The sequence below is a fragment of the Artibeus jamaicensis genome, unplaced genomic scaffold (genome assembly GCF_021234435.1).
Source record: "Artibeus jamaicensis isolate MK-2021 breed Jamaican fruit bat unplaced genomic scaffold, CSHL_Jam_final scaffold_1964, whole genome shotgun sequence".
Lineage (NCBI taxonomy): Eukaryota > Metazoa > Chordata > Mammalia > Chiroptera > Phyllostomidae > Artibeus > Artibeus jamaicensis.
This window is the reverse complement of record NW_026522030.1, coordinates 20,119,760-20,406,361: the sequence shown is the minus strand read 5'-3', so window position 1 is coordinate 20,406,361 and position 286,602 is coordinate 20,119,760. Positions and strand designations below refer to the sequence as shown.

The 286,602-nt window shown below is 51.1% G+C and overlaps 1 protein-coding gene and 1 pseudogene across 3 annotated transcripts; both read right to left on the bottom strand.

Annotated features, from left to right (window-relative positions):
• Positions 1–2,348: 2,348 nt before the first annotated feature.
• On the bottom strand, positions 2,349–5,291 carry LOC119048773 (sal-like protein 4; annotated as a pseudogene).
• A 76,596-nt stretch (positions 5,292–81,887) lies between these two features.
• Positions 81,888–252,357, bottom strand: PAX5 (paired box 5). Of its 3 annotated transcripts, none has more exons than XM_037144538.2 (10): positions 251,865–252,357; positions 238,686–238,851; positions 232,970–233,167; positions 225,202–225,266; positions 221,303–221,431; positions 190,335–190,510; positions 155,069–155,198; positions 120,567–120,668; positions 93,038–93,124; positions 81,888–87,688 (listed from the first exon to the last, which is right to left on the bottom strand). In XM_037144538.2, exons 1-10 carry the CDS (start codon positions 251,908–251,910, stop codon positions 87,612–87,614), a joined length of 1,176 nt encoding a protein of 391 aa, XP_037000433.1. In that variant the 5' UTR covers positions 251,911–252,357; the 3' UTR covers positions 81,888–87,611. The 3 variants fall into 3 exon arrangements, with proteins under 3 accessions (XP_037000433.1, XP_037000434.1, XP_037000432.1); XM_037144539.2 differs by lacking the exon at positions 251,865–252,357 and adding an exon at positions 244,591–245,729; XM_037144537.2 differs by lacking the exon at positions 251,865–252,357 and adding an exon at positions 244,229–244,507.
• Between the last annotated feature and the right edge of the window lie 34,245 nt (positions 252,358–286,602).

The following is a 286,602-nucleotide window of genomic DNA, read 5'->3' as shown; positions in this document are numbered from 1 at the left end:
TAGCAGAGAAAATATGTTCTGCCACTTACCGCCGAAGGAGCTGGAGATCTGCCATGGGCTGTGACCCTTTAAGAGCGTGCCCTCCATCCTGATAAATCAGGTCCTGGAAGGCGGCGTGGGAGATTAGTGCTGACGTGTGTGGGGACAGTTAGCATGATTATTAACAGGACACTGTGGTTGCAGACAGCTGGCTCAGAGTGCATGCCGGCTCCCAGAGACCCCACGTCAGAACTGAACTCTGAGAGCAGCCCGGACTGGGGATTGTCCACCCACCCAGCCACACCCAGGGACAGCTCCGCAGTGCCCGTCCATCCGCTCTACTCTGTCTGTTGGTCTTGTAGCCACTTGCAAGCCTGGGGGTTAGAAAGAGCGTGTTCCAAACCTGGCTCTGCCATGGACTTACCCGTGACCCTAAGCGCCTCCCTGCTCCTCTCTGCCTTAGTTTCCCCCACCTGTCCAGCCAGGGTGTTGGTCACAGTAGCCTCCTAGTGCTCCTCTCAGTCTAGGGTGGCCTGCCCTCTCCCTGTCCACCCCTGGCCTTTTCTGTCTGAAAAGGTGCAAACCTACATAATGTGGTTGGTGCTCAGTGGGGCCTTACCAACCTCCCACCTAACTCAGACCATACTCTTGAGTTTGCAAGAAAGAAGACTTTATCTTTCTCTCTGGGCTTGCTTTGTCTTCTGAGCTGTCATTCGGTGAATTCCAAGTGGTCCCATCCCTTTAGAGTCTCCCTACTCTTCGTCGGCCAGATGGTGTCTCAGCTTTGAGTGGAAGCTCACTTAGTGCCTTGGCAAAACAAGCCGAGGGCTGTCTACGCCTGGGGGCACCCACCCCGACCGCCCCGTCTGTGAGACGCCTCCGCCCTCGGGGTCCTCCTTCCCGAGGCAGACCTCCCTGGGAGACCTACAGTCTCAGCTGAATTAGAGGCGACTTACGGACACACGGAGGATCCAGCTGCTCTCTCCTACCGCAGGAAGCTGCAGGAGACTCAGGCGCACTGCACGCAGCCGCTCCTACCCTGCCCGCGCCTGCACCCCGGAACTCTCCCAGCCCTGTGTTCCCTGGCCCCTGCCTCCGCCACCCCCCAAAGAGGCCCAAGGTTCCCCACCTTCAGATCTCTCCAAATCCATCTGAGACTCCCGTTACCCCTGTAACTCCAGGCTTAGCCTGAGGAAGGGTGGGGTTCTAGGTCTTTCCCTCCAGAGTTCACCTCCGACCTTCTTCTCTCCTTCAGCCCAGGGAGTTTTCAATGTCCTTTGGGACAGAAGATAATGACTTTGACACATGACGTATTGTTCCCAATCTTTTTGTCTTATACCTTTCCCCCTGTTCTTTTTGGTTGCTCTCTGCTTCTGCTGAAATAACCTGTTGCCTATGGTGCCGTGTGAATGAGGCAAGAGCAGAGTTACGAGGAAACACGGAGACACCCCACTCGGATGTTGTCTAGCCGCGTGGAGACAGAGTGCCGGCCGGTCTGTGCTGGGTCTGTGACTGACCTCGGCCACCCCGCTCCGCCTTCCCTGGAGCCACATTCAGATACTGTAAGTCCAACTCTTGGGGGGATACTACAAATTTATCCTCCAATAGTCAGCATTGGCTGGTAAAAAGACTACAGGGTTTTTAGGTGTAGACCCTCCATTTACAAGGCGTCATTGGCTCAACGGTGTGAAAACCTCTGCTGTGTCCCCTGTAAAACACCCAGCATAAACAGGCGCTATTGTATTCACATGCAATTCCAGAAAGAAAGACAACTTGGCAAAAAAAATTTTTTAGATCCTAAAGTCAGGTGCAATAACTCAGAGACAAACTTTTGACTTAGCAATCTTACAGGGCCCCTCCCCCATGAGGCCGAGCAGGAGTCTTTCCCACTGTGGTGCTTCAGTAAGTTCTGACTGGAAGCAGGTGACCGTCTTTGCAAACAGTTACTCCAACTCGTACAAAGGTTTCAAAGCCATTTTGCAAGACCGGCTCCTTTCCAAAATTAAAAAACCGACTAGTCTGTATGTTTTAGTATGTTTTTTTCTGTCTTTTTTTGTTTGTTTGTTTGCAAAGCAGCACAGCGACATCCTGACTGTAGGGCCTGCTGGAGGTCATGACAGTAAATGTTGTTTGTACATCGGTGAAAAAACCAAACAGGGAGGTAAGTTCTTCCAGGTGGGGAAAACGGGGGCATCCGTAATAGCATCAACAACAAAAATAAAGTTAAAAATAAAATTTAAAAAACCGAAAAGGCGCCGTTTGACAGCGGTGACTCTGCATTCCTTCTTTGGAATGGGTTCTCCTGTAGCTCAGCTGATGGCAATCTTGTTTTCCCCCAGGAAGTGAGGGAACTGGTGCCAGGGATGAGGTCAGCAGCACCCGGCTTTTCCCCCGTGGGCCCTGATGGCTGACTGAGAGCCAACCGTCTCACAGACAGTGGCGTTATTGACGCCAGAGCCGGCCGCCAGGGAAACCGGGAGAGTAGGCACACTTCTGCTCTGAGTCTCTGCAATCCCATCGGTCTTCGTGGCCAGAACACCACCGAGCAAGGTGGTGTACTGCTTCCACTGAAGGGGCCGCAATTTCCTTGGGAAACACCTCAGGGACATTTTTTGCCTCTGTTCCTAACAGAGCCATGGTTTCCTTGATGGCCACTTCCTCCCATGGCTTACAGAGCTAAGGTTGGTGCCATGCATTGTAAAGTGGACCTTCAGGTTGCTTTTGGTGGGGAAAGCTCATCCACATGTTACACATGAAAGGCGCCCATGAATCTGCAGAGCACTGTGTGCTGAGCTCCTCCTGCACCGTGTGCAGTGGTGTTGCAGCCTGGTCTGCGAAGCTGGTCTGCTAACAAAGGTGCCATGCCCCGGGGACGTGGTCGCGGGTCCAAATGTACCAGAATTTCAACTTTGACAGGTTGGCTGGACTTGAACAAATGTTGAGAGGAGACTGCTCCGACCTCCATTTCAGTGTGGGTGTTCTCCAAGCATCAGGAGACTTGGACTTGATACTTTCTGCTTGGCTATTGGCTGGGGAGAGGGCCTGAAAGGATTCAGTCTCCAGGATGTTTGGCTTAGGCTCTGATACTCCAGGTCTCCCATCGCCGGGGACGATGAGCCGTTGGTCAAGCCATTACTCTCCACTGAGCTGTTTTTGCTGCTGCTCTGTCCTCGCAGAACCACAGGAGCAGAACCCACCTTCTCTGGGGCATCCAGAGGGGCATCACGGCGAACCCTGGCATGAGAGATGCTAAATGGGTGCTGGGAAGAGGCCTGGGGACCTTCAAGGAGCTGCTGGGGGGCATTCTGGGAGCCAACGTCATCTACACTGATGCTTTTGACAATGTCATTGTGACAGATGACACTCATGCTGCCATCCTCACCAACCGTCATTGGCTCGGGACCCATACAGTCACAGGGACTCTCCAGCACAGGAGTGCTGGGAGTCTGACTGCCTGTGTGCACCCGAATACGCTGCTGCAACACGACCCCATCAGGAAACTTCTTCTGGGAGACGGGGCCCAGACTCTGCGTCTCCCCGGTGTGCTGATTTGGTGAACACTGAAGTGTGTCTTCAGGTGGCCTTCGGGGGAGAGGGCTCAATCACTGGTCTCCCTGGGAACGGTCTCTCCCCAGTGCTGGGGTGGTAGTGCATTTTGAGGGAGCTTTGGCAGCTTAAGACACGGTGGCCAATAAGATGTTTGTTGGGGTTTGTGGTGGCTTTGTCCATGTTCTCCGCCAGCTGCCGCAACTTCAGGGTCTCACCCTGGCTTGCATGTCCCTCTCCCTTGGGAAGCCGCTAATCCTTGAGGGATTGCGGTTTGTCCCCACCCCAGAGAGTGTGGATCCATTCTCACTTTCTGGAGAAGGCCTGGGCAGTAGGTTGTTGACCAGTGGACCACCGATTAGGTCCTTGGGGTTAGTCCCTGAAGAGAGATTCTGGGGTGTCCCTAAATTGGGAGCTGCTGTTACCAGGACAGGTTTGCTGTCTAAAGAGAGACTTGGTTCATCAGCAGGGACAGTGCACAAGGAACACCTGCTGCCGTTTTGCATGGAACTCAGCAAACAGCTGGGGGTTGCCTTCAGCTGGAAATGTCGATAAAAGTGCACCGTAAGGTTTCCCATGGCAGTGAACCTGTGGCCACAGAGAGAGCACACAAAGAGCGTCTCTCCAGTATGGGAACCGAGGGAGACCTGCAAGGGATTCGGTCCCCAAAACCTTGCTAGAGTACTTACACTTGTGCCTGTAGGGGGCGACCTGGTCTTTGGGTTTAACATCCACCAGGACCACGTTGGGTAGCTTCCTGTTCCCTTTCCGGATTGGGTCTAACGCCACAAAGGAGGAGCACAGAGCCTGGGGCCTGAGGTATCAGAGCACCTGGGAGGCAGTTCGGAAGCACCTGTGACCCATTGGGCCCCAGGGCTCGAGGACGCCAGCCCTGGGGACACAGAGCTGGTGGTAGAAGGGATGTTTGCATGATGTAGCTAGGCTGGTTTCAAGGTGTCCAAAGAAAGACCCTGGCTTCTAGTTTTCTGGCTGAGCAAAGCCACAGCCGCAGAAAGCTGCTGGGACATGTGGCTGCCCAAGTTCAGGGCATCAGCTCCCGCCATGCTGGAGTGGAGGGCGTGGGCAGACCACATGTTCGCCTGGACTCGGATCTGCACTGTGAACTGTATCTGCTGTAGCTGCTGCTGCTGCAAACACAGGACCTGCTCCAGGCCCCACAGTTTGCTGTTGGCACTGGGGGCTGCAATTGCATCCACACTCGGCTGATTCACTCCTCACTCTGGTGCCCCCTAGTGCTTGAAGAGTGACAGGGTCGGCCACCTGGCCTTCGGGTAAATAGCCTAACCTGGGGTGTGGTGACAGGGTAGTCTGTCTTCAAGGAAAGAATAGGTTCCACCCCTGGCTTCTCCTTCACGTCCCCTGAGCGGCCACCATCCTCCCTGTGACAGTCCTTACCACTTGGACTCTGGCTGGTGGCCCAGCAGAGCCTGGAGAAGTCATTGGCCCCTCACTGTTGTTCATGATGAACACAGGTCGATATTGGTGCAATTTTTCTCATGTTCTAAGAACTCAGAGAAGCTGAGGAACTCTCCACAGCCTTTCTCACAGATGTGAGTCTCCTCCCTGCAAGGCCTCTTTACTGTGGCCCGGTCCAGTCCTGGGGTGGTTCGCTGGAGCACCTGGCCCTCCCTCCGCTGGTGCTGTGCTGCCTCTGCAAACTCCTCAGCCGGCTGTTGTGGCTGCTGCTTGCCATGATCCTCCTTGGAGTTGATGCGTTGGGATTTCGCTTGCTCGTTCCTCTACATGGTGTGAGCATCTGGCCCTGGAGAGCCGCGGTTCTTTGCCCACTCCTTACAAGGCCGGCTCTTTTTCAGAGAAGACCCCTCCTTATACTTGTGCTTTCGGTTCTTCTTGCTCCTCCTTCAAGGCCATCCCAGAGCAGCCAGGGAGCATCCATGGTGCTGGTAGCCGCCTGGATCATGTGGCGAAAGAGGGTGATCTGGCAACACCGCAGTCCATGGCACATTCTCCAAGCACTTGGTCACACTGCCTCTGCCTGCCTCCAGCCACCACAGAGGGGGACAGCGGTGTTCAGGGGGGCCTTTGGCAGGAGCTTCTTCTCCCTTCTGCTTCAGTCAGCATCTCAGATTCATTTCTGAGCTTCACACTTCATTTCATTATTGTGTGTTTTAACCTTTCATTGCTTGCTTTTATTATTATACAAACAATGCATATTTGTTAACAAAAGTCAGAAAATACAGATAAAAAGAAGAAAATAAAAATCATGCAAACCATTTTTAACTTCTTGGGGTCCTTATCTCTGTATATTTATTTTTCATTTTTACTGAAAAAAGATCTGGCTTTATGCATTCCTTTTCATTTAAATTAATTCTGAATCTTTATGTTGTACCAAATATACTTTGGGGACATCATTTCCAACAGCTACACAATATTCCAGTAGACACTGAAATGTAGCCAAACATCCCTGTTAAGGGGCATTTAGGGGTTTCTAATTTTAAAAATATTATTAAACTGAACCACATGAAACTTCAAACATTTGGCTATTCTTGACCTAAGAAATGGCAATTTTGTGTGGTTTGACGTCGTATAAATAACACCATGATAAATGTCATTAAGATTAATCTTTGCACTTTTTCAATCACTTGCTTGCATCCCTCAATATTCTTAAAAATCCATTTGCTGAGCCAAAAGGGGTGCAGGCTTTTAAGCAGAACTTCACTTTCTTATGCTGACCTCAGGCGTGTGTCCAAAGCAGACGAAGAGAAGGAAGGGGGACAAGGGTGTTGGGTGTCTTGTAAAGAGGCCTGGGCTTGGCCTCAGTCGAGGGGGCAGAAGTCCCGCTGCTTCCCTCACTGAGGTGTGACTCTGGACCAGTTACAGCTCAGAGGGGGGACTTACCCCAGAGAGCAATCAGCGGGGTTTTCGTAATGGGACACCTCGTGCTTTGTTTCTGAGATATTGGTGGTTTGGCCGAGGGCTGGGCATTCTGAACCCTGTCCAACTTCCCTCGCCCTTCGAAACTCTGCCTGGGCTTAGGATCCTCTGAGAAAACCCCCTTCTCCCGGGAAAGGTGACCCAGAGATGAAGGCTTTTGAAATGACTCACAACCGCCCCCGCGGTTTTCAACGTGTGAGAATGCGACTTGGCATTGAGGGTGGACCCGGGCCTGGCTGTGGAGGGAGAGGCTCTGACGGGTTCTGTGGCGGCAGGCCTCCCGAGCCATTGAAGCGTGCAGGCTGAGTTTTAAAAATAATTGTCCTTTTTAATGATGTAAAACATGTCATCTAGATTAAAAAATAAACACACTTTATTACTTTCCCAGTCCTTTCTTCCTCCCTCCCAGGGCCAGATGGGGATTGCTTGAATATTTCTGGCGTATTTCACATATTTAATAACGCCCTTGGAGGTTCTTCCAGATCTGATGAAAACGTGGAATTGAACTCTGCCCACAGACTGTTCACAGAAAAGAAAGCTGTTGGTGAGTGTGTGTGTGAGTGTGTGTGTGTGTGTGTGTGTGTGTGTGTGTGTTGGGGGTGGGGACGCATCCTATTTGGGAAGCAGCTGGGTCTACAAGTCAAAAGGCCTACACTTTTTATCTTGAGCAACAAAGGACGTGGGTTGTCTGCCCCCACACCCCGCTCCATGCCTTTGAGGGGCGGAGGAAAGAGAGGGAGAAAAAGAAATGACCGCAGCTAAGCAATCGAGAGCAGTTTAGGGGAGAGTCAGGCCTTCCCCCAGACGGCTTTCCACTAGCTCTCTTGAGTTGCAGCAAATCCGAGAAAATAATTAAAGCTTCCGTTTATTTATACATCTTCTCTATAGGTGGTATAGATCCAACAATTGCGGTCTCCTAATTTATGCACTCGAAACCCTCCAGGCGCCCCGGCACCTCGCAGCGGCCGAGGGCTGTCTGGGGCTGCGGCGGGGCGGCGGGAGAGAGACCGGCCCTGCGCTCCTCCGGCCCGCGGCCCGGCTCTGCGGCACTGACCCCGGCGGGCTGTCAGCCCCGGGGCTGCAGACAACGGCTGGCAGCCGGGCCGGCAGCCTCGGAGCGGGCGCACCTGGGTGATGGGCACCTCCCGAGACGCTCCGGGCCTGCGGGCCTGACAGGCGCTCGGCGGCTCCTTAATAGTCTGCGCGAGTGTTCTCCGGGAGGGAGTCCGCGGCGGTCCCCGAGGAGAGATCATCAGGCCGAGTGGTCCCCGGAGCAGGATTTATTAGCAGACAGGATGGGGAAGTTGATTAGCCTCCGCGGCTCAACGGACATCCTGTCAGACGGGCCTCTTAATCCAATCACTTACCTGTCGAGGGGGAGCCTCCTGCTGCCACCCAGCCCTGGCCTCCCCCACCGCCCCCTCGGGAACTCGAGGCTGTGGGCCCGGGCCCGTCCTGCACGGCCCGCGCTCAGCTCGGCTCGTGCCTGGGACCAGGCGCCTCATCACAAGTCTCTCCATCGCTCCCTGCCCGGCCAGCTCTCTGGCGGGCGGGCAGTGCTCTTGCTGTTAAGGCAACAACCTCCAGGTTGCTCTGCTGGACGCGCAGCCCTGGTCCTGACTTTCTCCCGTACAGGCACCTTGCTGTACAGGCACCTTGCCATATGTGTGGCTCTCTGCTCCCCACTTAGGAAAATACCAGCTTCTGGGTGTTGTCTCATTTGGTCCTTTCCGGGGGCATCCCTGCCTGTCCCTCCCCCTGGGGCCTCTGCCTTGTGCAAACCCAGCTACTCTCCCATTTTTCCGACCTACCTGCCTACGTCCCGAGCCCTTGCTCCAGTAACAGGGTCTGGCTGGAGTGCTCTCTCTCCCTACCTCCCCGAAATTGAACTGTTCTTAAGGTCTTGCTCACAGGCCTAATCTTCCCTGTGACCTCCCTCCTCCTTCCACGCCCAGGGGATCTCTCCCTTCTGTGGAAGTTGATCTGTGCTAAGGTGAGGACTCTTGCCCCCAGTTCTGCCTCCACCACTTCCTAGCTCTGTGTGTGACCTTGGCCAAATGACCTCATCTGAGATTTTCCCTGCTGTAAAACAAAGAAGATAACAGTAAATTCCTCATAGGTTTGCGTGGGACCAGATGAGAGGATGCATGCAGAGAGCCGGGCGTGATGCCTGGTGCGTGGCAGAGCTCAGTGCTCCACATTTGTCTGGTCTTGCAATGTGTGGTACGGCAGTACCTCCTTCACTATGTCAGAAGCCACCAGGACAGGGGCCAGGCCTTCACCTTCACCCTCCATTCCTGCTGTCTCTGCCCACATCCAACTCCAAGTACAAGACTCTTACAGATGAGATGGCTAAAAGTTTGTTGAGTGAATGAAGGAACTGCTTCCGCACTGCAGAGCAAGCCCAATGCACTCTCTGAGTGACCCCTAGAGGCCCCAATCCTGGTCGATCTGACCCTAGAAGAAGTAGGAAGGTGGGGGCAGGTCCCCATCTGCTTTTGTGTGGCAGGCATGGAGATGTGTGTTCTCTCCAGCTCTTGTCAAGAGTTCAGGAATTCAGACTGTATTGATCTGCTGCATCTTCAAAGCCATCAATCATCATTAAGAAACAGGACCTGAGCCCCTGGATGGGCGGCTGGTACTGGGTAATTTACAGGATTTCACACACACAGATGGTGCTAAAAGAAGTCAGCTAAGACAAGCACTGAACACTTAGCAGGCGAGGAGGGGAGAGAACTGAGGGAGCTCAGAGACCAAAGGTAACTGACCAGGAAATACATCAGGTCTCACTTCCTGGTGGAATCACAGATCTTTGTAATGAGCACCTCACTTTGGTAAAGTGGATGCTGAGGTCTCATCCAGGCCCTGCCACCTCCTACTAATGTCTGCCTCTTCTGGGTGCTCACAACCTATCTGTTTTGCCTGGGTCCGTGTTAAGGTCACTGGTCTTTTGTTTGGGCTATCTTCTTTATTTCCTTTTCAATAAGTCAGAATCACAGTCATCAGGGAAGTTTTCCCATGCCTTGGTGTTTTTCAAACATTTCTAACTGTTCCTGGATACTCTTGTGGTGACAGAAGACACCACTGGCCTGGGCTTCAGAGCATTTGGAGTCTGGTCAAACCCTGCTACTGATGAACTGTGGGATCTTGGGGTGGGGTGGGCGTGGGAGCACAGACGGGCATTTAACCTCACTGAGCTTCGGTTTCTTCATCCATCACATGGGGATGGTATTTGGCCTATCACCATGGGAGGAGAAATTTAAGGGTAAAATGAGGTAATCGATAGGAATGTGCTTTCAAATTACAGTACTATACAAAATTCGGGCAGAATTACTCTAATGTAATTTTTCTAAATACTGATTGCCTGCAATGTTGGGTGCTGGGGAAGTGGAGGTGGCCAAGGCTCAGCCGGCCCTCAGTGGGTTCAAAAGGGAGAGAAGCTGATGTGGGGACACCAGCTAAGGCACCAGGCAGGAGGAGGTCAATGCTAGGAACAGAGATGGCAATGGAACCTCCCCTTCCTCGGCCCTGGGGTTGGCAAGGCTTCGAGGAGGAAGGAGATTAGAATAGTTGGAAGAGGGTGACAGGCAGAGGGAACCGCAATGGTACAGGCCCACAGATCACAGGGTAGAGTGTGTGGTGGACACACACAGGGAAAGAGGAGGTGGGAAAAGCAGATGGAGTCAGCATGCAGGGCCCCATGGCCGATGAGCTCAGCCCACGTGGAAGGGTTGTTTGGCAGGGAAGTGACCTAGCCAGGAGCATTCAGGAACCTTGGGAAGATTGAAGGCTGCGTGTGAAGGAAGAGGCAGGGAAGAAGCTACTGCTGTACCCAGATCAGAGGCCGTAAGGCCTGAAGACCTGGAAGCTTGGGGGACCTGCCTTCTGACTCTCTGGACAGAAGATAAGAAGGAGCAAGGCAGGGGCGAGGTCACTGGGGGAGCTCCCACGGAACAGAGTAGAAGAAACGCTTCTACTGTCTACATCCAAACGGGGAGCAGTCTATTGGCAGAGAGGCTTGTGTGTCTATACCCCGATTCCAAGGTAACATTTCCAAATGCCTGCATGCCTGGAAAGAGGACTTTTCATCACACGAATGTCTCTGTCCTCTCCCATCGAGCCAGGACACAAGGAAGAACTTGTATGCTGAGGACCATCAGCAGAGCCTAGAGGGCGGGTTGGAAGTCAGGTCTGGCTCATCCACTTCCCAGCTATGGAACCACAGACAGGGGGTGTAACTTCAGCATCTCTATTTGTAAAATGGGGGTAATAATAACAATAACCAAAAATATGTTAAGTACTTGCATGGGTCGGGCACTGCACAATTCTCACCGAGGCTGGGAGGTGGGGAGGGGACTGTTTGTCCCGGCCCCTCCTTTTCTGAGCCTCCTTCTGCCCAGACTGTGGAGACCTCCGTGGTTAGGCCAAGGGGAGGCCGGATGTAGGACCAATGAGGAGAATATATTTGCTCAGGTAAAAATCCCTTTCTTGTGGAAACTCCACAAGTTTCCAAGATGACTGTGGCTTTGAACCCATTCCAGAGCCCCAGTAGTAGCCTTCCCGGAGATATTCTGGCTGCACTTGAACGCCACTGGAGGGAGGGAGCTCATCCTTCCACTGACATTCCTTTGTATCCTAAAGCATCTCTGACTATTAAAAAAAGGAATTTCTTAAGCCAAGTGGGCACTGGTTCTTTTCATCTAAACTAAGCACTGGTTCTTTTAAGGGCTCTACTGCTCCTCAAACTTCCTGCTTCTTTGGTACCTCATTGCCAAGGGCCTTGAGTTTCAGGCCAAGGAGTTTGGTCTTTATTCTGCATGGAGAGGGAGCTGGGGGAGGCCCCTGGGCAGGAGGTCTACGAACAGGCAGAGCTCTGCTCAGGAAGGTGACTGCTGGCTGTGCTGAAGCTGGGGCCCTCGAGGCGGGGCGGCCTGACTCCTGTCTCTCTGATCTCGTTAATGGACTTGAGATAACCAGTGGTAACCATTTCTCTTCCCAGACAAACAGGTCCAAGACCAATGACCTTGGGTATGGACCGAGAGGAGGCACGTGTCAAAGTTCATTCTTCAGGTCATCCCAAGTCTGGGCACCATGGAAACCAGTACTTCCCAAATCCTGTTGGCCCTCAGAGTCTTCTTTCTGCAGAACCAAAGACTGCAGGCAGATGCAGGAACCTGGGGTCATGGGTGAGGGAAGTCTCCAGCTCCCCTCTGGGCCCGAGGCAGCTGGAGGGCTGTAGCAGGTGGCCATAGTCAGCTCCCCACACTGAGATCAGGGCTTCATTCGCCCCGGGATCCCTTCTGACCTTTGTGTTCTCCAAAAAAAAGTCAAGGTGATGACAAGACACATCTATCGCATCTCAGCCATCATTGCAGTTGAAAGATGGGCCCGGAGCAGGTGGACCGCTTCAATTATGATGGATGAGGACGGTGACAGCTCTCGGGAGAGCGCGGGAACCTGGCAAGTGCTCACTCAGCTATGACTCCTCTGGTAGCAATTTGACAAGATCAGAGCACTTTACAGAAGTGGAAAGTTTGGGAACCTCGGGGTTTGCTTGGCTCAGGGACTCTGTCTGAAGAAGCCCTCTGCCAGCAATGCCAGGTGGGAAGCTGTCCTGGGAGGCCCCATGTGGGGGGCTCTGTCTCACAGGGCCTCCTGGCCCAGGCCTGGGACTTGCCTGCTTCAGTGTCCTCCAGCTGATTGCCAGGGGACACCACCATGGGGACAGTCACCACCCCATGGCCAACCGGGTGTCTCCTCTGAGACAGGCCCAGTGCAGGGCGCTGGGAGGTAACGGTGGACAAGAGAGTCACACCCCGCCGGTGTCAACCCTGCTGCATCCTTCTGTGAAGCCTCTGAGTGAGGAGAGGGCCTGGGACCAGACAGCCCCTTGGTGGCTGGCTGCGAAGCCCCTCTTTGAGCTTTGGTTGTATCAGCTGTTTTGAGGCAAATGGCTGGAGGTTAAGTGAGGTAACCTACGAGGAGCGCCCAACTTGTCACAGCTGTCCTATCAGTGCTGGTTTTTCTCCTGCGCCAATTCTGTTGTCCTTTGGTGCATTTCTTTATTCCTTCAGCAAACGTGGTGGGGCACTTCCCCTGTGCCAGGCACCGGGGAAGTTAGTTGGCCCCCAGAAGTTAGTTGTGGTCCAGTAGATGAGAGGTTCACAGCTTTATCCACTCAGAGAATGAGGATGCAGTTGGCCCAGGCAGTCTCTTGGTCTCACTGCCCCTCGGTGGTTGCTGGGTGGAGGTGTCTGCCTTGCAGGGTGATGGTTACCTCAGCCTGGCCACAGTGCTCCTGGATCCCTGTGCCTTCCAGGCATCGGTGGGCTTCTCTGCATCAGTCCTGCTCTAAAGCCAGGATTCAGGGGGTTCCTCACTCCAGAGGGACATTGTCCTAGAGCTGGAGGGACCACCCCAATGCGGGGAGCTCAGCTCAGAGGTGCTTCAGTTCCTCAATTTCTTATTAAGTAGCTGCTGTCCCACTGGGGGTGGGGGTGTGGGAGAGGCTGATGGGACTCAGGCCCTGCCCTGTAGGGTGTCTGGGCTGGCCAAGTGAGAGCACAGCAGCAGGCACTGAATACCATGCACGAGCTGGTAGGGAGGCCCACTGAGGCTCTGGGTGAACTCTGAGGAGTCCATTCTGACAAGGTGATCAGGAAAGGCTTCCAAGAAGGGGCATTTTCTCTGGATTCAGGAGGATGATCCCAGGAAGCTCCGAACTGGATTGGACGAAGCCTTCTGAGCATGCCTCACGCCCTGGGCCTCAGTGCTCCAGTCTGCACAGTGGCAGGGCTGTCTCGGGTGGTGTCAAGGCCCTTCTGGCTGAGACACTGGCAGGTTCGGGCCACCACTTTCCCCTCAGAGCCAACACCCAGGGGAGCTGGCCCGTATCTTCCTCAGTAACTGAAGTTCTTATTTGGGATTTCCCTGTGTACTCCCAACATATTGCCCCCTGGGGGTATTAGCCACAGTCCTTCTGTCTTGCTCTATGAGGTGCTCCACACAGTTATGCCCACACAGATATTGCATAACTACCTTTATGTGCTTTAATAAGCTATTGTCATTTTGGTTGGACAAGAGAAGATTTTGGTGATGATGACAAGAACACTAAGATCACTCTCTAGCTGTGTGTCTTTGGGAAAGTCACACCCTCTCTGGGCCTTAATTTGCTTCTCAGTAAAATGGGGGCATCAGTCCCACCTGGTCTCCACCTTGGGATTGTATAAAGTGCGAACTCCAGGAAACAGGTGATGGGGGAGGAGACCTGGTGTGGGCACAGAGTGGAGAGAGGTGAAGCTCGTGGCCAGAGGGGCTTTGCCTGCTCTTTCAGCTTTTCGTTGGCAGGAGGCAGCTGTGACAACCTGAGACACACTGTCAGTGGTGGTGGTGGGGGTTTCAGCCTCTCCCTCCCTGGCCTGTAGGGCCAGATGTGGACAAGGCCAGCTTCCACCTCAGGCAGAAGGACCTCTATTCCATGCATGAAGGCTCCAGCCTGCAAAGGGGGCTCAGCTGGGACAAGCATTGCCCGTCGCAGGCCAGAGCCACCCTTGAGCTCAGAGGAGCCCACAGAATCAAGCCCACAGGCTTACTTGGGCTCTCGCCTCCTTCCTCTCTGCTCACCTGATCTCTGCCTGATATAACAGTTCTCTCAGGGCAAACAGAGCAGATCCAGTCCAGGCGCTGCAGGCCAGGCTTGTGGGCTGAGAGGATGCTGGCCGTCCCTCCCTCACGCCCATCCTGTCAACACCAGGTCTTCTAGTCTACGAGCCAAACCATCTCGAATATGTCTAAGACTAAGAGGGATTTATGAAGTGCCTTTCAACTTGTCAGGTTCAAGTTTCATGAGTTGGGAAAAGAGGATGGGCTTTGGGGGCCAGCTGGCCTGCATCTGACCCCTGGCTTTGCCACTTTCTCACTGGGTGACTTAGGGCAAATCATTTGATCTTCCTGGGTCTCAGTTTCTTTGCCTGCAAAGCGGGGATTATAATAGTGTCTACTTCACAGGGTGGTTGTGAGGAAAAATGAAATAGCGTTTGTGATGTTGGAAGAGCCTTTATGGGGTTTATGGCCAGTAGGGCTTTCCTTTCCTCTGGGAAGGACTCCCCACTGCTCTCAAGGTACAGGGCTCAGGGCCCTGAACCCTTTTATCCAGAGCAGGTGGCCCAGTATGGCTAATCAGAGTCCGTCCTTGGGAATTTAGACGCTAGCAGGGGAAAGAAGGCCCCTCCCTTCTCTGTCGTAAAGATATAAGATGTAAACTTGCAGTTGCTGGCAGGTATGGTTATGGCCTTGGGGGACAGCTGACTCATCAGAAAAACTGACCTGGAGAGAAGCAGAGAGGTGGAGAGAGAGAGCCCTGCTTGCCCTTGAACCCTTAGTCCAGCATCATCCTCGTCCTTCCTGTGTTTCTGCGGTTTGAGTGAATGCCCATAACATTTACCTTTCAGATTATGTTGGCTGGTGGGAGCTGGGTTTCTGACCCTTGGAACCAAAGGATTCCAGTTTGTGTAAATACTTAGTACAGTTCCTGACTCTCTAGCCCTCAGAATGAACTCAGCTCAGGCTCTATGCAGCTTGACATTGGTGTTGAATTTCCGTCTCCATTAACCTTTCTGGCCACCTTGTCACGAGGTCTTGTGCATCCTCCCTGCCACCCAGCCCAGATGCCAGTGCCGCCTGTGCGAGACTCGAGGCTAATGGGTGCTTGAAGCCGGAGCCTGTCCAGTGATGAAGGCGGCCGCGCCGGCCCACGTAAAGCAGCACCATGGACAGCGACAGCCCAGGGAGCAAACGCCTGCCACAGGACACAGGCACAGTCAAGCTGCCGACATCCTTTGCCCATGTCGGGGCTTGATAATGAACAAGTAATTTATGTCCAGGAGTCAGTGGAGCCTGTCGCAGGCTGGGGCTGAAATGTTTCTATGAGGGATTCCTATGAAGGTCATTGGCCTGTTCTTGTCGCTGCTAAGGGTTGACTGCAAATGGCGTTCTCTTAGAGGCGGCCCCTTGTTCCCCTGGCGTTTGCAGGAAGAGAGGCATACGTTTGAGCAGCTGGGTGGGGACAAGCACTGGGCTTCTTCCCAGCCATGCCCTGGAGTCTGCAGAGCCTGCCCTCAGGTGGCTCACGGATGAGGACAGGGTTTTGGGGTGGATTGGTGTTCGAATGGCCGTGCAGGATTCGTGAGTGGGGAAGGTAGGGTTGGGCATCCCTCTCTGGGGACAAAAAATGGCTCCCAAGACCTCTGTGTGAATTAATTTGACTCAGAAGCCACATATGATAGAAATAGTGTTCTGGAGACAAAGTAACAGAGTATCTCTTTTAAGTGGCACAAAAAGGGAAGAGATAAAGGAGAAGGTGCCAGGCCAGGGAGCAGGGGAACCACTCAAACGCTTCCTATGGGCCTTAGTTTCCCTGCCTGTTAGTGGACTAGAGAGCCCACGCCATTCTGGGATGTAGGCCGAGCATGTTTTACCAGTTCCATTTCACAGATGAGGAAACTGAGGCTCAGCGGTTCAGTCATGCAGCTTCTATTCCAGAGCTGGGCATTTGGACAACCCAGCGTCTCACATTGTCTGGATTTTCCTGCTGTTCATAGAAATTAGGGGACAAGCAGTCTCATGGGGTCTTCCCCTGCAGAGGCCCAGAGGTCCCCTCCGCCCCTCCATCGTTTCAGAAGAAGGGTTCCTTGGGAAGTTGTCAGGCAGACTTCTGTTGGAGGTGGGGAAAAAGCAACCCTGGAAGACAGGTCTGTCCCCCAGGGGAGGTTTGGCTGCCTGTGTGGGAGCTGCCTCAGCTCAGCTGCTGCAGGATCCATGGGGGCCTGCCAGTGGGATCACCCGCCCTTCCCTGCACCACACGGTCCCTTGTCGGTAGCCCCCTTTCAGCTCCATTCCCCCTCTCCACACTGGGCGCTGGGGTTTCTCTCCTGAAACAAGATTAATTCACCCTGGGCCAAGTGCCACCATTTTCTCTTCCCGCCCCAGGAGATGACTACATTTAACACGACTTGAAGGTCCTATGAGGGGGGTGAAAAATAAAGAATGGAGCAGGAACCTTGCTACTAGAGAGAGAACATGCCAGCCCAAGCCAACGAGTCCTGCTTGCCGCCCACCTCAGGGCTGTGAGCTAAGCCTGACCAGTGATGAAGTGGGCACTGGCGCCTGAGTGACCATATCACAGGAGCTGGCCAAGGTCCGCTGGGCAGAGGGATGATGAAACCTCAGATGAGGTTTCATGGATGAGGCGTGTGACTCAGGGAGTGGAGGGGACTGGGAGCCAGCCGTAGGGCCCTTGCACAGTCCTTTTCTGCTGCGTCTCTGCCCACCCAGCTCTGCATGGCAGGTGTAGAGGGGGCTGCCCAGGGCTTTGCGGCCTCCGGTCGGATGCTGCCTGAGCAGGGCCGGGGAGCCGGTGTGCCCCTGAAGAGCACACCGCAGTGCCAGCGAGTCCACGCTCTCGGTGTGAGACAGCTGTCCTCTCATCACAGGGGGACGGTGATCCAGGCAGGGGAAGTGGTGCAGGCAAAGGCCTGCAGGTGGGAAAGTGAGTGCGTGCTTGGGAAAAAGTAGGAGTCCTGCTGTGGACAGGTCGGTGGGTGCAGAGGTCAGAGAAAGAGGGGCTGGACGCTGGGCAAAGAGAGAGATGCCCTGCGTCTCCAGTTCTTGCCTGGCTCTGAAAACTCTCTAGATGGGCATGACCCAGCTGCCAGGAGGACAGGTGTCAGAAAAGACACAGGACACCCCCTCTGAACTTGAATTTCAGGCAAAAGGGAATCATTATTTTAGTGTGTGTCCCAAATAAGCATGGGACACACTTATACTAAAGAAATGACTCATTATTTCTCTGTAAATCAGACTTAACTGGGATACCTGTGTTTGTATTTGCTAAATCGGGCAACCCTGTAGGTAAAGGATGTGGTAATGCCGCCGCGTCAGAGGCCTCATTACCATTTTTTGGGCCATTGCTTCATGAGCAAAGACAGATCGGAGTGTGGGAATCCCCAGTGCACCAAAGTGCAGATAAACATGACGAACGGTAATGGCTCCAGCGGAGCCAACGGGAGCATTTCCACGAGCAGGTGAGCGATGGGCGTGCTGGCAATGAGCGTCTGGGCCCGAAGCTCAGGCCTCACCTGCCGGCCTGGAAGGCCAGGCTCACAAGGGCGCCTGCTGAAGGAGGTAAGCTCAGTCTGGAGAAACGAGGCTGGAAGTGGTGACTGCCTTCCCAGGCGAGACCACGTGAAATCCGTCCTGCTGCCTGCCCTGGCTGGTGTGGCTCATTGGATTGAGTGCCAGCCTGTGAACTAAAGGGTCGCTGGTTCAATTCCCAGTCAGGGCACACACCTGGTTTGCAGGCCAAGACCCCAGCAGTGGGTGTGCGAGAGGCAACCACACATTGCTGTTTCTCTCCCTCTCTTTCTCCCACCCTTCCCCTGTGTTTAAAAAGAAATAAATAAAATCTTTTTTTTAAAGTTCATTCTGCTATTAAGAGAGTTTTACCAATATTATATGACAGGCTGGTGTGGGGGGCTGGTCTGGAGCCCAGCTTCTATTTGGAACCCTGTTTCTGTCGTGATTGGAGCTCCGTGGTCATTGACTGGAAGGAAGGACAGAGGCGTCAGAAACATAGCTCCTTCAGCCCTGGCCGCGGTGGTCTCTGGGGTATGGGGGCGTGGGGAGGGGACGGAGAGACATGGGGCAGGCATGTTAATGGAACTCGGGAGTTATAAAGAAGGCAAGCTCCCCCTCATGCCTTCTTTCCAGCTGACAGGCCCTCGGGGGAGGAGGTACTGTTTGCTACGTACCCACTAGGAGCTTTAGGAACAACATTACCTCAGATAATTCTACAACACTTATCTGGCATGATCCCATTTTATAGACGTAGAAATTGAGGATCAGAGAGGTAAAATGACCTGCCTAAGGTCACTTTATGACCTTAATTCAAAAACAAGCAAAGCCAGGACTTGACCTGTGTCTGTATAGCTCCAGAATCTTGGTTCATTTTTCTGGGCCACGTTGGACACCACTCCCCGGGAGCTCCTGCCCCGGGCTCCAGGACCTGGTTTTGAGGTTCCACATTCCTGACTCCATGAGCTGCACCCAGTTCCTGATCCAGACAGCCCCGGCATGGCCTGACCGGTCACTTATTATCCACCAAGGCGCTTGCTCTGTAGCTGCCAGACCTGGGGGCTATCACCATTTTCCCAGGAGGGTCTCAGCGTTACTTCCCCCCAAAGCCTTCCTGCACCACTTTCACCCCTGAGCTACTTAGTCTTTGGGCTCTTGGTTTTCACCTGTTCACGAATCTCCTGGAATTATTGGTGATGCAGGTGGAAAGCTCCTGGGGTGAGGGGTCAGTTCTCTTTTCCTCCCTGGTGCTGCAAATGTGTCCATGGAAGGGAAAGAGACAGAAGCTAAAGCAGTCCAGGCAAGGAGAGCCTGTGACAATACGTCCGTCACTTGCATAAATGCTGATCAGTCCAGACTGAGCCCATCTGCCTGGATTAACATCTGATGCCTCAAGAGAGGTATGGTGTATTAGTTAAGGTGATGCTAGTTGCTGTCACAAACCTCTATTATATATATAATGGAGGTTTATATATATAAACCCGTCACATGATATATATATCATGGCTCAAACACAACAAGTGTATATGTCACTCCTGTAAAGGACCAGGCAGATGTTCTGGTAGGTGTAGGGCTGCCAGAAAAGATGTAGGACATCTAGTTAAATCTGAATGTCAGATGAAGATTGGTTTTTTTGTGTAAATAGGTCCCAAGTGATAACTACCTGCCCGGCGATTGCAATAGGCCCAGAGCTGATTCGGAAAGGCAACTGGGGTTGCCAGTTTTTACCTAATATATTACACTAAAAAACTACTCATTGGCTATTTGAAATTCACATTTAATCCTGTTTTAGTTTTTGCTAATTCTGGCAACTCTAGATAGGTGGGTGGTCCTCTTTCCATACTGGTTTAGGGACCCAGGCTTTATCACCTTCTGCATGGGCCACCTTCAACCTCTGGTTTCCAAGGTCATGATGATCATTCCCATCAAACTGATGAAAAGGGAATGAGCGCATGGGAGGTTTTTATGGACCAGAGCTGTTAACTAGAGCAGAGGGCTCTGCTTTTATTCCACTGGCCAGAACCAGGGACATGGCCACACCCAAATGCAGGGAAGACTGGGAAATGTAGTCCACCTAGCTCAGTGTTCAGGTGAAGTGGAAAGAGGTTTTATGAACAGCTGGCCATTCTCTACCATTAAAAAAAAAGGCTTTTCATAAAAGGCATGATGCAGTTTTCTAGGTGGCCTTTTTAAGGCTGCAGTTCACGTCAGCTAACATGCGCTCCGGGAGGGGAGCCTGTGCTTGTGTTTGCTACTGGCAGTCCTTTCTTCCGCTTCCCTTGCAAAGAACAAACAGACCGTGTTTTCTTCTATGTTGAGAAAAGGTGTTTCTAGACAAAGGGCTGGTAATGGATTGTCAAGTTTTCTGCTTTAAACAAGCAGCAGGAGAGTCAGAACTTTGAATCTTGGCATTCGACTGACCAGGACAGATTCTGGTATAGCCTGGTGCCACCTACGGGCTGTAGGACCTTGGACGAGTTACTTACACTCTCTGAGCTGCAGTTACCTTAGCTGTGAAATGGGGCTAATGGCATTCACCTAAAGGGTCTCTGTGAGGACACAGCCCGACTCAACACTCGGCGTGTAACTGGAGCTCGGGCTTCTTTCTCCGCATCTGTCCTCTCTATGTCTGCACCGGGGACCCAGCTGGATCCTGGGCTGGGGCTCTCTGGGGGGCTGATGGGAGGGTCTTCCAGGAACCTGTCTGTGGCTTGGAGGGGCCACAAACTCAGGTTGGCAACCAGCCTGGAGTCATCAGCAAGGAGGAGTGTTTGTCTGAGAACGTTTCTGCTGGTCCAAGTTGATCACAAACTCATGTCTGGGGCCTGCAGGGAGGGGCTGCGATGGGTAAACAAGGCAGGGCCCGCCCTGATCAAACCTCTGCGGATCGCTGGGGCACAAGCCTCCCTGTCACACCGAAGTGAGGGAGAGACACCCCCACAGGGACGGAGGCTGGCTGTGGGCCACCTGGAGCTGTGGGATGTCCACAATGGAGATGATGCTGCTTGCTGGAGGGTGGCCTATGGGTGGCCCTGAGGCAGTGGGGGGGAGTTCTCCCGTCACTTGGCAGGAGCTGAAGAAGGGCAAGCAGAAGTGGTGTCTGGTAGGACTTGCTGGGAAAAATACACAAGTTCTCCAGAACTAACTAGGGAGGTGCTGGCAGCCCTTTGAAATTCAGAATTATCAGGTGGAGGGGGCACAATGAAAGTGAAACATTGGTTAGAAATAGTGATGCAACCCCACTTTAAACCCAGAGTCGGTGGGACTGGGGTAACCCAGCTTAAGTTGTTTGCTCCAAAAAACAGCCCCCCCCAACTAAATTTGATTGTTTTTTTGCCTGGTGTGTCCCCCTGACGCCCACTCCTCAGTTGATTTACCTTCCCCTTGTGGGGTGGGGGTGCGGGTCTGTGCCTTTCCGTAGAAAATGGTTTGCTATCCTGGAGGCTCAACCTCTCTGTTCTTGCCCTGCCTGCGTTCCACACCCTCTGATTATGGAAAGATCGTCTGCTGGTCCCCGAATCATTAATTCTGGTTGTGTAGCTCTAGCTTGGCAGAGGGTTTTCTGCTCTGAAAAACTCTGATTATAAATAGTTCAATAATACATGTTCTCCTGAGTTTAAGACTCAGGCTTATGGAATTGGGAATCTGGATGTGAAGCAAGTTAAAGTTGATGCCATAAAGACAGTAAAATAATTAATCACTTTGCTCTGTCTAATAGACTCAAGGGCACAGGAATAGCTGTGTGGCCAGGGTGAGTCCTCAAGAGTGGCACTTGCTGTCACAGGAATCTTGGCAGACACTGGGGGGAAGGGCTCCAGAAATCAGCATCAAGGGACAGGGGATGGGGCTTCCCCAGGGTGCGCCCCCAAAGCCCACTGAGGCCCTGCTTGTACAGGTGTCAGACATCTGTCACCCTCTGCTCGCCCCCCCGCCCTGCTGCCAGTGGTTTCCTGTCCATCCTCACTCACACGCCGCCCGGTCCAGCCTCCCAGGTGACCCGCCCGCCATGCAGTGCTCCGATGAGAATGATCCCTCTGCAGCCCACAAAGGACTGGCACATCCACCCCCTGTTTCATTCTCACAACGCTCCGTGAATCAGGCAGAGCAGTCGTCCTTCCTCTCTCTACTCGTCCTAAGGGAATCCAGAGGCTCGGCTGGGTTCTGGGGGAAATGGTCCGTTTCAAGTGCTTCTTTCTCAAAGTCACACAGCTAGTTGGTGCAGCCAGGTCCTGCATTCCCACCTGGGCGACTCCTCAGCCTGGACTCTCTCTGTTGGCTCTGCCTCCCCGGCTCCCTGAGGGACCAGGAGCAGGGTGGGAGAAGGTGCCGGGTTGCGGGGGAGGTGTGGGCGTTCACTTGAGGGAGGCTGCCCTGAGCGCAGAGACCAGCGGCGAGCCGGGAGAGCTACCATCATGTGCTGCTTTGTAATGGGCCAGGCACTATTCTCGCCACTTTCACACGTTATTCCATTCATTCTTCAAATCATCCTCTGAAGTAGCTATTATTGTCCCATTTATAAATAAAGACACCAAGGTACAGAGAGAATAGGAAACTCATTGCAAGGTCACACAGTTAATAAGTGGTAGAGATGGGATTTGAACCTTTGTTCTTTTTTTTTTTAAAAGTTATTTTTAAGTACAGTGTCTATTTTTTTTCCCCTCTTACCCCTTTTTCGTTTTTTTTCTAACCACTGGGCCCTGTGGGGCTCCTTGGGAGACTGTGAGCAACCTGGAGGCAGAGCCGTTCTATTACTTGACTTAATGCCTTGGTGTTGAGCTCAGGGTCTAGTGCAAAGGGTGGAGGGGGGGTCGTGAGTTGTTTGTTGAAGGACTAGAAGGCCCAGCCAGGTCTGGTCAGCTCCTACTGGCTTCATTCATGGATCCCTATCACAAGCGCTCCCTCAGGCCCTGACCTAGCACCGGGGGTGCAGCGGTGGGCCAGCCAGTCTCTGCCGCTGGGGAGGTGGGGGGCGGGGGTGGGAGGGATGGTGCAGATGATAACAAAGGACCTACTCTGACTTGGTGAGTGTCGAGTGAATTGGGGAGGAGCAAGGTTTTTACTGGGTGGCCTGATTTTCCTCTTCATGGAACCGATAAGGAAAGGGAGTTGTAGACAAAGCCACACTCGCCAAGTCGAGCTGAAGGGCAACGTATGGGCGGAGACTGACTTTACCTCTAATCCTTTCTGGAAATACGTGAACTTGCCACGTGACCCGGCGCAAGCCACTTTCAGGACAGCTTGGCAGTCAGGGGAGGACAAAAAGGACAGGGACTGTGAGATGGGCCCTCCGTCCAGGTGTCCCCCACACCCCAGTACATTTCATATGTCCTGTCTGAGGCCAGTTTTCCCTTCCTATCACAATCCTGCCACCCCGTTGTCCCAGCTGGTTTCTTCTCCTGTCCTGGGTGCCTGTGAGACAGAACTCAAATTCCTGGGTGCCCCTGTTCCCTTGCTGTAAGCTCCCAGCCTCTGGCTTTGCCGTTCTGGTTTCCGGGAGGCATTTGTCTGCCAGAAATCTGGCCACCTGAACCCATCATTGGAACAGATCCACAGCACATGAAAAGCATCTGGGCCAGGTGGCCAGCTTGGACAGGAGACTGAACTGAGGACGATGCTTCAGAGGGTGGAGACCGCGAGAACAGGGACTGGCCAGTTTCTACGCATCACGACAGTTTCAGCACCTGGCCTGGAAAGGAGCAGGTGTTCAATAAATATGTGCGGTATGGGTGATGCTCTTACCACGTTTCCTTAAATCTCAGGTACCATCCCCTGTAAGAAACTTTGCCGATTCATAACTTTTCAGGAAAGACAACAGGTAGACATGACATTAAACATGCACCAGCTGTAAGATGCATCCTGATCATTGGAATGGTAAACTGTGAACACACAGCATGAGCATTTGAGAGTCAAGAACTCAGGTGAAAACAATCACACAGGTGATTCCAGGGACCGGACAGTTTGCAAACTGACTCTTGTGGCCAATCCAGCCGTGAAGGGCCCATTGTTTCCCCTTCTCCACCCGGTGCTGCTCTCCTGCAGCTCATCCCGGGCCGACGGACTCCTCAAGCCCCGTCCTTGTCTCCTCCCTTTTGCCCCAGAAAGCAGTCAGGGCCCCGTCGGCAGCCCCGCACGGAGGAGCTCCCTGTGCTGTTTTGCCAGGACTTTGTAAATGACCAGTTCCACAACAAATTTTCTTTGAAGTTTATAGGAATAATGGAAGTGACATAAAACTGTGAAGTTGGATCCAAATGAAAGGACAAATGTAGTTGGCCAAAATGAACAATTACAGGAAACAAAGGGAAAATAACGATTAAAGATCTTTCATTACAGCCAGCTAATTATCATGAGTTCTGGACTTAACTGTTCAGGCATAGAATTAAAAACCTTAATTATATTGTCACCTTTGTCTCTCAGCTCCCATTGCCACAAATGAATCCATTTACTGTAAGTGCTGCTGATGAGCAGAAATTGATGGTCGTCCCAGCGAGGTGGGAGAGGGGGCCCTGGAGTGGGGGGGGGGCACCAGGCAGTGCTCCCCGGTCCGCACAGCTGGGCGGCATCTTCATTCCAGGACATTATAAATTAGAAACACTTTTAATGAGACAAATACAGGTTTGATGGATTTTATGATTTCTTCTCCCCTTCAAACCCCTAACAATGCCCCTCCTCTTTCTCCTTCTCCACGAAGGCTGGCCTCTCGTTAAGTGATGGCGTTAATGGTCTTTGGAGACAGGCCGAGAGTGCGAGGACGAGGGGGACTTCCTGGTGAGGGCAGCGCAGGCTCTTCTCTCTGAAGGAAGACAGTTCCTGGCCGTTGTTCCAAATGGGAGCCTTTTAAAGCCCAGCACAATGAGTGGAAATGCGAGATTACTTTGAGAGAGAGGGAAATTGGAAAAGAAAGCTGCAGGATGGTTGGGGAGATAAAATCCTCAAAACTAGCCAGCTGCTCTGTTTGAGAGGCCAGTCAGTTCAGCGGGAGAAGCCAGGTGTGGCTATTGGAGGTGGTCGAGTCGTCCGTTCCCCAACTTGCCCTCCAGGTGGGGCGGGGTGGGGTGCGGCTCGGGGCAAGGAGCCCCAGGTGGACACTGTTTGCAGGCACGAACTTAGGAGCCAGACTGCCTGGTCTTGAATCCAGGCTCCATCTCTTTCTGTGTGACTTGGGCCAATTCCTTAACCTCTCTGTGCCTGATATCCTCATCCGTGAGGTAGAGCCATTGACAATGCCTAGCCCATGGGGTTGTCATGAGGATCAATAGAGTTAATATGCATGAAGACAGAACAATGTTGACATACCATAAGAACTATGGACGTGTCAAATATACCCAGTGAGAAATAGCCCTGAATTCAAATGCTGTCTTTCACTCAATGGCAGTGTGACCTTTAACATGGTGCTTAACCTCTCTGAGCTTCACTTTATTTTCTTTTCTATGAAATGAGACGAACCACCACACACACTGCAGAGTTTTGCACTGGGGAGCCGAGGTGAAAATGGGAGTGTACAGATGCTGTGCGCTATCACTGTGTCGGCTCCAGCTGTACCGTGAGCCGGCTTGGGCTCCAGTGCTGCGGGGAGAAAAGGCAGGTGCACAGTCGTGGAGCAACTTAACTTGAAATAAGGTGACAGCTATCTGCTGGCACACTCAGGGGCTGTGGGCACCTTCGTTCGAGGTGTGCCGGGGCTCAGGCGCCGCGGCCGTCCAGTCTCCTCCTGCATATCTGGAGATGGAGTTCAGGCACCCTTGGCGTCCGCACTCCTATCTCCTATCTTTGGGAGAGTCTGGAGCCTGTGTTGCCATGGTGACATGTAAGGAGTTAATGGGATGGAACTCCTCACAGGGCTGGTGGTGGGATGCGAGAAGCCGCTGCACTGTGCTAAGATGCCCAAAACAAAAGGGTGAGCATGTCCGCTGCACAGGGTCATGGCCAAACCCAGCTCATGCAGCCTTCTGGCCCTGCTGCTCAGAGGGCAGGAATGAGATGTGATCTCTCCATAGCTGTCTGCCTCTCTCCCTCAGGACAGAGGCGAGAACAGGGAGCTGCCGCACAGGCTGGGCAGAGAGGGGAAGGGGGGTGCTAACCAGAGCCAGGAAACAAGGGGCAAGAAAGAAAAATGCCCACCCCGAGTGTGTGGAAGTGCCTCCCTCTACCCCCCCCATTCTTCAAGTGAGTATGTAGGCAGATGGGTCCCATGGGTGGCCGGGGGCTTTAATATCCCTTATCACATTTGTTTCTCCAAAAGCCCTGGCAGGAACCAAAGCACGGTTTGTTATACCCGTTTTACTGATGAGCAAGCTGAGACTCAGTGAGGTGGTGAGCCTTCCCCAGGTTCAGAGACAGACATGGGGTCAGGCTGGGATCAGGCCCTCTGTCTTTCTTCCTTGGAACTGTGCGAACTGGCAAGACTTTGGAGCGGGGGGGGGGGGGGGGCAGGTGACTCCCGCGCTGCCCCCACCCTGGGCCTTCCTGTGTTTCTGGACAGAGCCCCAGGGTCCTCATTCCGCCCTGAAATGAAGTCTCTGACAACCCGCTGACAGCAGCAGCTTGCAGCTGCCCCATCAGCGGGTCCAGACACACCCCCTGAGTAGAACTGACGGGGGCAGCTCCCCGGTGAACTCCCTGTGTGATCTGGGGTCGGCTTCCTGCCTCTGAGCCTTAGCTTCCTCATCTGCAAAATGGGGACAAATACGACTTACCTCCCATTTCACAGGTTGGCTGTGGAGGTCAAAACACTTAGTGGGTTGTGAAGAGGCAGGAGCTGGGAGGGAGGCAGAGGTGGAGCGGGACCGGGAGCCACCTTGTCTCCCGAGGACCCTGCCCTGCCAACCCCAGGACCCTCCCCCATCCAGCTCCCCCCTCCTTTGCCCTGCACCTTACTGTTTTCCAAACTTTCCCAAGACTCTTCCTCCTGCTTGGGTCTCAGTTCGAATGGTTTTTCCGTATACAAGTCTCCCTTCCGCGTCCCCAGCCTGTGGCGCCACATCCCTCCGTGGATTCTTTCCTGCCCGACCTCCCCAGGCACTGCTCCTCCTCCGTGTCCCACTGCAGAGCCATCAGACAAGGTAATGGGGACACCGTGCAGCTCCACTTTACGTATTTCTAGCCCCTCTCCTTGGCTTAGCTTCTGAAGAACCAGGGAGTGTTTTCCAGAAGCCGATGGATATGGGCCGTACCTCTGTCCCCACTGTATAGATGTGGAGACTGAGGCTCAGATTAGGCGAGTGTTTCCCTCAGGTGCTTCACTCAGGAGCCCTCTGCGGGCTGGAGTCAGGGGTCTCCACCTCCGGCTGCTGGTGTGGTGCAGCGGGGTCTCCCCCTTATGCATGCGGGCCCCACTCTTGAGACCAGGTGAGTGGGTGGGAGCGTACCTGTGTGAATCAGGTTCATTTTGCGGCAGATGAGAAACGTAACTTCAGCTGTTAAGAGGAAAGGAATTTATGACAGAGAAGTAGGCGCTCACAGTATGGACGGAAGGATGGGAAGATCAGACCCTCGGCCTGGAGAGAAACGACACTGCAGAACCAGCCTGCCAGAGGAGCCCCACCTCCGCCACAGCCGGGACTCGGGGGCACATGGCCTCGGCTGCCAGCTAGCTAGACCTGCAGCAGGAAGGCAGTGAGGCCCGGGCTCTGCTTTTTGACCCATGGGGACTCCTACAGATACCGCTGCATAAGCTGAAGGTGCAGAAGCAGCGGAAGTACAGCCCCTGCCTCTCCTTCACCTGCCACATGCTCTTACATAAGCACATCTGATTGGCTGCCCTAAGTCATTCTGGACCCTTAGCTGCAAGGGCACCTGGGAAATGTCACTCTGGGCCTTCTTGCTTCTACAGCACAGGAAGGCTGACTGGAAGGGAGGGTGGAAAGGATGTCGAGCGCCAAACCACCACATCCGCCATGTAGCCATGAAACCTTAAGGCCAAGAGTCCAGGACTGAACTGGACCAGGGGCCTTGTTTAACCAGGGAGAACGTGCCCTTGGCCAAGGCTCCTGCGGTAACCCTGTTTTAAGAGAAGGAACACTGTATTTAGAGTCCAGCTTCCTGAACTCAATCACTGACTGGCAGGTGGTCTTGGACAGCTCCGTCACGTATGCACAAGTACACACACCCTCAGGCCCCTTTTACTAGGGCTTCAGTGAAGGGCTGGTAGGAAGAAACTCTATAGCTTAATTTGGGGCTGACCTTGTATATTTCAGTACTGAAGATCTTGGTCTCTGGGGTCTGGTCCCTTGCCATTCGGGTCACCATTCTGTGAGCCTGCCTCATTCTGCTACCAGTCCACGGAAAGCCAGGGCCCAGGCATGGTTCAAAGCACGTGTGAATCCACACCCAGCAGGCCGCCAAGCACGGGCCCTTCATAACACTCTAGAGCCACTTCAAAGCTGGCGCTGGTTACCACATTAGGCTAATCTAGGAATAGGACTTTGTACGCAAAGAGGCAAGGTGATGAATGTGCCCAGGCGTGGGGCCAGAGATGACATCCTCTTCTGCAACCCATGACCCTGGAAGGCTACTGGCCCCTCTAAGCCTCAGTGCTCTCGTCAGTAAAACTGCCCTCCTAACAGGGCCACCTCAAGAGTCATGACCACGATCAAGGGAGACACAGGCCATGCCGAGCGCCCAGCGCAGTGCCCAGCACTCAGTACAGGTTCAGCAAACGTCTGCTCCACTGTCACCACTGTCCGTGCTTCAAGCCAGTGTCCCTATGGGAGCGCCACTACCAGTGCCATCATTCCTTTGCCCGTCCTTCCCTGCAGGGCTGCCCTGAAGCAGCCACGTGTTAACCATTTACACCCGACCAGGAGCTGCTCCTGGGGGCTGAGAAAGGGGACGGCCAAGCTAGTAAACTGGGCACGCACTGAGAACTACTAACGCCAGCTCCAGTAACGAAGATGGGATATGGTTAGTCCAGGCTGGGACCCCAGGCATCATGTTTTATTTATTATTTATTTTATGGCTCCCCAGTGACGTCAATGTGTGACAAGGGCTGGGGCGCAGTGGGCCAGGTGCTCTGGTGCAATCTGACTGGTTAGAACAGCATGATGTCCCTTGCATGTCACCAGTTCCTCTATGTGGCAGGTGGGGATTAAGGCCCCCTCTTCGTGGGTGAGGAAACAGAGGCAACACTGGCCCACACATCTGGATGGGCACGGGGCGCCGGAAAAGGATAACTTTCATGGTCTTCCTTTGTCAAGACCCCCACAAGAAATCACTATGACAGAATCTTTCTCTGGGCTCATCTAGCTCTCACAGGAGCTGAGGGTTTGGACTGTCTGTGGGGGGCCAGGCGACCTGTCCTGCCTTCCTCTGATCCCAGCCAGCGCTTGTCTCTTGGGGCAGCCTTCAGCTTGTACAGCCCAGGCAGACAGGCCTGGTGTGGCTCGGAAAGAATTCCTACTTGGATCCCAGTGCAATTCCTTCCAGGGGACCCGTCTGTGTGGTGGCTTCCTGAACACAGTGGCCTGAGAGCTCGTCATCACCTGGGCTCTGCCTACGACTGGCCACTCAGTCCTCCCGGTGAGGATTTCACCGCTCGCTCCTTCTCTGGGGCACATTCATCACACTGAGCACCTCAAACACTGAAAGAGATGGGATTATAGATAGCGCCAGGAGAAAAATGGAGATCAAGCTCCCGAGTAAATGGATTTATCTATTCCTAGACCCAGGTCTGACTCCACCGGTGGGAGGAAGCCATTTATCTCTTTGAGAGATGATTTTAGAAATACAGTCTTGGATGTGTCAGATCTGTGTTTTCCCATTTCAGGGCGAGGCGGGAAGTGTCTCTGCCACCGGAAGACAGCAGGAGGCTCCACGGTGACCAACTGCTCCGCCTGACAGCCGGGTCCAGGCATCGGGTGCTAATTACCGCATCCTCTCCTGATTGGAGTCCGTGTTGTTCCTCTTCACTTCCTTTTGATTATCTCTGGGCGATTTTGAGAGAGCTGGGGACGAATTTAAGCAGGGCTAGTGCACACGTTATTATGGCTTCTCTCTGGGCTTAAATGGCACTTTCGAAAATAGGCCTTTTTATTTATCTACTCTTCTCCTGTCCTTAAATTGTGGCCCAGCCCTGTAGATGCGGATTGATTGTGCTTTTCCTTTGCCTTGGAAAGAGCCTGTTTGTCACTTCTGTGGGACTGGACATAGGGGAGGAGGCGGGGATGCTGGGGACACGCAGCATCAGAGGCAGCTCTGCCTTCAACCCTGATTTTGAAAAAAGCCACATATGGACTTCCACCAAGATGGAAGCATAGGTTGAGATGCCTTGCTTTCTCACACAACCAGGTTTAGAGTCAACTAAATATTAGCAACAGAAAATACAGCCAGAACACAGAAAATTGAACTTTTCGGAAGTCTGATAACAACAAATTCTTCAGCCTGACCAGTAAGAGGGGCGAAACCAGCAGCTGTTGGAGCGGGGTTGCACAGGAAAACTGGGTCAGACGAACTCAGGCGCGCGGAACCCAGGCGCAGGGTTGCAAGGGGTGGACCGACCCAGCGAGCGACCTCGGGGAACCAGTGAGGGAGTAGGGCTGAGATTTGACTGTGGTCGCGCATTTGGGTGCAGATAGACCAGCCAGGGAGTGGGCGGTTAGACGGGACCCAGCAGGCCCCAGCAGTGAGCGCTAGCAGAGGGCGCCGACATTTTCCCCGCTCTGATCGTGCCCCCACATATAGCGTCACAACCCAGCGACCTGGGAGTCCAAGGCTCCGCCCCTCATACTTAACGGGCGCGGACAGACCAAAAATGGCTCAAGAAGATCTCAAAGCCCCAGAGCCTGTAAATCTAAGTGATGAAGAAATAGCAAAATTCTCAGATGCACAGTTTAAAACACTGGTGATCAGGATGCTCACAGATCTGGTTGATTATAGCCACAAATTAGAGAAACATGTGAAGGCGAAACTAATTGAAATGAATGGAATTGCACAGGAAACAAATAGAGATGAAAAGGAAACTGGGACTCAAATCAATGGAGTGGACCAGAAGAAAGCAAATAATGGCCAAACAGAAAAGAGTGAAGAAGCAAGAATTCAAAAAAATGAGGAGCATCTTAGGAATCTCCAGGATGTCTTTAAACGCTCCAACATCCAAATTATAGGGGTACCAGAAGGGGGAAAGGAACAGCCACCAGTGGAAAACTTATTTGAACAAATAATAAAGGAGAATTTCCCCAATCTGGCAAAAGAAATACACTTCCAGGAAATCCAGGAAGCTCAGAGAGTCCCAAAGAAGTTGGACCCAAGAAGAAACACACCAAGGCACATCATCATTACATTAGCCAAGATTAAAATGAAGGAGAGAATCCTAGAAGCAGCAAGAGATAATGGGACAGTTACCTACAAAGGAGTTCCCATCAGACTGTCAGCTGATTTCTCAAGAGACCTTACAGGCAAGAAGGGGCTGGAAAGAAGTATTCCAAGTCATGAAATCCAAAGACCTACAACCAAGATTGATTTATCCAGCAAAGCTTTCATTTAGAATGGAAGGGCAGATAAAGTGCTTCTCAGATAAGATCAAATTCAAGGAGTTCATCATCACCACGCCCTTATTATATGAAATGTTAAAGAGACTTATCTAAGAAAAAGAAGTTAAAAAAACATGAACAGTGAAAGGACAGCCAACTCACAGTTATTAACAACCACACCTAAAACAAAAGCAAACGCAAAGGACAGCTAGATCAGGAGTAGGAACAAAGAAATGAAGATCTCAAGGAGGGTTAGCAACAGGGGAGTGGGAGGAGGAGAAGGGAGAAGGTACAGAAAATAAGTAGCATAGATGGTAGGTAGAAAATAGATGGGGGGCAAGAATAGTATGGGAAATATAGAATCTAAAGAACTTGAGACACTTGGTCATAAACTAAAGGGGGGGTAATGGTGGGGATGGGGGGCAGGGTGGAGGGGAATGAAGGGGGGAATAGAACAACTGTAATGGCATAATCAATAAAAAAATTAAATTTAATTTAAAAAAAGCCACGTATGGTTTGCATAAGGGACTGGTTGGCGCAGGTGTATGTGGCAGGAGTTTTTGTATATCTTCTGAGAGGACAGACCTTGGCACCAGGACCAGTGCTGGTAAGGGTCAGTTTAGATGAGGGAAGCCATACCCATTAACCTCCTGGGCACAGGCGGATGGTGCAGTGAGAACGAATGAGTCCTCGGCCCAGGAGAGGAGGGTGTGCCCGGAGCACTGTCCCCAGTCGGAAACCTAGGAATTTTGTTTCAGGGCAGTGACTTTGCCCCGACTTCTGATGTGGCGTTAATGTCAAAGCCGGGAGGAGATGTTGGGTACTACACTTCTAGAACATCCTTTTAGTCTTTCCTTGACCTTGACTTTGTCAGTGTTTTAACTCTTTGACAACATTTGGGGGGAGGGTCAGAGAGACACAGCCACACTATGCCTTGGCTCGTGTCCCTTGCTGGTACATGGGGTCCTGTGGGCAGCATGCCTGGCTCAGGACACTCCGGGTGGACTTCGGGTCAGAAGGAGTAGTGCCAGCTGGGTCTGGGGGCATGTTTCCTGGGTGGCCCCACTGCCACAGTCCTGGGCTCGGCCAACTTATTTCTCATTTGGCCACATTCCAGCCTCTCCCCTGGATGCCACACCTGTGATGTGGCCCATCCAACCCCCTCCACCTGCAGGGTCCATTCCGACAGAGCTTCCCTACACACACATCCCTTGAGAGCCTCCCCTGCCCCTTTCTACTGCTCTCGGTTGTCTCTGGGGCCTCCTGACCCTTCTAGTCTGGGCCCCCACCACACCCTTCACCCTAACCAACCAAACAGAAGGACTACCCATCTTCTCCATACATGTTTTCCTGACTCAAAGCCTTTGTCTCAGCCATTTCTCTTACTTCTAATGCCTGTTCTCTCCTCCATCCATCACTTTCCTCTGTCGCTGCTCAGGCTCCGCACTGGCAGGTACTCACCATCTGGGTGCTGTGTGTGAAAGCTGCTTTCTTCGTAAAGAAAGTTTCATTGTTTTTTCAATCTTGAAAAATTCAAGTTCAGCCCTGGCTGGTGTGGCTCAGTGGATTGAGTGCCGGCCTGCGAACCAAAGGGTCGCTGGTTTAATTCCCAGTCAGGGCACATGCCTGGGTTGAGGGCCAGGTCCCCAGTAGGGGGCGTGAGAGAGGCCACCACACATCAATGTTTCTGTCTCTCCCTTCCCCTCTCTCTAAAAACAAATAAATAAAATATTTTTTTAAAAAATTCAAGATTATTTTAGAAAAATTGGGAAATATAGACAACCTCTTAGAACAAAATAAAGAATAACCTGGAACCCTACATCTGCTGTCAGTATTTTGGCATATATCTTTTCAGTTTTTTCTTTCATTATTTTTTTTATTGTGAAACAATTCAAACATGGAAAGAATAGAGAATAGTTCAACATATCTCTGTGTATCCATCCCCTCTTTTACCAATCCAGTAGTTCTTCTGTATATTTTTTGCAATTTTAGGTTTAAATACTTTGGGATGTTGTAGAAACATCCACACTGTTTTTGAAAGCTGCTTTCCCTTATTCCCCATTTAATAAAGCCGCAAATGCTTTTCTGTGGCTGAAGAGTATCCTTTGAAACAATGTATAACAGCTTATTTCACTAAGCAATCTCCTATTTTTGGATATTTCTAATTATTACAAACAGTACTACACACCTATGACTGTTTACTAAGAATAAATTCAGAGAAGTGGAATTATAGGGTCAGAGAATATGGCCATTTCGATACATCCCATCACACTGGGTTTTTAAGTGATGATGCTCATTGATGTTTCCGTAGCAGCACGTGAGAATATCAGTTTAGTGCATCTTAGCAAGCACTGAGTATTCTCATTTTATTAAGACATTGTCAGCTCTGAATGAATAGAGGAATGAATGGTAAGAGCCTCTTTGAGATGCTGCCACCACGCGGCCACTCCCTGCGGCCAGCTCGGACCCCACTTCTGTGTGAATGTGTGTGGCAGGGGGTGAGTGGGTGGGGAGGGTGGAGGGCTCACTTCCAGACTGTCTCAGTGTGGCGTTTAGATTCAGCCAAGTCTGGGAAGGGACCGTGCAGCCAGAGTTATCACCCTCCCGTGGGCCAGGCTCAGGTGCTCCTCCCTTGCTGCTTGGATCAATACCATACTTACTACAGATTCACTGAATGAGCCAGTGCAGCTGGGAATGAGCTTCCAGAGACAATCACTTTGGGAAATGCAGCCATATTTTAGTGGGCACCACATGCAGGAAGCTCTTTGAAAATATCAATATGTATTTGCTTGCCTGACAAAAACAGATCAAACCCCAGTCAAGAGATTTATCCAAATGATCAGACTCTAAATGATTCTTGCTGTGCAAAATGGGGAGAAGACCTAACCTTTCCCATGGCTGCTATTGTTCAGGCAGTGCCGGAAATAACCAGCCTGGCAAAACTGGCTGGCCTTTGGCTCCGCTGCAAGTTGATTGCAGGTAGAAATAGTTGATGCTGATGGTGATAACCATTCCCATTTCCATAGTGTTATCTCACTTGATCTTTACCACGACCTTGGAAAAGTCAGTAAATGCTTATTTAATCAATCAGTTCATTCATTTAACAAATGAGTATTGAGCAGCCTTTATGCACTGGCATTGTTCTAGAACTTGCTGTGTGGTGGAGCAAAACTGATAACAAACAAGGAGACAATCAAATGGCTAAGTGGTCATGCATGGAGGGAAGCGCTACTAAGAGGAGGAAAGTGGCGCTGTGAAAAGATGTATGTGGCGGTGATACTCCATGGCAATGGGTGGGTGGAGAAAGTTTCTCCGAGGAGGTGACTTTTAGGTTGAAATTTGATGGATGAGAAGCAGTGAGCCACAGTGAGTCAGGGCTGAGCCAGGACAGGAGCAGCCAGGTGTTCCAGGCTGAGGGACCAGCTTTTGCAAAGCGTGTGAGCTGGGAACGAGACTGGCAGCTCTAAAGAAAGGTAAGGCTGACGTGTAGGGCTGGAGTGGGGTGAGACGTGAAGAGCAGCACTTGTCGGACGGGAGAGGCAGCAGCGGCCAGCAGCCAGACCACGCAGGGCCCTGTGGGACATGACAAGGAATTTGGATTCGATTTTATGGGGGGGGGGGCTGGGAGCCATCAGAGGCCTTTATAAGGAAAGTGACATGATCCAATTTACATTTGTAAAAGATCACTCTAGATCCTGGGTAGGGGATGAAAAATAGTCTGTTCATTCCGATGGCTGGTTCTGGAAGAAGAACAAATGTGAGTAGACAGGCTGCCAAGCGAGGGGCGCCTGAGTAGATCCTCTGAAGGGCTTTCTGGGAGGCGGGGGCCTGCCAAGGCTGCAGGCGCTGGCTCTGAATATTGTCTGATTTCACATTTCATCTCTCAGTTTCTCCTTCCCTTGGGAGGGTCGGTCACTGGCGTCATCCTGGGCCCATTAAAATGGAAGGCGAAGAGTGACAGGAAAGTGAGGGAGCCAGGAACCCCTGAGGGGGCGCCACAGGGAGATCGTCACGCTACTGCAGCCTGGGGAGCTCAGTTTTTTACCGTAAAGAACAGTGCGGGAGCCCTCCTCTCTATGTGCCTGGGTCCCTGGTGCACAGTGGGGAGGTGCCCTCCGAGGGGAGCCTCGCGGTGAGTTGGGCAAAGGCTGCCCCTCACTCATCGCTGGACTGTTGATGGACACTGGTCAGGCAGCATCTGGCCTGAAGTTACTTCTGTCCCTCCTCCTCTTCCTCCTTTTGACTTTTAGTTAGCCACTTCGCTTGAAATAAAGCATTTCTCGGAAAGGCACACATGAATTTCCCCTTGGGAGAGTAAGAAAGTCCAGGGCTTCAATCAAATTCTCTTTGGCCCCTGAGCACACAGGGAGCCTCGGAAGATGGCAGCCCAGAGCTCCGGCGACAATGGAAACGTCCGTCGCTCTTGTGAGCCTTCAGCACGAGGTGTCACAGAAACGGCTCATGCCCATGCAGGTGACCTCCAACAGACGCACCAGCAAGGCAGGGCGGGCCGTGAGTCAGGATCACGTTCTGGGCTAGAAAGTCCGTCTGCTCATTACCCGACCTTTGCTAAGTACACCAACTAATGGAGCGAGAGACGTGAAAGATCTTCGCAGGCCATGTGGAAATGTAATTCAAAGCCAGCCCGCGGAGGTCACAGTAAGTTAGATTAATTTCCATCCTGTCTTTCCTTACAAAGCTGACCTTTGCCTTACAAAAAAGTTCTTTTAAAGAGATAAGCCAGTGTTTATTTAGCAGGTGAAAGAGAATTCATCCTAGCGACCCCGTAGGAAGTGTCCCAATTTCCTTGGGATTCAGCCCAGGAAACTATTGATCTTTTACATCAGAAGTGATTGCTCTGGGTTTGAACTTTATCGAGTACTGGAAATTCAAATAAAGCTATTTGAATAGCAGTTCCGCTTAATGAGGGTTATCCAGTGAGAGAGGCGCTGTCCGCCGGCCCCCTCACCTACGCTGCCACGCCCACAGGGGCGGGGCCTGTCTGCTCCTAGATGCAGCTGGACAGACTCTTTCTTCCGTCTGGGCACCTCTGCCCTGGGAATGGTGGCGGGTGGACTCTGCCAGCCCCCCACCTGTTCTCTTCCCATCCCCACCCTTCTGTGCCTAATCTTTGCCTTTCGCTTCCCGTCGCCTGTCCGGCCCTCTTTTTCTACTCTCTGTCCCATCTCTTCGGTCTCCTCCTCCTGTCCAGTTTCCTGCCTTTTTCTTGCTTTGTTCTCTTTCCATCCCTGTCTGCCATCAATGTTAGGACCAACAGACATTAGCAAACCGTCTCCAGCCAGAGGCCTCTGGAACCGAGTCCTTCTTCAACATGCTGTTATTCGATAGCTGAGATCCCGCCTTCCTAAAGTTTACCAACCGTTTCTTATTCATAACCTCCCCCGCCCCCTTTTTTTCTTTTGTCTGAAACTGTGTTTCATCCACAACGGCTGCCTCCTAGGCGCTGGGTCGGGAGTTGACGGTGGGCTCCCTGTGACTCTTCTCCGGCTCTCCGGCTTTTCTAGAAGGCGATCTAGTGTTCTCTCAGCCTCTGGTGCTCCAGACTGGAGAGTTCTGCTGGTCTTCCAGAAGCCTCCCTCCCTCCCTCCTGAGCACTTTAACTAGCTTCTTAGGAGACTTTGCCAGCCACAGGCGTTCTTGTAGGAGATGCGGAGGTGCGGGGCTGGATTAGAGAGACCCAGGGAGGCTGCCTCCTCTGCCCCCTCCTCTCCCCTCCCCCTCCTCTCCCCTCCCCCTCCCTTTCCCTCCTTCCAATCTCCCCCTGTCAACCCCCAACCTCTGTTGACACCCGGTACCCAGAGATCCCACAGGAGATTCATACGTGTTTGTTTTCATTCTCCTTTGTCTAATGATTTCTGCTTCAAAGGTAGGAGGGAGAATTCCTTGGGTAGAATTTTCAGAAAAGTCTCTTCAGCCCTCTTGCTGCTCCTGGCTGGCTTGTCGGTCCATGAGGAGCATCCAGACAGCCTGTGGGTCATGTTTAAGAGCCTGAGTTGGTTGCTAGGCGAGGACATCCCCCAGGGGCACTGTGTGAGTACATGGGAGGCACAGAGGGGGTGGAGGTGGAGAGGGCAAGGTGACAGAGCATCTGGGAACCTCCCTGAAGAGTGAGGCTCCGCGATGCTGATGCCGACAGTGGGGGCTGGTTAGGGACAGAAACCCAAATTGAGGGAGCTGAAGAAAATCGTGGGCACTTATTCTCTGGCTCCTGTAACTGGCCCCTGGCCTTTGTCCCTCAGGACACCATGTCTCTCTCCAGGCAGTGTAGTCTAGTGGTCAGACACCATCTGCCTTTGAGTCCTGCTCCTGCCTGTTACGAGTTCTGCGACCTTGAGCAAGTTATATAACATTTGTACTTCGATTCCCTCTTTTGTAATAGGGGGTAAAAACAATTCAACCTTATTGGGTAACTGTGAGTGTTAAGTGAGTTAACACATGCAAAGTGCGTAGATCAGGCTGGAACACACAGTGAACATGATATGAGTATAAGCAACTGCATTCATTTCCTAGGTCTGCTGTAACAAAGCGTTACAAACTGGGGGACTCAGCGCTTTTCTGTCTCAGAGTTCTGGAAGATGGAAGTCCAAAGTGAAGGTGTTGGCAGGGCCCTGCTCCCTCTGAAACTTGTAGCGGACCCCTTCCTGGCCTTTTCCTAGCTTCTGGTAGTTTGCGGGAAGTCTGTGCCGTTCCTTGACGTGTGCAGTATATTCAAAGGGCGCTCCCGCTGTTCGTCTTCACAGCACATGTGTGTCTGTCTGTCTCTGTGTCTGCATTTTCCCTTTTTATAGGGTCGCCAGTCGTATTGGGTCAGGGCCCGTGCTACTGACCTCCTTTTAACTTGCTCACCTCTGTAGAGACACGGTTTCCAAACAGCAGCAGCGCTTGCTCTCTCTCTCTCTCTCTCTCTCTGCTTCATTCAATGGCAGGTCTTCCCCAGGCTTTGGCTCAGGCTGCCACTGCACTTCTGGGCTTCTAATCCACGGTCTCAGCATCGGACCACCTTTCCTAACAGTTTCAGCAAAAGTCCCCGATGGCCTCTGTCTTAGCTTGACCTGTGTGACCACCCTGGAACCCGTCCCTGTGACTAAGGGCACGTGGTGCTCACGTGAACCATCCCTGACATCTCTGGAGCCTGGGACTGGGGTCAGCCCCACTCAAACCATGGAGATTATGAGTTGGGCAGCAGTGGTCACCCTGAATGCAGACTGGGTCTCGCTTCTGGAGAAGGGGTGCTGGGCAGGCCAGGGAAGCAGATGAGCCTGAAGCCTCAGAAAAACACAGCAAGAAGCTGGGGCTGCCTTCAACCCTCTTCGTGTGGCTAATTCAAGTGGGCTTGGGTTTACTGGGGGAGGATGGTCAGAGAATAGGGAAGACCGGTGGGCAGGAGAACAAATAGCAGATCTGAGCTCAGTTGGAAGAAGAGCTTCTGAGGCACAGAGCAGTCCGCACGGGGAGGGGCTTTTGCCTTGGAAGGGGCCGCGTTCCATCCCAGCACTGAGCAAGGGCCGCCTGTGAGTGACTGGGAATGCTGCAGAGGCCATGCCCAGTGGGGAGGAGAGGGCCACACCCCTGGTTTATCCTGTGACCCATGGAAATGGATTTACATTTTGAAAACGCACACAGACACACAGACACAAGAGAAACAAAAGTTGCCCAGAGCAGTTTTACCTTTACTGCAAGCTCTGCGCTTGGAGACAGTCCCTGCTCATTTACTCCACTTCCAAAACACCATCAGCTCAGGGAACTGATTTCCCAGCCCCGAGTTGGGAAATCTGGACTGGCTGACCTCTGAGGTCCTGGGCAACTCAGTGACTCCCTGCAGTTCGACGACAGGCACCATTGGGACAGGAGGGAGGAAACGCGGTTCGCCCTCCTGAACATGGCCTGCCTCGTTAGCGGGGCCCGTGGGGCTGCAGCCCAGCCCTCTGGACACGCAGATGGGTGTTCCCCTCACACGACCTGCAGCCCAGCCTCCGACGGTCCTCCTGGGTCCGCTCCTCCATCGTCGGATCACTGCTCTGTCAACTTGGGACCTTGTCAGTCCTTTGCCCATATGCTTTTGGGGGTTCCCACCTTGTCCAGAGGGCAGAGGTTCAATATCTTCATTTGCTGACCTCACTGACTTTTCCTGGAATCTCTCCCATGTTCCCCCAAACTGTCCCCTTCGAGCTGCCCCCACCACACCCAGATCCACACGTCCGACTCCATCTTCTCCTGCCTGAGTGTCCTCCCTCTATTCCCCTTCTCCAAGTTGTCCCCTCAGGGGCAGTGCCCTTCTGGAAAGCACCCCCCCTGGACCATTCCCTGGCTGGCAGGGATCTTCCACTCCTCTGAGCCCTCTCAGCCTTGTGTTGTACTCATTCTTCCTGGACCATGAAACTCTTGGCAGAGAGGACTGTGGTGTTTGTGAGTTTCCCACAATGCCTTGTCTGGTGCGTCCAGAGGAGATGCTCAGTAAATGCTTGCAGTACAGATAGATGGATTGATGGATAGCTGGATAGATTTTGTGATGTTGAATCTAATCTATTTATTCATTCAGCACAAATTATTGTGTGACGGGTACTGTTCTAGGCACTGGAGACCCACACTGAACAAAACAGACCAAAGATCCCTGTCTCAGGGAGCGTCCGCTCTAGCTGGGGGAGACAGTGGACAAACACAGCACACGGTGCCTGGTAAGGGCCAAGGAGAAACAAAGCAGGGAAGCAGACAGGAAGTGTTAGAGCCACTGCGAGCCAGCATGGGAAAGCCAGGGAAGGCCTTTCTGAGAGGGTGCAGTTGGAGCAGAGCCAAGAACGGGAGAAAACATGTGGGGCAAGGAGGCCAGTGTGGCTGGAGCAGAGGGAGAGAGGGGGGAGGGGCAAGGGGACAGCTCCACAGAGTCTCTGCTGCAGGTTGGGCTCCCCAGGAAGCAGACTTGAGATGGAAGTTGAGGTGCAGGTTCGTCGGCAGGTGCTCTTGCAGTCGACACTGGTGGAAGGGAAGGGAATGGAGGGGCAGAAAGGAGAGGGGCAGGCCAGGTGGAGGCAGGAGGTGAGCGAGGACACTGTCTCAGTGCGGCCTTGGTGGCTCCTGCAGGGAGCTCTGGGGATGCGCTAACCATCACAGGTGGCCTGGGTTGGGGTGAGACGTCTGCACCTTGCACCCCAGTGGACCAGGCATCAGGTGCAAGTCACTCTGGGGCGGAAGGGGGTGTGACCCTAGGTGAGCGGACTTCCTTCAGCACAGGAGTCCCCGGGGTGAGGGCTGTGGGCTGCGGGCAGTGCCTCTCCCAGCCTCCACGTAGGACATGCCCCTTATTCCCAAGGGGAGTTGGGGGCCATGCCGTGCAGACACAGGGACACTGGAGGGCTTTGAGAAGAGGATTACATCACTGCACCTATGCTTTTAAAGTGCCACTCAGGCTGCCGTGTGGAGAAGAAACTGTAGATCGGTGAAGGGGCAGGTTATTCAGGCGAGAGATGGAGGTGGGAGCAGTGGTCAGATTCTGGGCAGATTTTGAAAGCAGAGCTGATAGGCTTTGTCAACAGATTCCATGTGGGGTTTGGAAGAACTGAAGGAAGCAAGAACGATTCTGAGGATTTTTGCATGAGCTACTCAAAGGGCAGAGTTACAATGACCTGAGATGACCTAAGATGAGGGATTGGAGGTATTAGAGGCTCTGGGACAGGAGGTCAGGTGCTCAGCTCTGCGCATGTTAAATTTGAGATCTCATTAGTCCTCCAAGCAGGCAACGCCTTTTGTCATGGACACCTAGGTGTGGAGAGCAGAGCAGAAGGACGCTGTGGATTAACTGGTTTGGGGGCCATTAGCACTGGGTTCTCCACTGGGGGGGGTGTGACACACATGTGTGACAGATGTCACCCCCTCCACAGGGGGTGCAGGGTTACCTATGCATGGCTGTCCCACCCAGGGCTGCCCTTCCCTGGACTGGGCAGGTGCTGAGGGAACGTGGCAGGGGCCACCCACACCCCCTAGAATGCCATAGGGGTCTGAATTGTGATGAGTCCCTGCCCCTGAGCTGGGGGGCTGAGGAGTAGGGGGGTTGATATTGCAGGGGGCTGGACCAGTCGTCTCTAAGGTCCCTTCTCACTGTGATTTGGGGACTTCCTGTAGCCCGGGGTTCACACACCTCGCCCTTGCCCGCTTTGTGACAGCTTGTTCTAATCTTGAGACGCGCTCCTGGTACTTCTCTCACTGTGTTCTCAGTCTCCTCCAACTTTCGGAAGATATTAGTGGCAAGCAACCTGAAGAGGAGAGGGTCATTGACAAAATGAATTCTGACAAAGATAATTGCGTGGATCCTTTGTAGCTCAGCCCTGAATATGGCTCCACACTGTCAGTTTTTATTTTATTCAAACCTTGGAGGTGACCGTCTGCTTGCAGGTGAGGGAGTGGTGGGAGGCGAGGAGGATGGGAGAGGGGCTGCAGGCGGAAGGTAAGATTTTACCCAGAGGGGACAGGGACGCGGTGCCCTGTCCCAGGGCTCCCTTTGGCCTGGGGAAGGCGATGTCTCCCGGAGGGTGGATAGACAGACATGTGAAAGGCTTAGGGGAGCATCGCATTGGCACTGCCTGCCAGGCTGGGAGTCGCAGCCCTAATGAACGGTGAGCTTCTTGATGAGGCAGGCCCAGGCTTGTCCTCCGGGGGGAGAAGAGGGAGCCACTGGCAGGAAGGGGGGGTCACAGTGACCTTGCAGATTTGCTCTGCAGCCCACTCTCCTCGGGGTTCCTTGCCATCACAGCCGACAGGGGTCTCTGGCCAACACCGCCTTCAAAGCAGGCCTCTCAGGTCCAAATGCGCTCATTCCATTTTCTCAGCTGCTGTTTGTTGGACTCGTGGGGCGATTGGTGTGGATGTGCCCCTGGATGGACCCTGTATCTGAGCCTTTGTCCTGGCACCTTTGCCTGGACTTACCCTCCTCAGGGTCCCCTTTTCACTCTGTGAAACCAAGGTCATTCACCAGCACTTACTCTGGATCTCAGAATCCTTCTCAACACAGGCTCTAAGCAACTACCACCAAACAAGTGAGATGAAACCTATTTACCATCCCTGATCTAGAAAAGGGAACCAAGGTTTAATCAGCATCAGCGTTTTAGTGATACTGGAATTTCGCTAACAGGTAACCCATGCCACAGGCAGAAGAAGTTTGTCCGGCCCCTGCTGCGACAGAGTTCTTCCCAACTGTTCGGTAATGAACACTTGATCGCTGTGTACCAAGTCCTTATTTAGGACAGCTTAGATTTAAAGGGCTGACGGGCCCGTCCTCTTGGAGGTCATGCCGAACTACCCCTTAGCTGCTGCGCATGATGAAAAGATGCACACGGACAGATAGACGGCAGCATCCCTCACGTTAGCAGTCCAAACTTGTCCTGTCAATCACTTCAGTGAGCCAGCCAATCAGTCAAACCGGCCTCACCGGGCAATCTCCGTGGAGCCTCCCACCCAGAGCTAACTGGGGCTTCTCCTTACTTCTATTGGGGATGCTCCGCCCCTAGAATAACATCTCCAAGAGGGCGGGGTGTGTTGGAATGAGGGGAAATATTTATTACAACAGTGGGACCCCGAGACTTCTTTCTGGAGAAGTACGATTAGTCAGCCCATCAGTTACTTCCCTCAGCTACCGCGTCCTATTGTAAAATCGGAGTTGGGCCCAGTCGCGCTCCTGAGCATTCTCAAGACCTGGGTTTTGACTCTGCCGCTTTGGATGCGCCTTCTAGAGAGGTCAGACATGTTGAAGACCGAATGTGTGCTCTAAACACTTACCTAGTAATCCAACCCACACTAGTTATCACCTGCTGGGCGCTGGGCACTGGGCAGGCGAGCTGGGTGAGCAGGAATCAGCCTTTACCCTCAGGGGCCTCACGTATTAGTAAGGGACGAGCCCAGGATGCGTAGAACTGTAACACAGGCAGAGAGTCGGGCTGCCCAGACGGGGTGCAGAGACTACCCTGTAGGAGTTGGGGAGAGCGGGTGTGTGTGCGTGTACATGCACACGGCACACGTAGATCTCGGAAGGCTTCAAGGAAGTGTGGCACTGAGCAGAGCCCTGCTAGGGTTTGGAAGTAGCAGGAAAAGGACACTTCCCTAGCCTTTACCCAGGGCTTGGCACATCGGGCACACCCCGGAACTGCCCGATGACCCGCTGCTGAGTCCCTGCCCAGCTAATTTCTCCTTTGGGTCCCTCAGGCCATCATTTGGTGTTTACAAAAATTAATCCTGGGAGCAGGATGGAGGAGACAAGCACAATTCATCATTGTCAGAGCCCCGTTTCGAGACACGAGAGCCTGGTTAGACAGCACCTCGAGACAAGGGACGGAAATCCACTTGGAGCTCCGGTGAAAGGAGGAGTGTGAGGACTGTCACACACCCAGTCACAGAAAGTGCAGACGGGCCCCGCAAAACGAAAAGACCTCAGGCATCTGTTTTTTCCACTTTGCCACCCACCCCTCACCCTTTACCACAGAATGCTTGGTTTCTTATTTCATGTCTCTAGGGCTTTTTAAAAAATAATATATTTTATTGGTTATGCCATTACAGTTGTCCCATTTCCCCCCTCTTCTTCCCTCTGCCTTGCACATCCCTTCCCTCCCATATCCTCCCCCCTTTAGTTCATGTCCATGGTTAGACATACAAGTTCTTTGGCTTCTCCATTTCCTATACTATTTTTCACCTCCCCCTGTCTATTTTCTACCTACTATTTATGCTTCTTATTCTCCGTACCTTTTATCTCTCTCTTTCCCTCCCACTCCCCTGTCCATAACTCTCCATGTGATCTCCATTTCTGTGGTTCTGTTCCTGTTCTAGTTTGCTTAGTTTGTTTTGTCTTTGTTTCAGGTGTGGTTGTTAATAACTGTGAGCTTGTTGTCATTTTACTGTTCATATTTGGTACTAGGCTTCTGTTTCACTCTTTTGGCTCTGCAGGCTGGCTTTTCTGCACATTCATCTGCTTGCGCATGGCCCATTAATGGTGGCTTCAGCCCTCGCTGGGTGACCTAGTTGGTCGGAGTGTCATCCAGTACAGCAAAAGGTTGCCAGTTCCATCCTTGGTTGGGGCACATAAGGGAGGCAACCAATTGGTGTTTTTCTCCCACACTGATGTTTCTTTCTCTCTCCCCCCTTCCTCTTCCTCTAAAATCAATAAAAACATATCTTCAGGTGAGGATTTAAAAAAAGAAAAGTAGCCTCAAGGCTCCAGGGCCTTGCTACTCCATTCCCTTGGCTCTTGGCCAGTGTCCAAGTGTCCTGGCTCCAGAGTCAAGGGGAGAGAATCTGCTGGGTCAGCTTACCCGATGTCCGCCCCCGCTCAGTGATCTGGGGGCCGGGACAGGGTGGGCCCGCACACACTGCAACTGCCCCCTCCCAGCTGTTTTACCAAGAAAAGGCTGGAGGGGAAATGGTGGGCTTCTCCAGCAAGAAGAGGATGCAGCTGCTGGGCTGCTGTGTGTGGTGTGGGCACTGACGCCAGGCTTTTATGGACTTGAACTACGCAGACTGTGGGCTCTGTTCCTGCCACTGTCAATGTGATTAACATGACATTCCACGGATAGTTTAACAAGAGCAGGGACAGTTGCTTGAGAAAAAACAGGTTGAATTAGATGATAGATGATTGTCAGATACCTTCATAAAGTTCCAAAGGGCTTCTGAATACCAAATACCCTTAAAGGGGTTGAAGGTTATAACGCATGAACTCTGCCCCTGCCCCAAAATACCAGGGTGGGCGAAAGTAGGATTACAGCTGTTAGTACGTGAAACACAGAGTTTATTCTTGTATTATTATTTATGAATTATTGTATTATTTTTCCATATGAATAACTGCAAACCTACTTTTGCCCACCCCTGTATTAGATAAAATATATACAAAAACAGATAGCTAGGTACCCCCTGTATTATATAAAATACACACAAATACAGATAGGTAGGTAACTATATCTAACGTTGTGTGTATATATATAAATATGTACATGTATATGAATCTGTATATGTATACATATGTGCATGTATATATACAGTTGACCCCTGAACAAGGCAGGTGTCAGGAGCTCTGACCCTCCTCACAGTCAGAAATTCACATCAAACTTTTGGCCTCACAAAAACCTTAACTACTGATAGCCTACCATTGACCGAAACCTTACTGATTACACTAACATTTGCTTATGACACACATTTTTATATATTATGACACATATGTATCATATGCTGGATTCTTACAGTAAAGTAAGCCAGAGAAAAAATTTTATGAAGAAAATACATGTACAGTGTTTATTGAAAAGAGCTGTAGTTCAGACTCACATTGTTCAAGGGTTAACGATATACATATGTGTGTGTGTGCCCATGACCTGGTATATATACGCACACACAGGTATATATATGTACATACAACTAGTTCTTCATCCTGCCTGCTCTGTTCAGACGTTGAAACCACGTTTCTCTCTGACCCAGAGGAATGGAGAGCAGTGCTGTGCGGTAGAACTTTCTGCAGATTACAGACCTGCTCTGCCCGCGTACCCAGTGCAGTGACCACAAGCCACCTGCAGCTACTGAATGCTCCAAGTCTGGTAGTGAGTGCAACAGAGGAACTGAATCTTTAATGTTATTTGAGTTTAATGAAATTAAGTGTAAATGTAAATAGCCACTCGTGGTTAGCGGCCAGCATAGCAGACAGTGCGGCGCAGCATTACTATTGAGCTTCTTGGGCAAAACACACTTGGGGTTCTCAGATGGGACAAAATTGGGTAGCATGGCGATCAGGTAATAGAGACAAAGGAAGAAGTTTAATTAAAGGCAACTGGACAGAAGTTAGAGAGGAGGCTCGTGTATGTGTGAGAGGGCATCTGAGGCGGCGTAAACTGAGTTGTGTAACAGTAAGAGGCCGGGAGGAGCGGGTGTTTGCTGCAGCCAATAGTCTCACCTGGGGTTAAAGTACAGAGGGAGGCGATGAAGCTGCAGGGGTCAGACAGTTCCATGTCTTAACCACCAGGGGTCCTCATGGCCCAGCACTGCCTGGATACTGAGGGGAGAGGCGCGGTAGGTGGTGGGAGAGAGAGGGTGAGACAAAAGCCAGAACTCAGGTGGGTCGGAGAGTGGAGGCAATGGCTCATCGCAGGGTGCTAAGCCCGCTTTAAGTGCCGTACAAGTAACAGTCCCATGAGGTGTAAGTACTGTTTTATCATCCTCATAGATGAGGGGCAAGCAAGGCACAGAGAAGATAGGTCACTTGGCCAAAGTCACAGAGCTGTTCAGTTCAGGATTAGGACATGAACTAAACAGTCTGAACTAACCCAGAGTCTGGGTTAACACTTATGCCCCACTGCCCCCACGGGGGGCTTGCCTGTACACGGTTCCAGATCCCTGCCTAGGAAAAGCGTGTATACAGGCACTGCACTCGGATGTCTTCATTCATCTCTCAGTATTAAGCTGTTGGGAAGGTTTACGTGAGATGTTGTATTCTTTTTACGTTTTTTTTCCCCTACAGCCACTTTTCACTCATTTGTGGGTTTGTGTATGCAAAAGTAAACACGGAGCACACTGTGTGCAGAGGCCGTGCAGAGTCAAAGGCACCTGCCCTCGGGGACTCAGAGCTCAGCGGGGGAGGTACGAAATGGACGTCCGAAGCGCCTGCTTTGCAGGGTGTGGAGGGCTGACTGTTTGGGGATAGATAGGAACAGAAACAGCGAAGAGAGGACCCGGATGTCCCAGGAGGCTTTTTGGAGGAGGGCCCTGGAGCTGAACCTTGAGGACCTGGCCGCGTTAGAATATGCCCACGTGTCTCCATTTTGGGGTTCAGTGCCTTCCTGCCCTATGCTGACAAGATTCATTGCTACTAGGAGGATGACCTTTTATAGGGAGGAAATTCAAAACTCCAAATACCCACTTGGTGCTGAGTGCCCTAGCAGTCACGGCCTGATATGCGGGTGAGAAGCAGGCTGTTCAAGGATGGTCTTCCTCCTCCACACACTGGCCTCCTTCAGACTCGCACAAACAGCAAAACCGTCCCTCAGAGGCCCGAGGCCCAACCTCAGCAACTGCCCAGCCCACACTTCGGGTGCCCGGATTCCTGGGAAGCCAGCTCCGGGGGCCTGTCCAGCAAGGCTTGGGAGGCCAGATCCCCACAGACCTGCTAGTTAATGAGTTCTGCCAAAACTAGGTCTGTCTGTAATCGAAACAGGAGTACAAGGCTTGTGAGGTCCCCAGATTAATTCAGTCCTGTTAGAAAAAAGGAGCAAGGCAGAGCATCTGCAGCTGCAGCAGGGTCCGTGGAGAGGGCCTGGGAGCCATTGCTTCCATTTGGGGCCCGTTGTTTTTCATCACCTCAGCGCCATCTAGGAAGCCTTCTCCAAGTCTGTTACCCCTGTCTCCAGCTGCTGCACCAGGGCAGTTGTTAACAATGCCTCTCCGCGCCCCCAGACCCCTCCTCCATTTAACTACCAGTCATGGGCAAAGAGAGCACTTAATGACTGTTGCAGACAAAAAAGTTCCTATATTTTATTCTCTTCTTACTCTTTTTAAAAATATATTCTATTGATAGTGCTATTACAGTTCTATTTTCCCCCCTTGATTCCCCTTCACCCTGCATCCCCCTCCCACCCACATTCCCCCCCTTAGTTCATGTCAATGGGTCATACATATAAGTTCTTTGGCTTCTGCATTTCCTATACTGTTCTTAACCTCCCCCTGTCTGTTTTCTACCTACCATTTATGCTTCTTACTCCTTGTACCTTCCCCCCATTCTCCTCCTTCCCTTTCCCACTGATAATCCTCCATGTGATCTCCATTTCTGTGACTCTGTTCCTGTTCTAGTTGTTTGCTTAGTTTGTTTTTGTTTTTGTTTTTAGGTTCAGTTGTTGATAGTTGAGTTTGTTGTCATTTTAATGTTCATAGTTTTGATCATCCTCTTTTTCTTAGGTAAGTCCCTTTAACATTTCATATAATAAGGGCGTGGTCATGAACTCCTTTAACTTGACCTTATCTGGGAAGCACTGTTATAGAACCGACCCAGGGGTGGGTGTGAATGATATACTATTGCCAAGTGGACCCACCCTTGTGCTCCAGGGGTCCCCCCCACCGTACTAGGTTTGCCTTTCCTGCCACCAGGGAAGGATGTCTCTCAATTCCAGAGACTGGTGAAAAGGAAAGGGATTATTTATTTAAAGAGTTATACAAACTTAAGGGTAATGACTCAATGTCTTCACTGAGATCTCAAAGTCCTTTAGAATACCCACAAATGCACAGTCCTTCCTTCCTCCTCTGCCCAGTCTGGGGAACTGTATCTCAGAAAAAGAAATAGAAGTCAACACCTGGGTTTAAATCCCAGCTCCAATCTTCCTCTGCAGCACCATTTCCCAACTGGCCACATCTGCCAACATTCCCATATTTTTCCAGCTTTCCTGGGCTGTCATAATAAGTCCAGGCAGGTGTGGCCCTGTGGTGTGGAGCCAATCATCTCCAAGCTCTTATGCAGGCTCTATAACCAGGGGGAGTTGCCTCCTAGTTACATCATGGGTTGAAGTCATTCCCATCCCCCTGACTCAAAGCCTGACCACAGCTATTTAACATATCTATGAAACCAGTTAAAGTTTATAGATATGTTAAATGACCATTCCAGAGGTTATCTGCAAAACTGTTGCTATTCAAAACAACTCTCAATGGCCCTGCTCCATGTGCCCCATCCCCTAGCTCAGACTTGTGGGGGTGAGGACATCATATATACATATATATTTTCTCTAATATTTCCTGGACACCAATTTCTGGACCTCATTACAAATCCCTATTTGCACCACCCCCACCCCCAGCTGCACCCTGTTACAGCACCTTATCTGCCCTTCCATTCTAAATTATAGCTTTGCTGGATAGAGTAATCTTGGGTGTAGGTCCTTGCCTTTCATGACTTTGAATACTTTTTTCCAGCCCCTTCTTGCCTGAAAGGTTTCCTTTGACAAATTGACTGATAGTCTTACAGGAACTCCTTTTTAGGTAACTCTTTCCTTTCCTCTTGCTGCTTTTAAGATTCTCTTCCTGTCTTTAATCTTGGGTAAATTGTGATGTATCTTGGTGTGTACTTCAATGGTTCCAACTTGTTTGGGACTCTCTGAGCTTCCTGGACCTCCTGGAAGTCAATTTCCTTTGCCAGATTGGGGAAGTTCTCCTTCATTATTTTTTCAAATAAGTTTTTAATTTCTAGCTCTTCCTCTTCTCTTTCTGGCACCCCTACGATTTGGATGTTAGAATGTTTAAAGTTGTTCTGGAGGTTCCTAATCCTCTCCTCATTGTTTTTGAATTCTTGTTTCTTCATTCTGTTCTGGTTTTTTTCTTCCTTCTGCTCCCAATCATTGATTTCAGTCCTGGTTTCCTTCCTGTCACTGTTGGTTCCCTGTACATTTTCCTTTATTTCACTTTCCATTGCCTTCACTTTTTCCTCTATTTTGTGACCATGCTCAACCAATTCTGTGAGCATCCTGATTAACATTGTTTTGAACTCTGCATCTAATAGGTTGGCTGTCTCCTCATCACTTAGTTGTGTTTTTTCTGGAGCTTTGATCTGTTCTTTCATTTGGGCCATTTTTTTGTCTCTGCATGCCTATTACATAGTAAGGGATGGAGTCTTAGGTATTCACCAGTTGCTGTGTTGTGACGCTGTATGTGGGGGAGGGGCCAGAGAGGGAACAATGTGGCTTGCTGAGCTCTCTCAGCAAGCTGACTTTCAATCTCTCCCAGCGAGTGACTTTCAATCACTTCCCCCACTACCCACAAGCAAATTGGTCCCTTCCGGTGCTGATTCTTGTGTGGGTGGGTTTGTGTACCTTCTAAGTCCCTGTGGGTCTCTCCAATGAACTCTTCTGAGGCTGGGAGTTTCTCCCTCTGCTGCAACCCCCACAGAATTTTTCAGTCAGAGATTTGAGGTTTGAGGCTTTATTTCCCCGTGCTGGAACTCTGAGTCGCAAGGTCCGTCCTGCTCCCCAGTTGTTCTTCCCGATTTATCTGCATGTGAATGTGGGACTTCCATGTCCACCAGATGCCGCCTCATCTCCCCAGGTCCACCAGCCACTACCTTGCCATAAGTCCTCTCCACCCCAGCTGCCTGCCTCCGCCCCTCCCACTGGTCCGGATGAATGTTTCTTCTTTAACTCCTTGGTTGTCAGACTTCCATGCAGTTCGATTTTCTGGCAGTTCTGGTTCTTCTTTGTTTTTAAATTTGTTGTTGTCCTTCTTTGGGTTGCGCGAGGAGGCAAAGTGTACCTACATAGGCCTCCATCTTATTCCCTTCTTACTCTTGTTCAGTTTCTTTCCAGGTGGGGGCAGATAGGTGTAAAATAAGGGAAGCTGGAATTACAATTGCAAGAACATGTGTCTGGATGTAGTGGGGAAATTGGATGGGGCTGGAAACTTTGCCCAGGCCCTGATGTATGTGTCCCCTGAGAGCTCTCAGGCCACCGCTACTACCACCCCCAGCCCACAGTCCTCCTGTGGTCAGGGGATGGGGAATTAGGGTGACCAAAACTTCCCCTCTCTGTGGAGAGGCCTGAGTCTCCTGACTCAGCAGAGGAGAAATTCAGCTGGGGACCTTACCATGGCAGCCTTCACATGAGCAGTGCCGGCCTCAGGCTACCTCGGTCACCGCATCTTTGATTCCCTTTGTAACAGTACACAGCCTTTGTACCATTCTTCTGGTTCTAGTTTTCTCTCTTGTCTTTATTCAAATGCCATCTCCTCTGGGAAGTCTTCCTTGGTTACCCTTCCTCTGTGCTTTTCCTGCACTCTGCTATGTCCTCATTAAATGTGTTATTGGTTTGCAGGACCCTTTTGCATGACTGGCCCCTTTCCACTTTCCAGGGCTGGTGACTTCCTGTGCAGAGGAGGCTTTGGCAACACACATACTTGAGAATGACTCTTCTTCCCCTACTCGTTTGCTGTGTGATCTCACACAGGTCCCTTACATCTCTGGCCTCAGCAAGTCCATCTGTCATATGGGATGATAAGACCCACCTTAGAAGGCTGTCATGAGGATAAAATGAGATCCCAGCTCCCCTTTCTCTGCCTCTCAACCCTTCATATCCACTACTATTAGGGCAGTGGACAGGGGTTCTGGCACCAGACTGACTTGTGCTTGAACCCTGGCTGCACTATTTTCTACCTGTGTCTTTGGTCCTGTTATAATCTTTCCATGCCTTAGTTTCTTGACCTGTAAGATAATGGCGATAACCCTAGCCCTCATCTCACACTCCTGTAGGGAGGATAAAATGAGATAATGCATGGAAAGTGCTTAGCATAGGCCTGGCACAGAATAAACTTTCAAAAGGTTAGCTAGTATTATTGCTGTTGTTACTAAAATTGTGAGTTGGTGGGAGCAGCAATATCAGCCTAGTATAGGGGTCAATAAGGTTTGTGTATATACAGAAAAGAAAATCGTTTTCATTCTAAACGGGGAAGCATTGTACAAATGTAACCTTTGGTGATGTTACCTTTTGTTGATCAGGATTGATTAGGACTTGATGCAGGTGATCAGAGAATGTGGGCCTGGGAATATGCCTAAGGGTGCCAGTCCCTCCCCAGCTGTCACGGCCTCCCTCCCTCCCTCAGCCTCTCAGCTCTTCTGAGCTCTGCCAGAGGCAGGTGAACAGGCGACAGACACTCACCCACTGATGGCCAGAAATTTAACCCAGAAGGAAAGAAAATCCATGGCTGCTAGCTCACAGCCATCCAGGAACAATTGCTAGTGAGTCAAGGTCGATGGCCAGACAGACAGGAAGAACCAAGGAAAGGGTTGGCATTTGCTGAGGTTGCTAATTTCCAAGCTCTGGCCTGTGATGGAGTCACAGAAATGTGCTTGTGGAGACCTGGGCCTTCCTTCTAGGCTGAGATGGACTGGGGCTGCCCTGGGCCATACCCTGGAAAGACTTACTGGCCCAGAACCATGTCCATATTCGTACCTCTGCCTATGTCTGCATGTCTCATAGCTAGTACTTAATGAGGGCTTGTCATGTGCCAATCTGCATGAACCAGCTTACGTAATATTCAGTCTTACCTATGACATAGATACTACAGTTTTCTTAGTATGATATGAGGACAATAGAAGGCCCCATGGGCAGCAGTCAGGATCAGCTAAGTTATGCTGCAGTAATGAGCATCTGCCTGATCTCAGTGGCCTAAAGTAACTTCAGTCACGTTGCAAAGTCCCTCTTGGATCAGTTAAGGGCACAGTTCTGTGCTAATGTCATTGTCACTCTGGTCTCTTGATAGAGCAATGGAGAGAACGGCATATCGTGCACAGATTTCTGGAAGTGACAGACCAGCATAACTGTTCACTTTCATCGGCCAAAGTGAGCCACGTGGCCACATCTAGCTCCCAGGGGGTAGACAATTATAACTCAACAAAGTGCCTGAAGGGGCAACTGGAAATATTTGGTCAATAACAAAAGGCTCCAATGTTACTGACTAGTGGGGATTGAATGAGTTCATGTACATTATGCACTTAAAACAGTGCCTGGCATCCAGTACATTCTGCATGGATTCCAGCTAGGACCACCACTGCTACTTTTATTATTTGTTTCAAAGATGAGTAAACAGAGCAGAGAGAGGCCAAGTAACCCATTCGAAGTCACATAGGATGGCAGTGGGAATTCCCTAGAAGTTGCACTCCTAACCAGAGCACTGTGTGACCCCACCCACTGTGGAGCACCAAGCCCACTGTGAGAGCTGAAGCTGGATCAGATTGGACACGGTGTGCCCTCGAGGAATACCCAGCCTATCAGGGGAAGAAAAGGGAAGCTATCATTTAGTGAGTGGTGCAGCTAGGTTCTCAGTGAGTTCTCACAAGAGCCCTGAATAGGGAGTATTATTCCCATGGCTAGGATGGCTGTGTTGGAAGTGCAGAGACAGAACAGAGGCAGATCTTCTGCCTTTTTCGAGACTCTTGGCACTATGAGCATCCCGTGAATGTGTTTTGCAGAGATGAGTTGACTTCTGCGAGCTGGAGTAGGAGAGGCAGGGGCTCAGGACAGGGGAAACAGTGACCTGCAGGGGCTCGTCCCCCACTGCCCTCACTGGCAGTACCCCCTTGTGTAGGGATTAGATGGTGCGCCCCTCGAAGGCAAGCTGGGCCTGTCATGTCTCAGTCTCTGCCAGCACGGTCAAGGGGAGTAGACCGGGGAAGTGGCCTGAGCAGAGCTGAGCTGGCTTGAGTTGACCTGCAAAGCTCGTTTTGGGGCAGTGCCCTGGTTTCCACGGGAAGGAACGCCTGACTGTCTTACAGAGGAGCGTGACTCGAAAGGGTTTGAGAACAGCATTTTATTCTTTTTCTAAATGTACAGCAGGCAATCAAGAACATTCCTCCTGAGTCCAGTGCTATTTCCTCCCCAGCTCACTGTCCCTCAAGCCAAATCCCAAGTCTGGTTTTAATGAATATAGAAAACTCACTTGCCATTAGTTGGACCAAAGCTAATGGACTGGAGTCCTTGAGGACTGCGGGTCTCTCGAGCAAATTAAACACTCCCCTTGCAATCTTGAAGTCTATGTTAAATTGTTTATCAAACCTCCCTTCCCAGGTAGCAAGCATTACGGTGAAATTTCCCAAGATCTGGCCATTAGGTCAGAAAACCTTTATTGAGATAAAGACAGGAAGAAAGAGGTAATTTCAAAAACAGTATCGTCTTGAAGGGGAAAAGGCTTGTTAGTTAGGGTCTGGGGAAGGATCCAAGGACACACTTCACCTCTGGTGTCGCTCTTACCTTTGCTCATGGCAGACATTGCTAATCAATCACATACTCTTTCCCATTAACTGAAAACACAACCTACCTGCAAACCAGGGACTAAGATAAGTGGGGCTCCATGACTCTGGTGGTCGGGAAAGATGGGTTTTGGGCCAGAGGAATGGGAATGGACCTGGCCCTGGTCCTGCTGTGACATCCCTCCCTGAGTCTGCTTCGCCCTTCGCTCCACCAGGGCTCCTCCCTGGCCTGCCAGCTGAGGCTGTGGTGAGTACGGTCAAGGTCACAGCTACAGGAAGCTTGCCAGGGCTGCGGAGTGCTGCTGTGGCAGTTGGACTGTCACAGTTGTCCTGGGCACTGCCATTCAGGACACTCAGAAATGCACTCTCCAGGGAGTTGAGATAGTTTTCCATAGGTTTCTTCCTCACGGGGCCATTGATGTTTGGGCCCTGTGTGCTTCACAACCACACAGGCTGTGACTTGGGAGGATGCCTCGGGTCTAGGGCCCCCGGAGCAGGCTCAGAGAAGCATAATGATAGAGATAGAAGAGAGGATGTGGGAACCTTGTTCTGAGTGGCAGGGATTCACTCAGTTGTTCATTCATTCATTTATGCATTCTTCATAAAGATTTTCTGCCAGGGACCAACATCAGCTCACACTGGAGCTGGCTAATACCCTTATATGGCTGGCAGTCGCGTGGGTGACAGGGACCACAGAGGAGAAAATAGCTTTGGAGGCAGATCCTCCACTGACTAGCTGTGTATCCTTGCTTGGGTGAGCCATTTCACCTCTCCGAGTCTCAGTTTCCTCATCTGTGAAGTGGGGGTAATACCCCCTCAGAGTTTTCATGGGGAATAATTGAGATGTACATGTAAAGATACTTGGCAAATAGTAAGCACTTAAGGAATGTTCACCAGCTGCTGGGTATCAGGACCAATGACGCCTCAGCAAACGCTTATGGAGATGGAATTGCAGTGCAAATACCCCAAAGAGGGGCTTTCATCATGCCGGAAGCGTTTCTATATTTGTTCAGGGAAAAAGCAAATATTATTGGCCCCCAAACTGTGAGGAGCATGCTAAAGGCTCAGAATGAGGCTTGAAAATTGAATAACTTCACTTGCAGACGTTACATCAATTTCATTCAATTTGTAAGCACTTGTCTCTGTATTCAGCAGGAAAAATGAATTCAGCTCAATCAATCAGCCTGTTCCTGGGGTGGGGGTGGGGGAGCCACCCTCTTGAAAAGGCCCAGGAGGCTCGGCACCGCTTGGAGCAGAGTGGCTGGAACTTGGTCGTTTCTGTGGCGAGCTGGGACTAGCACATGCTTACCGAGTGCCCTGCTCTTTTTCTCTGCTCGCAAATCCGGGCCCCGGACAGGAGCAGCTCTGAGGTGTCCCCGTCCCGTGTCTGGGCAAGTGGGGCATTTACAGGTGGTCAGCGAGGGCATCTGATGGCTACTCCGGGGACCCCAGCTCAGTGGCTTGGGAGTAAAACCCAAGCAGAATGGGGGCACGCCCACCCCCAAAAGGCAAAGGGGAGGTGGAGGGGGATTCCAGGAGGCAGCCACTGTTTCTCTTGGTCCTTCCTTCTAAACCGTGTCTCACAACACTTAACCTGAATTGGCCCGGAGCATACCCTCGGCCATGGTCAAATAGAGAAATACCATCTCTTTGGACATGGACATCACTGCAGAGAAATGTAGAACTGGATCTCCAATACTTGCCTTATCATTCCTGCCCAGGCCCGCAAGTAAAGGTTTGAAACCAGAAATTTGAAAGGAAAGGAGGTTCTAAACATAGATGCCATTTAAAATGACTTTAGATGTCTTTCTCTGATCTTCTCTCTCCTTCCTCTCCCTTTTCCAAACGTGCCAGTCTGCCTGGAGTTCCACGTGGGGCCTTTAAGCTGGGCTCCTCCACTGAGAGCTGCATGCATTTCTATACGTGCAATGTTCAGGCACAGCCGTTGCTGCCAGGGCAGAAGGAGTATAATGACCTATATTCCCCAGTCCCTGGCCGCTGACTGCTGTGTGGTGATGGGTAGGTAAGAACACTTAAATGAGGCCAAGATGTATGGCCAGGGCAGGGGAGGTGAGCGCTCTGATGGGCTCAAGGTTTGCATTTGCCCTGCCCTACCTCCTTGATAAAGGAAAATAGGAAGTGGGGGAAGGAGGAGGAGAGGGTCTCATGAGGGAACCCCTCCCATCCGCAGGCGTGTGTGCTCAGTGAGAAGACAAGTGCTCAGCCCCGCCAGCCCCCAGCCCCGCCTCCCCCACAATGGTACAAGCTCTGATTGTGTTAAATGTTGACTATTCTCGTGCCACAGCCCCGTGGGGACAGATTCTGGCGAAGATGATAGATAGACCTTGGAGGGGAGAGCAGATGATGTTTGAAAGCACAGCGCCGGGGGAGAACCAGTCTGGGGCTGAGGGGGAAGAACACGTTTGTTTGTTTTTGTTTCAGCTGGATCTTGTTCAGGGGAAGTGGAGGAGATGTTGCAAAATGCCCTCCTTGGTCTGTTGTGGAAGCTCAGGCCTTAGGTAGCTGCCAGTTAGCATCCCCTGCTGCAATGTCAGAAGCCCTCACTCCAGGTCAGCCTTGTGGGGTCTCTAAGGAGGCAGAAAAAAGTCAGGTGTGGTCTCTGCCCTGAGCGCCTCAGCCGAGGGGGTGGAGACAGGGCATGTGAAGACAAGGATGGTGCAGCATGTCTCAGGCTGTGATGGGGGGCACAAGGGTGATGGAGGGGAGGGGGCAACGTATGGGAGTGTGTGCATGTGTGTGTGCACACATGTCTGCCTGTATGTGTGCACATGTGTGCATGACAGACAGAAGAAGGTGGAAAGAATCAGGGAGGAAGGGATTCCTATATGCTCGTGCCTATAAGGGAAGGCCTGGGTAGTAACTATTTCTTACGGATGGTGGCCAGTGTGAGGGTCTCATGAAGAGGAAAGACAGGAATAACAACTGGAGAGGAAGCGGGCACCGGTTCACGGTGGGTCTTGCGTGCCAGGCCTCTTTTCTGAGGGCAATGGGTAGACATGGAATTATTTTCATCAGTGAGCAACCAAGCGACATCAGAGTTTTAGGAAAATGGCTCCTCAGAATGGGCGGGAGGGCAGTGAGCACGGAGGATGGTCAGAGAGCTGTGGGAGAGGGGTCTCCATTCACTCCGCTCCCTGCCCTTGGGGCCCAGGCCGTCTTTGTAAGGAATCAAACACACAAACCAGTGGGAGACCAGGAGAATATTCAGGGATCAAGGAAGCGCTGCCTGCTAGACAGAGTGGATTGGGGCCATTGTGCCCTTGGAGCATCACTGTCTGCTCTGAGGGCTGGCGTGGGGAAGAGCAAGGCCAAGAACCAGAGAAATAGGTACAACGGAGGCAGCGTAATCATGCAGTGGTTGGAGAACAAGATCCGAAACCAGACAAACCTGGCTTCCGATTCCAACTCCACAGCTGTGTTATTTAAGCACTTAGTTTAACGTTTCTACATCAGTCAGGATAGTCTAGGTTATGCTGCAGTAGCAAACAGCTTCAAAATCAAAATGGCTTTAAATGACAGAGGTTTATCTTTTGCCCACACCACATGTTCTTAAAGGTTTGCTGGAGGCCCTACTCACAATAGTAATTCCAGAACCCCGGTGTGTGGAGGCTCCTTTTCATCACGGCTTCTGCAGTGACCAAGGGGATATGGAGAGAACACACGGTGACTCACTGATTCTTAAAATGAGCCCCCTCACTTGCACTCTCATTTCACTGGCCGAAGCTTGTCTGGCTGTGCCCGTCTTCTCAGGGTGTGGGGAACAGTTTACACACACACATACACACTCTGAGCCTCGATTTCCTTCCCTGTTAAATGGGAATAAAGCCACCAGCCCCTGGTGGACGTTATGAGTCTACTGAGAGAATGCACGGGAAGGTCTAGGTGAAATATAGTCAAACAATAAGAGCTGGGATGGGGGGAAGGTGTGGGTAAAAGAAGGGGATAAATTGTAGCATTTATTGGTTTTGGAGTTTTCCAGACAGGATGTTCGATTTGCTCAGAAAAAGCTGCCGTGATGGAACAGCTGCCTCTGGAGCTCCTCCCCTGCCTGTGACCCCAGGAGTCCCCAGCGCTCCCGGAAGTCCCGCGGTGAGAGGCTTTTCTGTCCTCCCCGAGTCTCAGGGCTGAGCTGGGTGTTCTCCAAGGCAGCCTTGGGCTCCTCTCCAAGACTGCATTTCAAACACCGACCTAACGCCTTGCTGCTGCCGCAGAGGCCCCGTGGAAATGCCATTTCCATGCCAAGAATCAGTTCCCATTCATCACCGTGAAGCGAGATACCTGGGGGGAACCGGTAACTGAGACTGTGCAAGTCTCCAAAGGCGGGAGAGTGTCTGCGCGAGCTGAGTAATTAGAGCGGTGTTCTGCACACATGCCTGATCTTTATTTAAGACATTTCACTTAGGTACACAGCGAAGCTATTCAAGAGTCAGCTGGATCTGAGACGCGTATCATCCGAACATCTCTCTTCTCCATTTTAGAATAGTTGAAGAAGCACCTACAACCATAATTGCAAATATTTTATCGAGGTTGTGTGCTAAGCCACTGTGCGCTGCACTTTACTTGATATAACTCATTTCATTTTCATAACAGCCCTGTATTCTTCCTGGCGTCTGATCTGAGGAACTCACAGGGCCCCCACGGTGTTTCCATATGAAGGAGACACCAGTGATCTGCGGGGGAGTGGTGAGTAAGCGGAGAGCACCTGGTCTGTGAGGCCGAGAAAACAATGGTAGCCCCCAGGTGTGTAGAGCTAATTGTGTGCCAGGCACTGTCCTAATGCCTCTGGCGTATCAGCGCACTAACCCCTCAATAACCCTGCGAGATAACGACTATTACCCCCACTTTACAGTTGGGGTAACCGAGGCATAGGAAGGTTACATAACGCTCTCAACAGAACACTCGCCAATAGGTGGTAGAGCCAGCACTTTAGCCCAAATAATTAGAGTCTCCTCCACAATCCCACGTTGCCTCTTGGGACCCAGCAATTGCCATGTCTGAAACGAGTGGAGGGACTGTCGTGTGCAAGATGATGACGAGGGGTTAACTAAGTTTTAGATCAACTGAGCCAGGCCTTAGGGTATCAGCCACAAAGAGGCAGCTTTGGACTCTAGCTGAGAAAGAACTTTCCTCAACTAGTGTTGCTCCCAGACCCAACAGAGGTCCCGGTAGGCAGTGGGCTCCCCGCACCAGAAATGCCCCGCACGGCCTGGGTGACCCGCCCTGAGAGGCATGGCTGGGGTTCCTTCCTGAGCTAGGGGTTGGTGCAGGTGGCCTCTGGGATCCTTTGACATGGCGGTTTTATGAATATAACAACTCTTGCAACATTTGAATATGGCAAAAAGTTTTTAAGCTGTATCCTCTCCCTGCTTAAAATTGGGAGCAGAGGCCCAGCTGGGTGGCTCGGTTGGCTGGAGTGCTGTTGTCTCGTGCACCTAAAGGTTGTGAGTTTGATCCCCGGTCCAGGCACATACTACCCAGGCTGCAGTTTCCATCCTTAGTCGGGGTGTATGGGAGGCAACCAATTGATGTTTCTCTCACATCGGCGTTTCTCTCTCTCCCTCTGTCTCCCTTTCTCTCTCTCTAAAATCAGTAAACACATATCCTTGGGGGAGGATTTTTCTAAAAAGTTGGCAGCAGTTGACGCAGTGACATGAGCGGTCAACAGGAAGGCCCAGGACACCTTTCCAGAGCTCAGTGGTATCACCGAGTTAAACTCAGAGCAAAGCTACTCTGACACGTGATAATGATGTAAATCATTGTTGATCAATTAACCTAAGTTCCTTCATCGGCTCTAAGCAGTGTCATTTTCATTAGTCAACTCCTTCTATGTTTTTCTTTTCTAGCTTTATTAGTTTACCTGACTTTTAAAGCAAGGCTAATTTGATAGCATTCCTTGATGCTCTTGGCAGGGTGGTATCCTGCTTTGGTGCAGCCCTGAGAGGGTGAGAGGTGGGGGTGGGGGCGAGTGGTCACTCTCATTGGGCAGGGAGACCTCATGGGAGCACAGCTCCCTGGCTGGCTGGGAGCACAGCTCGGGAACCTGGCCGAAGAAACAGCGGGGATCCCACAAAAGGCCCCCAGCCCCTTGGGGCGGAGCCCCAGGGCAGTGGGGGGGGGGATTTCCTTTAAAAGAGGAAAATGCGGGAGGCACAGTATGGATGAGATGAGTCCCCTGCCTCAACTTCTGGGCTTTCGGTTGGGTCGTCTGGGGCAGGAAGCAGTTTTGGGTGGGTGGGCAAGGACAGAAAATCAGTGGCAATTGATGAGGAAAAGGACCCAACACAGGGGTCTCAGGAGCTCCTGGTAGCAAGTTCAGACCAGTGCTCACAGACCAGCCTTCTCCGTCCCCACCTCCCATTCGATGTGGCTGTGGGGCAGATGAGGGTGTGGGACGCGAGGCCCCGGGTTCCACTCCCAGCACTGCCCCTGGCTCAGTGCATCACCTTGACAGCGTCCCTTCCTTTTCCGGCTCAGCTCCACAGTGGGAGAGCTGGTGTAGGTATTCCCTAAGGACCTTCCAGTTACAAATCACGGTGAGGGTGACTCTCAAACATCTCCTCCCCCTTCAAAGAGGCTGTCAGGGAGCTTAAACCAACTGTGAGTCTCTCCCTCCTCTGCTCCAGAGTCGAGGATTTCTATGAACTGGACTTTTTGATTTATGTTCCCAAGGGCAAAGTGGTGCAGGAGAAAATAATAAGCTCTTTAGACTTGGAAGCTCCTTCAAGAAATGATAGATGTTCCCAAGGGAAGGTACATCCAGGAAGGTGTCCCCAGCACCACCGCCCCCAGCAGGAATAAGTCCCCCTCTCCCCTGAATGCTCAATGCCTCCCTCATAACATTTTCCACCCGATATTCTGAGCAGCTGCTTATGTGTCTTATATCCCCAACCAAGTCCAAAGGCCCCTGAGGTCAGTGACTGTGTCCCTAGTAGGCCCCCAGGTGCGACTCGTGGTGTGGCTGCTGGCTGGCTGGCAGAGGAGACTTCTCTGATTTTCCTCCGAGGGCCCCACCCGCTCTCGTTGGGGGGATGTAGTAGGATGTGTGCTGGCTGAACGCACAGACGCACGCCTCGTTACTGTGCAGCTTCTGCCGGTGGAGAAAGGGTGTTGGCGGGGTTGGTAGACACTGCCCAGTCATCCCCTGCAGAGCAGACCCGTGGACGCTGTCTCCCCACCTATGGCCCTGACTCATGGACACTACAGAGTGGACACCTGGGGGCATGGGCCCTGTGCTGGCCCGCAGGCCTCTCGTTTCTGACTGCTCCCATGTGGCAGGGTGTCCAAGAGCCCAGGAGGAACCGACCCAGCAACAGCGTCAGCCTGTCTGGGTCTGTGGGGCTGCACGGACCATGCCCAGGAGGCCCCAGGCACCACCTCTAACCAGGAAGGACGGCTGACGGCTGACAGCTGACGGCGCCGGGATCCTCGGTGGTGTGTTGAAGCACAGGGCCTTGTAGGTGCTTCCTCTGAAAGAGGAAGGCAGCAGAGAGAAGGAAGACAAAAAGAAGAGAATGAAAGCAAATTGCTCACTGTGCTTCTCTTTAGCAAACTAAATGCTTATTGAAATTAAGATAAGCTTGACAGAATTTTGTTAGCAGTGTTAGGGCCTATCTGAGAATATGTTGCCTTGAGAGACTTCCATTAGAACTGACTCCACAACTAATAATGTGGTCTCTGTCACTTAACTCAAAAGTCCCTCCTGGACCTGCACAGTGAAGCGTTAAGGAAATGAAATCCTTTTTTTTTTTTTTTAACATATACAGCTAAGTTTGATTTGTTGAGAACATTTCTTCAACTGACAAGTTACAAGCCATGTCTGAGAGGCCCACTGGGAACTTTCAAGATTTGAGCAGCAGTTTCTAATCACTGATGATCATTAGCATTTTAGTGAATAGATTTTTGATAAGAAAAATCTTTGCTCTGTGGGAAGAAAAAAAAAAAAAACAACCCTGACAGTTGATCATGCAAACAGAGTAGCAATTTTAATTGGGTCTCCAGTCCTCCTTGGCATGGCAAGCGTTGCACAAGATCCAGATGTTTTCCATCTTATAGGATGTGACCTCCAGGCTGTGTCGAGCCACTGGTGCTGGGTGCTGTACCCCTGGTTGGATCTCCAGGGCGAAGAGTCATAACCACTATTTACTGAGCACTTACTATGTGCCTGATGTTGTGCTGTTTCTCATGCATCATCTCAATTAGTCTTCAAGTCAATCTGATGAAATAGCTATTATTATTATCATTCCCATTGTATAGCTGAGAAAACTAAAGTCCAGAAAGGTTCACTAACTCAAAGTTACCCAGCTTCACCGAGGTGGAGACATAACCCTGATCTGTGTGATTCCGGAGCCCCCATGCTTACCTACAAGCCCTGTCCCTCCCAGCGGCCATTCACATGGGGACAGATAGAGTGGACAGGGAACAATGCTGCCTCTGTCACTGAGCATGGGAGGAGTTATGTGACCTCTCCCAGCCTCAGTCTCCCAGTCTGTAGCCTGGAGATGTAATCAGTCACAGCTCTTCCAGTGGACTCCGGAGGGGCTCCGAGAAGAGGTGGCTGTGCTCAGGAAAACATCTTTCCCTCCCATGGGACCGGACCTGACACCGTGCCTCCTTTCTACTGGTCTCAGCCTCGCCCTGCAGGGCTACCCAGAAAAACTTCCACCCCTTCTCCTATGATACTCGGAAATTTGTAACCAGCTCTTGGGTTTTTCTCAATTTTCTATTCATCAGAGTAAACATCTCTGAAACAGAAAGAAGGGTAGTCTAAATGAAAATGTCGAACTAGACTATTTTTAAAGAAAACCAGTGTCAGTTGGTTGGAGTATTGTTTCATGCACCAAGGGATGCTGGTTCTATTCCCCATTAGGGCAAATACTTAGGTTGTGAGTTCAGCCCCCAGTCGGGGCACGTACTGGGGCAGCAGACTGCTGTTTCTCTCACTCCCACTTCCTCTCTCTCTAAGATCGATAAACATATCTTCAGGGGTGAGAATTTTTTAAAAAAATCTTTACATCACGAAGACATTTCTCTGTTTTCTTGTTTTCACTTTTACCGTTAGGGCTATAATCTATCTTGAATTTACTGTTGTGTGTGGTCTGCCACAGGGTCAAGGTTCTGTGTTTTCCTGCGGGTGTCTGTCTGTAGGTTCCAGCCCCATGTGTCTTCCTTTCTTTTCCCCACTTACCGGCTTTGGCATCTTCGTTAAAAATAAAGTGACAACGTATGTGTGGACCTTTCTCCGGATCTTCTATTTTGTTCCGTGGATTTATCTGTCTATCCTTTTACCAAAACCATACTCTTTTGATTTTTATAGCTTTACAGTAACTCTTAAAATCTGGTAGGTTAAGTCTTCTCATTTTGTAATTCATTTTCAAGATTGTCTTCACTGTTATTGTTCCTCTGCCTTCCCAAATAAATTTTCAAATCATCTGGATTGGGATCACAATGGGTTTTTAGACCAGTTTGGGGAAAATGAATCTTTCCCCTAATAATATTGAATCTTCCAATCCAGGATTTCTCAATTCAGTTTTTAATTTACCCAATTTATTTAGGTGTATTGATTCCTTTTGGCATCGTTTTAACATTTTGGCATAGAATTTCACAGCTTTTGTTAAATTTATCCTTAAGGGTCTGTTGTCCTTGGATGCTATTATAAATGGTATTTACTTTTAATACTACTTTCTAATCATTCACTACTAATGTATAGAAATGCAATTGACTTTTACATTGGTTTTATGTACTGCGATGTTTTGAATTCATTCCTTAGTTCCGGTGGTTTTTCTAACGTTACGTGGGCTCTTTCATGTCATGTCATGTCATCTGCAGAGACTGTCCTTCCTTTGCAGTTTGTATGCCTGTGACTTATTTTTCTTGTCTTTATTTATTTATTTATTTTTTACTTTTAAACTGATTCTAGAGAAAGGAAGGGAGGGAGGAAGAGGGAGAGAGATATCGATGTGAGAGCGAAACATCGATTGGTTGTCTCTCATATGCCCCCAACCAGGGACCAAATCCTCGATTCAGGCATGCGCCCTGACTGGGAATTGAACCACTGACCCCTCAGTTTGCAGGATGACGCCCAACCCACCAAGCCACACTTATTGCACTAAGTAGACTTTTTCTCTTTAATATATCCCTAAAACTCTTGATTTTAGTACAAGTCAGGTTTTTTGCCTTCACTAAAAAGCACAATCAGTTGCAAAAATCCCTTTTGCCCACAGGGTTGGTATTTTTCCAGACTTAAGAACAAACTCAGTAATTTGGCTTTATTTTTACTCCTTGGCACAGATAATATTTAACCTGCATGATAGTTATTAGTGCTGTTTGCCAAGTACTTCTATTCCTCCCACCTTTTGGACACAGGATAGCATTGCACTTCCTTGAGACCTCATGGTTAGGTGGGGCTGTGTAACTGGTTTCAGCCAATAAGTGAGTACTGAAATGATATGTGTCACTTCTGCACCAAGGCACTGAGCTACTACTAATGGGAGAGTCTCCAGAACTCTCTTTTCCCTCTAGCACAGTAACCAACGATGTTTGAGTTGAGAGCTACCCCATCTGCCTGGATCTCAGAGCACCCCCTGCAGACCTACATATGGCTTGAGAGAGAAATAAAATTATGTTTTAAGACAATGAGATTTGGGGGTTGTTTGTTACAGCAGCATTACCTAGTCTTTCCTGACTGATACAGCTTGCATAAAGTTTTAAAAGAGAGATGACTAAGCAAAATGATAAGTGTAAGAGAACATATTGTTTTCTTCTGTAGGCGAGACAGAGGACATACATCCCCAGAGAAACCAGCAGTGAGCCAGAGCCCAGCATCTTATGCAGGTCTTGTGTACAACCAGATTGCCGCTGCCCAGCAAATAATAGAATTTTTTTAAGTGCTTGCTTACATCCAATTAAGCCAGAGTTCTCCTTCTAGCTTGTGCTTTACAAAGTAGAAACACAGCATTTCCCTTCATTTTTTCCCCACTACCTTCTCCTTGCCTGCAAATGGGAATGACAAAAACAACTTGTCCTCGAGAATTATTGGGAAAATTTGTGCTGATTACAAAATGCTTCGCTAAATGTAAAATCCAAAGCGGCAGTTTTCTGCATTGCTCTGCCAATTGTAATAAGTAAATATTGTTTTTAAAGCAGGCTCCTGGCTTGCTTTCCCGTGGCCATCCCATCAAATACTCCAATCTGCTCAGGGTTATTGCCCACTCTGGATTTGCGTGTGTGTGCATGGTGCTTGTGTAATGTGTTTTGCTGAGGAGTTGAGTAAGTCCGTCTTGTAACACTAAAACTTGAGAACAATGTCATACCCCACTGGGGAGGTGATGGGTCAGAACAACTCACTCAAGACACTGTACTCTGTGCTCCCCAAGGGTGGAGGGGCTTGTTTTGGTCATTTCTGCAGCCAAAAGGTGCCTGGATTAGGAAATGTTCTCTGTGGTTATTAAAATTTTTCAATTCTTGGCTCGGGTTGGATAGAGGCCCTAGGTTCCTGGCTTATGTTATCACATGGGTTGAGTCTATGTACCTGCTGATGGTTAAATTCATGTTCACTGACCACTTACTGTTGATCACGTGTTGGGAACTAGAAGGGATGTAAAGTTATTGACATCATTTCTGACCCCAGTGAGCTCTCAGTTAGTAAAGGGCTAAGGAAGACATTCATTCATTCATTTACTTATTCAGTCATTGATTCTATTAATACTAATTCCACTAATGTTGATTGATGTTCTATTTACTATTCTAGCTACAAAACAGTCTCAGGTCTTATAGGAGCATGTGTTTTAATAAGGGACACAGACATTAATCAAATAATTATAATAATAAAATTTTTATTACAAACTATGATATGCACTGAAAAAGAGTCTATCATGATGTGAGCATAAGATAGCAGACACATTTTGTCATGGTGACGCAGCGAAGGAAGCCTTCTTTGAGCAAGCAACCTTCAAATTGAGACTTAAAGGGTGAATTAAGAGTTACCCAGTCTGAGCCCTGGCTGGTGTAGCTCAGTGGATTGAGCGCGGGCCTGCAAACCAGAGTATCGCTGTCCGATTCCCAGTCGGGGCGCATGCCTGGGTTGCAGGCCAGTTCCCAGCAGGGGACCCATGAGAGAGGCAACCATACATTGATGTTTCTCTCCTTCTCTTCTTCCCTTCCCTTCTAAAGATAAATAAATAAAATCTTTTAAAAAAAGAAAAATAACTATTTTAAAAAACAAAACAAAACAACAACAAAAAAAGAGTTACCTAGTCTGGACGTGGGTAGGGTGGGCAGGGGAAAGTTAGGGAAAAGAAACAATGCGTTTAATACAAGACAAACTACAGGATGGCCACAGGAGAGGGGCAAACAACATGCTGGAGGAGGTCCCAGAACAAGTTTCATCATTTCTAGGGGATGAGGAAGGCTTTCTGGAAGAGGTGGTGCTTGGGCTGGGCCTAGAAGGTCAGGAAAGACTTTCCGGAGGAAAGAGCAGAAACAGAATAAGCAAAGAGCCAGAGGGAGGAAGTAGCCGAGGATGAGGACGCTAGGGCAGACTATGAAGAGTCGTGAATGCCTGGCTAAGGGGTCTGGACTGCTACCAGTGAAGGAGAGTCACTGAAGTTTCAGGAACACCTCAGTGATGTGATCAGAGCACCTGAGTGAGAGCCTCCTTCATACACCCCAGGAGACGCCCAAAAGGACCTTAGAACCTCTGGCATCCCTGAAGTCCAGAGAAGGGTTTCAGTGGTCAGCTCTTCTTTCTTCATAAAGAAGAACTCTAAGGTTTTGGGGAGACAGTGCTGGAGATGCAGGAGGGTGAGGGGCACAGGGTCTCACAGCTGGGACCATCTTCCCTAGTGTCAATCGAAAGTACATGTGAGCACCGTACCCCAAGTGGTCCAGAGTGGAGGGCTGTGTGTGTACCAACTCTTATGTGAAAGAGACTGGCATGATAAAGGTCCTTGTATTAGTTTTAGATTTCCTTAAGATGCAGGGAAAAGAATCTCAACTCAATCTAAAATAAAGATTAAAGAGAATTAATTGAGCCATGAGATTGGGTACCTCTAGGCCATGGCTGAATTCAAGACTTAAACCAAGACATTAGAATTCTCTTTCTCCATCTCTTGGGTTTGCTTCTTTCTTTATATTGACCACATTGCAGTTAGACTGCCTCTAAGCTGATGAAGAAGAGCTGTTGAAAGCTCTAGCTTCACATGGCAGTAGGAAAAGGAAGTGTCTATGCCAGTGTATAAATCCCAGGGAAGCACTCTGATTGGCCCTGATGTGTCACATGCCCATCTCTTGGACCAATTACTGTTGCCAAAGGGAAGAGGTGCTACTGTTTCTCAGGCCTGTCCTGAGACTGACTGGCAGCCCCAGGCAAATTACACACAGCCTCGAAGAACAGAGCTCCAAAGGAAGCAAAGCTTAGCTAACAAAACCCACCATGGTCCTTTTCTCAGGCTGTCTACTGTAGGCAAATGATCCATGAAGAGTGTTTGTATTCATCCTAGTAATCTGGGGGAGCTGGGTCATTTAAGGAGAGAGTAATAATAATATGTAACTTTTTAAAAGATTTTTTTAAATTTCTTTTTAGAGAGGGAAGGGAGGGAGAAAGAGAGGGAGAGAAACATCAATATGTGGCTGCCTCTCATGTACCCTGTACTGGGGACTTGGCCTGCAACCCAGGCATGTGCCCTGACTGGGAATCGAACCGGTAACCCTTTGGTTCACAGGCTGGCACTCAATCCACTGAACCACACCAGCCAGGGCTAATATATAATTTTAATGAGTTCTTGAAGACAGACATGGTCAGTAATTTCCATATGACAAGATTAATTAGAACCGTGGAGCTCTGCTTTCAGTAGGGGTCTTGTCGCTCCTCCAATGGCAGGAGGGTCAGTGGCTATGTTATTTTGCAGGAAGAACCTTGGAGGGTGGTCAGGTGACCTGGGCTCTGGCTCTGGGCCTGCTCTCAGCTCCCTCTGTGATCTTAGATCAGTGTTTTCCTCTCTCTGGACTTCAGCTTCCCTGTCTTTACAATGAGAGGGATGAAGTCTGCTGGGCCAAAAGGCTGGCTGAGTGGTATTTGGTGACCACTAGATGTGGGATTATAGCCAAGCTGGAAGACAGAGGCAGCCAATACCCTTGGCTGGGATGAGACCTCATGGAGGCAGCTTTGGAGAGGAGCTAAGTTCATTTTGCTGACGTGGAGCCTGAGCAATTTGGAGGGGGCCATCTGGAGATTTCAGGGGTAGTAGTGGAGGTGGGAGGTTCAGATCCATGCCTCAGATTCAGGCCAGTCCTTGGAGGCCTCCTGCCCTGGGGCCTCTGAGAGAAGCAAGCAGCCCACCTCCAGCGGGAGCCACCATTCTCTCCTTGGAACAGGGATCTCACTGCTGTTCTTTTGGGAAAGAGCTCTTGTCCACTGGTTCTAGAAGGTCCCGACTCTTTGGGAACCGAGAGATGCCCCTGCCGTTTCTCTTTCTCCACGGCAGCTCCAGGTGTCTCTTCTCATGGCTTGGAAGGTGTGTGGATGTTGGGAAGAAGGGGGAGGGGGAGGCCAGGCAGGTGCACAGGTGTGCAGGGGGCAGGGCTTGCACTAACACCATGTGTGAGTGTGTGTTCCTGCTTCACTAAACCTTCCTGGAGGAACATTTCTCATCAGCCAGGGACCACACAAGAGGATATTAGTGTACAGCTCGTGGAGACTAGCTCCTTGGGCCTGAATTTAAAAAAACTTAAGGTCAAGGCCATTTTAAAAGGCGTAGGATCTGCTAAGAGGGGAAAGGGGTGGATCAGATGGTTGTACAAATGAGTTTAAATCAAAAGAAAAGGGGACACAAAATATTATGCAAGCAAACGTGATTATATTTGTGAAACAGAAGGTGTAATGTGTGCTGAAGAAGAGGAGAGTGTCCTTCCAGGCCTCCCCTCTTTGCTTTAGAAAGTAGGGGTGGAAGGACAGGGGCTGGCCCCCGACTGGCTTCTCCATCCGTGGTCCTAGCAGGGCTGCAGGGAGGTTTCGGGGCGGGTAGGGTTGGGAAGACAGGAGCCCCGGTCCCGGTGCTCAGCGCCAGCTCGGGCAGCGCGCCCCTGCCTGGCCTGGCAGCCCCCTCTGGAAAATGGGGCGAGGCGCCTGCGGGGCCTGCAGCCGGGGGCCGCGCTGCTGACGGCACGAGGCAGGGGACGCGCGAGCCGGCTGGAAGCTGGTAATTAATAAATGAACCTCCCTGGGACTGCTGCCGAGCCGCCTCAGATGACATATCTGTCGCGGGCTCGGCAAACCATTAAATGACCATTTTCTGACAGAACGACTTCTCCCGCTGCCTCTGCCGAGCCGCCGTGGCTTTCGGGGGCACATTCCCTCCCCGCGCGCCCCGCCCACGGCGCTGCCTCCCCGCGGCGCGCGTCCCGGGCCCTCCCCCGGCCCGCGCCTCCCCACCTCTGCCCGGGAGCGAGTTCCTTCCCGCCCTCCCTGCTCGCTCCGTCTGGTCTCTGCGTGTCTCTGTCCCTCCGGCCGCCCCCTTCCACCCTGCCGTCTCCCCTCTGGGGGGCCACCTCTCTTCTCCGGTCTCTGCCCCCCAAGCTCTCCCTCCTAACCCCAGTCCCCGGCCCACTCCACCCGCCCCCCTCTCTGTTTCTCCCGCCTGTGTAAGGTACCCCCCCCTTGTCTGGATCATCCCCCCTCCCCGCCTCCCCCCTTCCCCGCTGCCTGACGGCTCCAGTTCATTTCTGCCTGTTTAATTGGGCCCCGGATGAGTTTGGTCGACAGGGCCATTCATCATGTGGCCGCGGCTGGCGGCGGAGCCCGGGGGAGCGGGGCTGACAGCTCCGCCAGGCTGGGATGCGGCCTGCGCCGGGAAGTTCACATATTTGGGCATTAGTGCAGCTATTAGTTTAACAAGCTTCGTTTATCCTTGTCACTACCACTTCAGCTTCCCATGTAATCATTTGAAATGTAGATTACAGCCAGACAAATGGGACAGCGCCAGACTTGCAGGGTGGAGGGAGTGACACGAGGCTCGTTAGGAGCGCCTTCCCGGCCCCATCCCTTCCCAGGAAAGGCTTTGATTAGCTTAATATTCCAATGATTTCGGTGGGAAGTACCCGTCACCTGGGCTGAGCCCCTGGTGCTGGGCGGAGGTGCCCGGAGTGCACCCAGGCAAGGGTCCAGGCCCTGCCAGGGTGGGGCCCCTCTGGTCCAAAGACCACCCGGCCCGGTGAGGAAATATTCTGGTGACCAGGGCCTCTGGCCTGCCCCCACCCAAGCCTGGGTCAAAGGAGCCTGGCTGCTCCCTCCGGCTCTGCCTGCAGCAGCCAGGACCCTGGGTCCCTATCTCCCTGTGTGCCCCGACCAAGGTCTGGCCTTCTTGGGGCCTTGTGTCCCCATCTGGAAAGTGGGGGTTTTCAAATTAGATCATGTGACCCCGCTTTGCTCCGTGCCCCTGGCAAGATCCCTCTCACCTTGGTTCCCAGCTTGGAGTCACCCAGCTTCCAGTCATTTCTTCCCTTCACCTGGTAGGCTGAGGTCTGGTTTCAAAAGACACACTTGGGCATGGCCCTCAGAATGAAGTTAGGACTCTGGGGCCAGGTAGGAGAAGGGCGGGGCAGCGGATCGGCTACAGCTCGCTCTCTGCTTCACCTCTGGCTGCCTGCGCCTCCTTGTTCCTGCTCTTTAGCTCCTTGCATCCTGGCCATTATCGAATGTCCAACTGCCTCTCCCTCTGGGGTTCTCTGCACGCTGTTTTCTCAGCCAGGAACAGCGCTCTCCCTGTGTCCCTTTTCCAGCTCCTTCCCTCGGGCATCTCTCTCATCCTTCTGATCCTCCGTCTGGTTTAGATGTTGCTTGCTCCAGGAAATCTTCCCTCCCCAGCCCTTCCGACCTGCCCTGAGCCCCCTACAAAGGCACTGACAGGCTTGAAAGGACTGTCTGTTTGCTTTCGACCCCCACTGGACTGCAGCCTCCAGGAGGGCAGCTTCCCCCTAGCACAGAACCTGGGGGCTTCCCAACCAATGTTTGCTGAGTGAGGAGGTGGGGGGCAAGCAGTGAGGTTCCCGACAGGCCTCAGGCCTCGGATGCAGAGGCCGCCACACACGAATGCTCCTCACGTAACAGCTGAGTTATGCCGAGGCTCCCTCTCCCTGGTTCCTTCTCCCTATCCCGCTGACTCGCCCTGACCCCCACTGGCCTCCCCGCACCAACACACAGCCCCAGAAGAGTCCGAGTCCCGTGCTCTGAAACAGGAAGTCTCCTCTGAAACAGCCAGGGCCCCAGCAAAACGGTTGGCCACTCGTGATGAGACTGTTTGAGGAGGGTGAGCAGTGCTAGGAAGACCTGCATGGGATGGAGAGGTGTCGGTGGGGGTCCCTTACACCCAGGGCTGAGGGGCAAACGGGAGGGAATGAGACTGCCAGACCTGGAGAAAGAGCAGGAGCCGTGGAGGAGGGGCTGCAGGCTGATGGGCCCTCTGGAAGGCAGCGCCTACAGAACTGGGGTGAGGCAAGGAGGGAGCCGGGGAGGAATCCTTGGGCCTCTCGCTCTCCTCTCCCTCCTGTCTCCAGCTGGTGTCCCCAGAGGCCAGGGGTCTGGGTGGTAAGGTCCATAGAGATCAACCTCCTGGGATACACAGCTGAGCAGAGGAAAGGGTCGGTCTGGTGGTTGTAGGGGACAAGTGGAGAATACCCCTACATACCTGCCCCTGCCCCCCTCCCCTGCCAATTGCCTTAGGCTGACCCTTCCGAAGGGGGCCAGGACCACCCCAGAGAACATATCCCAAGGCCAAGTGTCTTTCCCCTGGAGAGGGGGCGCCACAGGGCACCATCAGCTGGCATTGCCTCATATTACACATCATCCTTTCCCTGTCACGTCCCCCTGCTCAGCCCAGCTGGGCCCTGGCCTCCTAAACTCCATTCCTTCCCGCCCCTCTCCCCCTGCTGAGGAGCCTGTCTGCGGTTTTCTTCCTGACACCTTCTGAATAATGACACCAGACCTGGAAGCCAACGAGTCGTGAATCAAAGTGGCTTCTCGATATCATAAAAGAGATGTTCTAAACCTCAAACATAAAGATCGTTTTATCTTTATTAATAGTTTAATGCATCTGAGAAAGCTATTTGACATTTTTTACACCTCCAACTCTTTCCTTCATGCATTGCTGGTCAGATTACACCAGGGTTCAGCCACTTAAATCCACTTAATAACTGACTAAATTCTACACTGAATTTACATTGAGCTACTACAAGCTGATTCTAGGATACAGACGAGTTTTCCAGTGGGGGGAAATCCCTCACCAATGGCCTGACTCCAAAGTTGTAAATCTGCTTCGATAATGAAAAAGAAATTAGTGAAAGTATTGGGATTGATGCCACGTTTGACGGAGCAGCACCGAGTGAAGGAATGCAACTTGATTAATAAGTGGGAGTATTTTCCTCACATACTTCATTAAAGTACCACACCTGCAAACACACGTGTGAAACTAATTGGAAACACATGGAAAGCAATGCAACTCTCCCTAACTGCGGGCGAGCCCAGGGCGTATCAGGCAGGACCCTGGCAGGAGAGAGGCTGGTTCTCCGTGGCCTCTGAATGGGAATACCATCTAATTCGTGAATCCTATGTGTTGCAGATACACACACACCGCCACCACCACCACAAAAATATAGCCAAACGCCTCTGCCTACATTTAACATTTACATTTACACTGGAGCCCAGCACACCACACACACAACCCCACACTCTGGACACATTCGTGCCAACATTCTCTCAATGGCAGACACACATGCATGGGTCCGTAAATTGCACACGGATACTCCCAAGCCGGGCTTCATGGAGAAAAGGGAGAACCCGTTCCCTGCCCCTTCCTAACTTCCCAGAAAGCAAAAAAAAAAAAAAAAAAATGTAGCTGTCAGGAATGTGATAGGACTGCCGAAGACATATGGAAAAAACTCAAACCATGGAAGTTGTACAACATAAATCCCATTTCTATTTGTTCCGCGACAGTGTGTAAACCACACATTTTTCATCAAGATAGAAAATTAAAACGCTCCCCAGGTTCAGAATTGCTGGGAAGTTGGATAGCAACCCTAGCGTCCTGGCAGCAGCGGCGGCTGTTGGCTGGCCTTCCACAGAAGGATGCTGCTGGGTTTCCCTTCCTCGATGTTTTGGAGCCGCCGGTGTGACTGTTTGCACACCAGGACTGTGATTAGCCACGCGTTCCGTGGGCACGTTCTTCACTTAAAATATTCCTTGGTTAAGGGTAAGGTGAACTTTGGAGGAGTCCTCAAGCAGCCCTAATCGCCACATAACTCCTGGGGCTGCGTCCTCTACCCCCCCATCCATAGGCGGCAGGCAGTACTGCCCCGACCACGCTCGTGGACGCACCTCAAACCTCTGCGCAGTCTGGGAGCTGCACGGCACTTCAGCTCTAAGGGGCTTAACTTCGGCCCCGGGAGGAATTCTCCCCAATAACTCTCCAATATTAACTAAAGCTGGCTCATTCCGGCCCCTAGAGAATTACATAATGTTACTATATTCCATTCATTGAAGTGTCCATTTATCCTGATATCTGTTTCCTTCCCCCCAAGCCAGTTTCTTCCTCATAAGGAAATGTCTTGAGACTTCTGGAAAGCCCAGTGTTTTGGCGGGTTTGCTGTGGAACATCCCCAAGGCTGTTTGAAGACTAAATAATAACATCCTTTGCTTCATTCTCATCCAAATATCGTTCTTCTTCAACAAAGCCTCCTAGGCCAGGCAGGCAGGCTTCTCTTTGCTGAAGCCTCCTTCCTCCCTCCCTGTGGTCTGCCCTCATGGACCCCAAGCCACTGTTTTTAATGGCTCCCCCCACCCCACCCCAGCACCTTCTGTTGACAGGCAGTCTATTGCCAGGGGCGGCCTGACCTTCTTGGACTTGGGGGTAATTTCCACTGGCGGGTGCCTCACTGTGGCCAGAGCCCTGCAATTTCACTCTCCACTCTCTTCCCAGCATTTGGGTGGATTCTAGTGTTGGTATAGCAGGATCGAGTGCCTGGGGCTTGTGAGGTTTTTTGTTTTGTTTTTTTAAGAATAAAGATCGCCGCAGGGAAGTCCGGACCCAGGGAGCTCTCAGTACCTTTGATCTCTCTTCTCTTGGACCCTGAGTCCTCAGTCTGTGTTTGGTCTCCTGCCTTTGATTCATTTAGAACCACAGACTCCCTGAGCTTTTGCGATGGAAGGACTGGAGAGCACGCGGTTGACCTTATGTCCCCTTCCCCCTCGTGCAGGTGGAGAGGCTGAGCCCCAGGTGAAGATCTTCTGACACGGCAGGGAGAGGAATCAGGCAGGAAGATGACGTTCTCTCTACCTGGGGGTGGGGTGGGGTGGGGTGGGGTGGGGGTGTCTCAGCTGGTGCCTCTTTTGAGTTTCCGAAGCAGAAACTCTGGGTCCTCTGCCATCTTCACACAAATCTGTGCCCCAACCTCCACCTCCTTTCACCTGAATCCAACAAGCGTTTGCTCGTTTATTCGGCAACAATCGGTTGAATAAACAGTGGAACGAACGAGTTTCTGCTCTGAACAGGGTGGTGTGGCTGGAGTGTCGCTCGTGACCTGATATCCGCTCTCTCTTCCCCCAGCAGCGGCAGCGAATCTGTAGCTGGACCAATGGGGCCGCTGAACGGGTCACTCACTTTCCTCAGTCCCCGTCAGGTCCACGTGGCCGCGTGCTTCCCTTCTGGGTGTCAGCAGAGGTGTCAGCGCCAGCCTCCTGGAAGCTTACTCTGACCCGCTGCTTGAAATCCCACCGCTGCCGTCTCAGACCCCGAGGCTGAGGCACACGCAGCCTCTGGAGGGCCGGGCACAGCTAACAGTCGGGCCCTGCGGGCCTCCCGCAGCCGAGTGGCCCCATCACCCCTGGGCCCCCGACCTCCAGACTCCACTCGCGGGAGGAAGGGTGGTCTTCTCTCTAGTTTAAGTCGTTGTCATTCTGGATTTTTTTCAGGCATTCGTAATTGATCTATTTTATTATAGGCAGTAAAATAAATACTTGACAAGGGTTTGAAAAAAATTCCTATTCTTTCCAGTTTTGCCAAAAGGAAAAAAAACCCTGGAAAAGAAATTTTATTAAGAAACTAGGTTCTCTGGCTGAAAGTACTTTAAATAAAGAGAAATGTGTACACACAATCTCTATATTTACATAGATGTTTATCTAATATATGCATAATTATCTTTGGAAGAATAAGGAGAGCCAAGTCCTGGGAAAGAGAACTGGGCTCTTTGGGTCAGGCAGGAATGAGATTCACTGTCCACTTTTTTGTTCTGTTTGAATTTTTTACTTGTTGCTATTGTATGAGCCTTTTTCATGCTGCCAAATGGGCCTCCGGTTCCACCTGGGGCATCTCAGCGACCAGAGCCCGCCTCCTCCCCACAGCTTAACCCCTGTGTGGGAACAGAGGGACACCACAGACCTCTCTTGTACTGGTCTCTTCATCTGGGGAAAACACAGATTCTCCTCACAGGGCTGCGGCAACTGCCCCTGGTGAGCTGGGACGCCCCAACTGCTCTGCAAAGGTGCTGATTACTGGTTTCACACTGCTGGGCTGCCTGTCCTTCCTGCCTGTCCCCACAGCCCCTCCTAGAGGCTGCTTGCTGACTTGCTCAGTCATACAGTAAGTCCTCACTTAAGGTATCATTGATAGACTCCGTGACTTGAAGCAAAATGACGTTATAGGGAAAGCAATTATACCATAAGCAAGAGTCATACTTGACTCTGGGTCAAAGATGAGGGCTAGCCTGGGCTCGAGTCACTGCCTAGGGCACAGGTTGGTTGCTCCAGGAGGAGAGGGCAGCAGCAAGTGCAAGCAGGGACACCCTGGCATCCCATCAGCGTCATTCTGAAACGAAGTTATTCAAGGACCTTCTGTACAACTGTTGTGCTGCCACGCATGCCTCCACGCCAGCAGACGGGACACAGCCCGAGGGCAGGGGCCCTGCTCAGGGCGCCTTGCGCCCCCAGCCCCCAGCACTGAGCCCAGATCCCAGCACTGAGCCCAGATCCCAGACCACTGATTGGCTGAAGAAAGGAGAAAACAACTGGCAATTAACTTGACTATACAGATCCTGACAGTGCCCAGCTGACTGATGAATTTTACTGGAATTTTCATTTTTTCTAATTTCAACTTTCAGCTGCATCAAGGAGTGCCAAGATGAGGCGTGAAGAAGGGCCCTGGGAACTCTGTCTGCAGGTATCACCCAGCAAGTGCTTCTCTTACAAGGAGGAAGGCGACCCCTTGGCCTCTCCACCAGGACCCCACAGCCGAGAGCTGAGCGCACAGCCGGAGGCAGTGACACTCTGGGACGGCGCTTCGGGCCCACCCAGCCTGGCTGCCCCTCCTGGGGCCCCTGTTCATCAGCTGTGTGAGCTGGGGCAAGATATCAGGGCTCTCTGGGCTTAGTTTCCTCCTCTGTAAACGTGAGGAAGATAGAAATTGTGCTTGGATTAAATGAGATAATGCATCTGAAATCTATTTATTAAGGAGTCACAACTCTTTGAGGTACAAACCCGACCTGGCGTCCTCTTCCCAAAGCTCCTTCCAATTGTGTTACATACTCCTCTCCCCTCTTCCCCTTCTTTATTGACGTCTTGGTTATATCTAGAACTTTCTAATACATTCCAGTTGCAGGAATGCCCATATTTAACAGCCGTGTGAGAGATAAACAGACCTTTATTGCATTAAGACGTTGAAGTCGTGGGGTGTGTGTGTTACATGGGCGGCCACCACTTTGACCAGTGCACAGGTTCCCACCGTAAACGAGGAGACCAGTCTGCACCCACGTTGCACATGCTTGAAGAACTTCTAGGACTTTCAGGAGTTTATCTGCCATGCTCTATAAAGTGTGTGCAATGTTTCAATTCTACTTTACAGGAAGGTTTCCTTTCCAATTCCTCTTCAGGGGCCTTCCCTATTAAAAAGGCCCACTTAGAGAAACTACTACTTAGCATTTTTGGAACTTGTTATCCTATTCAGCAAAGTTGAAGTCAGGAGGCTTTGAACTCGGACAATTACTGCTCTTGATTAACAACAGGAACTGATGAGCCGGCCTTTCCAGTGCGCTAAGCAAACTCAGCCAAGCAGAAAATATCACTGAAGGGGAAACAACGGGAAGTGATTTTCTTGGTTACATTACGAGCCGTCGCGATATTTACACATGTTTGTGGATAATGGGCGAACCTCTGCTGCCGGCCTGCCCTCCCAGGTGACACAGTTGGGCTGGAAACGCCACGTCTCCCACTTGACCTGGGATGCAAACGTCATTCTGTGACTGCAGGCAGCCGGCCTAGCGGAAAAAACACAGGCCCTGGGCGCAGCAGCCCTGCTCTGCCCCGTGGGAGACCCTGCCCTGCCAGGGGTCCCCAGGGTCTGCACCAGGCTTAGTTAGGGACACCTGGGCAGCTTTGGCCACATATTGTCAGACACGGTAGAATGGCAATGCAAAGGGGTGCCCAGCTCCTCACATCCTTGCCAGAACTGGGTATTTTCCAAAAAGATCTTTGTAAAGTTGAGTGCTGATGTTTTAAATCTTGAAAAGAGGTAATTAAGTTAAAATGAGATCATTAGGTTGGGCCCTGATCCAATATGACGGTAAGGGGGGACAAGATGGGTACAGAGGGAAGTTTGCGTGGAGACACCGGGAGAAGATGGCCATTTGTAGCCAAGCAGAGAGGCCTCAGCAGGAACAATTCTGCCGACGCCTTGATCTTGGACATCTGGTTTTTGGAATTGTGAGAAAATCAATTTCTGTTGTTTAAGCCACCTGTTCTGTGGGCGTTGTTAGGGCAGCCCTGGCAAAGGCAGGTGGGCTCTCAGGTGAAGGCCCCCCAAGCCAGTCTGAAGTGGGGCTTGCAAAGGCTCCCATCACAGCCTGCCAAGATGAGGCATTAACTTTTTAAAACTATTTTAAAATTGTGTATAATGCATGTTCATTGAAGAAGAATCAGGACATACAGATCAGCCAAGGACATGAGATCTTCTGGGCCACAAATGTCCCCAACCGTCCACATGCACAGTGGCTGTGTGTTCTGCAGTGCGGCTGTGATGGCCACCTCCTCCTCCCTGGGGTGTGCAGACCGCCCGCCTCTCCCAGACGCAGCTGTTATGGCATGTGTTGGGGCAGCCAGAACAGTCTCCTCGTCCCATCCCCACACAGCTGTCCAGGAGGTCCAGGAGCCGCTTGCTCTGTGGGGCGAGACATCCATACATTCCCACCCCCTCTGCAGCCTCCAGGAAGGATCTGCAGCTTCTGCTTGCACTTGCTGCTGCCCTCTCCTCCTGGAGCAACCAACCTGTGCCCTAGGCAGTGACTTGAGCCCAGGCTAGCCCTCATCTTTGACCCAGAGCCCAGGTTAGCCCTTACTTTTGATCCAGGGGCACCCACAGAGCCTCAGAAGGCGGGCTTAAGGAAAAGGCTGGTGTCTGATTACCTCAGTGGTAAACAGTCTACTGTCTCCTGCTGACACAACCCTTTCCTCACCTCTGGAGCTTTGTGTGCACTGTTCCCTCTGCCTGGAATGCCTTCCTTTCCTACTTTCTCTAAAATTTTCTAATAAAATCCTGAGCATTCTTCATGGCTCAGTTCAAATGCCACCTCTTCCAGGAAGCCTACCAGAGTCATTCCTCTCCCAACATGGAATCCCCTCTGAGAGCCCACACCTCTCTTTCTGCCCCATGGTAGGTGGCACCGGTCACAGATTGCCTAGAATTAAAATATGCACTTCATCTGCCTCAGACGTAGGCTCCTTGTAGGTTCGTTTCTGCCTTGGTCTGTTTGGACCACTGTAACAAAAATACCATAAACTGCAAGGCTTAAACAACATAAATTTATCTTTCACAGTTCTGGAGGCTGAAAAGTCCAAGATCAAGTCCCCTGAAAATTCAGTGTCTGGAGAGAGCCTGTCTCCTGTGTCCTCTCCTGGTGGAAGGCGTGAGGGAGCTCTCCCCAGTCTGTTATCAGGGCACTAATCCCATTCCTGAGGGCTCCACCCTCGTGGCCTAAGCAGGTCCCAAGGCTCCACCTGCAAATATCGTCACGTCGGGATTCAGTTTCAATATGTGAGTCCTGGGGGGACGTGACCAGTCAGTCTATGGCAACCTTCCTCCCGCACCTGGCCCTGAGCTTAGCTCAGAGGAGGGTCCAACTACAGTGCAACTCTTGGATATAAAATTTTGACTTCCTTACAGCAGGGTAAAAATCTTGGCAAAACTCACATTGTCATTTGAGGGAACTTTCACACAATGTATAACATTTGCTTCTCACATCACCTTCTAAGTGTGTGCCATGCGGTTCATACCCACAGCACGGATGAAGGAAACTCAGCTCCTGGAAGTTGACTGCTTATATCAGCAAACTAACAGGCAAGACCTGGAGCTGAAACTCCCAGCCAAGGCTTTTAGGAGACTATCCCTCTGCCTTTTCCACAGCCCTGGTTCAGCCTCTCCCCTCATGGGTCACCGCTGTACCCACCCCCTGGCATGGGCCCAGCCCCAGCAGGAGTGTGAGGAAGGAGTGGGCCTAAAGCTATAGCCTCCCATGGCAGACCTGAGGCTTCCTCCTCCACCCCTTTCTGTGATGGTCCCTGAGGGCAGAGGTGCTGCTGGAGGCCGCCTGTCCATGTTCAAGGGGGGCATCTCTACCCTCTCCTGGAGGACTTGCCCATGGCCTCCAGTCTGCTGTCGTACGGGGGCTGCACATGCCTGGCCTCCTGCTGCCCCACATCTGAGGACAGCAGGCACCCCACACCCGGGGACTCAGGGACAAGAGCTGTAATGCCAGGGGTGGAGGCACCTGCTCTGTCTCACCAGTTCCCAAGCACTGCTGCTTCTCTTTGAAATGTGTGCCTGTACGACATGGGCACTGGGAAGAAAGGAGCTGGGCCAGGGCTCTGCCGAGGCAGCATCTCTCTCTCTCTCCCTCAGGAATCGTCTTCGTCGCCATCCATTGCCAAAATGAATGGAGGCCATGCAGCCAGCTTTATTAAATATGAATGAGTCGCAGCCCACGGCCCCCACACGGTCACTCGCCTACTCCATCTCTGGCAATTACTGCGTCGCACACACTGTGCCAAGGGGCGCAGTGGTCCCTGCCTGCCCTTGCAGACTGACACTGCCCAGCAGGGGCAGGCCTCGGGTCTGCAGCTGCCCTGGCCCTGCTGGAAAGACACCACTGGGCTTCCATGCAGCCAAAAGGCTCAGCTCTCAAGGCATAAGGACAAGGTTCCTCCCTCAGAAGGACTGTGGATTGTCGAGCTCCGAGCTCTGGCCAGAAAGGGCCTGCAGCTTTGGAGCCCAAAGAAAAGGTCTCCAGGCTCCTGAGCTCTGTCTGCATATGTGAGAGGCATGTGGGAGCACCCAGTCTTAAGATCCAGCCTAGGTCAAGGTTAAAAGCATGTGTGCATGCCCGTACTATTCATGAGCACCGATTTGATGTGTGTTAACTTAGACCTCACGAGAAGCCCCTTGATCATAAGCTTCACATTAGCAGGGTCCTTGTTAGCCTCATTCACTGCTGTGTCCTCAGTGCTGGGGCCAAAGTAGATACCTAAGCACTATTTGTTGAATGAATGAATGAGGTGGATGTTACTGACCATTTTAGAGCTAATGAAGTTAAGGTTACAGAACTCAGCCAAGGTTCCCCAGCCAGCCAGTTCATCAGAGTCAGGAGTCAAATCCAGGGTCAGGGCTCAGCCATCGCTCCATTTGGCCAAGCCGGCTAGTCACTCGCCTGGAGCTTCTCCAGGGTAAGACTCTGTCCCTCCCGCCCCTGAGCAGGCCACAGGCCACCCCTCTAGTTGTTCAGATTTGTTTTGACCCCAATTTCATCAGAAGAGCCAATGAAATTCCCCGTAACTCCTTGTGGCTTCCTCAAAGTTGCCAGAGACCATCTATGAAGTGATGATAAAGCGAATGAGCTCGAACTCTTCTTCTGAACTTAAAAAATTACTTTTATTTTAGGAACCAATAAAATTATGGCAAATATTTACAAATAATTATCTCACATTAAGGTCACATAAAATCAATTTTTCACGAAGAACAGTCACTCATGAACAGACATACAGATATCGAAACTACCCAATCTTATTGCAAGTTTTTCCAACTAATCTAAAATAAAAATCTTGCAGTTAACCATTTAACTTAGAATAGAACCACAAATTCCAGGTTTGACCAGAAAATAAAGAGTTAAAAATTTAAACAAAAACCCTACCCATTTTCTCCCAAATCCCACCCCCAGCCCCTGCCCTCTTCCCAACAAAAGAAAAGTATGTCCAACATCTTTGGCAAATTGGCACTGCTGTCATTACATTCAAATATCATTACACACAAAAGCAACACACGTCACTAAGAAAAAAACATCAATATTTCCGTTGTTTTCTACTAGAAAAAAAATACAAAACATACACATTTTTAAGAAGCATTTTGTTTCCAATCTGTTGGAGACAGATCATCTCCCACTTTCAAAGGCAATTTAATTCAGTGGTTTTTTTTTCGTTCTTGTTTTTTTGTACTTTTTTCTTTTTTTTACAAGTAAGTTTCTATGCAGGCATCACAAACTTTGGCGGATACAGTAGATACATATTTCTTTGATGTCTTCCTGGCAAAGAGTTCCATGGCAACGTAGTCTGCATTTCTATAAATACTCAATGTCCAAAGGCCACTAGAGGGTGAAACACCAGGGCAGCATCTTCCAGTAAGAGTCAGGGCGGAACCCTGATCGGATTTCTACCCTCCGCCCGAACTTGGAGGCCCAGCAGCTGGGGCCAAGAAGCTGGGCCCTCAGTATCCACTACCCCTCACGGCGCTGGCAGCTCAGGGCCAGGGGTCGGGCCTGCCTCTTCCTGAGCCCCAGGATGGGCTGCTGCCAGGTCTGCCCACTTTCTCTAACCAAAGGCAGAGGGCAGCAGGCAGGAACTGGCAGGAGACTCAGTGCTTTCTCTGAGTTCCAAGTACGTCTGAGAGGTGAGTGTGCGTGCGTGTGCGCATGCGCACACGCTCACACGCACGAACGGAGGGAACGGCCGGAACGGGAGGCTTGGAGCTTGGCAGGGAGTTTCAAATATACTCGGGAATTATTTATTTTAGTTTTAGTTTTATGGCAATTAATTGGCTATTGATTGGTTGGACTGTTCAACTCTCCATTTCCTCAAGTACAATAAAATAGTTTCATTAAAATGTATTCAGGCTTGAAAATAAGGGAGCCATTAAATGGTTTCCTTTCTGTTCCACTCCAAGGGAAATGCGCCGTGTGTAAATCAAAAATCCATCATCCCAAATCACTTGTTCTTAATGGTGCTTTTGGAGACAATGAGGGACGTGGCCACAAGCATCGCGATTTAGGAAGTTAGGGCAGCCCAGCATCCCCAGTCATGGGACAGAGTGATTGGGTTTGGGGAGACTGCAACGTGGCCTCCTGCAGCCAGGCCGCAGGGTCAGGGAGGGGCACACGACCCCCCTGCCGGTCCCCATGCTTCCCTGCTTGGGCCTTGGTCGGAGCTGCCCCAAACCAAAAGGCGGATTCCTGCCCTCCCTCTCCTGCCTACACTAAACTACTACCCAAGACCCAGTCCACTGTAGAATGCATGCAGACTCCCTCAGTAACATAAATAGCTGCATTTTCTCCTTGAGCTGCTCAGGAGTCTGAGATGTGAGGAGAAAACCCAGACTCACTGAGTGGTGGTGATTCTAGCCCCCAACTTGAGATGGCCCCCTTGGGAGCACATGGCCGGAAACTCTAGAACCCTGCGGTCCCCTTTGATTCGGGGGGGCAGTGGAGGAACAGGACCCCAATGCTGAGAAGTTATAGTGGATGAAAGGAAGGCTGGTGCCTGCCTGCTCCCAGCAAGCAGCCATGTCAGAGAAGCATCGCCCCCTCGTCAGGGCAGCAGGCAAGGGAGTTGCTTCCAGTCCTCTGCCGCGCCCTGGGGACCTGGCCGCCACTCTGGAGGCAGGAGCTGACAGTGGGGAAGTGCAGATCAACACTGTGTCTCCACCATGAATATGTAAGAGGGAATCCTGGGGTACAGGGACAGAAGGGGACAAGGGGCTGAAGGGGCTGCTGGGAGGTGGGGCAGACCGCTGGCTAGGAGTCATGGCCTCACTGTCCAACATCCCAATAATGCATTTTGTTACCTTGGAAGAAAAGCATTTGCCTTGGACTTCTCCCAGGACAAAAGAACTAAAGGAATAAATTCTCCAGGAGCACTGGTGTGAGTGCCTGGAAACCATCTGAGATAGGTTCCCAGATGGGTAACAAGCCCAAGACTACAGAGTTGGCCTCTTAGTAGGGCCACGGGGGAGCTGGTCCAGCTCAGAGTGCAGTGGGACCCACCGGCTCCAGCTTGGGCCTGGCCTACAGGGGCCTGGGTTTCCCTCCGGCCTCGGGGCAGCTGTGCCTCAGACGCATCTCGTTTCCAGGTATTTGCCAGGAGTGCTTGGTTTGGTTAAGATCTGCTCCTCATGGTTAGGAGCTAAAGTCTAGCTGAAATGTCATGCAGAATGGGGTGGCTGGTGCCAGGAGCTGCCAAAAGCAGAACAGTTGCTTTGGGACGTGACTTCTCATGAAGGGATTTCACCCCTCAGTGCCCTGTGGTCACATCTGGGACTCTTCCCTGCACATGTGAAAGGCCCCAGGAGCACTGACCTACCCTCAAAGTCAAGTCCCCTCCCCCCGCCACCTCTGATGATTGACCTCACCTCCTTTCGAGCCCAAACTGTCTACAAGAGCCCAGGATAGGGAGGGAGGAGGACAGGGACCAGGGGCTGGACAACGGTCTGGGTTCCCATCACCCTCACAGTTGTGATGAGGGCAAAGAGGTGAAGCAGCAAGGGGGCATGAGAGAAAGGTTGAGGTCACAAGCTGGTGATCAGTGGCCCATAGGCATATGATTCTTGGTGGACAGAGCATTGTAAAAGCTTTCACACTTGAATGCCATTGGAAGGGGCACACAGCATTTGGGTCTCGGGTCCCACCGCCCATGCTGACTCATATCCCGCCCAAGTTACAGGCTTACTCCACCTGCTTGGCCCAGGAAGCAGTTAGGTCAGGGCCTTGGAGATGGTGATCTGTGTTTCCCAGGACTGTGGGCACCCCGATGGCCCTGATGACTCTGCCTAGGGACTCCTGTGTATTGTCACTGCCAGGCCTGGAGTCTGACCCCCAGCAGAAAGGATAAAGAGTGAGCAGGCATCTCATGACTCTGGAGGCCTTGACCCTTGGAGTCAGAGCCGGGCCCGTGTCCAGGCCCTGGCAGGCCTGTGGGGTGGCCTTGGACAAGCTCCGGTCAGTCCCCTGTGGGCCTCAGGGCACAGCAGGAAGGGGGTCTGGGTGAGTCAGGAGGGCTGCTGTGAGTCTGGGTAAAGGCTTTTTGGGTTGACTTTGGTGTTTATGAGACTCAGGCTGGACCAGCAACACCTCCAACCCCCGGCTCCTCCGTCAGGCCAGCAGCGTCTGGCTCCTTGTTCTTTTTTTGCTCACTGCAGGTCTGGACGGTTTCTCAGGAGTGGCAGTGTGTCTCTAAGCCACACTCTCCCGCAACAGAAGCACAATTCTGTTGAGAGAGAATTGGGCCTGGTGATCTAAGAATTCACTTCACCTCTACTTCGCCCTGTGAGCCCTAAATCTCCTGTCCCAGCTGTAAACAAGCGTTGTGACGGCCCCTGGGGGTGGTCAGATCTGTGAAGCACCATACGAATGCTGAACGTCAGTTAAAGGGGGCTCACCTGAACTAAGGCGCCTTGGGAAGGGGACGCCAGGTTTGATATGTCATCAGAATTCTCCAGGTTGGAGCTAGACTGTGGTACCAAAAAGTTTCATAAAATCTACAATGTCCTTTCCAAAAAGTCAGAGCTAGAACATGGGCCTACAAGCCCATGGAGAAACATCCCAGGCCTCTTGCCACGATGCTGGTGAAAGCCCTGGCCTTGTGTTTTCCATCTAGAATCCTCTGGCATCAACGACTGTGTCCTTTGGAACCCCTCTCTCCAGGCTCCCAGGCAGCCCCACTGGGTGGCGTGGGAACTCTGTGGGTGAGAGCGGTTGTGAGTGTAAGAACATGAGTGTGCATCATGTGCTCTTGTGCTTCTGCTTGGCAGCCAAGAAACCAGTGGCTGTCTAATGAGTACAAATGCAGTCTGAGGACAAGCAGAGCCCCAGAGGAGAGAGGGAAGGTGTGGAGGGAGCTCCCCTCGGTGACGAGGAGGAACAGGATGGGCAGAGGGGTGGGTGCTGGTGGGGCCAGGTGGGCTTTGCCAGGGAAGGACAGTTGTGCCTTAGGCAGCCAGTCCAGGGAAGGCCGACCTCCTATTAACAGCCTGAGACCACAGGAGGGATTAGGATCCAAGGATACAAGAGGTTGAGAGGTCTGTGCAGCAGACCCCTGACCCTTCCGTTTCCTTCAGAAGGGAGGCGGGGGGCGGGGCAGCTCCCCTACTTCCTTCTATCTTGCTTGGCAGGTGGAGGCTGGAACTGTTTCATCCAGCAGGTTCCATGACAGTGGTGTGCCTGCAGTAAGCTCATGGGCTCCACCTCCACCCTGGGACACTGGGCTCTCTCCGCAGTTCTAACAGCCCTAGGCCACCCCATCTGGGGCAGTAGGCTGAGAACTATCTCCTGTTGCCCTCACCATCGACTTCCCTCCCCAGGGATGGGAGGATCGCCACATGCCCGGGGTCACGGGCCAAGTCCCAGCCCCACCTCTGCCACTCACTGCCTGGGGACTCCACTTTGCTGAGCCTCAGTTTCCTCTCTGTCCCACCACCTTGCAGGCGTGCTGGGGAGGAAGCACTTGGCAGTGGCCAGAGGAGGTTTTCTCTCTCTCCTGGCGTGGTCCTGGGCTTCCTCCAGCTGGGCCTCAGTTTCCCTTGAGGGGAGCTGGACCAGGTCCTTCCTCAAGACTGATTTCCATGCCTCTGGGTGTTCTTGTTTCCCACTTGGTCTGAATATTAGCGGGACTCAGGTGTTCACCTGCATATACTTGCTCAGTGTGGAGGGACTGCCCAGCTCCCCGAGGGACTGCTCAGTGCAGAGGGAGGAAGGGGAGAGTTGTTGGAGGGCCCTGCCCCGAGGCTCAGAGAGGGGAGAAGTCTTGTCTGAGGTCCCATGGCAAGGCAGAGGTGCAGCCAGGATGAGCCCTCGCAGGGCCAATAACCTCAGGTGCAGACTTTCTCTGCCCCAGCTCTCTGCCAGCCTGGTGACATGCAGACATCGGGGATATTGTCCCATGAAATGCAAAGCCCACTGTCACTGCTATAATTCAGCCCAGATTTAGACAGAGCCTCCACCTGGCTGTTCTGAGTTGGCAAGAGAGACTATGCAAGGGATTGAGGCCCTAGGCAAAGAGCTGGTGGTTCCTGGCACCCTTATGTCAAAACCATTCCCAGTTCACCTGCCAGTTCCTCACTGCCCGCCCTGTCCCTCTCCCAGGAGGTCTTCCTCTGTACCCTCCCAGCTGGCTGTTTTCTGACTGCTCCCACCCACTGTGAGTCCTAGAACTCTGCCTCCAACTTCTTATGGTCCTTGGCCCTGGCCCTGACCATTATGGCCCCTTGTAGCAACAGGTAGATACCCACTATTCGAAGGTCGGTATCTGCCCCCACCCCGGCTCCTCCAGTCCCAGTGGCAGGTTGGGCTCCTCGAGGGTGGGGAAGGGCTGCTCAGGAAGTTGGAGTGGACTGCTGCAGGTGTGTGTGTCTCCGGTGCAGGCAGAGCCCTTTTTGCTCATCGCTGTCTACATGGCAGAACAGGCTTGCCCAGAACCCACTTGCTGGGGTCCTGGAGGGTGGAGGCAGTGTCTGTGGTGGGTGTCCAAAGGGATCAGAGCCAGGGGGTGCCTCAGAAAGCACATGTCAGTTCAGGCGGGCGGTTCCAAGGACTGGGGGGTCAGGAGGGCCTCAGACCCCACCTTGGACCGTGATCTCCTGGGTCCCATCCAGCCCCAACCTTCCAAGTCCACAATGCAATCAGCACCTGGGGCATCATCTTCCTTTAGAGCCATAGTTGAGGGATCTCCCAGACGGTTCTTTGAGTTGTTTGATATATGGAAAAGGGCTGTTCGCACTGCATGGGAGTGGGAACATGCAGTGCGCAATGGAGCAGGAAGCCAGGGTACTTCCCCAAAGTGTGTTTCTCCTGGGGAGGAGTCTCAGCTGGGTGTGGGGAGGGGCTTGGAGCACACCAGTCCGTGAGAGTCCCAGTCCAGACGTTAAAGAAGTAGCAGAGAGCGGGAGGCTAAGGCCCCGAGCTGGGCATCCTCAGTGCCATGGACAGCTCTGGGCCCACCCTACAGGGGCACCCAGGGCAGAGGGGGTGCTCTGCACACAGTTGTAAGACCTCCTGTGACGCATTGGGAGTGCTGAATGCATAGCAGTGGGCAGTCTGCTCAGCTGGACCCTCAGGCCCGGATAAAAAGCAAGAAGGTATTTACACAGGTGCTGTTGAAATGACAAAAGCGAGGTCTCCGTCCCAGGCCTGGGGCAGGAAGACGGCAGATAGTCAGGCAGCTGGGGCACGGGCAGGCTGGCTGGGCTGCAGTGATGTGCAGAACAGTCTGTTGGTTGGTGAGACCTCATCACTGTTGGGAGAAGCTCAGCAATTGACTCTTGGAAACGGACAGGTGTCTAGAAGTCCGGCACCCATACCATCGAACCCCAAGTCCCTGGCAGGAAAAGGGAGGCAGAATTTCAGGACAGTGGGAGCTTGCTGGGGGGTGGTCTCCTTGAGCCCCTCTGGCTGTCTTTGGAGGGGGCTGGGAGGCTATCGCCCTCGGTGATGTGTGTCATAAGTGCTTGGCGTCTGCCTGGCTCCGAGGGTCAGTGACGGTCATAGGCAGCGGCAGCTGCCGGTGGGGCAGTTCCTCGGGCAGCAGCGCTGTAATAGTATGGGGAGCCTGGAAGAGAGAGGAGAGGGCGTGGGGGTTGGAGGGCGACCGTGGGCCTGCAGCCCCACACCTGAGGCCCATGTTCAGAGGACGGAAGGGGATCCGAGCTCTGAGAAAAGAGCTCTGGGGAACGCAAGATTATCCTGTCAGGCTCAGGCTTCCTGGAGGAAGCGGGTCAGGCTGGGCTTGGAGGACGAGAAGAGTTGGACATGGGGAGACGGCCTGCCTCCTGTGACCCAGACAGGGCAGGGGCCTGTACCCTCCATTGTCTCTGGGCGGTGGTACTGGACTGCATGCTTTGGATGAGGCCTCCAGGAGCCGCACTCTGCATTCACCCTCCCAGGGGAGGAAGTGGCACAAGGGGCCCCAGGAGACCACCAAGGTCAGGGACCTGAGGTTGTCTCTTCCTTCTCCAGGTGGGGAAACTGTGGCTCAACAAACCAAAGCCACAGCGCCTCTCAGTCCCTGGGCCGGGCCTGGAGTTCCGGTTGTCGTCCCTGGCTCAGTTCACGGCTGTGTCCCCTGTGCTGGACTGTGTTTAGCCAAGTGGACAGCAGCTGGGGCCGTGGGAGCCCTCCTAGACCATGCTGGGGTGGGATGAGCAAGCTTCTTAATTTCCCAGGGGAGGTGACATGTATTGATTCTGAAATCTCACCCAAATCCAAACCAATCCTGGCAATTCTCCCGGATATCATAACGGGCACTAGCGCCTGGGGGTTGCCAGCCAGGCTCTGTCACGCGTGGCCGAGTGCCCCAGAACTCCACTCCTCAGGGAGGCTCCGCTCCCCTGAGCCTCAGCTGTCTGGTCTGTAAAAGGAGGTTGCAGCGGTGCTGTAAGAAGCACCACGGGGTGAGGACACGAACGTGTTTTTGTAAGCACTTTGTATCCATGAACTCTTTTAATTTCCACAATTCTATCAGGTAGAAATAGTATTGTCCCCATTTAGCAGTGGAGGAAACTGAGGCAGAGAGTTAAGTCCACACCCAAGGCTCAGATAGCACCGGCCACCACCCCCAAACCCAGCCCTGATGGGTAGATACACTGCTTCCTCCCCCGGCCCCCAGGCCCCCACGAAGGCAGGTGGCTCGGGCAGCAGTGACTGGGGGGAGGAGCAGGCAGGGCCTTGCTGTGCTATTCCTGAAGGTGCGACCACCAATCCCGTGCCTAGGTGTTCCCAGAGATGAAGTAATTTGCTGCTTCCTCTGTCACCTCCCTGGCCAAAGCCGTGACTCAGAGACATGTCAACCTCTTCTGCTCTCTCTTCTGTGCCAAGGGGACAGTGTTAGGACACATGTGTCGTCCCTGCAAGCCTGGGTGCAGCCAAGGAGCAGGGCTGCCCCACAAACAGGCCTTGGGAACAGGAAATGGGAGTGAGCCTGCTCAGAGGACCCTGCCTCACCCCCTGAGCCCCCTGAGCCCCCTGCCCCGCCACCTCCCACCTCTGCTAATACTCACTCTGCTCTCAGTGCCTAACCTCTCGGCCAGGCTGCCTGGGACCCAGCACGAGGTTCTGTGGCAAAATCAAAAATGCCTGCATTTACCGTGAGGAATGAAAACACCATTTCACAAAGCACTCTGTCTTCCTGGTGCCCATTAGACCTTCATCTAGAATAAACTGTCCTTTCTTCTGTCATTTTTCCTCTCTAATTCACATTATCATCAATTTACTCCTGACACAGTCATTCCGGGCTCCCACTCACTGTAATCCCTTTACAGCGGCGGAAGACACTCTCTTTCTAATCCTAACTGACCGCTGCTGCCCTTCTTCCCGCCTCCTGCCTGCCCCCACCCCCCCTGGCCTGGCCTGGCTAGAGGCCCCCAGTTGCTGGGTCACGCTGCCCTGGCTGGGCAGGTTCAGTGGGGAGGGGAGTTCTCCTGGGACGTGAGTGTGTGACTTCATTAGGTGGCATGGCTCACCCTTACTTTGGTGGCATGTCTGTGAAGGAGGCTTCACCCAGGCCCGCCCAGGGGCGGGCAGTGTATATGAGGTCATGAACCCCTGGGAGTGCATGTGGAGGGTCTCGCCAGCTTCCGCGTCACCCACTGATCTAGCAGGAGCACCAAGGAGCCTCAGAGTGGGCTCCCGCACCCTGGCGCCCTCCCCAGACAGTAGAAATCAGTCCACTCCCCCTGCTCCGTTGGACCCTTCCAGATAAAGCCCGAAGACACTCTGTAATAAAGGCAGGCTGGTAGATGTCAACAGCCTGGGACTTATTTGCAAGACCGTGGGAGAGGGAGCCTGGGACCTCACTCATCTTCGGGAAAGTGGGCCTCCAGGGAGCATCGTGTGCAGCTGCTGCTTAAATGAAGCCGCCGGTGCTGATGGTCCTCATTTCACACCTGAGGCCCAGCCTGGCTGATGACCTGGCCATGGTTCCCCAGGTCATCGACTCAGGCAGCACAGGGGCCGTGTCTCACATCTGTAGCTGCCCAGCGTCATTTAAGCCTTTTCTGTTTTCCTGATGCACGAGGCCCACCTCTCAGAGCTTCAGGTCAGAACTCATTCTCCCAGCTTCCCTTGCTGCTAGGGCACAGATGTGTCATCTGGGCGCTGCCAGGTAGACCTTGGTTAGGAAGGGAGCGACTTGAGATGGGCTGAGACCCCATCTGCTGGGCACGGGTGGCAGAGGCATCCAGCTCTGGGCAGCGGCCGGGCGGAGCTCTTGGGCACCTCGGCAACAGAGTGGGTTACTTGGGGGTGCCAGCTGGCAATAGCCAGTGGGTTTACATTGGTGGTGTAGCTGGGTGCTGTTTCTGGCTGTGGGTCCCACGCCTGTCTCTGGGGTCCTCCCGGAGATTCTGGGAGCCCCCAGTATCCCTTAATAGACTTGTTTTCTACTTAAACCAGCCAAAGTGTATTGTAGTATTTGCAGCTGAAAGCCTGATAGATGAATACAGTCACCTGGCTTTGAACAACAGACCAGAGCTGCTCTCATCCCATACACGGTCTGAGCATTTAGAATTCTCAAGGCTTCCTCCTGTGGAGGGGGGAGGCTTCCTGGCTGTGGTGCTGTTCTGACTGGGTCGGTCAGGGAAAGTGAGAGTCCCACGTCACACACTGGTTATGAATACAGAGCCTGTATGAATACAGGCTCTGGAGTCAAGGCAACCTGAGTTTGGGTCTTCATTCTGCCATCTACCTGCCGTGTGATCTCAGGTAAGTTACCTAACTGTTCTGAGTCTCACTTTCTTCTTCTGTAGAAGAGCGATAATAGTACGTGCTGTTGAATGGATAAAGTGAGCTAAGCCATAGGAAGGGTTTTGCCCAGTGCCTGCACCACTGGCCAAGTACTTTTTTGGATAAACGGAGTTCTGATTCTTTTTCTTCCTCTCCACGCCAGCTCTGGCCCCTCGAGGCTCTGGCCCCTCCCAGCACAGACACTTGCGCAGGGCTCCCTCACCTGAAGCCCGGGAGCTCCCTGGGGCAGAGTCCACATCTTCACACCAGGCGCAAAGCCCATGCTTAGTAACGGGATGTGAACTGGATTTCACTCCAGCTTGAGCGGCAAAGATCTCAGATACGGTGTAGTCCCACCTTCTCTTCACCATCCCTTTGGGCTCCTAGCTGCCCACACAATCGGTTCAAACTTCTCAGTCTCGGGGCACCCCATCCGTGGCCCCACAGACCACCCTCCATCTACTCCAGCCCTTCGCCACTCCTCTGCCTCTTGGACCCCCCCAGGCAAATGAGCCTATGGGGTGCCTCATGAGAACTAGAAGAAGGTGTCCCCTCTGGGCAGCGGTGGGCCTTGTGCCAGGATTTGGGGCTTTGTGTCGTGCACGGGCTTGATTTCAGCCCCTACTTGTCCCCTTGGGCAGGACATAGCCATATATAAAGGTCCTAGGTCAACGTGACCTTCTTGGGGTCATACCCCATCACCAGAAGCCTCTCCCACAGTCTGGCCCAGGCCTCTTTCTCACCACATCCCCTGTGGGTCTCACAACAGCTCTGGGACAGGACTCTGTCTGAGGCTGCTTTGCAGGGAGGTGCTCCCAAGCTCAGGTCTCCAGACCTACCGCCACCCTCACCTCTGCTGAGAGACTGGACCGGGGAGGTCATGGCCAGCCTTTACCTCCTGAGACTGATGGCTGGGCCACCTCAAAGCTCAGGGCCTCCTGGCAAAGGGTTTAAGGTAAAGCATTAAGTAAGTGGTTCAATACTTAGGAGTAATTTTTACTAAAACCCAAAAGGAAGTCTGAGAGGTTAGCCCGAAGATTCAGCCTCTCCGGGAGGCCACTAGTAAATAGTAGGAGCCTAGCTGCCTATAAAATTGGAGATCTCTAGGCACAGGGGCCTGCAGCACTAATTGGCATTGTTCCTTTTTTCACCTGCAATGGTGCAAAATGCACCAAAATGCTTTGGGCAGCCCAAGGCCCAAGTGCATGGAAGGCAAATGATGGTGTGCATGCCATGTGTCTGTCTTAAGCAGCCCTGTTAAGCTGGACAGACAAACCTGAATGGTCTCAGAGGCAAGTCCTCATCTGGCCTTTGAGGAAAATTCCCAGCTGACTGCTGAGGGAGGGGCCAGTGCTCTGCCTCCAGGCCAATTGGCTGGCTCTGCCCCCAGGAGGTGAGTGACATTTATGATGCCTGGGCTCCTGCTTCAGGCTGCAGAACCTTCAGCTCCAGCTGGCACCCTGGTTTTATGTAAGTTCATTTCAACAAGACAATAGGCCTTTTGAGGATTGAGCAGCCCTGCTGGGTCTCTGGGATGGCCCAGGTATCTAGGTAAAGTTCACAGGTCAGGCTGGCCCCAGCCTTGAACAACCTGCCAGTCTGAGGCCTGGCCAGAGGTTAGGCACCAGCTGAGTTTACAATGGCATGCCTTGGCAGGTCTTTAGCCACAAAGTAACCCATTTCCCATGGAGCTGGCTATGGCAATGACCACAGCAGACATCACTAATCAATCCCTGCTCCTCATCAAGTCCTAATCAAGCCAGGTAGCCACTATCAATCAATCTGAATTGGCCTCTTTGTTGTCTCTTATTTAGAAAATTCTCATCTGAATAGTCAGTGACCTTAAGAACTATAAGTTACTTTGGGGTAGGCACTTTCCCTGCTTTCTTCTTTCTGCCTCAATGCCCCTTTTGTCTTTGTTCCTGTTTTGTGCCACTTTCCTGTATCCACCAAAACATCTTTTGGGGGGGCGATTGGGAACCAGGGCCCCAGCAGGCCCAGAGTGGCGTTCACTGTCCTAAGGCCCTGGCACATCCCCCAGATTGCACGTTTCTGGGAAAGCGACCCACCCCACCTCAGCGATCGGGCCTCGGCATGTTGAGGGACCTTGGCCCACCTAGGGGATTCAGTGGGGCAGCCGATGGCCCAGGGCCCTCGCAGGGCCTCTGCCAGTACTCACCGAGCAGCCCCGGGTTGGGGAACCTCCAGGAGTCGTTGTAGGAGGGATACTGAGGGTGGCTGTAGGGGCTCCCAGAAAACTCACTCCCTGCATGTGGTGGGTGGGAGAGAAACAGGAACCAAATGTCAAAGCAAGTTCAGAAAATGCCAGTGGCATTCGTCTCTGACACAAATTGCAGGTACTTTTGTAACCAATAAAGGCAGGTCCAGTACACACCCTTAGGAAGTGGACAGCTGTCACTGGCATTGTCTAGATTGCCCCTATGACTCTTCCCTGTCAGTGGAAGTGAACACCAGCCTCTCACCTGTGTACCAGGAAACACCACGTGCTGGGCGTTCCCTGGGGCTATTGGCCCATTTTGCAGGTGAGGAGACAGGGGCGCAGGTCCTCTCACAAACCGCCTCAATATGCCCACCCAAGTCCACAGCCCCAGACCGCCTGGTTCTCAGCTCTCCCTGGGGCCGCTCCAGGACCCCATGTCCCACAGGTTGCCTGTGTGGCTCTGGACTGAAAGCCAAAGATAACCTTAGCTCTAGTCTGGCCTTCTGTGCGGAGAATCTGGAGGTGGCTGCTCCCAAGGCCTCAGCCAATGGAGAAGATGAGACGTAAAGTCAGGCCCTCTGCCAAAAGCAGGCAGACAGCACTTTGCTGAGATGAAGAGACGAACTGAAAGTCTAGTAGAGCACAGCAGAGGGAGTGGGGGCGCTGGGCACTGGGGAAGGGACTTTTAGCTGCTAGTGGCTCTGGACATGCTCAGACGGGAACTGCAGCTGCCCCAGGGTAGGGACAGTGTGGGGTGTGTGGTAGGAAGTGGCGGGACTTGAGGATGGCTCCCTCTTGCCCAGCCGCTCACAACACAGTGATGCTCTCCCTTCCAGCCCCCGGAGAGCCTCTTTACCACCGGCCAGTCACAGGAGGGGAGTTCAAAATTCCTTTCCTTATGACCTTGCTGCCTGTCTCCTCCCTGTGCCCCCCCCCCACTCCGGGAAGCAGAGTTTGAGCACGACTCAGTGCAGAGTCCCCCAGTGCCTGGCCCAGGTTGTGTCGGAAGCTGGCTACAGAGTGGCTTTTGAAGCCACCGGTTGCAGAGCTGTGGGCCCCTCCTTGGCAATGATGGCAGGAGTTACACTGCCCGTGGGACCACCCTCAGTCTAAACAAGCTTCCACGAATTCTTTTTAAGGATGCCAAATGCCCAAAGGGCAGGAGCTCCCAGGAGGGACCAGCCAGATGTCAGAATGGGAGCACCACTCTTCCCCTGCCAGCCTAGACCCAAACGGAGGGCCTGCAGGACTTAGCCAGGTGTGGCTGGAACAATAAAGCAGGCCTGAGGGGCCAGCTGCTCCTACCCCTGGGCCCAGCCGGCCTCCTTTCCACCTCCCCACTTGCACAGGCAGAGCGTGCGCGCGCACACACATCCACACGTGCACTCCTCCCCAGACCTCTCTGGGGGCCACTCCCAGCCTGACAGGCTGAGCCTTCCAATTCTCTGTTTTTTATGCCTCAGTGGTCAGGGTGTCAGGTTCCAGCATCAGAGGGAGAGTGTGGTGACAGTGCGGGCTGCATGCAGCAGCCCAGCCCCGCATATCCATCAGAGCCAGGCACCTCCTCCTCCTCCTGCTCCTCCTGCTCCTCCTCCTCCTCCTCCTGCTCCTCCTCCTCAGGAGCAGGGTGGGGGAGCAGAGAGACAGAGCAGCCTGGAGAAGGGGAACAACCGCCCTCTCATCCAGGCCCCAGGCCGGCACCCGGGAAGCTGCCCCATCAGAGGCACTTCCTGACAAGCGCTGCACCTGGGCCCAGGGTGCGAGCTGCACTGGCCGAGGCCATCTCTCCATCTTCATCTGACGGGTTCTGTCTGCTGGGCCAGGCTCTAAGCCCACCTCTTCTAGGAAGCCTCCCTGATCTCCAGCCCCTAGAAGGGCATCTTGGGTCCCTTTAGCTAAAGTTAATTAGTTAATTATATCTGTGCTATCCATCCCACATCCCCGTCTTGTCCCAAAATTGGCAAAGAGCCCTAAATGGCTCCAACTCCAACTCCTGTAGAAGATGGACCCAAGTCAGTGCTGTGCACCATCCTCCACCTGCTTCCCACCTGCCTGGCTTCAGCAGCTACTCAGACGCCTCTTCCTCGGAGAAGGCCCCACCCGCCCTGCCTCTGATGCTCTCGGTCTCCCACAGCACTGGCTTCGCCCTGAGTGCTCAGGAGCCCCCATGACCTGGAGTGTCTGCCCTGCAGGTCAGAGTCTGACTCCTCCCTGTGCCCGTGCGCTGCCCGCCCCCAGCGCACGGCGGACAGCTGGCCTTGGTAAAGCACCGGGGGCTTCCCACACTGCGCTTTTGCACAGATGCTCCCCCGGGCCTCCCCCTCGCCTCCTTCTAGGCTTTGCTCCGACACTGTCTTCCCCGTGAGGCCTCCCCAGACCATTGCATTTCAAATGGAATCTCCTTCCCCCACCCCTCTTTCCTGATTTGTTTTTCTCCATAGAACTGGCCAATGCAACATATCTTGTTGATTGTGCTTAAATAAATTTCAGTGCCTGCTAGATGCCAGGCCCTGGGCTAGATGGGCATTGGGATAGAAATGTTAACTCAACAGACAAAACTCCCTGCCTCCATGGAGGGAACTAACATCCTTAAAAAGGAGGCAGAATTAACAAGATAAGCACATGGCCCACCCAGAGCCTCTGTCTCCCATTTGTAAAAGGGCAGATAAGACCGAAAGTGTCTAAAGCCCTTCTTGTCTGCTGAGCCTGATTTTCACTTCCCAGGGGCCTCTCGGGGAGGGAGGTCCCCTCCTTGGGGCTCGGTGGGCTCCTGATGCGGGCTCTCCTTGGGTCTGGAGGATCCAATCTGCTGCTCCATTTCCTTGGCTGAACTCACCACGATTGTGACACCCAAGGAGCAGTCAAACCCCATGACAGCAGCTTAGAAAAGTGAGTCTTGTCCAGTTAAGAGAAGGTCCAGGGAAAGCCCTGGGAACACTTGCTGGAGTGGGGAGAGTGTGAGCCAAGACTGACGGGGTGTTGATAAGCAGAGGGAGGGAAGGCGTCCCAGGCACAGCAAAGGTCTGGGGGTGGACTGGTCAGAGCACGACCTTTATCTACATGGACAAGTCTCGATGAGGCCCCAGCAGAGACCAGCCACTGGGCAGATACAGGAACATTCTGCTTTGCTCCATTAGGGTCAGGACCAGGGACACCTTCAGACTAGGGAGCGCCAGAATCTGGAGGACAGGCCAGAGGCAGCGACCCTATGGTCAGGTCAGGGGATCAGCCTGGGGGCTGCTGCCCTGGTCCAAGTGAGAGGGAACCCGAGCCCAGGAGATGGCATAGCTGCAATGTCCAAAGACACCAGATGATAATCCTCAAGTCCAGCAGCGGTATTGTCAGGGCAGAAAAGGAAAGTCTCCTCTTTGGCTCATTGTTGGGGCCTCTAGAGGTGCAGCCAGCTGACCAAAAAGATCACACAGTAAACACCTTCTCTGTGACCTTCTAGCACAAAGGACACCATGGTCTCTTCCCCTCTTTCCACTAAGTCACTTGTGTTGGGGACTACAGCCCCCCTCTCCCCCGCCTCCCGTACATTTAGTAAAGCCGGCTATATGCTCGAACTCCTTGTACAACTGACTTGGTGTTTTCTCCCCACGTGGAACTCGAGGGGCATGGCTAAGTGCTGTGTTTGGGTGATCAGCGGGGCAAGGTGAAAGAACACGGTCCAAGAGCGGTGCAGATCAGAGGCTGAGAACTCAGCGATGTCTGCAGCCTGAGACAGAGGTGAGTGAGCAAAAGCGAGCCTCCCTGGCGAGTCCTAGAAATCTCCTGGGGGGACATGGGGCTCTTTGATGAGGTGAGGCATGAGGGTTTGCGTCAAGCTTGTCTTGATGTCAAGGCGCCAGAGGCCAGCCAGCCGTTGTTGGTGTTCTTTGCCCCGGGGCAAAGGAGTGGTGGGGCCGGAGGGGGCAACTGCATGCGTAAAAGCAGGGAGGTGGGACTAGACAGATGGTACACGACGGAACTCGGGATGCTCGGGACTGACGCCCCCTCTTCGGCTGCCACCTACAGGACCAAGAACAGAGGACTGGGCCCCTTTCAGGCTCATGGCCCACAGGTGTGCCCTGCCACCCTCTACTCCTGCCCAGAGCCACCCACCCTGAAGGGGGTGACAGAAAATGGCTCCAGACTAAGAACACCAACAGTGGCTGGCTTCTCCTGGCATCCTGACGCCAACTAGCTTGGCTCAAACCCTCATTCCCCACCCCCTGGAAGAGTCCCATGTCCTCCCCAAGATTTCTGCCACGTTTCCAGGGAGGCTCACGTTTGCATCTACAGCCTGGGTGGCCTGGGCCCTCAGTTTCCTCATCCGTAAGATACAGGGATGGAGAGTCCCTACTGCTTAAGCTAGCAGAGAAGATGAAATGAATTCATAGTTACAGAAGACCTTTGCCCATCCCTGCGTGGTGAGGGTTTGGCGTCTTCTCTTCGTGGATGGTGGGCGAAATCAGCTCAGCCATTCCCCCCGAGCCCTCTGACCCAGCCCCAGCTCCTCCCTGCCAGGCTGCTGGGGAGGGGGGACGGGGAGACCAACTGAGGGGCAGAAAGAAACACAGAGCCACAGAAATGCCAGAACAGGAAGGCAGCGAGGGTTTGACGGACAGAGAAACTGAAGCTCAGGAAAGAGAAGGGATTTGGCAGAGGCTGGGCACACGGGGTCCCCTGAGGTCAGGAAGGCAGAAAAGAAGGGCTGCTCGGGAACTGTCTCTATTTGGCCTCTTGGAAGAATAAAAAAAGAGGGTGAGACTAGAGGAGATGAAGAGCGCTCTCCAGGAGCGCGGCGCCCCATCTCGCTACGCCCCATGGAAGGCGAGGGAGGGAGCCGACGCTGCTGGGGCTCAGGGCCCAAGGGGCTCGGCTTCTCGCTGGGCATCCAAGGAGTGGCAACCACCCCCTCAGTCCCACCCAACCCCACGCAACATGCTCCTTCCCGGAACTGGTGGGCCCACTGCCCTCCACACGTAGAGTTGCCTTACACTGAACCTCACCAACGTCTGCTATTACTCATGGTCCCAGATTATTAGGACTGGGACAAACGGGAGGGATAATTTCCCTCAACCTCCCCTGTCTCTAGGCCACACAGCCAGGCAGGGACAGAGCAGGGCCTTGGGGCTTTCACCATCCCGAGGACACTTCCTTGGGCTAAGCCAGCAGCCAGTGGGGAAGAGAAAGTCCTCCCCTCCAGCCCCTTCCATGCCTGGGAGGTTGGTGACTTTTCAAACACACAGCAAAGTCGAAAGAATTTGACGGTGAATACTTGCACACCTACTACTTAATTCTACCATCAACATTGTCTTATACTTGTTTATCATATATCTCTCCACCTCTCTAGCTTTTCATTCATCTTACTTTTATGCATTTTAAAGTAAATTGCAAACATCAGTACATTTCCCCCCTAACTATGTTAGCATGCATATCATTAAGTAAAATCCATTATTTGTTTACAAGTTTTTTCTTTGCATGTAAAGTGTGCACATAAGGAAATGTGCACATTTTAAATGAGCTATTGCTGTGTTTTGACAGATGTGCACACTCGTATAACCCAAACCTCTATCAAGATGTTGAACATTATCATCACCCCAGAGAAAGTTTTCTCATGCTGGAGAAGGAGGACTTTGACCTAGTGAGAACCCAGTTATTGGGGGATCTGATACGGATGCCCCTGAGGACGCTGAGCTCAGAGTTAGCACTGCCAACCCAAAGCCCAAGTATGGAAAGAGGCCCCTCACCTGCAAATCAAAAGCCCTTCCAAAGCCACTAGACAGAATAAAGCCAAAGAATGTGTGTTCTTTCCCCAAAGACACAGAGAGAAAGCAGAGGCTTAAAACATTTAGGCCCTGGCTGGTGTGGCTCAGTGGATTGAGTGCAGGCCTGGAAACCAAAGGGTTGCTGGGTCAATTCCCAGTCAGGGCACATGCTTGGGGTACTGGCTGGGTCCCCGGTGCGGGGTGCAAGAGAGGCAACTGAACATTGATATTTCTCTCCCTCTCTTTCTCCTTTCCTTCCCCTCTCTCTAAAAATAAATAAAATGTTCTTTTTAAAAAAGAAAGACATTTAGGATACATTGTGCCTTTCCCCCAAACAATACTGCCTTCCAAATACAGAAAAGCTAGTTGTAAAAACCAATGAGGTCACTAGAAAGGACTGATTAAAATAACAGTTTAGAGGGGGGCACATGCCAGGGACATCACCAGAATCAGAGACGTTTTCAGTTTCTCCTTCGCAGAAGCTCAGAGATGGCAAGAAAGTTGAAGTTTCCTAAAATTCTCAGAAGTGACAGGTAAACCGGCTCAGCATAGCTCTTAATTAACCCAAAACGACACCTGCCAGATGATGGGGATTTGCAGAGCACGCTGGGGGCCGACCCCATCTGCAGATGGTGGGCTCCCACCTCTGCTCGAGACCTTGGCCAGCTGTAATTAACATACGGAAAAGACTTTCAAAGTGACTTCGCAGCCAAGTTCTATTTCCAAAGGGTTGAAACTGGGCTTTGAGACAAACTCTTTACAGAGGAGGAGGAAGAAAAGATTTGAAACGGACCATGAGATTTCTCCAGCTACTCCCCATGGTTTTGTGAAAACGTATGTTGTGCTGTGGGTTGGGGTCAGTGGGTACCCAGCGGCTGCTGTCTGGGGCTGCAGGGACCACAGTGCCCCACACAGGCAGTCCGCCTTTCCAATGCACACACTGCATATATTATATATAACAGCGAATGTTGTGTATATAACATGTATGCATATACACATAATATGTACACATGCATGTATATATATAACAAGTTGTGTTAAACATACATACACATATGTGTGCATGTATGCAGGGTGGGCAAAAGTAGGTTTACAATTGTATGTGAAACACAGCGCTTATTTTGTATTATTACTTATTAATTAATGCATTGGTTTCCACACAAACAAGTGTGAACCTACTTCCACCCCATTCTGTGGATGGACACACACACACAGAGGATTCTGGGGCTCTGCTAAAGCTCTCCAAGTGACCTCCATCAAATCCCTTCTCTCACCAAGCCTCAGTTTCCCCATCTGTAAAAGCTGTGTATACAGGAGAGATGTAAGGAACTGACCTCAAAGGGGTTTCAGCACTAAGACTCCCCCTGTTCTGTCTTCACTGCACCCAGTCCTTGCCAGGCCCCCTTGCAGGCCAAGGCTTCTTAACCTCCCTCTCTGCAGAGCAAGACCTTCCCGAGTTCCCAGCGGAGAGAGGAGAACCAGAGTACAGGCAGTAAAGGTCAGCCCTGTCAGCTGGGCTGCCCGCACGCAGAGCATCGATCCGTTCGTGGGAAAAACCTCTTCTCCCACCAGCTCAGGCCAGCCATGAAGGCCTTCAGAAAAACAGAGAAGAGAAAAACCCAGAGAGAGAGGGCGTGAGGGAGAGAATGCAGAAAGTATCTCATTTCTGCTTTGCCCGAAGAGCCCTTGACTTTGTAGTTGGGCGGCATTGCTGGGTGGGCCACAGCGAGATGGGGCTGGAGAAGAGGGCCAAGCCCCAGCTCTGCCGCTAGCCAGCCACGAGGCTGTTGAGTGATGGTTCTGGGCCTCCATCTGGTCCTCTGGACAGAGGAGGAAGCTGTGCCTTCAGCCCACTTCCCGTTGTCCACACCACGAAGCCCTGAAATCAAGGGCCCCGCAGGGAACTCCAGGGGAACAAGCCCTCTGTCGTATTACAGCGCCCCCACCACACGAGGCTGAGGACCCAGCCGGTAAGTACTGTCCAGGAGCCCGTGGTGACAGCCAAGGCCTCGTAGGGCCTGGTTCCCAAGGCGTCGCCCCATGCCCCCTGTCCTAAAGCCATGCTCCAGGCCAACTGCCATTCCTCCTCTGCGGTTCCCTTCATCTGAACGCCACCTTCCTCCCCCTCCTCGTGTCTAATGCCTCGACTTGAGAGAGCTCTCTCTCAGCTCCGCTCCCACGTTGCCCTGTGCCGCCAGCCCCGGGTCCATCCCTGCTCAGACTCAGGTTGTGGTCCTACCTCCCTTCCCCTTTTGCTGAGTCTGTGGCTCCTCCCTGAGGGCAGGAACCAGGACTGATCCCGTGGGACTGGTCTGACCACTCCAGCAGTCCCGTGGCCCCGGCGTAGGCCCCGCCCACAGCACGGACGCCGGCTGAGTGCTGCTCGTGCCCACGTACATTCCACGAGCCAGCCCCTCTCGCTGTCGGACAGAAACAGGTGCTACGAATTGTTAGTGAAGTACTGGCCCTTGATCTTTGAAAGAAGCATGAGACGGGGTAACAGAGAAAGGCAGCAAAGCACACAGAAAGGGGAAGACGGCCACGTTGGCTGTAGAGGCCAGGGTGCAGGCGCTGAGGGTGGAAAGGGGCCCCAAAGGGGTGCTCTCCTGTCCTCAGGGACCCCACCAGGCCTCAGTGGGACCCCTGCCACATAATGACAGCACCAAGGTTAGCTCACTCTAAAAGGACAAAGAAGTGTCTTATTTCCTTTTTAAAAGAAAGCAAAACCCACTGAGAGTGACAGCTCAGACAGAGTAGGATGGGGCTGCAGCCAGGCTGAAAAGCGAGAAGGGGGTGGTTCTTTTGTGCTCATCAGGCTGCCAGAAGGTGCTCAGCCTGGAAACCTGAAGACTTCCTCTGAGTGACCAGAATGTTACCAGGAGCCGCCATCTCGCCATCTAAGCCGCCAGGTGCCGGGTCCAAGAGCTCAGTTGGAATAACACTGCATAGTGTTCCCAGGAACATCGACTCACACATCCGCCATGGATGGTTCTGGTCAGTCCATTCGGCTCAGCATTCACAGCGGCCCTGCTCCACCCGGAGCTCTGTGCTAGGTCCCCCAGGCCTCAGGAAACTCCCTGCATCTAAGGGGGTTCTTAGACCCAGAACTAGACATTGGGGTACCAGCAAAGGGCAAGATGGATTTAGGAGCAGAGCTGAAGCTATGATTTGTTCCGGCTGGGATATCCAGGAAGGCTTCCTACAGGAAGGGGCTATGACCTGGGCCTTGAAGGACCCTGAAGCTGAATCATTTCATGGGTTACCAAAGTCTGCCACCGTGTACCTTTTACCAGTCCTGGCTGCATTCTAAACAGTCAAATGCACCGCCCCACCCCTACCAAAAGGAACCTGGGCGCGAGACCCTCTCCAGCTCCTCAAAAACAGGAGGAAGCTCAGGAGGACACGACCTGTCCTCGAGCGGAACAAGCCACAGAGGCTCCACTCCTCTCTCACTGACCCCCCTGACGAGGCAACTGTTAATGTAGGACCGTGGCTAACGCACCTGGAAACCCTTAGACAGGTCTGAGCCACATCAGGATGTGTATAAATAACTGTAAAAAGGCGGCACGAGACTCTGCACAGGGACAGAGCACAGCCGTGGCTGACCGTGTGGGTAGCTGAGGGGATGGAAAGCCTGCAGGCTTGGAGCCGGCTGGCCCGTCAGAGCCCCTCGGCCACTGAGCTCCGTGGCCTTGGAGGCATCGCTTTCCCTCTCTGAGCCTGAGGTGCTCATTGGCGATGCGGCGTGAGAGCACTCGCAGGACTAAGTAATACTGACATACTCGAGTCTGTCGTGAGTCAAAAAGTTCGGGGGCTGCCCGGTGACTTCCTCGGTCCCGGCACGCGGTGCGTGCTCTGGGCGGCTGCCGAAAGACAGGGTGCACTAGGGCTTGTTTCCTAATGAAAATTATATTTCCGGATTTTTTTCATATTTCAACAAGTACCCCAAGTTCTTGGTTGTAGGGGAAGCCTTGACCTGGAAGCCAGGACCCCGACCTCATCTGTTTCTGTCCCTCCCATGTTCATGTAGCCGGGACTCTGGCGGGTGGGAGGCAGGCAAGACTGGTTTCCAGTCTCTTTGCCACTAGGAATACTTTCCTTCCTGACTCCTGCCCTAACGCCCCTTTGCTTGCTTAAATGAGACCAGCCCAATGCCCTTTTAAAGTGTTCCGGGAGGCCTTTCTGTGGGCAAATCGACGATTTGACCAGTCCCCGGCCCCTGTGACCAGCTCCGCTCCTGACTCAAAAAATGGCCCCAGCCCCCTCCAGCTCTGAGGCCCTCCAACCTCCCGGCCCCATGTCGGCCCGGAGCTGAGTTACTTCCCTGTGGTCTAGACCTTGGCCTGTCCCTCAGAGCAGCCAGGGGTCCTCCTCTGAAGAAATCGCCCACCCCTGCCTGGGCCTGGCTCAGCAAGCAGGCCAGAGTGTCCCCACCACTGGCTAATGAGAGGGAGGTGATGGTGTCATACCTTGCTGGGAAGTCACACTGCTAGTCCCGACCTGTGCTGCCTGCCATCAAATTTTAATGCTGCTGCTGACATATTTATGGAATGCCTGACCAAGTGTTTGCGAGAAGACCAGACAAGATTTACCTCCACAATTACTACCTCGAGGTGCGGGTGCTGCTGTGTGCCGGGAGCGCAGCCGCACAGAGGCCGGGAGCCCCAGTGTGCTGTGGATCGCACTCAATTCCACACACCTTCCTGCCCCCGCGCCCAGGGCCTGGGGGAGGCGGAGATGAATCAGACACGGTTCCTGCCCACCAAGAGCCCGCAGTCTGCGGGAGGGGACAACACACACATAAATTACTCGGATCCTGGGTAGCTGGGGACCACAGCCTGGGTACAGGTATGAGAGGCAGGCTGGGCAGAGGAGGGGATGGGGGGCGTTAGTTCTCTATCAAAGTCAGGGTCAAGAACGAAGCCAAAGATGGGGCTCTGCAGGACCATCCAGCCACTTCAGCTCTGCTGGCTGCTCCTCTGCCTGGAAGGGATCAGAGGCCCCAACACCCTCCCCACTGCTGGCCTCAGGGTCTCAGCAGTTCCCCCTCCTTCAGGACCTGCCCCCACTCAGTCCTTCTGGTGTCCTCTCCAGAGGCCACCTTGGAGGCATGTCGCCTCCCAGCTCATCTTTCCTCACCTCCTCAACGAACCCCTTTCTCTTCAAGTTGTATTGTCCTCCCGAAGTGGAGTGGCCCCGGTGGGCTGGATGCAGGTCCCTGGTTCTCAAGACCAGGCCACGCCTCAGGCTAGTGAACTCAGAGTCTCTGGCTGGGGCCGGGTCTCAGCGTTTGCCCAGACCTCCGAGGTGCTTGTACGTGCAGTGAGTTTGGACGCCGGCAGCAGCGCTGGGCAGTGTGTTAGAAAGGCAGTGGCCCGGGCCTCGCTCTAGGCTGACCAAACTTCTGAGGGACGTCCACAGGCCGTCTGTGTGCAGTGAAGCTCGAGAAGCACGACCCACCCTAAGGAGTTTCCCAGTGTCCTCAGAGGCACACTGACACCTAGTCCCCAGGCCCTCTGAAAGGGGGGCCCCAAAAAGGCTGACCTGGAAGAAGGCTGACTGCCAAGAGGGGCTGCTGGCTGGCGTGGGTGGCCTCCAGGCAGGTCGCCAGGCAGCCACCACCATCACTCAGCCAGCTCCATAAGGCCCAGGCTCTGTGGAGGGACCTGAATCAGGATCAGCCCTCAGGCTGACCAGGAGGCAGGAGCCCTGATGAAGTCCAGTCTATACCAAAGAGTCACAGGAGCGAGGCCTTCCCCCGTCCAGGCCTCAGTTTCCCCGTGAGTTCAGTGAGTACGTCAGCTCCGAAGTTGGCTGTGCTGATGGAGATCACTCCATTCTTAAATTAAACTGACACTTTCATCTGTGCTTCTGGGACCAGCCCACAGACCTGGCTGAGAGGCGGCTTTGTAGGGAGGGGCCTGAGAGGAGGGGAGATAGCTTTAGGGAGCAAGGAAGGAAAAGTGAAGAAGCCTCCTGAGGGACCCACAGGTGTGCTAGAGAGACCCAGAGTGTGTTACCTCAGTGCAAGGCACATACAGCCAATATTTCATCTGCTGACTCATTCCCCAGACATTGACTGAGGGCCAGGCACTGTTCTACACACTGAGGACACAGCTGTGAACAGAACAGACAAAAGCTCCTGCCTGCATGGAGTTTATATTTTAATGGCACAGACAATGAACAAGACACATTAAAAATGAAGCATACAGTATGTGTTAAAGAGAAACCATAAAGCAGCAAAATTTTAGAGTGACTAAGGATGGTTTCACTGCAAAGATGACTGTTGAATACAGAGCTAAGGGAATGAGAGTTAGTCGTGTGAATATCTGTAAGAAGAGGACTCTCAACAGAGGGAACAGCAAGTGCAAAGGCCCTGAGGCAGGAGTGTGGGCGGTACCTTGAAGGAGCATCGAGGAGGTCTCTGTAGCTGGGAGGAGTGAGGGGTGTGAGGCAGAGGATGAGGTCAAGGAGAGAAGCAGGAAGCGGGAGATCGGGTAAGGACTCTCGCCTCTACTCTGAGTGAGCAGTAGAGGGACATGGCTTGACTCAGATTGTAACAGGCTCACTCTGGCTGCTGTGTTGAGGATGTGGGGGCAAGGACAGGAGTGGAGAGACCGGGAAGGGAGCTACTGTAAATATTTATTGCAAGACTAATCTACCCACAGAGTGGGTACCACTGGCCATCGGAGCCTAATGCCCTGAGGGCTGGGAAGGGCCAGGCTGTGTGGCCATGAAGCAGATGGTCTGATGGCCAATGCCAAGGACCCTCATGGAGTGAGGCCAGATGTGGGCTGTTGGGTGGAAGGGGAAGTACTTTGGATTCTAGCCCTGGCTGTACATGACCTTGGGGCATGCCCTTCCTCTCACTGAGCCTATAGCAAAAATGAAAATCAAAAGTACCTGCTGGGTTGTGGTGTGGATTCCATGAGAGCAGGGAGGTACTAACTGTTCCCCAGGCAAGGGAGGCGGTCCTGTCCTGTCCTGCCACACACCAGGAACGTGGGAGGGCGACACATCCCAACTCTCCACTAGGGGGAGCCTGGGCAATTCTTCCTCCAGCAGAAATGCAGTTTGCAGGCACAAAACTGGTCTCCGCCAGGGAATTAATTCAGCAGTCCCTGGCATGGCCCTCTGGGGTGGGAGTGCACGTGTCCCTCAGTGGTCCTCACAGTGCCTGCCTGGATCCTGTGGTTGGCAGGGCTATTCCCTCCAAGAGACGCTCTGAACAGCCCAACAGCGGCTATTGAGAGTTCATACCTGGAGACCTAAACTTCCATCAGGCTCATGGCATGGGTCCCAAATGAACGAAACAAAGAGCAGGTGGGAATGAAAAGCCACGTGGAGATGAAGAGCTCCTCGTGGCTCCAGGCGCTTGCTCTGAGGTAGGCAGGCTGGATGGCTTTCAGCTCCTTCCTGCACAGGTGTACCTGTGAGTGTGTTTGTTTTCTTTCTTGGTTCACGTGTCACTCAGGTGTGGCTTGTAAACCTTGCCCGAGCATCTGCTCTGCGCCAGGCTCTGTGCTGGGTGGTGGGTGGTGCTGTGAAGCAGCAGAGACTTGGGCTCAGGAGCCCCCTCTGCTCCCCAGGCAGCCAGTAAAGGCTGTTTTGAATTTCTCGGGGTCTCATCTCTCCACTTATCTGAAAGCTAAGAGACCCAATAAAAGGGGCTGGTAGCCATGCACGGAGGAGTAGGTTGTTTACTGCACAAGAACCATCAGCTGATTGGACACGTGGGCCAGCCCGCGCTCCACTCTCCCCACCAGGCACGGGGCTGCATCCCCTCAGGAGGAGGGAGGGGCAGGGTCCTGAGAAAGCCTGGGGACAGCCTGGGGGGAGCTTGGAGGCAAGCCCTTTGGCTGTACCTCTCTCCCTTGCAGTAGCTTCGTCACTTCGCTGTTACACATCAGGAGGGGAAGGAACATAAGGATGAACACAGTGGTCCCCAAAGGTAGTCACACCCGGCCCCACCTGGGTTCTCTTCTTTCAGCTCATGTGGATTTAGTCCTGAGGACGTGCTGAGCACTGGAGGAGGCTCGGGCTGCCTGCACGGGGCCTCACGGGGCCGCTCACGGTCACAATCACGTCAGAGGCCTGATCTGGCTCTTGGGGTCCTGCACTTTCTGTCTTTCAAAGGGCTCTGGAGCAAGCAAGACTGGGCTCTGTCGTGGCCTGCTGCTCAGACAAGTTACTGTGAGCCGATGCCACGGCCTCCGCCTCTGAGAAATGCAGTAACACCCACACTGGCCTGGCGGGGTTACTGTGAAGAGTAAGCAGCTTGGGAAATGACAGGCAGTTCGCGCAGGGCCTGGCGCATGGAAGTTCTCACTCGACGTCAGCTACTGCTGCCAAGCAGGCCTCTTCCTCCCTCTTATCCCGGATGACTCTGGGAGGGAGACCGTAAAGATGCCTCCGCCATAAAAATTTGGAGACTGTGGCCCAGAGTGGGGAAGGTGACTTCCTCCAAAGGCCAGTAAACCTGGAGGCAAGACTGAGACCCAAAGGTGCTGAGCTCTGGTCCAGGGTGACCCGCCCACACCTCAGACCTTCTCCACCCCCCTCTCCACCCCCATTCTCCATTACAGCTGGAGGAATTCCATGCATAGATTTGGACAGTGATGTTCCAGGTGTGGGGGAAGGAGAGAAGGGATATGTTAGGTTAGCCCTGGAATACAAAGAAGGGAGAACAAGGCAGGACTTGAACTTGCTCTCTATAGATGTGCAGGTGGGGGAAGGTGCCCCAGAGTTCTCATGGGGACACTCTCAAAACTCATCAGCCACAAGGGTTCCTGTGCTCCAACTAGCACTCGGGCGGAAGCCACCCCTCTGCCCCCACTCTGCCCCCACTCTGCCCCTTGCCCCAGTCCAGCCAAGACTGGAGGACCTGAGCCCGGCCAGCCTCCCCCACCAGCCCACCCGCCCGCCTGCCCCCTCAGTCTGGCCAGCATGGTGGCAGGCCCTGCCTGCTCCCCGGGGAGGCTGCCGCCAGGCCTGATGGCGCTGACGGAGGGGGGGAGGCCGCCAAGCTGTCAGTCTGGAGGTGCCCCTTGGAGCCCCTCCTGGCTGGAGCGAGGAGGGTGGGCTGGCGCTGGAGCTGGGCTGTCAGGGCCTTCACGGAGACAAGGCCAGAGAGGCGCTGCCTGACAGCTCGCCCACCGAATTAGGACCATTTGCATGCTAATTTCCAGCGCTCTAACGGGCTGGCGGGCTGGGGTGTGTGGAGTGTACAGAGAGAGGCGCAGTGGCCTCCCCGCCCGCAATGGAACAATGCTTGACTGATCTAGCTGCGTTAACGAGCAAATTATGGTAATTTTGTTATTACAAATGCATAGAAATTTCCAAAGCGGGCAGCCATTCAGGGCAGCTCCCTGCTCCTCCCCACTCCTAAATACAGAGCCCCCCGTTTGTACACACGGGCTTGGTGCCCGGTTTGGGGAGGGAGATCTGCGGGGGCCCGGCTTCCCTTGGAGCCCTCCCGGGGAGACTCGGGGTGAGCCGGCCACGGGCCAGAGCACCCCTCCCCGTTGGCCGTGGAGCCCTCGGCTCCTGCATCCCGCTAACCTCACCCTCTGTGGTCCCCCAGGAGTCCCTGTCTGGTCCCTGGGCCTAGCAACCCCACAAAAACACCACCTTCGAGCTGGCTTCTTTCCATTCTGAGCAGGTAACATGGGTGAGTCTCCAAATAGATGCTCATGTGTCTTGAGAAATTCAGGATTTCTGTGTCTACTCTGAACTGGTTGGCACTCAGGAGGAAGAAGCTCAGGGACTGCGTGATGACTGACTGACTGAGTGAGTGAGTGAGTGAGTGAAAAAAGGAAGAAGAGACGAAGGAAAGAGAGATGGGAATAAGGGAGGGGGCAGCACTAGAGAAGGAGAGAAGGGAGGAAGGGAGGGAGGGAGGGAGACAGGCCAGAACTTATCCCACCGACGAGGACGATTAAGAGTGACCCACCCAGTCAGCTCACTGGTGGTATAATGAATCCGAGACCTAACCAGAGGAGTTTATTTACCACCTGGCAACCCCTCCTGCAATGTGTAATCATCCACTGTCAAAATCACAATTTGTCCCAGTTTTTCTAGCGATCTGCTTTTTGATTAAAAGTATGTTTTTGGAAGCATGCTCTGGAACGTACCCAGACAGAAACTATTTCCAAGAATGCGAGCTCCCAGCTCCCTGCTCCCAGCAGTGATGTGTGGGTAGTTCCGGGCACAGGGCCATCTCAGAGCCCAGGCTCCGTGGGGGTGGGGGTGGGGTGGTGGAGGCGGGGTGGGGGTGGGGGCGTGGAGCCTATTCAAAGCCAGTTGGCTCATGGTGGGGCCAGCAGGTGACACCTAGGCCTCTCCATGTGACCCACAGGCAGGCCTCCTATTTCATAACAGGGATTTCAGGTTCGAATCGATGTTATTGAAAGGCCAAGAAGCTGCCTCAAACCCAGCTTGAAAGTCGGTGGGGAGTCAACCATCAGTTGTGGAGAAGCACAGCATCGGGAAAAGTCTGCACCAGGGGCCGAGGGGGCCTGGGCCAGCCAGGCTCACCGACCGGTGCGGGAAGCAGAGCCCTAAATGCCAGCTGCGGCTTTGTAACCTCAGCCAGGTCGCAGCCAGATTTTTCTATTTGCCTAATTTTCTAATTGGGTCGCAATTTCCAGAGGGAAACTGAACCCAGGAAAAGAAAACAATCGTTCCTGTCTGGCTGCCCACCTCTAGGAAGAGAGCAGAGTGCAGAGGAACTGCAGGCCCCAGGCGGAACCCCAACTGCACCGGGGTAGACACTGCCTGCACCCCAGGAGGCGCTTTGGCAGCTGGCGGGGCCCCAGGGCCTGAGGGAAGGAGGTAGGCTCAGGAAGAACGTGACAAAGTTGGGGTAGGTGTGGTATGAGGCTTGCTTTGAGTTGATTTGGAAGCCAGGTCCCCAGGGGCCACCCCAGGGGCCACCCCAGGGACACTAGGCCTGCCTGAGGTCAGGGGCAAAATGCTTCCTTTCCAAGGCTTCAGTGAAGTGCTCAAGCGTGTGTGTTGCAGGGGAGGGTTGATAATCCCCCCTGGCCCAGTGGGGACAACAGGGCAGGTTGCCACCACAGCAAGAGGGCAGCCTGGCTCTTCCTCTGACATGCCATGTGACCGTGAACGAGTCTTCTCCTTGACCTCACCTGCACACTCCCAGTTCTGAACTTTGGTGGTATTTAGCCCTGTCTATCCATGACGGACGGAGGAGTGGCTGCAGAGGGTACAAGGGCCATCTCCAGTCCCCTGTGAGGTATACGTTAGAACAGACCCCTCTGCATTCCACACAGATGCACCTTAATCTGGGCCTTCGATGCTTCTCCTTTGGGCGGATTCCCCCAAAGCCGAGGGCAGGGCTCTCAGCCTGGACCTCCGCTGAGTCAATGCCTTTGCTGCTGTCCCCAGTGACCTGCTCTACATCCCCCGACAAGGTCCCAGGTGCCAGTGTGTGGTACGCCTGGTCTCCAGGTTCCAATTCCCTTGCAGCCATTTCCCCAAGTGACACTGGCTCCTTTTGGGGAGTTCTCTCTCTGGGAATTTCCCACCTACAGTGTTCTCAGCGACTCTGCCCACTCACACAGCCCTAATGGAAAGGAAGTTCTGGGCACCTCGGGGATTTGCTTCTATTCAAGCCTCCTCTGTGCAGACACAGTGCCTCCTGTGACCTTCGCTGCCATCTCACAGAGAAAGCAATTTCTAGATTTTAGCAGTGTTTCTGAGATTGAGACTCCAAATTGGAGTCTGACTCCAAGTCCTTCCCTTGTCATCTGGACTCCACCTCTGCTAGCTGTGTGACCTTCAGCAAGTCACTATTCCCAAGTCTCAGTTTTCACCTCTGTGAAATGGGGCTGATACCACACCCTCCTAAGGCCACCGTGGGCATCCTCCGAGATCCCCACGAGCAAGAGGCTCGTACGTTGCAAAGATCCCTCCAGACAGTGGTTCCCATTCTTCGCACTGTTGTGAACAAGACCTCGAAATGGCCACAACTGTCACTCATCCTGTTCCAGAAGGACAAATGCCCAGGGCACTTGTGACCTGGTGTTGCTCTTAGACAAAAGGACATGATACCACAGCTGTCGTTTTAAAATTTCCTTTCCTCCCTCCTCGATCTCTCTGCCTCTTCTCTGCACTCCTTCCCTCTTTCTCTCTCTCTCTCCTCCACCCTGGATCTAAGTCTCCCCATTCGGGGCCTTTATTTGTGCCACTGCACAGAGACTCCTTATAAAGAAAATTCATTTGTTCAGGGTCACCGCGTGGTTTTTCATTAAAAACAAATTACCCGCGTTCAGGGAGGACATCTGGGCTTCTCGGGTCCCATTAATGACTATATTTTCAGCCTCCCCGGCCCGGTTGGGCTCCCCTTGCCTGTCACCCTGCGTTCCTGGCCCCGGGAGGACAATGAGAGTGACAGTGACGTGAAAGGGAAAACATGAGGGATGAGGGCGAGAGGCGAGTCCCCTGAGAGGGGAAGGAGGGACAAGTGAAAAGAATAAATAACTCGAGCGGAGGGTAACAAGGGCCATTGTCTCGGGGCCTTCCGGAGCGGAGCCAGAGCAGACACCGGGAGAGCCAGTGGGGGCCTGGAAGGCGAGCTGAGGCCTGTTTGTCACACAGAGGGACTCTAAGCCCTGGGCTCTGTGCTGGACAAGATAGGGAGGGGCATGTCCACACTCAAATAAATGCCACCTATATGCATTGAGCACCTACTGTGTGCAAGGACTGGGCAAACAGTAAGCAGGTGGTGGTTCAGAGAGGAGGGACCAGGAAGTGGGAGTGATTGGTCACTGCAGCTCAGACTGGGGCTGGCTGAGGGGGTTGTGGCCTGGGCTAGGCTCAGGGAGAGATGGGGCCCCGTTGGGGGAGGGGAGACTTCCTGCAAGGGAGATCCTTTGACTGGGGCCTAACAGGATGGGTTGAACATGGGTAGGTGAAGATGGGGAATAGAGGGAATATACTAGAATCTGAAGTGTGGTTGCCTTGTGTCCCAGCTGGGAAGAGCTTCTCCTGGGCCATAAGAGGTCTCTGGGTCAGGAGGGCCATCCACAGCTCTGGAGGGGGGGGGGCACGGAAAACAAGGCCCAGAACCCATCCCCTCTCACTCTCATGGGCACCAGGGGCTGGGTGAACTTGAAACCTGAGCTCCAGTCGCCAGGCCCCACTGTGCCCCTGATTGGCTGTGTTCCCTGGTGAGGCATGGCACCTCTCTGAACTCAGCTAGCAAGCCTCTGAGACGGGGATACACACCCAACCCCACCCAGTGCTTTCCAATGGCAGCCGCGGGTAAAATGTGCGGCTGGCTCCCTGTGTAGACTATAAGGCACCAGGCAGGTTCAGGGGAGGCTTGTCGGTGGAATTAGCTTATGGACAGAGGCTATTTGGCTTCACTGGGAAGCTTTCTCCCGCCCCCAAAGGCTGCAGGCACCGCCAGAAATTCTCTGGAGAGCAGTGTCCCGGGTGAGTGGCCCGCAGGCTCAGCCGTGGCAGTCGGTCCAGCTGAGGGCTGACAGCTGACGAGGTCTTGGAGACAGAGGCTGCAGATTCCAGTGAGGAAAAGCCAGATGACCCCAGTGGATTCGATCTGGTTTTGGAAGGGACTCCAGTGTGTACAGAAGCAAAGCAGGTCTCCGAACCTCTGCCCTGCAGAACCCTTCCTTTCCTCCCTCCCACCCCCCACTGCTAACATGGCCTGAGTGAGGAGCCAAGCCAGAGACTCATCTCCTCCTCAATTCCTCCCCCGACCCAGGGAAGCACCGTGGGTGACCTGGGATGCTCTAGTTATGCCTCTAATTTGCCCCATTCTTTGGTGTGGACAGTGTTTCTCAATTTTAGCAAAACTCTCTGCAAAAACAACTTCAGACATGTCCTTCCTCGCCCCCACTCTCCTATAGAGAAATTCTGGAGGCTTCTATGCCTGACACCCCCAATTTAGGCTGCCCCCCACTGTACTCCCGAGTTCCTGAACTTACCTGTTACCATATCTGTCCCACCCCTCTACAGGGGTGCCCAACCTGTAGCCCCTGGCTGGCACACAGCCAAGGATGGCTATGAATGTGACCCAACACAAAGTCATCAGTTTACTTAATCCATCATGAGACTTTTTTGGTGACCACGTGTCTCAATGTATTGAATGTGTGGACCAAGACAACTCTTCTTCCAGTGTGGCCCAGAGATGCCAAAATGTTAGACACCCCTGCCCTAGTCCCTTACTGACTTGCCATCTGCAGTACAGACAGAACTTGTCCGAGACAAGGGCCACAGCTTTCACCTTTGCACCCCAAGGCTTGTGCCTGGCACATGTGGATGGTTCACAACTGTTGGGAGCAAGGAAGGATTGGGGGGAGAAAGGAGGAAAGGAAAGAAGAAATGATGGATGATGGCTGGATGGATGCGTAACTGCAGGGTTACTGCAACCTGATCAGCTCAAGTGACCTCCTCTGGGAAGTCTTCCCTGATTTCTCCCACCCCACGCACTGTCCCAGCAGACTCAGCAGCCCCATCCCATGCATTTCCTCAGCACACACCTAGATTTTAGCTATTCACATAGCATGCAAAGATGATTTTGTATTCTTCTCCAACTAGACTGTGAGCTCCCTGAGGGCAGGGGCTGTGCCTACAACACCACACCTAGCTCAGAACTAGCATCCAGTGTCTCTCAGGAAATGTTTGAAGAATGAGTGAATGAATGAACGAATGAATGAACGAATAAATGGTCACCTGCCATTTCATCCTGGCTGTGCCTGGCATTCCCTGGGGTAAATGCAACGTTCCTGCTGTGGCAGAGTAGCTGGAGGCCACTAGAGGGCAGCAAAGAGTCAGAAACGATCAACAGGTGGGCGAACTCTGCACTAAGAAAGGTGTGTAGGGGGAGCTTTGAAAGCACCCAGGCCTCAGGGCCACCAGGAGCCTTGGTGAGGGGGAAGTAAGAGCTAAGAACAAAGCCCATTAATCCCCAGAGCAAACACTTCCTGAGCCAATACTAGGGCCAGGAAGGCAGTTGGAGAGCACTGGTCCCATTTCCCCCCTCCTCCCCCCATCCCTCCCACCTCCCTGACTTCTGCTGGCCCCTCACAAGCCTGCCCATTCCCTTATCTTCAGTTCTAATTCTGGAGAGGGTACTTTATACAAGACTGAGAAAGGGGTCCCTCTGACTCCCATTCACTGGCCCCAACCATGCTGATGGAACTGTGCAGAGAATGTTCTACCCCAGTCCATCGAGGACAGCAGGCCCAGAGGGTGGAAGCAGCAGGTCAGGGTCACCCAGTGAGTTCCTGGCTGAGCTCAGCCTGCGCCTGGTGCTCAGTCCTTAGGCCCCCAAGTCTCCAAGCTTGGGGTTGGGAGGGGCTTAAGGTGGACAAAGGAAACCCTCATCTCCTTCCCCCCAGAACTCAGTACCCTTCCTGCCTCACATGGCTGGGGCCTCTGTAACTCTACAGCCATCGTTTCAAATGATCCTCAAAAACAGAAGGTGAGGCAGGTTCAGAGGAGGCCTTGAGCTTGTGCAGAGTCACTCAGCCTAGCAGCATGGAGCCTCATTCCTTCCACAGTACCCCTCACTTCTCTCTGTCTGGCCAGACCCAGCCCCCGTGATCTTGACCTGCTTCACCACTTGTCTGCAGAGGGCCTAACCTGGATGTCTGCTCAGCCTGCAAAGGTCGACAAGTCAAAACCAAACCATGCTGGCCACCAGCCTCCTCCACGAGCTCCCCTTCTGGCCAACCCCATTTACCCACACTGGGCGGGCAGGCCATGCCCCCACCCATAGGAGCCCATTCCAGCCACTGGGCTGGGCCCCTGCCCCACTCCCAATGCCCCTGCCCTCCTCTTCAGATGGCCAAGGACACACATGATACAGTGTAGCTTACAGTCCCCTTCACCAAGACATGTTTCCCAATTAGACCAACCCCAGGTGCCTCTCAGTTTTCTCCAGACCTGTAGCCTTCAGCATCCGCCCCACTCCTGCCTGGGAATGCCCTTGATGGAGGCTGGATTCTTCTCTAATTGGTGCTCCCATTGATCTGTGGGGTGTGAGCTCTGCCGGGCAGCTCTCTGTTTAATGCCGACTCAGCCAGGCAGGCACGCCCACTAGGCTTCTCCTCTCACCACCACACCCAGCTCAGACCTGGGCATAGACAATCAGCAGCAGCGGCAGCATTATAATGAAGACTTCTGAGGTGTTTAATGTGTGCCAGGCAAAGCTCTAAGGCTTTTTATATATACCACATTTTGCCAGGTACAGTGCTCAATTTTTGCCCAAATTTTTGAGGGAAAAACAAGTGTGCGCATTATACATGGGTAACCTGAGCATGCATTACACACGGCAAAATACGGTGTGGCATCATTTCACGCTCACTCTTATTATCATCATGCCCATTTTATACATGAGGAAGAACTGGGGCACAGAGAAGGTCTATAACTTGCCCCAGGTCACACAGCTAGTGAGAGAGGCAGGGCAGTGATTCAAACCCGGCAGTCTGCCTGCAGAGCTCGCGCTCCTAGTCACCCGGCCTCCCTGTCTCACCACGCAGCTGCCCCGCATCCGCGGGCGAATCGCCCCAGCACCGGGATGAGCTCCCCCTGCAGCCAGCCCAAAGCCCCCCTTCTTACTTTAATTGATATTCCCTGAGTGCTACCCGGACCCAGGCTCTCAGCCAAGAACTGGGGCACGTGTCGGTGAGCAGGGCAGACACAGCCTCGTGACGGGGCGACTCTCGTGTGCTGCAGAGACCTGAAGGGAAGGCCGGCCAGGAAGGAGTCAGGCACCAATTCAATTCTTTCCGTGTGTTTAGAATCACATGTGAAAGAACGAGGTGCTGTAGAGAGTCATGGTGGGGGTCCTGGCTTAGATGGTGTGGGGGGCAGGACAGGCCCCACCAAACTTGTCTACATCCTAACCCGGGAGCCCGTGAACCTGGCAGGTTATAGGGCGTTGAGGTTGCTAATTAGCTGACCTGAAGATAAGAAGATTGTGCTGGATTACCTAACTGAGTCCAATAACATTCCAAGGATTCATGTAAGTGGAAGAGGAAGGCAGGAGAGAGAACCAGCCATGCGACGGCTCCGCCCAACGCTGCCAGCTGTGAAGATGACGCTGAAGCAATGGGGCCCTGTGGCAAGGAACGCGGGCAGTACCTACACGCCCGAGAGGGCAAGACACCACACCGCTTCTCCCCCGTGGCTCTGGAAGGAACGCAGCCCTGCCCACACCTGGACTTGAGTCCTGCCAGACCTGTTTTGGACTCTGATCTCCAGAACTGTGAGATGGTAAATTTCTTGTTTTAAGTCACTTGTTTGTGGTGATGCATGACAGCAGCAATAGGAAACTAATATATTTTGGGTCAAAGGGAAGAGCCCGCTGAGGAGGTAAAACCCACAGGGACCAGAGGGGCAGGGCCAGTGGGCCAGGTGGGAGCAGCAGGGAGGGGCTGAGCCCTTGAAGCAGAGGAGATCACACCTGTCTCTCACGGCCCTGCCAGAGCCCAGCGTGGGGGTGGGAGTTGGGTGGGCCGTGTCTGCTGGGCTTTTGCTGCTGTTCCAGAACTCCTCACAGCCAACAGTTCAATGAGCGATTTAATCAAAAGGCCCCTAGAAATGGTGAGCACCAATCCAGGGCAGGCACAGCACCCAGGACTGAGAACCCGAGGAATCCGCCACACCCCTTCCAGGGCCTCCTTTGGAATGTCGTCCTGGCTGTCATGGCCCTGGGGGTGCGAACACGACATGCTCAAGATTTCTCTGACATGCTACTCTGGCCTGAAGTCCCCAAAAGGAGTCAAGTAAGAAGCCTGTGGGGCCTGGGGGTCCGTGGGGGCTGGCGTTCCTGGACTGGTTCCTCTCAAAGGTGATGTCCCATTTTGCTCCTGGGACCCATTAAAGCCGAAGGGCAGTGAGCGCCCCTTCCTTTTTCCCCAGCATAGAATTTTTAAGAATTTCAAATGCCATGTCAATATATAATAGATTTTACAAATATCTCTGGACAAGAACCAACTAGTTACACCGATCAAGACACTATAGAAACTTTGGTGGGAAAGTTTTGGCTTTGGCTGGGACTTGAAAATAAAATCTGAAAACAGTCTCCATTTGGAGCTGAAGGGACGTGGCTGTATGTGCTGTACTCCATGTCACTGCTCAGCGCAGGGCTGTATGGGGTCCGCAGAGCTGCGGATGCTGGACCCGCAGACGCTGGGGAAGACCAAGGCTTGCAGATGTGAGGGTGCCCTGGAGCCGGAAGGGGCAGACGGCACACTAATGGCAGGATCAGGATTCAGATAAACAAGAATCCAAGCCAACAGGCTGGCATTTAATACAGAGAAACGTAATGTCTGTTTTTTCAGGCCCTGAAGTTGGGCTGCTGGAATGTACCCTGCAGACAATCTCCCTCCACTGTCCTAAAAACAAACCTTACAGATGGAAGCCACCCCCTTGTAAATGGAAGATATGGCAGCAAAATGTCCCAAAACCTAGCCTGGGAAAAGCAGTTCAGAAGATTTCCAGTTTCTCTCTGGATTCCCTGCAGGCGGGGGAAGAGAAGACCTTCCATACAGTGAAACGACCCATCGCCCAGGAATAGCCTCAGAGAGACAAAAATGCTGTCGACAGGTCTCCCCATGCCTTGCTCTCAGCTGGTTTCTGCAAACTGTTCCTGCCCCCAGCGGTCTATGAAACGGTGTCACCTGCAGCACCTCACAGTCAAAGAAATGCCTCCCAGATCCAGACGCCCATGAGGTACTGATTCAGAAATCTGAACGCACACAAAGTTGAAATCCTCCAACAGGCTGTGCTGTACCCACGCCCTCACCCCTGGGACCTGCAAATGTGATTTCTGCAGCTGAAAAAGGCAGCAGCATAGCTCACTGGGCTACAAACGCACTGGGCCACTTGGCAGAGCAAAGCCAAGTGCAAAAGGCTTTACCCCCGGAGGAAGGCCACCCAGAAGGCTCATGAAGCAGGGGATACATGTGTTCAGCCCTGAACGAGTGCCACTGGACCCTAACAGGCCCAGACAGGAAGTGGTCTAAGCTGAGGGCGCAGAACCCAGAGGGACACTGCCCAGGGAGAGTGAGTCGTGCTGGGAACAAGTGAGTGACCAGGGTTGGGGACAGACAGGCTGGGACAGGAGGCCAGGAAGGCAAGTCAGGGACAGACCACGGTGATGCCTGGATGGCAGGCCACGGACCTGCTCTGCCGAAAGGTGGGCCAGCTCCCGTGGGCCCGCCCGGGGGCAGTTCCGGCAGAGACCGGGCACACCAGCTGGCACCACCCCATGAAGCCACCCATGAAAGGGATTTGGAAGCCGTGTTGGAAGCAGTCCCAAGGCCGTGATACTGATTTGGACAGTGAGGCACAGGAGCTGCAGACGGTGCCCACGGAGTGCAGACTCCCCGCCCTGACGCAGAGCCTGGTGTGGACTGAGCGCTGGGCGTGCGGGAAGAAAAAGGAAGGAAGAAGGGAGGGGAGAGACGTGCTTGGAAGGAGCACACTGTGCGCCCGCCCCTGTTGTGGGGACAGAGTCTCGGGGGAACCACACCACCGTGGCAGCGCCTGCCTGGCTGCTGCCAGCAGGTTGGGGAGGCTCGGCCTGGGATTCCTGCTGCCCCGTAAGTGGGCGAGGAGCTGCCGTCGGTTCCCACCGGGGGCTCTGCCAGGCTTCTCTGAGCTCGGCCTCTTTGGGGTTTGCAGCTGGGAGGCAGCAGGGCCAGCAGGGCCAGCAGGGCGGCCTCGGCTCCACCTGCCAGCGCACTGCCGCCCACCCTCTGGCCGCACCGAGGAGCTTGCACGGACAGACTCGGAGCACACGCAGTGGCACAGGACAGGGGAAGGAGCGCTGGACTGCAGGGCCCAGACCCGGACTCAGGCTGGGTGGCCTCGAACATTCCCCAGCTGCTCTGTGTCTCAGCTTCTCCTTTCAAAAAGCTGGGGCTACACTCCAGACCAGCCCACCTCACAGGGCGGTAACATCGGGCGGCTCCTAGGAAAGCACTGTGCATTCTTTAAAATGTTACAAAAATTCTAAGGGCCACTAATGGACATGGCTCGGGATCCTTGTCCTGAGGCTGCCCTAATCTGCCAGTAGCTGGGAAAGGCCGGGAGGGGCTGCCCCACCACCTGTTTGCCTCTGCTCTGCACGGCCCATCTTGGCAGCAGAAAAGGTGAAGGCTTTGCGGGTCTCACCTTGGTAGGCCCCTCCCGCATTGGCAAGGCCTAGGGCAAGAGCACACCCGGAGGCCGCTTCCCATATGTCTTGTATTTAAAAGCCATAAATCAAGCTAACAAACCGTTAAATGAAACATGCTCTGTCCTCCTACCTTGTTAAACACATCTTCGTAATAACCTGGAAAGCCAGGAGTGAATGTAGAATTCCGTGATTCCTTGGCATCCGCACCAGGCCCTGGCTGCATGGGGTGAGCCCACCTGAGCTACGATCCGCCCTGCTTCCCTTCCCTTCCCGGCCCCAGCTCCGCTCACTGTCCTGCGAGGCCCCACACACAGGTGTGGACACCCAGCCCTCATGTCCGAGCTCTGTCCACACCCCCACAAAGAGTCAGTCCTCAGCCCTGGGGTGCACGTGCCTACGACACAGGTCGGGGAAGAGGAGGTTTGGGGCTGTTGGGACGGCACCCTTAGGGGGGGCTAGAAGGAGGGGCTCGGGTTCTTGGTAGGCAGGTCCCTTTGGTTGGCGGACTCTCTATGGTCCCTGGGGGTGGGGGAAGCCTGCAGGGCCAGGGTCTGCCCCTCTGCCTAGGTCTCAGTGGCTCCCGCTGGGTCAGGCTTCCTATTTGCCAGGTGATTTAGGCACATCCCACCCCCTTCCTGGGCTCAATCTCCTCCCCAAGAAAGCTGGGTGATGGACCCACCCACCTACTTCTCAGAGCTGTTGTGAGGCTCCGAAGAGACACCCATCGGGTGGGAGGGAGGAAGTAGCCGGCCTGGCTTTTTCACAGGCCCTGAGAGAGTCACTGTGTGTGCTGGGAGGGGGGGCGGCCCCTACAGGTGACTCAAAACAGGGGGCACTTCCGAGAAGTGTAACTATACTTCAACCCAATTTTCCACTGATGGTTTTTTAAAACATTTTTCAAAAAGACGATACTCGGGTCCCTGCTGCCCTGGGGCCCTCGGTCCCCAGCCAGTACCATGTGATGTGTTGTCCATGGAAGCACACGGGGTGGCCGCCTTTCCCAATGTCTTCAAAGAAACTGACACATTGCCAGCCCGAGGGCATCAGGTTTCAATGGTCACAGGGTGTTCAGTTGCGAATCAAGTGACAAACCCACCAGAGGACACGCTGCTCGTCCTGAGCACGTGGTCCTCACTTCCACGGAGTAAGGCCACAGAGGGGACCTCAGCAGTGCTTCCTTGTGTTCATGTCACATAGAGTGGGTAGGAAAGGGAGGGGGGAGGAGAGGGGGTGGGGAGGGCCCACTCCCCACTGGCTGGGTGACCTTCGACCGGGTCCTGCCCCCCTCTGTGTTCAGGCTTGCCGTGTGGCCGATGAGGGGATGTTTGAGTGACAGCCCATAGCCCCCTCTCTCTGATGTTTTCCCTGGTGCCGCCACTGCCTGGTCCCAGCCCCCTGCAGGCCTCGCTGCAGGGGAGGCCGGGAGTGCAGACCTCTGCCTGATTTATTCAGGTCCACTTCTCAGAAGCAGAGAGGTCACCAGGGCTGTTTGGGGGGGTACCCCCACCGAAACCCCATCCGCCGTGCCCCAGAGACGCCAACAATGCACACTCACCAGGAACCATCCCTGTCAGCGTTGGTGCTGAGTAGCTGCCCTGTCCGGCGGGGGGGACGTGCGGAGGGTACCCGGGAAGGGTCGTGCTCGCCAAGTCTCGGCCTGAGGAATCAAAGCAACAAATCACAGGGTGAGCGTCTCCGTGGCCAGCCGCTCCTGTCCACAGCTCCCCAGACAGCTGCACGCATGTCACGTCTGGACGCTGCACGCCAACATGCCCCCAGCTCCTCACGTCACCCGCAGGGACACGTGGAGGGGGGAGCATGCACCCCTCCAGCCTCCTGGGCCCTCGTCAGCAGGAACCAGGGATGCTGGCTGCGTCCCTGGGAAGCTGGGGCTCCAGCTGGCTCACCTCGCTCTCTCCTCCCCCAGTGGGACCAGGACTTCTGCACCACCACACCTCGCCCTCTCCTCCAGCTGCACGCAGCCCAACACCCCCACCTTCCACCTTCAAAAACATCTCAGACGCCTCCCTCTGCCTCACACCCCTACAGCTCTGGCTCTCACTGAATTCTTCTTCCTTTGGCCCAGAGCCAGTCCTTTCTGATACCAGACACCGTTCTGGGCACAGGGACCTGAAGGTTAAGGCCTCAGCCCCTGGAAGCAGAAATCCTGGGGAGCGTGTGGCCCCCTCCTGGCAGGCCTGAGCGCTGGAAGAGTAGGGGTGACTCCTCCTTCACAGCCCACACAGCCTGCCTCCACCACACAGCTCGGCGCCTCGTGGGGCCTTGGTGAAGAAACGTGTGCACAGGCGGTGCACCCAAGTGTCGGAGGAGCCGGACTCCGAGGGGGATGCCTCTCAGGCATGTCTGCCCCTGGGGAAGGAGTGGGGCTGCAGCCCCGTCACGTGTCGCCAGTTACGTGTAGGCAACAAGGCGCTCGTGGGCAAGACCAACAACCCAGACCCCGGGAGATCACACTGTGCAGTGGTTACCTGGGGGCCCCCCCGAAGATGAGCCCCGCCCCGCTGGGTGTGACCGACAGTTGCTCCTGAAAGGAGGGGGGTGCCTGCTGGGGAGAAGGTGGGAAATGAGGCGGCCTTGGGACGAGGGAGGGAGGGCAGAACCTCCACCTGTTCTGGGTGTGGACGCTGAGGATCGAGGAGGTGAGGAGAGGTCCGGGGGTGTGGGGGAGAGGCTCCTGACCGCACAGAGCAGGCTGGGCCCAGGAGCCTCCCGGAAGGCCCAGCGGGGCGGTGCAGGTGGTACACAGGCCATGACTCTGAGCTCAGCCCCACTAGCAGGGGGCTCAGCAAGAAGGACCACCTCTGACCAACACCCCCCAAAACTGTAAGCCAGCACATGGTGTGAGACATGAACGTTTCTCGGAGAGAGGAACAGTCCGTCTAGTGCTAGTCATGCAGACTGCCCAGCCAGCACCCAGAGGCTGCTTCAGTTCACATGGCTCTGCTTACTTTCCAGAACCCAGGAAGCTGCCGGACAGGGGCCTCCCACCTTCCCTCTGCGTACTACCCTCCGAGTTTTGGACTGGGCATCCTGGTTTGTGACACGCGTAGCTGGTGACAGGGGAGCAAATGCCCCCGGGGGTCCTTGATTCCCCCATTAGATCTGCATATGACGCCCCATGAAAGCTGAGATTAAGCAGATAAATGGAGTTGGCAGAACTGCCTACATTTATAAGTGATTTAAGGGGGTTCCCAAGCCTCCAGCTATCTTATGCCTCCCCCTTCCTCCTCTTCCAAGTCAGCCCCCACACCCTCGGGAGCAGCTCCTCTCCACAGAGTGTGAGCTCCAGGATCAAGTCTTTGTACCCAGGTCAGAATGGCACAGGCCTGCAAATATTGGTTGAGAAAATGAAAGAAGTGGCCCTGCTACAGAAGCAGTTTTCTGGAGTCCATAGCAGTCCTTTCCATTCATTGTCAAGAATGAGTGCAGCATCAGACTGGTCAGGGCACGGTCGCAGTGCCAGGGCCAGACGACAAGGTGTGGACAGGAGACAGCGGCGGCTGGGGCTGTCCCCGTGGGCTGGCACCCCCACCCAACCGTGCAGCAGATCCCACCCGGGCCCCGCCCCCAGGCTCACACACCAATGATGACAACGACAAACCACCAACGCTAACTTCGAAATTACAGGACTTCCGCCAAGATGGAGGTTTAAGGTGGATGTGCCTGCCTCCTCTCACAACCAAGTTTAAGGACAACTAAATATTAGCATCAGAAAACACAACCAGAACACGGAAAACTGAACTTTTCGGAAGTCCGCAAACAACAAATTCTTCGGCCCGGCCGGTAAGCGGCGAAACCGGCGGGCGGCGGGTCAGGAGTTACAAAGGAGAACTCGAGCGACCCGGGCGCGGGCGCGGAATCCAGACGCGCGACTTTTAGGAAGTCCGCAAACAACAAATTCTTCGGCCCGGCCGGTAAGCGGCGAAACCGGCGGGCGGCGGGTCAGGAGTTACAAAGGAGAACTCGAGCGACCCGGGCGTGGGCGCGGAACCCAGACGCGCGAATCCAGTCGCACGGGTTCCAAACCCAGGATTGGACCTAGTGAGCAGCCCACCGGGGGAGCGACTACGGAGGAATCAGTGGGGAGGCGGTGGCAGCGAGTTGACTGAGCGGTGGGACCGGCTGCGGCGGCGCCATTTTCCCCGCTCTGACCACGCCCCCACATACAGCGTCACAACCCAGCGACCTGGGACTCCAAGGCGCCGCTTCTCTCACTTAAAGGGCCAGAACAGACCAAAAATGTCGCAGGGGGTCCTCAAAGTCCCGGAGATAAATCTAAGTGACGAAGAAATAGCAAATCTCTCAGACGCACAGTTCAAAACACTGGTCGTCAGCTTCCTCACAGATCTGGTGGACTATAGCCACAAATTAGAGAAACATATGAAGGCTAAATTAAGGGAAATGAATGGAATTCCACAGGAAATCCATAGAGATGAAAAAAAACTGGGACTCAACTCAATGGAGTGAACCAGAAGGAAGAAAAAAATGATCAATCAGAAAGGAATGAAGAAATAAGAATTCAGAAAAATGAGGAGAAGCTTAGGAACTTCCAGGACATCTATAAACGCTCCAATATCCGAATTATAGGGGTACCAGAAGGGGGAAAGACACAACCACCAGTGGAAAAACTATTTGAACAAATAATAAAAGAAAATTTCCCCAATCTGGCAAAGGAAACAGACTTCCAAGAAATCCAAGAAGCCCAGAGAGTACCAAAAAAGTTGGACTCAAGAAGAAACACACCAAGGCATATCATAATTACATTAGCCAAAATTAAAACGAAGGAGAGAATCCTGGAAGCAGCAAGAGCTAAGGGGACAATCACCTACAAAGGAGTCCCCATCAGACTGTCAGCTGATTTCTCAAAAGAAACCTTACAGGCAAGAAGGGGCTGGAAAGAAATATTCCAAGTCATGAAAACTAAAGACCTCCAACCAAGATTGCTCTACCCAGCAAAACTTTCATTTAGAACAGAAGGACAGATAAGGTGCTTCTCAGATAAGACCAAATTCAAGGAGTTCATCATCACCAAGCCCTTATTATATGAAATGTTAAAGGGACTTATCTAAGAAAAAGAAGTTAAAGAAACACGAACAGTGAAAGGACAACAAGCTCACAGTTATTAACAACCACACCTAAAACGAAAGCAAACTAAAAGGACAGCTAGATCAGGAGTGGAAACATAGAAATGAAGATCTCAAGGAGGGTTAGCAACAGGGGAGTGGGAGGAGAAGACGGGGAGAGAAGGTACAGAAAACAAGTAGCATAGACAGTAGATAGAAAATAGATGGGGGGGGCAAGAATAGTATGGGAAATATAGAACCTAAAGGACTTGAGACACATGGACATAAGCTAAAGGGGGGGTAATGGGGGGTTGGGGGGACAGGGTGGAGGGGAATGAAGGGGGGAATAGAACAACTGTAACAGCATAAACAATTCAAAAAAAATAAATTAATTAATAAAAAAAAAAAAAAGAAATTACAAAACACCGGGCTCTGTTCTTACTACTGTATGGTATTAACTCATTTAACCTTCAACCATGCTATGAGGTAAGGTACTGATACTATCCTCATTTTATAGGACAATGAGACAGAGAAAGGTCTAGTAATTTGTCCAAGGTTGCACAGTACAGGCCAGGATTCAAATCTAAGCAGTACAATGTCAAAGCCAAGTTCAGCCATGGCACTCTGTTGCCTGGTACATACACTTGGCTGTGCTTGCAACCCCAAGGCTCCACATGGCTCAGCTGGGACGCCCGGGCTGAGCGTGGCCTTCAGGCCACAATGTCACCACTGTTTATCAGCTCCGTGATGCAGACTGAAATTCGACCGCATAGTTTTTGTGGATACACGTGCTGGGATGAGACCCAGGAGCAGCTCGGGGGGCCCTGCCACGTCTGCCCCTTGGAAGACGAAGGGTGTCATCCTGCTAGCGGGAGTCTGGTGCAGGGCCGAGCTCCCTGAGGTCCACAGCCTGCCTGGGTGCCTGTGGTGGGTATAAGAGAGTTCTGAGAGGGGAAGGGATGAAGCAAAACACCCAGCTGATCGGAGGCAAGGCTGGCGCTGGAACCCAGCTCGCCAGCCCCTGGGATTGGGTTCTTTCTTCACTGGGGGGCTAAACTCTAATCGTTTCTGCCACTGTCACACGTGCTTTACAACCTTGACCCTGAAAGCAAAGGTTTGAAAGTCAGTGCCTCACCAAAGCTTCACTCAACACAAGAAGCCGGCTTTAAAAAAGAAAAAGAAAATAAACCTAGGAAAAGGAGGGGAAAGGAACTGATATAGAAAAGGCAAAAAATAACAAATTAGTAAACAGAAAAGCAGGCACAGCAATAGATAGAATTGTTATTTAAAAAGGCCAATAAGATAGACAAACCTAGGGAAATACTCAAAGAAGAAGACACAAATATCCAGATGAGGAACTGGGAGAAGATATGACCAGAGATATAGAAGAGATGATGTCAAAAAAAGTAAGAAAATGCGCGGCCTCTCCTAATAAATGTGGAAAGCTCAACAAAAGTAGAATTTTCCAGAAAAACATGAATTGTCAAAATTAACTCAAGAAGAGATAGAAAATACGAACAGCTCAATAACCTTAGAAGAAATATAAATAGTTGTTTCTTAAATTATTTTTGAAAACAAGATGGCTTATCCATTAAGCTCCTTGAACAAGTTCTTTTATGGGGGGGCATGTTCATTTAAACCTTTAAAGGACACATGTGTTCTGTTCCTAAACTGTTTTAGCATATGTAAAAACTAAAACTAAAACAAAACAAAACAAAAAAAACCCTTTCCAATTTATTTTGCCAAGCTAGCATAATCCTGCTGTAAAAACTTTAAAAAGGCCCACCAAAATGAAAATTAAAGACTCGTCTCACAATTTATTAATATACATGAAAAAATCAATGTCCCTGATGAAACAATATTAGAGAAAGGATAGTATACCATGACCAAATAAGGCCTATTTGGGGTGTGTAAGGCTGATCAATATTAAAGCATCGGCTGGGAAATCACATTAATGTATCAAAGGAAGAAAAACATATGATTATATCAAGGCGATGGAAAAGGCATTGGCCTGAACTCAATACTAATTCCCTACAATACCTCTTAGGAAACATGCATTGGAGTACACTTCTTTGATCTGATATTGATCTTAAATCTAGAGTCAACATCGTACCGAATTGGTGAAATGCTTGAAGCATTCTTATTAAAGTCAAGAACATGTCGAGGAAGCCTATTATTCTTGAAAGTTGATCTGAAAGTTTCAGCCAGTACAAGAAGAGGAGACAGAGACACAAACCGTGGGGAGAGGCAACTCGAAAATTAGTCGGCTCTATCTTCAATCTGGAAAATCACAAGCAAATCAGCTCACCGATGAGAACCAATAAAAAAGTCGGGTGGGACAGCCAGGTAATGGATGTCTAGGATCAACACCTCCCTGGGTTTCAGTCGCTCCCCGCTGCCTTTTCCATTAAGCATAGATTTTTTTCAGTTTGGCTTCCCAGGCCCTCCTCAATCTGTCCTCCACCTGTGACCTTCTCAGCCTCACCGACTCCTCAGTCCCAGGTCATTCCCCAAACCGCCCTGCACATCTTTGCTGTCCCCACGCCCTTGCTGGTGCTGTTCCCTTTCTCACTATTCTCCTTTCACTCCCATCAGTCCAACCTTTCATCCAGTCTCCTAATGTCACCCTCAAGAGCCAGCTTCTCTGTCAACTTTTTCAAGTCCCTTTAAGTATTTGCCTCTTCTGATGGTCTCCCTGCTCCCCACGCCACCCCTTCCAATGAGGGGGTTGGGGGGTGTGCAGCCTAAGGTAACACAGCTCATAGGAAAGAGAGCAGGGATTTGACTCCGGGGGCTCCAACCAGAGCTTCTTGGGTGGGGTAAGGGGAGTGTGTGTGTGTGTCAGAGCAGGGGGCAGGGACAAGTAAATAAGGAAGGCTGAGAACTGGGGGGTTTTGCTGTTTAGGTTAGCAACCGGAAGCATAGGTAGCCTGATTAAAGCAGGAAAGAGAGGGTAGGGTCACAGAGGGTTGTCAGAAGCTGCAACGGAAGGTGTGTGTCAGTGCCTGTTGGGGAATGAACTCTCCAGCATCAGTCTGCTCCTCGAGGGCGGGGCTGCTCGAACCTGGCACACAGCAAGTGCTGATGGCCCTGTGCTGGAGAGCCAGGGCGAGGAGGCCATGCAGGGCCTTTAAGTGATCGGAGCCCCGGTTTTGCTGCTGGACTGCTGCAGGGCTCTGAGCAAGCCATTCGCTCTGAGCATCAGTCTTTGCCAGTTTTAAAAAAAGCCCTTAGCTCCATGATATCCAAGAGCCCGTACTGGTCTGTGTGTGTGTGTGTACACACAGGATAACTTAGCTGTGAGTAGACTTTTCCACGATAAAGTTCAACTGCGCCTGCGCCCGCAGCTCTGGGCCCTCCACAGTCAATCCTGTAATGTGAGCTGCTGCCTGGGGGGTGTATGTGTCCTCCTTGGAAGAAGGGCTTGCATGCTGCCAGTTTCCAGCCTTAGTGGGGTCTGGTGTGAGCTCCAGCAAGGGTTCAGGGCTTGGCCACCATGCCGGGGAGCTTGTTCCACGCCCAGTCCCTGCTTCCTGCGCACGGTGAGGAACCAACGAATGGCCACATACGTCCTACAAAAAACTCTGCCTCTGAGTTCCCTGTCACTAGGGAACTCTTTTGTATTGTCCATGGCTCCAGTTCCATCCAGCAAATGTCCCTAGATCCAGAGGTTACCGCCTGAGGTGGCGTGTGTCTCCTTGGACTGGCCACAAAGGCAGATCTGAGTTATCGCTTGCGGTGTGGTGGGCAAAGAAGGGAGAGACTAGCAGCATCGGCATCACCCCCAGGCCCCTGACCCTCTCCCGACTCTGCGTCAGGCACGGGGGTGGGCTGTTCATAAACATTATTCCATTTCATCCTCACGGCTTATAAAATTCCCAATAAACTTTAGGAGACCCTGTGGGGAAGTCACAGGGAAGCTGACCGCCGTGCAAAAAGGAAAGAAAGGCAGCAGAGCACGGCGCTCTGCCCGGGCTCGAATCCTTGCTTTAGCGCTTACTGGCTGCGTGTCCTTGAGAGAGTTCCTTAATCATTCTGAGCCTGTTTCCTCCTCTGTAAAATGGGAATAACAACAGCCAACACTCATGTAGAAGAAAAAATAGCTAACACTTATAGAGAGGAAACTATGCTCCATTTATTCCTGCAATAGCCCACAAGAGAGCTACTCTTGTGTGTGTTTTACTGGTGGCTACTAAGGCTCAGAAAGTTTAAGGGACATGCTCACTGTCACATAGCTAGTAAGTAAGAAAGCCAGGTTTCAAACCCAGTCAGTCTGGCTGGCCAGCCTGCACTCTGAACACCTATGCTGTGCTCCTCCCAGCAGCAGCCACAACAACAGGTCTCTTTCATGGGGCCCTGGGGGGACGGGTCAGTGCGAAGACACACGTAAACCCCAGTGAGCACTGATGGAAGATTGAACTATTGACTGTAACACTTAACCCTGTCCTTATAACCATCATCTTGAAAAAGATGTTTTAATTTGACACCAAAAATGCGGGGAAAACATAATATTAAACTTTTTAAACCAAATGAATTTAAAATAAGAATTCAAAAATAACTAAAAACAAATAAATGCATTTTTATGAAAAACTACACTCTGCAGTTCCTCCTGCTGGAGGTAGAGTGCTTCTCAACCCGTTCAGGTCGGGCTCAGCCACGTGCCTTGCTTTGGCCAATGGAATGTGAGCAGATATTCGGCAAGTAGAAGTTTTCACAGGCTTGTGCAGCTGGATGTGCCCAGCCATCGCCATGAGAGCAGGCCCTGGCTAGCCTGCTACAAGGAGGGAGACAGACATGTGGAGCAGAGACAGACCCAACCTACAGCTGGAATCAAGTGCAGCCCAGATCAGCCAACCCCCAACCAAGTGCCTAGGAGCATGAGCAAGAAGAGATGATTGTTATTTTAAGCCCTGAGTTTTGGGGTGGTTTGCTGAGCATCAGTGTTGTGGCAATAGCTGATTGACACGAGACTTCATATATGCTACCTGCTTTCTTCATCATGCTACCTGGGACTTTTCTAAGGACAACTATCCAAAGATGAGCAGAGGCTAGACACCAGCTGGCGGGAAATCCCAGAGTGGATTCAAGCCTCACATTTGCTTTGATGGCCTACAAGGACTCTCCCGGCACCAGGCTGGGGCTCGGTGACCTTGCAGTGCATGAGCACTTTCCCCTTTGTCCCGTCTCTAACACGTTTCCGGCATGTCACCAAGGCTGGGGGTATTTAACAATCAGTCATTACGAGGCCCCTGAGCTGGCTGGCACACAGTAGATGCTCGGAAATATCTGCCAAGATGAAATCAGACAAGATCAGGCATGTTCAGGGTGGTAAGACCATAGACTGCCAGGAGGAAATTAATCAGACATTAGTTCTACCATCTGAAAGGAACTTCGGTTCCTGTCTCACCAACATCTCGGAAGCCCTTTGTCATGAACTCCACGGAATTAAGGAGGCCTGATTTATCTGGGTTTTGCTTAGATGCAACTTTTTCTCTCATGCAGCTCATTTCTAGGTAGGCTCTCTCTATGTGCACTAATGGGGGGAAATGTGAATCCAATTAACTTCAAATTTAGCTCATAATGAACTTATCTCATTTTGCTACCAGCTCGGTTCTCATCGTGTGGCAGTAATTAACCACTGGGGGTTGTCACTCCTAGACACATGACATGGAGATGCTCCCAGCCCCTCTCTTCAAACCCGTACAGAATTCATTACCCTGACAGTGTGAAAGCCCTTCACTTTGAATACCACAGGGCGCCAACCGAGCGCCCCCTCTACCTACCTGACTGTGTGTGTGAGCGAGGGAAAGAAGCAAGAAAGCCGCTGAGAAGCCAGGAGTTATTGCGAGCAGGATGGGAGGGGAGGGCAGGATGCTGGCGCGGCTCACTGGCTGCAGCGGGTCTGCCGGCCCGGAAGGCCCTGGGCTGGGGGTTCTGCCCAGAGGAAGGCCAAGCCCACACAGAAGGCCCAGACTCTAAGGGAATATGGCGAAGCCGGCGGGGAGAGGCAAAGTTTTTCACAAAATGGCAGTCGTATCCACTGGGGACTTTTAATGCCCAGGAAGCCTGCTCATCCCTGGAAGGGGCATCAGTAATTGGCCGTGTGACCTCAGGTAAGTTCCATCTCTCTCTAGGCCTCGGTTTTCCCATCTGATTGCTCAAGCAGTGGGAACAGATGGCCTCTCGGGGCTTTTTCTGCTCCAACATTCCCTAAGTCAGAGGCATCTCTCACTCCTGTGTTGATGGTGCTGGCTGCTGTCCAGATGGGTATGGCGGCTCCTGCCCACCCTGCCTCGGCACGAGTGCCCCTAGCATCAGTCTCCCTGGAGCCCCTGGATTAAGTCCTAGTGAAAGGAGGGTAAGCATCCGTCTTATTTCCCTGCCTCCAGGAAAGGAACTGGCAGAATCAGATGGGGGCTGCCAACCTCCACACCATTGCATGGCCCTCTCACCACACGTCCACCTGGGTGACGATCGGGCACCTGGCCCGGGGCAGCTGCCCCCACTCAGCTCTCTGGCTAGTTTGCTAAAGAAGCTAGAACTCCGGTTTCACTGCATTTGGGAATCTCCTGCCTGTGAATGTTGACACTAATCCAGTTTTTGAAATAGACACGGAGGGCCAAGGAAAACTTGTACAAAGGCCATGTTTAGCTCTCAGACTGCCAGTTCTCAACCTTTATCCATCTCTCAAAGCCCTCAACTCCTGTCATCTTTCTTGTTCTCGTGGTTGACAGCCCAGCCTCCCAGCCATGCCAGCTTCAACAACACCTCCTCCCTCATGTCCACTCTGTCCCCAAGCCCCTGGTGACTCCCCGCAGTGCCCTCTTTCCCATGGCCCTGATCGGCCCAGTTCAGACTGTTTCTCCCTTTCCCCTGTTTCCTCGCTACCTCCTCCGTGGCCTCTGGCCCCGCCCCCCATTCTGGACTGCCTTCCGAGGCCCCTTACCCAGTGCCCCGTCACACAGCCACTCTGCTCACCCTGAAGGGCGATCTGGAACCACGTGGGAACTCGGGGAGGCCCCGAAGCCAAAGCTCTCATTCTGCCCCAGTGCGATCACTTAGCCTGAACCTGCAGGCGCCTCTAGAACATTTTCCCAGAAAACCTTTCCTCAGAGTCGCAGAACCATGAGAAACCTTTTTGAGTGTAAAAAACTATTACTAAAACTTTTAAAAACAGGTCATCAAGGTGGAAAGCATAGCCTTTCCATGTAACAGGCATTATTTATTAGGCACAAGAACCATAGATCCCAGAATCATACCTCTAAGAGAAGGCACCTGTGCTTGACGATTCTCTACTCTCAAAGACCAGACGGGGGGAAGTTACAAGTTAAGGTGCGGATTTCTGTCGGGCAGAAGAGACGGCCCCAATAGTTTGGGTGTGTTGCCCTGTAGGACATTAACCAAGGGACATTAACCAATTTTGTGCCTGATCTCGCAATTTTATTCAACGTTTTTTAAGTGCTTTTCCTGAGGGACAATACAAACCCCTAGTTTCTAAAAGCTCTTGGAACGACTTTTATCTTTTTATATGTTCCCTTATTAATTCATGAGTTGAATAAAATCTTCACAGGTGTTCCTTTTATATTCGTACATGGGTTATTTATGTCCTTAACTTTAAAAAAAACTAAGCTTTGACACGTGTTATAGAAAAAAAGTCAACTGTGCCTGAGTGACAGGAGCTGACGGTTTTCCATCAACACCGAGGCAGATGACGGTGGTAATCTGTCACCTGAGGGGTGGGGGAAGGAGTGGCCCACCCCTGGGGTCAGGGAGGGGAGTGGTACTGGTGTGTGTGTTCAGGTCCTGTGCACACCACCAGGCTCCTTCCCTCCAGCCAGCGTCTGACACGTGTGACACCTTGAACAGGGCCGGCTCCGAGGCCTCCCCCTGTCCGGCCCTGCCATACGTGCAGCCGGGAGGTGCACAGGGCGAGTCTTCCACCTGCAGGGGAAAGGCTGGCGGAGGTGGAACAGCCAATTCGCCCGCACAGAGTGGACGCGCTCACTGCCCACGAGCTGCATCGTGTCGTTACAGCAGACCCGGCCAGCTCCTAGTGATGCGTTTGTTAGCTACTAGTTTAGGTGCTATTATTTGCTTAGAAATAATAACCCTACATTTCTTTTCTCAAAATCACTTAACACCCCACTTTTAACTAATTCTAACTGGCCTCCCTTTAGTTGCACCGGCTCAAGGTCTGATCTGGGTCATTCATCAGGGCGCTGTTCACTTGGCAGACTTCACACTCCCGTTCCTTCATTTGAACCCACCTCGCCTATTTCCCCGGGATCACTGGGAACACCCAGACTCCACCCCTTGTTTCAGTGTCTGGACAGTGTGGGAATTTCATTTGCCTGGCATTTCAGAGCAGGCAATGGGGTTCAGTCAGTGTTGTCATGCACACTTGTGACACCGTCTTCCTTGAACTAGCAACTGTTGGTCCAATGTAAGAAGCCCACAAAGGCAGGGATTTAATGAGCAAGGCTGCAGAGTCTGCCACACTCCTGGGTTGGGCCTCCCTGACAGGACAGGCCCTGCTCCAGAGACAGAGGGAAGCCAGTATTTCCAGCAGGGCAATACGGGCGCAGTTTGGGCTAGCTCATGTCTTCATTCATGCGTGGGTGTGTGGGTGCATGCATGTGCGCATTATCTGAAACCTACTAAATTTGAAGCCCCTTCCTGAGTGCTCCAGAGGACCTGGGAGATGATAATAGCAGCAATGACAACGACAATAATAATACTATTCACAACAATAACAATTAGCATTTGCACAGCTCTTGCTATGAACCAAGCACCATTCTAAGCACTTAATATGTACTATCTCACTTAAGTATCATAGCCACCCTGGGAGATATAAATCTTTATAATCCCCAATTTGCAGATAAGGTACCTTGATAGGAGGAGGTGAGGCTGGATGCAAACTGAGGCCGTCTGGCCAGAGTCACACCATTGCCGCCTCCCTCCCTGCACTGTTCTACTTCCAAGACTTTACGTATGGAAATACACAGAAAACTCCAGGAATATTTACATTTTCTGGGAATCTGGAAGGAAAGAAGGAAGGTGATCAAACTATCTATCATAATGGCTGGGTTAAATAAATTCTGATACTTCCCTATGATGGAATATTGCACAGCTTTGAAAAACAGAGAGGTCAACTTGAATGTGTGGATTGTGGGAAAAGTGCCGTGATACATTGCTGGGTGAGTAAAACAAAGTGCAGAAGAACACTGTGTGCAGTACGGCTCCATTTGCACTAATAACATAGAGACACATCGACACGCTGAGAGAGCGGAAGAACGTCACTGAGTGTGTGCACGAGACTGTTGACTTCGAGCGAGGCACTGTGAATGGACGGGCTGGAGCCGGGGGCAGGAGATTTACTTTTCATTTTATATTTTGCTGTATGGTTTGAATATTTAACTATGTGGATGTATTACTCCTTATTTGAAATTAGCTTTTTCATTTAAAATTAACTTTATCTTCAGAACCAGACACTGTCTGTGCTCCCAAGGGGCGCACTCACAGTCTCTAAGGGGAGGCGACGATGAATCCAAGGTGCTCAGAGCGCATGGCTCCTCTCTGCCCACAGCTCCCACCTTTGCAGCTCTCAGGCCACAGCTGTCAGGGCAGGGACTTCTCGCTCTCAAGGGCAGCATCATGATGCCAGGAGCGCCTTGGCCAAGTCATGCATTCACGGCTCACGGTCCCACTAGTCCTCCTCCCCGCCAGCAGCCAGCCCTGGCAGGGGCAGTGAGTACAGTGCTGTCCCACCAACCCAAAATGTGCCAGCAAGCCATCGCAGCCCAACGTTCTGGCTGCGGGTCGCCAAAGGTGGGCACAAAGCCTGTCCCCAGGGCCCCTCTGGGCACCAGCTCTGGCAGCCCCAATCACTGCTGCACGCAGTTCCAGTGAGCTCGGTGCCTGGGTTTCCAGCCCCCAGCAGACTGAAAACAGCAAGATAAGGAGGAGAGAGACTTCCAGAGCCAGGCAAACTGACACTGGGACAAGTGAGAGGTGACAGGTGAGCAGCACGATGGAGACAGGAGAACAACGTAATCAGACCTGAGACAACCAAACCTCAGCAGTCTGCAGTGCCTGGCGGAAGGCAAACCTCCTGCTTACAGACCTCTGTCCTGGGCCCGGTGCAGTGATGCTGCAGAGATGACCCCAGGCGGGGTCGTTGCAGGGGGGTGAACATATGTCACTGCAGCATAATGATGTGTCTCTCTTCTGCAAGACACTAGTGTTTTGAAAGTTGGCATGGGACCTCTGTAATCATAACTAGCAAATAGAAAAAAGCTCAGCATCCATCTCAGTACCAGAGGGGCCCCGGAGAACCCCCGTGTGGCACATGTCGGCGGCAAAGATCGAAGGAGACCAGAGTGCTGACGGAGAAACCCCCACGCTTCCACGGCTGGTCACGGTGCGCACCCGCCCAAGCTGGATGGAGGATGTGGTAGACATCTCTTGGCCCCATGGCATTTCAGAACCCTGGAGTCCCAGGGCCGGACTGAAACGTGGAGGGGAGCCAGTCCCCCTGTCCCCCTCCAACTCAGGGCCAACAGTGTTCCATCCCATTTGCCCACCTCCAGTTGCCAGTTCAGAACGTACTTCCCAACCCTGACAGTCGGGAAAGTCCTCCTTCCCGAGGGTAAGGTCAGAGCTGGAGGACCAAGGGTGAAGGCCCACTGAGGCCCAGCCAGCACTGGACGTGGGGGTCCGAAAGCTTTCCAGCTCTGTGCTTCAGGCTGGTCCCCAGCCCTCTCTGTGTCCCACCGTCTGAGCCCCAGGCCACCCACCGGGGGAGATGAAACAATGCTAGAGACGTGGGGAAGGCATCTGACCCGGCTCTCTGCCCTGCCACGTCTGTCTGGCTGGCAGCCCCTGTGTTTAAGGAATAGTCGGTAGGTAAATGTCTAAGCCAAGAAAGCCTTAGACAGGCTTCTGATGTCTTGTAAAGGGATGGGGGCCTGCCGCAATTCCCAAAAGAGTGCCTCAGCCGGTCCACTTTCGGTCCAGAAGATAACAGGACGGTGGACGTCACAGAGAGCCAGACCCAGAGCCGAGAAATCCTAGCCACTCCCCTGCTTTTTCCCCCAACCACACAGTGAGGCCACAGTTGGTAACTACCCAGGGGGCCCACGTGAGAGGCAGGCTGGGCAGGCGCACTGTTTGCCAGGGAGAACCAAGCCCACGCGCAGAGGCACCTCCCAGGGGGCTGGCAAAGTCATGTGCTGCAGAGACCATGCACCAAATCACACTGCTGGCTGGCACTGCAGGCTGCCCAGGCGCCAGCCCATCCCTTCGTGCCCCTCCCCTCCCAAAGAGTCCGAGTCAGGGGTAAGAGCTTCTGAGAGGCCCTGTGTCACTCGGGCTCCTGCTGGTAAACCATCGTCAGTTCTGGCATTACCCCTGCCCCGACTCCCTCAGGGGCCATCGGGAGCCCCACGTGGGATCACAGAAGTGAGGGTGCTTCATGCAACCCGGGGTGGGGTTTCTACTGAGCAGGGGGCATCCTGTGGGGACTAGTGCACGAGTCAGTCAGGCCTGGGGTGAGCTGGCCAGTCACTCACCATCCCCATGAGCACATCTGGGGAAACTGAGGCTGAGGGAGAAGACACGTCCCGACCTAGATCGCACAATCAGCAAAGAGCAGGCCTAGGATTCGATGCCAGAAGTCAGGCTGTAGGCTTCCTGGAGGAGGAAGCACTGGAACTGGGTCTCAGTGGGTAGGGGTCCTCGGGGGGGTGGCGGGAGCAGGGCGCAGGCAGAGTCAGGGCAGGGCGGGCGGTCAGAGGGGGTCCCATCGAACCAGGGGATGAGCCGCGAGAGGCAGTGTGCTTGGGCCTTGGTCTGCTTCCTCAGGCACAGGCAGAGGTTGGGGCAAGGCAGGTGGGCAACTGGGGGGTGAGGCGTGAGGACCAGGGTTTCAGAGGGGAACTGAGAATCGGGCTGAGTACGAGATGCACATGTCCTGTGTGCAGCCTTCACAGTGGCCAGAAGACCGCTTTAGAATCGGGGAGCCCCAGAGTCCGAAGGATGCTCAGCCAGTGCAGGGGGTTCCAGCTGCGTTCCTCTGGACCCCCTGGGGGACCCCCTGCACCACTGAACCTCAGCTCAAACTGGTTTACATTAAGGGCTTCCCACAAAGGTTTTATGCGAATAAAAATTTTCTTAATAAAAAAGTTAAAAAATGTAATAATTGTTGGAAAATCTCCAGTTGCCCACACTACTGGTGAGTGAAGAAGCCCCTTCGAGGCCAAGCCTTGGCCAGAGAGTGTGCGCCCTCCCTGGGCCTGAGGCCCAAGAACCACCGGGGCCCCCAGGCCGAGTTTCCTCTCCTTGGTTTTTAAAATTCCTTTCTGCCCCTTCCCTCTCTCTTCACAGAAAACCCCTCAGGCTCCAGAAACTGATTCTCAATTTTTTTCTTCCAGTAGTCCAGGGCGCAAATGTCCCCGATGAAGCAAAAAGAGCACTTTTCTCTGTGAGCTGATGTAAGAGTGTAGGCGTGCTCTTGGGCCCTGCAGGCCTGGCTGAGGTCAGCTGGGGCTCTGCAGCCAGGAGAGGGCTGTGCCCTCATAGGGGAGCAGGTGGGTTCCTGCCCAGACTCAGTTCTAACTGTGTTGTGTGTGTGTGTGTGTGCGCGCGCACACACACACGCACACACACATGCAAGACAGAGAGAGAGAGATTGAGAGAATTTTTTGGTCGCATCTTCATATTTATTGACCCTGCTGGTCCAGGAAGGTAGGGCGATCACACACAGTGATCAGATTTCACAGAATTCACTCCATGCTACCAGCAAATGACTGTATCTCACTGAGTCTCACTTTCCAAATCTGCAAAATGGGAATATACTTTTTGCACTGCCGGCCAGGGTTCCTGGGCTTTGGAAAGGGAGGAACAAGAGAGGGAGGAAATGAGAAGGAGAAGGAGAAAGAAGGCAGAGCCTCTGGCTAAAGGACAGACCATTCAAATGGTCATCAGCTTGAGTTTTAAAGTCCAACAGGCCAGTGCTTGCCAGCCCCGCCGACCATGTGCTGTTTATGTGACCTTGACAGGTTACCACGTAATTCCTGCCCTCTTTGTCTTGTCTACAAAATGAGAACAATAATAACACCCTCTCCAAAGGGCTGTCAGAGGTCTGCACCAGGCCCCCCCGGAGATGAAGCCACATGGAGCCAGACTCACGGCCACCACGCAGTAAAGGCTTCTCCTGTCGCGTCAGGTCTGGGCCCTGGTCCCTGGCATTTCTCTCCTGTCACCTTCTGCTCCAGCCGTCCCCACCAAAATGAGACTACTGGGCAGGAGGACTCGGAATTAAAACACGCAATCAAACAGCTTCTTGACGGGAAATGCTTTGGAAATTTTCGGCTCCATTTACTTCTCAATCTAATTTTGTCCTCGGATGCACGTTACGCGTGAGATGGGATCTCATGTGGTTTGCCCGGCATTCAGCACACAGCAGGAGGCATGGGCGTCTCCTCGCTGCTCTCGTCCGCAGCATAATGAGGCACCCAGCGGGCTCCAGGGCGCCCCCGGACAAGAAGGCCTGGCCCGGACACCCTGGCACCCAAGGACGCAGCCTCTCCCACAGACACCCCTGGAGTGGAGGTTGGGGGTGTCACCAAGTCACAGCCCCTCTACATCCATGGCCAGCTCTGGCCACAGTTCAGACTCTCATTACCACCCACCCCCAGCTGTCTCCCGGCCTGGCCCCAACCTCCTCCAACACGCCAGGCCCTCTGCAGAAGGGCCCTGTACTCCTCGGCTCCCTCCCTGAACGGCTCCCCACAGCTTCCGGATCAAGTCCAAACGCTTGCTGCCCCCATTTTACTGGAGTAGAGTAGGTTCCAGCTGCTCAGCCCTCTGGTCCTAACCTTGGTTCCAAGCCTCAGCAAATGTGGCTGCCGTGCCCTGGGAGCCCCCAGCAGACTCCATCTGTGTCACCCCCCGTGGAAAACCTTCCCGATGACCCTGCCCACCCACCCACAACCAAACATCCCCTCCTCGGTGCTCCCAGAGCCCCTGTGTCCAGCTCCATGGTTCAGCGCTTGCTGGCTGTGGTAGAAGACACTAGACTGAACCCTTCCATGGCAGGGACCATGGCCCATGGCCCATTGATCTGTTTCCCTTGGTGCCAGCTCAATGCCTGAGCTGAACTCATGAATGAATTCATGCTTACTGGTTCGTTCATTCCTTTGCTCAAAAAGCCTTTTCCAAGCCACTTTTCTGGGCCCAGTCCTATGTCTGGTGTTGGGGATTTCACACCCTTAAGAACGAGAGGCTTGCCCTTGCTGGCGTGGCTTGGTAGGTTGGGGGTCATCCCACAAACCAAAAAGGTCACGGGTTTGATTCCCAGTCAGGGCACATGCCTGGGTTCAAGTTCAGTTCCCAGTCAGAGCTCGTGCAGGAGGCAACTGAGCCCTGTTCCTCTCTCACATCAGTTATTCTCTCCCTCTCTTTCTCCCTCCCTTCCCCTCTCTCTAGAATCAATAAAAGAAAAAAATTAAAAAGAAAAAGGAATGGGAGGCTTTCTTTTTGAGCCCAAGAGGCGAGATACTTCCTATCCTCCCCACTGGAAAAAAGCCACCAGCCAAAGCTCAGCAGCTACCCAAGTTCTAGCGAAGGGAATAAGCTCCCAGCCACCCGCAGGTCCCCCAGGGTTGGACTGTGCCGCTGGATCCTTGCTTCCTCCCCCAGGCCCGTCACTCACTCAGTCACTTAAAGCCTGGAAACACAGCCCAACCTCGAGGCTTCCCGCCCAGCTGCCTCTCCTCCCGAAGGCTTTCCCGGAGTCGAGCGCATTCATTTCCCCCTTGGTTTCCGTGGTTCCTGGCCTATGTGCACACGCCCGTGGGTTTGAGTTTAACAACGCCTCAAACCCCATGGGAAGGGGCCGACTATAGTCGACAAGCAACTCAAGAACAAAGCCCTCCCGCCTGCCCACCCCAGCCCCTGTTTCACCCCTCGTCATCTGGGATCTCTTCTCTCACTCCTTCACTGTTCCAACATCTTGGGCCGCCGGATGCCATCGAACACCCTTCTTTTGCTCGGGGAAATTTCTACCTCAAGGCAGAAGTCAGAAGCTGGAGCTCCCGCCCCTCGTGCAGCCAGGACACAGGCCCCACCGGCTCTGCCAGGCAGGCACACATGTGAGCCGTTCATTCAGAAAGTAGTGACACACAGAAGTGGCGACAGTGGAGTCTGTCTGCCAAGGCAGAGGCTCTAGTGGTGACACCTGGTGTCCAGGGACAGCAGCACCAGCCTGTCCACGGGCCTGTGTGTGGCGCCCCCCTGGGAGCAGAACAGCAGGGCACTTCCATCGTCCAAGTGAGGTCAAGGTGCAGCTCCCGGCTGTGAAGTCTCCAAGTCTGGCTCTGTGGTCCTCTTGAGGATCTGAATATACTTCAGAAAATCCCTTTTCCGCTTAAGCAGCCGCAGAGAATTCTGTTGTTCCCAACCAAGAGCTGAGACGGCAACAGGCTCTGAGTTGGTGGTGCGCTTTGTCTTTTGCCAATTGGCTCTTCCCAGACTTCCCCGGGCTTCTTCTCTCTGCTGCCCTAGTTTCTGGAGTCCCTTCCTAGATCTCTGCTCTTCTCGATCCTTTTCATCTCCACACCTTCACTGAGTGACCCTCATTTTACTGTGGTAGAATAGGGTCATGCCCATGGCTTCCAAATCCATATCCCCAGCCCTGACCCCACCCCACCCCTGCCCTCTGGACATTTCCACTTGGGCATCCCTAGGGCCCCATAAAGTCCTAGAATCCAAACTGGCTCCATTTCCTGTTGTCTTCATCTCAGCTGGTGGCTCCGTTATCCACCCAGTGCCCCAAACTCCAACGGGGGATCCATCCTTCACTTCTGCATCTCTCCCAAACCTGGTATTTGACTATTGCCAAATCTGCCCCTCAAAGTTTTTCCTCTACCCTCACTTCCGCTGCCTGGGTGCAGGTGCTCTTTCATTCTCTCCTGGACTTTTACAACCACCGTCAGTACGTGGGGTCTTTTTGCCAGGTCTCATCCTCATTATATCCGCCCTCTGTCGAGACCCCAGAGAGATTTCTCTGAAGATGCCGCTCCCTCCTTCAAGTCCCCTGAGGCTCCCCAGCATCCGGAGATTGTGGTCCTAGGCCCTTGGGAACCTCCCTGGTCTGGCCCCCTCCCTCACCTCCAGCTGCACACCTCCCGACGCCTGGAGTTGCTTGCACTTCCTCACCCGGCCTGTGCTGTGTCTGCCTTTATCCTGTTGTCCTGTTGCCCCTCTGCCCGGTACGTCCTTTCTCCCTTGTCTTCCCAGCCTGGCTGATCCCGACTCGTTCCAATCAGCACAGTGTCGCCTCCTGCAGGCAGCTTCCTCGGCCACCCCTCCCACACAGCCTCAGGAGGCCCTTGCTTCTGTGAGATCTACCGCACGCCTCTCTCGTTGCAGTTCCACCTCCTGAAAACATTTATCAAGCACTCTTGATGGGGCAGGAATCTTGCTAAGAATTTACATGCATTATCTCAATTAATCCTCTCAACAACCTTATGAGGAGAGTGTTATTCTCATTCCTGGGTGCGAAAAATGGGTCAGAAAAATGAAGGGACCCTCCCAAGACCAGCAGCCAGACAGTGATGAGTCTCGGATGGGAACCCGGGCTGTCTGACTCCACACCCACAGTTCCAGAGGGCGGGGCTTGTTGCCTCTCCCAGGAAGTCTTCCTCTGCGTGTGCCCAGTTTGTGGCATGACCTTGGACAAGCACTTTGCCGAGTTTCCTCTTCTGTAAAAGGGGGGACGGTCTCTCCCTGCCACCTTCCCCCACAAAACAGGAAGGAAGCTCTGATAAATAACAGATATAAAATCACTTGGTCAGCTGTAAAGGGCGGTGCACACGCAAGAAGACAGTAGCTTGCTTTTAGGACTTGGTCTCACCGAACACTTTCCCTACTTGCTTAGAACCAAAGGCCCGCCATCTGCTCCTTCCTCGGTGGGGCGGTTCCCGCTTTCCTCCCTGGCCCAGGTTGCCCCTGGGATTTTTAAAGTCACCATCCAGCTGTTCCGTCCCCCTCCCCTAAACACAATTGTGACAGCCAAGCCAAGAGAGAAGAGGGGGAGAAATACCCATAAAGACTTGGCAAAGCAGGGGCCGGTGGAGTTCTCCAGCCCCCGACCACCGGTTAGTGACGTCAGGATTTATAACTGTATTAAATGGTGTGACAGGCAGCCTTGATATATCAGTTCCCCCTTCTTCCCAAATCACGGACAATAAAAGCTTTGTCAGTGAAAGTCATTCATCATCATAAAGACCCGAGACATCCCAGTCATCAATTTCACTCACATCCTTAATACACTGGAGAGAGCGCAGGAGTTGAGCACCTCGGGAAGGGGGGAGGAAAAAAACACGAAGGAAGATTGAACAGGAATAATTACAAAGGTCAAAGAAGGAATTCCTCTGTGGGGTGGGGGGAGTCGTGCCACGGGCAGGGCCGGTCCCAGCCAGAGGTGTGCTCAGCCCAGAGAGACTGGGCAGTTGCCGGGCCTGCCCCAGGCCGCAGACTGGCACAGACCCCGCTGAATGGAGCCAGCTGAATGGGCTGCAGGACCAGAGGACAGCATGGTGAGAGGCCAGACAGCCCTACCCTGGGCTCTGTGGCCCCAGACGGGGTTCTACAGAAGTCTTTCATTTCAACAGCCTCATTAGTAAAAAGAGATTTAAAGATAATAAGAAAAAGACAGGTATCTCTTTGGACTACACCCCTATATTGCCAAAGATGGCCATTTGTGCCAGTGGGCAACGCTCTGAGAAGCTACCCAGACAGAAGCTTTCATGACCGGTTGTGAAAGATGCTGTAAGGCTGCCGGGCCAGCTGGGAAGGAGTCATTGCCAGGAGCCATAGAGTACACCCTCTGCCACCTCTTCCGCTCCCCTGGACCCTCTGGATGCCCTCCCCACATCCAGACACCTTGACCATAAGGGAAGACAGGGATTTAAGAGAGGAAGAGATACACCTCAAGGCTCCATTTGATTAGGCGATTCCTCCCACGCCAGCCCGCTCCCATGTGAGGACCAGGACAGCGCCTACCCCAGCATCCTCTCTGGCATCCCGGTGTGAGTGCTTGCCACTCTGTTCTTGAGGTGGGCATGCGACCCCATCCCCAACCTGGTTTAACAGAGGCTTACAAAGAAAGTGAGTGGCTTTGGAAAGACAAATCCTTCTCTGGATGGCCAAGTCCAGACAGCAGCAGGTGCCCCTCAGGACTCATGCTGAAACTGGCCTTGCGAACATTTACAGACGGTCTAGCGGGGGAAGTAGTTCTACAGCCTCTGCATTGATGAGAAAGAAGTGACTAGAGGCGAACTAGAGAGAAGCTCTTCCCGAGGCTGAGAACCCTGAGGGGCGACAGGGCGGGGGGGATAATAATTGTGATAATATCTTGCATTCTAATGTCCCTCATGCTCATCAAAGATGTACATGCAAGTGTGTGAATCCTGTCAATAACCCTGGCAATGACCGGAGGTAGTGATTTTCAACATTTTTATCCCATGGCACACATAAACTAATGACTAAAATTCTGCAGCTCACCCAAAAATATATTTTTTGCCAACCTGACAAAAAATAGGTATACTTTTGACTCATTCACACCAATGGCTACTGTGTTGGCTGTTGTCATTTTCTGTATTTGACAATCTAAAGAAAAAGAGGTCTGCGCACCTGACTAAACAGATACTGCCTGTTTTTAAATTTTTTTGTGGCACACTGGTTGAAAATCACTTACTTGGAAGGGTAGAATTTGGGGAAATTAGTAACAACCAATCATAGTAGACAGTTCATTTATCAACACATCCACGCATCCACCCAGCAGACACTTCCTGAGTATCTACTAGGTTCCCGGCCTGTCACTAGGCCGTGCGGGGGAGGCAAAGGTCAGAACTTCATAGTCTAAAGAGAAAGTCAAGTTGGACATGAAGAATTATAAATCAAGGTACAATGAGATAATAGGCAGCCTGATCCAGGGCCCCGATAAGGGGAACATGACTCCGACTATGGGCTCAGTGGGGGAGGCTTCCTAGAAGAGGTGGCACCTGGGGACTGCTCCCTGGACACGTGCCCTAAAGGCACATAGCAAAGACTGGCACCTGGCTGGTTCCTGAGTCCCTCAGCAGGTGTTGGAGAACCTTTTACAGGCAAAGCCCTGCATCAGCTCACATTTGCCTCTCTGCTGGGGACACAGGACCTGACCACCTAACACTGTTAAGGTGGCATAGGCTCCATGAACTCCCAAGGGCATAGCTCCTTCTAGCTTCCAGCTCATGTGCACTTCACCATGGTCCTGCGGGGAGACACCCGGCCAGGAGGCCAGGATCACAGCTCCAAATGGGCAGATGTGAAAACCGAGGCGCAGAGAACGTTGGGGGGCAGTGTTCCCAGCACCACCAGGGAGTCAGGGCACAGCCAGGTGAAGATCTGTGGTTCCGCCACTGAGTCAGCCCAACGCTCTTCCTTTCACAGCAGACTGCTGCCACCTCTGGGCAAATGGCAAAAGCCTTCTAAGCAGAGGGACCAGCAGAAACAAAGGCTTAGGACCGGGCATGGCTGAGTTGGGAGGTGGTAAAAAGACCGGCCTAGATCAGCTTCCACAGACCCCAGTCGCCACCGGTCTAGCTGTGCTGCAGGTGAAGGTGAGAGAGCTCTGCTCGCATATCTCCGAAGACATGGAGCTTACTACCCCCAAAAGCGGCACAGTGCAGCGTTAGGAGAAAACCAGGCAGTCTCCTTAGGTGTTGGTTGGGACAAAAATAGCACCTATGTATTGTAAAGGATTAAATGAACCAAAGCACGTAACAAATGCTCAATAAACATTAGCTATCATTGCTATTATCTCCTGAGGCAACCTTTTCCACTTTCCAGGAGTTCGAACTGTTAAAAAAGTTCTTCTTTGTGCTCAACTAAAGCTCGCCTCCCTGTGGCTTCCCCCGATGCGCCCTCTCTCCCCACGGCCCTGAGCACTTTGGAGGCAGCATCCAGGCCCCGGTCAGCTGTCTTTAAGCCAACAGCCCTGGGCCTGTGGATGACCAGGTTCCCTGCCCTCTCCTCGTCCTGGACCCTGTCCTTCTCTGTCTGTAGCCCTGGGTGTCAAAGAGCAAGTCACCTCTTAGCCCCGAGAGCATGGACTCTGTAGCCAATATTGCTCCAGTGAAGTTCATGGTGGTTCACTTAGAACGTTGGAGAGGATGGGAGTTCTGTACCTACCTATGTGTTGGGTGTCCATAAGCATGCAGTAGACATTAAAAAAATTGAACAACAGTATGAAGAGTAAAAACCTATGTTTTTTGCACAGAAAAAGTTCTGAAAGGGCATAATACCGACCCATCAACTCTGATGGCCTCAGCCAGATGGGTTAGGAATGGGGCGAGGAGGCACAGTCACAGGTCTGTACATCCTTCCAGTCATTTGAATTTAGTTTACAATGAGCCTGCATTCCTTTGTGATTAAAAGGAATTATCAAAGGGAGGCTGAGGGAGACTAAAGCAAGCTTCAGAGCAGAGAAGCCAAGAGAATGTGTCTCCCCCAGAGCAGCTTAGACATAGCGTCCTTCATAAAAATGTTCCCCGGATCCTAGGATCTAAGAGCAATCAAAAGCACTTGGCTTCACCCATGATTTTTATCCTTTTTTCCTGTTTATTTTATTTTGTTTTACTTTGTACATGTGTCCACATTTACCTCCCCCATCAGACTATGGGTATGTTGAGGGCAGGCCCCTATGACCCTCAAGATCCAGCCTAGGCTATGGTCTGACACAGAGGAGGAGTGGGTTTTGACGGAGAGATGAGCAAATGAATGAAAGAAGGAAGGAACGCATGAATAACGGCTCTACTAGCTGCCAGGCACTGCAGTTTGGTGCATTCGCTCTCCCTGCTAGTGGCAAGGCAGGAGGGATCTCTGACCAGGAGAACAAGCAATTTCCAAATAATGAAACCTCTATTTTAGGAAGATGGATCACAGCAGGGCGCGCTGCGAAGCTGGAGGCCCAGAAACCTGCTCAAAGGCTATTTGGAAAGGTCGGCTTCAGAGCTGCCCGCAAGTGTAAAAATCTATGAGTGTATTACCAGGACGGCCATCCAGCTTTGTTTATTTTATCCTGCAAAATGCAAGGTCAGAAACAACCAGAGTGCTTTCTGCTGAAATGATTTTTTTAGTTGACACTGCACTTTACACATATATTCATTTGTTTATTCAACAATAGTTTGGGGGAGCACTGTGCTAACCTGAAAGCAAATCCTGTTTTCCTTTGATGAGCATTTTAGTTATTGAGGTGCTTGAATTTCATTGTGGCTTAAAAATGGTCAGCTCTTCAGCTTCTCTGGACCTCTGAGTCTCCTTCCAAACACTAAGATTCCAGCGCTCTAAGTTTCTGTAGAATCTGTAAGTATGAGTCTACTTAATGGTCCAAAGCCAAATACTTGAAACTCCAGTCAGATTCATCTTGACTCTTTCTGGAATGCAAATAGCCTTCCTTATGTGGGAACGTTCCAGTCTTGGCTGTCACGCTTTCTCCCTGGGCTGTGTTGCCCTGAAGCAGGCCACACCATTCCGTCTGGCCATCACCACATTGGAATGAAATGCTGCGCTTTTCTGGAGAACTTCGCACTCAGTACTCCAGGCCCTCCCGCTGGATAGCGTTTACACTGAACCCTGACAGGGGACAGGGGGTTCTGTTGGGCAAGAGCAGAAATAAGAGGACACAGGAAGGATGGGGCTGGAGCAGGGCCCAAAACTCGAGAGCCCTCAGGGGCCAGCAGGCAAAGCGAGAGCGACAAGCCGGCCAGGCAGCCTCTGGGACAAATGGGAGGGCACAGCAGGTCGAGAGCAGGCAACCCCTTCTCAGTCTGTCTGAGTGTGGCCACACTGGCACGTGGGCCCAAGGGGGACAAGTCTTCCGGTTTCTCAAGACAGGTTAGGCATTTGAATCTTCATGTTCAGTCTCCTGATTTTTAAGGCACTTTTAAACGTAACTTTTAACAGTGCCATACTGACAAGGTTCAAAGAATTAAAAGTGAAAACGGTGTGCAGTAAACAATCCTCGTCTCACAGTGAGTTCCCATGGTTACTCTTCCAGAGTTTCTTTATGCAGGTGCACGCAAACCCCGATAGGCGTCCCCACTGGCCCTCTCTTCTTTCCACAAAAGCAGGCACCTGCTCGCCCCGTTCTGGCTTCAGTGCGGATAATGGATCTCCAAGATCCTTCCCCATCAGGGCATACAGAGCTTCTTCGTTCTTCCCTATAACTGTACGGTACTCCAGTGTAGGGAGGAACCATTCTTCACTTAACCAGTTCCCTACCGATGGATATTTGGGTTGCTTGTCTCTGATCTTTAAAATGTTAGGGCTATGTTTTTAAGTTTAAAAAACACTAAGCAGACAAGACATCTTTGGGCTGGATCGTAGGGACACCAAATGCCAGTGGAGGGACGTCCTGGGCAGTGCTTAGTGTGAGCTCATAGCTTGAGTGCTGGCCTGGACTCAGCAGACGCCTGGACTCAGCAGACACCTCGGCTTCTGGCTTGTCGGCAGGAAATGAAATCACGTCAACAGAGAACAGCTTCAGGTGAGTGCTGTTTAAAGCTTCTTTGCCTTTGAGGTAGTGAAATCCCCATCACCAGAGGTGAGCAATCCCTGGTGTAAAACAGATCCCAGGGCTGGGTGAAAGGTGGGGCTGCCTAATCTCTGAAGTTAGTTTCCAACTAACTCTGAGAGTCCCCCAGGCCTGACCCTGGGCTGGACCCAAGCGGCAGTGGAGAGCGAACTGAGAAATGGTCCCGCCCTCTTGTCACCTCATTTGCTCGTTCATTAATATACTTAAGAGGCATTTTCTGAGGCTGTATTTTCCTTAGGAATTGCCTTTCCCCCAAATCTTCAGAGGCGTCTCATGGTTGGGATCCTTAATCAAATGCCACTTCCTAGAGAGGTTCTGCTTCCTCCCCCCACTCCACTCACCACCACCCGCCAACCCCAGTCTCTCTCTGCTTTCTTTCCCGGTTTGCTACCAAATTACATTGCCCAATTTTTTTTCTATTTGCTCTGAATTGTCTGGCTGTCCCCAGCAGGGAAGCCCAGTGAGGGCAGAGACCGTCCACCATGACCACCTCTGTGCTCCCAACCAGCCATAGTGCGACGGCCCACTGAACAGTCACCCCCCATATTCCGCTCCCTTTCCACCGCGCACGACACCACGGACACCCCGTGCCTTCCACAGGACCCCCAGGAGAGCTCCCTGGCCGCCCGAGGTCTGTGCAGGTGGCAGCTTCTATTGCCATTTCCCCTGCACCTTTCGGCTGCCTGGACACATAAGGCATTTCTCATCTTTTTGCTTTTATTATTCATTATGATTTCACTCTGGGGGAAGTTATTTAGCTGGGTCTGACTGAGCCTCAAAAAGGGTCATAAGAAACAGGTCAGAGGAATTCTTCCCCAGGGAGAGAGGAGCACGTGGCTGTTCAGGCAGCCGGGCACCAGGCCAGACTTTTCGATACAAGAGCCCAGGGACATACTGCTAACTGACATTTATTGAGGGATTTATGTGCCAGGCTCTGTGCTCAGACCCTGCAAGGACCACACACGTCACCTTCGAAGAAAGCTTGGGAGGAAGTCAGACTGGGGGCCCCTTTTGGCAAATGGGGAACATGGACATGGAGGCTAGTGAAGTTGCCCAGGGCCACCAGCTTAGAACACAGTGAAGCTGGGCTTCCAACTGGACAGCCTATATTTTCTGCTGACGTTCTCAATTATATGCTAGAAGAAATGCCTTCTGAACATTTACACTGGAATTTCTTAGTCCATCCTATCACAGAACAGCAGCGAGGGCCCCGGGTGAGCCCCAGGCCCAGCTCTGACTCACTGGATGTGGCCTTGAGGCCACCTCCCCTCTCTGGACCTGGGCCTCTCCAGCTGTGAAGCAAGCAGGTGGACCGCAGGACCCTCCTGTCCTACCCATCTCCTCCCCCCGCAACTGCCACGCACACTCAGATGCCCCCTGGGTGGCTCTCAAACCCTCTTCCCCCACTACTTCAGTATATCCCTGAGACAACCAAACGAGTCCAATGGCGTAGAAATTGCCATGCCCGTCTCATAGTTAGGAAAACTGAGGCTCAGAGGGGACAATCTATTTGCCAAAGGACAGAGCAGTGCAGGTGGCAGAGAACAGATGTCAACCGATTCATGACTCCTGGCCCCAAGCCTTTTCCGCCAGCCCTCAGCTGCGTCTTGGACGGAAAGGGCCAAGGAGGGACTTTCTTGCACAACCAAGTTTGGGGCCCAAGGTTCCAGACATCAGACCTCAGAGGTCCAGCGAATCCGGGCTGCTGGTCTTAGAGACTCGGCAGTCATCCTGTCTGTCTTTGCAGGTGCTCACCTGCTGGCACGTGTGTGGTCTGTTGCTTAAAGGGGACGGTGCCCAGGGGCAGCCTCAGACTCCAGGGCCTGGGTCATCCACCAGGCCGGTGTTTCCCAAACTTTTTAACCAGAAGAAGTCTCCGCCCGCCATTCAAATCTGCTGATGCAGAGAGATGGCCCTCAGGGGAAGGGGCCAGCAAGCACACGGGCTGTCCCAACTCCTTTGTTCTCTCAAGTGAAGGGTCGGCTGGGCACAGCTTGGGGCAAGATTGCCTGGCCCTTTGCTGGCTGGCGTCCTACCCACTGCCTCCTTGGGAGCTGGGCACATTACAGGCCTGTGTCCCAAGGACACACCTGCAGATAATTAGTCCCAATCAGGATGGGCCCAAACCGCTGACGATGCAGGAACCAGTTGCCCATGTCACTGGTTTGCAAACGCTGAGCAGTTTCTGAACCATGGCCCTGGCTGGCGGAGCAGGAGTGTAACTTAATATTTAATGTGGCAGACCAGCGCAGGAGAGAAATTGACTTGTTCTCTAATGAGATCGTCCCGAGGCAGCTCAGGGTGTGAGGGCGGGGCCAGAGCAGCGTCGAGGCCACCTGCCCAGCCCCTCCCCAGGCCCCAGGCTGGCACGGCCCAGCTAGAGCCCTGAGCTGGGCTCGAAGTCTGGCTGCGGAAGAAGGTAAGGCCTGTGGCTGGGAGACCCAAGCTCTCCCCTGAAGAGCTCAGCACTGTGTCAGGACACCCACTGACATGGGGGGATGTGACGAAAGGCCACATGGTGACCAGGAGGCCCATCTACCCTGCTGGCTCTCGGGGGTTTTCCTCACGGGGGTCTAACATTCGGCAGCAGGGTCAGCAACTGCCCCCCAGGAGGTGTTTTGAAAATCTGTGAGAACTTCCACGTGACTGAGGGGTGTCACTGGTTTACAGTGGAACAGTCCCACGCAGTAATCGTCCTCCTTCATTCTACGCCATTGCCATGTCTTGCCAAACATTCGCGCAGGTGAAAAATCTGTTTGTAATTACTTAAATCCAGAACTGAACTTCATTTACATATAAATGTGAACTTGCAATTTCCACGGTCTACTATACACTGAATTCCCCAGGAGTGCAACTACCGTATAAGCTGGCCAAAGGGTGTACCTCGTTTTACCTGGAACTCTGCCACGGGTGGCTCACCTACCAGCAAAGACACTCGCAGCCTCGGTCAGGACGAGCCCCGAGTCCACCCTCCTGCAGAAGTCTGTGTGCGGGGCTGTTGCCTTGGCAGAGATTCTGGGCGCGGGGTGAGCCCCAGGCTGCGTCTTCAGGTCCCACAGTCAGACACGCGGAGCTGTTTACTTTTCAAAGTACACCTCACTTCACTGTGAGCAATTTCACTTCCTCCTCCGTCTCACAGTTAAGGCATTATTTTTATTTTATTTGAAATCAGATGTGAAGACGGGCTATATTTTTTTATGAAGTTAATTTTAGGAGAGGAAAGAGGCACTGTTAGTATTTGCTAACCCAAGGGGACACTGGTGGGACTGGGCGGAGGAGCCCAGTCTGAGCAGAGCACCAAATGCCCCCGCAGCGGGGGGCAGTGCGGGCATCTTCTCCCACTGACCCCCCACGTAGGAGCATCCAACCTGCGTGTCCGAGTCTGTGCCTCGAGTGTCATGCCCTTTTTAGCTTTCACAACAGTGGGATCATACTTAACATATCACCCTATAAACTGTTTATTTACTTAAAAATGAATCTTGGACATTTTTTCATGTCGGCCCAGAGAGCTCTACTTAGCTCTTTTTAATGCTTGCCGAGTGCTTGGCTGTGTGAAGGAGCCACGATTTATCTAATCGGCTCTATGGATAGACACTGTGTTGTCTGCCACTATAAATAACTCTGTAACAATTTTACAGAGGCGAAATCACTGGGCATCTGTGCAAATAAATCTGTGAACCAAAGTCCTAACTGGGCACCTCAAAGTTCTAGGTTAGAAGGTGGGTGTGTGCATTTAAAAATTTTCTAGATATTGCCAAATTTCTCTCAAAAAAAGATTGCACGGATTTACACACTTATAGCAGTGTATGAAAATGTGTCTTCACACCCTCTCTAACACCGCACCTCAAGAACATTTCAATTTTGATAAGCCAATAGGTATTTTTTAAGTGTCTCATGATTATGATTATCTTAATTTGTAGTTTTAAAATTAGGAGTCAGGTGTCCATCTTTTCATGTGCTACTAGAAATCCACAGTTTTCGATGGATGTTATACTTACATTCTTTACCTGTATTTTCAACTATTTTCTCCCTTATTAATTTCTAAAAGCTCTTTAGACATTAAAGATGTTAGTTTTTTGTCATTTGTGTTCTACTGTTTTCCCTCTAATGTTGTTCTTTGTCTTTTTCTTAAATACAAAAGATTTAAATGTGAACAGTCATTTCCATTATTTTTCTTTGTCTTTAGTATTTGGAACAGATTTTAAAAGGCCTTCCTCACTCTAAGATTATAAAACATTTTCCTCATGTTTTTTTTCTAGTTTTATTATGGTTTTATTTTTTTGCATTTAAAGTTTGATCAACTTGGAATTTGTTTCGATGTAAAGAACGAGGTGCGGGTCCCACGGGCCCATTGTCCCGATGCCTCTAACCGAACGATTTGGTTTTTTCTCTGCTGACTTGAAAGGCTGCGTTTACAGACGCCCTCACAGCGTCACATCTATTTCTGGACTCCACGCCTTTCCACTGGTCTATCTACTTCCATTTCAGTAACAAGTAGTTTCAGTTACTGTAACTTTATCACAATGTCTTTAAATATGCTGTCTGACTAAAAATGGACCTGCCTTATGACCCAGCAATTCCATTGCTGGGACTATATCCTAAGAACCCTAAAACACCAATCCAAAAGAACCTATGCACCACAGTGTTCATAGCAGCACAATTTACAATAGCCAAGAGTTGGAAGCAACCTAGGTGCCCGTCAGTAAATGAGTGGATCAAAAAAGTATGGTACATTTACACAATGGAATTCTATGCAGCAGAGTGAAAGAAGGAGCTCCTACCCTTTGCAATGGCTTGGATGGAACTGGAAAGTATTATGCTGAGTGAAATAAGCCAGGTGGTGAAAGACAAATACCATATGATCTCACCTTTAACAGGAAGCTAAACAACAAAACAAACAAGCAAGCAAAATAAAAACAACGACACTGAAATCGAGAACAGGGGGACAGCAACGGGGGGTGGGGGAGGGAATTTCAGGGGAAAAGGGGAAGGATTTACAGGAACTAGTATAAAGGACACATGGACAACAACTAAGGGGGGTGGAAATGGGAGGGAGGTGGGGGGCACAGGAGGGTGGGCTGGGATGGGAGTAAAAGACAGAATACTATACTTGAAAAATAAAAAATATAAATAAATAAATAAATAAATAAATCAAAAAATAAAAATTAAAAAAAAGCTGTTTGAATCATGTGTCTAGTTCAGAATTTTTCTAGCTACCTTTGAGGTTTATTTACCCAGTATTCAGTGTAACTTTGACAAGTTCCAAAAAAAAATCTGTTACTTTGATGAGATGGCTTTGAATCAATCAATTATTTAGGGAGAACTGACATCTTTATAATATAGAGTCTTCCTATCTAAGAACAAAGTATGCATCTCCATTTATTCTTTAACTCCCCTGAGTGGAGTTTGAAAGTTAAATTTATCCCTTAGTATTCCATTTTTCTTTTGGTGTTAGTGTAAATGTTTTCTTCTATTAAGTTTTCTAGCTAGCTATTGTTTATTTATGTGAAACTAATGATTATATATTATATTTTAAATGTAGTTGTAATATAGTTTAAATGGATTTATAACATATTTAAAATATATTATAATCTGTTTATCTTACAAAAGAAATATTTATAATTAGAATACTTCTCAATTTAAAAATTAGGCATAGTTCTGACTTTGGGATATTTATATTCTTTTTCTGCTCTAGGATGTCACTTTTAAATGGACAAATCAAAATACAAAGAAGTCCTTGGTCAAGGGCTCCCTGGAAGCCCAGCCCACACCCAGACCTGCTGCTCGGCCTGCCGAAGCCGCCTGCAGACCCCGACCGCTGTGCCCCCCAGCTGGCTCTTAGCGCCGACTGTGGGCCAGGGCGCGCAACCCCACTTCCTCTTCAGGTGGCCTTGTAGAATAATGCCAGCGTGGCTTTGTGGGGTGGGGGGCCTGTCCTGAGAGCTTCCTGCCACTGAGCCCCTGCCTACCACGGTCACATGGGAATACGGTTCAGCGCAGCCACATCTTCTGATTTTTCAAGGGAAGTCTGAAATTCAGATGTAAAATTTTTTAAACATTGACTCAAAATTCTAAAAAGTCTAGTGTGGGCCCAGTGAACCATATCTATGGGCTGGATTATCTTTTGTCTGGCTGGCCACCAGTTTACCACCTCGGTGGACCAGTGTCTGAGACGTGCCATCTCAGTCTCAACGCGTACTGGCTTCTTTTCTATCGAAAGAGACAGTAGAATAGGATCTTCTTGTGATCTGCCTAAAGCCAAGCTTCCTATGAACCCTGGCCCCTCTGCAGAACGGTCCCCTTGGGGGGTCTCATTTGATCCTCAAGGGGCTCTCACCATTTCAAGGGTGGAGAAACCAAGGCTCAGAGAGGCGTCCAAAGCCAGACAGCAAGGAAGTGGCAGCTCTGGGATTAGCCCCCGACTATCTGTGTGGCAGGGTAGCCGGCTGTGCAGGCCCTGGAGTCCATCTTTAACTTCGCCGCTCACTGGCTGTGAATTCTGGCCGGCTCTGTGATGGCTCCAAAGCCTCCGTTTCCCTGTTTATGAAGTGGGCCCGCACACAACAGCACCCGCCGCCCAGGGTTCCTCTGAGGGTAGCAGGAGTTCGCCTACAGAGCACCCAGTACTCAGTAACTACCCGATAAAGCCACAGCTACTATTGTGATGAACTGGCTTTCTTTCCACTCTACTCCCCTTACCCCCTATTATGTGAAGTCCTTTGAAAACAACAAGAACCAGGATCTAGGATTGAGGGCCAGCTCCAATTTCTTCCCTCATCCCTTCTATTGAGCGAGTCACTGCCCCCCCACCCCACTGAGACTTGGTTTCTGCATATATAACATGGGGGTTGTGTGCCATCAGAGGTCTTGTCACGGACCCTTGTGACACTCAGGGAGAAGACCTTGTAGGATATCACGCTGACTGAGGCTCCCATGTCCCCATCGCTGCCCCACCAGAGACACCTCCCCACCTGCAGGCTCAGCTGCATGTCAGACAGACAGGGGACTAAGTCACTCTTGCCACTTGACTGATCCCCACGTGGTGCCCATACCTGTGAATGGGGTCCCGGCTGCCTCTGCCACAGCCCCACGAGGGCCGTGCTAGCAGACCTGCTAGTCCAGGTCTCGGAGCTGGGCCGTCCCTGCTTTGCAACCTCGTCTCCTCCTACCCCTCCCCAGCATTCTAACTCAGACATAGCCCCCAGCTTCCATGATACAACCACAGCCTACCTGCACTTCCAGAAACCCCTGTCTTGGTCACTACTGACTGAGTCCAGTCTACCAGCCTGCAAGGACATCCTGCTACCTCAGGCTGGACCCAAAGGTTCTGGCCTGAGTGCCATCATCAGTCCCCACTGTCCGTCTGTACAGATGAAACCGCCTCCCGCCCGCCAGGTTGGACAGCCTCCCAGAGCTGAGTCTGTCCCGGCGCTGCTGGAACAGGGCAGGGACTCTGTCTGGGCCCTTCATGTCCAGCCCCTTCTGCAGCAGCAATCCCAGCAGTGACCAGCCACCAGGAGAGGGCTCCAAGAAATAACAACAGTGACATGTATTGGAGGTTTGCTGGAGCTAGACAAAAGTCTAAGCATTTTGCATGCATTAATGCATTAACCCTTATAATGCTAAAGGGTAGGTGCTATCACCATTCCCACTTTAGAGATTAAAAAGCCACAGCCCATAGTTCTTATATAATTTAGTCAAGATTATACAGCGAGTCAATGGCAACTTCCAACCCAGCAGTGGACCTCCAGGGCCCAGACTGTTGATCTTTACATGGGCAGCTCAAGAGGCTGGCCCTGGGCCTTCCAGAAAGGCGGCTGCTTTGCATACACCAAGCACCTTCCAGCCCTTCAGGACTTGACCTCTGCCTGAAATCTGAAATGCCAACAACATCTGCCAGGAGGCCCACTCATCCTTGAGGCTGGAGCCAACTAGGGGCACCTGTCTCCAAAGGGGGATAAATCCCAGACCTTTGGACGCTCGGCCCCACACACAGAGGATCCTGAAATCATGGGGCCCTCAACACGAGACTTTCCTGCCACCCACCCCCACCCCCCCGAAGACCGAACTCCATGTGGCATTTGCTGTCCTCCAGCTTCATCAGAGCCGTGTCTTCATCTACAGCCGGGTCTCAGTGCAGCCACAGCCCCTGGCCCCAGCAGTCTCCTGCTTGACCTGTTCTGGGACCTTACAACCTCGTTAAAATGAAAATGACCGGTCAAGTCCAAAAGCACCAGGAAGCCGCTCTTCCCTCCACATAGGTGTTCTCAATCTCTCCCCCTCTCTCTGCCTCTCTCTCTCCCTGCCACTCATCCCCACACCAGGTGCCCTCACCTGTCACAATGGGGTAGGTCTGCGGCCCAGGCACGCTGCTTCCGATATCAGCAGGGGTGGGGCTGGTCAGGTTGGCCTTCATGTCGTCCAGCCCTCCAGCCAGTGAGGCCATGGCTGAATACTCAGGGGTCTGAAAGAGAAAGCAAAAGAGACACCTCAGCACCGAGACTCCAGAGCACCCCAACCAAACGCCACCGCCGCAGTCTGGGCTCAGCCACTTAGCTGGGCTGCGGTGCCAGGGCCAGGGCCTTCAGGGGGCTCACGAACTGACAACCCCACCCAGGAGGAGAGGTGGGCAGAATTCAGTGCAGCTTCGCAAGAATTCAAACCCAGCTCCTCCAGGGTCTGCAGGCCCCCTCGCCCAGCCCCAGCCGCCAGAGACAGCTGTCCTCTTCAGTGTGGGGAGGGGGACATAACAGCCTTGTTGACAAAAAGCTGGAAAGAAAGGTTGCTGATTCTGTGCTCTGAAACTGCAGACACCGAAATTTGAGACATCAGCCAATCCAAACCCTCATTTCATAGATGGGTCAATTGAGGCCCAAGGGGAGGAGGGCTCTGCCTAGGCCAACAGGGCCGAGCCCCAGTGCAGGGGATGGGTTTCCATAACCTCTCACCCCAAATTCAATACATCCAACACACGGACAGTCCAGCCAGTGTTTGGGAATTCTGGAAGTGTGTAAATACCTGTAGGCTAAACACTGCACGGTGCATACATCTATTTACCAAGCCTGTACCAGCTGCGTGCATTTGGCCCGTGAGTCATGCTCCTCCCTTTAAGCCACGTCATGAAAGCAGAGCTGGCCAGAAGTCATTTCCTTGGCATCCAAGCCCCTGCCAGAATTGGTCTCCAGAGAAGGCTGCAACAATGCCACTTGGATCTTCCCACTCTAGGACAGACTGACTTATAAGCATGAGTGACAGGTCTCTTCCTCCTACCCAACCCCTGGGCCTATTTTCAGGTAAAGCAAATGTTTGCAAACACCTAGGCCATAGGATTTAGCTGTACACACCAAGCTCCGGCGTGGGAGTTCCCGCCAGGACCCTGGCATCATCAATGGAAGACACACCCCTGTTTGTCCAGAATTACGTCCTTGGCAGACAGGGACAGGGAAGCAAGCAGTCTTCTGAAAGGAGCTGTAAGCCCCTTGGGTAGGATGACGAGGACTGAGCCACAGGGAGGGAAACCAGAGGGGCCCCTAGGCAAGGGGCAGGCAGAGGGGATTCAGACTCAGACGTGCTGCTGGTGCTTTTCTCTGCAAATGAATTAGAAAGTGCTTCCTGGGCAGCCTGAAGGCCGGCCAGGGAGGATGGTGACCGCGAGTCCTGGAGGTGCTGCGGGCACAGCCCCTGAGATGCAGTCTCACTGAGGACCACTTGTCCAGAGCTCCCGGAGTCCTTCAGTCATCTCCAGCAGGGGCTGATTCTGAACTGCAGAGAAGAGCACCGGCCTGAAGCCAGCCCAGGGGCTTCTAAGGGAGGGCAAGATAGGGACGATTCCTCCCCAAGGAATCACTATAAGGCTGCAGTAATTAAGACAGTGGGGATTGGCACAGGGACGGATAAATAGACCATGAAACAGAAGCGAGTCCAGAAACTGACCTGTGCGTATATGGAACCCTGATATATGAGCTCAGCGACATACAAATCAGCACAGGATGGCTCTAATAAACGGTGCAGGGTAACCCATTATCCATTCAGAAACAAGGGGGGGAAAGAAATTAGATCCTAACTTTACACCAGACACAAAAATCAATTCCAGGTGGATTAGAGACCTAACTGTGAAAGGCAAAAGCATCTACTGTGGTCAGTCTGAGTGTGGCCAAATTTGGGGACAAGTCTGCCCTTCATGGAAAGGAAACAAGCAGACTTGGGATACTCACGAGGTTCTCGGTCACTGTGAGGACATAGTGGGTTCCGATCATCCTGCCTCTCTGCTCCAATGCCTCCTCCACCAGGAAGTCCTGCCTGACTACCATTTCCCTGAGAGGCGGGAGTCATGCCTTCTCTCTGTTGACCCCAACAAGTGGTGGTGCCAGGACATAAGCTTTACAACCACATCAAAAGCTCACATTTATCAATCACTTACTCTGTGTCAGGAACTTTACCTGTATTGTCCCATGTAATCCTTACAATCACTTCATGCAATAGGTTCTATGTTATCCCCACTTTACAGGTGAAGAAACTGAGAATCCTATTATAGAGGGTAAGTGGCTTGCCCAAATCACACATCTCTAGGTGCCAGAGCCAGGATTCAAACCCGGGTCCATCTGACTTTATAGTCCTGACAATTGCCCTAATTATTTTCGTACCACAGTATGTCCTGACCCATTAACAGACATGAAATCAATTTGCTAGTACCAACATTTTTAAAAATGAAATTAGAACGGACTAGAAAATATCTAAGGGTCTCACACATAGAAAGAGTAAGTTCTGTTTGCGAATCTTGGTTTCACATATAAGTGGTTATAGATGTACTAGCAAGAAATGAAAACATATTTCTTGCTATGGGCTACAGCCAGCAAAGTCTTCATCCCATGCCATTGGGACCTATTGGGAAAAAGTTTCTGCCCAGATTTTTCTGGGCAGAAGTTTCCCACATGCAGAGAATGGGACTTGATCATGGTGTCAGCCTCCCAGTCTGCTAAGATGAAACTTGAAAGTCAAGCTCGCCGGAAGCAGTTCTTTCAGTTCATTGCTATGTGCAAAGATGGGGAAATCAAAATGCCTTCGATAAGGTTCTCCTCCTAGATGGCGTCTCCTGGAGGTCCCAGGATTCTGGGATCCCTCCTCCCTGTGTCCCCGAGTGTCCGAGGCCTCGTGGAGGCCTGAGCACAGTGGCGGCTCAGCAACTATTGAGCCTGTCTTGTGTGCAAGATGGCACGTGAAGGCCAGATGGCCTCCATCCACAAACCCCAAGGGAAAAGACACATGGCCCCAAGAAGCTCCATCCAGGAGGGATAAGAGCACAAGCCATGAATTTACATGAGGCAGGAAGAGGTCGGGAAAGGTTTCTTGGGACAGGCTGTATTTAAGCCGAGTCTGAGCAATCCCTGACCCCCCAAGGTTGAGAAGGGCTGCAGGAAGGTTCCAAGATAAAGGGACAGGAGTGACCCAGAAACAGGGCCTATGCCAACAGTTGGAGAAGGTGGAAGAAGTGAAGATGGACCGGTCAGTAAGTTGGGATTCAGCTGTGAGGGGCTCGCACAGCGAACGTGGGGATGAACAGCAGAAGAGTGAGCCTTTGGAGGGCCAGGAAGCATCTCGGCCCAGAGCCGGCATCCCTGAAGCCCTCCCCACCCCACTACCAAGCCTTCTGCTCCCTAGACTCCGGTTTGGACAGCTGAGTCTGCAAGAGAAAGCCGCCATTTCCCACCCCACCCACAAAAAAGCAGAGCCATCTGAGTTTAAGAAAATGACCAGAGGGTGGCCAGTGGAGGTGTCATGCCTCTTAATTTCCTTAATGTCCACATAGAAAGGCCTTTTTGTTATTTGATTTTGTTTTTGTCAACAAATTCACTATCAAAGTTTGTCCAGTCACTTCAACGGTTGAGTTTGGATCATCTTTTCAAAATGCAAAATCTTTCACTTGCATTTCACATGCGGTGGAAGGTCCAAAAATCCAGGGCCCAACCACCACTGGCTGCCAACAGGTAAAGTGAACTTCCCCAAAGAGCCGCGGCTCAGGGGACAGCAGGACTTGGGGACCCGCCCTCGCTGCCCTTTCCCATCTGTGGCTCCCACCATTACCACCTGGCAGGGCTGGCTGGAGCCCAGTCTCTCTTTTTTGGTGGGAGCCCAGAGCTCTTCCTCTGCTCCACATGAGTCGGAGCTGCTGTCTGTCACTTAGTTTTGGCATGTGATTATTCCCTAAGTCCTCACCACTGTCTGTCCCTCTGAACTGCCTGTGGTTTTCAGGCCACTGCACTCCCCTCAGTCTCCCGGACTCCCTGGAACTCCAGGCACCGCCCTGCCTGGGAGCCCATCTCACTCATTCACTGAGTGAACTCGTACCTGGTCCACAAGACCCGGCTCAAATGCCACTTCCTCCATGAAGCCACTCGGGGGTCCCACTGCTACAGAGAAACCATAACGTCTTTGTCTATGCTTCCCTAGCCGACTGCGTTTCGCACAGACCTCCGTCATCCCAGCACACACAACGTTTGTCTATCTCCCTCTCAGTTGCCTGGAAAGTATGGAACATGAAACATCCCTAAGTGCTGTTGAATGAATGAAAGTATAGTCCATCAGCATGACATTAGCGGCAACCTTCAGAAATTAACTGGGGCTTACTTCCACGACAGCTCCAAGTGACACACTAACCTTCTGCCTCTACTTCCCATCAAGCCAGGTGACCAGAAAACAATGTCCCTTGCAGAGCATTAGTGAAAGCCCCAGGAGAAGTGTCTGCTCTGGTCTGAGGTGGAATGTCAGGCATTCAACCCTGGTTAGAGGCAATGAAGAAAACACCCATACAAAGAAATGTTTTTAACCCCTGGAGACATGGCCATTAGAATATTCAAATTCCACGTCAATCCTTCCTACAATTCATTACCAGGAAAAACTTTTTTGTCTTAATGAATGGTTAATTTGCCTCTGATTGAAGAAGAGGAACATTGGAAACCACTACATAGGTCACTTTTGCTTTGGCTGCCAGGAAGCTCAGTCAAATTCAGTGCGCCACTGCCACAACCACATCTTCGCTGACACCTGGGGCAGTGGTCTTCCCTTTTTTTCTACGTAATTTCTTAACTTTTTTCCACCTTAACTAACTTAGATACCTGTGGTTGTTTATTTTGCAAGAGAACTCAAGTCCTTTGTGAAAGCAGAGGGTGGGAAATGTGGAAAGAATGACAGAAAAAGAAAGAGGAAGGAAGATCAGAAGGGAGAATGAAAAGAGAGACGGCATGATTGGTGCCTCTTTTCTGGTTATAGAAAGCCAAGGGCTGGAACAGTGGGGTGCACAGGCCCTAGGAATGCACACAGGCACGCAGGTGTGTGTTGGTGCACCCATGCACTTGTGAACACAGCCCCCTTCTTCCCACCCCTGGCCACTGATGGTCACAGGCAATAGCTGTATACCGCATTCCTACTTCTCTGAGCTCTTGGAGTTCTTTCTTAGGATGTCATTTTGGGCTTTTGCTCCCTTCCCATCAGGATCCCCTGTTGTTGTCCTTGACTGTGACCCAGGAAGAGAAACTGAGGTCAGCAATTCACAGATTGTCCACTCCAATGCAACCAATTGGAATCAGACTTCTCTGCCTACTGCCACGATCCCTGTGAGACCTCCAGGTTAAGAACGCCACGCCCTCCTCACGGACACCACGCTCCAGACGCCTGAGCCAGCAGGATACTCAGGGTCATCTTTCCCAACCAGGGGAAACGGAGGAACAGGGGCAGGGGGATGGACTTCCTTAGCTCATTTTTATGTGTTGCTTTTAGATCCTTTTGACCCCACGGTGGAAAGAACAGTAAACCAGGAGCGGTAACATGGGGTCCTTGCCTCAGCTCCAACTCTTTGTCACCTGTGTGACCTCAGGCAAGCCAGCTGAGCTCTCTGAGCCTCATTTTCCTCATTAATAAAATGAGATTAAGGTCTAGCCCCTCGCTGCCTGCTGCCAGGGCGATGGTGAGCATCCGAAGGAGACAGAAGGGTAGCACTTTGGAAACTAAGCAGCATTGAGGGTTAAGGAATCCTAGAAGGCACTCAAGGAGGCACGTGCCCCAGGAAGGTGTACGCTGGGTGTCATGTGGGTCCCTAGGAGATTACCTGGAAAAGGACTGCCTGGGGCTGCACCAAGTACTGTCTCCTCAGCACGGGGCACCACTGCCATAGCATGGAGGAGAGAAGAAACACAGACACGTGAGAAGAAGGGCAGCACGAAGAGGGCAGCGCGGGAGCGAGGCTGCAGGGCGGGCTGCAGGGCGGCCAGCTTGGGCCACGAGGCTTCCCTGTCACCTACTGAGCTCCTTCAAGCTCACTGCCGGGACTCAGGTGGCCTCAGGAGCCGGGCCAGAGCCAGGCCAACCACTCCCGTCCTGAGGGACCAGGCACCTGCCTACCTATACACCTGCCCAGAGGAGGATGAAGGCTGGAGTGTGACAGGCACGTCCCCAGGGCCTGGCCTGATGACCTGAGACCGAGGAGGCAGAGTGGTCTGGACGCCTGCGGCAGCCAGGGTGCGACAGGGCCCCGTGGGCAGGTCTTCCCCTTCGCCGACCTCTGCCTCCCCATCTGTCTGAGGACTTACGCCTGATCTCTAAGTTGCCTGCCACCCCCGATGCTCACTGCCTCTGCAGCTGGCCGCGTGACAAAGCAGAGATTCCCTCCGGAGCAGATGAACACCAAGGCACCAAAAGAGAGCTGGAGGAGGTCTCAGAGGTTAGAGAAGACTCAGAGACGCATCAATCACTTACACCACGGACCCTGATTCCAGCAAACAAACTGGAAAAAGCACAAATGTAAAACATATATATTAGGGTATATAGCCCTGGCTGGTGTGGCTCACTGGACTGAGGGCCAGCCTGCAAACCAAAGGGTCTCTGGTTCGATTCCCAGTCCTGGCACATGCCTGGGTTGCAGGCCAGGTCCCCAGTAGGGGGCATGTGAGCAGTAACCACACATTGATGTTTCTCTCCCTCTCTTTCTCCTTCCCTTCCCCTCTCTCTAAAAATAAATAAGTAAAATCTTTAAACAATATATTACGGCGTAATGAAGTATTTGGAAACATACACATTGATCAGGTATTCGATGACATTATAGAATTTACTAACTTGTGCGGTGCAATCATGGCACCAATCATGGTCCTGCTTTTTAAGGCCTCCTCCTGTCAAGAGCCATTCCGAAATATGATCAGATGAATCGCTCTGAGGTCTGGAGGTGGCTTCACAGTAAGGGGGCATGACCACAATGCAGGCTGTCCATGCGATGGAATACTAGTCAGCAATAAAAAGGAACAAGGCACTGAGGCGAGTTACGTCACGGACGAACCGCAACCGCAGGCCAAGTGAAAGGAGCCGGGTGTAAACAGGGTGTCCACACTGGAAAACCTGCAGACAGGAAGCAGGGCAGGGGTCCACTCTGCACCCACACAAGGGGTCTTCGTGGAGCGACGGAACCATTCGAACGCTAGACCGTGGTGCTGGTGTTGCTGTAAGTCACTAAAAATCACTGGCCAGGGTGCTTCAAATGAGTGAATTCTATGGTATAAAAACTGTACTTCAATAAAGCTGTTGAAAATAAAGCAGAGTGTGGGCAGCACAGGAGTGTCGACGAAACAAGACTGGTGAATCAATCATCGCTGGATCTGGGTGAGGGTGCTCAGCAGGCGAGTAGACTATTCCGTCTACTTTTGAAATTCTCCATAATTAAAGTCCAAACACCCAAACAGCATGTATTTGACTCACGGCACCCCACGCCGGCGCCCATCGGCTGTCCGACAAGCACCTGTGGAATAACGAGAGGACCCAAGAGGCTGCGGACAGCCAGGCATTTGCTCTTTTCAAGGCCATTAACCCTCCAACTTCAGGGGCTCCACGGTTCCAGACACAAGAAGCGTCAGGTCTCTCATCTGCCTAGCACTCTCCAGGCTGCAAAGCCCTTGCAGGGCCATTAGATCCTTGGGAGCCCTGGAGTGAAGGCAGACGCAGAGGCAGGGCTCAGGGAGGGGCGCCCAGGTGTGCCGACCCCGAGCTCAGTGCCAGGCCGCTGCACCAGAGGTGAATCTGGAAAAGTCTTCACTACCAGCCCCGAGGGGAAAGCTCACTTAAGGCGGGAGGCTGGCACGTCCTCTCTGTGGAGCTCCCTGGCCACAGACTGAATGCTACTCCTCCAGCTAGGGAGAGAGCTCTGAATCTGAAGCAAGAAGGAGGAAGGTTCCACGCTTTTCAGGCCTGGGTACACAAAAACTGTGCCTGCAAAGCATAGGTTAGAGAATAGTTCTGTCTTGATTACAATGGGTTATACTGATTGGCAGGGAGCCTGGAGACCTGGGCAGACACCACCCCTCTCTAGGCCTCGGTGACACCATCTGTCAAATGAGGGAGATGGACCAGAACTGTCAGGGCCCTTCTTGTTCTGAGGCCTCACTGGGGACTGTGCCCCGCCCAGGTAGGGACTCCACAGTGTGGGATGGGTTTCTGTCTGACGTGGCTGAGGCTGCCTTAGACTATGCTCTGTGGCTGGTGAAGACGTTGCCTGTGTTACCCAGGCCCCTGAATCCAGGCTTCTGCAGCCATTAGGGGAGGAGTGGGCTGAGGAAGCCCAGCAGCCCTGGGGCCAGGAGGACAGGGGTCAAGTCTGACACGGCCAAGTTCATGCTCTATGGAGCTAGGCCAGGGACCTCACATTTTGGGCTCCTGTTCTCATTTGTAGCAAAGGGATATACGGCCTACCTCGCCAAGTCGTGGAAGGCACAGAAGGGCTGATGAGAATGGCAGGTCCCCATTTTTTGAGTTCTTGGGGGCCAGACATATAAATAAACACTTTTAAAATGCTGAAAAGGGCAATAGGAGGGATCCTGTGGTGATGGAGCTGCTCTGGATCTTGAGTCTATCACCACCAATACCCAGTGTGAACTTGCACTATAATTTTGCAGGATGTCATCATTGGGGAAAACTGAGTAAGAGCATACATGTCCCTCTGTATTATTTCTTACAACTGCATTTGAATCTACAAAGATCTCAAAGTTTAATTTTTAAAAAGAATAAAAATCAAAAAACAAGTTTTTAGAATTCCACCCCCCATAAAACCTAATAAAGATTAATTAAACTTAAATAAAAATGTTTGCTGAATGGAGGGAATATGATGCTTGCAAAAGTACTCCATAATCTATAAAGCGCTGCTGTTAGTATTAACTGGTCAGGGGGTGGGGGGGCTGCTAAAGATTTTCAATGGCCTCCCACTTCCAGGAAGCCTTCCCTGATTTCCTCTCCTCTGTGTACCTAGAACACCTAAGTGGACACATCTCTACCACTGCACTTAGCATTCTACGTTGTACACTTAATTGTGTAGGGCCCTCATCCCCCAACTTGAGTATGAACTTCATGAGGGTGGGGCTGTGCCTCCCTCATCTTTGTGACAGCCACTCCTGGCTCAGTGCCCGACACTGAACAGATACGGCATAAATGCCTGTGGAACCAAATGAACTGGGACAGGTACAATGGCCCGGCTTTGCCAACAGCACCAGAGGTGCTTCCCAGGGTCACTGAGAGGATAAGCGATATCAAGGTGCTTTTATTCATCTGAAAGGACCATATGTGTAAAAGACATAACCTCTACTCATTTGACTGCCCAGACTTGCGCATGCCAGGGTCAAATGGTTTACTGTGGAATCGAGGGGTTTCCAGGTAGAGATTTGTGAAGTTTACAGCCTGCCAGACGCCCTTCCAGCACAGCCCCAGGCACGCTCCCAGGTGGTGTGGAACAGCAGGGGAAGCCCAAGAGAGGAGACTGAAATCACATAGTGTGGTTTCTGTGTAGCAGAAAAATTTTCCGGCAATGACTAAATAGGAGCCCCGACCCCACTGCACCCTACACCCCAGCCACTAAGAAAATCTTAGTGAGCCCAAATCTCAGAGTCCCAAGGACCTCGGGGGTTATGGAGGCCAATCTTTATATAAGATTGCTTGAATCCTACCAGTGACAGGGAACTCATTACTTCCTGAGGCAGGCACTCTGTGGCCACACAGCTCAGGCAGTGAGATAGAGCTAACTCCGCCTCTCTAGGCCTCTGAGTGTTAGTCTCAGTGGTTCTCTCTGGGATCCAGTCCCAACAAACCTCCTCCCAAGCCACAGATGTTGGTGCTGTCCCCACCTGAATCCCATGCAAGGGTCTCAGTCCTCAATCCCTCCCTTCTGCATTCCCTCAATGGGGCATAAAAAGCTTGCTTCCGCTTTTCTTGTGGCCTCACCACCTGGCTGACTCATGCTGTTCTCACAGTTAACGCAGAGCTCACTACAAGTTCATTAGAAATGGAAAGTGGTTTTGCATATGATTTTTTTAAGTGTCATTTTCTCCCAGCTCTAAGCAATGTGCTATTTGCAAACCAGAACGTTCTGTACTTATAAACCATCCCTGACTCCCTACGGCCGTTTGGTAATGTTGGCCTGAGGCACCCCGTCCAAACCCCAACCCGTTTTTCCCGCCTCAGCCTGGATCTACTCTACTTCCAGACACAGCCTTCTACTTGAACCGCACCGCACACACGCCCTTCCCTGTGCCTCTCCACTCAAAGCCTTTGCTCGCTGTTCTCCCAGCCTCACCCCAGTTTGTCCAGTTCAAATATCATCTCTTCCCGGATACTTTCCTAAGTCAGTCTCTTTGGTTGAAATAAAGCATTTTTTTCTCTAAATGCCCATGACATTTTCCCTACTCTCTGTTTAGGACGTTTTCCCATGCTACTTTATTCTAGTCGCTGGGCACCGCATCTGCCCTCCCTCTGAGCTGGGGCGGCTCCTGTGGGCAGCATCCCCTCCTGGTTGAAGCCGGCTGCCCGAGCAGGCCTGGGCAGGACCGGGCAGGACCTACGGGACTGAGGCCGGGCCAGGGACAAAGGGGAGGAGCAAACGACTCCAGGGCCACCCTGAACCTTGAGAAAACTGCAGGAAGAGAATGCGGCCCTGGCCCCAGAGCACTGCACTTGTCTTCCCAAACACAGGAGAAGAAACGCCAAGGCTCGGAGCACTGAGCTCCCCTGGTCGACAAGAGCCGGATCATCATGGCTCCTGAATGATAAGATGATGCAATGGGGGGAAGCCGTGTGGGGGAGAGGGAGGGGGACTCCCTGACTGGGAGCTCAGGGTCTGCTCAGACTCTGCCTGCTTGTGTGATAAGCAGCTGCAGACCCTAATGTGGAGGAGAGGAGGAGGAGTTCCAAACCAAAGCTCTGTCCTGGGCAGACAGATTCCACAGGCTTCTTCCAGGCGGTGCATGGTGTGGCCTGGCCATCCCAATCGGCTGCAGGGTGAGGAAGGGAGAAGGACAGGGAGGCCCATTGCCCCTAAAGGAACACAGGCCTCTTGGCTACCAAGTGGCCTGCATGGGGACATGCAAAGGAAGGCCCCTCCCGCCCTAAGCTGATAAGAGAGTGGAGGGTGCATCCCAGGATGCTCAGGGTTCACTTTCTTTTGAACAGACTCCCCGGCTACAGGAGCACAGAGGTTACCCTGGGGCCATACATGAAAAGCCTTCCCTCCGCTCTATAAGATTGGTAGGGCGGGGGCAGAGAGGTGGGCCTAGCTGGCCCACCACCCAGCCTGCTGCTGCTGAGTCACAGCACACGTGTATTCTGTCTGTCTGTCTCCCTTTCTCTCTCCCCTCAGGTCAAAGGCCACCTCTCTGCCTCTTCAGCTCCCCATCAGAAAGAACTTGCTAACAGGCAATGTTCTGCAAAGGCAAACAGGCAACCTTGGGAGAGAGTACCCACTTCGTCACCAAGGTTTGCCGGCGCCAAACAGAAACCGTGTGAGAGAAGTACCAGGAAAAGGAGGCTGAGGAGGCCGGCCTCCCCGGGCTGATTTGGACTCCCGGGTTCGCAATTCAAAAGAGTAGACCAGCTTTCACCTCAACACTCACACACAGAGTTAGGGGTCGGAATCCTTCGCATTTCCTGGACGCTTACTCTACACCAGCTACTGTCCTCTATGCTGAAACATATTATTTACTCCTTACAACAACCCTATGAGGTAAGTATTAGGATTCCCCTTTCATAGATGATGAAAATGAGGCACAAGGGGCCAAAATAATATGTCCAAATCACCCTCAGCATGCGACTCGAAGTCCAAGGTCTCGAATGCCACTGTGCATCAGTTCTCCGCCACTACCATGGACCCCATCCCGGTGTGAGCGAGCATAGTGAGGGCAGAGCCGCTGAGTGAGCCGTGGAGAGGGCTGCTGGGCTCAGTACCGTCTGGTCCCCAAGCCTGTGTTCTTCGCTGTGACTCCCCAGTGCCTCACAGTGGGTGTCCAGAGAGAGGAGGAATGCGGCCTGCACACCAGGCCCGCCCTTGGGTGCTTGGTGATCCCCTCAGACACCTGCCTGCTCTGACCTGGGACAAGGCCACTCCTCCATTCTGAGCCCCCTTCCCTTCCCTTGTCTACCCACAGGGCTTGGGAACACTTTCCGGCAGAAAATGTCTGCAGATGGGGTCAGCCGTAGATGTCAGCTTTACCCTCTATTCTCCCCACTTAGACTAGAGGACAACCTATGTGACGAACTCAGAGGACAGCTGCGCTCAGGTTTTTGTCAACATGAGCAATTGGGCTTAACATTCCTGGAAAATAATAGAAAAATAAATAGAAGCATGTGACACCATGAAGGGGAATTCGGGCATCGGACTGATTGCTTGGTTCAAGCCCCGTGTTCTTCACGGAAGGTAAGGACATTCCGGCTTTTTGAAAAATCAGGAATTAAAGAAAGGAGACCCTACACTATGGCTTTAGCTATTATTTGTACACCCAAATTTTAGTGAATGTAAATAATAAAGAAAAAATCTAGCAGAGTAACAATGGTGCTGTTTACCCACCTTTTTACCAAAGTTAACTTGACTTAAGACCCCTTGCTTGCCCTGGCTGGTGTAGCTCAGTGGATTGAGTGCAGGCTGCAAACCAAAGGGTCGCCAGTTCAATTCCCAGTCAGGGCACATGCCTGGGTTGCGGGCCAGGTCCCCAGTGGGGGTCATGTGGAAGGCAACCACACACTGATGTTTCTCTAATTCTCTCCCTCCCTTTCCCTGTCTAAAAATAAATAAAATCTTTTTAAAAAGAGCCCTTGCTTTTAATTACTGAAAATACATTTGCATCTTGCAGTTGTGTCAATTCTGTGAATCTTGACTTTTGTACCTGGAAACAACATATAAATAATCTCTTTTGTGCTAATACGTATAATTTACTTAACCAGGCAAGCCATGGGCCTTGAGATTGGACACATCAACAAACACTCTTGTGAAGGTTGGTTCGGGTTTGATTTTTTAACAATTCCTTTTCCTCGCTCATACGTGCAATATGTTAGACATAACCTCGCAGTTTTGTTTCCTTCACCTCTCTGTCACAGATCAAACCTGCTGGCTGGGAAGAGATTTCACACAAATAAACAAACCAAAAAAAGCCTTCAAGGCACAGGCAGAGAAGTTCACATCTCCCCAGCCAACCTTCTCCACCTCCTCTGCCTACTCCAACAAAACAGCCTGTTCTAACCGACTGTCCAGGGAAGCCCTGAAATATCTCATTTTCATTTCCAGGAGAGAAAGAGATTTGATCCCCAGTAAAAGCAAAGTTCAGTGATAATAGTAAGCTGGAAAAACCCAGGCAGACTTCTCCTTGCCACCCGTGTCAGCCTCACAAAGAGAAAAAATCGTGGCATCCGACATGGTTGGGAGAGTTTAATCCAGAGCAGTGCTAATTAATATCTCCGGCTTGCCAGGAGCCGGTGCCACACACAGCTGCAAGGGCAACAAGGCAGTGCTCCCTCCAATTTTATGGGAAGAACATTTTCATTACAAAGCCTCCTCTCCCAGCCAGATTAGCCCGGAGAAGGGAGCGGATGACCCATATATCAGAACTCCTTCTCTCCCCATTAATTTTATTATTTATATCCCATTTCTGAAGTTTATTGGTGCATCTCCTGGTGCACCTGGCCAGAAGCCCTTCCGAGACAGGCCGTGACACCTTCCCCTGTCCCCTCCTCGGGGCAGTGTTTGCACTGGTCCACAGGATGAGGACTCAACTTTTGGGAATTTGCCTTGGAGAGAGGGCCTACTCGGGTGGCATTTTCTGCCTCCCTGACACACATGCACATCATTTTTTTTTAAACAAATGTTGAAGATTCTAAACTTACTCATTTGTGAAATAAGTGTGGTTCCCTAGTTAGCATGAGCTCTGGGTGATCCCTAGAGAACCCCTAAATCCTGGGGGATACCCTGCATGCTCCCACCCAAATCAAGTGTCCCCCAGCTGCTCCGGCGGAGCTGACCCATTTTGAACCCAAACTGCCAGACCAAGGGCAGGCCGGCGGGACCACGAGTCTCACCATTCTAATCTGAAACCACACGTGCTCAACGCTGTCTCTTTGTAGCCTCCTAAAGGGACCCCAAATCCAATCTAAACGTCTCGAATTTACCTGTTTGCCTTTTATACATATAAATAGCTGCATTTCCATTCTCTCTTTGTTTCTCATTTTCATTTGGTTCTAATATCTGCATGTAAATGTCGGAAAATAGCATCTGTAATTGGAGATTATGAAGTATGGCCAGCTCCTGACAGGCCGCTAAGGAAGATGGATTATCCTCATTTTTCTGTAAATTTTGTCAATTTTGGAATTCATAAGCTATCAACACTGATCAAAATGGGACTTCACAGCTGTGTCAAAAAAAAAAGAGAGAGCAAAAGAATGAGAGGAGAGATCGGGAGCGAGAGTGCGAGCACAGGCTGGCCGCTGTGCACAGGGGCCGGTCGCGGGAGGCCGGGGTGTCCGTGCAGCAGATCGGATGCCCAATGTCATCAGCCGCCACCCCTCTTCACTTCGCCCTCTGCTCCAGCCCAGCAGCTCCCTCAATGTGGGCCCCCCTGGGACTCGGGCTGGGGCTGCCCAGTCCCCTGACTCAGTCAGATAGCTGGATCACACCCCCGGGCGGCCGGAAATCCTCCAAGGCACCCGCTCAAACGCAAGACTTAATTTATTGCTGGGTGCTGCCCTCCTTATTCATCCAGAGGAGCCTGCAGGCTCCCTCCGCGCAGGCCTCCGAGATGTCCTGCTCCTCGCAGACCCTCACGGTGCACTTGAGGCAATTGTGTTGGTCTCTCTCTCAATTTTCCCATTACTGGGAGTAAGTACTGTTGGGACTCTGTAATAGCCCAACTGCAGCCCATATCAATAACAGATGAGGTTTAATCGTCCAACACAAAAATTATTTAGGCGCAGTAAGGACATTCAATGTCATTTGCATAATGGCATTTCTATCGCACGCACCTAACCCGTCTTGCATAAACAAGGCCTTGGGACCATAAATAATAATAAATCATGACGTCTGCACGCCTCTTGCGGTAATAGGAACTACTCTTTGTGGAAATTATTTCAGTGGGAAATGGGCACTGTAATTTTAAAGACATGTGGCCCGGTGAGGCACGGTAAATCACACAGACGGAGGTTCCCCAGGGGCAGCCCAGAGACCCACCCCGAGACCCGCCCTGAGCTTACAGCGACATTCCCAGGCCACAGTAGGAGGAGGAAAAACAGGCAGGACCTCTAGAACCGACACCAGAATGTGCCCCTGGCCGAGCAAACAGTAAGAGGGCAGAACCGTCAGGGTCCAGCAGAGGGACACTCAGAACCGCCTGTTTTGGAGAAGCACCCAAGCCTCAGGCCAGGAACCGTCTTTGTTCCAGGAGAATGGAAGCTCCCTCAGGACAGCCCTTTTCCATTTTGTCTGCTCTGCACCCTGCTATACCCAGAGCAGTGCAATGAGAGGAACCTGAGCCCCGGCAGTGAGTGGGTGAGAAGAGCCTGGAAGAAAGGTGAGGCTGAGCGTGCCAGAGGCACAGACCCAGGGAGAAATGAGGCAGGAACAGAAGCGCTGGTACCGCTGATCTGGGTGGCTGTGAAAACGCACAGGACACTCTAAACCAAACTGCAAGGCAGCTGTGGGGCAAGAGAGAGCTCCAGATGCGAGGATGGCGAGCAGAGAAACGAAGGCTGCAGGCCCGGGAAACAGACACGGCTGGGTTAGAACCCCAGCTCCACCCACCACGGACCGACCACTTCACTTCACCCTGCTCCCTCACCTCCAGAACATGTCTAATAATGGTACTTCGCTCACAGGGTTGTTCCGAGGGTTAAATGAGATAATGTGTGCAGAGTGACTGGTGCTTGGTCAAGCTTTGCCATTAATATTGATATGACTATTATTATTCTTCAGGTAGCAACAGAAGCGAGTTCAACTACAACTTCGCCTCTGGCTGTGTCATTTGGAACAAGTTACCACACCCTTCTGGGCCTCAGCTTTCACTCACCTGTCCAAGAAGAGCATTAATAAGATGCTCCCCGCCCAGAGCCGCTCTGAAGCTGCTGTGACTCAAACGAGGCCATGCAGTGAAGCTCACTGTATAAAGCACGGTCTGCAGGGGAGGAACATGAGCGTTCCTTAGGAGCGTGAGCCAAAAAGGAAGAGGAGAACTTCCCCACACCTGCCCAATGGCACCACGAGCTACCCCACCTCTAGTTGCAGCCTGAAAAGTCTGTGCCCCTAGAAAATGGTCCAGCAGGATAGACACCAAAGCAGCGGCGGTGGCGCCCCCAGGAGGCAGAAGGGGGGACTGACAGCAGTATTGCTGGTTTAAGCCGTCTCTGTAATGTGTTCATTTTACTAGAAGCACTACCTGTGCCATCAGGATTATTCTGAAGTGACTGGAATTTCGTGCCTCTGTGCCTTAGCACGTGCTATCCCCTCTCCTGGAAAACCAAAAGCTAGGAAAATGCCCGTGGGCCGGCAATAAAGGGCCTGTATGTGATTTAACAGCAAGAGTGATTCTGTCCCAGAGGAACGAAGAGAAGCAGCAATCGCTGCTCTGTCCAGGCCGTGCTGTGCTGGGAATGACGTCAATCGCAGGCCCGCGCAACTTCTTGGGAGGCCGAGGCGCCTGCACGGCCACCTTCAGCGTACACCTTACCTCACCTTCACCCGAACGGGAAACCTTGGCTCAAAAGCCAAACAAAATCTGCAAGTTAGTCATTAGTATCATGCCAATGTCAATGTCTTAGTTTCGACAAGTGGGCAGTGGTTACATAAGATGTTAGCAGCAGGGAAACTGGGTGAGAGGTTTGTGGGAACTCTATGAACTATCTTTACAACTTTTCTGCAAATTTAAAATTATTCCCACATAAGAAGTTTACATTAAAAAAATAAGAAGCCAGAGCTCACTCATATAAGAGGAAAGCAAATTCAAACCACCATGTGTCATTTTTCATCTATCAGGCAAGCAATGAGTCAAGAGATTACTGATACACTGTGTGAGCGGTCCAGGGAGTGAGACCTTCCTGTGTCCCCCAAGGCCTTCCCACGTCCCCCAATGGACCTCTTTGGACAGCGGGGGTCCAGTTCTCAAAACTCACAAGGCTTTCGGTGCACTGATCCAGCCACTGCGCTTCTGAGAGTTTAGCCCGCAGGATACTCCCACATGTGCACAAATAACATGGAGGAGGACTCTCACTGCAGCCTTTGTTGAAAGAGAAAAAAAATTGGAAGCAGCTAATAGGAGACTTGGGCTCCTATTATGATACTCCATATAACGGAAGACTATGTAGCTGTTGAAAAGGATGAGATGGAACAATCACGAGGAAATATCTACTACAGGAAAAGAGTAAAAATAGAACAAGGCATGTCATATGCTACTGTATGCATTCAAAGGGGACATGTATAAATACGCCCATATACACATCTGCCTTATCCCCACCCAAGCACTTCATGTGAACTTCTAAAGAATAAGAAACTGGTCACGGTGGTTGCCTCCCAGGAGGGGAACTGGGTGGCCGAGCGAAAGGAGTAAGGAGGAGACTTACTTTTCACTGTATACATTTGATATTATCTAGAATGTTAGCATTTGCACATACTACGTATTAAATGTATTTTTAATAAACAAAATAAGAATGTCGTCAGGTAAAGGCAATGAGCATGCCCTGCCTGGACTGGAACAGGGCCGCAGCTGCGCCCAGGGCCCCTCAGGACCCCGTGTGCTGTGAGGGCTGCCCCGTGTGCCTCTGCATTGCCCAGCATGTCTCGCACGAGTCTCCCGGGTGGTGAACTCGGCAGCCGGGGGCTGGATGCACGAACGCATACATTCCCCGGTCTGGGACCTACCCACCCGCCAGCTCAGGAGAAGCCCTGAGAGCCTCCTACACCAGACCCACAGGGCCAGGCAGCGTCTGAGCTGGAAAGGATTCGGGCTGTCTCCGTTCACCAATTTCCAGGTGGACACGTGAGGCCTGCTGAGGGGGGAAGACTGGATCAAAGGGACACCCGGAAACAGGTGGGTCCAAATCAGAGCTCAGGTCTCAGAAAAGTGACACTTGCAGTTGGAAGGAGGGAAGGGACAGACTCCGGCTCTCAAATGCTTTGTGGCTCTGTGCTGCACAGCACCCTCACCTCAACCGCACACAGCCCTGGAAGGCCAGCGCTCACCACCTCCATTCCGCAGGTGAAGAAATGGAGGCTTAGCGGGGCCCAGTAAGCTGCCCAAGACCACGCAGCTGGTAGCCGCGGAGTGGGGACTGAGCCCAGAACCCAGAGCCCAGAGTCTGGCTCTAGAACCCACACTCTCAAACTCCATGCTCTCCATACCCTCAAAGCCAAGAAAGGGGCTACAGGCTCATGAACTTGCTACAGGAGAGGCCACACCTGGCCCTCCTCGCTGCAAGCTGGAGAAGAGAAACCTGGTACATTGCATTACTTCATGGAACGCATGAGATGTGGACCTTCCATTATTCATAGCTTCTCCTACTGACTCCCAGACGGGCCAGGGCTCTCCCAGACCCTCCCTAAGGAGCAGGCCGAGAAATCATGGCTGTCCCCCAGACCCAGGGATGACAGCCACCGCTGGTCCCTTAGGGTGCTCCTCAGGCAGGTTCCGGCATCACCCCCAAAGCGCAACTTGGTAAAAGTAACTGGAAGCGGATTGTATGGGGGGTGAGCCAATTAAGTGCCACAGAGGGCACAGAGATTTATTTGGGAATAATTTCAGGATACATAGAAGACGCACGGGTTACACTTTCTCCAAGCAATCCCGCTAACAATTGCTTCTCTGAGCCCAACTCACATAACAATGGGAAGCTTTGTGATCCTACCAAGTGGCAGTAGGGAAGCCACTCCGTGCCCACAGTTCCGTGCAGGCCATGCCAGGGGCAGCGCTGACACCCATGGAGGGCGTCCAACAGGGACCAAGCCTGGACTTTACACGGGCGAGTGGAGCAACTCCCTGCCAGCAGGGAAGGAATGTCCTGAGAACACTGTTTGGGGTCCACACCGCCACACACTCTCTGGAAGATGGAGACCCAGAGTCCTCCTCCGTTTAGCACTGATACAAGGGTTGGGCCCCAGAAGGTATCTGGGGCAGGTGTGTGGCCGCACTCCCACCTCTGTCGTTAAAACACAAAGGAAATAAAACTGCCTGTGGACAGCTAGCTTCAATCAATGCTACTTCCAAGTGCCTCCCTAGGTGAAATCTGTCCAGCAAATGGAGTAGCTGGTTCAAACAGATGGCTATTTATAACTCTGTTCCGACCTGGGAAACAGATCCTAAAAATAAGAACTATTTTTAGATTTTTAGAACCTTAGAATATTTGGCCCACGGCCATTCTTTCTGGCACGTTGGACCAGCTGGTCCAGTTGTTCGGGCTGCACCTTGAACGAGACCCCAGGGCTGCCCCACACCAGTTGCAGGACCTTGGCAAAGCTGCTGAGCCATTTTGTTCCTCAGTCTCCTCATCTGTAAAATGAAGACACTAAAAGTCCCCACCTCCCAGGACTGTAGGAGGGATAAATGAGTCAACGCACTCAGAGTGCTCAGACTGGTGCTTGGCACCACGTAAACGCTCTGTAATTATAAAACAGCACGGCCCTGAACTAGGGGGTGTCTGACTTCAAGTTCTCCACCTCAGGGAGGTGGAGACACATCATTCCCCAAAAGAAGCAAATTTAAAACACAAAGCGTTGCAGAAACTGCGCTGCTCTATCAGAAGGCTCACAGAGGCGCCCCCCAGCCTTCCCCACACAACCCGCCCCAAACCCTGGGACCCCCGCCACGGTGGGCAGCGCCGCTCTGAGCATTCATTCCCGTGTCTCTTGGTGCCCAGGCAGCCAGCCGGAGTTTTTTAAATCCGGTAACTGCTACTGGGACCCAGCTCGAGACCTGGAAAATGCAAGCCGTTGACCGCAGTTCAGCGAGCTTAGACAACACACTTCCCCAGACCCAGCCACAACCTGGGCCCATGTGCATCAGGTTGAAACAGCTAGAGATTATGGCCCCAAATCTACCATATCATGGGATCTAATTGCCAATGTCAGGTACAGGAAAAATAAGATTTTTTCCCTGTAGCTGAGCTTCTCCAAGGCAATGAGGGCTCATCTTTCACGGCTGTATGTGAGCATTTCTGAACCGTTCTCACCCACCCTCCCCCAGCACACACACAGGTTCTCAGTTCCGGCTCAGGGAGGAGAAAACCGGGTGCTGGAGATAGGTCACAGGGTCACCTTGGCCCCTGGCGGTTAAAGTTCATGGTAGGATATTAGGGTTCAATGGTGAGCTACGAGGTATCCCCAGGAGACACCTGAGGCAACTTATTTACTAACAGGCAGGTCCCCAGTAGAATTTGAAAGCCCCGGGACCACTTTCTGCTCCTTCGCGCCTAACTTCCCAAGCCACAAGGAATACATGAGGAGTCAGCCATGACCGGGATGCAAACAGGAGGGAAATGCTAGCTTTTTCCAAATCCCAAGTATTCGTTCTAAAGTGGATCAGAAGCCCAGAGAAAGGCTGGTAGCAGGAGAGTCTACGGATACAGTGCAGCCCCCAGGGCCCGGCAGCACAGGGAGTCTCCAGGTTCACTCCACATGCTATCGCTCGACACCCACATCCTGTTCATAAATGAATTTGTTGAGAAAAATCTGGATAAATTACTGCACCTGTTCCTAAGTGTCCCTCAGGGAAGCCACGCTCCCCTTCCCAGCAGCTCCAGTCACAGTCCTCACCCTCCAGCAACCAAAAGTGATGAGCACGAAGACCTCCAAGACGTGTAACCAAACCCACTGTGTCTGTCTGCCTCCAGGCCAACAGAATGTAAAAAAGTTAAACCTTGTAGGCAAGGGTGTCAGACTCATTTTCACCGGGAGCCGCATCAGTCTCGAGGTTGCCTTCAAAGGACCGCATGTAATTTCAACTTAAAGTTAAGGAGGAGTTACATTTACACAGTCCTAAAACTACATTCGGCCCTTTGAAGGCAACCACGAGGCTGATGTGGCCCCCGGTGAAAATGAGTTTGACACCCCTGTTGTAGTGTATCAAGTATCATCCCCTCAGCTTCCTTATCTTTTTTAAAACAATTTTTATTGTATTTTTCCCATTACTATTTAGCCCCATTATACTTTCTTCATCTTTTAAGTGATGAAAATAAACACTAAGCTGGAAGGGTTTGTTATGAGGGTTACATGAATAATACAAATAAAATGGTGAACTGCATGCATTGTCTAGATATGGTATCGAGTTGTGTTTATTTTTAAACAGGCTTTGCAGGGGCATCAACCCTCACATTCTGGCCCCCCTGAAACCATGTCTCCCCATGACACATGCGCAGGCCTCTGTGCGTTGGCTCTTCCTCCTCTCCTCCTGGAACCCCCTTGTCCATCCTCCTCCACACCCACTGCCTGTGCAGCCCGACACTCTAAGCTCCGTGGGGACAGGAGCCTTGTCTGCATCGCCCAGGCATTCTCTGAGGATGTAAATAATGATCGATGCCACCCGATGAGTGTTCCCTTGGCCAAGGGCCTACATACACGAACCTCCCCTTCTGTCCTTGCACCGGCCCAGAGAGGGCCACACTAGGACCCCTGTCTTCCTCTTGTGGATGGGGAAACTGAAGCTCAGTGAGGCTCAGTGAGGCTGGGCAACCTGATCAGATCACAAAGCCAATAGGTGCAGCCACCAGGTTGCAGGCAGGACCAGGAAACTTCAGAGCCCTTGCTCTGAACCACCTTGCCACATGGCCAACGTGAGTGACCAGTGCAGTGCCACCTGAATCCCCAGACAGGCTGAGTGCGAGGCAGGCGACCCTGAGCGCACAGTCCCAGGCACCAGCAGCCCCAGCCCTTCCTCCCCGGAGCAACGTTCGCAAGCTCAGAAGTTTCAGTCTACGTTCGGATGCCCCCTTCCTGCTTCAAGACAAATCCTGGGGGCCAGGAACTCTGGTCTTCTGTTGCACCCACACGGAAATGTGAACTTGCTTCTTTGTAGGGGAAGTTCTTGTAATACAACCCAGAATTAATAATTTATGACAAAGATTTCTTAGCTCCTCAGGCACAAGTACTAAAAATGGTACAAATTGTTGTTTTGATTACTTTAATGGGATTCCCCCCTCCAAGCCTGAGCTCATCTGCCTGTGCACTCTGTAGCCAGGCAGACAGTGAAAACAGGCGAAGCCTGGGGAGTTCCCGGCAACTCCGCAGCTCACACGCTCCGCCACTGCAGGTCAGACAGCGCCTCTGGACCGTCTCTCGTCCCTCCCGACAATGCCAGCCTCTCTGCCTCCCCTGGAATTCCCGTCCTGCCCAAGCAGCCCTGACCACGTCCCCACCACGACCTCTCCTCTCTGCTCTGCGGGACCTCGGCTGTGGCAAAAATGCTCCTTGGTGCTACTGATAATGATAACAAGAAAAGAAACATTTATTGATTGTCTGTTATGGGCTGGATCCCTGGCTGAGCCCTTTTTATGTTTACCTCACTTAATCTGTACCACCAAAATGACACAGTTGTCATCATCCCATTTTACACAGGAGAAAACCGAGGTGAAAGCGGTGGGAAAGCCAAGCAGGTTTCAGGTAACACTTGGCACACAAAGGAAGCGCATGCTTGTCAGGGGCGTGATGGGGACTAGCACGCTCCAGCCCAGGAACCGGGGAAGAACCACACAGGCTCTGAGGTAAGCCGGCAATCACTTATTACCAGTATCTCCCATGAGGCTCAAAAGTAACGACAGGTGGCAAAGTCACAAGCCCCTGCTTGGAAGCCTGTGCTCCTAACCCCGATGCTGCACTGCCTCCGAGACGGCTCCAGTGGAAGCCGCCTTCCTCTCCTCCCCGTAACCCTCTGGGAGGGACAGAAGAGCTGCATACTCACTGTTCCCAGCGCCACCTCCAGGCACTGCTCCACCACACCATTCTGCCACCATGGCTCCTCCTCCGAACCCCACGCCTGCCCGAGCCAGTCCTTTCATACTGTTAGTAACTGCCTCCGTCCCTCCTGATGGGTGCCCCCTTCCCGGGGTCCTCCCACTGTTGTCTTCCCTGCCCTGGGCACACCTCTTTCACTCCATTGGTCTTGCTCTCCATTCTCCAGTCCCAGCCCCAGGGGATGACCACAAGTAAGACCTTACCCTGTCATTTAGAACTGGTCCAGCTCCAAGACCTCAAACCCCTGTGCTCATTCTGACCACAGCCCTTCATCACCTTCCTTTCACACCCTCATCCTGATGAGCCAGCTCTTGGCCAGGAACTCCTGTGAGTTACAAGTGGATAAAGTGATCTGCCCTGAAAAATTAATATCACCAATTCCATTACCCCGACCCTAGAGTATCCTGTAAAAGTGTTAGATAGGACAAAAGTCTCAAGGTCTTGGCCATTCTTACTAAATGCTATTCTTGCTAAATGTTACATTGGAGCATAGTACTTTGCAGACCAGCTGTAACCAGGATGAGCTTGACAGCAACCCAACCCAGACAAGCTCAGCCAACTGCAATGGATGTGTCATTGACCGAATAGTGTGTATGAGCAATGCCTAAGCCCCCCCTTGGGGAGGCAGAGCTCTGGATATGAATCTCCTGTCTCCTTTACTTGCTGCAAGTAGATAAAACTACCTCGCAACAACCATGTCTCCTGCCCCGTCCTGCCCCTCCCTGCCCCTTGTGACACCGCTGTCATTCATTTTACTTATCCAAATGTCATAATCACCCCACACACTATTACTACTATAACTTTTAACAGGTACCTTTTAGATCAGCTAAGAAAAAGAAAAATCAAAGAATGTGTTTTCCCTTTATTTGTTCTTTCTCTGATTCCCCTCCTTTCTTTTTGTAGACCTGAGTTTCTGACGTATTTTTCTTCTCCCTAAAGAACACTATTCTTAAACATTTCTTGCAGGGGACGTCTGTTGGTCATGAATTCCATCCACTTTTGTTTGACTGAGAAAGTTTTTATTTCTCCTTCACTTTTAGAGGGTAATTTCCCAACATACAGATTTCTATTTAGGTTGGTGGCTTTTCCTTTCAATGCTTTAAGTATTTCATTTCACTCTCTTCCTCTTTGCAATGGTGTCTTTCATGAAACCCACTGTAATTCTTACCCTTGTTCTTCAATGAGTAGGGCGATTTTCCTCCCTCTGGCTTTTTAAAAAGATTTTCTCTACCTTTGGTTTTCTGATTTTTTAATAGCAGAGGTGCAGATATCAAACTATCTTGATATTCTCTGGGTTCCTGCATTTGTGGTTTGGTATCTGTCATTAATTTTGGAAAGGTCTCAGCTTCTTCAAATATTTTTCTTCATTCTGTCTTCTCCTTCCAGTATTTCAATTACGCATATGTTATTCCTTTTTAAATGATTCTTGAATATTCTGTTCTAGTGGTTTGGGGTTTGGGATTTTTTTGTTCTGCTTTTTTCCCCATTCTTTTTTTTTCCTCTTTACGTTTCAGTTCGGGAAGTTTCTATAGACATGCCTTCAAGCTCACAGATTCTCTCCTTGACTCTGTCCAATCTGCTGATGAATCCATCGAAGGTACTTTGTTCCTGTGCTTTTTATTTCCAGCATCTCCTTTTGATTTTTCTTACAGTTTCCATATCTCTGCTGAACACGACCCACCTGTTCTTGTATGGCATAAAATGCAAGCCATCTACTTTTTTTCCTTGAGAGCTCTTTGTACATCAATCACAGTTATTTTAAATTCCCTGTCTAAAAATTCTAAGATGGGTGTCACAGCTGAGTCTGGTTCCAATGCTCACATTGTCTCTTTACACTGTGTTTTTTTCTTGCCTAACTTTTGTTGAAAGCTGGGTGTGATATACTGGATGATAGAAACTAAGGTAAGTAAATCTTTAGCACGGAGTTTTAAATCCAGCTGACAGAGCGCAGCCGTCACTCTATATTCTCCCGTTGCTCCGGATTTTGCAGTAGCTGCCTGTCCTGCAACTTCAGTTCCCTGAAGCGTCAAGAAAAGTTGTTGATTTTCAGTTTGCTCAGCTTTATTTCCTGTTGTAAATATGCAGGTGACAACTTCCAAGTTCTTTACATGTCAGAACTGAAACTGGAAGTATCTCAGAGTCTTCTTTTTTTTTTTCAGATTCTTCTTATTACAATACATTATTTACCTGTTCAGCACAAGTATGCAAGTAGTAAACTCTCTCCCTTTTTGTCTGAAAATGTCTTTATTTGGATTCACTATTAAATGATCATTTACCTGCCCTGGCTGATGTGGCTTGGTGGATTGAGCACAGGCCTGCAAACCGAGAGGTCACCGATGTCGGGTGACATGCCTGAGTTGTGGGCCAGGTCCCTGGTTGGGGGCACGTGTGAGAGGCAATGTGTCACTCTCTCACAACGATTTTCTTCCCTTCTCTGTCTCCTCCCCTTCCCCTCTCTAAAAGTAAATAAGTAAAATCTTTTTTAAAAATGATCATAGTACCTGAGTATAGGTTAATTGTTATCCCTTAACATTTAAAGATATTTTCTATTGTCTTCAGACTATTGTCTTCTGTTGATGCTTTAAAAAGCAACTGTCGATTTTAAAGTTATACTTTCTCTGATTACTTTTCTAATTTTCTCCTTGTCTCTGATCAGTTTCACTGGTTTTTGCCTAGACCCGCACTTACTTTATGTAACTTGCTTGGGATTTAGCATGCTTCTTCAACGTAGTGATACATGTCTTACAACAACTGTGTTCCACAAATTCCTTAGCCATTATTTCTTCAATACTGCTTCACCTCTATTTTTTCTATTTACTTTCCCAGAGCAACTATTAGGTGTATGTTGGACCTTCACATGAAATTTTGTTTAATCTCTTACCCCCTCTTTCATATTTCCCAACTCGAGATCTCTGTGCTACATTCCTGTTAATTTTCTCAGCTCTGTCTCTCAAACTGCTCACTTTCTATCAGCTGTGTCTTACCTGGTATTCATTTATTTATTTTTTAAATTATTGCTTTTGAGATGCCCAGTGCTTTCTCTTTCTTAAAAGATTTTATTTATTTATTTTTAGAAAGAGCGGGGAGAGGAGGGAGAGAAAGATCAGTGTGTGCTTGCCTCTCCTGTGCCCACCACCGGAGACCTGGCCTGCAACCCAGGCATGTGCCCTGCCTGGGAATCGAACCAGTGACCCTTTGGTTCACAGGCCAGCGCTCAATGCATTGAGCCACACCAGCCAGGTCTTACCTGATATTTAAAAAAACAAATATAATTTTTAATTTTGGTGACTAAAATTTTTATTTCTAGAAATCTAATTTGTTTTTCTAATCTGATTATCCTTTCTTCATGATGTTTTATTCTTTTGTAGTGTTTCTACTCCTTTTTTCGTCTCTTTAGTCATTTGATAGTCTCTTTCTGATTCTCACTTTAGGTTCTTGGAATACTCACTTTGCTGCTGTGTCTCCGGACGTGCCCTCACTGCCTCGTGTGGTTTGCAGTTTTTGGACTGTAAGCTCTGCTGCCGTAGTTACCATTTACTCCAGCGTGTTGTGCGTACTGGGCTGTGGAAGGATCCGGATGAAAGTTTTGCATGTGCTTCTGCTACGCATCTGAGGAATTTCACTGACATGAGCCCAGTTTTTATATTAATTTCTCTTCTTGGGTTTCTTGTGAATGGTATGACGTGGGATGCCACGCCTGTAAATGGCACAAGCTTGGGATTTCAGCTGCTCATGGGAAGCTTTTGTTTCACTCTGAGTCCCATGCAGGATCAGGCCTCAGCCTGCAGGTGACATTTGCCCAGCACTCATTCATGCAAAGGTTAGTCCCTCCAGGTTTTGAGTTTTTTCCAGAGTCCACGTTCCATCTCCCATATCACACATAAGTCTAAGGCCACCATATCTTTTGTCTCAACACCAGCCTCAAATCCCAGGCCCTGTTCACTGGGAACTATATGTAGGACCAGCGCCCTGGGAGACCGAGACAATGGCTCAGCCATGTCAAGTTCTGACTCTGAGCTCCTTCCTAATTTCTAGATCCTGACGATTTCCCTCTCATTATGTAAACCTCAGATATATATATATAAAGTAATTGTCACATTTGCTCCAGTATTTCTATTGTTTGAGGTGGGAGGGGAGTCTGCAATAGTTCAGACCTTGTTATCAAACCAGAAATCTATGTTCTTTTTGCGGGGGGAGGGTACAATTTACGATATAATAAAGGTTTGGGGTTTTTTAAGAGCTTTGTGACTGGCCAAATTTCTGACGCCCAACTTCCAGTGCACTCTCAAAACAAACAAGTTGTAGACCTGAAATGACCTGTTCTTTTGTCTCTTTTGTTCACTGCAAATATTGGCGAGTCTTGTTTACGGGGAAATAGCTCTGCTCGAAAGTCAAACCTCACACAGAGCCTTTGGCTGCATCTATTGCTCTCACTTTATGCCGCATGGCACAGCACAGGTGGTCACTGTCACTGACATGACACATCTGCAGAAATTTCTTGGATGAATGAATGAATAAATGAATGGAAGAACATCCCAGCATGGCACAGGCAGCTCTTTGACAAGTCGCTTGTAATCTCTAAATCCTACATACACAGAACTTACCTGTCATCTGAAAGAGTGGAGCAGACAAGAGGAAAAACTGTAAACAAGTCAAAATAAAAACCAAAGATGGAATTCCGATTCGTCTTGTCTCTTACAGAATGTTTGAGCTGGAATGGATCTCAGGGATGACCCAGTCTGACCCCTGACCCCAAAGGCGGAAACCAGGACCCAGGAGGAAAGGACCATCCCAAGAGCCAGCAGAGCCCAGGGGTCCGTCCTGTGCTTCTACACTATGAGGACATGCTCGGTGTTCCCTCAAATGTGCCCAGTCTTGCAAATCCAGCACAGTGCTTTGTGATTCTTCGGGTAGATACCCTTCTGTGTGATCCACAGGAAGACAAAAGTATTCGGAATACTCAGCCGTGTGGAAAATATCTTAGGAAGAAACAGGCAAGATCCTGGTCAGCAGAGCAAGTGGAGGAGGCCGAGGCCCCTGTGTCACTTCGCGATGGTGACAGTAAGGGGTAAGGGGGAATATGGTTGGGAGACACCCAGTGCCTCTGGAGGTCTAGGGGGCAAGAATTCCAGCACAATCTTTGTCGTTATCTCGTTCCAAAGGGAAGATGACACCCAAGTTCAATGTTGCATAAGCATCTCAATTCAGAAAGAGGGGGTTTGAATCCTTTCTCTTCATACTGAGAAGAACTGGAAAAGGAACTCCTACCCGTGTCCCTGCCACTACACCCTCTCGGAGCTCCTTCCACAGGAGAAGTCTCTCCTCTGACTGGTCAGAGCCCGGGACATTCACTGGGCGGTGTTCCCTGGGCACATTGCTGCGCCTTGAGGTCAGAAGTCTGCCTCTGGCTTATCAGCCTTCCAGGTGGCAGATCAGCCCACGCCTGCTCCCCAGTGGAGGCCCAGCCACGACCCCTCTCAGTTCCGTCATCTCCCTCTGTAGCCAGGTGGGTGAGCCGTCTGCTCCTGTAATCTCTAAATCACATGACTCTTCCCTCCTCAAAACCCACCAAGTTCCTGCACACCAAGCCCTCATCAGAGAAGTCCAGTGCAAACCACGGTGTTCCCCTTCTCATCAAGAGTTGAGTTGATGGTGAGGAGATAGAAGCTTCTCCAGTTGGGGCGGGGGGACATTTTCCCACAGGTAGCTTGGGTGGCAGGAGGTCACAGAGCCCCCCAGTGGAGACACATCTTCCTGGAGCATCAAATTGGAAAACCTAAGACTGGCCACCCAGAGCGGATGGGGTTTTTCTTAGTTTAAGCTGGGCTATTAGAAAGGCAGAGCTCGTGTTCACAGCAGCCCTGCCCCTGCAGACACGCACTGATTAGCATGTGACCGTGGCATTTATCCATAGGACAGAGCCCTATAACACCTGCCATGGCATCTCTATGGGTGTGTTGAAGACTGCGCCTGCCACCTCTGCAGGGGCTCCCACTGGAACCCCATACGACAATTTCCTTTCCATGTAAGTGTCAGAAAAAACATAGCTTCCTTTGGGGAACCAGCCTATTTTCTCCTGGTGGATGATGAGAAGCACACAGCTGACTGTGTTTTGCATTTTGCTTTGACCACCAGGAAGCTCAGAACCAAATATGAGCTCTACTCTAGTAACCCCAGGAGCCTGGCTAGAGAGTTGGGGGTCCCGGGGGCAGGTGGGAAAAGAGAGGGGAGCAGAGGGGACAGGAGAGATACAATGAGGGCATTGTGGGGACAGGGCAGACCACCATCCCCGGGGATACAGTGACATCCAGGGGACAGCGACATCATCTGCACCTTTCCAATAGTCTCCTAGTCTCCCACCCTCCAACTCTCCTCACAACAGTCAGAATACTCTAATCTGTATTGGACTGAATCCCAATAACCTTGGGTCTAAAATGTTTCACAGGCTTCTCCTGGCTCAGATAAAGAGCAAAAGAGGGGAGAAGGGTTCTTAGAACACAGCCGAGCCCGTGGTGAGCAGCAGACGCACAGTCGCTACGACAAGGACTACAGTGATGGTGAGAACCCGAAGCAGCTGTGAGCTCTGACAAGAGGCAAGTCAGTGCAGGCTGAAGCGGGTCAGCGAAGGCCTCCCAGGGCAGGCAGCTCTCCTGCTGGGCCCGGGCAGAGTAGATTTAAAAACAGACGAAGAGTGTTGCATGCAGGGAAACCCCGAGCAGGAGGTTGGAGTGAGAGCCACAACACTGAGAAAGTAATAACTGCAGTACCTGCCACCTGCCTGCTCAGAGCCAAGCCTGGTGCTCCCTTGTTCGTGCACATGCACACCGACACATGCACACACAGACGCACACACCAGCTCGTGGTCTCAGACAGAGGTGGAGCTAAGCCCATGTGTGGTAGTGAGGGGTCAGGCCCGGCCACGGTCGGAGCCTCTCATAAGCAGGCAGAGGGACGTGGGGGCGGTGAAGGGTCGTGATGGGGATAAAAAGCTGAGGTTGGATTTGGAGTGGTGGGAAACCACGAGGGGCTCTTATGTGGGGAAGGGCCTCCAGAAGAGAGATCCAACAGCAGCAGCAGGAACAGGGCAAGAGGCAGGAGGCCCCAGTGAAGGCTGCTTCAAGGTGAGCAGAACAGTCCGGGCCACGGACTCAGGGCTCTTTGGGGCACACTGTTCCCAAAGCAAAGCCAAACCATCTGCACATTCCAGCCCTCTGGGATTCAGGTCCCCTCCTGCTTCCCCAGCCCCAGGCCCCTGACTTCCTCTCACTCACCCTGCATTCCACCCACCTGGACCAGCTTGCAGTTCCCTGCCAGCCCCGCATTTCTGCCTAACTTCACCCAGGCTGTTCCTTCTGCCTAGAACACCCTCTCCAGCCAACTCTACAACCTCCACAGCACTGGATTCTGCCCATCCCTCAAAGCTCAGCACTAAAGACACCCCCTCCAGGAAGCCTTCCCCCTTTCTCAGCCTGCACACCTGTCTCCTCACCCCCTCCTCTCCTGGTGGGCTCTGGCCCACTCTACACAGGAACCTGAGCTCCCTGAAGAAAGCATGTCCGGCACCACGTCTTTTCTCCCACAGTCCCAGCCCCTTTTCTGACGCAGAGAGGAAGGCGTCCAAGGCCATCCCCAATGACCCAACTCAACATGGTCAAAAACATAAACCAGCCCCTTCCCAGGAGTGGGACACCCACAAGAGTAGGCAGTGCTCGGCCCCAGACACACCAGCCTGGACAAATGCCACTGTCCAGAGCGCAAAGCAGCGTATGAGAGCCGGAGGCATTTCTGGTAGCTTTCTCTGTTAGACAAGGGACAGGCCTTCTCCTGATTTAACCCCTGTGACCTTTGAACTTCCTGGGAGGTCAGCAGCATGTCCCCCTTCCCCAGCTGTCTTTCTGTCTCTGGCCCAATGGGAGGGAGAGCCCTGGGCCCGTTCCATTTTGTGCCCGTATTGATCTGTTGGCAGCAATGGGCTGGATAATTAGCCAGGAATTAGGGTTTCTATTACAGCCAGGAGGCTGCTCCAGCTGATTTATCACCTGAATAATTTACTGTGATTGAAAGGAAATTAAAATGAACTCCATTTGACAACTGTGAGCTTTTATGGGCTTTAGTGAAGGCTCAAAAGCCAGATTAATAGCTTGGTGTTGGTTAATAGTCTGCCGAGAGTAAATACGGCAGGCTGTGCTCGGTGGCAGCTTCCCTGCCTCGGCCGAAGGAGGGACCACCTCCCGCCAGAAGCACAGCACCCACGACAGCGTCAGCTCGAGTTTTACTGACGCAGATTTCCCTGTCTGAAACAGAAACACACGTGTAAGCGTGCACATGCACACACATGCACGCACCAGCAGTTGTTACTTTGTGTTTTCCTTTCCTACCCTGAGGTGATTTTTACTCACTCCGCGTGTAGAGAAAACAGAATTGCTTTTCATATAGATATGTTGAAAAGGAAGTGTTCCCTTGCCCCAGCAGTGTGTCTATGTTACCCCTTTCCACCCAGGTCCAAGGGTTTACTAAGTTGCCCTATAAGAGGAAGAAGCCTGGGCCCATCGCCCAGGGTAGATCTTGGCAGGAAGAGATCTACCAGCGAGGTGAGGGCAGGCCCTGAGCTCATGGGAGCAACTGTCAGGACCCCAGCCTGGCCCTGAAGAAGGCTCTTCCCGTGGGGGTTTGGTGTTTCTGCCTGGAACACCCTCTCCAGCCAACTCTACAGCCTCCACAGCACTGGATTCTGCCCAGCCCTCAGCACCCAAGTGTCAGGAGGATTTCAGCACCCAAGTGTCTGAGAGTTCCAGGATAATAGGCAGACTCTGGCCACAAAAGGCTGGTTCTGAAAACCAGCCAGTCAGAACACTGGCTTCTGGAATCTTTCAGAGACACGAAGGCCCATGCAACTGTCTCATGCAAGATGAAGACAAAAGATCCTGAGGTTAAATTCTAGCTCTGTGGCCTCGACAAATCTCAGAAGTCCCCTGGGCCTCACATAGGGAGAACGGTCTGAAAAGAATGCTCCCATCTGTAAGATGGGGCTCACAAATCTTGCCCAGTCTGCTTAGCAGGCATTTACACTGAGGTCCAGAGAGACTACGGATGTGAAAGGTACTTCAAAATTGTTACCGTATCATGTGGAGGTGAGAAAGACCACTGTGGCTTTGCTACTGCCGTTGTTATTATCAAAATCACAGTCACTACTGCCTCATATATAGAAACTGACTTCCAGGAAGTCAAACAAATTGCCCAACAGGGCAGAGCCAGGATTCAAGTCAAACTCCCCTGACTCCAAGGCCAGCAAACGTTCTTTCTCCCGCATCGGGCTGCTCAATGAAACTTACAGCAAGGCCCCCACCGAGGCCCCCAGCCCTTGGAGTCACAGATCTGCTCACAGTGGAAGAGGGGCCAGCCTCAGCGGCCGGAGCTCCAGGCCCCCTTCCTGTCTCCACCCTCGTGTCCTCTCTGGGGCTCACGGGGCAAGGCGAAAGCAAGCATGACGGGGCTCAAGGAACCTGTACCCTTGACGTGCCTGCCTTCCCAGCCTGCAGCTCCTTGCTCAGACCATCATTTGTCCAAAGTGATTGGGAGTCGGGAGCGAGGGTATGTCATTCATAGTCCAGTGCCTGTGTGTGCGCCCAGCGGCCCCACAGCCTCACCTTCCATCTCTCCTCATTACCGCGCATTACGGGGAGGTGAAGGAGATTAACCAGAAAGCCCTGAGTCAGTCGTTATCCCACCACGAGGTTCGCCTGCAGGGCCTGCCTCGGCCCACACCGTCAGAGACAGGCCCGCAGCCGTGTCCGCATCATTCTGAAGGACACTGCACAGCGAGACCGCTGGAAACAGAGCCCTCGCCGAGTTTATAATTCAGGTCTCTTTCCTCCAGGCCCGATCTCTACGTGGGCCCATCAACCGGTCCGCCAACATCACCTCCTCTGTACCACTGCCCCGGATGCTCCCAGTGGAGGCAACGTCTCCATTCATCAGGGCTACAGGACATTCTCCCTGCCCTTACAGAATCCAAATCCACACCACACTGCCCCCGGAAGGTGGTGCCTGGTTCATCTCTCCCTCCCCGGGGTGCCCGGCGCTGTGCCAGCCTCACAGCCAGCGTGCAAAACACAGGTTGGATAAATGAGCATGTGAGTGTGTCTGAGCAAGTGACTGGACAGACACGTGGCTGGAGTCCTCCCAAGTATGAGGCCCTGTAGTGTCTGCCTGGTCTTTCTGGGCGTTCTAAACTACATGGACTACGATCCAGGTTCTGTGGGTTCCGAGGACTGTGGGAAACACAGGGGGCTCACCGGGCATGCGGCAGTCTCCGTGCCTGGGCCCCTGCGCCTCACTCCTCACTCACTGGGTGACCTCCCACAAGCCCTGTGCCCTCGCTGGGCCTCTTAAAGATGGAGGGAGAAGGCTTGCTGTCATCCCCACAAGTGCTGATGTGATCTTGTCAATGGTTGGAAGATACATTTTCTCCCAGATTCTGGAGGGAAAGGCAGACCTCCCCTAAGGAGGTTTTCCTGACTAAATCCCTTTTCTCCTCCTGCTCTGTCAGGTGAAATGTGGTTCTAGCCATCTCTCAGAAGAGCTCTGGGCAGTGGGATAGGCTGTTTGTGATGGGAAGAGACTCTTTTCCCTAAAACCCAGCAACCTGAGTGTGGGATCAGGCCTGTCCAGCCCACTCAGCTACCTCGTTCCTGGAGGAGACTTCACTCCACCTGCGGGATAAAGACCAAATCCTGACACAGTCTATGGGACCAGACCCACCTCTCGACATCCCCTCCCACCCGTCTTGACAGCCATTCCCTGAAGCACGGCCAGCAACTCTGTTCTTCACTCCTGCCTCTCTCCCTCCTGCCTCAGGACCTTTGCACCTGCTCTTCCTTCTGCCAGACACATTCACCCATACCTGTGTCCCTTCCTCTGATTCAGCTCAACCCCTTCGGGCTCTGCAGAAATGCATTTCCCCTTCAAGCTGGCTCAGTGTCTGCTCTGTGTTTTTGGAGAGCTGCAGACATGCCCTCCTCAGCACCTAGCACATCTGCAATCCATACCCTTTGAGTTATTCTTCATCGTGATCCTTCCACACATCTGTAGGCTCCCTGAGGGCAGGCTCAAGCCTGCCTCTTTCACGAATGGACCTCTGGTGTCTGCTCTGTGTTGTGCACTAGTAGACGCTCATCTGTGTTTGTCAAGTGAATACACAACTTGCTGCGCAGCCTTGGGCAAGTCTCTTCACCCATCTGGGCCTTGGTTTCCCCGTCTGAGAACCAAGTGGATCAGTGCTCTTCAGGACAGCTCTCGTAGGAAATGCCGAGAGGTGGCCAGACCGTCATAGGATGGTGGCCCGAAGGCCTCATGCACTCCTCGCCACCAAGGTCCCCTCAGGCAACTTTCCTCTCTACAAGACTTTGTGTACACAGCGTACTGGTTTGGAATTGCTTTTCCAGAAAATGTCAGAAGCATCATCTAATTAGCATGCAGAAGAAGCTCGGCATAACCAGGCCTCACCACCAGCACCAGATAGCAAAGTTCTGGGAAAGCCATTGCCCACAGGTCTCTCAGACCAATGGGAGCCCTTGGCAAGCAGAAACCATGTCTGAGCCACTCGTGCCTGCAAGGAACCCAGCACAGGGCCTAGCACAGACGGAGCATCGGGAACTACTGTCCTGGATTGAGTCTGGACCTCGCCCAGGCCCCGGGAGCCTCTCCCTGGGCAGACCCGTTCTGTCCCATCTCTGTGACCACAGGCAGGGACTGCTTCTCTCCCCAGGGCAGTGCAGGGGGCTGCTCTGCAAGGGGTCCTCCTCCTGCTCTCTCCTCTCTTGCCAATGACTCAGCTGGGCATTTGTCCAGTGAGGCATTTCCTCATTTCCAAACCCTCAGACTCAGTTTCTAAAAGCAGGACCAGGCAACCTGACCAGGGGACTGACGGGGGGTGCATACCAGTACCATCATAACGTGGCTTATGGCCGTAGGGCGCTTACGTATTTCTGCCTTCACCCTGACGGGATAATGACGCAAGACCACCTCCAGTGGCCCAGAAGATCATCACACCCCCTGTGCAAAGAGCCCTGGGAAGGGCCACCAGGCAAGACAATGCAGAGCAGCCAGACAGGTCACATCCCCTCCTGGCCAGGAGGAGAAACAGAGGCACCGGGCGAGAAGTCTCCAGAACCCCCAGCAAGTCCTCCTGACCTCGTGGGATGCTTGGCCAAGAACAAGGAGAAGCCGCCTGTGAATAGAACTGGGTGCTCCCACCCACACCCGGCCAGGCGCCTTCGGGAGGACCCCCAGGCCTGCATTCGGGTGGGGCTGTGGCGGGCAGCGTGTCCCGGGGCGTACCTGCTCGGGCTTGATGGGCTCCGTGGTGGTGAAGATGTCCGAATAGTGCTGCCTCTCAAACACGCGGTCCAGCACCTCCAGCTGCTGCTGCGTGAACAGGTCTCCCCGCATCTGCTTCCGGAGGAAATCTCTGCCCGGCAGGGAGTGGCCGTTCGGCACTGGAGACTCCTGAATACCTTGGGTGAGCATGAGAGGGGAAGGGTGAGTGCGGCTTACACGAGCTGCTGAAGAGAAACACGTCAGACCCTGAGACTGGGAAGAGGGCCTGAGAGACACACGGGCCCAGAAACAGACAGGGGGGTCCTGGCCAAAGTCGCCCTGCTGGTGTGCACACAGACGGCCTCCCTCAGCCACACACCGGGCACTGTGCATTGCATGCCCTGTTCACACGCATCACCTCGTCTAACCCTCACAGGGACCCCACTGAAGATGCTACTGTTTTCCCACTTTTCAGATGAAAAGACTGAGGTCTAGAGAGATCAAGTGATTTGCCCGAGCACTGGCACTAAAGTTGACTCAGAGGCTTAATCAGCAGATGCCACTGCCTCACTTGTACCGACAGTCCCCTGGGAGGTGCAGCTTTGTCCCAGAGTCCATGCCCTTCCCCAGGACATGTGCTGCCACATCATGTGACCGGCCAATACAGCGCTGTTAGAAAGGCTGTAGAGAAACACATGCCCGCGCCATTCTGAGGGGAGCCTATCGGCCCCATGCCCACGGCAGACAGTTTGACAAAGCCTGTCAGGGTCATCAGCGCACATTCCCTTCCACAGAGCAACTGCGCCTCTGGGAACCTCTTCACAGCTGGCCTTGCACACGCGGGAAGGGACACATGTTCGGATCCCAGAAGCAAAAGACTGGAAACTGCCCGAGTCTGTGGGCAGGGGCCACACGGATAAGTCCCGGCGAGCCCACCGGGCGCCCACACTGCGCCCACACTGCGCCCACACCGCGCACTGCTCTGTGCAGCTGCCAGGGGGAAGGGGATGCGCTCTGTGAATCGGTGTGGACAGAACTTCAAGACACATTATTATATGAAAAATAAGTAAGCCAGGTACAGCACAGCACATACACTTACAACCTTTTGTGTAAAAAGGAAGAAAAGAATGCATTTTATAGAATGCATAAAATATAAATATATTAATGTAACATTATATACCTATTAACATGGTGTAATGATATAATATATACCAATATACATATATATTATATGTGATGTATAGATTACATGATGTGCATACATATTAAAATGTATTTTTATATAAAAATGTATGTATACATGTGCACACACAAGAACTCTGTAAGGAAACAGCAGAGACATTTAGACAATTCAGGCATACAGAAACCAAGTGAAAGTAAACAAAGGGGAGGGAGACTTTCCATAGTATGCCTGTTTTATTTTGTTTTGTTGCAGAACTTTAAATGTATTGCCTTTTCAAAAGTGTAAATCACCTAGAAAGTATAGACTTAAACTCTCCACGTGCTCTGTACTGGTAGCTCTCCCCGCTGTAACAGTCTCTGGGGATGAGCTCATGTGCCAACGAAAATATTATAAATTACCAATAAAAAAAGCAAATGGGATGGGGCATCTTCTGTAAGCCTGGGGCTTGAACCGTTCAATGTGAACAAAAACAAGGAGGCCAAAAGTCTCCGGGTGGAAACCACCTCGAGGGCCGGGGGGCTCTCCGGGACCACGCTGCGTGCGGGCCGCCCAGAGACCCTGCCGGAACCCAGGCCCCGAGACGCTGCCTCTGCCTGTGCAACTGGGAAGCAAGCACTGGGGGAACCAGCACGCACTGGCTCTCTCCCTGGTAGGACCCCTCCTCACACGAGACCTTGCCCTGCCCCCCACCCTGCCCCCTGCTCCCACGCTGCTGACCTGGGCTTCATCTGTCACGTTAAACCCCTCCCCCCCGCGTGAGGAAAGGGGCCAAACCAAGGAGCCGGAGCAGGGGGATGTAGTGTCACTGAGATGCTGCCAAAAGTTGGTGTTTCCCCAACTGTCCTGTCTGGGGGCAGCTGTAACGCAGGGCCTGACAGCTGAACAAAGACACCAGCTTTGGGGCTCACACGAGTGTTGGCTGTCACATGGAAGTCCCTGCCACGTGACAGCTCAGAGCACCTCAGCATCTTCCACAAGAAGAGCCTCAGAGGTGGCTCAGGCGTACCCTGAGAAAATGGACCCCAGGTAAATTTTGACCACAGAGGACACCAGAGTCTGGGTCTCTGCCCTGTGCACAGGACATCAGCCTCATCGGCACCATGATGCCCCTTCCTCCATAATGGCTCATCCCCACAGGCACCAAGACTAGCGGGCTGCGGGGGCTCCCGGCCCGATCTGTGTCTGCCCAGCGTGTTCTCTCACTAGTTGGCATGTACCAAATAACCCTGTTATCGAAGGTCTCTCACACACACACACACACACACACACACACACACTCACAAGGGGAAAAGGCTCAGCTTGCTCTTCCTCAGCTGTTACTCTGGCCAGCCATCCTGGCCCCAGCCACTCCTGCCAAACCTTGACCTTGGCCTCGGTCCAACGGTGTTGCTATCAAGTTTCTCCATGTCAGAGAGACCACATCCACTCCTAAGAGACTTCTCTCTGTCCACCAGTTTCCTGACACCCCCCACCCCCCATTCCCTATCCTGCCAGCCAGGCCTGAAAGTCTGAATGAAGGCTCCTTCCTCTCCGCCAGCTCCTGACAACTCCCACCAAGGCCTCATCTGCCCACCTCTTCTCTCCCACTGGGGGTCCCCCATTGAACATGCCCCAACTTTGCCCTTCCAGGAGGCCTCTGCCCATCCACCAGGCCATCCTCCCACAACACCCTCAGGCTCGCTCCCTCTCCCACAGAGTTTATGGCAGGGGGGAGGCCGGGTTGAGCTTCGCCTGCACTGAAGAAGCTCAGAAAAGGTGCTAAGCTGCATACAAGGTCACTGTCTGGTCACCAAGTAGAGCCCAACACAGAGTAAAGACTCAGAGAGTAGGCCACCTCAAGTGCACGCACTGGGAGTCCTGGAGGCCCATCCCCGCCAAGGTCACTGCACATACCCCAAGGTCACTGCACATACCCCAAGCAGAGGCAGCCCCACTGGGCCCCCCACCCAGTCGTCCAGGAAGACTCGCTGCGTCCTGTTCCGGCTCTCTGACAGCTGGCCCCGGCCTCCACGGCTGGGAGGCTGCCTAAGCTGTCCTGCTGACCCAGATACTCCAAGTGGAGGACTGCGGTGGGAAGAGCCACCTCTCCGGGCATTCGCCCTGACCGTGATGGCTCTTGCTGCTCTGCCTCGGCCAGCACCTCTACTTGCTTTCTCTTCTCAGAAGGTGGATGAAACCTACCCTGTCACTTTGCTCAGATGCCTAAGGTCTGCCATTTCTTTAAGAAAGCTTTAGACACTCCTAAACATATAATCATTTATTCATTCATTTAACAAATATTGATAAAGTGTTTACTCTGTGCCAGGAAATATTAAAAACAAAAACAGAGGAGACAGTGATGACCCAGGCCCCTCCTTCCAACGTACTAAGGGCAGCCTGCTTGAGTCAAGTACTTGCACCGACCTGTGACTACACACTGTGATTACTGCTAAGTAGAAAAGGTGTCTAGACATATTTACCTCTAACTGTTTATAATAGGGAGGGTCAGGGAAGTCTTCCAGGGGGAGGTCCTGCTTGAACTGAAAGTAGAGGAGGAGGGGTCAGCAGGGCACAGAGGGTGGGGTGGAGCGGGGGTACCAGACAGCAGAGACTGCCTGTGCAGAGGCCCAGAGACGAGAGGGGAGGAAAGGAACAGAGGGGGTGACAGGCAGAGACCCCAGGAGACTCTGAGTGGGGAGCCACCAGAAGGGGCTGGGGAAACAACCGGCCTTCACGCTTCTCCATCCCAGGCCTGAATCACTAGTCCCTCTAGATACGGCCATGTTGTCTAATTCCTGCTCCCCAGCCTCCTCTTTCAGAAAGAGCAGGAGCTGGCAGCATGAATTCTGTGCAGGTGGGCGTTTGAAGGTGATGCCTGGAGCCAGCCTGTCAGCCGCAGGTGCCCCACCAGGCCCGCGTGAAAGGCGAAGCGTTCCTCATGGACGCGCGCGGTGTTGCCAGGACAGACACAGCCCGCAGTACGCATGCCGCCTCCTCTGGGGTGCCCTTCTCCGTGTGCGTCCCAGCCGCTTTCCCCTCTAACCACTTTCTCCCGGGACCCTTCGCTTTCGCTCTGCTTTATTAGCTACCATGGGGGAGGAGGGGCCGCAGTTAATTCATCCCTGTCTCCTCCACAGGGAGCATTTCTGGAATAAATGAACAAATCGGTAATATCTGTGAGGACCACCTTCACTCCGAAGATCTGATCTGGGAATGTCAGTACCCCTCTGTCTGACTTTGCGCATTCATTCCTCCTTTCCTCAGCCAGTCTTACTGAGCGGGCGCTGTGCTAACACTAGGCACACAGTGGTGGACAGATGCTTGCCCAGCCCTGGTCGCCATGGAGTTACATCAGCAAATGTTCATTGGAAAATAATCAGACCAGTAAAGGTACAAGTGTCAATCAATAAAGGCTCATGGTTCTCAGGCCAAGGGATATAGCTGATCTGTTTCTGGGCGCCGCACATAGTAGGTACACAAACAAAGAGATTATATGCTCATAGACAACTACAAAAATGAGTACCAGAAAATCAGCCACAGCACGAAGGCCGATCGGAACCTCCAGGCCTCCAAGCGGAAGCTTCCACAGTGTTTCTCATCTGTGCCTCAGAGATGCTGTCAGACTTCCCTGGAGAATGTGGTCTGGGAAGCAGGCTACAGAGACTCTCGGACCCATTTCATTCCAGGGAGAAAAATCCGAGCTCGCGATGTGAATGGTATGCTTAAATACGTGGACAGACACAGGCAAAAGTACAAAGGTATACAGGGGGCATGGTATCTTTAAATCTTTTTTTTCTACTCCAAATCAAATAATATGTGATAGACCCAGTGCTGGGCTTAGCCAACCATGGCTGTTAGAATTAACATTCTGGAAGCTAGCTTCAGGGGAGCAAGGGGCAGGAAGCCCCGTCTCAGGGAGCAAAGAAATGCTGGCTTTAAATTTCAGGTTAAACCAATGTTATTCACAACCTGGCTTTGAAGCTAAAAGCTTTACACAATCGGGTCTGGTCACGCAAAGGGGGAGGAAGCAAAACAGCCTCAGATTCCCATCTATCAAGAGAAAGCTGTCTCTTGTGTGTCTTAAAAGATCATAAGCCCATCGCGCTTTCTTCAGAGCACGGCAGAATTAGGGGTTTTGCATTTTTCTTGGAGGGTTCTGGTTTGTTTCTTTAAAAATCATCATGTACTTTATGTCCGCAGATGCTCACTGGGAGGAAAATAATACAAACAAACAGGAATCTCCATAATCCCCTCTGGCACCACGGTCCTCAGGACACAACCCCTGCCGGAGTTGCAGGATCCCCCAGGAAAGAGGGTTGGAGCCCCGGGGTAGGCCCCACCTCTCCTGGAGTGCCATTTCTCCACAAAGCCCTACCGAAGCCTGAACCCTCACGAGCCTCCCTCATCCTCACAGTTAGTTGCTCCTCAGCACGGCAGGGCAGTGGCAGGGCCCAGTGGGAAAAGGGCTGGGAGCCAGCAGACCTGGGTTCTAGCCCCAGCTCTGCCCTTACTCGTTGTGTGAGCCCAAGCAAGGTCCTCTCCCTCTCTGGGCTCAGGGTGCCCATCAATAAACTAAGGAAGCCTAATCGGTCATTTCTAACTGTTTTCTCCTCCAAAATCTGCCTAGATTTGGGGTCTACCAAACAGTATTAAATAGCTATTAACTCATTTTCCCCATTTCGGTTGTTTGTGCAGTCTTTTTAGGGGACCCCCTCCCAAAATTTATTCCACCCTTACATGACTGCCCAACCCTGCCTTTGCCTGCACTTGGTTTAGGATGGGCATGTGAAGAGAGGGGGGCTTCTGGGAGGAAGTCAGAGACAGGAAGAGATCTCTGTTTTCTTCATTGGAGTGCATTTACCCTTAGTCTTTTTAAAATGCTGAAAATAACTCCCAGATCCCACGATTACTGTTTTTATGCCCTACAATGTCCCCAGTTCCCTTACCCCAGGGTTCAAGGTCCTTTCCAGACCTGGCCTGCAGGGTCCCATGGTAGCTGCCATCCCACCTGTTTGCTGCATCTTCCCCCAAGACTCTGGCACCCACCCTGCCCCCAGACCTGCCTGCCAGACTGAAAACAAGGGGACAGAGCCAGGCCTTGGCAGGCCATCTGCACAGTAGTCTAGAGCTCGTGTGGCTGGAAAGATTGAACTGGCATGACCTGGGATGTTTCTAGCTTTGGTCAAGTGAGGCAGGGAGCTTGGGGCTGATCTCCTCAGTGGCTTAAAAGCAATCTTTAAAGCAGGGATCCACCAAATTCAGACCAGTAAAATCTGCAGCTTTAACAAGTTGTTTCAGAGGCAATGGAGGCTTGCCAAGGGCAATAGCAGCTCTAGAATTTCTCCATAGGAGGGACTAGGCATGCCCATGGGTTATAAAAGGAAGGTCGTGGGGCATTTGTTCTGGGGCTATATTAGCAAATGCCCTGCACACAACTGAGAGAGCATCCGTGTGTCTAGCAAAGAATGGAGGGGTCCTGCCACAGATGATGGGGACGCAGGCTTCTCCAAGCGCCCCTGACATCATCCTGGATGCAGCACCGCCCAGGGCCAGGCACTGAGCCAAGTTACTTTCGCATCATTACCTGTCACTGATCCTCAGAACAACTGTGTGAGATGTGTTCTTATCCCATTTTCCAGATAAGAAAACTGAGGCTCAGAGAGGTAACTGAGCAGCACCTGGGATTCGTGCCTGGCTACATCCCTTGCCTGAAGATCCAGTGCTCTCTCCCCTTCCCTTTACTTTCAGGGCAACTACTAAGACCAGAGCCCTGTGCTTCCTCATCTGGACGTGGGCAGCACAATGGTGGGCGGGGCAATCCCTGGCGCTTCTGTAAGGGTTAAATGAGACAATCCCCAGGAGGTACCTAGCAGAGTACCTGACACAAAGGTAGTGTCTAAACAGTGTCAGCTGTGGCCATCGTCATTTTCACCAGGAAAACCTGTCCAAGGGCACAGCCCAAGCCTTCCAGGCCTCCATGGTCTGCCCTTCCCACCAGCGCCTCCCCTGCAGTCTCCCCACGACACCATCCCAGCAGGCTCTTCTTCATTCCTCAAGTGTCCCTTCGTGCCACTCACTGATGCCACCATTCATTCCAGTCCCTCTGCTTGCTCCCCCTTCACCTCTACCCATCAAGGCTCAGCCTAAACCCCGCCTCCTCCCTGAAGCTGCCTCCAAGTCAAAGCTGAATGAACTGTCCCCTGGGCTTCCTCAGCCAGCTACACAGGCCACCACCTGGCCTGCATTTTACTCCCCACGACCCATCCTATGAGGGTGGTCCTCGCAGAACCCCCGTTTTGTAGCCGAGGAAATGGGCAAAGATAATGAGTAACATATCCAAGGTCTCAGCAAATACATGGCAGAGACCTGCACACCTCTTAACATGGAGTAAAGCTGAATGTTGTAACAGATGGCACACTAGGGAAGCCTGGGCACCCCAAACCCAGACAGGCCCAGGTTCAAATCCTCACTCTGTCTCCTACAAATTTACGATAATTAAAAAACTTCCTTAACCTCTCTTATCCTCAACTTTTTCATCTATAAAATGGAGTAATAATGATATCTGCAGTTGATGAAAGAATTGAATGAAGATCATGTAAAATGCTTAGTATATAGTAACTGGCACATAGTAAGTGCTCAATAAACCTGAGTTATTTCAAGCAGCTTTATTTTTTTCCTTTCCTACTGATACTATGAGCTCTCTGAGGACAGAGCCCTGGTCTGTCTCACCTCAAGCATGGAAGATGCTAATCAAGGTTTGTTGACTGAATGAGTGACCTCGAGGGGTCGCAGGCCCAAATGGTTCAAGGGAGCTCAGCAGGAAGACGGTCTCCAGCATCATCGGAGAACTTGGTAGAAATTCTTGGGAGTAACTTCCATTGTATCTGGGATCCCAGAGCAGCATACAACTAAGGGTTTATGTTCTACCTACTTCTAAGAAAGATTTGAGGCAGTTCATAAAATGTATACAAGAGGACGAGAAACTACCAGAACTCAGTTGAGCTCTAAACTTCCTGGCAAACATACACCAAAGGAAAACACAGCAGATCCTATATCGCTCAGAGTCCAAGGATGACAACCAAACGCCACTAACTCTCCTACTTAAAATCACTTGCAGAGCTTCTGGTCTCTGCACCGTGGCATGAGACGCTTTGGTGACCTGCAGATGACCAACAACAGGGTGGGGGAACCTGAAGGAGGGACCATCAGAGCGAGACCTGAGATGAGGGAGGGTACCGGGCACAGACAACAAGAGTCAGTTGGCGAAATTTCCAGAGCGTCTACTATGAGCCAGGCCCTGTGCAGGGGACCGGGGTGGCAGGACTAGAGATGTCCTGTGGCAGCCCAGAATCAAAGTCGATGTCCTGGGTGATTTTATAAATCCCGTCCTAAACTGGGACCGCAGGCTGAGAAAAATCGAAGTGGCACGGAGGAAAATTCCATCGGGACTGCCATTATTCAGCCATTAGTTTCACTCAATCTTGTGTCCTGGAGAAGGAAAATGCGCAATTGTACAATTACCAACTATGCTCCGGTTCGACCAGAGTGAATCTGATTGTGTCGTATGTTTCCCAATGAGTAGTGGGCTGTCAGGGAGAGAAAGGCCCCAAGGGACCTATGGTTGCACACTCAGGGATGGCAGAGGGATTTGTCTGGGGCCAGAAGGAAGGTCTGAGGCGAGGGACGGGTAGGAAAACACCAGGCCCCCAATCCCCATTCCAAGCCTCCTGGGTCCATTCATTCCTGAGCAATGTGCACCAAATGGGTGTCTGGCCCTGCACTTGGCACCTGAGCTACAGACGACTTCACTTCTAGTGTCTGCCCTCAAGTACAGAGGACACAGACAAGTGGGTAACTCGGGCATAGAAAAGTAAGCGCTGGGGGCCTGAGAAACAGAGCCAGCCCCTGGAGCCAAAGGGTAGTAGCCGACCCTAATCTGGGCTTCCCATGTGCCAGACACTATTGCAAGCACCTTATCTATTAAATCCTCACAGCAACCCGATGATGTCCAGTCTGTTGTTACCCCTTCCCGTTTTGCAGATGAAGAAATTTAGGCACAGAGAGGTTAAGTGACTTGCCAAAGCTCACAGTGCTAAGAGATGGAGGAGCTGGAACCCAAACCCAAAGAGTCTGGCTCCAGAGTCTGTCCCTAACCCTGTGCTAAACCACTCACTAGATCCAGACGTCGGGCAGGGTGATCCGGACAGGTACCCTGGAAAAGATGAAACTCGTCTTAGGGAAGAGTAAGAAGGGGGTAGCTAAAGAAATGGGCAGAGAAGAGGAAGCGCATTTCACCCAGAGGGAACAGCAGATGCAAAGGCCTAGAAGCCCAAGAAAGCATGATACATGAGAGAAGGTTATAAGGTGCTTGTAATTCAGTAGGATCAGAATGCAAGACTTGGGTAGCAATGTGTGCAAGGCTCTCTCCTCTCTGTTTAGCTGCGCAGCACCATTATCCAGAGCCTGATACTCACTCTGATGTACCAACAGTGCAAGTCTGTTATTGAAGCTCTCACAGTGTTGGTATGAAGAGATGAGATTTTTTTATACTTAGAGGAATCGAGATGACTTCAGAGAACAGGCAGATGGAAGGAATACCTTGTGCATGGCCACAGGACATGTCTGTTCTCTCTAATCCATACTGTCCAAGTTCATTACCTCATACGGTAGTACCTAATTACTCCACCTTCCAGAGAGAGAGGCACACTAATTAGGAAGGATGTTAACCATCATAATGAAAATATTCCAAAGCAAATGAAATACTACTCGGAGCAAAAGGGTGATTTGTTTCCATGAATTGTGCTTTTAAATGAGATCAAGGACCGCTAAAGGCTTCGTTTTAATTACACCTGGAAGGACTTCGGGTGCATGCATCCCTGTTTCAGCTTTCACGTACCCAGTGGTCTGTCTCCACCCCCGCTGTGCACAAATAAATAAATAAATGGGTTTAAAAATCATATTTACTCTGATATCTTTGCATTACCCCCATTCGAGTTTTTAAATTACTCTTTTTTTTCCCCCAAGGACAATATAACAAAAAAAAAGAGGTTCCTATTTTGAAGTGTATCTATCTGATCATCACACAAATGTTTTCAGGAGAAATCACTATCTTTCTCCAAGATGGGTATGGGTTTTGTCATAGATCAAAGTGAGTGGGAGGAAAAAAAGATAAATCATCAGAGACCCAAAAATACTTTTCATTTGGAGAAGATATCAGGCCATTTCGATGGGGCTGATAGAGTCCCTGTTCTGTCTCCATTACCCTGGGCAGGCAGCCCCAGCCAGGAGCTGGCCGCCAAGATTATATTCCCCATAAGATGGTCCTCAATATATATATATATATATGATCTTCAACCTCTATTGATTGACCAATTTCACAAGCAAAGACTGGTGAAATGAAGCTGAAATGAACATCATGCTTTAACTCATTGAACCTATCAAGCCTGAGTTAATCTCACTGTCCACTGTCTCTGATAGAATTCAATTGATCAATCATGTTTCGGTGATAGTACCATTTCACTGGCTTATTGCTTCTTCATTTCAGAGCTTGACCTGTTAGATATACTCAGACCGGCTCGACTCCTCTTGGATACACAGAGATCAGCCTCTGCCTGCCAACGTGTGCCGTCTCCTGTCCCCACTGAAAAGAACTGGAGAGGCTTTTGTGTGTGTCTGTGGTGTGTTTTTCACCAAACACACACACACACACACACACGTCAGTGGTGGATCTGTGGTGGCGTGGAATGGAGCCAGCACAAATGAATAGGGCTCTTCACGCTGCACAGAGGCCCCTTCTCTCCCTCTTGCACAGTTCAACTGACTTGTCTGGGCTCTGCACCCCACAGGGGCATAGGCTTGTGTCATACTGGCAAGCATATGTGCCGAGACAGGGTGAGGAGTGGGTGAAAATGGCAACAACAATAATAATGGCCACGGCTACCACTCCTCAAGTACATATTTACACTGAGCTTTCACACTCGTCAGATAATCTCATTTTCAAGCAACCTCAGGACGTGGGCAAGCAATGATCACTTCCATTTAACAGATGAGAAAACGGGCTCAGAGAGGGAAAGCGACTTTCCCAAGGTCACACAGCGGAATGATCAGGTCGGATGAGACTGGGAGCCCTGCTGTCTCAGCTTCTGAGTGCCTCTTACTCTGCTGAGGCTGACATCCAGGCAGGGTCGGGATTTCAGAGCCATTCGGGGCACACTGTTGTGACTACTGGATGAAGAAAACATCCTCAAAATTCAATTCAGAGAATTTCAGAGCTAATGATGGATTCTAAGACTGCCTGCAGGGTCTTGTTCAGCTTAAAAACTGAGGCCCAGCGGATAGTGATAAATTATCCAAAGTCACCAAGACACTCAGCAGCCCAACCGGGACTCAGACCTCTACCCCAGGCCCAGGGCTTTTTGCACTTTCTTTCAACACCATCCCTAATTTATGCCAAGCCATTGAGCTCCTATCAACAGAGAGAACTTCATTCTCCACTGTCAACATGGGCCAATGTGCTGTTATGGTTCCTTTGTGGCATTTAATTTAATTTTCCCAACTGCAAGCCAAGACTCTGCGCTTTGGGAAATCAGGGGATGGGCTCAGCCTGGCTGTCTGCCTGGGGGAGGTGGCTCTTGGAACCACAAGGCTGAGCCCAGCATGTAGGTCTCTGGAGAAAGCCAGGGCAATGACAGTTTGCAAATAAGCCTTGCATCTGCTCAGAGCCGCCTGTCTGCAAACACACTAATGGACTTCCCTCTGCCCGCGGGGAACTGGGGAAAAGCAATAAATAACGCAGGCGCCTCTGGAGGGAGCCACTGCAGAGGCCAGAGACGGCTGAGGTTAGGGGTTTGCTGAGGATGGTGGGGGGACTTCTGGGCCTCCAACTACAGCATGCTGCCTCCCCTCCCCACCAAGTGACAACCCACCTTCCAGTTCCCTCAATCCCCACATCCCAGGTCCCCTGGCTGGCTCCTTGTCTGGTCATATCAATACATTTTGAATTCACTGCAGAGACGTAAAGGATGTGAGGTGGAGGGGCTCATGTGCTCTGATCTGGCCACAGCAGTAGAGACCCCACTGGAGGGAGATGAGACAGAGGCCCCCGGGCCAGATGGAGGCTGTCACCCAGGAGAGAGCTAACGACGGGAATGGCTAACCGGGTTCAGGATTAGGAGGGGAGTGCTGCCGGAGTTAGTGACTCGCTGGCAGCAGAAGACAGAACTCACCTCCGAAGTTCACTGTTAGACATTCTGGGCTGCCATTCACTGGTGCCCCATCCAAAATCCAGTGAATCAAGGCTTACGAGGCCCTACTGTATCTGGGTACCTGCCCTGCAACCCCACCTTCCTGACCTCTCTCCTACTTATGCGGCTCCACTCACGCGGGCCTCCTCACTGTCCCTCAGCCACGCCGAGCCCACCCCTGCCTCAGGCCTTTGCATGTGCTGTCCCTTCTGTCTGTAACCTTCCTCCCCACATACTTGTTTGGCTCACCCGTCCCTCCCTGGTCTGTCTCTCCTCAGCTGCCATCTCATCATTATGCCCACCCTCCGCAAACCAGCATGTGCCCTGCTTCCGCCCCTACTTCATTCTCTGTCTCCTTACCGAGCTGTGTTATCCTCCAGGGCACGGAACCTGCTGTTTATTTTCCTTATTTACCCTCTCCTCCCTCACTAGAATGTCACTCGTGACAGCAAATGTTTGTCTTTCTAGTTTACTGCCGTGTCCCCAGCACCTAGAGCAACACCTGGCACATAGCGGGCACACGATAAATACCTTGTGGTACGAATGGGTAAAAGTGGACATTTCATTCAAAGTGCCAAAAAAAGGTACAATGGAGACAGCCACTCCTTGGGAAAGAGTGGCCACACCCTCCCTGCAGGCATCAGAGCTCCACTTCTCTGGGACTTTGGAGCCAAAACTTCCTAAGGACAGACAAAGGGGGCCTCCAGGCCTGCGCACCACCAAGGCTACAGTGCCCAGCATTTGAGTCAGGAGCCAGCAAAGGAATGAGTGACTCCAGGGGAGAGGATCCTCTCTTGGAAGTGTTGAGTGACAAAGGTGGTAGCTCTGGCTCTGCCACTTGCCAGCTGTGTGGTCTTTACTCAGCTCAGCTCATCTGTGCGATGGGGTCAATAAATCCCGCCGAACCCACAGCACTGGGTCAGAGCAAGCAAGCTGGTGGGCCCCAAATGAGACGGCACTGTCTGCAGAGCAAACATCTCATGTCAGCCAATGAGGACGGGGAGTAAGGGTGGGAAAAGGGAAGCCACTTGTTTGCTTAAAAAGGAGAAGATGTGTACAGAGAGGGGCACCTGGCTAAGTCACATGGCTCGGTTCAAGCATTCATTCCTCTTTTGCTGGTGCTCTGACCCCAAGCCGGGCCCTGCGAGAGAACCCAGTCTCAGCCCTCAGGGGTGCCTATTCTCTGTCAGAGAGACACGGCCTGGAGATGGAGTTATGATTCGAGCATGCAAAAGCACCGGCCCGAAGAGCAAGCAATAGGGCCCCAGAGGCAGAGAGAACCTATCTGGACCTGGGGGTAAAAGGAGAGGGGTGAGGGAGGAGGTGGTATTTGAGGCAGACGTTGGACTTGGGCGTAGCAGGAAGGAGACAGAGGGTATCCTAGATAGGAGGGAAGGACTGGGTGGGCTATACTCACTGACTGGGGCCCCTGGGAGCCTGGGACCCATGGGGCAGGGTCAGATAACTTTCATAGCCTCCCATACCAATGAGGCCATGCTTCCCGGGTGCCTACCACCAGGTCTCACACACAACAGGTTCATGGAATTGGCAGATTTGGCTCTTCAACCGAGTCCCAGAACTTCCCGGAGGAAGGAACCCCAGAGACAAACTCATTTGTTCCCATGGATCTCAGCAAGGATGATCATACTGGAGATTTTAGAAATCTGTAAGCTGTTGTCACTGGGGAAGGGTCACGGCCTGCTGAGGGTAGAGTTGGGGGCGCTACTCAGCCCCAGCCCAGGAGCACAGCGCAGGACCACCCCACATCCCTCACACCCATGGCATGTCCGTCATGCATTCAGGTTGGGGGAAAACCTCTGTATAAATACTCGAGCCGTGAACCTAACTCTGTTTTACCTGTACACACAAACTCGGTGTTTCGATCTACCCTGACGTTTCCAGGAGTACAGCCATTACGTAAATCGAGGGAAGATTACGTTTTGCTTTGGTTGGAATTTTGTCAAGACATGTTTACAATTTCAGAAAATCAGTTTGTGGATGGCAAGGCCACCAGAGGTATTCGTATTGCCAGAAAACACAGCTGTCCACATTTGTAGCCTCTGCATCCGGGGTAATTCTCCACACAGTGCGAACCACTGACTGTTTTATTATGTCTTCTGGTGTAGTCATGCCTGAGCATTTACATAATGAAATACATCATTTTATTATGATTTTACTTTTCTTTCCCCTTTTTGTTACAATTGGGGCTTTGTATGGACTTTTAAAATTATGTATGAGGGTAGGTTATATTTTCTCTAAATTTCACTTTTGAGTAGCAAATGAGGCACTACAAAGGGTTTGTTTTAAAGCGAAGACATTACATCCACAGAATTAAAATCACTGTGTGTGATTTCCAAAGCCCCTTCAATTTGCCAGTTGGGACTGTCCCATGTGGGAGACTGTCCTCCTAATCCATGTTCCTGAAAAAGGGATATTGCCCGGGAGAGAGAGCTCCCTAGACCCATTTTGAGAGACAGGAAGATGGGTGCCAGAAACGACCCTAAAATAAATGGACTCCCTCAAGCCGTGAAGAGTGAAAACTTGTTCCTGCAAGCCAGCACCTGGATTCCCCTCACCCTTTGCAGATACCTCTTTCCCAAAGACAGTAATCCAGCTGGGACTGAACCAGGAAGGGGCCCCGATTCTGCAGAAGCTTCTCTTTTGTGCCTTTTCTCGGCCATCTGTATCCAGGTTAAGAGCAAAAGGCAGGGGGAGAAGAGGCCCCTTGAAAAATCAGTGCTCTGCTGTCCTGCAAACAGGCAGGATGAGTTTGGGAGGTGGGGAGCAAGTGGGGTGAGACCGAGAGTGAGGCGGAAGAGCAGGGGAGGAGCGGGAGGGGTCTCGTGCTGCCTGCGCCACCAGCGGAGTGCAGACAGACCTCCCTTACCACGCTCCACTGTCACTGTGATTCGCAGGTACTGTGCTCTTTTCAAAAATTTAGATAAGACCCTCTCCCAGCCAAAAGATGACGACTTGTTGAGGGCTCAGATAATAGGTAGCATTTTTCATCAATAAAGTCTTTTAAATTAAGTCATACATAGTGTGTTTTAGACATAATGGTATTGCACACTTAATAGGCTACTGTGTAAAGTAAACATAACTTTTCTGTGCACTAGGAAACGCCACAATTTCTGTGACGCGCTTCACTGCGATATTTACTTTGTGGTGGGTCTGGAACCAAACCAGCAATATGCCTGACTGCTGCCTGTACTTAAGTGCACGGGCTCTGAAACTAGACAGACGGCTTGGTTTCACATCCCAGCCCTGTGCCTCACTAGCTGTGTGACCCTGGACTGGTTATTTAACCTCTTATTTTTTCTATCGGCAAAAGGGAAACAGAGGTAATTCCTACACTTCTTAAGGCTGCTGTGAGCACTGTGCCTTTCACACGCTGGGTGCTTCAGTTTCACCGCCAGCCTCATAAAGCTGAAAAAAGAGCATCCCACCCCACCACTGGCCATGCTGCAAAACCAGGGAGCACTGGACTGGGAGCAGAGCCCAGATCCTGGCTCCGTCTCCCCTGCCCAGCCCCACTCAACTGGCCAGCACAGATCATGAATTCCAACTCCCCCATTTTACAGATGAGGGTACTGAGACCCAGAGAGAAGAAGAAAATGGACAGAGCTCACACAGCAAACTGGTATTTGATTCCCAGTCTGGACTCCTTCCAGAAGCATCATGCTGCTTCTTAAACAAGCATTAGTTTATACATCTGCGCATGAAGGTGATTGTCACAGAGTGGTATCATGGATCACTGAATGCAATGGCAGCAGGAAAAACCCTCAGCAAACCCTTATTAAGCCTTCACCAGCTCAAGAAATGTCGGCCACTCATCAGCACACAGTAGGTGCCTGACACATATTTATTACATGCATTGCATTATCATCTCTCAACAGTGCGTAAGTTCCCCGGGGGCAAGGCCTGTTATGTCAGAGTAGCTGACATGGTTTGTTCTGTTTGTTGAGTGAATGAATGACAGCAAGCCTGAAAACAGAACTGAAGAAAAAAGGAAAAGGAAAAGGGAAAGGAATTCTGTTGTCTGTAACCCCAGGGAAAGTGAGAGATTGCAAAGACGAAAGACGTCCAACCCCTTATCCACTCCTTCCACATCTGTGTCCTCTGTCAGGCCCCAAGCTGGGCGCAGAAGGAATCACTGGGACTGAGCAGAGAGGGCCCCGGACCCCGAAACCCGTGGTCTGATGGAGGAAGGTAGAAGGCTTCCAGGCTCAGAGGCAGTCATGTGGCTGACAGCATTCTCTGTGGGAGCCAGGAGGGCTTCCTATGGGAAGTGCCAAAAAAAAAGTGGGGACTCAGACAGGGGACAGAGATGGGAGGAAGGCCACTCTCCAGGGCACAGAGATAATGCCAAAACATACGAGAGGGTCTGAAATGCAGTCCTGAATTGGTCAAGCCATGGCACGGCCAAGCAGGGAAGCCTTTGTGCCTTTTTCTTAGTCCCGCTGGTGCAAGAGACAAAAAAATTCATGCTTCGGGGCATCATTCAGCAAGGCCAGACGCCCCTCCCTCCTCCACGACTCCTCCCAGGCTTGGGGCAGTGGGAAGAAGGGGCTGCAGGGACACCCAGGAGGTTGGCCCGTCCAACAAGCTAGCAGGGAGTTTATGAATCCAATGCCAGTTCTGCACTGCGGTCCAAGGGGAGAGTGGTGTGCATCAAGCCACCCCAGCACCCCGGGCCAAGGCCGCCTGGCCGCGGGCCTCTCCCCCAAGGGCTAGGGCGCGCGCAGCGTCCCGCGGGCTCCTGTTCCTCGGCGGGCGGGCTCCCCGCCGCCCGCGCCCCTCGCCTCGGCGCGCATCATCTGCTCTGCTGCCCAGCTCCCGGCTGCCGCCGCCGCGCTCCCCGGGGCCCGGGAAGCTGGCATCCGTTGTTACCATAACAAACTCAATTGTTCTCAGCAGGGCCCCGGCAAATAAAGTCATTCATTACGGGGCTCTGCCGGCCGCCGTGGGCTGCGCGGCAATCAGCGGGCCGCTGGCTGCCCCCTCTCGGGCCGAGACGCGCCCGCACCATTACCTGCCGGCGCCGCGGCCGCCACGCTGTGCCCCGCGGCCCAGCCGGGCTGCGCCGGCGTGGGGAGCGCCGGCCTGCGATTAGTTTTATCTCGGAACGTCAATTGACTTATACTGATTGGCTTCCTGCCGCCAAATGTCAATTAAATTGCAAATGCTTGGCGGAGGCCAGGCGGGAGGGCCGCCTCCCTCCCGAGGGCGCCGCGCGCGCTTGCTTCTTTTTGCTCCACGTTCTGACGCGGTCGAATTTATTTCTTCTTCCATATCACGCTCGAAAATCCTGATGCCCTCCTGGGAGGCTTTGGCCCTCGCTTCCGGGCCAAGGGGGCGCGACCCGGAGAGCAGGGCCTAGGAGGAGGGTCTGGCCTCTTGGAGGGGCTTTATCAGCAAGGCGGCAGGCAGAGTGGAAACCCTGAAAATTCCTCCAAGACCTCGGCATTTGAGTTCTGGTACGACCCTGAGCGAATCCCTCTCCTCTCTGCTCAGGCCTGGCTTTCTTTACTGGCTCAGGGGCTTGAGATGGCAGCTGGGGTGCTGTGTCTGAGTGAGTGTGCGGAGGGAACAAGCTCTGGCAGGATCGCTAACATTCACCTGGCCCCGACGCTGTCCCCAGTCACTTACCGACGCTGTTCTATTTGCTCAACAACCCTCTGAAGCAGGTATTAATCTCCTTCCCTTACAGGCAAGAGAATGGAACAGCACCGGTTAGGAAAGTTGCCCGAGATCCCCCAGCCAAGAAACAGCCTATTGGATTTCGGGCAGGGTAGCCAGCCTTCAGAAGCCTGTGGCCTAATCACTGCTCCCTGTAGTTACAGGCAGAGGTCCTGCGAAGAAATAAGAAGGGAAAAGGGACAACCGGGACCTGGGCACCCGCCACTGCCAACAACTGTGCCAGGTGTTCTACACTCATTATTAAATTCTCACAGTGATTGTACGACCTAAGGATTATGGTCCCCATTTTACAGATGGGAGAACTGACCCCTGGAGAAGTTAAAGAACTTGTCCAAGGTCACAGAGCAGGCACAGGAAATGAACTACAAGGATGTTCTCATACCTCCACAGACCTTTACAGTTTACAAAGCACTTTCTCACGTGCTGCCCCTCACTGGATTCACACAAGACTTTGAGGAAGACTCTCTGCTTTCTCTTTTGCTGCTAAGAAAGCCGAGGCCCACAAAATGTGTTGCCAGCATGGGAGAGCGAAGTCATCACTCCAACCCAGGGCCCTGTGGCTCCCAGTCCAGTGCTCCAAACCCTACGTCAAAGAGGTGTGAGACAAGGATGACTCAGGCATAGGCTCTGCTCTTGCTCCCCCTGCGCCCCCATTCTATGGGGGGTAAGAGGGGACACCAGCCATGACTAGAGTTGGGCTAGAATGCTTAGGGTCATGAAGAGCGGGAAAGGGGGCTCCCAGAAAAGAAGGCATTTGCTGGAAGGACCGACTGTACCTCAGGCCCCCAAAGAGATTTTTTGCTTTTCCTCCACGACTTTCCCTTGGTTGCTTCTGTCTCCTTAAGGCTACTCTTGGGAGAGAGGTATGCAGGTCCTTCTTAACTGATAAAACGTGCTAGCATTTAAAAGATACAAACCTGACTGATCCTGCTTTTCAGAAAAGAGATGTTAGCGGAACAAAAGTACCATTCAAAAGTGCTGGATGGCATTTGTGTGTCAGACAGAAAGGAGGTGAAGAAAGAGAAGATGGAGGAGGAGGGAGGGGGACCAGCAGGGAGCAGGGAGGGGGGGCTCAGGAGCTGGAAGGGTTGTCTGGGCTCATGGCATCCAAATCGAGGACCCAGAAGGCAGGGACGTGACTGAGATGGCACAGCCACACGGCGGCCGAACTGGGACCCGGAGTCCAGGCCTCACTGCCTGTCCTGCCTCAGCAAGCTGCCCTCGTCCCGTCTACAACGTAGGTGATTAGCTTCTGAGACACGGAGCTAAAGTCCCACCAGCCTGAATTCTGGTGGGGACGTCTTTTTTGTTCCGATCGTAGCCTGAAAAATCCTACCATTAGACACAGCAGTATAAATAAAATTATTGTTAAGAAATAGAGAATGAAAAGACAAAAAAGCCTGGGAATTTAGAAAGTTCTTAACAAGACTGTCTTGAGGAATCTGGATTCAGGGTAAAAACTTCTCTGATCATAGAAATAATAGTAGCTGATATTTTTTAAACTTGCCATGTGCCAGTCCTAATCCAAATACTATAGGTCATGTTTTTTAACTATCAGGAAAAGCAGGAATTGTTATCCCCTTTTGACAGGTGAGAAAACTGAAGCTCAAAGTAGAGAAGGCCATCGTCAAAGCTCACACAGCTAGTGACTGGGAGGCCTGGGTTCGAACCCTGGCCACTACCCTGCCTTGGCTTAAAATCCACATGTGATCAGCCAGCTCTGCTTGAACCTGACCAACTGGAAGGTGCAACGGGAAAGTGTGCAGAGCAGTGTTGGGGTACCTGAGTAAGAAAGTGGGATCCGAGCCAAGGTCCCTCTCAGCTCAGCCTGGCAAGGTGATGAGGACCGAGCAGAACTAGGGGACAAAAAGGTGGAATGAAGACCCATAATGGAGAGAGGTGGGGACATTCCCACTGACGTCATCCTGTCCTTATACTCTGTGAGACACAGACCAGGGTAGCAGGTAAGGCTACTCTGGAACCAACCCCCCCCCAACACGGCCGCCGTGGAGCTGTGTGGCCTGGGCAACTTCCTGGATCTCTATAAAATGGAGATAGTGAGAGTATTCACCTGGTACAGCGGTGGTGAGTGTTAAATGTGTTAATGATTTGAAATATGTATAATAAACACTCGATAAGTGCTATAGCCATTATGGTTGGTGTTCTGTTAAGAGGCCGTGGGCTGTATTCACCTGGAACACACGCTCAGGTAAGGCAGGCAGAACAGGGCCGGAGGCCCCAGCACGCATGTCTGTGCATGCGTGTGTGTATTCAGACCTCGGCAGAGCCCCCTCCCCCTCCAAAGTGGTTGTCATGAGATCCTTTCTATGGGGCCAGACTCAGCAGGAGAATGGAGACTCTGAGGTCAGGCAGGAGTGGGGGAACGCTTGAGGTGCAGGGTGGTGTGGAGAAGCCAGGCGCACTGGCGGTGGGGACCGTTAGGAGGCCCCAGCAACAGTCCAGACGAGAGGAGAAAATGATTGGACCAAGGTGGCAGCAGCGGTGGGGACGGAGAAAAATGAGCAGATTCCAAAGATATTTAGGGCAGAGATGCAGTGAGCCTAAGCAAACACCTGCCATACAGCCTCTTGTCATGGCCACAGGCAGAGGCACAGACTCCCTGAACTGTGACAATGGCAGAATGGCTGCTCCTGGCGAACTTAGATGCCAGGGGAAATAATAAATAGCAACCCCTCCCTCTCCTCACCAGAAAAGATTTCAAAGCCTATCCCAACCTGCTGTTTCATACAAATGTCTGTGAGGGGGATGTTGCTACCATCTCAACAGATGGGAAATGAGCTGCCCAAGGTCACACAACTGAGATATGAAAATCCTGAAATGAACTCCAACTCTAGGGCTCTCTCCACCACATCAGGGAATGTCAGACAGAGCCCAAAGATCCTTAAAATCACCTGTTCAAATCTCCACGTTTTACATGAGGAACACAGGGCAGAGAGGAGTGACTTGCCCAAGGTCACACAACCAGTAAAGGCTTAGAATAGGAGCCAAGAACTGGACTTCCAGCGTGGTTCGTATCAGGACACCTGCACCACAGAGGTGAGGAACGGCCTCACTGATCCCAAAGGCAGTGGTCTCCCCTGCCCGTGCCCTGACTACGTACTGGCGAAGAAGTGAGACTCTGGCAAATGGGCAGCACACCTGGGCCCTGCTGCCCCCCACCAAGTTACCAGCATGCCACAAATGGCCAGTACACACTGCCCTGTTACCCCTCTTGTCCCTAACCCTGGATGGCAACTAAGCTGTCTTGGGTCAATGGTGCCACCTGGTGGCTGGTGCTGGGAAGTGTCTGACCCCTTTGTCATCCTTACTAGTCTCTCTAGCCACGCCCTTCTCTGTCTCTTCTCACAACCCAGGTCCTTTCACGGAACCAACCTCCTTCTCGCACACATCTGCTCTAGCACCTTTATCCTCCCTCGCTCAGTGCTTCTCAGATCACCTTAGGACATCCCCTCTTTCTCCCTCACCTCCACTGTAATCCATTAGACCCAGGAAGCACTAACGCAAATGATAAAGTTGTACCAGTGAAAATAAAAACTGGACATTTCAAAGTGAAATTAAACACACACACACAAAAGTATGCACACACATGAGTGACTGACCACACACATTCCAGAACAACCCAGAGGTCCCTGTGGATTCAGAACAAAGACCTCCCCTTTCTCAACTGCCTTCAGCCCTCAAATGCCAGGAGCCAAGATAAATACCACACCCACTTCTTTATTTCTTTTTATTTTGTTTCATTCCTCATCAATAGTGTTTGCTTTTTTCCCCCACCAAAACCATACCCAGGTGGGGTCTCAGGGGTCTGTAGGTTAATGTAGAGCTAAGCTGGGAAGGAGAAACATGCTTGGGTCCCAAACTCCCACTCCCCAGCTCTTACAGAGCTCCGGATGGCTGCTGTTGGCCCCCAAAGGAAGCCCACTGTGGGGAGATCGAACCTCAAACCCTACAGATATCCCACTGGAACGGAAAGGAAACTCAGTAGCTGTGCCTTTCTTGTGGAAGCTCAATCTTGAGGGAGGATGGGGATGCGCTGCACCCCCCGCTCTGCTAGAAAACAAGCCCAGCAGGTCTCCTCACTCCTTCCCCAGCTCAAAGACCTGCCATGGCTCTCACTGCCGTCAGGAGCTAAGAACAGGGCAAACTGACGGCACTCCCTGAAAACTCAAACCACCTAACTGCTCTTCCTATCTGTGTGAGTACTAACCTGAGTCTGCAGCAGCCTGAAGCAGAGATTCTCAAGGTCTAGTCCAGGGATCCCTGGGGTCCTCCAGGGCCCTTTTAAGGGGTTTGTGAGGTCAAACTATCCTCATAATAATACCAAGATGTTATTAGACTTCTTCACTCTCACTCTGCCATGAGTATGCAGTGGAGTTTTCCAAAGGCTCTGGGCTGCGAGACACCACGCCAGATCAGATGCAGAAGACATGAGCATCCAGCGGTCTTCTGTCAAGTCAGACGCTAAAGAGATCTGCACAGTCACAAAGCAGTGCCACTCTAACTAAATTTTTAGATATGGAAAGTAGAGTTCTCTCTTACTTCAAAAATGTTATTTATATGTCTTCTTTATTACTGGTGTTTTTAATGAAATACTAGTAATAAATAAATATTTAAATTTTGTTCATTTTATTTATTTATTTTTTAAAAGAGAATGGAAGGAACCTACATTGAGAGACAGTTTCTTTTTTAAAGAAATTTAAGAATTTTATTTATTTATTTTTAGAGAAAGGGGAAGGGAGGGAGGAAGAGAGGTAGAGAAACATCAGTGTGCAAGAGATACATCAATCAGTTGCCTCTTGCACACCCCCAGCTGGGTGGGGCCCTGGCCCACAACCCAGGCATGTGCCCTGACTAGGAATCGAACCACAGACCCTTTGGTTTGCAGGCCAGCATTCAATCCACTGAGCCATACCAGCCAAGGCATAAATTTTTGTTCATTTTAATTAAGTCACATATACTAAAAAGCTCCTTACAGTCCTTAATCATTTCAAATAATCTAAAGGAGTCCCAAAACAAAAAGTCTGAGAATCTCTGGCCTAAAATAATGCCAAAGGACTTGAGATGGGACTAGGAGAAGCTCTCATCTTGGTAACAAAAAATGCCTCAGGAAGTTATCCATCCTGTATGGTAGGTGAGGAAACTGAGGCCCAGAAAGGGGAAGGGGTTTCCCTAAGGTCACTAGCAAGTCAGCCACAGAGTCAGGCCAGAACCCCAAGCCCCTGGCTCCCTCCTCCCAGGCTCCTTTCCCGACCTCACAGGTCTCCCTCCAGTAACCTGAGTGCTGCCAAGTCCCGAACCACAGACTGTGCAGCCAGAGAGAAAGGACCGCAGGACCCTCTGCCCCACAAGGCAACAAGGCACACAGGGTGCGAAGAAAGCCACTCCATTCCACCCCGAGTTCCAGACTGCCCTGGCAGGGTCCCGCTCACAGCGGATGAGAGTCTGTCCCCTCAGCTGACCCCACACCGAGGTTCTCGGCGACCTCAGAACTGACTCTCTGCACTGACGTCCTCAGTGGCCCACTGGGCCACCCTACCCTTTACGTGCCCCAGGGGTGCCCCGGACACCAGCGCACCGTCCCATGGGAAGAGGAGCCAGTGGGGAGAGGGGAGGCGGAGCCCGGGGCAAAGCAGGTGGGCAAGCAGGTGGGGTTGGGGTGGAGGGGGTGTTCAATGGTGATGGCTCTCTCACGCAGCCTCTCACTCAGTGAATCAAAGTGAATCAGAGTGAAACTGAGGGACCCGGGGGCCGGGAGGAACTGAAACCTAACCCACCACACAGGGGACAGGCCCCAGGCACTAGGGAAAGGCCCAGTGAGACCCTCGGATTGACCACCTGGCCCTACGTCCTCTGCTTTACTGAGGGGAGCCTCTGAAATCTGTCTCCCTGGGGCTCAGCTGAGGGGCCAGTGACTGCAAAGCTGGAAGGAGTGGCCAACCAGGCCGGGAGATGAAAACCTCATCCTCTCTGCCACTAACCAGGCCCTGCCCTCCCTGGGCAAGCCCGTGCCCACTGCACCTGGATAGCCCTGCCTGAGGGTGTGGACTGGATGGCCTCCATCTCACTGTTCTTCTGGGCCGCCGAGAGGTGGAACGCCTTGGCCCTGCCCCACGGCCTCCCTCACCCCACCCGCCTCTGGCTTGAGAGCCTGACTGCCCAGGTCCCCAACACCCCACCACCACCCTCACACACACACACACACACACACACACACACACACACACACGCGGCTTCATCAGGCCCTGCCTCCCATTGGCTTCATCTGCCACAGACTGGACTCAACCAGCTGTGTTCTTGAGAGTCCACACTAAGAATCCAGAAACTCAAAGGCACGAGGGCAAAGAAAAATAGAGGACCAAGGCCATGAGCAAGTTGAGAAGGGAGCAGTGGAAGACTCCAGCCCCAGCAGTTCCAGACGACCGTTGCTACGAAAGGAAGCTCGCCCAAGTGTTGCAAGATCGTATGTTTTTATTTCCCCCAAGAAAAGTCAGACATCTATATATGAAATCTTCTGATTTTCGAACGTTGGCAACTAACTCAAAGTCATTTTAAATACAGGGCAAGCCAAGTAAAGCATCACTGCCCAGCTGGCAACTGCCACCTGGGTTCTAAGTGATGCCCTCCCCGGCCAGGTACCTTGGTCCTGGTCTCTGCACCTGCATGGTCAGCCTGAGGGCATATCCAGGGGATACCTTATGGAGGACAAAGAGGTGAGGAGGAGCTGCCCTGGCCAAGCCCCAGGAGACACCAAGACAAAACGGTGGTCACTTTCTCCGCTCTCTGCAGAGCGCGTCTGGTCAGCCAAGCTCCATGCTGGCCCCTGGTGAATCCGAGGGCCTGGGTCGGCTGTGAAGGACCACAGGCCCAGCACTGACTATGTCTCCAGGGCCTGGGCTGGCTCTGGAAACCAGGCCAGGGCCACTGACAGGCCTCAAGGACAGCATTCCAGGTAGAAGGCCCGGGGTGGATAATGGCCCGCAGCTGGGAAAGCTCGGAGACCAGTCAGGGGCAGGGAGCAGGGGAGGGAAGAGGAGGAGGAATGGGAGGCCAGGGAGAACTGAGGGGAGAGGGGAAAATGAGACCTGTCGCATCGAATGGCAGCAGGACACCAAGGACTTTCTGATGGGTCCGCCTCTCCCTCAAGTGTTTCTGGGTTTTTTGCTGTGTGACCTGGTCAGACCCTTTCTCATATCCAAGCCTGTCTCCCTTTGGGTGGCGTGTCCTGGATGCGCTCCGTGGCCTTCCAGCTCTGACAGGGGAGTCTGGAGGTTCAAGCCAGCGACCCCAGCTCCCAGGCCCAGGCGCTCTGCCTTCTGCCCTCCGTCCTGGGCGGCTCACCACCTTGTGTACCCAGGGCCACTCTCCATGGCAAACTGAGGCTTGACCCCTTTATTCTTCCATCAAGGGGGCTGGGAAACCAGGAAGGCGAGTGGCCCTTGGTTCTCCGGCTGACACCTGGGGGCACTGTTGCTCAGTCTTGATGCCCACAGGAGCGGCCTGTTACAAACAGGAAGTAGGGGTGGGCACAGCAGCTCCCGGCAGCTGCCAAGTAGGACTGCGGCTGGAGCCTGCTTGCCCTCGGCCCGGGACCGGCCTCCCGGCCTCCAAGCCCAGTCTCCTCTCCCTCAGTGGCCATTTATGAAGTGCCTACTGCTGACCACCGGGCCCTGGGGCTAAATCCTTCATGGGTGTGACTTAAGTTTATCCTCACGATAACCTATAAAACTTTGTCTGAAGACAAAAGGGAGGCTTGAAGAGATCGAGTGATTTGCCAAAAGTTTCATCACAGAAAGCCCTCCGATCAGCTCATCCCTGGCCTGTGAGTCTGCGAGCCCTGGCACCTAACGCCGTACTTCGGGCTCTCCAGAGATCAGGGGTCTGTGGGATCTCGGCCCCACAAGGAATGCTTACAACTCCTGACTCCGTCTCAGGGAGCAGGAGAAAAAAAAACGAGTAGGCAGTGCTGCTTCCAGACAGCGAGCACGTGCTGCCCCATGGCAATAGCCCTCCGAACGCCTTCCACGGTTCTGCTGCCGCTCCTCTGTGCGGCCTCCACGTACGCCTCCAGGGGTGGGGAGCTTTTCCACACCTCCCACTCCCTCCTGGGGAATCTGAGAAGGGCCTCTGCACCTTCTGCTCCTGCCTCTGCCTTCGGTCCCCAGCCCAGGAGCAGCAGACAGGGTCTGAGTGCCCAGCAAAGGAAGGGGGCCTAAGAGAGGAAGGCCAGGGCCTGCTCACAGTCAGGAGGCCTGTGAGCTTCTGAAGCCCTCCCCTTCCCAAGGTGGGCCCCTTGGAGGTCTGCAAGGCAGGGCTGAGGCAGCTCCCAGCCTGGAAGAGGGGAGTCAGTAAGAGAGAGCAAGAATGAATACAGGAAGAAGTGTGTGTGTGTGTGTGTGTGTGTGTGTGTGTGTGAGAGAGAGAGAGAGAGAGAGAGAGAGACAGGGAGAGAGGACACTAGACCAGGAGACAGAAATCGACACAGAGGGAGTCTCAATAAACAGGGCACAAACCCACAGATAACACCGGATGAGAGGTACCCCCAAACAAAAGACATGAGACAAGACAGAGAGAAGACAGACACCCCCAGAAAGAGGGATGAACAGTCACGACAGAAGCCCCTGCTAAATGCCCCCAAACCTCCTGAGGGTCTTGCTGGACTTGGCACGTCTTATAAAGGACAGACCACCTCTGGGTTTGGGCTGCCCTTCCTGCGCCTCTTCAGACAGAGGGCAGTCCAGGGCCCAGATGTGGGAAATCCCACCTGCAACGTACCCTCTGCTGCCTGAAAAGAAGCTTCTGGTCCCCAGAGTCCACACTGGTGCTGGACGGGGTGGCTTTCTGAGCTAGTGAAAGGGATTCTCACTCCGCTGACCTCGGTGTGTTCAGGGCCTTTCAAACACTGGGGGGATGAGGGGAGGGGGAGGTCGAGGGGACCTGAATGGGGGCGGAAGGAGGCCCCACCAGAGATCAAAGGCCCAGGAAGGAACAGCGGGTCTGGAGCTGCCCTTTCACCCATGGCTGCTATTCACAGCTCTGCCTGCTCTGCCAAGTCCAGCCCCGCCACCGCCTCCTCTGGGCCTTCCGGGGAGGGAAGCCCCGCCTCAGGCTCTGTCCCCCTAGCCCAGCTGGATTCCTGAGGCCAGCCCCACCACCTCCTCCATGACAGCTCTCTGGTCAGTTCAACCAAGAGACAAGACGCTGCAAGCCATAGCTGGGCAGCGCCCTAACCTGGCTCTCGGGCCATCCCATCCACAAGCCTCCTGAGTAGCTCTGTGCCCGGCCCTCTGCCATGGGGCCGGGCTGGGGACGGAAACACCCCCGTACTACATGGTCCCTGCCCAGGCAAGTCTGTGTGAATGGCAGACTCAGGGTCAGATGGCAGGAGGGAAAACAAGCAGGCAGAACCTCTTCCAGACACAGGGCAGTTATCGAAGCACGGGCTACCAGGGTGTTACAGCCCTCGGAAGTCACGGAGTCCAAACCGGAATGCCTTTTTCGGTTCTTCTGCTCCCCTTTGTCCAGCCCCTGCTCACATCTCAGAAGACGAGGAACTCACAGCCTTTCCAAGACAATGCTTCTATCCTTGGTGCAGACTGGCAGTCGCCTAAAAGCTGTCCCTTGCACTGAGCCATACTCTGCCTCCTGTGGCCTCCTTTCACTTGCCCCAGATGCTCTCAGAGTCCCCAGGGACCTTATCTGTTGCCTCCACCATCTGAGATACCGACATAGTGGCCACATCCCCAAAGCTTGTCTTGGAGGCAAACACCCTCAGGGGAAGCCTAGAATCTCTAGGTTGAAAGAGCACTCGGCAATCCAGTGGTCTAACAGCATTCATTCTAACTTACTTGTTTTCACTGCAGAATTCCTTACTCAAGAGTTTTCTGTGGAAGTCCGAAATATTAAACAGAATTACTACTAGTTGAGAATCCCTACACACACCTTCCTCACTAACTGTGAAGCCTCTACAGACCTGTGACCATCCATTGTACCAAGGAGCATTTATTGAGCACCTACTATGTGCCACACACTTGTATTCACATGTAGCTACTGAGTACTTAAAATGTGGCTGGTGCAATTGAATAATTAAATTTCTAATTTAACAATAGAAGCAGTGGAAAATATTTTTTTCTCAATAAAAGGCCACTTCCTCTGAGGAGCCTTCTCAGATCTTTTTGGTCAACACCAGCTCCTCCTGCTTTGCTCTCCCCTCCTGTCACCCCCTCATCGCATCTCGCCGCGCACACTGCCCGCCGAAGGGACTTTGGGCTTGCCAGTCAACCATGCTGGCCTGCGAGCTCTAAAGGGCAGGCCCGCAGTGAGTGGACTCTGTTATCACCCAGTCCTGCCCCGAAGCCTGGGCAGAAGGGTGGCACCAGAAAGTGACCACAGGGCAAAACCCAAGTCCAAGTACAGATGCCTCTGAACAAGAGCTGAACGAGTGACTCCACTTTGCCCAGCCCCAGTCACCTCATCTGAGAAACAGGGGTGAGAGCCCTCAGTAGTCTTCCTCTTGCTCCCTGATGTCTCTTCTGCCCCGTCACCCTCCCCCCCCCCAACCCCGGCTGCTGAGGTCTCCTGAGAAAAACAGCGCCATAGTCTGCTGTCCCAACGGGCCGGCCTTCCAGGTCGCCCGGAAATTCCCCTGTGCTTCCCCCGCGGCTGGTTCTTTCTCACCCCACTCTGACCAAGCGCTTCTACTGGAAACTCTGGGCAGCACTCCCTCCAGACGGCGTGTTGGTACAAGCAAGGGCGCTTCCGCCCCACCTATCCGCTCAACCACACACTCTCCGCGCTGCAGGGCAGGGAGTGGGATGCCCTGGTTGCTGCTTGGTTTCCCGTTCTCCCCAATCCCGTAAGCTGCTGAGACCATCGAGTCACTCCCCCTTAGCCCCCAGAACACAGACTAGGTCACCTCCCAAGTCTTTCTGGAGATCAGGACTGAGTCGTAAATTTCACGGTCGGGAGGTTCTCAAAGATCATCCAATCCTGCACCTGATTCCTGACACCATTTGTACGGCAGCCCAATTTAAGAGGCTACCTAGGCTCAACTCACATAACTCTAGTGACAGAATACTCACCACCTCTCTAGACCTGCCCTAGACCATTCTCATATTCACAAAGTTCTTTTTTATACTTGAACTGAAATGTCCTCTGAGTCTGCCACACGTGGCCTTGGGAGCCACACAGCAGTCTCACAGCTCTCGCCTTCCCAGCCAGCCCTCCAAGTACTTCAAGGAAACAGTCCAGCTCTGCTCGTTCTTCTCTTCTTTGTGCCAAATATCCCTAGAGCTTTGAGGTATTCTCCAAGTCCCCCTTCACCCAGGCCACGCCCATCTGGACGCACCCTAATCGGTCACTGTCCCCATTAAAGGTCGATACCCCCAATAGGCCACAAGAATGATCTGACCAGCACAGAGCAGTCTAGACTAACAACACCCACATGCTGACCGTTCGACACCTTTGAAAGCAGCCGGGAGGTTAAACAGTGACCCCTGACCAGAGGCTGAAAGTCGGTTTGGCCCTCCACAAACACAGTAAGACAACCCTCCGTCAGGACCTGTCTGCTTGGCAGTGCACATCACACTGGATTTTTTTCTTCCTCCAAAAACCTGGCTCCCTCAGCCTCCAAGGAAGCTGCACCCAGCTGGCCCCTCCATCGTGATCAAATGCAGCCCAGCCCCAGCTTGGCACACCTGCTTTGAGCCCAGGTGACAATAGGAGAACAGATGACACCACCAGCCCCCTGAAGGACCAGAGGTGGCAGGCCCACTTCCTCCTGCAGTAACACTGCCCAGCCACCCACTGAGTCAGGATCTCTGACATCAGCCCTGAGTGGCAGGAGCAGGGCAAAGAGGTGAGGCAGGTTCCCAAAGCTGTGATTCGCCCCCACACGGGACTCCGAACTGAGGCCGCAGGCTCAGCGTCTTTAGTGCCCGGGATGCGCAGACCACAGGCCAATCCACTGGTGGGCCGACTCTGTTTTCTAGTTACAGATCTTTAGTACTTAGGCATGGGCTCACCAGAACATGCATCCCTTACAGGGGCTGAGAATGGGAATTGTGCCGAGGAACAGAATAATGGAATCAAGATTTCTGTCACGCTGCTCTCAGGCCCTCGACCAAGGCCTGTTTGTTTTTTTTTTTCCCTTCCCAACTAAGGTTTTACAGACTCCCAGGGGTTCACTTTCCCTCTCAAACCCATTAATGTTAGCTGCGCTGGCAGCCCATCCAGGGGAAAGGAGAGCCGGGTTAAGGTGGGCCAGTGCCCAGGACCGGGCAGCCAGCTCCAGAAGCCCCAGCCGGTACCACGAGGGGGAGGACTGCGGTCTTTGTAATCCCCAGGAGGCCCCGCACTCCTTTCTTCCAGGCCCCGGGGCAGAGATCAGATGATTATTAACTTCCTCAGCCCCCACCATCACCCCCTCTGGAGGCCTTCTCCGAGAGGGGAGCAGAGTCCGGCCCTGACCCCTCCACCCCAGGCTGCCCGCCTCGCTGCAGGACACCCGGCCCCTCCCGCTCCTCCAGGGCTCGCTCACAAAGGGGACTGCGGTGTTGAGTGCACACGCTCCACACCCTGTGTCACATCTGTACACACAAGGCCTCCTTAAAGGCCACAAAGCTCGGGCCCAACACCTTTCTCCACTCAAGGGGGAATGATGGGGGAAGGCCAGCAAGAAATCCACAGCCCCAGTGGCTCCCTGTCTGACCCTCTCCGGGTCTCCATTCCCAGGGAAGGGGAGCTTCTGTGCTCTGCAGGTCAGGGGGTACTCAGCAGGCATCTCTGCTTCCACCCCTGGGTGAGCAGAGCACCCTGAAGCAGGCCCGGACAGGTCATCGCAGACAGGGCCTGCCCGCAACTCTTACCTTCATCTCTCTTACGCTTGTTGGTGTCAGCGCTGGGGGATGTGATGCCCAGGATGCCGCTAATGGAGTACGAAGAGCCAGCGGAGTCCGTGCTGACCGAGGACACCTGCGTCACGGAGCCCGTGGACACTGCGCAGAGGGAGAGGGGCTGTCAGGGCCCAGCAGGAGGGCCGTGGACATGCGCCAGGACAGAGGGAGCAGAAGCAGAGGGCCAGAACAAAGGCACTCACTCGGCACTGGGCTGGGTGTGACTGCCGAGGGTGGGAGTGCAGTGACAGACGGGGAAGAGGTGCGTGCTGAGGACCTTCGCCCTTTGGCAGCAGCCACACCTGGGCAGCCCCCCAACCATTTGCCCAGGTTCTCTGCTGTTGGGAAAGGGGCCAGGGCCGGATGGGCAGTGAGGAGGACCGACGGTACAGAAAGGAGCAAGGGACAGTGTAAGAAGGTCACTAGCTCAAGTCCCAGCCTGTCCAAGGACACCGGAAGCAGGGAGACAGGGAAGAGAAAAGGGAGCTGGAGCCCTCCACCAGCCAGTGATGAAAACCACATAGACTTTCTCATTAGGTGGGTTCACTCCACTTACGCCCCCACCCCTCTTTGCAGACTCAGATGCCTGCACTCTCGCACCCAGGGCCAACCGAGCTCCAACTGATGGACTGTCCCTTCTTTTTAAAGTTCCTCGCTGTCTTTTCTCCTTCCGGTTCACCTAGATTTTAATATTAATTACATAAGATCGATAGAGTACTAAAAATAATACATCATGATACTGATATATAATAATGATAACATTTTCTGAGAACTTACTCTGTGCCAGGCATGAGGCATCTTCTCATGTAATTCTGAGAACAATCTTATACATTAGCTCATTTATTATTTCATGGAAAAGATAAAGGAACCAAGGCTCAGAGAAAGTAAGGGACTTGCCCAAGGTCACACAGCTAATAACAAGCAGAGTGGTGACTGAAACCCAGAAGCTAGTCTTAACCCCTACAGTAATCTGTACTTCACTGATTGATAATGAAAACCAATAGCATGCTTCACATAATACGGCGCTTTTCATTCGATGTTTGCAACAACCTTGAGTGCTATTATTTATCCCCATTTAGCAAGTGAAGAAACTGAGGCTTCACCGAGGTGAAGTGATTTGTTCCAAGCCATCTGGCCAAGAAGCAGTAGCAACCGGGCTCAGCCGTGGGTCTGCTGACTTCAAGTCTAGGTTTCCGCTGCCCAGAAACGTAGGCAGGAGTCAGCAACTTGCTGTGACTGAAGCCAGATCTCTGAGTTCATAATGATAAGAACGGGGGAGGGGAGGTTTTGTGCGAGTTTTGCATTAACTCCTGGCCCCTAGAGTCCAAGGGAGAAGCCAGCCAGTCAGTCATCAGGGTCGTCCCAAGCTGTACAGCTGAATTTCCATTTCGGAGCCGTGGGAATTCTTTCTTGGTTCATTAAAACCTACACACCAATCTCAGACACATTTCCTTGGGCTATAAGTAGCTGGAGGCAGGTGGAGCTGCCTTTGACGGGACCGTGTAGGAAATTGTGAGAAGTGGTGGTGACTGTGCGAGAAGCTGTTGGTTGCTTTCCTTGGAGCACATCCAGCTCTCGCTCCTGCAGACCTAGAGGGACCAGCGCCTTTCTTCTTGGAGTTTGATTTTAGCTCTTCCTTAGGAGACGGAGAAGCAGAAATCGTTAACTTCTCTTTTCTTTCACCAGAATCAGCTACTCAAAATAGATTTATGCAAATCTCACAACCTTTTCTGTGTTAAGGTGCAAAGAACAGAGGAAGAAAGAAGACCACAAGTCATTTGGTACTTTAAACAACAACTACATATAACTAAAGCTCACCAGGTTGCTAACAGAGCCAATGAGATAAGTTCCAACATTTCGTGACGATACTGAACTCCAAAGGTCCGGGCTCCAATTCTTGCTCTACCACTTACTGGCAAGGTGACCTTGGGCTGGGTATTTAATCTCTCTAAGCCTCTCTTTCCTCACTCCTCCTTAAGTGCGTAAACCATAAGGAGCTGTATACACCTGTATGATAGGGTTTTTACAAAAATTTTGGACATAAAGCATTCTGCTAACCTATAAGTGTTGTGAAATTATTCCTCTAACACAATTGAAAGAATATTGTCAGTTACTCCTAGTTTGCTATTCATTGCTAAGTGACCTGAAATAGTGAAAAAGCCACACCAGTGAAATCTCAGCCGCAAACATTTCCCCAGGAGCCTTTCTCAGTTCTCTCGGCCCCAGCTCAGCAAAGCGGGTGGTTCTCTCCCTTTGGCCACCAGGGCACCCCAAACTCTCTCTTTGAGCTTTATCTCGGGCTCTGCAAACTTCTCTCTGTGACAGTCTCCCATGAGACTGAGAAGCCCTTAAGAAGGGGGATTTTGTCCTGCCCCCTCGTTAAAATAGTAGTCTCCCATGCCAAGGTCTGCATAGCAGGGGTTAGCAAATGCTTTTTGAATCAATTACTAAATGAATAATGCTTTTCTGGCAGGGAGGCATCTGTCTTACCTTCATCCAAAGAGGCAATGATGGAGGACCAGAGCCCTCAGAGGGGGCTCACCTCAGTCCACAAACAGGGAAACTGAGGCTCCGAAAGGTGAAGAAGGCACTTACACAGTGTACCGGGCGAGTTCAAAACAGAGCCAGAATGCTAAGCCGGGCCTCTGCCAGGTCCCCATCACCACAGGGTGTTCGAATTTCCAGTTAAAGAAGTGGCAAAGGTGTGGAAACTACACAGAGTCCGCGGCATGATTAAGTGAGGTTGGCAGGGACTGTCAGCCAGATCTGTCAGAGGCTTGCTGAGTAGTTGCCCACTTTCTTACAGCAGAATAACCTTCCCCCAGCTAAGCAGAGGGGTTTCCTTTATCCCAGGCAAAGAAATAATATGCGTTAATTAGACGCATGTCTTTGCAGAGAAGGGAAGGCCAAGGGAAACTTCTGAACTCTCGAGTACAGCTGACCCTCGAACAGCATGGGTTTGAACTGCGCAGGTCCACTTAAACGTGGATTTTTAAAAATAAATATGCAGACAGCCCACTGTATACTGTCTTTTTGCATCTGCAGGTCCAACCAACTCACCAGCTGGGAGTCTGCGGGTGCAGCGGATCTACTGTACGCATCATTCTGTGCCATCTCATATAAGGGTCTTGAGCACCGCAGATTCTGGTATCCGCAGGGGTCTTGGAACCAACCCACCGCAGATATTGAAGGACAGTGAAGTTTGGGGGCAGTCAAAAGTTATACCCAGACTTTCAACTGTGGAAGAGGGGCAGGAAGGTACCATGCCTCCCCTAACCCCCACATTGTTCAAAGGTCAACTAGTAGGAAATATGACTCCCATTCTTACAAGTCATGGTCGCTGTCCGACTTCACTGTGAGTGTCAGAAGCCCTGCTGGCAGCCTCTGATGGTTTATGTGAGATCAAAGCAAGAGAGAGAAAGTTTGAGAACTTTTGCCACATCTTCACCCAAGACTGCAAGTGCACAGAGAGTTGTAGAAGGGCTCGTTGATAGAAGAAAAAAACACATTCAAAACTACTTACTGACTAATGATGCAGAAAATGTTATGAATAAGTACCCCTTTCTTGATTTATTACTTTAATTATCTGACATTCTATAGACCCCCATTAGTGGATTTTTTTTTTGGCTTAGATTTCAATTTTCTGTCTCATGCTGAAAGCTATTTATCATAATAATCAGTAAAATTCAAAACCTTTTAGCAGTATTTATAAAATTCATTTACCGGGTTCAGCCCTTGGAGAATGACAAAGAAGGCGCATTAGTACGTGTGCCGAAGTGTTTTATGCAGAATTATCTGTCCATAAGAATGATTAAAAGTTCTTTAGAATATTTGGAGCCCATTTGATTTTTAAATTTTTTTTAAGTTCTTACCAATGCTGTGACTGGAAGCTGGGACTGGCTGGTTGGGTGGCTGCTGTACTTTTGTCCGGATGATCCTGTGGGCAGCGGGAAAAAATAAATGGCTATTTACCATAACAGAAAAGAGATCTCAACTAGCTACGCACGGACAACCAGAAAACCCATATCAAGCTGGGTCACAGCTCAAGCTGGGGCAGAGGAGGGGGGAGATTATAAACCCGGATTAGAAGTTAGGAGGTTGGAAGAATCACGGACTAGTCCCAACTCAGTCCCTACCTCCCTGGGTGTCTTTGGGTAACTTGCACCCTTCCAAGGGCATCAAGTGCCTCTCGTACAGAAAAGGATGATGTGCTAATGTGATGAAGGCATCCCTCTCCCGGAAACAGCTCCAGCTCCATGAATTCATCGAGTGACATTAGGGAGGTCCTTCCCTTCCCTGGACCTCAGCCCCCAGAATCTGTGGAATGAAAGGACTGGCCAAGATGACCTCTCTGTCCCCTGGAAGCCCTCAAGCTCCTATTTCTCTGCCTTAGACAGCCACAGAAGTGACATCCCACCCATCAAAAGGGGATGTATGAGTTGCTCTGAAAGTAGAAAGGGTTAAAGTGCTGCCAAGAGAGCTTGGTTGGCTTTGCTAAGAGAAGTCTGCAAAAACCTCATGAAAAATGCTTCATCTTGGGGCTAGGAGCCAGGGGTATCCTGTCCTGTCTGTCCAGGGACCTTGCTTCCATTCAAGTAGGAACCTGATTGTGACCCTGGGCAAGTCGGTTCCATTGTGGGCCTCAATACAGTGAAGTAATTAGAACACAGCACTCTGCTTACTTCAAGTAATTGAATCCTTCTCTTCCTCCCTCTCAATCATGGAAAAGTTCAGTGTATAAAAGGGATAATAGTGGTGCTCTCCCCTTTGCCACCTGGCAGCTCTGGTATCCTTATGCAGAACCTTGGACTCTGGGAAGCTTACTTTGCAAATTTCCAGCTGGGACAACACATGGGGCCTCCCTGAGATCCTAAGGCCCCTGTGTTGACCATGGCCAAGTCAAAAAGTTCCTTTAGTGTCTGCAAGAAAGTTCCTTTCCTGGCATTTGAGAAAAGGATGGGTGGTAATAAATTGTTCAGCCTCTTTGAGAAAAGTTCTATTCGAACCACCAACTATTCTCTTTTAAAAGAACATTTATTAGAGTTTTTCCTAATCATAGAAGTACTTTGTGTCATTGTAGACTATTTGGATGACCACTTTAAAGAAGACATCTAAAACCACATTTCTGTGTACAGCTGACCCTTGAATAACATGGGTTTGAACTGTGCATGTCCACTTACACGCAAACTTTTTTCAAGAACTATATGGTCAACCCACAGTATCTCCATTTTGCACCCATCAACCAACTGCCAATCAAAAACAGTATTTTGAGTCTCAGGTTGGGAATCTGCAGATGTAGAGAGCCACCTGTTGCGTTTTTTCTACACCATTTTATACAAGAGACATGAGCATTCAGGATCTTGGTCTCCATGGAGGTCCCAAAACCAACCTATGAGGACACCGAGGGGCAATTATAGTTGAGTTTTTAGGGAATTAAGTTATATATGGATTTTCTACTGTTCAGGGGTCAGCACCCATAATTCCTGCATTGTCCAAGGGTCAACTGTATTTCCTTTATGCGAGCATTCTGGTGAACATTTGGAAACACCCATTTTTTTTCCTTAACAGAACCCAGATTTAAACCATGTAGATGGTTTTACATCCTACTCTTTTCACTCAACATTGTAGGGAAAATCTTTTCCCATTCCAGGCCATTATTTCTGGACGTTCATTTCAAGCTGCCCTGGGTCTCCAGTTGGTGCAAATGGAAAGGAAGGACAGAGTGGCAGGTGCCTCCACTGAACCTCACCGAGCTGTCGTCACCCTCTGTGATCTCACGGCTCAGCGTGGGGCACCGAGGGCGCTCAGCATCCTGGGCGCGTAGCCTGGACCAAACGTTTCTGTTCACGCCCAACCTCAGGCCTCTGGAGCCCAGGCCACGCGAGTCTCCATAGCCGTTAGCCCTTTTTTAACAAGTCAGCATGAGCATTGCCTCAAAAACGTTCAGAGTGTTTGTTTGTTTTGTTTTCTTCAATATTTAAACCACGTATTTTCACTAAGCAAACATGCGGCATATTGACAAATAGCTGGGAGTGAAGTAATCCTTTTGATCCCCTGGAGTTAAGCCAGCATCTGCTCTAATCTTTATATTTTTGTCTGTCATCTTCTCTGTGTATACGTGTGTGTGTATCTAAAGAGATATTGCTATGTGAACATATGCATATACCAGGTGGAAATATAGTTTATCTATATACAAATATAGGGTAAAATATATCACAACTATTTCCCATTGAAGTCCAGCATGAAGTCCTAACTCTAAGGCATTGACGGGCCATTAAATTTGTACATAAGCAAAGCAAAGAAAATTATGGTTTCCTGCCCTGGCTGGTGTGGCTCAGTGGATTCAGTGCCAGCCTGTGACTCCCAGGTCAGCAGCACATGCCTGGGTTGCAGGCCAGGTCCCCAGCGAGGGGGTGCATGAAAGGCAACCATACATTAATGTTTATCTCCCTCCCTTTCTCCCTTCTCCTCTCTCTGAAAATAAATATAAAATTTTTAAAAAATAAAATTATAGCTTCCTTATTTTTCTTTTAAAATATGTATAAATCATTCATAAAACATCATCAACTGTTATGAATCACTGAGGGCAGCTGCACAGCAATGGCGGAGCGTGCCGGTTCCAGAACCAGGCTGGGGTTTGAATCCCGCTCTTGCCATTTGCCAGCTGCATGATGTTGGCTAAATTACTTAGCCCCTCCACACCTCAGTTTCTTCATCTGTAAAATGGAACCAAGTTTCATTCCTACTTCAAAAGGTTATTATGAGGATGAAGTTAATAATTAAGGACTTAGAGCAGAGGCTGCTGCATAGGTAAGCGCTCAATAAATGTTAGCTGGTATTGTCAGTAAGATCTTCATAAAGATTAATGACCAGCTTCGACCTTAAAAGGGTCATATATCCAAAAAGTCTTAAAAACACATGGGTCCCCGTGGGAGCTGGGGGGTAAGGTAAGGTGACCATCCCCACAGCCGACTGTAGGGCTGCAGTGGGACTGTCCTCTATGGGCGAGACCCGAATTACAGGAAGCCCTCCAAAGCTGTCCCCAGGGGTGGAAGTTGTGCCCATCTGCTTGCAGCAGCTGCCAAGAAAAGGACAAAGAGCATCGTCTCCACTGAGGAGAAATAACAGGGGCAACAACGAGACTAATTGAATCATAGCAATTCTAAAGAAATAAAAAATAAAAAAATAACAAGCAACATCAAGGCTTGTCACAATAAGAGCCACCCTCAGGGCCTTTTCTAAACAAGAGACCGTGGGGGCCAATTGGCAGCTCGCACTGCAAGGTGCAGCCTTATCTCTACTGAGCGTGAGCGCGGTCCTGGGCGCCACGTGAGCATCCTACAACTCAGGGTCCCACAGAGAAGGGAGCTCAGCACCGGCTAGCTCCTCGGAGTGGGAAAACTGAGATCCAGAGCACTCCAGTGACTTGCCCGGGGTCACACAGCAAGGCAGCTCCCATGCCTGACACTTTTTTTTTTTTTTTTGAGTCACAAAGCAAGTGGTCCCTCTGCTAAATAAGTGCTATATGAGGCATAAGGCCTATTTGGAGTCAAAATCCATTTAGACTCTGAGGATGAAAAGCCTGAGGAACTTAGAGAGTACAGGCGTTTGTAAGGATGCCATTTCAACATCACCCCTGCTCTTTTGGAAGCCTAGGTCTCCTCACCACCACCCCCTCTCTGCCCGCACACAATAGCATTGAAAGAGAAAGTCGTGCTGCCTTAAAAAAGGAAACGGGGAGAGAAGACGGAAGAAGTGCCCGTGTCTATTGCACCGGCCAAGCTGCCGTTGGTACAGCCAAAATACAGTTGGGCCGTCGGTGGTGCTAGGAATCCAGGGTCCACTGGGCCGGGTCGGGAGAGGGCCCACAGGTGACACCCAGGCCTGTGACCAGTGTGGGGAAGACAGCGGGAGGGTCTGGGTAAACGGTCTCCAAGGCTTGCTGCCCAAGTTAGGGTTAAAAGCAGGCTGTACAAACTGTTACCCTCAGGCTAAATCTCCCACTGGAGAATTTTTGTTTGGCCTGCACCGTATATTTATTTTTATTTGAATTAGTTACCCATGTTTCTAAGTTAGGAGCTTTTACATAAATACACAAACTTCTAGCTTCTTTTGGAAAAACAAAAACAAAAACAAAAAACAGAACACCTGGCAATTCTGGCCCTACATTCTCACATGGCAACAACCACTTGACGTGAACGGAGCTGCCCCTCTAGACTGGGAAGGTTCCCAGCATGTGGCCTGAGATTCGGAGCCACGGGACTGGAATAGGAGAAGGACGGCTTCCTGTGCCCCTACATCTGGGCCTGTCAGCTCCCCCCAACGCTCAGGCTGCATCCGAAGACCCACCGTGCCGCCTGTGCAGCAGCTCGGCGTGGATCTGTCCTTGAGGAGCCACCGCAACATGACAGCCTGTGTCCCAGGAAATCTCCCATAAGCTTAGCAGGACTGGTTCAGTGCTGTTTAACCCCATGCCAGTCATGGGTCCCCAGGCTGGTCCCCCAGATACCAGAGGGAAAGCACACACTTCTAGGGGTGGACAGTGAAGATGACCCTGTGGCCCCTGGAAAAGCTAAAAACCCAGCCACCACGCCCTCCCTAGATGTTTGTAGAGTGGGAATAGTGAGAAGTTGCCTCCAAGCGAGGCAGGGGTTGGGAGAGCGAGGACCCTTTCACACAGAGACATTTGTAAGACAGTGTTGAGAAGCTGTATCCATCTGAGGGCGGGGGGAGCTTTGCCTTCACATAGAAAGTAAAACTGCTGAGATGGCTCGGGCTTCTTGGGGGAGGGAGAACGGAATGCAGCAACAGGACACTGTCCCACACTTAATTTGCATGGTAGGGCCGATTATTAAAAACACCGGAGACCTCTCACCAAAGAACGTGGTGAGGAGCCGGAGAGCGCTCCTGGAGAGGGGCCACTATTGAGGAGCACAAGAGAGGGGGCACCGACCCCAGAGGAAGCCCAAAGACAGGCAGCAAAACCTGCAGGCTGCCAGGCTCTGAGAAGAAGACGGAATGACTGCTTTACTCCTCGCCTCTCTTCGCATGGATCCTCAGCTCTGTCGCTGGCAGAGTCCGACGGGGCAGTGGTGGAAGAGACAAACTCTCCTCTTACCAGCAAGGCCCCCAGGCCCGACTACCTTCTCTATGTCAAGATCTTTGCTCCTCCCCACTCCCCTTCTGGGCCTCAGTTTTTATACCTGTCACAGGGCAGATGGAGGTTTTTGCAGGCTGTAGAAGACCACAGCTGTGAAAGCACCTTAGAGGCACAGCCAGCTGGGTCGCCACTATGGATTGGGACGGCCAGGAGGCCCCCGAGGCTAGCCATGGCCCCAGCCACCAGCGGTCAGAGCGGCGCCCGCCACTGCTGCGCAGCCCAGCTCCAGGCACAAAGCATCAGCCGACCCACCGTTTCCCTAAACGCTCACTCACGTGCTCTCTTCGTAGCCTCCACCACATCCGTCATCATCACGTTCTCTATTTTGTGTGTTTCCTTCAAATAACTTGCTTTTTGACTTTTATAGGTAATATTCATTCTTTATTACAAATGAGGAGGCAAGGGGAGTTCATGAAGTTCACACTCACTGGTTTCGTGTGCTGGGTATATATTCCTAAAATACATTCAAACCAATTCATCTCGAAACAGTTTTCCTCCTCATGTTACAGAGGATGGAAGCTGGAGCCCTGCAACTAAGTTACAAGAAAACATCAGCATCTTTTCATGGAAATTAGGTGCTACCATCTAAAAATGGAGAGATTTCATATACACAAGCATACAGACACTCACGTACATGCAAGTCCTAGTTTCCAGCTTCTCTTTAAGGGTGGGAAGAGGCTGGCCAACACGGGGCCCATGCTCCTGGCAGTGCTCAGCTGGGGCCGAGAAGCCACTGCCCCTTCCCAACAAGCCTGTGTGGTCTGCCACAGACCCAACGTCTCCCTATCATTTTATGCCTGCCCTGCCTTGCTTGTTACATCATGTCTGGCCTATAGAGCAACCTAGTTACTTTTTGATCCACCAACTTCATGTATACCCCACACCGGGAAATCTTTGGGCCCCCAGAGCCTGACCACAGGTTTAGCGGAGCTCCCTCTGCACAGCAGGCTGGCTGCTCTTCCGTTGCTCTGGGCAGCATGTGCCTCCTTCTACGGCTTTTGGAGACCCAGAAAAAAACATGTTGCTTTGTGTCATGGAAATCCTGCAACAAGCCAAAAGCAGAGGATGCACAAAGCACATTGGACCCCTTCGCAATCCAGAAAAAGAGCAGGAGCGATTCTTCCTGAGCCCACCACAGGAGTTGTTGTGTCGGGCATAATTCAGGCTGTCCAGACTTCCACGTGCACACCAGAATCCCAGCCTCGGTGAGCAGTTCCTCTGGAACCAAGACTGGGAGACTGTGTTCCCGATTTCCCTCTCTCTCCTCAGCACCCTGCAGGAGGTCAGGGCCAAGGTAAAGGTTTACTGAGAAAAGAAGAATGGGCTAAAGGTTTATCAAATGCCGAGGCTCAAAACATCATCTTGTATCCACACAGTGATTCTGTGCATTTGAGTTGCCATGGAAGGAATAACGGGCAGGACCAGAGGGAATCTCAGAGACATTCTAGTCTGACCACCCTTTCTGGGGTGTGTGAGGGCTTCCCTGGCCCAGACAGACTCGGCGCTGACAAGGGTAGGGCATGACCTTGAAGAAATGGGAACTGCTCAAGTTTTCAGTCTGCTGGTTTCTTTTCTTTTCTTTTTTGTGGAGTTTATAGAACAACCATTTCTGTTTATCTCAAAACTTCATCCCTGACTCTGTGGCTTTAAGTAGAGTTGAGACTGTACCACCTGCAGTGGAAAAGTTTCTTCCAGAAATTTATTTTTAAAGCTCTGAGAGCTCTGTCTGATGTAGCCTGGGTCCGACTGGAGAGGAGAAGGAGCCACTGTGGCTCCTAGGAAGGCCCAGGGCCTGGCACGCATGGGGTTCCCCGGATTCTTTCTGTCCATGGTAAGATCTGGGGCAGCCGGGGAGAGAGCAACTCTCTAACTCCACAGCATCTTAGCACCCAGAACATCACTCTTAAAGGTCACAGACCCACAGTGGAACCACCAAGGCCCTGGGCTCAAAGAGAGGAAGAGCTCCATCAAGGTCACACTTTGAGCCAGTGGCACACCTGAGACAGGGGGCTAAATCTCCCTACTCGGCATCAGGGCTGCGTTTCCCACACTCAGTGGCTAAACCCCTGCCCCAGCTGGATGCATGGACTTTTCTTTCTGGAAAGTTCTGAAATGGGCCAGTGCTAAGACCTTGAGCCTGGATTACCAGGAAGAGACATGTGAAGGCCTAATCAAGGCAATTCACGGTTAAGCCTCCACACAGAGTTGGGCAGTAAAGAGAATGATGGAGACTCAGAAGAATCTCAAGGAGCCAGAGGGTTGGCATGGCCTTCTCTCCTGGGGTCAAGAACTCCTGCCCATTTTGGAGAGAAAGGGCAGTAGAGAGACCTCTCTGGCCCAGTGAGCTCCTCTCTGGTCCGATGGCCCTAAGGGCCTTCATGAAAGGAAAGACCAGATCTTCAGAACAGGCACACACAGAGCTTCCAGGACCCCCCACGGCACCCAGACCCCTAGCCCCGCCACAGGCAGCCACCTCTCACCTGTTGATGGAACTGACGCTGGGCACCGTGTCATTGTCACACACTCGTTCTGACAGCAGCCGGTCCCTGATCTCCCAGGCAAACATAGTGGGATTTTGGCGTTTGTACTCAGCTATTTTTTCCACCACTTTGGGCGTGGCGACCTTTGGTTTGGATCCTCCAATTACCCCCGGCTTGATGCTCCCCGTCTCGTAGTACCTAGGACCAAGGAGAAAGGGGCTTAGCCGCGAGGAAGCAGCCAAGTGGATGCTGGCAGCAGAAAACAGGCCCAGAAAAGGTTCAGACCTGTGCTGTCCAGGGAAGCAGCCACTCACCACACAGGGCTCTGAACATCTGAAGTGCGGTTCACTGGTGCATGCTTTAAACTTAATACATACCGGATTTTCAAAACTTAGTACAAAAAATGTAAAATACCTCCTTAATAATTTTTGATGTAGGTTTTATGTTGAAATGATTTTTGAAAAATATTTGAGGAACTTTTTTTTAGTAAAGATTTTATTTATTTATCTTTAGAGGGGAAAGGAAGGAGAGAGGGAGAGAAATATCAATGTGTGGTTGCCCCTCATGCATCCCCTGCTGGGAACTGGCCTGCAACCCAGGCATGTGCCCTGACTGGGAATCGAACCGCGATACTCTGGTTCACAGGCCTGCGCTCAATCCACTGAGCTACGCCAGCCAGGGCGAAATGATTTTTAATATATTGAGTTAAATAAAATACATTATACATTAACATGAAGTTAATTGTACCTATTTTTCTTTTCCTTTTTTAAATGTGTCATTAGAAAATTTTAAATTTCATATGTGACATTATATTTCTATTGGACAGATGGTCAGGAGACTATGAATTCACTTATTCCTTTATATTTATCTGCCATTTCACAGTTTACAGAACACTTCCAAGTCAGTTTTCCCATTTGATCCCTGCAACAGTTCCATGGCACGTTAACGTTTTGAATGAGTGAATAAATAAATGAACGGATCGCCATCTACAGTATAAAACAGAGACCCACAGAGGCTAAACGGCTTGCTCACGGCCACAAAAAACCCACCAGCCAAACCAGACCTGAGGCCCAGCCTCCTGACTACAATTTCCCCAGAGAGAGGCTGGCACCTTTAATCTGCCACCTCTCCCACCCGCTAGCAGGCTCATCTGTCTTCTGTAAAATGGTCCCCTAACATACAACTTATTTATCCATAAGAAAAAAAACAACAACAACCCTGGTATAAAATTAAAGGGAGTGTTGGATTTCAGAATTAACTGGAATTATAGGTCAAAACCCACCCAATCAAAACAAAACAAAAAGAAACCCACCCACAGGTCACGGCAGCTCTTCCGGGGACCTCCCCGGAGCTAAATCGCTGTTTCTAAGGGCATTTCCATGCTCTCGGCACTCCCTCGTTAACACAAATAGGATGTCAGGGCTTCACGGGCAAACCGATTCCAGGGAGAAGAGTGCCATGAAAGATCATTTCAGGGCGACGAAATGACTTGATTCCGTCTCTGAATCTGAGCCTTCACTGGATGTCTCTCTCAACATGCCCACAGGAATTCCTGACTTCCTCTGGCAAAGGAGATTATCTTACAGTTGAAATTTCTTTTTAACCAGCAAGACGTTTTAGAAATGACGGGTAATTTTCAAATCCGACGAGAGTTTATAATTGGCAAAGGGAAGAGGCGATCCTTTCACAGGATGGGTGGGAAAGGTCACCCAGAACAATGGCTGCTTACATTGGAAGAGATGTTGAAATTCTCAGCCTAGGGAAGTCTGGGCAGGGCCGAGTTAGTGAATATTCCAGAAACGGATGAGATAGTTTGGGACCAGTGATGTGGAATTGGAAATTCGATTCTTTCATTGACAAGAGTGAGTCATGTACAAATTTGGACCATAAGGCAAAACTCAGCCTATCCTCCTTCTTTCTGTAATTGCTGTAAAATTTTTACTAGACTTAAGAAAGGTCTTTAGAACTATTTAAGAAAATGCTTTTTCTTTGCCAGAAGTTTAGAAAAGTAGCTGAATCAAGCCACGCAGCAATCTCTGTAGCCTTCAATTATCCCTTTGATTTTACAGTAGAAAGTCGGGTGTTAATATCAACACACACCCTGTTATTTACACACAGTGCCCCGAGGTCTACGGAGCTCTTTCTTGAATGGTCTGGATCCTCACAGCGACCCAAAAAGGCCCACAGGGTCTTACAAAAAGAAAAACCAATTATTGGAAGACTAAGTGACCCGTGCAACTCCCTTCTGGAAGTCAGGGGCAGCCTCAGCTTTTAAACCTGACTCTGAACCTGAAGTTCCTTCTACGAGAGCCAACTGCTGCTTTGGCTGTAAAATTTTAAATCATCATCATCCCTTCCGACTGCAGAAAGCTTTACCGTTTACCAGGAATTTTAACATGCATTTTATTTTCTTTCATCCACTCACTCGTTCAAGAGTCACCAAGTACCTGCTAGGACTGGCACTGTGGTGGTACAAGGGCCACAGACACACAGACCACCTTGTGCTGGCTACTCAGCGTATGTTAACTGATGGAACTGCAATTCAGGCAGCAACTCTGAAAAGGTGGCAGGACGAAGCCCCCACCCCCACCAGACCCCCAGCACTCGCCCTGCTCGCGTGGCTCGGGGGGCAGTGCTCGGGCTCTCCACCCATCCCACCTGAGCTGTGCCAACCATAGGAGGCTGTGCTCTCCACGTGAGACGGCTCTGTCTTCCTTCTGACTGACACATGGGCCAGACACTCAGAAGGCAACCCTAACACTCCACAAAACCCCAGCTGGCAACTGTGTCAAGTGAGGGTTCAGACTAAATAACCTCCCTTTCTTCTCAGCAAAAGAGTCACACATCCCTTTGGCTTGCACACAGCAGTCGAACAGCAGCCACCAACACACAGCGCAGTTCAGTGTAAAGGGCATTAGTTTGGGAGCAAAGAGATATAGATGCTAGTCAGTGGCTCTGACACAAACTTGCTGTGTGACCTTGGCCAACTCACTTAGCCTCTCTGGGCCTCAGTTATCCCATTTGTATAACAAGGGGAAGATGTTGGCCCTGCCTGCTTTGCAGTGCTGTTGTGAAGACAGAAATGCAGGATGATTAAGAAAAACTGCAAAATATAAAGAGCATGGGTTGTAGATTAAAACCCTTTGAGTGTTTATGTAACATACCACCCAATTCCAAACGGCTGAACCTCCCAGACGAGCTCTAGTGAAAGAAGACAACAGCCTGGCTTTCTGGGTGGATTTAAATGGGCCTCACACACCACTGGGCTGTGCCTTTCAAGCCCCTCTGGAGCCTTGAACTCTGTGAACTGAATGCCCACACTCCTGGCAGACCGCCACCTTCCTGAGATGACGGGGGTCTCTGCCGGCCCCGGGGACTCTGCCTGCCTTGCCACACAGCCTCTGAAAATGATGGCCACCACACACCACACACTCTCTACAATCTGTCACCCCGTGTGCACCCATCAAATTCTTTAGTGACAAAAAAAAAAAAATCAGTGGATAGAACAGCCCCAGTTCAGAAATTCCCAGTCACACTGTTTTAGGGCTGAACTTGTTTCTTAAAAGGCAGTTCTAATTAGAGTGACATTTTGTCCACTGTGGTTCTTAGTTATGAAAATAATGAGCTATGAAATTCCAATTTATTGTTGACAACTTAAACGGCCAGGCACCGGAGCGGCGCGTAACTTCCGAGTGCCATTCTACCTAGTGACAAATCTATTCTGGTTGTCGGAGGCTGCGGGCTGGCTGGCTCTGGGAGGATTCTTGGTCCCTTCAGTCTCCGGGGAAGATGTGGAGGGCTCCCAGGCACCGAAATACGAAGACCGGGCATCTAAACATCCCCTCTGAGGAGGGCTCAGCATCTTGCCCTGAGAAGATTTCAAATAGCAAGCAAAATGTCGGCTCGGCACAGATGTGTCGGCAAAAACAAAGGAAGGGCCTTCTTTTTCTCTCTCTCGCTCTCCATACAATGAAGAGGCTTCCCAAGAAGATATCTAAGATCCATTCGGCTCCCAGAGTCTGATGCTGAGAAAGTCTAAAATATTTTCCTTCTTTTGCTCTCCTATTTTTGTCTTCATTTCTTTCTGTTTCTTTTTTTTAATCATTCTTTCTCCTTTCTCTTTGTTTTTTTCTCTTTCTCTTTTCCCTATCTCTTTCCCTCTATTTTCTTCTACTCTCACATTGATTCCCCATCCAAGAAAGCCTCCATCTAATAGGAATACCAAGCTGATGTCCTATGTTCCTCCTTGAACTCTGCCTGGGGCTTGTTTGCTGCCGAGTACCAAACAGGAGTGGAGCCCACAGCCTCCACTGCTTGAGGTGACTCAAGGTGGGTTGGGCAATGAGGAATGAGCACAGGGATCAAGGTCCCCAAAGGGACCACCAGACCTCTGTCCCTGAAACTTCTTCCTTGGCCTCCAGCAAGGCTCCCCAAGGTTAAAACTGTCATCCCCTTCCATCTGAAAGAATTTCTTAAATTCCAGCGTATGGAAGAGAAAGAGCAAGCAGGAAGTCATGATGTCACTGACATACTTCAAAATATTCATTTCCTATTCAGGCATCTGTTCTCAAGCCATAATGCAAGCTACAGGACAAAGGTAACTGTTCTCTGACCCTGGGAGAGAAACCCTGAGAGAACATTGAACAGCTAAAAGCCCAGGCTGCTCCTGGCTGCTGGGTCAGACCTCTAACAACTTCAGACGCCTGGAAACAAACCTGTGGCTTTGGCTGCAGGGTGTGGTGGGACGCGCACGGTCTGAGGGTCCCTGAGTCCTCTTCCCCACCCAGGAACTGACTGACAGGCTAGACCTGGGTCAGCCACTTTGCTTCTCTAGGTTTGTTTCCTTATCTCAAAACTGCTTCCCTCCCGCCATTCAACAGGAATGCTAAAGGCCGCACAGCCCTCTGGGAGAATCATCATTGGTAGCATTTTGCTTGTAGCAAATTGCTGGGTCAAGTGGCAACTTTCAAATGTCAAACTTGAGAGTTAGTGTTTGTTTGAATTTCCCCCCTCTAATTTAATATCTACTTACAATGCCTGTCACAAGAAGGAAACAAAGCAAAGAAGGAAAATACTGTAGCCCAACATGAGGTTGATGATAACCCTAAACTAAAAATGATAGCTGACTTTAAAAAATGGACTGTGCTTTTTGGAAACATTAAAACAAAACATTGAACTCTGGTAATTTTGGTGATTTTTAACTTGTGGATTTCCCACCCAGCCCTGCTCAAGCCCTGGTCTCACCTAAGATGTGCAGGGGAAATTCCCAAGAACCTCTTACTCTTGGGTTCTTTGGAATAATTAACCAGGCTTTCAGAAAACATGTCACCCACCCTGGCTGGTGTGGCTCAGTGGATTGAGCACAGGCTGCGAACCAAAGGGTCAATCACAGGTTCGATTCTCAGTCAGGGCACATGCCTGAATTGCAGATCAGGTCCCCAGTGGGGGCCATGTGAGAGGCAACTACACACTGATGTTTCTCTGCCTCTCTCCTTCCCTTCCCCTCTAAAAAATAAAGAAAGAAAAGAAAAGAAAATATGTCACCCCTCCTGAGTTCTCGTTCCACATGTCCTTGCGGTCTCCCAAGACTACTTCAATGGAATAGCCTCCAAAGGGCTTTGCAAACTCTAAAGTGCTGAGCACGTGGATGAAGTGCCACAGCAATTCTCACTGCGACGCTGGGAAGTCAAGGGAAGCCTGGAGCTCCTGCCTTTACCTGCCGAGGATTTTGCTGACGCAGCCATGGCTGACCCGAAGCTGCCTGGAGATGTCGCAGGGCCTGACGCCTTGATGAGCGAGCTCCACTATCCTTTGGCGGACGACGTCCGGGAGTGGCCGTCCGTTCACAAAGACCCCCCCAAGCTGATTCACTCCTCCATGTCCTGAAACAGAGCAGAAACAGAAAGCAAGGGAAAGGGTGGTTAGAACTGGCCACGTAGAAGGCGCAGCGCTCCAGCGAGCACCCAGCACCCCTCGGACAGAAATGGCTGCAGACCGGGTGTCGTCAGCCTGAAGTCCGATCACGCTCACTACGTAAACACCTTAAATCGCTTTGTAAAATTAAGCGTAATCTTCAGCCAGTCTACTGGGCTATCGAGGGCAAGCATCTCCATACCATTTTTCCTTCCGTTACTAGCATTTTCCTTGCAATTCCTTTTCTAACAATGGAACATGTGACGACCTCAGTCTATGCTGGGGACACAAGTTACTGCGTTCATGATGCTGAGGTCTAAGAAAAACACCTCGGGAGGAAACACATTTTAAAATACATCAAATGTAAAGAGATTTTTTAAAGATGAAACTCTTCCTTTTAACACCCATCTTCAAAAGCGACAGGGACAACCCCTGTAAACCTAGATCTCGGGGCGGCGGGAATATCGTTTTCTTAGATTAGCAATCTGATTTAGGTATTTTTAAAAATTTTTAAATAGTATCTGCACCGTGCCGAGACAAAACCCAACCACTGCCTTAATAAAAACACTTTCCTTAAGAAGCTCAGTCCCACATGGCAATAAAGCTAGAAAAAATAAACAAAAAAGATGAGGCTGATACGTAGACCTGACCACTGTCCCGTCTCAGAGCACACAAAAGGAATGGGTAAGAGGATCCCATTCCACTCTACTGCACTGGGATTTGCTGTAGAGGAGTTTTCCTAAAATTTGTGGAGTGTTTTGCAATTGACAAGCAGCTGTAAGTTGGTTCAGGGGAAATAAAGAAGCCAAAGAAAGCCTGTGAGTCCCAGGTTTTGTAATGGCTTTGAGACAAATGTTAAGTAGAAAGAGTCTAGGAAAGAATCTCCTCTGCCCGGTAAGCTTCCTTCTCTTACATCCAGATCCATCTGGAGGGAAACAGAGACACAGGCCACTGAAGAGCCAAACCAGTAAACACAGAGGGTAGCAACATTATTGACTTTGGAGCTATTAATCAGCCCCTGACATCACTGAAGGCTGTCAAAAGCCAAGTTCAAGCATTTACTAATGCTGCTGGCAGTTCAGAGGCTGGGAGGGGGCTGATAATCTACACTGGGACTTGCCCGGGACTAAACTGTACCATGGAAACCAGGGCGTCTCAGAGGTCATACACACACACACACACACACACACACACACCCTTTCTAACTCTAAAACATAAAATAGCCACCTCATCTCAGCTCTCCACCCCCTCCCCAGCTCTCAACTACTATCCAGGTTCATGCACATCTGAAACCAGGGGAGAAAGGCACCCATAACATAACTTATGTCCTAAAAACTGCCAAACCAATTCATGAAGTTTCCTAGAAGAGTCTGAATCAAATGTATCCCTCAATTTCCAACATCAGGCTGATTTCAAGGAAAAACACAATTTTATAGACAACGACGGTACTTAATTCTAGTTCTAAGCTGAATTTCTCTCTGATTTTCAAAGTGAACATGAATCAGTTTTGATTGTTCTAAAACACTCCAGACACGAGAAAAGGAAACCATCCCGAACGAGACTTGATGATTAGAACATGAATGCACAGTTTGCCTGAAACTGAACGGCTGCAGCCACCATGGTCAAAGGCCTTAAGAAGGCTTCATTCTGGGGTTGGGAGCACCTAATAAAAAAAATTGTACTGAGCTTTCAAGAACAGGCTGGATTTAAGAAGAAGGTAAATTCAAAATTGGTACAAGCTCCTCTGGAAGGACAAAAAGGAAACCAGAAGCACCCAGCACAGTTCTGAGATAACCTGTTAGTCTAGGCACTGTAGCCTGTCTGCAAGACCCTGTTCCCTACATCACTGGCAATTTAAACTTTCTGCCCAAAACACAATGCCAACCTTCAGAGGACTCAAATTTCAAAAGCAGTCCTATAGGACATTTGGGAGCTTCGGGGACCATTTGTATCATGGACATCCTAGGTGATAGCAAGCCATTCTATACTCAGAGCCCACAAAGACTAGGCTACCAGTACTCTTCCAGAGTCTGATGCTCATGTCCACAGCTGACACCAGACCCAGAGTGACCAGGCAGTCCCCTGGAAAGGCCCCCCAAATTGGCTCTCTCTGCCTCAGTCACAGTCCTATTCAATCAAGCATGTCGAGGCTGGTAGGGAGGCGGTTTACAACTGTGGCCTGAGAGGGCAATGTCTGCCACTTACCCTGAGGTTAAAAAGAAGTAAAACTAGGTGCTGAGAGAGGGGAGGCAGCATGGGGAAGAAAAGAGGGAAAGGGAGGTGTCAGGAGAAGGGTGCAAAGAGTGGGACTAAATGAGACAGGCAGCAAGAAAAGAGAGCCGAGACTGGAAGAGAAGCCTGCAGTTAGGAAGGCAAAGGAGGGAAAAAGCGAAAGGAAAGGCCAGAACAGGTGAAGAAAAGAAAGGTGAGCGTGGTGCACAGAGGAAGGCCAGGAGATCAGAAGAGAAAATGGAGGAGGCCCAATAAGGGGGAAACTGGGGCACAGGGGACTTCTGTGGAAGGGGACATTTGTTTTCTGGAACCCCAGCTCCAGCCCTGCATCTCCCCAGAGAACATAAGCCCAGCCTCTACTTCCTGTGGACTCCAGCTGGGTACCCGTTTATCCCATGGGGGCGGCTGCGGGGAGCACAGACTCAGCTACACTTTTCAGGGCCAAGTAGAATTTACAGAGAGACTGACACAAAGATAGATGGAAACAAATTAAGGCAAAGACCAGGAAACAGACACACAGATACAAGGGAAACAGCCCTGCCCCCATAGGACTGACAGGAAAGGGTCTGGGGGGTGCAGAGAGAGAAAGGTTGAACTGCAGATGCCCCTGGGGCCTCCGTGGCTCTGGTCTGGGAGGGCCAGCCTCCACAGTTGCTCCTCGGGCCCTGGTCCGAACGTGCTGCCCACATGGCTGGGCACAGGGTCTTAGAGAGAGGGTCCCTGCTCAGTCAAAGATTGAACTCCAGGGCTTTCAGGGTCATTGAAATTTTTCCTAGTGGCACCCAAGAGGATGAATGAAGGGACACACAGACACCCTAACAGGGACCCAGGGAAGAGCAGGAATGAAATTTCGTTACTGCACTCTCTAAATGACAGACAGATGCTGACACACACTGACAGGCGGGCCACAGACACAGACAAAGTTAAACCAGACACAGCGCCGCGCACCTGTGTGTGCCTACTCAGACAGTCCCCTCTCCTCCTTCAAAAACCTGAGTCCCTCTTTCTCTGCTTCTGTGGCTCCCTGAAGACCCAAGAACCAGCTCCAGGTTTGCCCCTGTGAACTTTCAGTCCTTTTGTCTCTCTGACCCCAATATCACACTCCATAAAATGGTTGTAGCTAAAGGTTTAGACAAATCTCAGGTGGGAGACTGGTTATAAAAGTGCTTTATAAATGGTAGTCATACCTGAGGGAGGAAAACATCTGGGGAGAGAGCGAGGAGGCATTGTGCTGAAGAAAGTGATGAGTCTGGAATAGGGGGTGGGGGCAGGGGAACTCAGAAGCCCATTTCCTGGCAGGGTCTGCCCCTGCCCAACCCCCCACAAAAAGCTGTCCTATTCCAATGGGGGCAGGAGAGTGGGGGCATGAACTTGACCCAGGCCAAGAAGGGTGATGAGGAGGAGGCAAGCCTTTGAGCCTCTACTGCCCCAGAGATCTCTAAGGATCTACTGCACACCCCACTTGCCACCTCCAATCACCAACAAACTGAGGCCCCATAGAGGGCCTACACTGTGCAAGCAAATAGCTCTGGACGTCAGAACCAAGGGCACTTCCAGAGAAGCCAGCTCTGGAAGCTCGGCTGGCTGGGGCCCAGCCCCCACCGCGCTGCCTGGAAGGTTGAAAATGGGAGGAGGGAGCACTTCTGAAGGAGGGGGCAGATGGAGGCCAGGACAAGGAGGGACAGAGACACAGTCATTAGCGGTTGGCTAACAGCACCTGTAAGAAGCTGCCTTCTCCATCATCCTGCACAGCTGGGAGACCACCGGGTCTCACGCTATCTCCCCAAGGGCTTGTGCAGTACCTCTGCGGCGCCCCTTCACGCAAAAGGAGGCAGTGAGGGTCTGTTGATTCCTCCCCCACCGCGAGAAGAGAAGAGTAGCGGCCAGCCCTCCCCGTTTTGCCCCCCAGTGGCTCCTCGGCCGAGCTGAGAGCTTGCCTGCCTCTCAGAGTATTGACCCCAACTCGCCTGTTTTCTGACTCGCTCTGGCAGATCAGAGCCACCCCGAGCTTGGCTCAAGTGTGCGCAGGAGCCGGCTGCGGGGGCGCTGGGGTCACCACAGACTAGAAACCTTTTTAGCACAGGCCCCAAACGAGGAGGAATCGTTCGGGCTGGGACCGGAGCAAGCGGCTTCTCTGTACAAACGTCCCCACAGCTTGTGTGGTTACCTCCGACTCAGGAAACTGACACAAAGAGAAACTGACCTGCCGGCAGTCAGCCCGGGCCGCCAAGATCAGCATTTCTCTGCCTACCAGGCCACTCGGCCCTCTGGATTAAAAAGGACAAATTCGCCCAGAAAAGCTCCCCTTCTCTCCAGCCGGGTCTCTGCTGCCTTTGTTAAATAGGGGACCCGCGGCTAGTAAGCAGGATCCTGGGCTGCCTGAGAAGCTGGCTCGGGGACGGCTCCTACCCAGGGAGCACCCCTATGACCTGCGCCCGGTGGGGACCCAAGCAGGGCACCCGGCTGGATGCCGCCAAAGCCTGGTGCCCTGTTCCGGCCCAGCTCTGCAGCGCGCAGAGGGAAAACGCGATTCGTTCCGCTTGGTATTTCCTTGAAATCTCCGACTCTAATCCGGCGCTAACTCACCGTGAGAGGAACGCTCATCTCACAGGAGGCTGTGCTGAAGTGTGAACCGGCAGACCCGGCGGGTCAGGCTGCCGGGCCCTGCCGGCGTCGCTCGCGCCCAAAATGACCCTTCCCGTCTCCTACACACGCAGCGTCTTCCAGAAGGCGGGGGCGCCTGTATGTTGACTAATTGGCTTCTTCTTGATTTTTTTGTTTGTTTGTTTAGGATAGAAGCCATCATAAGGCAAGCGTGCGGCATAGAAGGATTTGAAGGTGTCTTTAACGGTCTGTGTAAGAACTGGCGGCTTCTAAGCAGAAGCTCAGTTCAGGGACCTCGACTTGGTTGATTTTTCAAACCCCACTCCTCAACTCCAGAACACTTTGGGAGCTCTGGGCACGGTGTCTCGCTTATCTTTCAACCTTCACACATGGAAGCACAAAGACACTGGCTGGGGCCCCACTTTCCCTCTAAGCCCTTGTCTTATTAGCCCCACCATTGAAAAAGGCGCTGTCGAGATTTGGGTGTGGGGCGCTGAGACTCAGACTGACCTTTCGCTACAACTTCGTGCCCTCCAACTAGTCCAGTCGGAGCCCTCTCCAGGTCCCAGCTTGGATTCTCCCAGCACACTGAGATGTCGCTGCCAGAGCCCCCGAAAGGCTGCAGGAAAGGCTGCAGCTCGCTGCCTGCGTTACGCGTTGGTGGAGGCGGGATTCCTGGTGCCAGGTGCTCCGGGCCCAGGCGCCCAGGCACTTTGTTCCACATCCCTGCCTGGGAGCCCTGCAATTCGCAAACTTGACCGCACAGCTGCAGAAGTCCTGGGTCCTACCGGCCTTAGTACCTGCCCCGCAGTCCGGCACCCCAACCCCGTCCCGGCCGGAGAGTGAGAGAAGCGAGCTCGCCGCCTACTTACTATGCATGGATGCAAACGGGTCGTGCTTACAGTGTATTTCCATCGGGGCGCTCCAGACTGCAGGCCGGCCCACGCCGCCGCCTCCTGGCGCCAAGGGGCTGCCCAGCGCGGCTCAGGAGCTGCGCTGCCAGGCCGGGCACCGTGAGAGCTGGACTCAGAAAACACTGCTGAAGCCTCCGGGCTTCTCCCAGAGACGCCCTGCCGGAGATCGCCGAGATCTGTGCCTAGAGGCGGGAAACCGCGCCAGTGCAGTCAGGCTGGATGAGGGGAGCCCAACTCCTGACGGCTTTACTCCCGGGCTCGCTCAGGCGGCGTCTCCGGACGCGACTCGAGGTAGCTGCTGCCAAGGCGTTTGCAGCCTCGGGGGCATAGCGTAGGGGCCCGCCTCCGGGACGGCCAGGCACCCGTGACCTCGGAGGGGAGCGGCTTTGAGGAGGCCTGCAGGACACTCGGCCCTTGGCTTTACTCAGGGGGCGGCGAGGCCCGCGGACTGCCAGGCTGGTTCCGCGGCCTCGCTGCCTCTGGAGTCTCTCCTTGACTTCTTGATCTCCACCGGACCCTTTTCCTCTCTGCTTCTCTGAGTCTCTGGGACTCGGACTTGCTGCCTCAGCCTCTTTCTATCCGGCTCTCCGACGTCTCGGACGAAGTTGCAAAGAACTTCCTCTCTGGCGGAGCTGGGGCCCAGGCGGGTTCGCAGTCGTTTCCGCCGCGGACGTAGGGGCTGAGACGCCGGAGTCTCCGGGAGCTTGTAGCCTTCATACCCTGGGACCCGCTGCCTTCAAAGTTCCCGCGGCTCCCGCGGCCCCCCCATCGCTGGGACCAGGAAAAGGGACAACAGCGATAGTGTCCTCTTCGCCTGAATATCTGCCTTACGCCCACCAACTCTTCGAGCCCCTCCGCCCTCTCTCGGAGGTCTGGTTCTACTGTCTTCCAGTTGCCTCTTCCGGGACGGCCGCCGTGCTTGCCCCCGGCGTGGAGGGAGGGACAGAGGAGACAGAAAAGGTCCCCTCCACCAAGGCCGCCGGGACTACTGGTGTTGAAATGGAGCCGCTGTTGGCTTTGCCGGCACTGCCGCCGCGGGCGCTAGCCTTCCGCCTGCTCGGCGCGCACAGTGCGCCACCGCGCCACCCTGGAGCCGCTTTCAGGACCCGCTGCGTGTGGACAGCGCCGCCCGGGGCTCAGCCTCCCTCCGGGCGGGGGCGGGGGCGGGGCGGGCGCTAACCTGCCAATCACGCTTCATCGAGCCAATCATAGCAATGGTTGCCGGTCCTGGCCCGAGACACCGTTCCATTGGCTGAGAAACCGGCGGGCCCCGCCTAATTAGCGGATACCTGGGCAATGGGAGAAAATGGGAGGCGGGGTCCAGGCGGCGGCGCCACGTTCATTGACAAACCCGCGGCGCGAAGGCCTAGTGAGCATGGATGGAGGGAGGGGGGAGGGGATCCACCTAGTGCCTGGAGAGTTCCGCTGCACATCCCGAGGGAGCTTAGCCTATCCACTGCCATGGCGGGACCCTGGGATGCCCTGAAGGTTTGGGGACAGCCACTGCGGGGGTGGGGAGTGAAGGTGGGGGAAACAGTCTCCAGAAAACACACACGCAACGAATGCTGGAGAAAAACAAGGAGAGCAATAGAGAAACGGCTTTCAATCTAAGCACCATCACACTCACGATGGACTCATAGTGTGCGCACAGTGTCCCATTCTCAGTTTCTTCATCTGTAAAATGGGCAGAGTTGGCTTTATTAGTCTTTAATGAAATCTCCTTCCAGTGGAAATATTTCATAATTGTACCAAACTCCTGCTAAGCCACAGCCTCCTCATCCACCCCTCTCCCTCTTTTTACCCCATGGTCCCCAATTCTGATATAACCGAGAGGCAGGGACTTTGAGATGAAAGAAATCTTACATTATTTTAAAGTTGGTAACCAGGGTGTTCCTGGGGAAAGGAGGTTATCTGAGGCTTTGGATGGAATTGCCCAAGCACTGAGCCCTGAACACCTCTTTCCAGCCTCAGGCCAGGAGCCACCAGACGCGTTGGGGGGCTTAGTGATCCTCGGAGCTGGAGGCTTCTCTCCACAGGGGCAAATCCTCATCCCGTGCAAGGCCTCTTGGGAACTGAATGAACCCAGTCCTGACCAGTGCTAATGAAGGTCCCTGAGGAGGGCAGGTGGGCTGGCACATTCTATCTGCGAGGGCCTGCCAAACCATGCCAGGAGTGCTACCCTGCTGCAGCTATCAGCTGTTTCAAAAACCTGACCTTGCCTCTCCTGGGGAAGTTCTTGTTTCTTTTAGGACAAAATGAATGGAATTTATAACAAAATCCTCCTGGTCCAGAAGGACAGGTCCCTGACCAACGAATCTGTTTCTCTGGGGGGTGTGAGAACCTGGGACCACAATAAAAAAAAAAAGTGGTTTTTGAAAACAAAGCATGTGACAGCCAGTCCATACCCAGGAGGCAACAGTTCTGTGAACGCTTATGTCTGCCAGGGTCCTGGCAGAAAAGATGAAGACTTTCCTGCCCCAGCAGCTCATGGGAGTGGTCCCAAGTCCCACCATTTCCAATTCATAAGCCATGATCCTCTAATATTAAACGTAAATCCACCAGAACAAGGGCTCTGTGATGCCCGCTGTAAACCTCGGCTAGTAGGGAGGAGAGAGCACATGCTGACCTGGGAAGGCTCCCAGGCTGTTCTCCACTTCAGTCTCCCCTCTCTCTACCTGTGCCCCATTTCTCACGCACCCGACACTGGGTCTGTCCTGTAGCCCAACTTCTTTCTGTTCCTGGCCCAGACCCAGCAGCCCCTGAACGGGTAGTTAAGTTTCCGGCGCTGACTCATCCCCACCCCCTTCAGGGCACAGCTGCGGAAAACGGCCTCAGGCTGGCTTCTGGGGCCCCTGAGGTGGGGAAGCGGCATGATCTCTTTGTCTGGAACTGTGCCTGTTCGAATCTTCGCCCATCCCCACCCCCACCCCGCCTTGTAGCGGGAAGGTCGAAACAGGGAAGAGAGACCAGGATGAGTTGGGGCTCCCGCTCTCGCTCCATCGGTGGCCCACGGTGGATCCATGGTGACTAGATGCCGACGGGGAGGCTCTGCATTCCCACCTGAGGGGCGGGGAGGGGATGAGGGGGTGGGGTCGCCTTGAGGGTCGCAGCGAGTGACAGCTCCACCTCCAGCCTCGCTCTTTGAGGAATCTCAGACTGTAAGGTCTTAGAGCTGCAAGGGCCCTGAGGTTATATACTTCCCCCATTTTACAGATTCTCCAAGTGAGGCTGAGGCAGGATGCGACTTGTCTAACGTCACAGAGTAGATCCAGGCTAGAGGAAAGGCTGGGGGCCGGGAACCTCTTTCTCAGAAGGGTCTCTCCAGAGCCTCTCGCGGAATGGCGGGGCGAGTAGGGGTATGATACCAAATAAAAGAACCCAAATAGGATATGCCCGCACAAACGGGTTTCCAACCCATACCTGGGAGGCTGGGCAGAGTCCCCCGAGCGCTGCCGGAGTAGGGTGGAACTGCAGATGCTAATGGAACAGAAATAGCTCAGATTCCCGTTTCATACAGGTGTACTGCTTCAGGACTGTGTCTTGGGCGAGAGCATCACCCTTCCGCACTGTGCGCTGCTCGGGGCGGAGGGAGCCTCCCTCCGGCGCGGGGGTAATTCACCGCCTCCGGACTGGGCCCGCACCCCGGAACTTCCAATGCCAGACCTGATATCCTGGCCACCTTGCCCAACCTTACAGGCCAATGAACGGCGGCCCAGGGAGGTTACGAAACCATTCTCAGATAACACAGCGATTCCATGCCCAAGACCGGCTGCCACGCCTGTGTCCCGCCTCCGGAAGCTCACAAGCCCTGGAGTCTGGGTCCAGGAGAGAACGAAGCGAGCAGCTGGTCTCGAGGCCGCCCTGCTGAAAGCGGTCGGGCCTCACTCTGCGCAACAGTCGCGTGGTTTCGTTCCCTCCGCAGGAGGACTTTGGGCCCAGCCCTGTGCTAAGCGCTGGAGGCCCGGAAACAAAACCTTCCGGAAAGAAATCCAGTTTATGTAAACCGCATTGACTTAGAAAGTTTTGCTATTGAAAGAAAAACCATTGAGAATAACGTTTGAGAAGCCAACACACACACCTTCAGAGAAACATCCACATCGATCCTCAGCTAGACAACCTGGCTTCACTCGAACACACTCCCTCCCGCGTCCCCTCTCTCCGCCACCCCCAGCCCCGCCAGCGCCCAGCGCCGTCGGGGGTTTGGGGCGGCTATAGCGCTCGGTGGGCCTGAGATTGACTCACGCAGCCCAAGTCCAGCCCATTTCCCTCTCACTTCTGGCAAAGCACGCCCACAGGGCTCCACTGGTTGCTCAGTTCGGTAAAGTCAGAGATGACACAGTCATCGCTGTCCTAACTTGGTGGGTCCTCTCTAATCCTCATTTTAAAAACATCAAAGAGACAAAGCAACTGACCCGAAATTACACAGCTAGTGGGGTCAGAGCTGACTCCTTGCTTCTGGCCCAGGTCCGTCCACAGAAACTGTGGAAGTGGGTGGGGGGAAAGGGGGAAGAATTTAACCACATTTTTCAAGAGAAATGCCAATTGTCGTTGTCAGGGTTTATTTCCATTATGAGCGAACCCCGAAGGACAAGGGCTCTGGGGCTACCTTTGTCTCTCTAACGTCTTCGGGCAGAGGGCCCCTTCTCCCAGGACGCAGCTTCCCCATGTGTCTAACAGGGGGAAGAACCCCTGAGATGTGGCCTCCCAAGTTTCAGAAGGATGAAGACCCCTGGGTAGAGAATATGGGCATCATCCCACCAGGCTCATTTTAGAGCGGGGGGTCTGGACACCGTCTTCTGCCAGACAGTGTTCCGCCTGTCCTGGTCTCCCTAGCCTTGGGGAGCCTGAACTCGCACAGCAGCTCGAGTGCCCAGTCGCAGTTTTTCTTCAAGGGGACCCATGAGGGTGGGACTCTGTCTCCTCTCCCAGCAGGAATGAGAACTCTAGGGGCAGAGAAGTCCCCCACAAATACCTGCCCCTCTCTGGACCCGTTTTTCCTTTTTGGTACCACAAGGGGAAAATTAGACCAAAAAAAAAATCCTAGTGCTTCCCTACTTAGGGCCGACCTCACCGGATCTTAAGCTGAGAGCTATAAGGGCATTGACTCCTTCCCAACTGTACAGATGGGGAAACTGAGGTCAAGAGACAGAACAAAATACAGTTCTGAAGAAAGCAAAGGGAGGTCAAGAGGCCTATAAAACCCCTCAAAGTTAGGAGAGGGAAGAAGCCCAGGAAGAAACCCCCAGACAGGACCTGGATGCCCCCAGCTGTCCAGCTTCTCAGCTCTCCTCTTCCCGAGCTGGGGCCGGGGCTGGGGCAGACCGGCGAAAGTGCAGTGTCACCCGAGAAGTTCGCATTTACCTTCGCAAGTGGCCCTTACCCCAACTCGGCTTGAAGAGGGGGCGTGGCTCTTCAGATTTTAAAACTCTAGCCAGTGTGGGCCACCCTCCCCGACCCCACCCAGGTCCATCTCGCTGAAGAATGAAATGCTTTATTGATTAAACGATTATTCAGGCGATTGAACTAATCAAAGAGCCCATCGACCGCCATGAATTACATTCTTTGTAGACAGCTTGTCGGGAGAGGCAGTCGGGGCCAGCCACGCGGGCCAGCCACGCAGACCCTCCCCCTGAACCCTTAGGGGCCTCTAACCCCGTCCCGACACAAACACAACGTCTAGTCCCAGCACGGGCACCTTTGGGAGTCCCACAGACTAAGGGATCCACTGGGGAAGTGAGGCGGGGGAGTGGGGATGGAGGCAGAGAGTGTTTCCAGGTTCCCCTTCCTGCACTCCCAACCTGGGGAACCCCCTTCGATTTTGCCTCTTTGATTTCTGCTCTAACTTCTCTTCAGTCACAATTTTGGAAACATATCTAAGCCCCTGGGAATTGTCCTGGGTTTAGAATACAAGTTCATCCCTCTCTTTCTGCTTTCTGACCTGTGTTTAAGGCTAGAGTACAGAAGTGGGGCTCACAGACCCACAGGCCTGGGAAAGGGGGGGCTCTTGCGGGAGCCAAGAGTGTGTTTGGTGTGCGTTAGCACACTTGTCCTAATGAGTAAAAGTGGCTCCTGTGCCCAGCTTCTACCTCAGAGCAAACAGAGGCTTCCTGCTGTCTGCCATCTCCCCTCAAATATAAACACACCCTGTTACTCACTGCCTGGGCCTGTGGGAGGCACACCTGGTCCTCCGCCAGAAAGGCCTGTATGCATAGAGGCACCAGAACTCAATGCCCAGGAGAGGCACATATGTCTACCCCACTTGCACTTTCTTCTATTGCAGGGGCACCCACAAGATAAAACTTGAGCACACCACACACACACACACACACACACACACACACACCAATGTCAGAGGCTTGTCTAGGTGAAAGAGAAGGCAGGCTAGGAGTCCCTACATATGTCTCAACTAGCCTATTGGCTACCTGCTTTCACCTGCCAAGGCTGCACCTGCCACTGGAGACCCTTTTTGTATAAATGGTGGGCTCAACAGTGCCCACAGAGAGAGGCAGTGCACACCACACAGCAAGGGCTCTGTGCCCCCTGAGTTCACACCTCCATGCCTGGATCTCCCAGCAGAATGGGAGGGACCTGCACCGGACTGTTCATAGGCTTAGCACAGCAGAATCCCACAGGCCCTGCACCCATCCCTGTGCCTAGAAGCTGGCACTTTTGTGTATATTGGCCTGTGCACAGTGAAGAGCATTTTTCTCACTTCCAAAATTACTTGGGGTATGACAGACACAGGCCCTTAAAGGAATAGATACACACTCATACACTTATCCCAATTATACAAAAGAACAGTACCCAGGAACACCCACTCTTAAGTACCCACTAACACAGCCATGGGTATAGAGACACACAGGCACATCGAGCCTTGGACACACGCTCAGACACTTGAAAATATGGGACACACAAACTCATTAGCACGCATGCACACGCCGAACCCCTATGTAAACTCGCAGACCCAAACAAACTTCCAGACCCCCAGCTAGACACCTACATAAACATTTAGAAGTAGAGGAGAAAAATAGGTAAACTCCCAGCCACTTGGACTGATGCAAAAGTCTGTGAATAGATTGGGGGAAAAAACACAAACGCGCCACAGATAGGCAATCCCAGCGAAAATGAGGTTCATTCCCTCCCCCGGGCGGACGCGGTGGAGGACCAGCGCCCGGTTGGGTCCCGTCTGGGTCCCGGGCTCAGCGCGCCTAGAGCCGGTGTCGCGATCCTACCTGTCCTGCCGGTCCGAGGAGTTGGGTAATTTTTCTCTAAATCCATTTTGATTTTTCAGAACTTGATGGAATGGACAGGGGGGGGAAAGTTTCCACTTTTTTGTGCTTCTTTTTTTTTTTTTTTCCCCTTGGCGTCAGGGGCCGCTCACAGGTCGAAATAATTCAAGCCTTCCGCTCCCCCGCCGAGCTGGGGCAGCTGATCACTGAGCTGAAACTAAACGTTTTAGGTGGAAAAAAAGCGTCCGAAGGCACCGTGAAATGATTAAGGAACTAAAGAGCTTCTCGCCATGTGAGATCATGTCCTGTTCTCGCCAACATCACAAGATGTCCCCTGACACGCCGCGCCCCCAGCGTGCGGCCCCGCACTGCCAGCCCAGAGCTGGGCCGAGGTGTCCGCGCTGTGCAGCGGGGCCTGCTCAGCTGGCCGGACGGGGCGGGCCGGGCCGGGTCGGGCCCGGCGTTGCAGCGCTGGAGGCCGGGAGCGTAGCAGTGTCGCCGCCGCGCCGCCCTGGACTTTTATAGGGGGTTGGGGGGAGGGAAGGCAGGCTCCAGGCCGCCGGGAGCTAGCCCGCGCACTTACGGGAAGGGGCCGACCTAAGGCAAGCCCGGAGCCCTGGCCTCGCGGCCGCACCTTCAACAAACCCTTGCGTCTTGGTGTTGAAGGCCCTCTTCTCGGTGCGCCCGGTCTGTGACCCCTCCAGACGCAAACCCCACCGCGTAGAGGGGTGCAGGCCCGATTTTTGTTTTTAAGGAAATTAACCAATCTGCCAAGCAGGTGCTTCTGAAGGGGGTGCAAAGGCAAGACGTTGCCAGACATTCCGTTTCCTCAGATTCACCCCTAGGGCGGCGCCCGTCCCCAGAGCGCCCGGCTACCCGACCCCCACCCCTATCTGCAGCTCTAAGACAGTTGCTGGGTCCCTAAGTCTTGGGCAGTGCCAGGACCGCGACGACCTCAGGTCCCACTCAGCCCCCTGGTCGCAGTTCTCCTTACACCAGGTCTCATTCTGGCCCAGAGCGCGGCGGCTCAGCTGCGAATTGCTGGAGATCAAATCCGGGCCTCCGCTTTGGAGCACCGGGGCGGAGCAGACCCATCTCAGAAGGTCCTGGAGATGGGCGGGAGTGCCGGACACCTTACCCCGGCCCATAGATGGAATCCCTTTGCCCTCAAGTCCTGAGACGTTGAGGTGTCCCCGAGCCCCTGGACTCGATTCCTGAGGGGAAACCAGCCCGAGAGAGACAGGGCAGAGGAGTGGCCTGTCCAACCCGCTCTCTTCGGCCCAGTCTCAAGACTTCCCTCCCCTGACCCCTCCCCAGTCCCGCGTCCAGCTCGGCTTGGCCACTGGAAGTCGGTGGGGCCCCGCTGTGGGGTGGTCGAAGGGGCAGGGTTGGCCGGGGCGGGGGAGAGCGCCCCAGGAGGACTCTTGGCCCGCTGGACAATGGCAGTTTTGGAAAGTGACTGGTCCTCAGCGAGGGTGCTGTTTGTTTTTTGGAGGGGGTGGTCACGAGGCTGGGCCTCAACCTAAGGGGAAGAGCCCAGAGCTGGAGAAAAGGGGTGGGGGGCGCGGTGGAGCCGGACATCGCGTAGCCACTGAGTGGATTTTGCTACAATCGGAACCCTGGCCGTGGATTCCCGGGCGCCCCCCCCCGCCGCCCCCCGCACCAAGTAGTCTGCGTAGCCCCCCTGCGCCGCCTCCTTCCAGCAAACTGCGGGTCGGGGTCCCTGCCTGCTGATTTGATTTTTGGCCAGTTCGGAGCGCTCGACTCTTCCCCTCCGCAGCCAGGCCCCAGCCCCTGCTTCCCGCCCGCCGGCTTAGCCCGCGCGGGGAGGCTGCGCCAAAGAGAGGCCTGTCCGCACCTCGAGATCAAAAGCCCTCCCGGAATTGACATTTCACCCCAGACGCGGGACGCGGGGCGGGAGTCGTTTGGGTTTTGTTTTTTCTATTTAGGGGGTTTGTTTGGTTTTGATTTCGGTGAGCCTTCTTTTTTTTTCATTATCTAAGAGAGAGTCTTTTGTTTCGGTGTTTTGGGTGTTGTTTTTTCGGGGATTTCATTTTCGTGGGTTTTGCTCTGTGAGACTTGATCTTTTGTGTGGGTTTTGTTTTCCGTCTCGTGTGTATTGATTTTGTGTGTGTTTCACACTTTGTCCTTGCAGGCTGTCTGTCTGTGTGCCGTTTGGGAGTCTGCTCCTTGTGCGAGGAGCTTTGATGCGTTTCGGTTTTACATCAATCGGTGTCGTTTGTGTGTTTTGTGTTAGGTGAATTTTGTGTTTGTATGTATTTTGTTTTCTTCGATTTTGGTTTTGTTTTTATGAGCTGTGTATTCAGATGAGGATTTTTGGTTGTATTTTGGTGTATTGGCTTCAGCTTTTGTGTTTGCGGAATGCGTGTGTTTTGGCTTTGGGCGGCTTTTGAATTAGGGAGGGGACACCGGCCACTACTTCGTTCCTGTCCGCACGCAGGAAGGGCAAAGAATTAGGCCAAGCATCACGAAGGACCGGCTCGCGGGTTCCGAAATACTTGACCCCGCACCTCCGTGTCCTGCTCTGCACATTCCAGGCAAAGGCAAAACAATTGTGCGTTCCCGATGGGGCACCTGCCCCTAATTGTAACGCTGCGCAGGGGCTGCGGCTCCAGTGCCCGAGTCAGAATTCACAGAGCCCGCCCCGCCCCTCGCGGGGTCCTCAGGCCCAGCCGCCATCCTGTTGCACGCCCTGCCTGCTGGGGGTCCCTCTCCTCTCGCGCCCGGCCAGAGTGCTTGCCACCTCCCCGACTTCCGCAGCGTCAGACCGAGGGCCGGCTCCCCATCGCGGAGCAGGTGGCAAGCCTCTTCGGAGGACACGGAATTGATGCTGCGGCCCTAGAGATACTGGGCAAGGGGTTAGGGATGGGAGGAGATCGGCGTCAAGACCCCCGAAAAAAAAAAAACCATCTCACTTGTCCGCAGCCCTAGACTCTTAGAAACCCAACTGCGCTCAGCTTTCGGTTTGTAGAGCCTGCTCTGGTTTGCAACCGTAGACAGATAAATCCATACTTGAACATACGCGTGCACCGTTAGAGCAGGAGAAAAGGGAGAGCCAGCGCCTGGGTAGCAGCGGCCTGCAGGGCGGATCCAGCGCGGGCACCACCTCAAGGGGAAGCCAAACTGTGGTGTCCGGAAATGTTCCGAGGGCAGAAAGAGCATTCTTTCCGTCCACACTGCCGGAACTTCAACATTGGTACACGTGAATTTGTTTAATGCTGCACCAGGGAGAAAAGGAGAGGCAAATTTAGGGGCGGAAAGACATGCTGGCTAAACCAGCAAGGAAATGAGGGGAGAATCAACAGAGGGGAAAAAAATATGGAGAGGGAGAGTCGACAATGTGGGGAAAGGCAGACTGGAGGACCAGGAAAGCCTTCCCTGGTGAAGCGCCTCTGGCCCCTGCACGCGCTGGCGTTTTCTAGAGGGAGAAAGCAGGAACCGAGAACAGAGTGACAGGAAAAGAAAAGAGTGGCAGAAGGGGTTGGCCTAGGCATGGTGCGAGCTTCCCTCCCGCTAGAACATGGCAATCTAGGGAGGGGGAGGCCGATGTCGCGTAGCGAGAAGCCTAGGTCAGGCTATTCTCGGCCAGGAGACACCTGAGGACTCCAGGGCTTGTGGAGCCGCGACCAGGACCCAGTTCCGGCCAAATGCCCCGCCTCTCCATCCCTAAACGCCCAGCCAGGAATCCAGCAAAGACTGGTCCACCGCGCTCCGCTGCTGGGCCTCCTTCGGTGTGAGCCCTGGGAGAAGCCGCGTTGAACGACCCTGGCCTTCGGGCTCTAGGCTGAGACTGGGTGCGAGCTGATGTCCAGGCAGTAGGCAAGGAGGAAGCCCCGCCCTAAAGCTGGGAACCCACTTCTGGGAGCGGCTGAGGCCGCAGCTGGACTCGCAGGATTCGGGGTCGGTGCAGTGAGTGCGCACGTGGCACCGAACCTTGGGCAGGCGGCATCCCTAAAGCCCAGCCCCGCCCCGCTTCGTGTGCCGTGGCTGGAGGGTATCAAGATTGAGGGTGGAGGCCAAGCGGCTACCAATAGTTAGTTCCCTCTCAGCGCAAGGTTGGGGCTTGCTCGGGGGTACGCCCGGGTGAGTGGGAGCGCCTCTGCACTCACCTCTCCCCGGGCGTAGAGCGCAAAAAGTGCACAACGCAGGCCAGTTCCAGCGGCAGGTTTTTAAGTGGCGCCCGCGGAGGAAAGGGGCTGAGGAATGGTTTGTTGGGTCGAAGCACCCATTTCTGCGGCCAGTGAGGTCCTCTGAGCGTGTAGGATTTTGGGCGCTGGCTGCTGGCTCTCTGGGGCACCATGTGCTAGCTGCTGGCTACCCAGAAATACTAGAATACCAATGAAAAATACGATGGGGCTGTGTTCGGGGAATCTGTGCTCCTGCTGGGTTGTTGCTATTGTTGCTTTACTTTACTGCCTTTCTTGCTTTAATTAAAAGTGTTATTGAGAGAAGCCTCAACGAGCGCAGAGCTGGGTCCTTTGGATGGGTTCATTCCAGCTCAAATCCAGTCATTCAATTCAGTGCCACGACTGGTTTCCAGCGCGCAGGTACGCATGGCGGACGTGGAGCGTACGCTGTGTACATAGGCGCAGAGACGATCTGAAAGCAGCCCTTGAAGAATTTTGAGATAAAACGCACTCTCTTGGAGTTATATTCAAAATATATGAATATAGAATACAGACAGTCAGTTATAGTTAAAATTTGCCAACACGTCCCACCAATCCACCATTCCCCAAGAATCCAAAACGAAGCCTTGAAAAGATTTGCTGGCTGGCACTCTGATTGTTTAACATCCAAAACAAGTGTAAACCAGTCTATTTCTTCTCATATTTCCTTTCAAATTTAACAATGCCATAATTTGTAAGCAATAAAACCCTATGTTGGAAAAGAAAGTTTATATTATACAATGAACTGTTAGCTAGCCTCACCCTTTTTCTTCTGGTATTTCTCTGTGCAATGTGGGCTTTAAATATTCATGTGCCAGCCTAGACTTGCATTTATTTAATATGTTTTAAACTAATAACATTTTAATGGGATATAATTTGATTCCATGAAGTAGAGGAGCGTAAAGGAGCCTACTTTCAAGCGATTTGCAGTGAGTGCGCAGGTTAAACAGTTCTTTAAGGGTTTGGACACAGATCGGAATGTTAAACGGAAGTGGAGCCCGCCTGTGAGTAGGCCCTTTAATGTTCTCACTTACTACATTCTCTATTTCTCTGTAATAACTTCAGAGCCATAGCAGAGGATCACAGCAGGGTTGGGGCACTTTCCCTGGACCCTGTAGTGTGACCTTACAGATGCCTCAGTCTGCTGGCAAGTTGTGGACTGATTTCTATGGCCTTTTTTTTTTTAGGGGAAGTGTGATGGGGTAAAAAGGGGACTGTGGGATGTAAAGTCTGGATTTGAAAACACGCCTAAAATAAAACTGCTCTAAAATGCTTTCAGATTTGCTGCTGATTAGGTACCTAATGTTAGCAACCTGGCGGGCTATTTGCTGGTAGCTTCCTCCAGGACTCAGCCCAGAGGAAGATGGAAAAGAGGAGCTGGGCAGGAGTCCAAAGGCCCTGGAGGTGAGCCCTGCCACCAGCACCATTGTCTAGCCATCACCAGATTCCCCTGTCAACGTGCTTAACTTCTCCTTCACTTTGTACTGGAGGCGGGGGCCAGACCTTCAGACACCAAATGTCTGATGGACTCTAGTCAATAGATGAAAAAATTGTCTAAAAGAAGGAAAAGTCAAGATGCCCCCAAGTTGATACGAGAAACTTCTGAACTTAGAACAAGAAAGTCATTTCCCTCCTAATGATGAAAATATTTCCAATGGAAAAGCATGATGCTGTATTCTCTTTATAAATATGTGTCTGCCTATATCACACAAGGAAACTAAAAACCCACAAATTACTTCAGTAATCCAGTAATTGTTCAGTATCCAAAATGAGCCATTGGAAAGATTGCAGGTCTAAGGCAAAATATTGAGAATGAAAGAACCATACTAAATTATTTATACTAAAATGTTGCCTAAAAACTCAATAAAAGCTATTTTTAGGATAAATGTTAGTAATTTTCTAGAGAGATCTTTAAAGTTCTCCCAGAGAAAAACAATGAAGGAATATCTCTCGGGCCTGCGCATAGCCAGGTTGAGAAGCTGGCAGATGGGCTTCTTGGTAGGCACAAACTCTTACAAATAAGGTATGAGATGGAAGTAGTTCAGTGGATGGACAGAGGGCGATTTTTTCCTACCTTGGTACAGCAATTTGTGTCTCATTTTTTATGCACTTTGCATGCAAACTCGTGTACTCCACGAAGTGACAACAGAGAACGCGGCTGGGATGAAAACCTGCCGCCGTCTGCATGTGGTGTCCCTTTGGACACACGTTCCGGGTGGTGGGGAGTTAGCTGCCTCTAAACCAGGCCTGACCTTTTGTCTTTTGACCTCTGGTGCATGAAATTAGGTAGCAAAAGAAAAAGCGAAGAAAAGGATACAAAAACATGGAAAAACAGCCCTCCCTGACAATAGTCATTGTATCAGATCATAGTGGAGCTGTCCCGCACAGCCCAAAGTGCTTGTTTATAAGGCTCCGGGTCTTCCTGGCCACTGGCAGTCCTGGTCTCCTTTGTGGCTGATCTACATTTGTTGGGGGAGGGATTAAGCATTCTTTTTAATTAAGCTCAGAGCTGGGTTTTGTCCTGGTTTCTTTTTACCAAAACCTGGGTAGTGAGCGCTGGGTTTGGTTCCTCCATTTCCTTTGAAGCTCTCAGTGCAGGCCAGGTGCTTGGGTTTGGGCAGCCCAGGCAGCTTTGGAGACCCTAAAGTCCTTCTGGCCACCCAGGCAGAAGCTGCCTCCCAGGTCCAGAAGAGCCACATACCCCACATGGATAGCCCTCCACTCTTTCCCCAGACCCAGTGGGAAAATATGATGCCTGAGATACTGAGGGCCCCTGCCCCCTTGGCCTCATGGGCCAGCCCAGTGCCTTTCACTGTCCTGAGTGCCAGAGAGGAGGGCAAGAGTATTTGCAGAGAAGCCCTTAGTGAGTCTCAATGCAGCAGTCTTTGAGCCTCACAGCCCCCCAGGGGCACAGCTCTGTGTCTAGTGCCAGGGTATACTGTCACTTGAGCCCCAGGCTCTGTCCGGAGGAGACAGACCTCTACTTAGCCCCTAAAAGTGTGAGGATGGGCATAAGCAAAGGCGGCGGAAGGAGAACCAAGCAGGGTTGTCAAGCCAGACTCTGGAAAGAGGGAGGTCAGAGGAGATCTTTTGGTGGAGAGTGACCTAGAGGAGTGTTGAAAGGGGAGTAGAACTTTGCTAGGTAAACAGGGACAATGGAGAGCATGGTAAATATTGCCATTTTGCAGATGAGGCTGCTGGATAGCAACATATAAGCAAAATGCTGTGAAAGGAGCTGACCAAGAACTTGGGGGTTGGGAATTCTGAGGGAAGGAATTCACAGTGGCTTGTGGAGTGGGGCAAAGGAAGGAGGATGGATAAGGTGTGCAAGCCCCTTAAGATGGCCAGAGTGGCCCCTACAGATGTTCTCCCCTTACCAGCTGGAGTGAGTGGGATCCCAGGTCAAAGGAAGAGGGGTAAGGAAAAGACCCTGGGATCAAAGGAGAGAAACACAGGAAAGCTGTTGATGTCCCACCTTCAGTCTTGGGAAGTTTGCAAAAATCATCAAAACCTCAGTCTAGGAAATTAAACAGCAGCAACAACAACAACAAAAAACCTCAGCCTGAAATGTTCTCCATGCACTTTCTTTAATCCTCCCAGGCTGTGGGAGACCCTCCCAGAGCTAACGCTGGTGGCTACCACTCACTGCTTTGGCCACACAGCCCTGAGCACTCTCTTTTCTGTTTCCCTGTGCATTGGCATGATAGAGTGTGTCCAGTCCTCACCACTCCTCCTAGATCATGAGCTCCGATGGGCAGGGTTCCACCTGGGACCCAGGCTCTTCCAGCAGTACATCATTCTGTTCCCTCCGAACAGTAGCTTCTAAACTTCAGTGTGAGAAGAATCACATGCACATCCCTGGGCTCCAAATCCGGAGAGCTTGATATAGTGGCATGGGAAGGAGCCTGGAATCTGAATGTTCAATAACTTCTCCAGGTAGTCAGATGCACCTGACCATCCATGGAGAAACACTGGCTTAAAAGCCCTTCCAGGGCAAGGACTAAACTCCTGGGATCCATTGACTCCTGCCCACCTCACCAGGTCTACATCTGTCCAAATATTGAGAACTTGGAGTTTATCAGGGTGGGAGCAGCCATATTTCAGTGTGCCTCCGAAGGATCTCAGAACCATCTGTCCCCTGCTCCCATTTTTAATTCAACTTCCATTCAATGACTGAAGTGCTTAGTATTAAAGGGAGATGAAACTCTTCTGTCCTTGAGTTGCTGAAAGTCAGGGCAGAGAAATAAGCCTATACTGTAAGGCAAAATCTGACCAGGCTTTTAATTAAATACAGTTAGGGAAATGAAGGAAGAATCCTTTTCTGAGAGGGGCAATTTATGAAGATTTCTTGAAGGAGGTCGTCTTTGATCCAAGCCTGAAAGAATGAGTTGGAAAAGATGGACGGAAGGGTGCAATAGGCCAAGGGTTCTGGATGAACAATGGCTTGAAGACAGAAAATGCTTGGCCTATTTATGAATTGGCAGAGCAGGAGGCTAGTCAGTGTTCCTAGTGATGGAACTGGGGCCAGCTGAGGAAATGGAGTCCCCAGGGAGGTGCCGTAAGAACTGCATTGGAGCAATCTCATAGTTTGAACCACTTAGCCGCCACTCCCAGATGGTACCCATGGGAACATCTGAACTTCCTTCTGAGCTTTGCAAGACCCTCCTTCCTGCCAAGCCCCTCTGGCTAAGCAGAGGTCACTGCTGCCTTCTTTTGGGGCTTTAGTGTCTGCTTTATGCCTAGGGTCACTCCCTGAGTGAGCACATCAGCTTCCCTCTGGCTCCCACACTTCTACTATTGTCTGTGTCACTCCATTGTAGCAAGTTTTGTCTTTCTCTCCTCTCAGGGGATCAGGGAGAGTGTCTGATCCATCTCTGCAACCCCAGTACAACAGAGCACTTGCACATAAAAGCTGTTCACTTGAGTATGTGATAAAAGGGAACATGTTGTGAAGGGCCTCTGCAGTTCACGACTCATGCTTTCTGCTGTGCCACGTCCTAGCACTTCACCCCTCTGGCCCTCCGTTTGCTAACCTGCATGCCAAGGACATGAATTGCCTCCCACTTAACCTACCTCTCTGGGCTGTTGTGAGAACCAAATCATATTAATAGCCTGGCTCTTGCTTCATGAAGTATTATTACCATGGGCTTGGATTTCCCAGTGCTGTTTTATGAAAATCTTTTTTTAGTTGACTCAATATATTTCTTCTTTGGTGGAAGAGCCGAAGAAGGCCCAACATTTGACAGGAGCTATGAGTGAAAGTTTGTATAGGAAGAAGCTGATGGTACTCATGTGTTGAAAAATCATGTGGTTCTTTTTAAAGTATCCTTTGCCAACACTGCACGAGAGCAAGCAAAGAACAAAAAATTCAACTCAAGCACATCTGAGAGCTGTACGTTAACAGCTGTCATGATACTGCTGCTAAATTTCTGAAATGGCAGTGTGAGTCTAGACTTGCCGGGGAAAAACACCGCTGGGCAGAGTTGAAAGCAGATGAAAACCTCAGACCCTGGACGGAAAGTGAAAAGACATCATTGCTGCCAATAGTGCATAATGAGGTGAACTCCACTATACACACACACATCCTATACATTGTAGAAAGAGTGTCACAGAAAGACGAGCCAGAAGTCACGTGTTCTATCTGATTCGCCATCAGCCCCAACCCCAAGAGACTTCCAGGGGGCATTTTCTTCAGAGAGAAATTGAAGATAGTACAAAAAGTAGTTTATCAATCAATGTATTGCTAAAGTAATAATAAATCAATAAATAGTTCATTAATAGCATAGGAGCTTGGGATAGTGAGCCTCATTAAAGTGTATAAACTGTATCCAGGCTGGTCTTTCTATAGCATCCCTTTTAATAGTCACTCAGCCTCAGCTTGAATACCATTAGGAACAGTGAGTCCACTAGTCCCTTATGGAATTTGTGTTATGGAATGGCTGCCAGGGAGTTCTTTCCCTCCTTGGACACCCAGGGACTTCCGTGTGACTTCTGTCCACTGGTCCTAGCTCTGCCTCTGGGGGGGTCATTGCCTTCAGGAAAGAACAAACGGGGACAAAGTGAGGGTTCCTGTGAGGGTATGTGCTCAGACAGTGTGAGGTGCGCTTCAACGTCTTCCCTATGTCATTGAACAAATAATCCCAGCCGGAAAAAGTGTTCTTGGGATGTCACCTGCAGGAGCACATTCAGTAGTACGCGAGGCTGAGAGTCCAATCTGCAGAAAGTTTCTGGAACCCTGTTTCTATGGTTGTATCTCCATGGGCTATAGATTCCCACAAAAATCTTTAAAAGGACATTGCTACCACCATCACTGTGAAACCATTGTCCCTAAAACAGTGCTGGAAAGTCAGTGAATCCAGCCCCTTGCCCCATTTGACAGATGAAGACACTGAGGCCCAGAGAAGGAAATAGAATTGCCAAAGATTCCACAGTGAATTAGACAGGCAGGACTGAAAAAGAATAACTGACAATTCTCGAGTGCTCACTGTTCACTAGGCACTGTGTTTTATATACATTATTGCGAGTTATGTGAAATCTCACCTCTGAGGCTCCATAGCAGAGCTGGAATTTGAAAGCCAGTTCTGACTTCACAATCAAATTTTAAAAAGTTTTTTACTGATTGATTTTAGAGAGGAAGAGAGAGAAACATCAATTTGTCGTCCACTTATTTATGCATTCATTGGTTGATTCTTGTATGTGCCCTGACCAAGAGATTGAACCCACAACCTTGGCACATCAGGACAACGATCTAACCAAATGAGCTACCTGGCCAGGGTTCAAACTTCCCGTTACCCTAAAACCCAGTCCTCCTCTCTCCCAGATGCTCACTCTCACCCAGGTTCTATCCCTGTGTGTGCACTATTATGCCACACTGACTCCCAAAGAAAAAAGACCCACTGGGTGCAGTTCTGGAGGACTTGCACTTTCAGGTCTTTATACAGATTATCTTGGGGGATCCCGACAACTGACCTCGGTGGCAGACCTTGGGGGATCCTGACAGCAGAAATTACTATGCTCATTTCTCAAAGCAGGACCAGTTAAGCTCCCTTCAGTTTGACTGGACCTCCTCCACCACTATCTACACATCTGAGTGAAGGTCCCGCAAGTTGAGAAATGCATAGGAGTGGGGACCCACGCCCCACTGACAGGGAAGAACAGACATATGGAACTCGGCTGAGAAAACGTTTCGTTCAAAAGAAAATGAAGAGTACATTTTCCTTCTTTATATGTCTTAAGTAGAATAATGAGATAATCCTGGATTTTAAAAAATCAGCTCTGGTGTTTATATTTTAATTTATTCTCAGAAGGGGAGGAGGGTCTGAAGGAAATGCAGTATGTGGGTCTTATTTTATGATTTGCTATGGTAAGCCACACTTAATCCTTTTCTTTAGTGAAAGGATTTATGAAGGATACAACAAAATGTACCTATCTGTCACTTTTCCCCCATATTTTCATTTTATTTATTTTACAATGTTATAACAATAGAGGGAATTAAAAGAAAAAAATTATTCATGAACTTACCATCCCAACAAATGAACTATTTGATGCTCCTCTTCTTTCCTTACATCTGGCAAAATTTACATAGGTCATTTGTTAGTGTAGTTACAGCTTTGTACTCAGCTTTCTCACTTAACAGTTTATCATTACAATTCCACATGGTCTTTATAATGATCATTTTAAAATAAATTTTTAATAATTATTTTAATGGTTGCTTAATACTCTTTTAAGTAGACATGGTATTCCCCAGTATTATATATTTAGAAGGACTCAATGTAGCACTATTACAGATAATCCCTAAGTGCAATTTCTATACCTCTCACTTTTTCTTTTCTGTTAATTCCTAAAATCTCCAGATCTAGATCTGCTTCTTCAGAGGGCCTGAATTCTTTTATAGTTCTTGATATACATGGACAAGTCACTTTGTAAAAGGTTTTTATAAATTCATTGTGCCTCTAGTAATGGATCCGTATGATAATTTCATACCATCCTCTTGCCCCAACCTAAGGCCTTCTACTGATAAACGAAAGATAACTTGATAAGCAACAGTTTTACTTGGATTCACAAACCTGCCATCCACTTTCTACTCTCTTACCTCTGATCTCTGTTGCTGTCACACATTAAATGCTTTTACTAAGAATTTGAGGGAAGCAGCAAAGCAATTGTTATACCCACTTTACAGCTGAGCAAACTGAGTCTCAACTCAGGGCTTTGCCCAAGGACACACAAGTGAATAAGTGGAAGCGCTGAGACTAGGCAGTGTGAGTAGCTGTAATGAATCAAAGATGATTGCATTGGTTTCTTATAACCTCCTGAAATATGTTTTCATGTGTGTGTGTTTATTTATTTATTTTTGTTTTTAATCCCTGAGGTTTATGAAGAAACTGGGAAAATACATCCACATCATGTCCATTTGTAGCTTCTTTTAACAAACATTATAGACCTCCTTGCCTTCAATTGTTACTTAAAGTAGGGGCTCATTGGAGAGATCTATAATATGTTCTTGCCAGAGCTCCAGAGCTGGAAGGGACTTCAGGGATCATCTCATACAGCTGGCTTATTTTAGAAATGGCAAAACTGAGGCTCAGAGAAGAGAAGACTTGACCAGGTTCATTCATGAAGTCGGCAGCAGAGTCAATATCCCTGCTTTTCCCCCACCCCCTGGTTTAAAATGTTGCCTACGGCACATTAGTGGGTCACTTGTGTTTTGTGAGCTAATAGTAGGTGAATATTTTTACAAAGGATTTCAGGGTCAAAACCTGTGGGAAACACAGGATACCTTACGTTTCTTTTGGAGCTTCCTGGTAAAGTCAGTCTGGTAACGCTGAGTTCAAATAAAAGAGGCTTATTTATTGAAGGACTTAACCAAAGTCTGTAACACCACAAGTGACGTTTGTCTTTATTTAGTTGTTTTATGTTTTGTGTTTTTAAACAAATATCTTCTTTATATTATATTTTCTCTTTAAATTCAATGTTTTCTTTCTTTTTCTTTTTTCTTTTTGACTTGGTAGCACATTTTAATGACTCAAACTCAAGAGGTACAAAAAAAAAAAAACCCGAGGAACAACCTCTTCCTGCCTCTGTCCCTCAGCCACAGGTCCCCTTCCCGGTAATTCTGGGAGTCAGTGTTACCAATATGCTTCCAGAGGAAGTCCACACGTGTGCACTTAACAATATATTTTGGTGATTATTCCACATTGGTACATAAAGAGCTTTTTCATTTTTTGTATTTTTTTCTGTTACATTGCATTCTAATCAATATTTGAACCTCCAATAGAAAAATATGGGGTCTACTGAGAAAAAAATCCAACCACTGTTAATATAACGAAAACAGTTGAGCAACATCGATGTAACCTGGCAGCCAAGGAGAGTGGACTGAAATGCACATGCATGAACAATGGTGACTTTACTGTACTAGCAGTGGGGGCAGTAGATGCAGTTGAGTGAGCAGGTGTACTGTGTGGCCGTTGCATTCAAAATGAGCGAGTAGAGCAACAAATCTGCATCAAATTTTGCATTAGGCTTGAACATTCCTCCATGGTAACTATTCAGATGATTCAGAAGGCTGCAGCTATGGGCAACTGGTGATTGGCAGCTTCAGCACTGCAATGTGTCTGCTCCTGCATCATATCTTGTGCAGAGTTTTTTGGCAAAACATCAAATCGCTCAAGTGACTCAACACCCCTACAGCCCAGATTTGGTGCTTTGCAACTTCTGGCTTTTCCCAAAACTAAAACCACCTTTGAAATGGAAAAGATTTCAGATCATCAATGGAATTCAGAAAAATACAACAGGGCAGCTGATGGCAATTGGGAGAACTGTGTGAGGTCCCAAGGTGCCTACTTTGAAGGGGACTGAGGCATCATTGTCTTATGTACAATGTTTCTTGTATCTTCTTCAGTAAATGTCTCTATTTTTCATATCACATGGCTGGATATTTTCTGGACTGACTTCGTATTCCCCACCTTCAGGAAGCACACAGTCCCCTGGGAAAATGAGATGTGTTTATGGTAACCACTGCAGGGAGCTAGAATGCGCTCAGGGAAGAGCATATAAACTGCTGTGGTCATGTGTCAACAGAAGAAAGAGAAGGTCATTCTCAGCTGGTTAGCGCTGGGGAGGCTGCTGGTCCCTGAGAAATCTACAGCAGCTGAGTCGTAGCTGAATCCCAGCTGAGGAACAGTGATAAGCAGTTATTTATCATGTGACTTTGTTTTAAAACAAAACAAAACAAAAAAGCCAGCGTGTCTGTATCCGGTCAATCTCAGCATTTAGATGCTGAGCACAAAAGTTGATTTTTATTAGCTGCATTTGTTGCCCATATAATGGAACTGATCTTAAAGTGGAAGTCAGACGTGTACATCAGATATCACGTGGAGTAATGAGTGTATTTCCCTAATCTTTCCAACACCAACCTTACAACTCGTCTCCAGGAGCATGCATACTAATTAATTTGTTTTCCATATAATAATAAGATTAACCGCCTCGCGTTTACACGGGGTACTGAGTCATGTTCAAATACAACAAGTTCTAATGAGAAAAATTGGATGTGGCAGCAAATTATGTCCCACTTGGCAGTCCAGGTTTATGTGTGTTTGTCTGTCTTTGCTACATGTACTTTTGTCAGGAGCTCACTGTAAACAAGATGATTTCTTTCATGTTGGGTTGGCCTGGGTAAATTTGTTTAATGAACAACAAAGTCATTGTAAACACGGTGCAGACCTGAATGCCTTGCAGCGTAGCTAGGAATCTTTTAAGCTGCTTCAAAAAATAAAATGTGTTAACCACAAAAACAATATTGGGGAAAAACTCTTAATATATCAAGGCTCTTAGATATGCAGTCTGGCTCAATTCTCTCCTGAACAACTGAGTTTGTGGTAAAAAAAAGAAAAAATACAGATTCTGGGACCTCAGGGCCCAGAGATTGGAGTTTAAATAGGACTGGGATTTAGTAAAACAGCTTGGCCATTTATATATATTTTTAAAGCCCCCCCCCCACCTGACTGATTCTGGTGGGCCATCCATAGGCCTAGATAACTCTGTCTAGTTAACAGAGTAAGAAACACATGGGGAGGAGTGAGCAAAGGACTTGGTCATTTTGCCCAAACATCGAGTCAGTCTGTTCTCTAACTTCCCATGAACAGGATCATCGTGGGTGTGTTCTCTGTGTCTGGCTTCTTTCACCCAACATTATACTCTCTTTCCTGACTGGAGTGGAGATGACTAGTGTTCACTTTTAATTACTCATGAAACTATACACAGGTGCTTTAGGCATTTTTCAGTCTCTGCATTTTTCAGTACATGTACTATACTTCACAATAAAAGAAGAAAAACCGAGGAAGTCCAAGATATTTACTGTTCAATTTTGTCCTCAAGAGACATTCTAGATGGGTGCTCTCTTCTAGTCTTAGGAAAAGTGACCTAAGGGATTCTGCAAGAATTTTTAGAAAAGGTAAGGATCCTTGGGGACATTTTTCACTTGGGGACATTGCCTCAGAATTTCCCAATTGCCTTCCCCTTTTTCCACCCCTTCGTGAGCATTCAACTCAAGAGCAGCGCTGCCCTTACTTCCTACATCGTGCTCCGGCCCTGTGCCTTCCCCCAGCAGGTTCCCTAAGGTGTTTGAGCTTTGGTTCCTTCATATGTAAAATGATGGTGCTGCCTGCAGCATGGAGTAGGGTGCACAAAAATAAAGTATCAAGACCCAACCTGCCATGCCTCTGATCGGGTCTGAATCTGCACAGGTCGCAAAGTAACAGTGTGGAAAATGGGAGTTATAGGTATTGTGTTTATACCCCAGAAAGAGTGAGGGGAAATCATTTTCCATCAGGAGACCCAGTTCAGCAACACATCAGTATTACCTGCCTGGGCTGCCTTACGCGTGCTCTGTGGGGAGTCGGGGTTTAATGAAGTAGGATAAACCACACACGCATAGTCGTTAGCCTCAGCACAGGCAGGATTAACTTTACACTCCATTTGCAAGAGCAAAGCTCCTCTCCACGACTTTGTTATAAAGGGATTTAGACTCACAGAATGATAGAGCTGGAAGAGAGCCCCTAAGACATCATCATAATCCCTCCCTGTTATTTTACAGAGGGTCCAACTGAAGTCCAGAGAGCAGAAGGGACATGCCCAAGGTCACCTACTGAATTAGCGGCAGAGCTCAGGTCAGAACACAGGTATCCCAATCCCGAGGCCTGTGTCCTCTCCGTTTTGTCACGCATTAGTTTATGGTTGCCTTGTAACAAGGTGAGGTAATGTGCTTCTCTTGATGGCCTTGCTCTGCACCCCTTTATACACACACCCTCTGTATTCAGGTCTCATGGGCGTAGGAGCAGGCCAGGTAATGCTGGGCAGAGGAATCTGTGTTGCACAGGTTACATTAGAAACATTGGAGATCTTGGATCACATTCTAAGAGCTGTACCCAAACTGAGCGGCTAAAGTCAGGTAGCCTTCATAATGACACCACCACCACCACCATCAGCAGAAGCTAACACATATATAGCACTTGCTGTGTACCGGGCTCTGTTCCCAGCATTACATTTTAATTCATTGTATCTTCACAACAACCTTGCAGGGTTTGTACTAACCTGCACGTGTAGAATCAGCCACACTTTACAAAGGAGGAAACTGAAGCATAGGGGTTAAGTGGCATGCTCAGGGGCACACAGATTGTAAATTGCACCTCTGGGATTCAAAGCATGCATTGTGTCCAGAGCCTGGGCTCTCCTAACCCAGTGTCATCTGCCTTTCTTCCTAGGCCCCCTTTCTTCTGGATGCTACTCCAGTATTCATATAACCCTCTCCTTTTGTGCATTGTCTCTGCTCATGCTCCTTCCTTTTTCCAGAAGATCCTTTCCTATTTGTACCTGTTAAAGATCTCCAAGGCCCAGTTCAAATGCTCCTCATCCATGAAGCTTTCATATCTAGAATTCATCTTATTTAAGATTTCTTTCTTTATTTTTAGAGAGAGGAGGAGGGAGAAGAAAAGAGAGGGAGAGGAACATTGATGTGTGAGAGGAACATCAGTTGCCTCCTGCACACCCCTAACTGGGAACCTGGCCTGCAATCCAGGCATGTGTCCTGACTGGAAATCGAACCAGCAATCTTTCCCTTTGTAAGATGATGCCCAGCCCACCAAGCCACATCAGTCAGGTACAATTCTTAACTTTTTGAGGAAGGTGCTGAATGTCTTCAAGAGAAACAGATGCTCTTCCAGACCTACTTCCTACCCTTCTCCCCTCTGCTTGGTGCCCTGGCCATCTTACTTCCTATCTGGTCCCAGTGGGAAGCACCAGATAGAAAACAGAGGATGGGAAAAGAGAGAAGTCAGAATATTTATTCCTTTAGTGCTGTGAAAAGAACATAGCTGGTGATGTGGGATTAAAATGATGAAAAGTGAAATGCTGCTTAAAACTCTTCTGTGGCTCTCTGGTCCTTCAGAGGAAGGTGCGCACTCCTTGGCATGATGCGTCAGGCGCTCTGCAATGTGGTCCCTGCTCTGCTCCCAGCTGCGTCTCTCCCCACAGACCTCTCTGACACACCACAACAGGCGCTCTGCATTCTCTCAACTGAGCCGAGCTTCCTCACAGCGGTGTAGCTTTGCACTTGCTCTTCCTTGTCCAAATTGCCCTCTCCTCTCTACTCCTTTCCAGAGAAACGATCTGCTCGGTGCCACCTCCCCTAGATGGCCTTCTCTGAATCATACCTTCTCCAACCCTAATAGACCATTAGCTCCTCTAGAGAAGGAACGACTTCTTACTTGTCTTTGGAGCCCCACTGTCTAGCATAGGGACTGCCAGACAGCAGATGCAGAGTAACACGTGTTGAATGAAAAAATGGCCAGATGAAATCATTAATCAATAATTAAATGTATGCATGAAATTATTCATGAAAGGAAGAAAAAAGAAGAAAGAAAAGAAGGAAGAAGCCAAGGGAAGAGAGGGAATTTATTGGATACACACAAGCGATGGAAGAGGTATGGAAGGCTTTCTTAGAACAGTGAAACAACTCAGATACTACCAACAATGAGAGGCCAATGCTATTCCTAAACTGGAAGGGTTAAGGGAGAAGTGGTGTTGCTGGGGTCACCCAGGGAAGGTTGGAACCATGCTGGAGCTGCCAAGGGGAACTTGAAGCCAAGCATGAAAGAAATGCGCTGCAGTACATGAACCTGGCACCATCTCCCCATGTACAGAAGGAGAGAAATGCCTAGGCCTCTCCTTTCCCTCACCCTCCAATCTCCTGCCAATGCCCCCCATTGGCCAGACCCATCAAAAGCCAGCTGATGTAGGAGCCTGAGACTGAGGGCCTGTGGGATGATTCCTCTCCTCTGCAATCCGGGACGGGGCAGGGGAAAGCCAGTGAAGGGATATAAGAGCAAATAGGCCAGGGAGCGGTCTGCCACCATGTTTTCTGTCAGAAACCACATAGAATGAAGAAGTCGCAGTTCCCTGAAGGAAGTTGGGACTATTTCTAGAAGGGAGAAAGAGTTCTAGAGAGTATTTGCCAACTGTCCAAGTATGAAGTGGTTGCTACATGAAGTAGAGAGATGTCCATCACTGACGTGTTCAGAGATTGCATGCTCATCGGTCAGGGATCCCATGAAGGAAGGTATTGCTGAATATGTAGGAAGATGGATGGGACTGTCTCTGGATCCCTTCCGGTTCTCCTGTGTACTTTCTGCAAGGTTATCATTTTCACACGTGTCACTCCTCCCATAAACACGGGCCATTCTGCAGGCAGATTGATCTGCAACATGCTAAGGAATCTGGCACCATCAGGTGGGTTGTTGATTGTGCTTCCATATTGCGCCTGGTCCTTCTTGATACATGTTTGCTCCCGTGCCCGAAGGACGATTGCCAAAAATGGTCAGAGATGTAAAATTTTACTTTTACCTTTTGGCAGAATCAGTAAGCTGGATCATTAAAGTTTTGTCTTCCTTTTTTGAAACTCCCAAAGGAAAAGAAGTCACAAAAACAGATCTTGGCTTAGAAAGAAAATGAGACAAAGAATGTACCATCATACTAGGGAACGGTTTTCAGACCGACATCTGTACGTGAAGAATATGTAAAAATACCAACGTCATGCTCTGACAACTTATTCTGCATCAAGGGTGGGGGAATGCCTTGGGAAGGCCAAACGTCAAAGCATGACCCAGTGTCAGCTCTTCACGTGCTCCTCTGATGAGACATCACTGGGAGTTGGAATTCTGTAAGGGAGAGACGTCTTTAAAAGAGGGAGGGGAGAGCAGGAGCACAAGGAAGGGAATAAAGGAAGGAAAAAGAGACAAAGGAAGAGGGAAGCTGCCAAGAATAAAAGAATGACTGAGCAAAGAAACACACATATATAAAACAATGCATACAACCCCACATCTAAGCTACCATATGTTGGGGTTATTTGTCTCTGGCTTGGTTTTCCAGTTAGAATATCCATGTTTGATTTCTTTTCCTTCATATGTAACAGTGTTATTTTTTGCCTGAATTTTGATAACATCGACAGAAATCTAAATGTAAAAATTCATCCATGATCTTATTGCTCCAACAAATCAAAGTTGCTTTTTTCTGCTCTGTTCTAGTTCTTGTCTAAATGCATAACATCACACAGTGGCAATCATAATATTGTACATAAAAACTCCCATGCTTTCTAAAAGGTTGTCATAGGAGATTCCTATTATCATATGGACTTTGCAATAACCAGTTTAATTACTTAAGAATATTCCAAAGTCTATTTATACTAAAATTAACTTATCCATTCTTGTGCTATTGAACTTTTAGGGTTCCTTCCCATTTTTCATAGTTGTAAATAATGCCAAATACACATCTCCACTATATTCAATATATTCAACAGACCTTTATATGCTATAGTATAAGGCAATAGGAATTATTTGGAAGAATTCTCCTTCGGGGTCTAGAGAGGGAATCAGACAAATGAACACACAATTACTGTTCAGAACTCTAGCGTCCTGCTCCTCAAAGCCTGGTTCTGGTGGCTTGCTGACCAGCAGCATCAGCTTCACCTGAGAGCATGTCAGGGGAATGCAGAATTCCTGGCCCCATCCTAACCTACTGGATCAGGATATGAACTTTGATAAGATCCCCAGGTAACTCATGTGCCTATTACAAGTTTAAGAAACTGCCAATTCCAATCCTCTCCCGTGTCCCTTCGTAGGTCTCTTAATTGATTATTTCCAGTCTTTCCTTCCTTTCCAAACTTTTTTCTACTTTCCCACAGCAACAAACATGCTCAGGTCTCTCTTTTCTTAAGAACACCCCTAAACCCCACCTCATACCTTGGTGTTGCTCCCTGTCTAGTATGGCCCTCAAAAGACTTGCACATGCTTGTTCATCACCTCAGCTCCCACTTCCTCTCCAGTCAGAGCACCTGGCATTTGCTTCTTCCACTTAGTTTGCATGAAGATGGCCTCTGGGACTCTTGGCTGCTTCATCCTGTGGGTGCTCCAGTTATCTGACACTACAGTCAATCATGTCTCGCAAAGTCTCTTCTGGAACTCACCACTCCCTCCCAGTTTTCCCCTACTTCTCTTCACCATGTTATCCCACCATGATTCCCCTCCCCTCTTGATCCTTTGCTGCTAGCTCCTTAACCTTGGGGTCCAACTCCCAGGGTTCTGTCCTTTATTCTCTTCTTTTCTACACATTGTTCTTGAACAAGCTCATTTCCATCCAAGGTTTCAAATGGTCATCTCTCAGCTGAAGACTCCCAAATATACAACATGTGTATATGCAGAGCTCTCTCTTTTGAGCTCCTTTCCTCTACATTTAACTGTCTATCAGATTTTGCCACCTGGATGTCCAAAGACACGTCAAATTCAGTGAGCCGAAAAGTGGTTAGCTTGAAAAAATTTGCTCTTTGGTCTCTGTCTCAATAAACAGCTTACATTAAGTTTTTGTCACAATAAGCAGCCACCTACTGACTCTTTCCCTTCCCCACACTCAACCAGTCGCTATGTATTTTTTTTTTCAGTCACTATGTATTTTTAATTCTACCTCTCTCTCCCACATTTCTCTGGTCCATCCCCACTGCCATTTCCCTGGTTCAGTTCTTGTCTCCTCACCCAGGGACAACTGCAGCAATTGCTCCACTGGTCTCCCTGCCTCTGCAACCGCCCTCCTCCCTTCATCATTTTGCAAACTAAAGTGATGCTATTATTTGTAATGTGAAAATATGATCTTGTCACACCCTTGCTAAACCTTTTCAAGGATGTCCAGACTTATTCAATCAAAACTTCAGGGAGATGGGGTAAAAACAGGGATTAAAAAAAAAATTCTACTCTCCCTTGGTTGCAAATTATTGGCCAACAAAATAATAGCCTTAGCCCTGCAGAATCGGCAGAATCTTTGCTCCTTTTTGCAAAGGCCCTGAGAAGGCGCAGTGCCCTCTCAGTGGAAGGGTACTGAAACTAGAGGGTTTCTGAAAAACTAGCACACTGACTCTGTTTTTCCAGGTAGTAACCAGAAGATTCTACTACTTCCCCTTTGTCTTAGTGCATCTCTCCAGGCCACGGAAACCTCATCTAATGGTGTGCTGTTGCTGTAAACGTTTGATAAATGGCACTTGGGGAGGCAGGAGCAAGGAAGTCTTGATTTAAAGCAGCTGCTGATGTCCACAGTATAAACACCATGGCTGATTTCAAGTTACCGATGTGATGTCATTTACTGACTACCTTGTTGGGAAGAGATGAGCAGTAACATACCATCATCTAGTATTTTCACCATACAGATACAAAGATATAAATATAGAGAAAAGATAATAGTATACTAATTAGTAAAACATGAAATTTGAGTATTTATTATCATTTAAATATATAATTTATTTAATTATAAGTTTGTATAATTAAATTTTTAACCATGACCGTGTTTAACAATAGGCTTGCAAAATTCCTGAAAATCAGCTCTTGACAATCAGCTCTCACAGGCAAGTACAAGCTGGCTCCATTTCACCGTGACATGTTACCCCTTGGCTGGTCTAAGGCAATGCTCTCCTTACTGGCCGGCCTCTTATCTCCAGTCTTGTCCTCCCCACTAGAGAGACTCGCTAAAGCACACATTTGACCACGGTACCCTGCCTAAAGCCTTCCATGCATCTTGAGTGTTTTGGGGATAAAACCAAATTTTTTATCCCAAAAAATTCCTACCTAGAATGCCCAGCATGGTTCTCCGCTGTTCTGGTTTTACCTCACAGAACACTAACACCTCTTCTGGAGACTTTTCTCATTCTCTCAGTTATATATGAACACGAAATAGTACTTGCTTGTCCCCATGAACTCCAAAGTACTTCTATTTTAGAAGCTTACTTCACATTTATTTGCAGATCTATTTCTTTCTATTAGATTGTAAACACCCAGGATAGGACTGGGGCAGAAAGGGAGATCAAGCAGTTATCTGTTAAGTAAAAAAAGGAATCCTTGAGGGCCAAAGAATCTCTGAAGTTGAGGTCCTGAAAGTCTGGTTGCAAAACAGTGCTGTGAAGACCAGGAGGCCGGATCAGTCCTGTCCTCGCTCTTGATGAATCAAAGGATCTGCCTCTTCCTACAGAGTTGAAGATCCCAGTGTGGGAAGGGAGCTGAAAGGTTCTGATGCTCTCAAGAAGACATTGTTCCTGATTCTGACACGTGCTACAATAACAATGAACTTGAAGACATTATGCTAAATGAGAACAATATACTAAGCCAGTCACAAAAAGACAAATACAATATACTCCTTATATTAGGTACCTGGAGTATCAAATTTATAGAGAAATAAATAGAATGGTGGTTGCCAGGGGTTGAGAGGAGGGCAAAATGGGGAATTACTGTTTAATGGGTACAGAGTTTTTAGTTTGGGAAGACAAAATCGTTCTGAAGATGGGTGGTGATAATGGTCTCACAACCATGTGAATGTATTGTATTGAATGTCACTGAACTATATACTTAAAAATAGTTAAAGTGGTTCATTTTTTATGTTGTGTACATTTTCCCACAATTGTTCAATGAGAAAGAGAGTCATCCCTGAGGGGGATGGTTGGTTGGCCGTCATCCCGCAAAGCATAAGGTCACTGGTTCAATTCCCAGTTGGGGTACATGCCTGGGTTGCAGGCTCAGTCCCGGTCAGGGCTGTGTATGAGAGGCAAACGATTGATGTTTCTCTCTCATGCTGTTGTTTCTCTCCTTCTTTTTCTCTCTCCTTTCCCCTCTGTCTGAAAATAAATAAATAAAATCTTTAAATAAAAGAAAAGGTGAGTCAGTTCCTGGATCTGATGAGGGTCCGAGTAAGCGATGGGGTAGAAACAGAGCAGTGATGAATCTTGTCTCATGACTGATCTCCCTTCCTTCCTTCCTTCCTTCCTTCCTTCCTTCCTTCCTTCCTTCCTTCCTTCCTTCCTTCCTTCCTTCCTTCCTTCCTTCCTTCCTTCCTTCCTTCCTTCCTTCCTTCCTTCCTTCCTTCCTTCCTTCCTTCCTTCCTTCCTTCCTTCCTTCCTTCCTTCCTTCCTTCCTTCCTTCCTTCCTTCCTTCCTTCCTGTCTCCAGCACTGCCTCTGGGCCAGGTCTTGTGTGGGGGACTAGTGCGTGTTTGGGAGGGACTCAGAGATGAACAAAATAGAACACCTGCCCTGGAGGCGTCTCTTCTGCAGATAAGTGGGGACAGGAATGTATGGGGACCAAGTGTGCAGGGGGGATGGTGAGGGAGACCATAGAGCATGACCCTGAATCTTCTCACCCCTCTCCTTCCCCTTCCGATCCCAATGACATTCGTCCATATGAGTCTCCCTGAGAGGAAACCCCACACTCTTCCTGAAACCAAGGTCAGGTAAGAAGATTTGAGAGCGTTAGAAGAAACATCTGGCTCTAATTATGGAGCTTTAAACAGGGACTTTATATTTGACACTTGGAATTAAGTCTAGTGAATCCTCTAGATGTTTTCACAAATAAACCATACTATCTCATGATCAATGGGACAGTAATTGGAAACGACCCCAGAGAGACTTTTAGCATAAGGAGTCTGAGGAAACAGTTTAAACAAGCCCACACTACTATTTGCAAAATATCTATTAGCAATGGATGCATATGATAAAGAATCTTAGCACTTGGGAGTTCAAAGGGACCTGCCTTTGCAGTTATTAAGTCTGGATTCTCATTTTATAAATGAAGAAATTGAAGCGCATAGAGGTTCAGTAGCTTGGAAGTTCACACAGTAAAATTATGTCACAGCCAGGACTATAAACCTGTGCTCTGACTTCAAATTCGGGCTATTTTCTGCTCACTTATTGCTTTCCTTGAATAAAATTTTCTAAAGTTTTTTTTAAAGCCCTGACCCCCCTTTTTTTAGATTTTATTTATTTATCTTTAGAGGGGAAGGAGAGAGGAAGAGAAACATCAATGTATGGTTGCCTTTTGTGTGTCCCCTGCTGGGAACTGGCCTGCAGGGAACCGGCCTGCAACCCAGACATGTGCCCTGACTGGGAATCGAACTGCAATCCTCTGGTTCACAGGCCTGTGCTCAATCCACTGAGCTATACCAGCCAGGGCTCTAAAGTTTTTTCATATGTGAGATTTTCTCTTCTAGGACTGCAATTAATTAGCTAGATTTGAGACCTTCAAAATTATGAATATATACTGTTATGGACTGAATTGTGCACCCCTGCCAAAGATATGTTGAAGCCCTAACCTCCAGTATCTCAGAATGAGACCTTCTCTGGACATGGGGTTATTGCAGATATAATTAGTTAAGATATGGTCATACTGACCCTAGCCAGGTAACTCAATTGGTTGGAGCATCATCTTGATGCACCAAGGTTGTGGGTTCAATCCCCAGTCAGGGTACATATAAGAATCCACCAATGAATGCACGTATGGGTGGAACAGCAGGTCAGTGTTTCTCTACCTTCCTCTCTCTCTAAAATCAATAAATAAAATTTAAAAAGAATGTGGTCATATGGTAGTAGGGTGGGCCTCTACTCCAGTGTAATATGACTGGTGGCCTTATAAGAAGAGAAGAGAGACTCGGGAAAGAATATGGCCGTGTGGAGACGGGCTGAGAATGAAGTGATGAATCTATTGGCCGTGGAATACTAAGGATCGCTAAGAACCTCAGAAGTCAGGAAGAGGCACTGAAGGGTTCTGTCCAGGAGAGAGACATGTTCTATCAGAGAGAGCATGGCCCTGCTGAATCTTGATCCCACACTTTTCGCCTCTGGAATTGTGAGAAAATAAATCTCTGTTGTTTTAAGCCATCAGTTTTTCATAATTTGTTGCAGCAGCTGCTGGAAACCACTACATCTATGTTGCCAGCACATATGCTTCCCTGGACCAAGACGGGTAATGTAGAATCCACTAAGGTCTTTGTGATGGAGGCAGTTACAGACCAAGAACTGGGCTAGGTACAACTCCTTGAAAGCCCCCAAATTCAAGCATTGAGCATGTCATTTTCAGATGCTAACCCAGGATATTGACAATAGATGATGAACAGAATCAGAAGTAGAGGTAAAAACAATGTTTTTGCTCTTACTTGAAGAAACTGCAGTTGCAAAACTTAAATTCAATAATTCGGATTGGGATCCAGAGTCTTATGGTTTGGGTATGTCTTATCTCTCATGTGTGTACATCTGGCATAAAAAGCAGCAAGTTCTCTTCCTTGCTCTCACCAAACTCCTCCTATCCCTACACCTGGTCAAGGACTTACATATACTCAAAAGCCAGAAAACCTGCAAAGTGATTGTTGGACTTTTGCAGGCTGAGTTCAGTCCAGAGAGATGTACCCATTTAATATGTTGAAGATGCATGGATTAGAGTCCCAGCAGGAAAGAGATGGTGTATTCTAAGTAAGTAAGTGAGGAAAGTTCCATACAGGGACTATATGCAAAGGGGGAGGAGGGCTTACCGACGAGGGAAACCAACAAGGATGGCACTGCACTCTGGAGTTAGTAAGTACAGGGAACATCACCAACCCTACTCCTAAAGGAGCAAGGAAGGGAAGAAGTGGCTGTGTGCACCAGACAGACACCTGGCAGAATCTCTGGTCTTTGGAAGTAGCCAACTCAGAGACTTGGTGAGCAGAGCAGGAAGCTGACCTCACTTCCCTTCTGCCTCCTAAACCCTGCAACTGCCTCCTATTGTTCAAATCAAAACCAAAGCCCAGAAAACAGGAAGCTATTGACACAGTCTATGGGGATCAGCCCTCCCAGGGCATTAGAGTGAGGTAGAGAAGACTGAGTCTGGAGAAGTAGAGAAAATACACAATCTAGGGTTCAAATCCAAGATTTCCAATATCTTCAGATGCGTTGTAAGGGCTCAGAGAACAAAAATAATAATAATGGTGATTTTGTACTCCATATAAAGACTTAAAATATCAATTTAATTAAAAATACGTATTGCTTTTTCAAAGTTGCAATGATATTCCAAAATTACAACAGAAATACACATTTGTAACAAGGTATAACAATTCAAGTGTGTGTTAGGTGAAAAAATGAAAGTCCAACTTCTCACTATCCTTTCTCTCTCCTTCAGCCTACTTCGTAAGTGAAGCACCTTTCCAGATATTTTCTGTCACTATAGCGTGTGTACGTATGAGATCCAGGAGTCGGGAGGGTTGGTTCCTTCCAAGGATTGTAAGAGAGAATCTATTCCGTGTCTACCACCCAGTTTCTGGTGGTTGGTTGGCAATGATTCAGGGAGAAGTGTCGCTCCGGTCTCTGCTCTTTAAAAATGTTTTCCCTGAGTGCACGTCTCTGTGTCCAAATTTCCCCTTTTTTTAAGAACACTAGTCATATTGGATGAGGTGTCCTCAAGAACTTCATCTTACTAAGTGCATCTTCAACAACCCTATTTCCAAATAAACTCACATTTTGAGGTACTAGAGGTTAGGAATTCAACTTGCAAATTTTTGGAGGACACAATTCAACCCATAATACTAGACAAAGACTTTAAATTAATTTCCAAAGTATACCCAAATAGTTAAAGGAAACCATCACATAGAACTAAAAGCAGCCAGGAGAAAAATGCATATACAACAGATAAAAGATAAAAACTACAAAGGAACTAAATGTAAATGCTGGAACTGAAGAATACAAAAGCTGGAAAAAAAAGCCTTCACTACAAAGTCTCAATAGCAGATTTTATTAGGCAGAAGGAACAATCAGTGAACTTGAAGATAAGTCAATTGAAATTACCCAGTCTGAGAAGTGGAAATTTAAAAGGATGAAAAAAATTGAAGAGAACCTAGGAGACCTGTGGGACACTAGCAAGCATATCAATGTACACATACAGGAATCTCAGAAGGAGGAGAGAGAGAAAGGGGCAGAAAGAATATTTGAAAGAATAATAGCTGAAAACTTCACAAGTCTGATGAAGTACATGGACATATATATCCACGAAGCCCAACACATTACAAGCAAAATAAATTCCAAGAGATCTACACTGAGACAGATTATAACGAAACTGTTGAAAGACAAAGACAAAGAGGAAATCTTGGCCCTGGCTGGTGTAGCTCAGTGGATTGAGCACCGGCCTGTGAAGCAAAGGGTTGCTGGTTCAATTCCCAGTCAGGGCACATGCCTGGGTTGCAGGCCAGGTCTCCAGTAGGGGACACATGAGAGGCAACCACACATTGATATTTCTCTCCCACTCTTTCTCCTTCCCTTCCCCTCTCTCTAAAAATAAATAAATAAAATATTAAAATTTTTTTTAAAAAAGAGAAAATCTTGTAATCAGCAACAGAGGAGAGACTTATCACATACAAAATACCCTCAGGATGGTTCTCAGCCAATTTCTCATCACGAAGCATGGGGGACAAAAGGCAGTGGGGTAATACATTTCAAGTGCTGAAAGAAAAACAACCCTGTCATTCAAGAACTGTATACGTGGCAAAACAGTGTTTCACAAATGAAAGGAGAAACTAAGATACTCCCAGATAAACAAAGGCTAATGGAGTCTGTCTCTAGCAGAACTGCCCTTCAAGTAATGCTAAAGAAAATCCTTCAGGCTGAAGTGAAAGGATACTAGATGGTAACTCAAACCATATGAAGAAATAAAGATCTCTGGCAAAAATAGCTACAAAAGTGAATATAAAGCTAGTATTATTGTATTTCTTATTTCAATATCCTCTTTTTGTTCCTTTATGATTTAAAAGACAGACACGTAAAAATAATTATAAAATTCTGTTTATGTTAATGTATAAAGATGTAATTTGTGACAATAACAACATGAATGGGGAGCAGGGGGGATTCCGCTGGGTGGAAGCAGAGCTAAGGTTGCTACTGAAGCTAAGCTGGTATCCATTTAAACTAGATTCATACACATTTAGCACGTTATCTGTCATACCCACATAAATCAATAATAATAGAATATAGACAGAAAATAAAATAAACAGAGAACCAAATGGTACTCTAGAGTAAATCAAAAACCGAAGAAGACAGTGGAGAATTGAGGAACAAAAAAGGTATCAGTCATATAGAAAATGAATACCAAATAACACACATATTCCTGTATCAGTTTTCACTTTAAATATAAATAAATTAAATGCATCAATTAAGAGAAGAAATTGGCAGAATGAATAATATATAATCCAACTGTATGCTATTTACAAGACACTCATTTTTAGCCCAAGAACACATATGCGGGAACTGGGTCTGATATACGTACTCATCATTTTCCATGTACAACACACAGTAGACAATAAATATCTGAATGAGTGAAACAATGATGGTTATTATCCATCTTTAATAATCTGTCAACATGATTTACAAAAAATTGTAGCATTTTAATTTCCATTTATCTGTTAAGAAGGTTGATCATCTCCTATTATTCAGCTGTGTTTAGTTCTCTGCCTATAACTTTCTGCTCACACCCTTGTCTCTTTTTCTGTGGTTGTATTCAGTTTTCTAATTGATTGTAAGAACTCTTCATATATTATGGGTGATATCTTTTGGGCTATGTGAGGGAAATAATCTCTCCCCCTCTGGGATTTGTCTTTTAATTTTGTTTATGGTATCTTCCTCCTTAAAGTACTATCTTAAATGTTTTCTAATTTATTTATAATTTGACTTACTAGTAATTTATTTTTGAGTGGTATGAGGTGGCTTCTAACTGCCTGTTTGCAGTTCTTTCAGCACGATTTATCAGATATTTCATCTTTTTTCTCTCTATTTGAAATGCTACGTTTATTTTGCACCAAAATGCCTGAGTCCGTCATTTCTGGCTTTTTGATGTTCATTCCTGTGCAGTGCCACATGACATCCCTTTAGTCCTGGTGGTCTGCAGTTACCCTGCTGGTCAACTGGTGGTCTACCTCTACCTTCCTATTTTCACAGATAATGTGCCATTTACTTTCTGCCACCCAGTACAGCTCCTAGCAATTCCTGCCCATTGCTTTCCTGGTCTCATTTCACACAGTTCTATGCTGTTCTAATCTGGTCAAGGTTTGCCCAGATGGTCTTCAAAGATAGGAAACAGGAGCCTTTGATGATGCTACCTAAACAGAATCAGAATTTGTGTCTTTTAAGCAACCTGAAGCTTTCTTTGGGCAATGTTCGGTCAGACAGGTAGACTCCCTCTCTTGCCAAGAAACCAATGCAGGCAATTAAGGCTCCTACTGCTCCCCCACAGCCAAGCACAGACACAGAAGAGAGAGAGAGAAAGTTCTAAGAGCAACAGACAGCAGAGCAAAAAAGCCATTCTTGAGAAACACTGGTGAACATTCTCAAGAAAATGTGCAGTAGTTCAGGATTTTAATATGTCTGTCTAGGAGCAAAGCAAGAACAGGGATTGCCAGGGCCATGCAAAAATAGTTGTTGAAGACTGTACAGGAAATTCAAAGTCTGGGTATGGCAGGTAGGAAGACAGAATCTTCTGTAGCTACTACTTCTGTTATAAGAAACACACCATGCAAATGCAGACTGGTATCAGTTATAGAAGAATATCAGATCCAGAATGGAGGCAGAAGAAGAAGATGTTGACTGTGTCAGAATAGAGACAGAACTTTGAAGCCCCACTTTGCTAGTGGTTTCACCAATTCAGTGAAAAACAATGGATATTAATGACTGAAACACAATGCATTACATCTATAATTTATTGTGTACAATTGTGCTTAAGTTGATGTTGTAAACTGCACACAAAACTCACTTGGTAGGATGATCTTGATTATTCTCAATTTGTATTTGTTTTCCATCTACAGTCCTCAGAAAATAATTCATGCAAATGTCATTACAAAGACACGTCTGGACTGAAAATTGCATTAGTCTGGAGCCTGAGACAGGCAGGTGAAGAAAGTTTCCCCCTTTATAGAATGAGACCTGAATAAGCTCAGTCCCTGGTTAAGCTTGGGGGTCCATCCCTTCACGCAATAAGAACCTGAGGGATCCAGGGTTCATGGACATTTGAGATAAAGACATGCCTTGCAGAGCATGCGTATTATGTCAACACATTACTGATGATGTGCTTTGACATTTCCTGTACGGAATCTAATGATTCTTAAATACATTAAAATCTCAATAATTTTGCTAGTCAGTATTCATGTTATAGTCACTTAGATGCAAGCTTTGAGGAATACACTTCTAACTAGGAATGATAACAAATAAGAATAGAGTGCTCAAAATACTAACTCCTTATCCCTTGGATTTCATTGTAAAGAGAATATTATCCAGTTTAATTTATAGTACATATATTCTAAATTTCATAATTTCATAAGGAAAAGCTATCTCTAAGAAAAATTAAAAGCCATCTATATGAATGTCCAAATTTTCAAGAATGATTTCATAGCCTAGATGAAAATTGCGTGCTCTCTCCACTACCTTGCAATTTGAAGAACCACAAAATCATGAATAATAAAAAAGGATGTTAAACTTTTCAAGAAATCCAGATGGGTACCAATGTCACTGAGAATTTCTGACCATCACTTTGATTGCTGCTTCAGGCTAGGAGCCCAAATTGAACAGCACTTATTAGATGCAACGTAGGGGTTTTAAGTGACAACCGTTTCTATAATTACATTTAAAAAAATCTTTATGGTTGCTTATTTAGATGCCAGAGATCTGAGAAGATGGAGGGTTATGTACCCTCAAAAATCATCTTAGTATCTCATCTCAAGCCGGCATTTCTATAAGGAGAAGAAAGGGTAGGGAAAGGGTCCAGAAAAAAGATTAGTCCTATAATTACATTTTTAAATTGTACAGGTATTAAGTCTGTATTTGTGGCAAATGGAAAACCATCCAAACATTAAAGGGTAACATTTGGTCATTGCACTTGAAAACCTCTATTTCTACCTTAACCTTTAAGACTTTGGTGCCACAGGAGAAATGATGGATGGTGAACTGGCAGTCAGTGTAAACACTAACTTTTGCTGAGACTTGGCAAATCCTTTCCCAATTTGGGCCTTAGTTTTTTTGCTTTTGCAAAACGAGGGAGTTGTACCAGATGTCCCTTTCAGTCATTATTCTATAGTTACTGATGAAGAGAAATTGCCAATGAAATCACTGGGCAGTCAGAACTCAAGTCTTTTCTTATAGGGCTCGAGGCTGGGTATAAAGGAGACTTTAAATCTTCATTTCCAATATTAGGTAGCAGGGAAATGTGTCCATTTGTGAGTTGGGTTGCTCATCATTTCTGCTCTCCCTCACCTCCCTTTCTCCCCACACCATGCTGTATTCTGGACACTCAGAGCCACTAGCTGTTGTCAGTTTCCTTTGCTTCTCTTGTTATTTTGCCAGAACATTCCCCTGCTTTTTCTATCTGGAAAACTCTTACTCGCTCTTTAAATTGTCCCTTTGACTTTTATATCTTGATGTAATTTCAGATTTAGAGAAAATCACAAAATTGCTATAGAGGATTATCATATACCTTTACCCAGATTCCCTAAATGTTCACTTTTTAACCGCATTTGCATTATTTTCCTCCTCTCCTCTGTCCCCCAAGCACATGTTTTCCCTGAATCCCTTAAGAGTAAGTTTCAAATGATGTTCTTTTACTCTAAGTACTTTGGTGTATGGAGCCTAAGGGGGAAAAAAGCACATTCTCTTACATAACTGCAATATAAAAACCAGGAAAATAACATCAGTGCAGCACTAGATTTATTTGGACCTAGCCAATTGTCCCGATACTATCCTTCATGATGAAGGCAAGTCCCAGAGCAGGCATTGCATTGATCACGTATCATGTCTCTTTTGCTGCTGTCCTTTGGCGGGAGCAGTTATTCAGGCTTCCTCTGTGTTCTATGACACTGACATCTTTTTTCTTTAGTCAACATGTTTTTATTGAGCACCTGTTCTCTGCAGTCAAAATCTAGACCTCAAGGTTAGAAATTATTCTTTTTCTTTTTTAAATTTTTTAAATTATTTTTCAACTACAGTATTCTTGCTTTTACTCCCTTCCCAGCCCACCCCCCCGTCCCCCCACCTCCCTTCCCTTTCCACCCCCCTTAGTTGTTGTCCATGTGTCCTTTATACTAGTTCCTATAAATCCTTCCCCTCTTTCCCGTGAAATTCCCTCCCCTCTCCCCTCTGGTCGCTGTCCCCCTGTTCTCGATTTCAGTGTCGTTGTTTTCATTTTGCTTGCTTGTTTGTTTTGTTGTTTAGCTTCCTGTTAACACTGACATTTTTGAAGAAACAGAGTCCTTCAATTTGTGTTTGTCTGATAGTTTCTTCAGGTTATGAGCTTTTGATAGAAGTATGACATCAGTGATGCGGTATTCTCCTCAATGAATTACATCTCACTTTTTTTTTAAACAGAAGTCCCTTTTCATCCCCCTCCAATTACACTACCCTCCTCAGAGGTTATTGATTGGTATCCAGCCAGTACTTCCTCTATGTGTTCACACACACACACACACACACACACACACACAGGCATGCACAGAGACACACAGACATACACACAGACACACAAATATCCTTTAAAATGATAACAAAAACGAGTACATAATAAGCCTATTGCTCTGTAATTTTTCACTCAACTGTATGTCTTGGAGTTTGTTCTATATCAGTACATACAGATTCATGTCATTCTTTTAAAAGCAGCATAGTTTTTAAAATATAATATAGATGTATCCTAATTTATTTTATTCCTGATTAGTACTTACGATATTTCCATTCCATCTATCACAAACTACCTTTGCATATACACTTAAGAACATAGGTCATTTATAATTTGGATAGACACTGTCAAAAAGCTTTTCTAAAAGGCTTTTCCAATTTGTATTCCCGTGATCACCACATGAGATCATTTGACTTTTCTAATTACCAGTGATGTTGAGCATCTCTTTATCATAGTGCACTGCCTTTTGGGCTTCTTCTGTGAATTGTCTGTTGTTGTTCTTTGCTGTTAGAATGCTAGTTTCTTGGGTTTTTTTCTTTCTACTTATTTGGCCTCCTCCTTGACGAAAGGAAGTTTCTCCACCTCCCCTATGCAGCCAGGTGCTCCCTCGTCTTCTGTCCCACAACACTGTCTACATAGCACGCAGGCCTTCATCCGACAGACATTTCATACGGGACCACTCATTTCATAGCGTTCTCTGTGAGCTCACTATGTGTTCGGCCTTGAGCTAGGTGCTGAGTGTAGAGGTAGCAAACAGGTCATTATAGTCTCCACTCTCAAGAAGGCACTCTGACCAGGGATGGAACCTGCAACCTAGATATGTGCCCTGACTGGGAATTGAACCTGTAACCTTTTGGCGTATAGAATGATGGTCCAAACAACGGAGCCACTCAGCCAGGGTTTAAGAGGTTTACTTCTGACAGGCAACTTTAGACACAGAAAAGAGCATGGGTTTGGGATTCAGACAATATTGGGTTTGAATCTGTGCGATTTAGAGCAAGTAACATGACCTTGCCAAGTTGCAATTTCTGTACTGGTGGAATGGGTTAACACCTCCCTTACAGAGTCATTTTGAGGATGGAAAAGATGATATATCTCAAGTGTCTAGCAAGGGCCTGTTACATAGTGGCCCTTCAGTGAATGAATAGTAATTGAGAAGCAACTGTTAAGAGGTCAAAATGATTAGTTAGTTCTGAGGTTCTAGGTACTACTACTAAATTGGAATAAAAAAAGGAGGTAGCTCCTCTATCTACAACGGAAGGGTGGGGAATGAGTACTATGTGTCTCTTGCCTAAACCCTGCTACAGCACATACCTGCCCCCACCCCCTTGTCTGCCCTTCGTATTAAGGCAAGCCCCTTTGTCCTGGCCTTCACCCCAATCCAGCTCCTCACTGTTGATGTAGTACTTCCACTGCCCTGGGGAAAGCAGGTGCTCCCTTCCTCAGATAAATGGGCTCTTTAGAACATTCTCTGTAAGAGAGGATTCAAGATAGTTGAGCATGCTGCCACCATGATCTCAAAAAGTGCAGACCAGAGGCAGCATGAGGTAGAAAGAAATACTGTGTGTGTGGCAACCTCAAAGGGAGAGACTCGGAGACCTGGGTTGCAGCTGCAGTCCACCTCTGCTCAGTGACTTGTGCCACATCTTCCCTTCTAGGATTCAGTTTCCCCATCACTGCCATAGGAAGCTGGATCTTACGATTTCTAAAAGCCAGGTAAATGAGAATTCACCATACAAAGGCAGGGTGTGTGTGT

What these genes read in the sequence shown, in the direction of transcription:
- PAX5 (XM_037144537.2), bottom strand. Translation starts at nt 244,442, where the DNA reads ATGTGGAACAAAGTGCCTGGGCGCCTGGGCCCGGAGCACCTGGCACCA. An exon ending in GTCAGCAAAATCCTCGGCAG is followed by an intron (nt 233,168 to 238,685) that starts GTAAAGGCAGGA and finishes CCTTGGTCCTAG; the next exon opens with GTACTACGAGACGGGGAGCA. An exon ending in CAAGCGTAAGAGAGATGAAG is followed by an intron (nt 190,511 to 221,302) that starts GTAAGAGTTGCG and finishes TGCTCACCCAAG; the next exon opens with GTATTCAGGAGTCTCCAGTG.